The 247,535-nt window shown below is 30.1% G+C and overlaps 11 protein-coding genes and 1 long non-coding RNA gene across 21 annotated transcripts in view; 4 read left to right on the top strand and 8 right to left on the bottom strand.

The window, feature by feature from the left end:
• LOC148234301 (uncharacterized) overlaps positions 1 to 4,649 on the bottom strand; it is a 27,410-nt gene extending 22,761 nt beyond the window's left edge. Inside the window, exon 1 of the mRNA XM_088187631.1 lies at positions 4,491 to 4,649. Coding sequence (XP_088043757.1) covers positions 4,491 to 4,548 — 58 coding nt within the window. The 5' untranslated portion in view covers positions 4,549 to 4,649. The remainder of the gene's footprint in view (positions 1 to 4,490) is intronic.
• Positions 4,650 to 10,081: 5,432 nt separating this feature from the next.
• On the bottom strand, positions 10,082 to 18,147 carry LOC148234300 (uncharacterized). 6 transcript variants are annotated; one of them, XR_015810000.1, is made up of 6 exons: positions 17,896 to 18,139; positions 12,742 to 12,804; positions 11,607 to 11,852; positions 11,113 to 11,537; positions 10,408 to 10,458; positions 10,082 to 10,340 (listed from the first exon to the last, which is right to left on the bottom strand). XR_015810000.1 is itself a non-coding variant. In XM_088187829.1 (5 exons), exons 1-4 carry the CDS (start codon positions 17,901 to 17,903, stop codon positions 11,132 to 11,134), a joined length of 723 nt encoding a protein of 240 aa, XP_088043955.1. In that variant the 5' UTR covers positions 17,904 to 18,139; the 3' UTR covers positions 10,124 to 10,340; positions 11,113 to 11,131. The 6 variants fall into 6 exon arrangements, 3 of the variants coding, with proteins under 3 accessions (XP_088043957.1, XP_088043958.1, XP_088043955.1); XR_015810001.1 differs by lacking the exon at positions 12,742 to 12,804 and having other exon boundaries at positions 17,896 to 18,147; XM_088187829.1 differs by lacking the exon at positions 10,408 to 10,458 and having other exon boundaries at positions 10,124 to 10,340.
• An 8,511-nt stretch (positions 18,148 to 26,658) lies between these two features.
• On the bottom strand, positions 26,659 to 28,583 carry frc (UDP-sugar transporter UST74c fringe connection). The gene has a single exon (XM_088187966.1). It carries the CDS (start codon positions 28,529 to 28,531, stop codon positions 27,536 to 27,538), a length of 996 nt encoding a protein of 331 aa, XP_088044092.1. The 5' UTR covers positions 28,532 to 28,583; the 3' UTR covers positions 26,659 to 27,535.
• A 2,944-nt stretch (positions 28,584 to 31,527) lies between these two features.
• Positions 31,528 to 37,537, bottom strand: LOC148234297 (protein lin-37 homolog). Of its 2 annotated transcripts, none has more exons than XM_088187699.1 (6): positions 37,364 to 37,537; positions 37,180 to 37,288; positions 32,881 to 33,129; positions 32,022 to 32,163; positions 31,812 to 31,960; positions 31,528 to 31,737 (listed from the first exon to the last, which is right to left on the bottom strand). In XM_088187699.1, exons 1-6 carry the CDS (start codon positions 37,476 to 37,478, stop codon positions 31,731 to 31,733), a joined length of 771 nt encoding a protein of 256 aa, XP_088043825.1. In that variant the 5' UTR covers positions 37,479 to 37,537; the 3' UTR covers positions 31,528 to 31,730. The 2 variants fall into 2 exon arrangements, with proteins under 2 accessions (XP_088043825.1, XP_088043826.1); XM_088187700.1 differs by lacking the exon at positions 37,364 to 37,537 and adding an exon at positions 34,226 to 34,365.
• On the bottom strand, positions 33,341 to 34,219 carry LOC148234298 (uncharacterized). The gene is made up of 2 exons (XR_015809948.1): positions 33,875 to 34,219; positions 33,341 to 33,833 (listed from the first exon to the last, which is right to left on the bottom strand). It is a non-coding gene; the product is annotated as an uncharacterized LOC148234298 (long non-coding RNA).
• Positions 37,538 to 40,628: 3,091 nt separating the features above from the next.
• Positions 40,629 to 44,941, top strand: LOC148234296 (U6 snRNA-associated Sm-like protein LSm1). The gene is made up of 3 exons (XM_088187809.1): positions 40,629 to 40,824; positions 40,909 to 41,093; positions 43,808 to 44,941. The coding sequence occupies exons 1-3, from the start codon at positions 40,770 to 40,772 to the stop codon at positions 43,973 to 43,975; spliced, it is 408 nt and encodes a 135-aa protein (XP_088043935.1). The 5' UTR covers positions 40,629 to 40,769; the 3' UTR covers positions 43,976 to 44,941.
• Positions 44,942 to 58,150: 13,209 nt separating this feature from the next.
• LOC148234295 (mediator of RNA polymerase II transcription subunit 11-like) lies at positions 58,151 to 59,193 on the top strand. Its single transcript, XM_088187646.1, has 2 exons — positions 58,151 to 58,262; positions 58,331 to 59,193. Exons 1-2 carry the CDS (start codon positions 58,187 to 58,189, stop codon positions 58,507 to 58,509), a joined length of 255 nt encoding a protein of 84 aa, XP_088043772.1. The 5' UTR covers positions 58,151 to 58,186; the 3' UTR covers positions 58,510 to 59,193.
• Positions 59,194 to 60,648: 1,455 nt separating this feature from the next.
• Positions 60,649 to 62,004, top strand: LOC148234294 (mediator of RNA polymerase II transcription subunit 11-like). Its single transcript, XM_088187621.1, has 2 exons — positions 60,649 to 60,728; positions 60,797 to 62,004. Exons 1-2 carry the CDS (start codon positions 60,653 to 60,655, stop codon positions 61,129 to 61,131), a joined length of 411 nt encoding a protein of 136 aa, XP_088043747.1. The 5' UTR covers positions 60,649 to 60,652; the 3' UTR covers positions 61,132 to 62,004.
• Positions 62,005 to 63,385: 1,381 nt separating this feature from the next.
• On the bottom strand, positions 63,386 to 64,711 carry LOC148234293 (mediator of RNA polymerase II transcription subunit 11-like). The gene is made up of 2 exons (XM_088187572.1): positions 64,627 to 64,711; positions 63,386 to 64,558 (listed from the first exon to the last, which is right to left on the bottom strand). The coding sequence occupies exons 1-2, from the start codon at positions 64,700 to 64,702 to the stop codon at positions 64,224 to 64,226; spliced, it is 411 nt and encodes a 136-aa protein (XP_088043698.1). The 5' UTR covers positions 64,703 to 64,711; the 3' UTR covers positions 63,386 to 64,223.
• A 2,404-nt stretch (positions 64,712 to 67,115) lies between these two features.
• LOC148234292 (mediator of RNA polymerase II transcription subunit 11-like) lies at positions 67,116 to 68,218 on the bottom strand. Its single transcript, XM_088187600.1, has 2 exons — positions 68,123 to 68,218; positions 67,116 to 68,054 (listed from the first exon to the last, which is right to left on the bottom strand). The coding sequence occupies exons 1-2, from the start codon at positions 68,196 to 68,198 to the stop codon at positions 67,720 to 67,722; spliced, it is 411 nt and encodes a 136-aa protein (XP_088043726.1). The 5' UTR covers positions 68,199 to 68,218; the 3' UTR covers positions 67,116 to 67,719.
• A 9,141-nt stretch (positions 68,219 to 77,359) lies between these two features.
• On the top strand, positions 77,360 to 127,187 carry SCaMC (Short Calcium-binding Mitochondrial Carrier). 3 transcript variants are annotated; one of them, XM_088188014.1, is made up of 7 exons: positions 77,363 to 77,771; positions 87,217 to 87,343; positions 87,914 to 88,001; positions 89,368 to 89,479; positions 122,338 to 122,496; positions 123,604 to 124,177; positions 124,294 to 127,187. In XM_088188014.1, the coding sequence occupies exons 1-7, from the start codon at positions 77,598 to 77,600 to the stop codon at positions 124,470 to 124,472; spliced, it is 1,413 nt and encodes a 470-aa protein (XP_088044140.1). In that variant the 5' UTR covers positions 77,363 to 77,597; the 3' UTR covers positions 124,473 to 127,187. The 3 variants fall into 3 exon arrangements, with proteins under 3 accessions (XP_088044142.1, XP_088044140.1, XP_088044141.1); XM_088188016.1 differs by lacking the exon at positions 123,604 to 124,177 and having other exon boundaries at positions 77,360 to 77,771; positions 124,294 to 124,433; XM_088188015.1 differs by lacking the exons at positions 77,363 to 77,771; positions 87,217 to 87,343; positions 87,914 to 88,001; positions 89,368 to 89,479 and adding an exon at positions 119,125 to 119,352.
• Positions 127,188 to 131,967: 4,780 nt separating this feature from the next.
• LOC148234290 (uncharacterized) lies at positions 131,968 to 243,555 on the bottom strand. Of its 2 annotated transcripts, XM_088187765.1 has the most exons (8): positions 243,509 to 243,555; positions 242,831 to 243,212; positions 240,206 to 240,295; positions 165,938 to 166,024; positions 139,689 to 140,099; positions 137,194 to 137,392; positions 133,296 to 133,355; positions 131,968 to 133,113 (listed from the first exon to the last, which is right to left on the bottom strand). In XM_088187765.1, the coding sequence occupies exons 2-8, from the start codon at positions 242,882 to 242,884 to the stop codon at positions 132,926 to 132,928; spliced, it is 1,089 nt and encodes a 362-aa protein (XP_088043891.1). In that variant the 5' UTR covers positions 242,885 to 243,212; positions 243,509 to 243,555; the 3' UTR covers positions 131,968 to 132,925. The 2 variants fall into 2 exon arrangements, with proteins under 2 accessions (XP_088043891.1, XP_088043892.1); XM_088187766.1 differs by lacking the exon at positions 165,938 to 166,024.
• Positions 243,556 to 247,535: the final 3,980 nt, after the last annotated feature.

The raw sequence follows: 247,535 nt of genomic DNA, 5'->3' as shown, positions 1-247,535 counted from the left end.
ATACTACAATATTCACATACACTTATAGGTTTTTAAAAGCTTCAATTAATAAAATAGGTTCAAAACCAAGCACAAACAAACAACTTTATGTAATAATACTTCCTTTATATGTCGACTTGAAACTTTATTCGTAAATTTTCATCAGAAGTTATTATATTAAATTTATAATCAGGTTTAGGGATAAAAATAAAATCCCAGTGTGATAAATGCCCACGCAGAAAGAGACAGGCAAGCGCAAACGATAAAATAGCCACAATTTTTAACAATAATATTTAGCGATTATTTTTTACTTTTGAATTTGAAAGAACGCTGAATATTAATTATATATAAAAACTATATATTTTTTATTGATTTACTAGCCCCGATTTGAGAAACGTTGTCGTAGGGAATTCCATTATAAAATTAAGTTGAATTTTACTGTATTTTTAACATCATAAGCTATAATTATGAAAACTACTTTCTTTTATGTATGTATATACACTTGAGTGTGTATAATATTTAATTAAAGTTAAGTTGATTAACTTAGTTCAATTAGTTTTTTTATCAAATTGTATTGGTAGCGAAAAAGCCGTGGCCTGTGCAGTGTTATGAGAATTTGAACTGACTCATCTGAATTCGCACTGACACACTTGCACGGTCATGTTGTAAAACGTGCCGTGAATATATTTAGAGTCGAAACATATCCCTGATTAATCAAGGATGTGTTTCGAACACATCCCACACTAATACGTCCTACTGACGTTAGATAATCGATACATGAATTCAAAACTAAAAAAAATTACCGGGCTAGACTCAATTAAAAATAAAACACCTGTTCCAAAAGAAGCTTGTTTTTCTCATAAAAATATTCGATAGCTGTCTCTCAACTGGTTACTTCTCATATATATGTACCTATATAAAAAGCAGCCAAAAATTCCCAATACAGAAACCGTTAAGATAAACTATAGCTAAATACTTATTAGCTATCGTACAATAAGTTTTCTTTCTTGTCTTAGTATTTTTTTTAGAAGTCTTCGAACAATTGATTTTTAATAAAGCTGCAACCGCTTATAGGAAATATAATTCTAAAGTATAAATTTGATTTTTAAAAAGAGTTGTAGAAATTGTAATCAATTATAAAGATTTCCGGATTCTAACCCTGAGGGAGTGTGACTTGGTAGCCAGTAAGATGCAGGTGGAAACTAGTGAGAATATTATTGTATTATATCATTTAAGTGCTGACTTGATAAGTAATAAAAATACCAAACAACAATACAGCATATATAATGTAAATTAGAAGTAAAAACCAGTTTCATATTAGCAAATTAAATTGCAATTTATTCTAAGCCTATTACCGAATTGATATTTATACGGAAATATTTTATAAAAAGGATAAAAATATTCATGAGAAGTATAAGTTTTTTATAAATAGGTTAAAGATCATATCATTGACATAGAAAGTAATATCAGAGATCAGTTGACTAACTATAAAGATCAAAATAAAGCAATAAACAAACTGTTTTTGGTCACAGGAAGATTGCTCACCCAGATTATTGCTCATACGAATATTGGTCACAACGAAACTTGATCACAAATCGATCGCTCACAAGGCGATTGCTCATACGGAACATCACTCGCACTAACATCCTGTCAATATTTCAATTAAATTAAAGTCCTTTAATAGAAATATTAATAATAATAATTGAGACTGAGTGAAAAAAAAAACAATTGATTGAAATTAGATGAAAATAAATATTCATACACTATTTTTTAAATACTTTTATCAGGTTTTACAAGAAAAGTCTTAATGTATCAATTAGGTATTTTTGATTTAAAAATCGAAAGCTTAAGGATAATTCAATTATGAAAACGTTATGAAAGCTGCTGATTTATTAAACAAAATATATCAATGAACTATGAACGATATAAACATAATTATATAATAGCCGATCGTTTAAAAATAAATAAAAGCAATTTAATGCAACGTATTTAAATAATATATAGGAAATATGTTCTATAACTCTTTCTTACGCGTATATTGTTCTACTTGCAATGTTCAAATACTTTTCCCAAATTCATAAATAAATAAATAAACAACAGAGAAATTAAATCGTAAAGAAAAAAAATTGTGAACATACATATATTCAATTATTTTAAAATAAAATACATAATAAATTAATCTATAAAAATCATATCAATAGACATTTTAAATCCAAAATTTTCCAAATATATATTAAAAGAATACTATATAATTATAATTATTAATTAATTTAATCATTCCTATTGAGAATTAAGAATATATTCAATAGGAATGTATTAATAACTAAACTGTTATTAAAGTAAAATATATTGTTTTCCGAGTAATTTAATTTTAAAATTAACAATACACAAACTGGAAAAATATTGATTGAAATAATTAATTATTTTTTTAATTAATTTTATTATTTCCTCAATGATACACATATATTCTGAAAAATGTATATATGTATGTATATATATATATATATATATATATATATATATTAGGGGTACCGGAAAAGATTCCATTTTTTTTACATTCCTTGTTTGAGATCAGTTTGACCCTGGACACGATGGAGTGAGCATCTTTGTATGTTTTTTTTTCTATAGTATTGTTCCTCGGCTTTCTTTTGCGCCATAAATATTTTTTTAATCTTAAGGGTAAAATTAGCAAACCAGAAGCAATCGAACAATACATACGGCATTGCATGCTACTTTTTTTTCGATCAAGGCTGGAAAGCAACTAAGGCAGCTAAAACCATTATTGAAATTTATGGAGCAGTAATAACAGCAAACAGATGCCAGTTTTGGTTCCGGCGATTTAAATCTGGCGATAGGACCTTAACAGACGTTCCGAAATCAGGACGACTTTCGAAATTCGACGATGAACTGCTGAAGGTCATTTTGTAATCAAATCCTCGTCAAAGTATCGAGGATTTATCCCAAAAACTTGCTGCTCCGTGGTCTAGAGTGCAAGAACACAAAAAAATTCGGCAAAACTAATTGAATGGGTGTTTGGGTTCCCCGTGCGCTGTCCGTAGCGAACAAAGAGGAGCGAATGAACACGTGCGATTCACTGTTGTCAAGAAACAGAATTCACCCATATTTGGATCAAATTGTGACTAGTGACAAAAAGTGGATAGTATACGATAACGTGGTGCGAAAAAAACAATGGCTTTCAAAGAAGGAAGTACCTGTTCCGACCCCTAAGCCCGACCTCACCCTTCGCAAGTCCTATTGTGTGTATGGTGGGATATTCGTGGAATTATCCATTATGAACTGTTAAAACTAGGTGATACGATAACTGCAGAAGTTTATTGTCAACAACTCAAAAGATTGAATGAGAAATTAAAAGTGAATCGTCCGAATTTGATAAACCGAAAAGGAGTGATTCTGTTACACGACCACGCGCACCCTCTCAGTGCAAAGATGACTTGTGAAAAAATATGCAATTTAAATTTTGAAGTCTCGAAGCATCCTACATATTCGCCAGACCTCGCTCCTTCTGATTTTTATCTGTTTAGATTTATGGAACATTCATTTAGGGACAAAAAATTTGAAAATCTGAAGGAAGTCGAAAATCATTTAAATTCGTATTTTAATTCGAAACCACTAAATTGTTATGAAGCGGGAATCCAAAAATTGCCTAAAAGCTGGCAAACAGTTCTAGATAACTATGGGGATTATATTTTATAATATGTAAAATAATATGAAAATAAAATTTCAATAAGACCTATGATGTTTAAAATAATGGTTTTCTTTCCGGTACCCCTAATATAATATATATTCTAAAAAAAATGATATATATACGACAAAATGAAAGTTGAAGGCCAAAAATATTTGTAAACATGAACAAATTGATACAAAATATTTTCAACAACAAAATATTAAATACATATTTTTTTATGTATGCAAAATTTGTCAGTCCATCTCAATAATTTCTACGCAATGAATGCGGATAGAAATTAAATAATTTCTTTAAAAAACTTACCATTCCTTAAACCGTGTGAGTGTTATAAAATGTAAAATTCTATGTTTGTATATTTCTTATTGTAAAACGAAGTTTGAATTTCTCTTTTTAATAGGCGATTGATTCTGTACATGATTCAGGAAACTGATAAATATTCGTATTTATAGAGCATACTATCATTATATAATTTAATTACATTGATGTATAATTAATTATATTGGTGTAATTTATTCGAGGCCTTTGTCGCTATTATATAAATTGACTTCTTTTTGTTTACAATTTAAATCGGCAGGTTATTTACTACCATCACTAGAATATGTGCTGATGCGTCAAACTTGTATTACGAGTGCAAAAGGTTAAAAGTTTTTAACGTGACACACGCAGTCAACGCACAACTTACAACGACACGCGAAAGTCGACAAAAGTGAAACTACCAAACCGGGATGCGCCGTTCGACGAAGATTTAAGAGTATTCGAGAGCGAGAAACTTTGCTAAAGTAACGTTCAAGTGAATAATAAATACCTTCGCTGACCCTTCCCATCTCGGGATACGCCCCCGAGAACTCCCCGTTGGCTTCCATCAATGACTGGCTAACCAGAGACGCATGAATAAACAAACGGACACCGCGCGCGGACAATCAGACGCGGCGACGCCCAACACAAAACTAAAACATTCCGAGCCGATCATCGGTTCTCACGCGCCAGCGACCTTGACGCGCATGCGTCAGTGCGCAATTATCCGAACCGAGAGCGCAACGCCGTGCGCATGCGCTAACGCAACAAAAGCGTTAACAAACACAAAATTACGCCGAACCAACACTAATTTATTTAGTACGCCAGACGAAAAGCCTACGCCACCTAGATATTATCAAAAATCAAACCATTGCAAATGAAACAAAAATAAAAAAAACAAATGACAAAGAGATGAAAAAATATAATTAGCATATACTACTATGGGGGACGATTTAGATTTGTTATGGCCAAAGCTAGTCGGCACATGAGTAGCACTGGTATGACAATTATTCTCTCGACCGGTAATCTTCCACGCATTCAGACGCATCGTCTCGTGTCCACCTTGTAACAATGTAAACACCACAAATAATTAAAAAAAAACATTACTGCAGTGGCTCAATCTGTGTCTAATTGCCACCCGTAACACACCATAAGGGTATTTTGGTCGAATTATAATTATTCATTTAAAATCACAATATACAGTCACTATTTAGGGAACGTAGATTCCATTAAAAATTAAAGTCTTAGATAGAATATGGTATAAAAATGTCGAATAAATCAACCGAGCCTGATTTAATTCCATTAAAATCAATCAGCTGTAATAAGTGTTGAGGAAGAACAAACAAATATTCCAATAGAAAGAGGCATCAGACAAAGATTTGCTCTTTTTATCCTACTCTTTTCAATATATACTCCGAAACCATGTGTAAATGAAGCACTTCAAGAACAAAGATGGTGGGGAGACATTTAACTACATCCTTGAATAGTGTAAATAAATGAATTTTAATGTATTGTGAATTTACCTTAAGCTTACAACTCACTTGACCAGAAAAAATTATAGTAAGATATTTTTTATAAGCATTGCATTAAGGGTCGTCTTATTAAAAAATGTTACCGACTATTGATAATCGAGATTTTTTTTATCTTTGGCCGGCTAGCAGGGACGTCATTTTGGGAAGAGCATTTGCTGCCTCGATTTTTTTTGTGTATGAAAAATTTGTAATCAGTCTTTATGGGACATTAAACAATTTCTTTGTTCGTTTAGTGGCAGGTGGATGAGTCGCCTATCAGCGATTCACTTTGCAGCTGATGATATCATTTTAACCTTTGCTTTATACACCTAAGATTTCCTTCCTCTTCAGGCGTTTCCTGTATTAGACGTTTGTTAAATTCTTCGTAAGCTGATTAGGATAGTTCATCAGCTTTTTTAAATATTTTATGTTTGTCATGTAGATATTTTCTTTCACTTTTGCCATATTCGGGTCCCGGTGGATGAATGAATTTGGAATAAACCATGGGGCATCCAATATCATTCTTAGAATTTTATTTTGGTATATTTGGATTATATCTATATTAGAGCTGGTTGCTGAGCCCCATAATTGTATCCCGTACATTGATAACGGTGCTATGATGCTCTGTCGCTGGAGGCCCATAATAACCAGTGTGGGAGAGCACTGTGAACTCCTCTCGAAGAACGGGGACTTTTGGGGGTAGGCAGCACTGGTAGCATTTAAAATCCCTAACCATGTTGCCTAATTCCTTCGGGATGCCCGGGCGTTCCTGGGGGATGGACCTGTGGGGCGAATTTATATTTATATATAGATTTTTGTTATGACCAAAACTTGGCGGCACGTGCCCCATTCCATTGTATAAACATAATGTACAAACAACTTATCAATCGTCAATAAAACACTACTGCAGCTACTCAATCTGTATCTAATTGCCACCCGTAACCAACTCGTCGCCAAACTACCAACAACTAGCGAAACTTTTGTTGCTACCTTTGCAGATGATACGTTCGTTATGGCGTTACATGGAGTTCTAACAAAGGATCTAGGCTTATACATGAACTTCTGAATAAAATTAAAAAATGGCTACAATTTTGGAGAATCAAGGCAAAGCAAAAATCTGTCCATGCGACATTTACCATGAAAAAGGACACATGCTTACCAGTCCAGTTAAATAATATTATATAACCATAAGCAGATAGTGTCCACCAAAAGAAGTTGTCACGTCAGTGCTACCAGAGTGCCACCAAGTTTGGGCCCTAATGAATAAAAAAATAAATACATAAATAGGCTCCCACGAAATTATCTTTATATTTATGTAGACCTATTTATGTATTTATTTTATAATGGCCAAAAGTTTGTGGTACTCTAGTGACACTGACGTGACAGCGGCGGAGAGCAGTACATTCTTGGACAGAAGTTAACGGGAGCTTAAACGGCCGGCGATGCCCCGTCCGTCGTTTTACCATAATTTTAATATGTGCACTAAATATTAAAATAAATAAATAACACTGTAGCGGCCCAATATGTCTAACTGCCACCTTTCAACATTCAATCGCAAATATGTTTAAATAATACTACATTATACTTTTAGCAAAGTTCAAAAAAAGTATGCCATCATACTTTAGGGACGGTGATGGTGACGGGTGGCAATTAGACACAGATTGAGCCGCTGCAGTAGTATATTTATTGACGGTTACAGTTGTTTACATTGTAAAAAGGGCGGACGCGAGACGATGCGTCCGCACGCCGGGAAAGTTGCCAGTGGAGAGAGGGAGAAAACCGTCACGCCAATGCTAATCCAGCGCCGACCAGTTTTGGCCATAACAAATTATGGGAGCCGAATTTAGATTTGTTATGGCCAAAAATGGTCGGCGCTAAAGTAGCATTGGTGACGGCTTTCGCTCTCTCGACCGGCAAGCCCGCAAATGTTCGGACGCGTGCCGTCGCGCGCGCGCCCCTTGTAATGTAAACACTGTAACCGTCAATAAATATACTACTGCAGCGGCTCAATCTGTGTCTCATTGCCACCCGCCATCATAACCATCACCTAAAAAATCTATATTGGCCCCCATAATACTAATGTAAACAAACTTTATACTTCAGAAAGAACACATAGGAAATCCAAAAAATTGACACAAATCACCTCAACAGATGTGCATTGTCATATACAAACTGAACCGACTCTCCATATATTAAGGTGACCGGACATCCTCCTCAAAAATGTTGCCCTCTTCGATCAAAAACTTCCGAAATGAAATTTTTTTTAGTGTCCTTTGATATATTCAAAATCAGATCACCTTACGTATGTGCACGAAAAATAACAACATTTATTTGAACTGTATTGAGCAGTCGGACAGCTATTGCCAGAGAAGAGCTTGCGAGTGCCTTAGCCTTTATAATCAAGCACCTAGAACACGACCGAGAACTGTGAGCCCTCTGGGGCTCATATTTTAAGCTACTCGAGCACTGAACACTATATAACCTCTGAGCAATTTCCTTTCTAAAGAAGGGAAATTGCTAATTCGTTTATTGTAGGTACTTAAGTAATTAGTTCATTACTGTCACTATATTTTTGATATAATTAGATACAGACTAGTCGTGAATGGATAGTATGAGATCTTTATTTTCTAACTTCACAATTTAAAAAAGTTTAGATAGAATGAACATTGCGTTTCATTGGTACAAAATGATTAATATGTAAGTGTGATTCCCAGCTGTGAAGCTGATTTTATTTAATATTGCGTTTCAGTATGATGTACTTTAAATATTTGTGTTTTCTTATTTATGATTAGTGTATAATATGCTAAAATTGACATAATTATTGGATATACTCAATTTTAATCACTTAGTGTACATTGATTAGTTGCACTGCCTAATTTCTATGACAATCAAAGATATTAATGATTGTTGTAAATTTTTAATTATTTTCATTTACCTTGAGATGCTCGATTTTTGCTGTCGTAAAAGGACTTGAGAATGAATATTCCATAGACATCAAGCGAAAATAATATGGCTTATTAGGAAACGGTTTTGATGTGCAAGCAAAACCATATAATTTAATTTCAGTAGCAGTTTGTTTTCCTCTATATGGAAGACTGGCTAAATATTGCAAATTCAATTTCTTCTTATTATATCATCTTACTTATAAATCAGTTTAGAAAATAAGGTGTCAATTCGTAACAATAATGTAAAGAAAAAAATGTTAAAATTTCCAAAGTTTATTAGACATATAAAATTGAAAATACCATTATTCGACCGATATAAAAATAATCATCCCGGCAAAGGCCGTTAGAATCACAGATTTCTTTATCAAAAACGTGTAAAGGTATCTGAATTTTTAAATATTTTTTTTTGTTAATAAATGAGTAAACTAAGGCGGATATAGTCTATACAAATTGTAAATCCAAAGTGTCAAAGCAAATATTCTGTGAAAAAAGCTTTTTAATTGTAATCAGTCAAATAGTCTTATTGTAGTACCTAATTGATATATTAACAAAAATCTTAAAGTGATTTCACAAACGCAGTCGTCTGGGAATGATTACAATATATTATATTTCAATCAAAATTTGATTTTGATAAATTTAATCGTATTTTATACTTATTTTTATAAAGCGAAATAATTACTAGGATTTTAAGATTAATTATACATATTGAAAATATGTAAAAATATAATATTGTATTTATTATTGTAAGTTATATAATATTATATATTGTTGTAATATTGTAATTTATATAAGTATTTTAATATAAAAGAGTTATATGTAAAAACGATTTAAAAACATTATAATGGCTTAATGCCTGGTAAAAAAAAATGAGTCGAATCTAAAATATAAAAATATATTATAATCAGGGCTGTGGAGTCGGAGTCAGAGTTGGAGTCGTGGTGTTTTGGCCGGAGTTGGAGTCATGAAAAATGAGCGACTCCGAGCATTTTTTTAAATTATGAAATATATGAATTTTTAATTGCGTAATAATGAATGTGTATGAATATTAAACGTGTAGAAAAACACCAAAAATACCTGATAAAATGAAACTTTTTTGAGTCGGAGTGGAGTCGTGTTGTTGGTAAATATCGGAATCGGAGTCGTGTTTTTTTTAACGACTCCACAGCCCTGATTATAATAATGAAAGCAACATTTTATAACGTCCTACGTTGGCTTAGCCACACATTTTATATCTTACATTGACTTACATTTAAATATTAATACTAATGAATATGTAATAATGTAGAATGAATAGAAAAATGTAATGTAAACATAGTGTAAAAACAAATGCTAAAAGATATTCTTTTATTGGCATTTAATGCCTCAATATTATTTTTATGAATGTCTCAAATTGCAAAAAGTTAAATAAAACGAACTATCTTATAGATATTTGATTAAAAAAGCAAATGCAGTATAACTACTTATTATAAAAAATGACATAGTATAGTAATTCTAACAAGTTAACCTAAATAGTTGAATTAAACAAACTATCTTAAAGACAGTTAGTTTTAATAAGCAAATGCTTGGAATATTACTTACTTATTATGTTATAAAATATGGCATAGTTATTTGTTAATTGTAGGGCTTGGATGCGAAAACAATGTGTATATATTTTTGAGGATTTTACCAGTTTATTCAAATTCCATCAAAATTATTAATAGATTTTTTATTGTAATCTCTATTAGGGACTAACATTTTTATCATATAAAGGTTTTTTCCATCCCTAGTTTTTATTTTACACCTAAGCCCCTTAATTATGTTACACTAATTAGTTTTTATTCATATTCATAAAATAATTCTTCTTGAATATATCGGCATTTTTTAGTTTCCAGTGTAAAGCCGCAACTCGCAAAGTATCAGTGCACTCTGAAAATTTATTACAAATATACATTATTAATTTATTTATTTTATGCAATGATTGAAATTTTCTTACTATATCATTAGAGGAATTTAGAGATGTAGAATATTAGCTGCATCTTTAGGTCTTGAATTGATAATATTTAAACATGAAAAAAGATTAAAGGTTAAGATATGAATCAATGTTGTGTAGTCGAAGTCGCAGAGTCGTGCAATTATACCAAAACTGGGTCCTTTTTATTACTAAATAATTTCTTTATTATCAAAAATAAGTATAAATTTTGAAGATATGGCAATTTTTAATCTTTTTTAATAAGAAAATATATTAGCAAATCATTGTCATTAATTTTATTATTATCAATTTTATTCGCAGGCAAAAAATGTTTATTTTATTGAAATTAGTAGCTGGATTCAGTAAATTTTAAAACGACTCCACAGTCCTCATATGAACATAAATTTTTATAAAATAAATCGCTCCGCAAAGATAAAAGTACTTCCAATTATTTATAAAAAAAATGTCTCGCTGTGCAATCAAATACTCTTCAATTAAAAAGCATATCTAAGTTGATGAAAAATTAGAGCTAAGAATATATTTTTATAAATTAGTTAATTTTTTCCTTCTTTTATACGGCTTAGTATTATATGGCAATATAATATTTACTAACCCGAATAAAATAAAGTATATTTACTGAAGGTATAACTGTTTTGTTGACAATACATTATCTTAATATTAAAATATAAAAATGTACAATGTACTATAGATTAACTTCATATAACTTACGCCATTAACGCTTCCTTTCCTACTTCTTTATTGCTTTTTTTTCTTTGCCCTTGCACTTAATGTCATTTTTCGTCTTTGGCTTCTTGTCTTCAGCACCTTGTTCGAGTAAAACTTTTTTCGTGACTTTAGACAACACAAAATTCTCAAGATGTTTTGGCGCTTTTCTGATTCTTGAATTTTTAAAAGGTTTGCTTCGTTCTTCTGCAACATCCTTATGCTTGGATAACTTCTTTACATCCTTCTCTTCTGTGACACGCTTGTTTGACTTTTTGAACAGATGAAAATCTTCTAAATATTTAGGTGCACATTTCTTCCTTGTGCTGGCAGTCTTCTTTGGTATGGAGTTTGTCGAGTATTTTTGTTTTTGAAAACTATATTGTAAACATTGGATCAAAACTGTACCAAAACAGAAGTCTTGGTTTACACTGAAAATAAAAGAAAATATATGGAAATTAATGGTTCCCATCTGTGTTGTTGTTTTATTGTTAACACACCGAAATTGGTGACCACATTTTGATGTTTTGCAATCGTTACAGTGAAAGTGGTAACCAGAACATTTCACTGTTGGGTTTACACATAATTCGATGTTTCCCAAACCATCGATGGCCAAAATAGGCACTCCTTCAATGACAGGTCGCTCTTCTGAATTGAGAAGTTGCTCTACATTATTATGAGACTTCTCATCATTATTTGAAACCTCCCCTATGTTGCCGAGAAACTCGCCAATATCACAATACCGCCTACAAAAAAAAGAAGTCTGCATAATCATTTGCGAAAGAACATTTGACATTGATTGACATGTGCAAGTATAATTATATTTATATATGATTTTTTAACTAGCCAAGTATTATATATTATTGCAGTGCAAAAGATTTAATTATCGCTCATCTGAGATATGTGCCATTATAATTTATACAGAAATTCAACTATATATATATATATACATATATGGATGTGTATGTGTGTATATATATATATATATTATTTATTAAATTAACATTATAACGATATGGTGATTTACATATAAAAATTGATATGAAAATCACCATATGAATTTTGATACAACCAAAAATTTAAATCATCAGTCCCTATGCAACATGTATATATATTTCTTGAGAAAACTACCAATAAGTGACCACTTCAGGTGGCTTTTAAAGCAAAAAGGGACTGGTTCAAAGCATTTTTGTGATAAAAATGTGACATATTATAGACAAATATTCGTTCTTTTAACTAAAGCTAATGCTTTACTTTAAAAAAAACGGTCGGCTGTGTTAAGGTAGATAGCAAATATTTATAACAGCTAGGTGTAGATGTATGAAATCACAACATCACAGAACATAAGTTTTCGTTCTGGCATCCTGCTTTAAACAGAAACGTTGCGAAGTGAGTGAGGAAAAAAAACATAAGAGCTCTGTTATGAAAAATAATAGAGAAAAAAGTAGAAGGTTAAATGATTGATAATATAAAAATAAAAAAGATAAGAAGTGCTGGATAACAAAGCTCTACGGCAGCGAACGTTGCACTATCCAAATTTTACACACATACATTCGCGCGTGCTAGAGCCCAGTCACAAGAATAAAGTCGTATATGTCGCACGAAAATACAATTGTGTGTTGTTTTTGTTACTACCTGTTATTATCTGGAAACTGCCGCGTTTCAGCATAGTTTAGCGAGTTTAGCAGAGGTCGATAACTAAATTACACGTATGATTTATTATTTCAAAAATTATAAAATATTTTTGTTATATAGTGATACAAATTACATACACATAATAGATATAATTTTACATACATAGAAAATATATTTACAGAAAATATACATATTTTAAAATACAATTAATTACATTTAAAAATAAAATCACGGTTAAATCGGAAGTCAGTTTTCTTTGGTTTCGTTCCAACAATACTATGACTATCTAATGACGTAGAAGAAGATTGGTAGTTCAATTTTGATTTTTAGCCACTCTGAAAAATTGTGAGTACCGAATCCAAATACAGTTTGCTGTTATCTGATACGTCAAAAATTCGTACTGAAATAATTTTGTGAATGCATTGTCTACGTATACAGATGTATGTGAGAGAAGCGATACATGCGCGTAAGAATATTCGTTGTCTCGCTTGTTCTTGTTGTAGAGGCAATGTTCATTTCAAGGATTTTCGTTTGTGTCACATCCGGCTATAAAAATAAATATTTCGGTCTATTTCGCACAAAATAAAATATATGTAATATCACAGTAACTGGTTGTCAACTCCTAAAATACGATTGTGTGAATAAAGCGTACGTGTATTTTGGATAAAAAATGGATAGCCTGATTTTCACTGCTCTACGGGATTTTGAAAATATAAAAGAAGTATCGAATCTATCCCGAAAATATTTTTTATAATATGTCATTTCAGTAGTCATATCTGATATATTCGGCCTTAGTGAAATTATATGCTGCTCTAAAATGTCTATAAAACTAAATTTGACAGTTGCAAAACGTCTACTTGCTGTTCAAACCTAAAAACCTAACCTATACAAATTCACCAAACCCAAATTGACTTAATGAAAGTTCTTAAGCTAATTACAGTTTTGAAACTTTCATTAGGTCAAGTCTAAAATACAAACTAAACCAAATCATCTCTAAGGGGAAAATAAACCGAAAAAGAAGTACACAGACATAGCATTTCAAAAATATGATAGCTACCCTTACCGGACTTATTACTGACTTCTGATATGATTATTATTGATTATATTCAAACCGAATTTTGGTCAATAGGAGGGCGAAAAACAAGTATTATTACTAACAATACGTAGGCGACTTATTGCTTATACGATTTATTGCTTTTGACGTGGATTTTTGACTTCTGAGAATCTTGAGGTCAAAATTTGATTTAGATATGCTTTATTTGATTCTCACTTGTTGCAAGTCGTAATATTGCTAAAAAAAAGTCTTAATATAAACACTAGATAACTAAACGTTTCATGGCACGATGTTATAGTTTTTGACGTGGATTCTAAACAGGGATCCTCTAGAATCTAGGCAGAAAAATGCATGTCATATAATGAAATACTACGAATCTTAATGAAATGGAAATATTAAAAAAATACCACTGACTGGCTAACTTTTGCCCCCCCCCCCCGAAAAATCTGAAATGACGTCCCTGGAATTTTGAAGGGGTGAACCATGTTGAATAGCTACAAACTAACGAAACTGCCAGCAATTCGAGAGATTTAAAGGCGAAATTCATGCAATATCTGCCAGGGCTTATCAACAGAAGTGGTCATTTACAAAGATAACGTGCGAAACACTAAAAAAATTACCGATTTTAAATGGGAATTGTTGCTGAATCCACCATATTCTCAAAATCTCGTAATATCGGATTTTTCAAAAAATTAAAAGTAGAAGAAATAAAATGACGACTTTTGCCACTAAACCAAAATATATTTGTTAATAATGTAATTAAGATGTTGGTTATATGGGAAATAGTGATAGATTCAGATGGAAAATACATAATTAATTATAATTCTGCTGTTTTTAATTTAATTTTTTTTATTGCACAAATTAAAAAAGCACATATTTGTGGTTGTGGTACTATCGATTCATAAAGGTAAAAGTTGGTTGTATCACCGCTACCACCGTGCTTGCTCACTTACACAAATAATTAATTGGGCGCATGCGCAAAAGTCTTCTCAACATTCGACTGACGGGACGTTTAATTTCGTTAAAAGGAATTAAATAAAAAAAAATATTAAATATATTGACTTGATTGGTACATATACATATATTAAAATTATTTTATCAGTGATTTTCAATCATAAAATTTGTGTTATGATTTTATTTTTAATATTTAATATTTTGAAAACTATTAAAAAGGGCACAATTTAGTACGTACATCGAGGCTCTTTTACCGTTTTTTATTATTTAAAAAAATTAATAGTATGATAAATATTGGTGTTTATTCCCGGCAAAATTTTTCCGCACACTGATTATTTCGGACAAAAAATCTTTCAATAGTATATTTAATATTTTTTTTAAACTAGTAGTCTATACAAACGGATAATTTAATGTTAATTAGGACTTTTTGGCGGCGGCCTTTATGAAAAAGAATAGCAAATTTTGAATGTGTTCAACAAATAAAAATTGCTGTGTAATTTAAGTTATAGCCTACGTTAAACCTGTGTACAAATTTTTTTTGTACACGGGTGGGTTTAACGTGGGCTATTTGTATCATTATTTTAATTTTAATCTTATGCGACTCACAGATTGTATACCACTGACAAAATAATTATAACATATGTACTAATAAAAGTCAAAACTCTTAATTATTTTTTGTTTTTTAATTGCCGTTTAATGATAAAAAGTCTAGTGTAAGTAGACATTTGGCGCATGCGCCTAATCGTTTCATTGTCTGTGTACTCGTATACGTGTATAAGTTCGGCGGTCGCGGCGATAAATCCGGTTCGGTGATCATTGCTCACAGGGATATTACTAACGCACAGTGGCGTAGCTATGGTGGGGCGGAGTGCCCCGGGCGGCACTTTCTTGGGGGCGGCATATTCGCTATGGGATCGTCTAGTGTGGTTCTTAACCCTGAATGCACTAAAACATATATAAATCCACGAATAACAAGATCTTAATAATAATTAATTTATTATTTTAAGAAATGCTGATTTTATGACCCTGTAAAAAATGTATGGGGGGGGCAGCAATTTTAAGGATCGCCCTGGGCGTTACATACCCTAGCTACGCCACTGCTAACACAGATTATTGCTCACACAAATATTGATCACAAATTGATTGCTCACAAGGCGATTGCTCATACGAATATGCTCACATCATCAATCACGCGGTTTATGAAAATGTAAGTTTTTTAAAGAAATGTATTTAATTTCAATATTAACAGGACTATTAATAAATATTCATAAACTATTTTAAAATAATTTTAAAGGTTTTACAAGAGAATTCTCCAAGTTAAATATTAATGTGACAATTCGGAAATTTTGATTTAAGAATCGAAAACATATGAATAATATGTTTTCTCCCGCAATAATAAATAATTCACAACTAATCTGACAAGTTTTTCAGTGCAATCCCTAATTTCTTACGCGCCTATTGTCCTATTTGCAATACACAAATGCATAAGTAATTTTCCCAAATTTATAGATAAATAAATAAACAACAGCAAACGTTTCAAGATATCGCCAAAAAAAATGTGAAGATTATATTACATTAATTTAAAATAAAATACATATTAAATTAATCTATAAAAACATTTTAATATCTCAAATATATATTAAAATAATACTATATATACATCCTATTTATTGTTATTATAATTATTAATTAATGTATTCATACATATTGAGATTTAATTGATTCAATAATAATAACTAAATTGTCATTAAAGAACACAAAGTGAAACTATTTTTCTGAATTAAAAAAGAATTAAAAATTAACACTATATTTTAAAATAATTTTAATATTTCCTCAATAATACACATACATATATTCTAAAAATAGATATGTACGGGACAAAATGAAAATAATACACATTCAATTGAAGGCCAAAAGTATTTGTAAACATATTGATACAATATATTTTCAACAACAAAATACGAGATACATTTTTTTATGTATTTAAAATTTGCGAAATTCGTCATCCCGTCATGAATGTTTCAATAATTTGTGCGCAATGAACATGTATTAAAATTAAAAACTTAAATTTTTCTAAGCCATGTGAGTGATGTTGCGCTTGAGAAATATTCGTATAAGCAATCGCCTTGCGAGTACCTACAAAAATCCCAACATCGCAGTACAAAAACGTTGTCTAGCCTCCCGCTTTGAACCAAAAAATTTAAACAATTTAAAACAAAATAATAAGTAAAACATTTTATTGTATATGGGATAGAACTATTTTTGTTATCACATTTAAGTTTTCATCGGATTTATTTAAAAAAAATGACCTTATGAATATACATATATCACCATTGTTCTGCCATTTATTAGGGGAATTTGTTTAAACAGAGCGATTATTAAAAAAATATAAAACTGTTAACTACAGTCAAAAATGTTTTATTATATATTTATTAACTAAGAAAATATTTTATGTCGATTTCGATTTTTAGAAATTGAAATGTCATTTACATTTTCTATATAGAAACAGCATTTACTGGACGAATTTAGTTTTAATCACGGCAAGGCCAAGGAAGTTATCAATAATTTATAAATAACTAAAGGCGATATTGATAACCAATATAAAATATATGTTTCGAATTTATAAATAGCAATATTAAAAATAAACTTCCATTGCCTATTTTCAATAAAATTAAAACATTTACTAAGTATTCTTATACATACGAATATTATTAGTTTTGGAAACATTTAAATTTTGTATGCACGTACATACACATGAATATTTTTCATGGATTAGTTATATATATTTTGGCGTACTTGTTGAATTCTGACCCTGAAAATTGTGTCCGAGGACACGTGCGGTGTTGTAATATTGCGATCGATACGATTTGGCCCCGTCTATTAGGACTACCCTACTGTAATGCGTATTAGAGCAGTAGCGAAAAGAGTATGAAATGCATCTCAACAATTTTTTGATGGAAACTGTGCATCTCAAAAGCTTTTTGATGAAAACTGAAACTATCATATTTCCTAATAAATAAATAACACAGGCCGACAGAACGCGTGAAGGATACAAAGCATAAGAGCGCGGGAAGTATAACGCGAGTTATCGATAGTTTTAGTGATCGTAAGTTAACTTAAAGTACATATTAATTAAATTGACTTACTTTTTCATTGTTCTTTTATTTTGGTCGATTTTTGAGGTAAGGAAGAGTGACTAAAAGACAAAGCGTCGTTTGGTGACGAAGCGCATGCTATATATATATAACTTTAAAGTGGCGATTGATGAAATTCCGGACTTCGAATATCGTCAAGGTCTTCTATAACGCTGAAAAACCCGTCCCCGGTCTGGACACGCGACCTCTGCCGGGAACGCTCAACCGTCTGGATCGATTGCAAATCGACAGTGTTGCCACAGCGTAGAGATGCAAATAATTTGAATAATAGTAACATGGACTTTTTTTTCTCTAGCAAAGATTTTTAAACAAATTTCTGAAAGCCAGACTGCATATGAAACCTAAAAATGCCTGAGCTGCAAATAAATGCGTAATAATTATTTCAAAAGCAATTTACCCGTATAAAAAAATACACAGAGGTGAAAACCAGAAAATAAATTAGAGAAAAATAGAGAACATCGCTAAAATTAATATTTTTAAGCTTCTTAAATGAAAATATTGCTGCTAATAATACTAAAAATTTAGCAAATAATACTAATTTCAATATTATTTAATTTATTGTTAATGTTTGTTAAGTTTATTTTTAATATACAGGCTTGGCCATAATAATGGGGCACTCCAATAAATGTGTTATATCTTAAAAATCGTGTAAATATAAATAAAAACCGACTGTTCATTTTAAGTTTTTTCTTAACATTTAATAAGCCCACCTTTAGCTATAATTACAATTGTAATCCTTTTTGGCATACTGTCAACTAATGATTTGCGGGTGAAAGGAGAAAATTTTCTCCATTCCATCTGCAATTATTCTCGCAGCTTAATTTTGGACTTGCAATTGTGTTGGGTAATATTTTCTTTTAATTTTGCTCATAAATGCTTTGTAGGATTTAGGTCTGGTGACTGTGTAGACCATCCTAGAAACGTCAATCTCTTTGACGCAAACTAACCCCTGCATTTTAGGGGAAGTATGACATGGACCTTTTTCTTGCTGTAATCGGATGGTAGTGTGCCGGCGTTCTGACAGTTCCCAGTGCTGCCACACTACCGCTCAACTTGTGAAGCGGGTGATTTTTAACAACTGGCGATATATACATTCTTCCCCTTTCTCTCGCCTTGACTACGGTCTAACACCTCTCGTCCCCGCCACCTCTCCAAAAAGGTCGTTTAATTAAATAGCCCTCAAAAACCACATGCGCTACAGTAGTATATGGTGCCGTTTTATATTTATAAATATATATTTTTACTTAGATTTTGCTATGGCTAAAACTTAGAGGCAATCGGGTAACACTGGCGTAACGGACACACTCTTCTCGTGGCAACCCTGCCGTGCTCACACACCGTTACTTCACAATTCAATAAAAACACTACTGCAGCGGCTCAATCTGCACCTAATTGCTCGTCCTAACTGGACTCGAGCTGGCGGACCACCGTGACGATGGACCTGTGTCTCCCGACCAGATGCCTTTATCGACAGTCGCTACCGCTGACCACGTGATACAGGAGGTACCTGGTGGCACCATGCGCCTCCAGCAAGAAGCCACCGATGTGCCGCTGCAAACCAAATAATAATTTGTTACTTCGCAAAAGCTTGTTACTGCACAACCAGAAATAGATACCGGAACACTAATAATAATTTATTCAGTATTACATATTACACCGAAGTAAACTATAGAGTTGTATGTGGGCGGAGGAATAATGTCATTGAGATGGTCCTCTGAGGTCTCTTGTTGCTCGTCTTGACTCGCAGGAGTGTCTCTAGTCGCATAGCTGTCTCTGGAGCGTCTGGAGTGTCATCTTCCTAATTTGTCTCATCGCCGTTTGTCTCTGTCTGCGGTATTGTCTTCCTTCCGTCTGCCTCTCTTGGATTTCAGGCTTTTTTAACATTGGTTGGGAAGGTCTCCAGCGAATCGTAACGATGCAACAATTAGTCCACCTTATAGTATCTATTAATATTTAGCAGTTCCTAGACTTTTCTGTCTCTTGCCTGCTTAACATAGCATTGGTAGATACATGGTTGAATTTCATCCATGCATCACTTTTTTTTATTAGATTAGTCCACCAATTGTTGCGCTTGCATATCCGACTAACAAAATATGTCCATGCATTGAAAGAGTAAAAATTGCCAGATGAACACATTTCGAATGTCAAATAATGCAAGGGTTGAATCTCAATAGTCCTTTTCTGTCGCCCGATGGCGTATTTTTTGCATAAACCATTATTTTGCGTAATGCAAAAAAGGAGATAAATTCCGTGTATTTACGAGGGTAATAATGAAGTGCTTTGACACATTGTTTATGAGTTTCTTTATATCACAGCTTTTTTCTCTGGACATTATGATGGCTTACCGTGATGCTCCACCCAGTATTCAGTGTGTAATAAACTGGATATAGAGTCGGAGCATTTTAAACGGGGTCGGAGTCGTAAAAAATCGACCAACTCCGACTCATTTTTAACCCTTTCCACCCCGACCAATATATTTTTAATTGTTCGTCGTGCGCCATGCGTTTTAAGTCGGTAATATGAAGTAAACAAAAGTTAATTATGTATTTAATCAAATACCCATCAACAGCCGAGCTGCTACCGGCCGGCGTGGTCGCACGTAAACACATACAATGGCGCGGCACTAATCCTAAGAAATATTATTATAATTATTTTTTGTTCTTTCTTTTTTGTTGATATTTACATGAAAATAAATTTAATATTTTAAGATAATCTTATCGAAATTTTTAAATTCGGAGTCGGAGTCGGACCTTGCGAAAAAGTCGTAGTTGGAGCCAAGAAAAATTTCCAACGACTCTACAGCCCTGGTTTATTATATCTTTCTTGCGGGTTACCCATTGTTTAAATTACACAATTGTTAATTTTAATTCTTGTAATTATCGTTTGGTTAACATTGGCATTAACTGCACGTCATGAAGACCCCTCCATAATTGATATGTTTGTAAAATTATTTATATTAAATTTATAAATTATAATAAAAAAATATCATGTAACTTTTATTGCTTATATACATTTTACTACAATTAAAGTTAATATAGTTTATATACAATATAAATAACAATACTAAAACGAGTATAGAGCTTCCAACCGGTTGTTACAATGTAACTTTATTTTACATACATTTACTTTATTCTTACAACCCAACGCTGGTAGGATATTTCTTAAATAAAAGTTTATTTATGATACTGTTGTATATTTAAATTTCTGATTTTTCTTTTCTCATAAAATTTAGTAGCAGGTTCACGGTTTTAGGTGGCAAATGTCTGTGAAACAGGTTTTATAAATAGATCTTCTCTTTAATATTGCTCTCATGGACAAGTCATTTTCACCATGGCAATGATTCTAAAAAACCGTTCTGCTTTACATTTTTAATATGTACAACAATTTGGATATATTCGCTGTATAAAAATCTAGAAAAAAATATATAGTACATTTATTTATTCAACATTAAATCTGCATAGTCGAAAACAACTCATGTTCGGTTTGTATACAAGCAAATAGTTAAATGATTGTTCTTGTCACGTCGCGTCGACGGTGATAAAGAAAAAATCTTTCACATTTGTTATGTAACTAATAACTATACTCAATAAAAATTTCACACATGTAATTATTAACTATACTCAATAAAAAATACTACTGCAGCGGCTCAATCTGCGCATAAATGCCATATGTCGCCAAAGCTACCTATATTCAATTCATAATATACGCAAAGTATAGCACTACTCACGAACAAGCACTACTTACCGCATAAACTACCGGTGAACTCTACTCAGCTGACCATGGCTAGATCAGAGACTAGAGAAACTCTATTTGAATCTACCTCAGAGTTACTAGTCTGATACGATACGGATTACGCTATTACGTTCTTAACTATAAGACTCTACAACTCTTCATCATGACACCGTTCCTTTTTTATTGTACAAATGTATAATTGTGTATTTAACAGCCATATTTTTCAGCCATCCTGAAAACTTCATATTTGAAGGACGCAGTATCTTAGCAATGAATCATTAAAATATAGTACAAATCCTTTTTCAATTTGTCTTGATTTTAAGCTGTGTGAAAATCGAAAATTTCGTGTGTTACAGCCTAATAATTTATTGATTTGAATGGTTCTTTTTGTAGCCGTAGTTCGCTCGATTGGTATTAGAAAAGATTTATGTTGCGTATTTAATCCAGATAGTAGCTTTTAATTTCTTATGAATAGTATAAAATATCTCCCTTGTCACGCAGGAGTAAGAGCGTGTGGCAAATTATTTTGGCATATATATTTCAGTGTTATCAATGCTTTTAAAATCGAATTATTTACCAATAATAGTGCGTTCAGATAATTAATTTAAATTGGTAACGATTACTGACTGTGTATATTTAATGACCATTTTTTCATTTATTTATAGATTATCGTCTTGATAGTAGTTCGATGCCTTCTCCGGTCATTTGCACTTAATTTAGAAAAATCTAAGTGAAGGGTTAAATTAATAAATACAACTGTCTTTTTATGTATGCTCAGTTTTATTTATTCAAAAAGAAAGTAATTATAACGCTATCGCAAATAGTTAATGTGAAATTATACATTTACATACAACATTTGATGTGTGTATGCGTCAAATTAACACGCTATGCAAATCAACTGTTAAAATTTTTGAAAATTGTAGATATTCCGCTTCTGAGCTAGAATAGATAAAAATAGTATTTTTTTCATTTCTTTAAAATAACCATAATAATCAACTTATGTATTAACAAATTAAATGCAAGCATTGCAATTAAAGTAGGAGAGAAATATACATATTGTAGAATATTGAATAGAAAATTATTTATAAACATACAACAAAGCGTGTGTAAAAGCATAACTGAAAATAAGAGAATTTCAAGATTAGATTTGAAATATAAAAACATTTTATTTAAATTTTTAGCAGCTATTAAACAGAACTATCCTTGATTTTTTTTTAATTATTTGAATCAAATTGATCTTTGAAATTTGCTTTAAGTTAACTATTTTAAGTGATTAATATAGTTCATATCCAGTAATGTGTTGCTAAATTCAATAAGCCGTACAAAAAAAAAACAAGTTAGATAATCTTTTTTATTCAAAAATATAACAATTATAAACATGTCACTGATAATTATTTATATTTTTAATATTAAGAAACAACTTAATGAACTAACCGGCTTGAGAACATAGCAGCACATTACTGTTTTAACTGTTTAAGTTTAGAAACAAATTTAGGGTCCACAACCAAAATACATTTTTATGCATTGCTCATCAAAAAATGAATCTAGAGGAATAACAATCAATATCATTTATATTATATTTAAAAAAAAACTCTCGAATGGTATTATCAATCATATTAAATAGTAATTTTATTTAAACTTTTTTTAAATACTTAATAATAATAAAAATATTAAAATAAAATAAATGATATTAAATGCAATACAATAAAACCAAGAAATTGGCTTAGTCCAACCAAAGACAGTTTTTTGGTTTTCCATTGGTAATGTGTTAATAAATGTGACATGTGTCATTGATCATTCTTTCCCCGGACTTCAAATGTATCACTTAAAATAGTATATATACGCAGCGAACACAATAAATATAAAGCTGCTATATTCGTTATAACATATAGTATTGTACATACTTTAATTTATTAACTTAAATATATATTTTTTTTTATTTTCATTACATTTTAACATTGAATATAAAAACAAGGAACATTTATATCTCTATCATATATATGCATATAAATAAAATTTGTGTAAATTTTTATACAATATAGTAATACTTTTTCTTTTTAAATTAATACGAAATCAAAGCGATTGTGCAAATACTAAAACAGGAATTGAGTAACTAAAGTAGTCTTAAACTACAAATACTATATTTTTTTTCAAAATAACAACCCTGTTTGTTTTATAACATCTATTACCCAATTTATTCGTTTTCAATCAACGGTTGCATAATAATTCTAGAACAGACACAAGTCATGGTTTATAATTACGTTATATAAAGTATTTATACAATATCAAAAAATATTGCACATTTTTCTCACTTATGATAATATATTGTATTTTTCATGAATATCGAGAAGTCCTTATTATTAAACTTAAATACATTTTTTGACAAAATATTCACATACATATAAAAATAGTGAAAAATTAAATATTTCTATAATAGCAATGATAAAATATGGCATGACAATGCAATCGACATATGGCATGGAATGGACCTCATTTAAACACAATACGTGTTTATTTACATATATACACTAATTACATAGTGATAATTTATTAACTATTGCGCGTATGATTACACTGTTACATACATAGGTACACATACATTTGTCGTATGTGATATCTTTGGCGATTATAACATTTATGTACATTTATTTACAATGAAAACAATTGTATGCATTTTAATATTTATAAGCAATAAATAGAAATAAAATATTGAAACACTTAAAAATGGGAACGGCAATTACAGTTACACTCGGTAAATGACATCAAAGCCAGAACAAATTCTTTCGATATTAAAAAATAAATTGGACAAAATTTAACAGTAAAGGACCAATCCACAATTTTATAGGACTATATCAAACAGTGAGGCATAACCTCATTACCCACCACCACTTACATTTTTTTGAATACGGCCCACCACCACTTAATCATAATACTGAAAGATATCTTATATGACCCATTACAAATTTTTCAGATAATCTTTATCTCCTGATGCACTGAAAAACATGAAAATATGGTGTATCGGAATTCGTCGACATCAACATATTCATCACAGAAAATTTTATAATTTACTGTATGCCTGAAAATAATTCTACTTCGATGGATAACTTTTTTGGTCTTACATATTATACTAGGAGAAAATTTTCGGTAGTTTCAGAAATTCTGGCTTTTGGAAACTATCTGCTGAAGACATGCATCCATATATTCAAAAATTAACTGTGATTTTAAAATAATATTCTTGCGAATATGACAGATATATATTTCTTTACAATGTACGTTTAGTATCATTATTATTATATTATCTATGTTTCCATGTTATAAAAATATTAAACACAATAATAATAACCCATTGTTTCAATTTTTCACTCCAAAAAAAATGTCTAGTGTATCTAAATCTAATATGGGGATATATACTTTTATATGTGGCCTGCGGAGATATGATGCATTTCCAAAGTGGCCCGCAAGATCATTTGGGTTGGCCACCCCTGATTTAGAACATATTAAAAAGGATTTGTAGCTCATTCATCTGCATGAAACAAATTATATGTCAGAGACTTAATCGAACAGGAAGTTTTAAGAAAGAGAACACAAATTAGTGTAATTAGTATATTGAAAATTGCCAAGTAAAAAAAACACTTTTATAGAAAGACACATCAAACCATGTATAAGATGGTGAAATTAATTATTAGAGATTCCAGTGAAGTAAATTTGAATGATGTTTCACCATTGTTGAATCAACAAAAGTAAGTTTGTCTTCGTGAAATATAATACATTCATATCAAGAGTATCTATTTCGTAGTGTACTTGAAATGTGCTTCAGCTTTGCTAACAAGCTCCCAAAGCAAGGTAAATCCACAGAATGATTCACCGATGCTCTTGTCAGTTATACTCTTCCAGTTCCTCTGCAAGAGATACTTGATTCGCTGATAAAATTGTGAATAACATCAAATATAGAGCTCTTAACACCTGTATTCTTATTTTATACAATGTTATTCGCTGGTTGTCGATGAAATCAAATTGTTAAAAAACAAAAGAAAGAATTAAGACTAAATGTTTAGAATGACACAAGGTCGGCGTTATCAAAAAAAGGTTGTGAATCTGTGCACTATAATATATTTCAAATTAACACACACGCATTAGATAAAGAACCGTATGGGAGACGAGATTGCGTTACCTACATAGTTAGCATGTAATTGCTATTAATGTTTTTTATCATTTGGCTCTGTAGATATGTGTTAGTTATATAGAAAATTATTTGAGAAGGAAAAAAATATTGTTCCATTTCATGAATCTGTGTGGAAAAATTATGAATTAATTTACATTAATCCTTTGTTTGACGAGACTTGTGAGATTTTTTAGATCATACAAAACAAATGTTTATTCAAAAAAAATGTCATTTGCCGCTAAAGCAAATATCCAACAGTTCATTAGAAATGTATCTGATTCTTTATTAAGCGATGGCGGCAAATCCGGTGATTCTCGCCAAAGTAGCAAAAGCCTATACATCGGATTTAGGCAATTCAAGGGTTAAATATTATTTTAGGTTATGTGATAAATCAAATATAATGCATTTTTAAATAAATGTTGTTGAACCGCTTAATCCCCATGAACGAGAATACTCGACAAGAATATGTGATCCAATTTCCCCATGGACGAGTTAACTCGTACGTTTTCCTATTGATTGATTTACGATATGGACGAAACTTCCCATACCCGAATAAACTCCCTAACCGAAAATTGAAATGTATGATATACATTTTCCAGCGTGTTTTTTTTATTATGTTGAGTTTCTACCTAATTCAGCGGACCAGTTTATTCGAACACATGTGAGATATGGTGTTTAGACGTTACTTTGAGCTGAATCTTAAAAAAAAAAGTTTGACTTGACCTTTTTTTTATATATAAAAAAAGTCAGGTGAGTGTATATTTATACAAAATTCGGACATATGTATAAATACACATTGCATTTAAATTTCATTATTAATTTGATATGTTTAAATTGTATTTTGTATATTTTTTCATATATTTTGGTTTAATAATTAACCCTTTCACCGTGGATGGCTTCTATAGAGGTCATCAAGAAAATCGCCATTACTTATTGGGCACCTAAAAGTGCCATAAACCTTTGAGCCTAATAATATGGTAATTTGTATAATTTAAGGATGTAAATAACTTGAATTTTTAGAACCATATTATTTTTAAAAATATGACATGAATAGGTGCCCCCCACATATTAAAAAAAAATCGAAATGTCGCAGTGGAAGAGTTAATAAGTTACTTTTCACTTCCTATAACTATTATAATTCGGAAAAAGTCAGAGTTTTTGGAAAGTTGTTTGCGAAAAAAGACAATCATTAAGCTGTTAAAGAGTAAACAAACTAGTTTTCATTTTCTCCATTATTATACCTTGGTAATTATAATACATAGTATATGTAAAAATCAAGAAATAGATGGAAAAATGGAAAAAATGAAATGGGAGATTATTGTCTTCCACGCGATATTTCGTCTTAAAAGGGTGAACTCTTTGGAAACAGTTAAAATTTTTTTTATATCGTCGAAGACGAAGATTGTATAGAACAAATTACTAAATATTTTTTAGCAGATCAATTAAGCTTATCAATAACAGAAATCTTAAAAGATCACAAATTGGATGTGTTCTAATAATGTTTAATGTTAGCTAAAGTAAATAAATAGGAAATTTTAAGGTTAACGAAATATATGTACATTTTTTTTTATTACTAGTTTTCATTGTTTTAAGAAGATACAAGTTTAGCAAATACTCGATAATGATAAATGTAGATAAATTAATGCTTGTAGTTTCGATCGTTTTCAGTTAAATTGCGTCCAATTAAATTAGTTTAAGAGAAAAATATGGCACCGTATTTGAGAACCGGAAAGGCAGTTAGACAATGTCAATTTTGCTATCGTCGGTTTCTTTGAGCGGAACATACGTCGTTTGCTTCTTCCTAAACGTGACGTAAGTGTAAAATATACTTCCTAAAACACTAATATTGAGACCGACGAAGTTGATCCATGAGAAGACGTAATCACCACCGATCACCATCCCTAAATATGTCACGGAGATGTTCTTCAGACATCCGATTATGGTGGTGGTCAATGCCCCGTTGAACAGAGTGCATAAAGTCACGCAGTATGAAAGCACGAATCCCATTATGCACGACGTGACAAACTGCGCTACGAACAGAGTGTCGTCCCAATGTTCGTAGGCGAGCGCCCGGTCGATGTCGCCGGTCTTCCAGGCAAGCAGGGCGGCGGGGACGAACATAAATAGGCAGTTGTAATACATGAGGCCGTACTTGCCAAGGTCTTTGGAGTCGAGTTTCTTCTTAAGGAACACACCGTTCGAGGCGGTGAAGACGTCGTTCGTCAGAACTAGAACGTAGCCAGAGAGAGCGAACGCAACGTCGTCGCAAGCTGCAATCAGAGCGCCTCCGACCATCGCGAATACACTTATTTTTACGGAGAGGGCCGCACGCACACCCAAGACTAAGCGCTCGGCCAGCATCGTGAGCAAGATGCTGAAGCGCCTAAGAGCCGTGAACATGGGGAGGCTGAGCTCCTTCGTGCCGCCCAATCCGGTCACCATATTACCCAGATAGATAACGGGCAAGGGCCAGATGCGTTTGAAGGTGTCGCTCTGCAGAGGAGGGAAGTTTACGAGACCCATCTGGCGCGAGACGCCGAGGACGATGACGGTGGTCAGCATCTGGCCCAGCCCCAAAACTTGGTATGACGGGAAGCGGTTCGAGGTGAGCACTAGCTTGTTGATGAAGGTAATCGCCAAGGACGCGAAGCCGTACGACAGAGCGCTGACGACCTTCTTCGCGTAGAGGGAGTGATCCACCGAGCCGTCCTCCGGCTCCGCGGACGAAGCCATGATGAGCTGTCACTGAGGCCGGTCGCTCTCGAACGTCATCTCGACACTCGACGGCGGCCCCAACACCGACGAAAGCGGCCATTAAAATTATTTTTTAATACTTTATTCCAGTTACAGGAATTGTATTCGCTCTTTCACAAGACCATTTAGAAAAAAAGAGGCACAAAAAACTGACATATAACTTCAAATAGAATATTGTACTTTTTTGTTTTAATAATATCTGATTATTTTTCATTTATTTATCTATTTAATTAGGAAAGTTCAATTACATGTATTGTCCGGCATATATGTCAGTTCTTACAACAAAAACGCGTTTTACTTTAAGGTTTGGAAAGTATAGAAATATATTCTATGATTTCTTCAACGAACAGTATTTAATTCTCTCTGGTGCTTATTCAAAGTATAACACATCTTAAGTAGTTTATTAAAAGTAATTTATTTTACGTTCTTAGTTGCATTTAAAAACAACTGAATACGATAAACTAGAACAGTGTTTCAAGTAGCCCCCGTTTTGATGGAACCGCATGTCTTCCACATCAATATCTTCGATTTCGTGCTAAAAATAATCGGTCTGACCTTCATCGCTTACAAAAATGTAAGGCCCAATGACGATGCCTGACCACAATGCGCACCAAACAGTCAGTTAGAAAATAATTGTTTTTTTTTAAATCAGCATCAACTTCTTGCTGCTTTAATACCCAATATGCGTAAATTATTCGCTGTCTATACAGTTATAGGCGCAAATCTAAATGGAAAATGCGCCATAGGGATCCATAAAAAAAGCTCAAAAGTTGCGAACGCTGACGAATCGACAATTCCGTGTCTTTAGCTACAGTTCGCTTACAGCAGTAATACGGCAGTAACGGGCGTTCCAGTCTCTTTCATTTTTTCACTACGTTGCGAATTTTTCGCTCAGTATGACGATGAAATTTATCATAATCTTCCTGTAAATTTTGATACACAGTTCGTACAGAATTGTTATTTCTGTAGAACAATTAAACAATTTTAACACGTCGAGAAGTGGTTAAGTGATCCATTTCGTAAATGTATTGTTGAAAACTAACATTTGACACTTTAAACACATGTGATTATTGACAGCTGTCTGATTTACAGAAAACTAATTAGATCTACCTGCATATGTATAAAATAATGTTTATAAAACCAATAATATAACGTTTATAAATATATCACAAGTAGGTAATAAAATTTTATAATTTGTTACAATATCCAACAAAATTTTTCATTCCGCGTAATAGGAAAAGAGATCAATACTTATTATTATTAATATCTATAATAATAATTTATTCGTTGTTATGCGAATTTAATTTTAATAAAATCATATGTAGTTATTGAATCCAACCATTAGCGGTAGTTGTCCGTTATCATTATGAAAGGATAAAATAAATCTAATAATTTTATACAAATAATAGAAAAACGTTCTCCATCGAGATACGAGCCATCCGAGCGATAGAATGCAACTGAATTTAATAATAAATATGGCGCGGCGATACCAAATAAAGGCACAATATTCACTTAAAATTATCAAACAATATTGTTAAAGAATATAATCTTATAGTATTTGCCCTGCTGATCTAAGCGATTCACTGTAAAGTAATAAAAACATGCATATATTATTTATATTTAATGCGAATTCAAGAGGGTGGAAGCCGCAAAGTCGGGCTGTTGAAAGATTAGCAGTATGGAGAGAACACCGACGGCAATCCTACATAGATTAAGTTCGCTATTAAACAACTACACTTCATGTATACCGGTCATAGATTGGCTAGGTACAATGTTCCATATTTTATAACTTTATATAAATCGAGCATCATCAACCGTTCGCCGGTTAGGTTAGATTTGCCTCTTAGGTTCGCTATCCCATTTTAAAACTTCATATAAACTGAACATTCACCGGTTACAATCATATTTTTCTTCCAACTCTGATGAAGGTGGAGACAATTTATTCTTGGAAGAGGTTGTAGAGCTCCCGATTGTTTTGTATACGCCACTTGTTGCTCTCGTATAAAGCGCCATATATCCTGCGGAGCACTTTCCTTTCGAATATGTCAAGCAGCCTTTCGTCAGCTGTGGTAAGTGTCTAGCTCTCTGGACCGTATGTCAGAACTGGTCTGATCAGCGTTTTGTAGAGCAATATTTTTTTACGACGAGATAGTGTCTGCGATTTGATTTGTTTTATTAGGCTGAAATAACATTTATTTGCAGACACTACTCGTCTCTTGATCCCTTTGCTGACATCATTTGTAGCTGTTAACAGGGTTCCGAGGTATATGAAGTCACTGACACATTCAAAACTGTACTCCTTCATTTCGACATATTCAGGATACTGGCTCCTTATAACTGACATGTATTTTGTTTTAGTTTCATTGCTCTTCAATCCCTTTTTCCTGGCTTATGATTCAGTGGCGTTAAAGGCTTCTATTAGTGAATGTTTTGATCTCGCCACTATATCTGTCATCAGCGCAGGCGAAGATTTGTATCATAAAAAACACCATTAAGCCAGGTATTCCATATTTACCGTAGTGAAACATCATATTTATTTGTTTAAAGCTAGCACTACACTACTCGCGAAGTCACCAGAAGCAATGTTAGCTAAAGTTCGAGTAGCGTTACCACACTCGTGCGACTTCGCGACGATCTCATACACGCGCACGTGCTCTCAGACACGGATGATGTCCACTGCTTTGTGCGCTCCTGCGTATAAATAATAGTACAACAAATAATTTAAAATACTACAATATATGTGATAAGATGGATGTTGTTTAACAGGAATACGTCGATTGAACAAGTGTTGATAAATATTCTTTGCTCATCTTTACATGTAGTGTGATATTCTATTTAATCCCTATAACTCAAAAATCTAAAATTCAAGACATATGAATTTTAAATTTTTACGACTTTTTAGTATGGTTTTGGTTAAGCTTTTACGAAGGATGAGGACTGGCAAAAAAACATTAATTAAGAAATATAAAATACAATTACAATAATGATTTCTGTTGTGTATTCATGATTTGTAAAATAAATTACAATTAAAAAATGTAAAACATAATTGCATTAAAAATTATCGATTCATTCAAAAATCTACACATGTATACATCTAAAATAAAAAAGTAAGCATTTCTACGATATTGTGATTATTCATTATCAAACTATAACTCGTACTCTCGCAAACTCATTCCAATTAAGAACTGAAACGATATTTTTTTTATTAATAATAATACAATTAAATAAATTTATAAATGGTAAATAAAGCAATGCATACTTTGTATCCATCTCATTCAGCATATCTTGAGTAGCAGCGTATCTCGACTCATATATGATAGATTGCTGCAACCATTTCTTCCGAATGGCATGCCAACGAGAGAGATGCGACTTCAACAAGGTTTCCTTTGAAATTTCCGGTTCATCGTCCTTAAAATAAAAAAAAGATATAAAATATCCTTGTTTTGCATATTATTTATAAAATGCTTACATAGTTTAAATTTACGTTGAATTTGGAACGGACACACTGTTCTGGTAACAATGGTGGTACACGAGATACTGGATGACCTTCAGGCGGAGGTAATTTTATTCCTTCTTCGGTAACGGCATCATTTCTGTTTTCCGAATTAAGTCTGAAATGTGTTTCCAAAAATTTAATATAATAAAAGTAGTGAGTCTTGAATATTCTTCCAAAGATACTAAGGCTGGTTTCACATGTGCCGGATGGATTCACCGGGCAAATCCATCCGGCACATGTGAGACCAGCCTAAGAGAATTTTCTTTCATTATTTCGAATTTGATTTCACATAATTATTTAACACACTAGATTATTTACAGAAGCTTGTGAAACCTTTAATAATCTCTGACGGGGATTTAAATAAATGATCAGATTGTATGATTTAAGTCGGTCAATGAAAAGTCAAACTCATTAGGTAGATAGTAGAAGAAAAAAATTACATTTAGTCTAAAGTTTCCAGTTATATTAAATGGATACCAATACCGAAATCTGAGAATAATTCAAAGAGATAAATTAAAATTATGCAAAACAATAATTGTCCACTAATAATAATAAAAATCTTATCTAAGATATTGCTTTATGTGTTTTATAGCAAATCATATGTAATTAATTAGATATAATGACGTAATGGAAAAGTAGTGATTTGAACATTTAAACAAATACACCATTAACACCTCTGAAAGAAGTTGCAATATTATTTATTCAGCAAAAAGAACAAAAACTTTTCTCTAGGGAGAAGAGAAAAAAAATTAAGTTCGGAAAATATTCTTTTAAATTATATTATATTATTTTTGTGAATTTTACTATAATACTAAATAACATAAAGACATACCTGAAATTATCTCGTGGTTTATTAGCCATCCAAGCTCTGCATATCGTATACAGAGGGGTATCTTCTGTAAATTGAGCAAGATCGACGCTTCTATCAAACAGCTTCATTACGTACGAGTTATTTTTGTGCAACTTGGAAAAAATCTTTTTATTTCTCTTTCCTTTATCAGAAAATGAATCGTCATCGTCGCTCGTATTATCATTTATGTTTCTTTTGACTTGAGAAGATAGTTTATTATCATTCCAGTTTCTAAAAAATAAATATGATCTCAATATAAATTAGCCATTGTTTATATAGTTTAAGGCAAAGAACTTTTTAGTCATTACCTCAAAATATAATCATGTACAATTATATTGCATTAAAATAATTATTACACATAATATGAAACAGGTATTTAAATATCTTTTCAGACTCATTAACATTAACTCAGCGTACATAATCTTAATGGTTTTTATTGTAGACTTCTTGGATGCCTCTGCCGCCACGAGAGCAGGGGTGCTCCATGTTCGCCTTGTACCGAGCGATTCGAAAATTCACCATTGGTAATTATCAGAATTAAGAACAGATACAGGCATATTTTAACGAAAATTCATTTTGAAATGCATGCGGAATAGGGAGTTTTGTTTTTCGATTCTAGTGACATTAACACTATGCAGGCCGGATAAAATCGCTACAAACTTACGCTAATTGCCGGCGATTTTTACAATATCGTATTTATTTTATTTTTTTGAAAAATCGCTATTACTTTTGAAGCAATCGTTCTATAATAAAGATTTTGATGCATTGTGCGTAAAATGAACCAATAAACATGAATTATATATTGAACAGATGTTTTCAACCTTGAATGTTCAGAATTTTATTTTATGAAAAATGTCTTTTTAAAAATAAATTTTGAGATTTATGGAGTGCATCCGGTTGTAGTGCGAGAAGGTCTAGTTGGGGAATTTGAGACGCTTGATATTCACAGCAAATCCAAGATTTTGCAACATTTAACATTGATATTCACTGCAAATCCAAGATTTTGCAACATTTAACAAAAAACTTTTATATTTAATTTTTTTGTGGCATTTAATTCATTAACTTAACGAAAACATTATGTATATGCTGATCCCCGGCCAAGAACGGTCGGCGCAAACATGATGCATATTCGCATCATGCGGCCGCCAATGGTCCAACCCATGATGATGCCACATATGCATCACCGGCCACGAAAGTGTTAAAATGCACGTTATTGTTATTGGTCATACTTGGTTTTTTTATTTAGTGAGGTATATTATGCCATCCTATCATCGTTTTGAGACCACTCCTCGCACCTATATTTTATGAATATATTATAAGAACTTACGTATCTGTGTACATATTCTTCATTGTTTCTATTATATATTATTATTCTTGTTTAACCAGTTTATCGCCGTGCGCCAGTTGGGCTTGAGCTGGATGTTCGAAATCGCCGTGCACCCGCCTGTGGGCGCTTAGTTTCTACGGCTTAAATAAAGCGAAATTAATTTCGGTTTCTTTGATTATGTAAGTAAAAAATAGTTACATAATTGAATTATTATTAAAAAAAATACTTTTCTTTAATTGAAAATACGTGGTGTGTGGAAGCATGTGTCCATACAAATGTGCGGCGATTAAGTGGCTTATCGCAATAAAACAACAGCGCTGAGACATAGTTGATAGAATATTTGGTGCGACATGCTCAATATACCTTGCGCGTTCATAGAATATTTCATGGGACACGTATACCTCGCTGTGTGCGGTCGATTTACAAGTAACTTGTACAATCAGCGCAACTGGAAACTTTCATATATAATGTTGGCACAAGATTTCGATAAATATTGTTTTTGGTGACAATTGGAGCGTGCGTTTTTCTATAGTATCCGCCTTACAGAAACACTATTAGAAAAAAACACATGTTACTAGAAGACTAATAAAATATAGGATAGGAAACCCAAGTCATTAAAATAAAAATTGAAAACAGGAGAATCAATAAGTAGCCAATGACGGAGTGTGCGTAACGAAATGAAAAGATCGAATAAAGTTTTTGACTATTTCGTCAAAATTTGATAAGACAGTTGATCGAAACGCTGAAAGTCCAATAATGAAGCTGAAAATGGTGCTTGGATACAACAAATACAAGAGCGGAATCGATTATCATATCTATCAAAGTAAAACTCTTCGCTGGTACAAGAAATTGGGAATACACATATTTCAAATGATACTCATAAACATGTTTCAGTCACAAAGAAATAGACGCATATTATTTTACGATTTCAAACTAGCAACAATAGACCAATTACTTGGTTTTCCTCTGCCTGATTACTGTCTGTTCTTTTCCATCAAAGATACACGTGCCATTATTTTGTGAAAAAGAACAAGGAAGGACGAAAAGACTATTGCTACAATGATTTTCCAGGAAATCTGGGTTTTGCCTAGATTTTTAATTTTTCCCAAGCTGGTGACATACTTAGTACAAAAACGATTACGAGTACTAAGGGTTAATGAGGTCATTAATTGTTTCAGGGTGGCAGATTGTTAAGCCTCCTAATCCGCAATGCAGAGAGTGGCAACACTTGGCGGACGTGCATTGTGATCATGGGTTAGCGGGTGGAAGATCCAACGACGCCCGCCATTCCAGACGGACGTGTGACAGAGCCTAAGCAGTAGCCAGCCTGACGAACGACATGACGACTACTATAGAATTTAAATACCTTGTAACAATATAGTTAATTTGAATTTTAAAGAAATTCAGATCCCGGGACTGCAAACTTGTAATCCTGAAATCCCGATCCCGAAATTTATGTTCTTTATGTCTCCCGATACACTTTATATCAAATTATTATTGATTATAATTTTAAGTTTTCAAATTTTGTTTAAAAAAAAAGGTGAAAATATTCTTACAATAAATTCAAATAGTTTGTTTACCAAAATATCCTTAAATATTATTTTTTTATATTTTATATTTCAATTTGGGTTATTCATCTATTCAACTTCATATTACTCTTTTTGCATCTCTCGAGACTCACTTTTCGTTTTTTCATATCTTTAAAGTTACCCTTTATCACTGGCACCGTAATCAGCTTTTATAGTGGCTAGATGTCCCATTCTCTTCATATAGGCAATTCAAGTTTTGTATGCAGAAAGTGGGACATCTATCCGTAAAGGCTTTTTGGCAAGTTATAAAATGTATTGTTCCTACAATAAATAATTTGTGTACCTAGAAATATTTTTTTACATGAATACACATAAAAGGTATGTTTGTTTTTCATTTATAACAAAAAAAAAACAAAGTTAAAGAAACAAAGCCGAATTTAACCAACCACAGTTGTCTTTCGACAACCCAAATGGGAAGTAAAACAGGGCATTGATTCGCACACAATACTTTGATGTGAAATTTGGCCAGGCGCGGAAACTCCTGCGCTTTGTGCAACTACAGATGGAGGTTGAGTTACCCTAAGACCGACATTCTGTCCTGAAATTCAATGTGTTATGGCGATCCCGAAACGACCGTCTGGGACGCAGCATACGCGAAAGTGAAATCCCGCTGAGCCTTGCATGCAAACTAAGCGGCGTTGTACAATGACGCCGCATCCCCCACCGCAAGCAACGCGCGGAGTGGGGATACTTTGGCGCACCCGACCGGAAATATAAGGCGGTGCCAAAAGTTCATTTTAATCATTCGACTCTGGACATCCGACTCTACAACGCTCAACTGGACTACAACTCGCCGCTCGGATCACATTTTCGCTCGACTTGACTACTACTTTGAACTCGGATCTACACCTCGCCTCCTGTCTGAGCAACCATCTCCAGGACTCGCGCTTGAGGAATAATATTGACGACTGTCAAAGGATCCAAGTCAAAACGCGTCAAGAATCTAATGGAAGATTTCATAAGGGCCACTTTGTACAGTTTGCTGTACAAACGTCCTACCACAAATCGTCAACTGGCACTCCGAAAACTACGAATAGAAGCGTAAAACGACCGCTTCAGTGTTTTAAAGTCACATAAAGACGTTCAGAACATCATCCTTTCACTTATCACTACACCCGATCGACTGACGAGTAAATCATTACCTACCATCTGACCAAAAAGGACGCCTGATATTCAGCGTTTTACCTGCAATGACCAAGGACACCTGACCTACAACTGCACGCAGCAGCAACACCCCTATGGATCTCTTCAGTCATGATTATATGTCAAATTTATAAAATGTCTTAACACGCGGTCAATAAATATATGAAGTAGTACATTTTTATTATGCATTTTATATGCATTTAAATTAATAAATAAATTTACCTGGACTTTGAAGGCGAATGATCAAAAGAAGAATCGCTATCTTCAACATTATATTCAACCGCGTACTTAAGAGCGCCCTTAAAGCGTCCACGGGCTGCACTGAGATCATCTGAAAGTAATATACTGAGTTGTTGATAGCTACATACATGTTAATATTTAATGAATTATAAAACGAAAAGAAAACCATCTCGTTCTTTGCCTGTCGCCATCAGCTTCGCGGGTGGAGGAGAATCTACCGGTGACGTTACTGGTGATGAAGAACCGCTCACCGGACGCGTAATCTTTCTTCGACGCGGCATCGTAAATATGCGCTAAACGTCAACGGCCAAAATCGTCAATGCGCGAATAAAAAGTCCCCGTGGGGAAATTTAATTTCGTAGGGGAAAATGAAATTTACGTTTATGATGAAGTAATTATTTCAATAAACATTAAAATATTGCAACAAGTGCACATTATTTTTTTATATTCTTAGAAATTATCTTAAAGGGAACATTATGATTATTGTATAAATAAATTACTAGATTTTTTTCCGTCAGAACCAAAGCGTATGAAATGCTATAAAATATACTCTATTTGCGTTAACAGATTAAAATTGTTTTCACCCCTCCCCAATCTATCATTTATCAACAATACGGATTTAGAATTCAAATTAGAGACAACATTTCTCCTACTCAATACGCAAATACTTGTAATAATAACAAGTGTTTTTGACAAAGTGAATCAACAAATTTAACAATCTTGGGTTTTCTGATGACAAAATGAAAAAGATTCTTTCACAACTATTCAGAGTATAGTCGACCATTTATTGTTTACGATCCGCAATACTCAATAGAGCAATGTACGCCATAGCTTCTACTTTTTATTCAAAAAACACAGGCACTGAACTAATACATTCATATTGTAGAAGTTGACAACCAGTTACTGTAATATTATGTATTTTTTTTATTTTGTGCGAAATGGTTGCGAAATATTTATTTTTATAGCCGGATGTGGTCCAGACGAAAAATATTAAAATGAACATCGCCGCTTTAACAAGAACAAGCGAGACAACAAATACCCTTACGCGCTTTCTCTCTCGCATACATCGGTATACGTAAACAATGCATTCACAAAATGAATGACGATGCACCATTGGAGTTCGAATTTTTAATGTATCAGCTAACATCAAACTGTCTTTGGACTGGGTACTCTCACAATTTTTCATAGTAACTTTTTGAAAATTGCAAATGAGCTGTCAATCTTCAAATGTTAAATTATCAACTAACGCAACCGAAAACATCAAAGTTACTGCCCACGACCAAAACGCTCTAATTGTTTGTCTAATATTTTATTCTAAATTTTCATAAATATATGCTCTTAAAAATTTAATATTTTTCCTCCAACTTTAGCGTGATTTTATTTTAAAAAAATATTTTTAAAATATAATTAATTGTATTTTAAAATATTTTCTATGTAAATTTTCTGCAAATATATTTTCTATCTATGCAAATTTATATTTATTATATATATATATATAAAATATTTTGTAAATTTTTGAAATGTTTTTAATTACAATTCTTAAATAATATATCATACGTTTAACATAAATGCATAAATCGCCGATATGATGTAGTTTCCTGATAATAACCGTTATTGCAGTGCAAGTAAAAACAAAAACAATACACAATCGTATTTTCGTGCAATCTATACGACTTTCTTCTTGTGTCTCTAGCACGCGAAAATGTATGTGTGTTAAAATTGGAAGCCGTGACGTGCACTGTAATAGAGTACTTACCATGCCGCAAGAAGCAAATTTTAATCCACTGCTATTTTTTTTAATAAATTTAAAATAATATAATTTGTAGAATTTTAACAATATATTCACGCGTAACATTTTCAAAGCCTTTGTCATTTATAGAATTTAACAAATTAACGATGACTAAATAGTTAGTAGCATTATCTGTGTCAAATGTTTCACTTTTAGTTCATTTTTACTAGAGCGATTTCCAGCATGTGTTCAGCGTATATTGTTTTAATTCCAAAATTACTGAAGACGCATAAGTATGGCAATCCAGAAAAGAAAAATTTTCTGAACGTCGCCAAATTCTATTTTATTATTATTATCTAATATTAAAATGAATTTTTTTCTTGTGTATATTGGGGCCCATGTATGTATGTATTTATTTAGGTTTTATTATGGATAAAACTTGGCGGCACTTTGGTAACACTGACGTGACGTGACCTTCTCTAGGCGAATTTTGGCGGACTCGCAACGGTCAATGCTGTCCCGTACATATACATATATTGTAATAACTATGTAAACCATATACTTCTCAATAAAATACTCTTGCAACGGCTCAATCTGTGACTAATTGCCTCTTGTCACCAACCGTCGTCAAAGGTACTACAAAAAATATTGAAATAATCAATTGAACCAATGATTGTACGATTGATTTAGTATTTAATGAAATACCAACTAGTTTTACTTTTAAATTTTTGACGGATGACCAGGTACATAATCAGTAGTATTCTTACTCGAGATATAGATCTTAAAAACAAAATGCACAATGATGATTTCTCACTTCTCAAGAATCATCATAGTATGTTCTTAGGTTAAAATTTTATTTTTACGAATACTTATTTTTAAATGTTTTATTTAAATCCGCTTAATTCACAGCTGCATTCAGAGCAAGTAGTAATAATAGGGATAGAGGTTTCTGATAAACACTCATCGTTTGAAAGGAATTACGATTAGCAAACATTTCATTTTGACCTTCATGAACATTTGACGGATAAAAAAAATAAAAATGAAAGGATCAATTCGTTTGATGGCTAAATTATACAAAAGGCAGTCAAGTAAATTCTAAATAAATTATACAATATAATGTTGTCATTCCTTGAAAAGTTTTGAAAAATGGAAAACAGCAATGATTAGGTTGGCCTTATCTCTATAGCTTACTATTAAACCAATGTATGAATACAGGTTCAGTGACTCCTTTCATTTCATAGTAGTGGAGAAATATTACATTTTTTCGCAATTATTCAGGAGCTACATAATTTTTTTCTGCTTCGACATATTGATGAGATGTTTTAAAGAAACATATTTCAAATTTAATTCTCAAAAGTCTTAGAGATACAAGATGAGAAAATATAATTAAAGCTATAAGGCCATTAAGTCTTAATCTAAAAAACATAATTAACAGTTTAACATAATAAATTAACAATCCTACACGTGGTATTATTATTATTGATACAAGTTTTATCGTCTGTAATTATATTTGTATAATTAAACATAGGTTTACATATGACTACAGAAACACAAAATAAGATAGTAATATACCATAAATATTACCAAAATTACTAAAATCAGCATTATCACAATACATAAATTTACACACCAGATCTTTTGGTCGACGTTTAAAGAATATTTCTAAGCGGCTTGTATTTTAGCAAATGAAAAAAATAAAATCAATATATACATGATTTTATATATTCATGTGGCAACATTGTCGCGTATTGTGTTCGAAGGGTTGCGCGGTCGGCGAATAGTCTTGTGTTTTGTTTATACGTATCTTTGATCAAACACACTTTTTTAACAAGTCAATCTTAAAATGGCGTCGACGAATCCGTTACACGGAACGGCAGAGCTTCTGAGCGAGCTGGACAGTGAGCGTCTATTTTTTCACTGCTACGTAAATGACAGTTTCACGATCGTATCGATCGTATACTTAAAAACGATTATATTTTTAGAAAAATTGATGGTGTTACTACGAGATGGGCGGACCCTCATCGGTTATTTGCGTAGCGTGGACCAGTTCGCCAATTTAGTTTTGCATAAAACCATCGAAAGAATTCACGTGGGGGAAGAGTATGGAGATATACCTAGAGGCATTTTCATAATAAGAGGAGAAAACGTGGTGCTGCTTGGTGTAATTGTACGTTTATTATCAATAATATATATCAAATATGTCACTCGATAACGTAAGACTCGCTGACGTAATACAAATCAGTGGTCCATAACCTTTTCTCATTCACGTCACTCGAAAGTACTCATTTCCATTCCATTTTTTAAAGTAAATGCTTTATTTTTAGTTATTTGGAGGCATGTTGAAATCTAGTTGTTTTTTAAGTTTATTTGAAAAAATGTTCAACATGCCTCCAGATAACAAGAAAGCAACGGAAATGCCATGATCAAAATGTATCTTAAATTTTCTATATCATTTGATCTGATTTTGAATAACGCATATTTGCGTCAATGGCTCCTAACGAAAGTTTTACTTGTGTGGTGCTTATTTGAATAATAAATCTATAATAAAAAATCTTCTTAATAATACAATTATATCTTTGAGGTCCTATCGTTTCAACGTTCTTAAATGGAGCCGTTTGAGAATGTAGAAGCATAATCTGCTTAACCCTTTATTTATATTTCTAAATTTTGATTTATTGATAAAGTAAATTCGGTTGTTTTCAATATTTTATTGTAATTTTTTTATTTACGTATTACTTTTATCAACTTATGATTATTTTATTTATGTCTCACTTTTATCAACATGAATATTTTATTCACATGTATATAAGACTCAACATTTCATTTAAAGCTTTTTTATTTATATCTCACTTTTATCAACTTATGATTATATTATTTGCGTTTTAAATTTATCATTATTTTTATTTATTGTATTATAATATATTTATTGATGAAGCAAATTCAGTGGCTCTCAACATTTTATTATAAGCTTTATGTCTCGCTTTTACCAACTTATGATTATTAAATTTATGTCTCATATTTATCATTATATTTATTTATTGTTTTATGTGTATGTACTATATTATTAAGCAAATTCAGTGGTTCTCAACATTTTATTATAAGCTTTTATTATTTATGTCTCACTTTTATTGATTTATGATCATTTTATTTACATTAGAGTAAATTTTTATATTCGATTAATTTAAATTTATTGATTAAGTACATCTAATGGTTCTCAACATTTATTTATTTATATTTTTTATTTACGTCTGCTTTTATCAACTTATGATTATTTTATTGCAAGTTGTTTTATGTAGATTATGTACAGGAATATAAAAACAAGAAAATATAACATATAAATCAATAATAAAGAGTTTTGAAAACCAGTGCATCTAAAAAAGCAACTTGTCACACATGTAACATAAATTGAAATGTGAAACACATTTTTTGTTTTTGTGATGTGTTCGAGTCATCCCAATAATATAATAACAAATCGTCCGTATTGGAAACCTATTAAAATTAATATGTTTAATAATATTATGTAAAAATATTATTATTTCATAATAATATTTTTACATTTACAGTACTTTAACAGTGTTTTTTTTAAATTTATTTTCGTAATTATTTTCAAAATATTGAATACAACATTTACTACCAATTTACGTCTAGAACCTTCAAAGAACATCTGTGATTCTGATAGTATCATTCAGGTTTAGATTGTGTATTTTTTTCACCAAAAACAAATAGTATTAAAATATAAATAAATAATTGATCGAAACTACAAACATTTCCTAGAAAATATGAATAGAACTGTGTATATGTAATATTCGCAATATTACACTAAAATAAATAATATTTTTTTATGATAATTTCGAAATTGTATTACTAACAGTACCTACCGTCGAGTTAAGTAATGAATTAATTAAATTTGCAAACGTAAAATACAAAAATTCGAGTAAAATTGTTTGTGAACGAGTATGTACGGCAATACTCTCTGTATCCATTGAACGTTGCCTTATAAGTACGGCTATACTTCCCAAAAAGTTAATACATAGTGAGTCTTGCATGATAATTTAGTCCTAACTTTTTGAAAATACCTGAAAATGATTAGATTGTTTTATTAGAAATTGTAGGTTTTCTTTCAGAATCAAATCATCTTGTAAAGATGAATCAATAATTGCTGTGATGAATTTGTTTGAAACGTTGGTTCAAGGGTTAACTTTTTCGACTTTTAAATTGTACTCTCTTAGGAAGACTTTTCAGTGCATTTTTCAAAGGTTAATAATAATGAAATGGAATTCAGCAATTCTTAAAAATGTTTAGACCACACAAAAGTCTTAGTCATAATTTTATAAATACATATTTCATATCAGAGAACTCGAATTTTTTATTCAATGAAGTTGATAATAACGATAATTGCACAGCTTCACTTGGCAATATTGATATAAAGATCATAAAAATACCATCCCTATGCAACACTGTTCGTTTTTAATTAACACAACACCATAATGTTGGTAGTTCTGATTTTGTTGTACTGTTGGTAGTATTAACTAATTGCTGGTATTGATTTTGTTGTAGGTAATATAAATTCTGTTGTACAGTTGCTAGTATTGAGCAGTTCATAGTATTGATTTTGTTGTATACCAATGAATTAGCAGTATGCAACAAAATCAATACCATGAACTGATGCTATGATTATAGCATATTATTTACACTGATTTACTATTTATAATTCCTTATGTATTATTATGTTAAAGATAATTATTTTAAAAATAATCACTACCTATTTGCAGCCACTTAGTGATGTGATTCGATTTTGTTTTGGTAGTTTTAAAATTATAATACATATTAGATTTTCCGATGAAGAGAAAAATACACTTATGTAAATATGTAATGTTTCAGGATAAAGAGAGAGAAGAAAATTCGACTTTGCGAGAAGTGCCTGTGGCTGAAATCTTAGATGCTCAACGAAGAGAACAGCTGGCAAGGACCGAACTACAAAAATTGTCTACGAGGGCAGCGAAGCTGCGCGGCAACTTGCCAGAAGTGGGCTACGATGACATTTTCTGATATTACTAAAAACATTCCTTCAGTGGGTTTTAAAAATAAAAACATTTTTCTTAATCGTTACTTATGTATATACATTTAATTTACTAGTTGTTTTGTGATGAACAAATAAAACATTGAGCGGATTTAAAAGCCACTGCTTTTGAAACAAAGTTTCTAGCCATTTTACAGTTACATAAAACACTAATAATTAATTGTATTCAGATACATATATAAATTTACTGTAAAAATATTATTGATTTTGTGGCTTTTAAAATTAGCTTAAATATTCTGCTCAGTTTTATTTGTCCGACTAACGCTGCGTCCTCACTTTGTGCGTTGCGTGCTATTTGAGAGGAACGCGAAAAACACTGCATGTTTAGATGATCTCTTTGGCATTCGTTCATTGCTAATGCGTCAACGCCACCGACAACAACCGTTTAGATTTATTTTAACTATTTAATACGCAATACCATGTATCGCTAAATTTGCTCACTGCAAATTGCGTTGAAACACGCTTTCGCTCTGCACTCCATTTCGGGTAGAATCAAACAATTGTCGTTTATATGGTGCTACATCTTAAACAGAATTGCTGTTTAAATTTGGACATGTTCATTAGTTGCGATCATTTGATTTTCTACAGCCGTTGTATATGCAGAAAGTGAGGACATGACGTAACACTTGAATTTTATCTTAAACATACATTTACGTGTCTTTCACATTTATTATATGTATGTGTGTGTATCTGAAATTTTGTCTTAAGTCTGAATTTATCAATACATGTCCATGTTTCTTATTGAAAACTTTCAATATCTATTTAACATACTATTATATAACATGTTTATTCAATTGAATTACAATATATTTAGTATCAATATATAATTGTAGGAAATACAAGTAACGTAATTTCTGATTAAGCTCTGAAAAATGTGTGCTTAAAAGGAAAATTAAATTTATAAAATGTGATATTAATAAATGTGTAAAAATTAATATGATACATTTTTTATTTTTAACCTTGCTGCCAAATTAAAAATATAACAAATTATGATTATGCGGATTGTTATTTCTCACTGTCGCTCGCACTATATCTAGGCCTACTGGCGGCTATTTTGCGCTTTGTGATCATCACGTGCTTGCGCTCACATTTTATAATATTTATTAAAATAAATTAAACACTGTAAATAGACTTTAGATAAATAGTTTATCATATGCATTCCATTGATATAATTTTGTCAAAAAGGGAACACTAGTTCGAGAGAATACATCCGGAACATCACACTGGGGAGTTATCTGATATTTACGAGTAATGACATAGACATATTTTTCGTTATACACTTTTGCAGTATTATTTTTTGTATTATAATTTTGCGTATTAATGTAATGAATCCTAGCTTACATAATCTAATCTTTGTACCAAACAGATTCAAACTAGTATGTCGAATATTTTGTATTTGTATTATTAACACTTAACCAGTGTGTCATTTTTACACTGCCTGCAGCATGATAATGGTCAGTTTTGCGAGAATTTCAAATCAAATTTGTATACGGGTCGCTTAAAATCAAAATTGAAACATGCTTAATTTAAATCTAATATGAACAAACCTTAATCGACAGTAGGTTATAGCGGCTATTGTGGGTCAAATTTAATTTAACCAGCTTCCATAAATGATGTCACCGGGTTTTCGTGAGTTCCCCCCCCCTAGATGTCATATAACAACATGCATTTTTTTGGCCAATTTCAAAAAAGGGGGCAAATGTCCCCAACTACCCCCTCCCCCTCCAAATGACGTCCCTGTTTAGAATTCACGTCAAAAATAATAGTGGAAACACTCTTTTAATACTTTTTATAACGACTTACAAATAAGTGAGAATCAAGTAAAGGAAGCATATCTAAACCGAATTTTGACCAATAGGAGAGCTCAAAAAAGAATTATTCCTTCTTGATAGTCAAAAGCAATAAAATCGTGCTGTCGTGAATTGCTTTTGACGTGAATTTTTGTCTTCTGAGAAGTGATAATTGTTTTTGCGCCCTTCTATTGATCAAAATTTGGTTTGAATACACTTTGACCAATACTCTCATATCAGAAGTCCGTAGTAATATCATATTTTTAAAACCTAATTTTATTTAGTGTAAAATCGAATTGCAGACAAACTATAGAGCAAGATGCGACCTCTCTCTACACTTCCTCTTCTGCTTATTTTCTCCTGAGAGTTGAGTTGGCTTAGTTTGTATTTTAGACTTGACTTAATGAAAGTTCTAAAATTGTATTTAGTTTTAGAACTTTCATTAGGTCAAGTTAGGTTTGTTTTATCTTTGAACAGCAAATATACGTTTCGCAACTGTCAAATCGAGTTTCATACATTTTAGAGCAGCATATAATTTCACTAGCACCTATCAATTAAATTATATTTTCGCTACTGCTATTTTGTGAAAATGTATTTGGATTTCACAAGTGAAAATATAAATATTGATAAGTATGTAAATGTATATATTATTACGAATGGAAAAGTTGAAATCATATAATTTTATGAGCACCTGCCAGATAAATTATATTTTCACTGGTTAAAATATATATCTACTGATGAAAATGTATTCCGATATAATTTCACTGAAATGAAATTTTGTAATATTATTTTGCGATAGATTCGAGACTGTTCTTTTATATTATTTGAGAGATAACCTGAGAATTTTTGGTTTAGAATCAGAGACGTCATTTCGGATTTTTCCGGGCAGGAGGGGGGGGGGGGCGCAAATGTTGGACTGTCAGTGGTCGGTTTTTAATATTTTGATTTCATTAAAATTCATAGTATTTCATTACATGACATGTGTTTTTCTGGCCAAATTCAAGGGGGACAAATGCCTCCCTGCCCCCTCCACCAAATGACGTCCTTGGACTCCTGTTTGTTTTAAACTGTCACAATTCCATTGAAACTGTGACATAATTTATGGATGCCGCCCTATTACATAATTTATGGCCATATTACGCTGAAAAACAATTTCAGTATCATTTTATGATTTCCATGCTTTGATCTCTATCCAAACAAACAAACATTCTTTCCATAGATGGAAGCACAATAAGCTTTAATTTTGGCTGGTAGATACTATAGGACCCGGCAAACATCAGTGGCCAAAAAAGTTAGATTCTACGCGTCTCGTGGATTACTATCAAAGAACTTAACAATAGGAACTACCTACTAAGTGTTTTTACAATGTGTTATGTTTTCTATAATTTCGTTAATATTTTGCTTATTCATGAGATTTATTTCGATTAACATTTTTATTTATTTTTATGTGATTCATAAATTACATTATTAATTTAGTAATTACCGACTTATAAACATCATCTGGATCATGAAGATATTGCAAAACATCAGAATATATACTTCACGTTTCCTTTATGCATATGCTTTATTCTTTTTTAAAATATTTGTTTCGATAATTTATCTAACATAAATTTTAATGCAATATCTGCAGTAAATATATTTGCATCCTGCGAACATAGACTTTCTACAGTAATGGTTATATGTAGATTAGTTTATATTGTTTTATATTGATTTTGATATAAATATGAATCCAGAGCGAACGAGCGTCATGTTTATTACTATGTTTTTATGTTTTATATCAATTTAACTGAAGTAAATTCACGGCAGCCCAATAAAAATGTGATGTCGGATTTGGTAATTCTCGTCAAAGTAGCAAAAGTCGATATATCAGACTTCACAATTAAAAGGTCAAGATGAATGCTCTTTTATCTAATAATAGTAATACACGTTATTTTATAGAAAAAATCTCACAGTTGAAGTATTTTCTAATATATTCAATAAAAAACGGTTATTATAAAAAGGGTTATTTATTTTAATGTAACTTGTTCTTTTTTACATTTATTCGTGATTTATGAACATCGAGTATTTTTTTTTTTAATGTAACTTATGATTTTTTTAAGTTTACATATATGTGAATTACACTGAACATCAAGATTTTTATCTAAATGTAACTTATGATTTTTTAAGTTTTAGTGTATTACACTGAACATCAAGATTTTACATAATTTCACACTGAACATCAAGATTTTTTTACCACATAAAATAAGATACCGTGATACCGTGATATATATAAATATATATTAATATATATAAATATATATAAATATATATAAATATATATAAATATATATAAATATATATATATATATATATATATATATATATATATATATATATATATATATATATATATATATATATATATATATATATATTATATGTTAATTTATATATGTTAACTTACACGCTTTTTTCAGCTGTATTATTAGTTTTTTTTTGTCTTTTTTAAGAATTTTCATTATTTTTTTTCATTTTTTCAACAAAATACATCAATGATTATTTCTACTATTGTATTACTGCATGTTGTCTGCTGCTGTAGCTAGTTTTTTGCTGGCATATGTTAAATATGACACGTAGCTATAAGTATTGATTACAATTTTTTACCATATAGAATTATATGTGAAATTATGACCTAGTTTTAAAACTGTTTCCTATAATTATTTCTTAACATGTTATTTAATAGTTGTTTTTGCTATAGTCGATTCTAAAATGTTAACTATCGTTTGTCGTTTAATAAAATCATTATTAACAAAAAACTACACTTGTACTTTTAAGTCAAAAATTCATATAAAATAAATTGTAATTCCAAAAGTGTAATCCCAACGAATAATGCTCAATTAGTTACGTGTCATGACTAAAATCGACTAAAGCAAAAAAAATCATTATGTTTACCACAATCAGAACTATTTTTATAAAGATCTTAATTTCTATTTTAAAAATCTATTATCATAATCTAAAGAACAAAAGTCAAATTCCAATTAATTATAAACGCAAAAGGTAGTATTAAAAAATTGTAATCAAAGTTAATTATTGAATATATTGATAAAGCAATATTGTAGAACAATTATAATTTTTTTTGTACTTTTAAAGTAATGGTGAAAAACTAATGATGCAGCTGAAATCAGCATATAAATTTATCCTAGTTTAACTTATGCTAACAATTGATTATGGTTTATGGGGTAGGGAAAACTGTACTGTAACAGATTTACTGGATATTTATGTATTATTATTTTCACCAAAGTCTCAGATTATATTACGCGTCGAACAGGACACGATGTAAGAGCGGCATTTAGACTGGAACGGTGCGAGTCCACTGCAACAAAACCATCTCAACGAATTGCTGTGTGATATGATCCTCGGCTTATATCTTGAAAGAAGTTTACATCTTCTTGTGTACGGTACGTTTATGATATAACATATGATATTTCTTAATGTAACCTTTGCCACACTTTCCACAGAAGAACTTTTCTCCTTCGTGTTTAATTGTGTGAGTTTTCAGATTACCCTCTTGAGCAAATTGTTCCCCGCAGTACGAGCATATGAATGGCTTTTCTTTCGCGTGGACTCGAGAATGCTCAATCAGCTTAGCTTGACGATTATAGCGCATTCCGCATGTTCCGCACAGGAACGGCTTTTTTTCCTTATGCGACTTATTATGCTCCTTCAATTCGGAATTAGTTTTAAATGATTTGTAACAGATCTTACAAGACATTTCAACGACATTGTGCTTATGCATATGTATCTTCAAATACTTCTCCGTTGTAAATCCACTTTTGCATATGGAGCAAAAGGCTACTTTTGGATTTCTCGATTTGTAAGTTTTCGAGCCATTTTTGCGGCACATGCGTTGCTTAGTTCGGTTGCATTTACGTTTTGCTTTTCTTAAGCTTTCTTCGTAGTCTGACCCTTCGTCGTAGTAATAATCGTCATAATCACTTTGCTCAGGATCCTCCTCTGGATTGGACTCGTCGCTAAGATCGTACTCGTCGCTCATAACATTTTGCTGATCCACTTCTTCCGGCGATGTATCAGACGATTCTCCTCTATTTGGCATTTCCATACTCCAAAATACATTACGCTGATTACGGTACGTGGATGAATGGTATAGATTTTTATGGATATCAAAGTGTTCATATGTCTTAAAACTTAGGTTGCAATTTGTGCAGTGGTAAAACTTTCTCTTGAGATGTGACAACATGTTCAGTTTTTTTATGTTCCCGTGATGAAAAAATACTCCGCAGATTAGCCTCTAAAAGGTCGATCTGCGAATCGATGCTCGAAGCTTCACATACGCCGAAATGATCACTTCTTACTAGAACGCAAAAATTGATCTTCGCTGTCTAAGCAAATTTTAATCGGTGACTCATCTAATTTTGGTACAAATGGCGGTGAATTGGACACAAGCTGCTAGAAGGCAAACAGGGGCAGGAGCTCAAGCTGAACACCATCTCAATGTACGCCAGATGCCGCATACATATGGACGCCCTGATGAGAATTGCGCCTAGCCCAAGCGAATCACGAGCGCATAGCTGAAATTGACTATAAGAAAAATCTTGTTAGAAAATCGATTATTAATGTTGTTTTATCGTATTATTAAGATTACCTTCCCAATTAGAAGCCATCTCACTCGCCATTGTGCAGGTATTGACGTCTAGATGTCACCCCTATGGCCCCTGGTCTCGCACTGGGGTGTAAATAGGTCAGGAATTAATCTACCTTTAGTATTGATTTATGAGATGTGCAATAATTTCATTCTGGTAACAATTATGTACACAATTATTCGAGGTATATATTTATATATAATTTACAATTGTTAATTATGATTTAAAGCAGAATGTAATAATGACTAGCAATAATGTTATTTGTTAATTTAACAACTTTAAGGGTAGTTAAGGGGTAATATCGAACATTTATTTTTTATTATAAACTAATACATATTGCTGTATTAAAGCTTGTAAAAATAATCTACGTTCTTTATTAGCAGTATTTTTAAAGTGTTGTTTTGTGTATAATATATACAATATATGCTTTATTAATTTAACAGGATTCGTCAAAACAATCGTCTTTATTCAACTTAATTATCAAGGCGAAGTTGATTATTTTATGATTTTATATTAAATAATTGCTATAAACAATACTTAAAACTATTTGTGCTGATTTCAGTGTTAGTTTTTTTAATTAACATTACCTCATTACAAACTTTTTTTTAACAATTCCATACTTCAGCTACATGATCTATATGACTTCAGTCTTACCAATACGATACAGGGATTAGTCGTTCGGCAATAAATTTATTTATCGATTTGACTGAAAATATATTTGCACCTCTGCAAACCATCATTCAATACATCATCCGGAGACTACCACTTGTACAGATTGATCCAATTCGAGTTTATTATGTCGGCAGCTCTGTAAATCAGACAGCTGTCAATAATCACGCGTGTTCAAAGTGTCAAATGTTAGTTTGCAACAACCCATTTACGAAACGGATCGCTTAAGCACCGCTCAACGCGTTAAAATTGCTGAATTATATTACAGAAATAATTCCGTATGAACTGTGTATCGACATTTACGGGAAGATTATGGTCAATTTATTTGTTTCACTGAGCGAATAATTCGCAACGTAGTGAAAAAATTTGAAGAGACTGGAAGCGTTGCAGATAGGTAAGGCCTGTGCATCATCGTGGCGCCCGTTCAGACGAGAATATTCTCTGATGTGGCACATTTACACCTCTAGGTATATTAATAAACAAAATTGCCGCATATTCACGAAAGACCATTACATGCCAAAAAAGTGACTGGTGTGCGTTGTGGCCAGGCGGGCCTTGTTTTTTTGAATACGTTAAAGGTTTGACTGTAATAGTCAACGGTGAGCGCTATAGGCGCATGATGACCGATTATTTTTGACACGAAATTTAAGATATTGATGTGGGAGGAGTGATTCACATCGGATTCACCGTTGGATGTTTTGCGTGAAAATGTCACAGGTTGCATTATTTCACGTTTTGATGACGTCAACGCCGTTGATTTTTTTGTGGGGTTACGCTACTATGTCTACGCCGATATACCTGAAACGTTGGAGCACCTAAAAACCAACAACCACCAAGTTATAGCCGAGATACTACCCGAAGTGTACAAAAAATTAATCGAAATTATTTTTCATAATTAATGAAATAATGTTCGATTAATAAAAAAATATCCGAAGATATACTAAAATTTGTGTTTTTTTTAAAGTTATGAAATTGATGTTGAATCACCTTTATAACTATGTGATGAAAAGTCGTTGCACGATTTTCACGTAGACAGATAAATCAATAGTGCTTAAAAGCAAGATAAACCCCTAATGACATAAAAAACAACCAATTGGTCATTAATGTATTTTATCAATTGCGTTTTTTTATATAATAGTTTAAAATCAGGCCATGGAAAAATTTAGTCCAATTAAACCTGAAACTTGACTACATGTAATTTTTATAATGTTGCTTCTTATTTGGTCATGCTATTATTTTGCCTTACACATTCATATTTTATACACGGTCGATTTTATATTCAAAAAATCTATTACACTTTTGCTTTAAGAAAAATTATTTTGATACATATATCGAATTCATTATTTAAAATTAATTTTTACGTTTAGGTGATCGTTAGTTTTTTCTGGCATGAACAGTTTTTATTTTCTATTGGCAATTTTTAATAAAGATTTTTGTTACATAGATTGAATTATTGTTTTAAGTTATGCGCTGTTTTCGAATATGATATTATTTTTTTCTAGCATTCTGGGAACCATTAAAGCTATCGTTATCATAAGTGAACATACTATATAAGTCTGAAACCAACTTGTCTTCATATATGATATTATTAAAAGGTGTTTACAATATTATCAATTATATTTTTTGTTTCAGTTTTCATTAGGGTCCACGCTTCTTTCACGTCTGCAATAAAAGTTGTAATATGTGAAACACATTGGGCTATTGAATTTCTGCGTAGATAAAAGAAGGATGCTGCGAAAAAAAACACCTTGATTTAGCGTCTGAAGATGTTTACCTCATCGCAAATGAAAACTTATGCAAAAAAATACAACAGAAACATTGTTTTACGTACATAATTATTAATACTATATGTGGAATAATGATAATATCGGTAACGATTTAAAATGACGCTTGGCATGATATACGGCCAAACAATAGGGTGAGGGGAAAAGGTTCTGACGGTGACCTCGAACTTGACTTACAAACGCCGGAAGATAAGTAGCGAGGTTGAACGATTTCGCGTAGGGTAGGTTGGAGTTGCCGAAATAAGGGGGAAGCCTTCGCCAGCTGTTGCGTGACATTGGCTTACACATATAAAAATCGGGTTGATATCGACTTCGTTAGATTTCGAGACGATGTTTGATTGCGTTTTAATTTATATTGTTTCGAGAAATCCGTTTTGAAGAAAAGTTAGGCTATATGTTGTAGGTTGGAGTTGCCGAAATAAGGTGGAAGCCTTCGCCAGCTGTTGCGTGACATTGGCTTACACATATAAAAATCGGGTTGCTATCGACTTCGTTAGATTTCGAGACGATGTTTGATTGCGTTTTAATTTATATTGTTTCGAGAAATCCGTTTTGAAGAAAAGTTAGGCTATATGTTTAAATATTACTTTGTGATGTTAATTATTAATTCTTTAAATTATAATGTATAAAAACGTTATTTATATTATCATAATTTATCTGATGCATCTGAATATTTACTTTGTGTAATAAATCTGTTTTTTTTTAAATTTAACAAGGATGGTCAATATAAAATTTGTTATAGCCAAATGTCAAAGTACAAGGTTCACGAGTGCAACCGATCAATAACTTAGCTGACCATATTTCCATGTGACCATAACGGGACGGAATATTTGTGATTAAGTGATACACAACACGTAATTATTTTTAGGAAATTCGGTCTCAAGGGTAACCTTGCGTCCCGCCAATAATTTGAAATCAATTAATTTGCACTCCTGCTGAAAAAGTTTGTGCATCACTGTCTCACGTACGTTGTTCTACGTTGTTTAAAAATAATATTTAAAGAAAATCTTTAAACAGTTTCCTGAAAAAATGTAGATATAATTCACGCTACGTGAGCGTTTAAAAAAATCCCATTCACCAGAATTCCGTACATTTTTTATATCTCCAAGTTGTGCTATTATAATATCTATCAGCAAAAAATATCAAATGTTGTGATAATAAACTACTATTTCAATAAATAAACCTAAAAGTAGACATATTTTCTTTAAAGAAAATGTCAAGGGTTAATTGGAAAAACATACATTTTAGAGCCCTGACTCATTTTTATTATAGTATGATGTTATTCTAATCGTGGAGTAGCAGATATTTTAGATATTGCTATAATAAGCGATCTACCAAAAGCAATCTATAATGGAGTTCATAATTTTCTTTCTTCAGACATTATCCCAGTAATAATCTTGTTTACCTTTATCAGTCGAAGCAAAGTAAACAATGTAATTCTGTCGGACTATTTCCCCTTTATTATACATATATTGATTCTAACATCCTTAGACACCAACGACAAATATAGCTTATTTCTTAATACTAGCAATCAATCGAACGTTGTACAGTTAAAAAAGTAGACCCTTTACCAATTAAAATTGAAAATTTAATGAAAAATAAAATGGTGAACAAAAAGTCTGTTGCATAATATCGCGAAAATTGGTGGGAAAAGGTTTTTTATGAACATATTCCACATGTGTGTAATCATAATAATTAAATCCGTACCAAAAAAATATAATGTATATATGTAAATCATTTTTAACATTTTACGGTCAATATACGCGGTGATAGTCGCACGGCATCCAACCGTGCAACTTTGACATTTTGTTAGATATTTGCACAATGTAACAGACAAACAGAATTCTTTCAACTACTAACATTTACAATAAAAAACGTACACTCACCTCCAATAGAGATACACACGCGTAAAAACTTATTATATTATTATTTATACATATAGCTTACATTCTAGGATTGGTATTTTTTTATATTGGTATTTTTTTATTAAGTATTGCCATAATTAATAGTAAAGCAACCATTTTTTGAATTCCGGGACATATATAACATCTCTCCATTTTCACGAGTAACCGAAGTTACGTATTTAATGTAATTTTTCTCCCGATATCGGTTTGTCTCCTATAATATTGTCTGGAACGAATCATCACCAATGAACTGGCACACCTTTAAAATTGTTGACACTTCTGGGGGTCATATTCTGATCAATCCAATGTCGCATCGCGCATATTTTCTTCTGAAGAATCTTTGAAGACTGATAAACGCATGACACGTAGCCTTACACTTATGTGGGCTTCTGGCCTAAAAACTTTTTCAGAATCACTGTGATTATTAATACCTTACTCATATTCGCTAGAAAGTTAGGAAAGATGATCTTCAAAAGTTTCTTCTAACAATGTTTCTTCTCTTTATGATAATTTGAAAGTCGGTAAAAAATCTCTCAATACAGATTATGTATTTTCGCAAAATGCTTAAAAAAACAATAACATAATATCACGAAAAAGCGCGAAGTCTAAAAATGTTTTCTAGTAGCGGCTAAAAAATATGTGAGGCTTGCCTAAAACGGTACAGCGTTAAACCAAAAACCCCAACATTGGCTACACGCATGGCGTCTATTTAATTAGTTGTTTTAACCACCAAGTACATCGTCCTTATTGGTCAGTAATGGCATGTCGCCATTGTTTATAATTATAATAGTTCTTTTTTTACAGGGCTGTTACATCACGATTTTTCAAGAGAATGTAAAAGTTGGCCAGTCAGTGGTCGTTTTTGTAATATTTCCATTTCATTATGATTCATTGTATTTGATTAAATAACGTTTTTATGGCCAAATTCAAGGGGCCCATTTAGAATCCACGTCAAAAGCAATAAAATCATGCCGTGAAAACGCTTGGTTATCTAGCGTAGTATATATGTAATACTTTGACTAATACTCTCATATTAAAAGTCCGACAAATCTCTCTTGAATAATATCATTCCCTAATAATGAATTAATATCTAAAAATGGTTGATAGCTGTGCTTTACGACTGATATCTGTAGATTCATCTACAATTATAGAAATTAATGTCGATAAACGAATTTCAGTTTGTATCTCATGTATCAATATTTTTGAAATCAAAGATATTAAGTCATTTTGAATATAATTTGATACTCCTTTAAAAACATTAGTATTGTCTAAATGATTTTTTAATAATGTGTCTGATTCGCTTAGAAAATACAATAATTCAACATAGTTGGCTCTATTTATATCATTATTTTCAGAATGTCCTCAAAAAGAAAGTTCTTGTTTAAATAAATAAAAAAACACGTCAATTAAATTAGAAATAATACATATGTTCGCAGTAACTTCCTTATTATATAATTCAACATTTGCCATAAATTGAGCACTAAAAAATCTTCGATACGATTTTCTTTACCAAATCTTTTTAATTGTATAGTAGCGCATATGTGAGGTTGAGAGTATTCGTGCCTTTTACGAGCTTGACTTAAATTGTTTAAATCATTATATCCAAATTTATTCCCATCATTCAGCTCTTAAGAAAATAATAAACATGGCCAACAAAATAATTTTGCTAAGTGAGCAAATCCACTTAATTTTTTCATATACTTCACTATTGAATTGTCTCTTGAATGTTTTAGTTTTACATTTGATGTTTAAATGGGATGTGGGTTTTGGACTATTAATAATAATTTCCTTTTCATTAAACGGTAGACCACTAAAACTTCTTTTCAGTATAAATTCAATTAGGCAAATGCAATTATTTTCCAGATTAGCATCGCGGTTGTGAGCATATTCATTGCTTTGCTGTTTGCTGTTTGTCGATATTAAGGGTTATGACAAATAACTAATATTTTTATGTCGTAAATAATGAAACAAATCTTTCATTTGGGTACACTAAAAATTAATAAAAAATAATAATTCAGACAGTCAATATTTAATCAAAATATATTTTAAGAAACGCAAATTACCACGGAAATAGTTCTTATCCCAAAAAACGGAACATCTGTATGGCCTCTAGGTAAAATAAGGGCTGATTTTAAAGCTGCCAGTTGCTGGCATGCCAGCTGGAAGTTGACTGGCGGGTCACTGGCACGCGACGACTGGCATTCCAATCCACTGACGCCTTACCATTTACACAGTGCCAGCAACTGAAACAATTATTGCTGCGAAAAAACGCTACTCACCTTGCGCCAGTACAGTAGCGTGATGGAAGGGGGAGCTAGCGTGGCAGCAAAACAAATATATTCGTTCTGCTGGCGCTGCCAGCTGCTGGCATACCAGTGTTACACTGGCTTCTCCAGTGACTGGCGCTAAGCGCTTACACGGTGCTACTCCTAACGAAGCACGATAACCCTAATGAAGCACGATATCAGAAAAAATTTCCAATCCAAAAGTAAAATTGATTCAATGCTTCCAAATGGGAAAGGTTATTTAAAATATGATTTCCAAAGTGTGTATAAAATCTCGTGTGCAGGTTGTGAAAAAATTTACATTGGACAATCTAATAGACGCATCGCACACCGAGATAATGAGCATAAAAATGCTATAAAAAAATAGTAATTCTACTTTGGCCGACAACAGTTTCATAGAATACCATAAAATTGATTTTAGTATTAAAATCCTTAGCTAATATTAAAAACCCTATTTTTCGTACAAAACGAGAATCACTTGAAATAAAAATTTACAAAAATACCGCTATGAACAAAATAGATTATAGTATCATATTATCAAAATCTTGGCTTCCGGTTTTGTTGTCATTACGAAAAAAATCACATAAAAATGTCACCGACCTAATTGCCACACAATTAAACAAACACAATAGCACAGACACAAATGACTCATCCGGGGCAAATAAATAATTAATTAATATAATTAATAATTTCCCCACTGAAACGAGTATATATGGCAAGAGCAAGGACCAGAGTGGCAGTTACGGATAATTCTTGATCATGGCTGGAAAATCGCAGCCGAAATATAGAAAGAAAGTAAGTGAAAATCACGATCAATCCCGAGATTTCAAAAATAATTATACTCGCGAAACTCGCGAAACTCGCGAAAACTTTAAAAAAGATAATATATAACACAAACAATATTAGTTTATAATTTGATTCATATTTAAATAAATATCACTAAAATAATACAATCATAATGATTTTAATAATATAATTTTTTAAAACGATTTTAACCATCAATAAATGTTACTTTATACATATAATTATAGTTTTTCTATTAACTTCTAGGATTTATAAATTGTTTAGGTATGGTCGAATAATATCGTTCTTGTACCTCGCGTATGTAATGACAGTTCCGTTGGAGCGAATTCAAGTATTGGATTCCATCGAAAAAGACATCATAACATGTATCGAAAGCGCCCGTGAGTTGCTATTTATATGCTCAAATTAATTTCGGAATTATCCCGACTAAATCCGCTATCGCTTTCAGGCCAAGCGCTGCTCGAACTGAGCAAAGAGAAGTCCAGTCTGAAACAAGCTGAAAGCAACACCCATCAGTTCTTGAAAACGCTGAAAACGCTGACGTCACATTTGGCTGCCGCCAACGGATCCAACCCTAGCGACAGTCCCGATCCTGCGTCCCAGCACCTCCAAGCAGGAGACAGCTAAATGACTTCCTCGAATTCTATCCATACATTTATTTATTGATATATATATACCAATTATTACCACAAATTCGCACGAAATGTTTTGTAAAAAACTTAACCGATCTAGGTACATATATGGGTAATATAGGGATTTAGCGTCCTTTATTGGTTGCATCACTGCATTACTCGCATACATACTCATTCGTAGTTTGACGTTTAGCCCGCTTCGACCCAATTAAAAGTTAATTTTATTTTTAAAAGTGATTTAAATACGAAAGTGAACATAAACAACATCAGAAATATTCATTTGTATATGATTATACCGTAAAATAAACGGATTAAAAACTGAAATAAATACAATATCCTATAATAGTTTAATTTTTAAGAAGTATATTTTTATCGTCTACGTATTTCATGAACTTTATCAATTATTTTCGAATAACGAAATAATGTTATTTATATTTAGTTATGACTTTATTTGTTTTGAATTAAAATCTCTGATTCATATTTTCTCAATAGACCTCTGTGTAAAGCAACTATGTACATGCTTCACTCAAAAATAGATATTCATAACTCATGTCGTTTATCCATTTGCAAATAGATTTATATAACTACTCCAATTTATTTTATGTTTTTTGTAATAAACGTATTTTGGTGTACTTTTAAAATTGTAATATAATTTTATAATAAATGATTTACAACCATATATCCCCCTTTTTCTTGCACCGATTCGGTTGTACGTGTGCGAGCGAGATGCACAAGTGGGTGTGGCAAAGCGAGAAAGCAATGTGCCTCACGACCTGACGCTCTGACGCACGCATCGGGAGAGTTTCGTCGAAGAGTATATTATTCCAGCGCCTAACAAGTACATTTAATATTTTTACTTCGTTAAATAATTTTAATATAAACTAACTTTAGTTCAAATAATACTTATAGCGATGGCCGAAAGATATAATGATTCCGATGAATCAAATCTCGAATTTTAAGGTGTAGAATTTCTCTCGGATAACGAAGACATGACTGAAATGTTCTAATCGGAATCAGACGAGAATTTATGCAATTACGAAGTAAGTACTTTTCACATTTATATTTGAAATTATAATTTATTATAAAAGCAGTAATAACAAATTATCATTAATTATAGTGCATATCAAATATGTCACATTCATAGGAGTGTAATGAAAGCACGGAATATCCGTATAATGTAAGTATGATATCAACATTTTGTTTTGATAAAAGAATATGACAAATATATATTATTTTACAGGAAACTTTTTATATATCGAAATTGGAGCATGTTTGGAGCTCACGTCCTCTATCTTCACCTTCGGATGATTTTTGCTATGTGGATGAACCTATTTTTTTATTTTTTACACTTCTTTGATTAAAAAAAAATTTACATTTCTGTCGCTATGTACAACAGATTTGAACACAGATAGTTAAGGCAGCAAGAACAAACGATCACCGGTATTTATTTTTATAACAGAACAAAAGGCGAAAATGATCTACTACTAATTAATACAAAATGACTCATGAATATTCTGGCTTACAGGCGACAAAGCGGTGGTCATTCAGAATATTTATGGAGCTCATTAATATTATCGCTTTCAATGCCTATAATATATGTATCCATAAATATTCTTAGTAGTGAAACAACAATCAATGCCTTCGAAATTATTTTATAAGTCTCCTATCGGTAGATTTAGTAAAAAAAACTGTAATTGAACATGAAAACGTTTATTAGCATAACCGTAAAAGTCATCGATAGAATTATTCGTAAAGACCACTAAAGATCTTCCTACATCGTGTTAGCTCAGTTTTTTTAATATTATTATTTGTAAAAAAATAAATATATTGTGTTTTATTGCGAACGTTTGAGAAGCTGCGCATGCTTGCTGTCAAAAAGTAATGACAAAAAGGAATAACATAGTCTTGTTCTACGCTCGATTAAAAATATTTTGGTCTCTCGACAGTTAAATAAATAACACTAAAATATTTAAATTATACAATCATGATGATTAAAATAATATCAAAAAATTTAAACAATTTTATTCACCAATTAAAATTACTAAAAACATATAATTACAGTTTTTCTCTTTATTTCTAGAATTATAAATTATTTGGGGTATGGTCGAATAATATAGTTCTTGGACCTTGCGTATGTGATGACAGGCCCGATGGAGCGAATACAGGTACTGGATTCAATCGAAAAAGACATCATAACATGTCTCCAAAGCGCCGGTAAGTTGCTATTTATATGCTCAAATTATTTTCCAACGTATCCCGACTAAATCCGCTATTGTTTTCAGGCCAAGCGCTGCTCGAACTGAGCAAGGAGAAGTCTAGTCAAAAACAGGCCGAAGGCAACACTCATCAGTTCTTAAAAACGCTGAACCATGTCGAATCTAGACTCAACGAGCAAATAAACTATCTGACGCAAGTGTCTACCGGTCAGCCCCACGAGGGATCTGGGTACGCCAGTCAGAAGGTGCTGCAGATGGCGTGGCATCGGCTGGAGCACGTTAAGTCTTGGGTGAACGATCTCGAAAGGGTGAAGGCGTCGCATTTGGCCGCTGCCAACGGATCCAACCCTAGCAGCAGCGCCGGACCTTCGTCCCAGCCCCCCCAAACGGGAAACATCTAGATGTCTTTGGCGAATACCATCCATACATTTATTGCAAAAGTAAAAATGGCACGAGTTCAAAACGTCAATTTTACATTAGAGTAAAACAAAATAACGAGTTTAAGACTCTTATTAATGTAATATTTGTTTAGCTTTATAAAGCCAACATTAAAATCTCTATTTGATTTATATTTTCTCAATTAATCTCTGTTTTTTAGATGCATTTTTACGCACGTGTTTCATTAAAATGATATTTTTACTACTCTTGTCGTTTTTACATTTGCAAATAGATTTATACATCTATTCTAATTTATTTTATATTTAACACATCTCATGCGGGGCCGATCGAGCGTAAGTTACTGAGTGACGCGGGCGTATTCGGGTCGCGCGAGCAATTAGTCGCGACAGCATATAAATCATTAATAACATTTTAAATCTTTACGATAAAAAAAAGAAGAAATATAAACACTCACCAAAAAGAAAACTAATTTATTTGCATTAGGTAAACTGAAAACGTTCGAAGAATATGCATAAAAAATATAAACAAGATCGAAGAATATGCATAAAAAATATAAACAAGATCGGGATTTTTTTTTATCTTGGCCACATGTGGCAATTACGCATGTAGGATTGGGGACAGACCCGAATTATATTCGTATAATAAAGTTAACGAAAATTTAACAGATGTCACTGTAAATCATAAATATAATAATATAATTTTCGATCTCGACCTAAACACATGTAAGGGCAAGGACAGTCTCGAATTCTACTCGTAAAAAATTTTTTTTAACAAAAACTCACAGATGTCACTGTAAACCATAAATAAAAGAATATAATAAACAGAACTGTGATCACAGTCTCCCGCTACCGCGGTAAAGATTTTGGTAATTGTAATCACAGTCTCCCGCATACAACGATTGGCGGACTGAGGACTGTGATTCTCGTCTCCCGCATGAGATGTGTTAAAGTATTTTGGTGTACTTTTATAATTTTATAATAAATGACTTACAATCATATTTTAAGAATTATTTTATTTTGTCGTATCGTTTATTATTTGAAGAAACATAAAAGACGAGAAATTCAGGAAATAAATAATTTATTACTCTCCAATGTACATCTGGCTGAGCGAAATTTAACTGTTGCACATTGGATTAACACACTAGTACTAGCCGTAGCCATTGAAGTGCTCATATGTTCAGGGCTCGCTGAGGTAAATTTAACAAGATCATCCGCTAAACGACTCGTTTCCGTGTTCCAAAGTAATTCATGACTTTTCATATTCATCTTTCTGTATATTCTCGCACTAACTCCGCCGTAAATATGGTTTCGTCATGCAGCAGCGTCAACCAGCACTTTTTTCCGTCGTGTCCCCAAATCAGGTAGTTTCTTTCGTTGTTACTTCGGCTGTCTTTGGTTGTTGTAGTTTTGCCTGCGTCACATAATCGTTTCTGAAGATGCTGTGAAACAGTTGTATTTAGGATTTCTTAACTGCATTTTTCGTTAAGCCAGAGAAAATAACATTAAATCTCTAAAATTTATGAAAATATTGATCACACATATAATTGTAAATAAAACGCCAAAAATGTATAAAGAACCAAAAGAAAACTGAATTTCATTATTTGGAGAGCATACCTCCCTCTGAAAAAAAATTGCGACCAACAAGGGTCTGCCGTGTTTGCACCACCCAAATTAAACGTCGAGAAATAGTATATTTTTGCCCAGTATGTGAAGAGAAACCTCCATTATATATAGAAGTGTTTCAAAGCATATTGTAATGAAAATTTGCTCTTACTGTTATGTTTACTTTAATTTTTTTTGTTTTGCCAATCTTGAATAAATAATTAATAAATCTTTTTTATGTCGCCTTTTTGTTAGTAAGCGACTCTTAACAGATGCCCATTTCACGGAATTCCTATGCCTTGGTGGAGCTCTATCAGCAAAATGCCAATTATGAGTTATCTCATGGCTCAAGAAAATTTTCCAACTTAATTATATTTTAGTATTTGTCCAGTTACAGTCAGAAATACAAGAGTTCAACACGTTCTTCAGAGAAGACATGGAGACGATGCGATGCAGACAAACCTAAGAGTTAATTTTAGTTACTTACCCTTGAGTTATTCAAAAGATGGAGGAAGTGACGGTAAAAGAAATTACCTGGTTTAGCGACACAATGGAAAGAATGTGAAAAAAGGAAATGAATTGCTAGCGAAGGATCTTTAAATAATAAGCATTACGGTAATGAAATTTTTAGGTGTATGATCTAATAAAAAAATTATTTATAAAATAAGTCATTTATTATAAAATTATATTACAATTTTAAAAGTAAAAGGAAATCTTTTCAATACAAAACATAAAATAAATTGGAATAGATGTATGTATTTGTTTACAAATGGAAAAATGGCATGGGTAGTGAAAATCTATTTTTGAGTGAAACATGTGCTTAGAGTTACTTATAAGACACAGAGGTCTATTAAGAAAATATGAATCAATCGGAGATTTTAATTGACGTACTGAACTCATGCCATTTTTACTTTTGTCATTATAAATTTTTCTCTATTTTGCCATTAAAGTTTAAAAATGTCCAGCTATAGCAGATGCAATTGAAGTTTTAACACGTTGACTGCCGATAGGATTTTCGTAAAATGTCCAATTAATAGTTTATTGTTTTTAGGTTTAATTTAATATAATTGTTCGGAATACAATTATTTTATTTGTTTTGAGATATTATTGGGGTAAATTACAGTGTTTTTTCATGTGTCGGTAAAATATGATATATCGGCCAAGTTTAATAGTAGTTTATATATAATGTGTTGCTGACAGCGCAAAATGACAATCTAAAGTTAGGTATGTTGTGTTGGCCACTGGTGGTCGACATGGCCTGATTGGAATATCTTGGTGTCGGCCAACGGTGGCTGACACGGCAGTCAACGTGTTAAATACTCATTCCTTTCAAACAACAATTACGCAAGATATTTCCAGACCTAAGACAAATTAGGCATATATGTATGTACATACATCGGTTAAGTTTTTTACTAAACATTCGTGTGAAGTTGTAGTAATAATGGGTGCAAATATAATTGAATAAATGTAAGGATGGTATTCGTCGAAGTTATCTAGATGTTTCCCGTTTGGGGGGGCTGGGACGAAGGTCCGGCGCTGCTGCTAGGGTTGGATCCGTTGGCAGCGGCCAAATGCGACGCCTTCACCCTTTCGAGATCGTTCACCCAAGACTTAACGTGCTCCAGCCGATGCCACGCCATCTGCAGCACTTTCTGACTGGCGTACCCAGACCCCTCGTGGGGCTGACCGGTAGACACTTGCGTCAGATAGTTTATTTGCTCGTTGAGTCTAGATTCGACATGGTTCAGCGTTTTTAAGAACTGATGAGTGTTGCCTTCGGCCTGTTTTTGACTAGACTTCTCCTTGCTCAGTTCGAGCAGCGCTTGGCCTGAAAACAATAGCGGATTTAGTCGGGATACGTTGGAAAATAATTTGAGCATATAAATAGCAACTCACCGGCGCTTTGGAGACATGTTATGATGTCTTTTTCAATTGAATCCAATACCTGTATTCGCTCCATTGGGCCTGTCATCACATACGCGAGGTCCAAGAATTATATTATTCGACCATACCCCAAATAATTTATAATTCACGAAGTAAAGAAAAAACTGTAATTATATGTATAAAGTAACATTTATTGATCGTTAAAATTGTTGGTATATATAAATATTTCAATGATATTTATTTTAATATGAATAAAATCATAAATTAATTTTGTTTATATAATTTATTACTTTAACACCTCATTAGCCGCAAACCTACATGATCAAATTTCACGTAAAGCCGGCACATTTTCGTGTGACCACAAAAAATAGGTAAAATATGGCAATTTTCAAACTCTTATATTTCTAAAATTATTTTAGGGACGGTGATGGTGGCGGGTGGCAATTATACACAGATTGAGCCGCTGCAGTAGTATTTTTATTGAAGATATGAGCTGTTTACATTGTAAAAGGGCGGACGCGAGACGATGCGTCCGAACGCCCGGAAGATTGGCCGTGTAGAGAGAAATTTGTCACGCCGGTGCTACTCAAGTGCCGACCAGTTTTGGCCATAACAAATTTATATTGGTCCCCATACTACGCTATCAATAATTATAATATATAATCCGGATACTCAGCAAATCATATTGTTCATTTTCCTTGTATTCAGAGGTTATCAACTTTTTGAGTTTGGCACAGAAAAAAATCGAAACCCAGACGCACAAAACAAATAAAATTAGTTGTTTATTATGAGTTATATTTTTATTATTATTTATCAACTATTTCTAGCGATTATAATTCGCTATTTACAAAACAAAAATTTCAGCGTATGATAATTAGCAAAACCCTCCCCTAAATTAAGCGGCATGTTACAAGTTTTACACATAAATCCGGCAATTCCGTTGAACCACTTTATGTTTTATGACTCCACACTCCTTGTAGTCTTATGCTGTGTGATGTTGAGCGACAAACGACACAAGGGATCATCTTTCGGCACATGTGTAAAAGGGATTGGTGCAACACCGAAAGGGCCATGTTGCGATATACTTTGTTCTTCTTTAAAATTTATTTCCGAGTTTATCCACATGACCGCCACTCAACAATTTTTTTATTACTAATTATTTTACCTTTTAATAAGTAGACAAACACTGTATATCTGTTAAATATGGCACAATTAATTGAATACATAGCTACACGTTAATTTAAAAAAAAATGTAATAGTAAGATAAATATTGGTACGCACTATCGACTCTATGCATATATTTATTATAATTAATTACACTAATAAGTTTCAAGTAATTTTACCCCCGTTTACTATTAATTTGAAATATTTCAGTCATTATTACCATATCTAGTGTAGATAATTTTAGGTTTTCATCCATGAATTTTTCGTCTATATATATTTTCACCTTTTTTCAAGCTAATGTTTCTTAAATCGAAAGGCAATCTATATTTCCTAATTGTCCCACACACACACACATGTATTATTATTTAATACAATTTGTGCTGTTTTTACACTATTACAATAATTGTCCATATACAGGGCCGGCAGTTCTATTGCTTCGCTTGGTGTAGCTTAGTTTGCCAAACAAACAGAGTCAGGAAGACTGCTTATTACTTCACATCAGGCCTGGTCCAGCTACAAAGATCGAATTACAAGAATTCAGCCACGAGACAGACTGATTTTAGTCGGCTACCCCAGGGTTATTGACAAGTTGGAGTAAGTGACTATAAAAAAGTACCTGGTTTAGCGACACGGCAGAAAGGAATAATTGTAAAAGGAGATGAGTCGCTAGCGGAGAATGACTGGATGAACGATTTTTGTATAATGAATAATATGGCAATATGAAATCAAGGTGTATGATCTGATCAAAAAGTAATTCTTAAAATATGATTTTAAGTCATTTTTAATAAAATTATATTACAATTTTAAAAGTAACCGAAAATACTTTTAATACAAAACATAAAATAAATTGGAATAGATGTATGTATCTGTCTGCAAATGGAAAAAAAGACATGAGTTTTGAAAATCTATATTTTAATGAAATATTGGCATAAAGATGCTTCTAAGACATGGAAGTCTAATGAGAAAATATGAATCAATTAAAGATTTCAATTCCGACTTTATAAAGCTAAACAAATATGACATTAATAAGAGTATTTAAATCATTATTTTGTTTTCACTCTCCTGTACAATTGACGTTTTGAACTTGTGCCATTTTTATTTTATCGTCATATTTAAAATTTTTCTCTATTTTACCATTAACCCTTCATGTGCGGAATTAAGTTTCATAAAAAGTCAGGAAATAAGTCAATTATCAACTAAAAAAAAAGTTAAAGATATAATTGTGATTTTTTTATGTTTATAGTCATTTTCTGCTGCATCTTTATTCACCTTCAGAATTGAATTTAAAAAAGTAAAAAGTGATAAAATGAGGGGAAAAGGAAAAAAATATATAAATGTTTTTGCCAATCATTTAATAAAAATTAATTAATAAAGAATATAGAAATTATAATATTTATTCCAGATAAAACCAGGAAAATAATGCAACAATTTTCCTGGTTTTATCTGGAAAAATAGAAATGAAAAAATAAAAATATATTATTAGAAATATTTTTTTTTGTATGTACATGTATTATGATTTTTATAGTGTGGGATAAATCCCCATCCCTAAAAGGTTAAAGTCCAAAAAAGGCCAGCTGTAGCAGATGCAATTGAAGTTTTAAATACTCATTACATTCTAACAACAATTACGCAAGATACTTCCAGACCAGTGCTGGTCGGTGAAATATTTTCCCTCTCGATCGCTCGCGTGTTAAGTAACTAGAGTGAGAGATAGAGGCATGCAGTGGATGCCTCTACATCTCTTTCCCTCTAGTTACTAACATGTGAGCGATCAAGAAGGAAAGTATTTCACCGACCGGCACTGTTCCAGACCTATGACAAATTAGGCATGTATGTACATACATTGGTTAAGTTTTTTACTAAGCATTTCGTGGTAAGTTGTAGTAAGAATGGGTGCAAATATCATTAAATAGATGTATAGATGGTATTCGCCGAAGTCATCTAGATGTTTCCCGTTTGGGGGGGCTGGGACGAAGGTCCCGCGCTGCCGCTAGGGTTGGAACCATTGGCAGCGGCCAAATGCGACGCCTTTACCCTTTCGAGATCGTTCACCCAAGACTTAACGTGTTCCAGCCGATGCCACGCCATCTGCAGTACTTTCTGACTGGCGTACCCAGACCCCTCGTGGGGCTGACCGGTAGACACTTGCGTCAGATAGTTTATTTGCTCGTTGAGTCTAGATTCGACTTGGTGCAGCGTTTTCAAAAACTGATGAGTGTTGCCTTCGGCTTGTTTTTGACTAGACTTCTCCTTGCTGAGTTCGAGCAGCGCTTGGCCTGAAATCGATAGCGATTTTAGTCGGGATACGTTGGAAAAGAATTAGAGCATATAAATAGCAACTCACCGGCGCTTTGGAGACATGTTATAATGTCTTTTTCAATGGAATCCAATACCTGTATTCTCTCCATCGGGGCTGTCATCACATACACAAGACCCAAGAACGATATTATTCGACCATATCCAATTCATTTATAATTTTAGAAGTTAGGAGAAAAACTGTAATTACAAATATCTCTAAAGTAATTTATATAATTTAAATGTCTTAATTATTTAAAGTATTTTGGTTTTATTATTTAAGTTTTTTGTGATTTTTTATTTTATATTAATAAAATTGTAAATTGTGTTTATATAATTTATTTACTCAAATTATGCCATAAATACAAATTATTTCTTCATGATATCAATAAATGCTTTTACAACTTTAATTTTATGTAATCCCCGAACTTTTATTTTTAAAAATAATTTTCAATCTAATTTATAAAGAGCAGTTTTTATTTTTACAAAAATAATATAATATGTATTCGAGTGCGTAGTATTCTTTTTCAGATAAGTTATAAATAGTAACACATCATCGTTGGTAAATGAGAAGCCATATGAATATACTCAATAATCCCGAGATTCACGTCGGAGATCACGTGATCAATTTATTTGTATTTTAAATAACGTGTTGATCTGCAGGATGCGGTGACCAGATTATTGCTCAAACGAAAATTGCGAACTGCATAAGCGAACGCCTGACATTTTATTAAGAAAATACATATCTTTAAGTGTCATCCATATAGTACGTCACACGATTTTTGTTTTTTTTCATTCCCGCTCTTCAATTTATAAAATTTTATCGCAAAATCTTCAAGCCATTTTTCTTTCTTAATTTCTGGTATTTAACTCTCGGATTTAAATAAAACGTATTTATATTTAGTTTACTAATAGTTTTTTGTGATTTTTATATACTATTTTCTTAAACGTTTTATAAAATTGTGTATCGTAAAACAAATGCATACAGAAAGGAAATATTAGAGATTTTAGTAATAAAGGTGACATTGTTTTTGTGTGATTAAACGGGAAATATTCATATTGCTTAGTAAATATTATATTTATAGGTATTACCAGCACAATAGACCGGTGGTATGAACCGGCACATGAAAAACCAACATGAACGATATGGACCCTATAGGGCCGGCCCGAGATCTGAGTCATTTTTGCTCGGTTATGGATTTCTGAGGTGATATTTTATAATTCTCGCAGCATCCCTAAATGAACAAAAATTTATAGATGTCTTTTTTTGCCTGCTTGTGCTTATACAAACTTCCGACACCGTGTTAAATAGAGTCAAATGGTGCCTCCAATCGGAGTAAATGGCGTCCCCCTTTTGAGTAATTGGCGCCCTGGGCGACCGCCTGTACAGCCCGCCCATTGGGCTGGCTGTACAGGCGTCAAATAAAATAATATCAAACTGGGTCATGCATATTGCCATATATTGTATAATTAGATCTTGGTATTTTCATTAAATAAAATGATAGTTTATTAGCAGAGCATTAAATTAAATCTTGATATTTGCTTTTAGAAAAATAGCAGCTGGTTGGCAATAAATTCCAAATTTTGTCTATGTATGTACTTTAATTTTTCTTATGTATGCACCCTAATTTACTCATTGAAAGAAAATCAAAATTGAAGTTGATAATTTTCCTTGAATTTTTTTGCACTATAGCAGTCACCTTACTCAATCGATAAAACACGCTCACAACATAAACAAAGATAAAATTACTGCCACAGCGCACACCTGATTGCCATCATCATGTATGGCAATAAAATACAATTTTATTGCATGCGAGCGGCAATGAAAATGCACTGCCGCGAACCTTTGGTTGAGAGCAACTGAAGCCGGCGCTTCGTTCGCTTATAGTCTGGTTATCGATCGTTGCACGAGTGTTGTACAATACGCTTTGTCGTAATGCGGATGATGTAGTACATGAAAGAGACGTTGAGGCGAGGAGGGAGGATCAAAAGTGATCTATAGATCGACTGATCGCCTCTAGGCTAGACAAACTGCAAAAATATCCGGTAGTTTTAGCACAGGGACCATTTATTTTCACGCGTTTTAAGCTTGGGCACTTGGATGGGAATTTAGGGCAGATTAAAAAGAGACTATAGACCTAGCAATTTATTTATTTAACATATGTTTTCTTTACATACGAATTGATAAAAATAAAAAAGCTACTTCTCAAATCATTGTATAATTAGTTATTTATATGTTAGTTGTGTATAATATTAATATTTAGGTGTAGGAAAAGTTGGTAAAAACCTACTATTGGCGATATTTTGATAATTTGCAAACTTGGTAAATATTCAACGTGGACAGAAACCACTCATTCATTCGAACCATCATTAGAGAGGTGCAAAAGTAATTTTTATACATAAAAAAACAATGCAACTGCTTTAACTTTCCAGTGATTGTTTACAGGCTATTTATAAAGCTTTGTCGATCGTGCCTGTGTTGTACATGCTATGCCTCGACTATGCGAAAGCAAAACACAGTGCACTCTCGAGAACTTGCTAGATTTATATGTATCGCTCGGATCATGAAAAACTTATGCATATATTCGTATGGTAAGCATTTGATATTATAAGTAATTACCTAGCTTCCCCAGGAGAAAGATTTTTAATCTTTTGTACATAAAGTTATGTTATGCTCCGCCGATGGTGTCAAATAATATTTACTTTTGCATTTCTAAAACACTTTAATTGAGAGTCTGATATACAGGCTGATCCAATTGGAGTTTCTTATGTTGGTGGTACTGTAAATCAGACAGCTGTCAATAATCACACGTGTTGAATCTGAATATATCTTAAGATTTGCGTTTTTTAAAAATAGTTCGGAAACTGAAGTTGGATCTAACTAGATTTAAACAAATTAGTGGTTACTATAACATTTACTTCTTGCCGGTAAATTGGAGCTAATATTGATCTAGTCATTAAAATTTAAAGTTTATTCTACGGAATAAATTAATCATTTCACAAGTTAATCATTTAAACAGAATTGTTGGAAAGATTGGATCTGGTTTCTTTTTGTTATGATTGTCTCAGTTTTGCCCTCGTTTATGTTTATCTTCGATCGGCGGAAGTATGTCGTTATTTGAGTAGTACCTCCCGAAGTCGATTTATAACGAGTTACGACTTAAATATGACACGTAGCAAGATGTGTCATCAGCATACCGAGAGAGAAAGAGACAGCCGATAATATCGGTAATGTGGAATTTTTTAATGTTAAATTTTTGTGAGACATGCGCTACAACTCTTGTCAATTTATGATTTATAGAATGTCTGCTTAAAACCGAAATAAAATTTCATTATTTTGTTTATCTACATAAGTAATGCGGCTGCAGATATTTTGGAATTATTCGCAGTCATTATAGTCAACACTAAGGCAATAATATTTCTGAATATAGATACAGGCTCAGGATTAGGAAAATTAGAATAAAACAGAATTTTGGCAAATTTAACAAGGCGAAAGCAATAATATCATGCCGTCGCTGTCGTCGTTGACAAATACAAGGATTAGCTGCTGCATAAGGTTTAATATACGGTTTTATGGTATAAAAATTATATCACAGGACTGGTCGAGAAAGTCTTAGCGTTGCGAAGTTTGTCAGAGTAGAGAATTGCCTTCAGGGTAGCCAACTTAAATCAATCCCCACATGATTGTTAGAATACAGGTGAATCTAAAATATGTTCTAGAGGCAATTCCTGTTCACTGTTGTATGTGTTGGCTTTTGTCTGATTATTTTATGAAGATATATCGATAGTTTGTGTGATATTAGATAACTAATTGCTCATATGTAGAATGCGTAAACTATAAAGTAAGTTTCGTTGATTGAAAAGTTTAGAGATTATGATGATTATATTTTATAAAGAACTTCTAAACATATGGATTACCACATTACCAGTATTCATGTAATGTTAGATATATACACTTGACATGGAACAAGGCGACAAAATCGACTTTGTTCAACGAATAATTTATGCTTATATAATATTAAATTAAAGGTACTAAATTAATTGAAGCCATTTTTAAAAACAATGTATTGTAAGTGCCAGACTTCTATATTTGCTTGGTATATTTATGAAAATCCAAACTGATTATCAAAGCCGCCCACAAATGTTCATGGCTCAAGTTAAACGATATTGTATGTCGAGAGACTAAAAACAACCTATTATTATTTTTAAATAAAAAAAGTTTTTATGATACAATTGTTGTACCAAATAAAAACGATTGTACTAGGTGAAAATAAATAACGGTTATTTAAGTAGGTAGCCGAAAGATATTTCTAAAGCGATAAGATAACATACAAAGTTTAAGCTTTAATACGAATTTTTGAGTCTGATAATATCTGTTTTTATCAATATGTCGTAGTTCAATGGCCTATTTATACTTAAAAAAATATATAAAAATAAAATTTATATTGGCAAAAATGCAATTCTATCGTTGTGCTTCAGATTCGATCTACAAAAAATATTTAATACTGAATACTCTGTAACATAAACCACAAAATGTCTATAACTTTTACTTGTTTTTTGGGATTATCAGTGCATATAGAAAACATTAATTTACTTTTATTATATGCGAGTATATTCATCAATTTAAAGTGACATAAAAATTTTATTACTTGTATCTAAAAAACCTTTTTTTAGACCTGTTATATTAAAAGAGAAGCGTGGTTGAGGGTACTGCACACTAAGTGTTTTACTAAGGACACTTGCCTTTGAACATAATTGAGACTTTTTTGCATGTTTTATATATGCTGATGGGACCTGCAGAAGTTCTCCTATAATATGACACCCAAATCGGCTATTACTTCTGTGCGATGAAGCGGCGTTATATATTTTATAATCAAATTTAAGTAGTGTTTTTTCTCTGGAACAGTGGTCTCCTAAGATTTGTTTTAGTGCGTACCCCTGAATATATGTATATATATATATTGTTAAAAAATATATTGGTAAAAAAATAAAATTATTGAAAAGATTTGTTGTCGATTCTCTACGAGTATTCGAATGCATCGCAACTGGCAATTTATCGTTTATTTGATGTTTTCAATCGTGTTATTAATACCTAACTTTCGGGAGTTGACTTGCGTACCCAACATTGGAGACCACTGTTCTAGAATATTTCATGAAATGACACTTTTGATGCTAAATCTATTACCGGATGACCGCGCACATAGATGTTCTACCTTTTTACAATCTACTTAAGTTTTTTACAATCCGTAACGAAATCTATTTTAGGGAATAGGTCATAGGTCATAGGGGGAAAGTAGGAATATGGAATTACGAATAACTGAAGAAAAATGTCTGAGGTGATCTTTATTAGCTCATTTTTTAATCAATTTATTTTTCGCGGACCACAAAAATAAGTTCGCGGGCCGCCAGTTGGACAGTGCTGACATAAAATATTGATTTTGAGGGTTCGCCAATTGACCTGGAAAAAGATTAAATCGAACGTCTAGCCAATTTTTTCCTGTATCTTTTACCTCTTAAATTTACTTCAATTTTCATACATCATTATGAAGTATAAACATTATTGAAAGATTTAATTTATTGCGATCATATTTGCTCCGAATCTAAAACACTAAAACAAAGAATTCCCAATAATAGTTTATCGTTACAACACACAGAAGCATTATATTGTATAAACAATGGAGGTGTAAATACTATTAAGGGCTACCCAATATTAAGGTTCATAAGCTTATCGAAACACTAGTATGTTAAATTAACGAACCTACCTTAGTTTTTTATTCTACTGTTTACTTTCTTTTTCCTTGTTAGTCTATTACTTTGAAGAATATTGTTATAAAATTAAATACAGTTTTAATTCTACAAAAAAAAAAATAATATTAAATATTTCTTAGTATTGCATAAAATAATAAAATTACTTGTATACTTTCATCAGATTCTCTCCTGGGGAATTGGCCGTTAGCGTGCAAACATAGATTAAACTTTCCGCACCTGTTATATAATACTTACAATACTATATACTATCTACATATAAAAAATGAAGAAAAATGTTTAATAAAATTTGTTTCTTGTTTCAACACATAACGCGCGCAGAATTTTTTTTTTTAAAACACAGAGTCGTTAAAAAACAGTTAAAACGATGCACGAATCTCACTGCGTTAAATTATATCATATCATCAATATTTCACTATACTAGTAAAAGTTAGTTTAGCGATTGTAACTATCTGCTAATATAGAGTAACGAGCATTGTGGATATCATTGTGTAAGCAGGTGTAAAAATGGCACGGAACCACAGAACAGATTATATATTAATTATTCTCTGCTCGAGACCCAGCGACAAATGCGGAAAGTCACATTTTTCAACTGATTTTTACGGAAATTATACGGTAATTTTATCTTCCGCTAACGCGCCGTCTTATTTTTGTTTCGAATATATTGTATAGGTATATAGCGTTCATCCCAACGGCTAAATTGTCACTTCCGACTTTGTATCCTTATTTTATGAATATACAAAATATAAATGTATTGAGGAAATTATTATGTAAATGTTTTTTTAATTTAAATAATGTAGGCCTGCAATTTAAAATATAGACAATTTTTATTAGTAATATCCGTTAACGTTTATCGAAAATTATTTTAATGGTTCATTTGTTTATTTAATACACAGTTACGAACAAATAACCTATACTGATATAAGTATAATAGAATTTGTGGTATCTTTTATTAGAACCTTGTAATTGTGAAAACTGAGAGTCTCTCTGATCTCTGGCGCTCAGTGGTCAGCTCAGTCAAGTTTGTGAGTCTACGTCCGAGAGAAAAGTTCGTGTCGTAAGTGATGCCCTTTTATGAGCGTTTAGGGGAGGGGGGGAGGTGAAGGCATTTGCCTCCTCTTGAATTTGCCCAGAAAAATGCATGTCATTTAATGAAATGCACCGACTGGCAAACTTTTGCCCCTCTCCTTGGATAAAGCTGAAATGACGTCCCTGATTCTAAGTCAGAAGTTATCGGGTTATCCCTCATAGAAAATCAATCCCAAAGATATTTTTAAAAAGAGCTATTATTGTAACCTTTACGGTTTTATATAAAGTAATAAAGTCATCTATGTTTGCACTATTTTTTGTGGGCTACTTTATTTTCTGAACAATTGGCTTCGTTTGTAACAAAAACAACTAAAGGGGGTGTTATAAATACTTATATGCTATTTACGCCCTTCTAAATCCATTCCTTTTTTATTTTTGAAACGGGTTTTAAATTTCTGGATTTTCAACAAAAACACAAGCCGCTGATGGTTTAATCAATTAAATCACAACATTTATGAACCGATATATTCAGCGCCCATAGTTTATCGAGTTGATATACATATACATACATATGTATGTATGTATTATGTATTATACATACATTCAAGTACATGTATTGAGGGCAATCCTTACACTCGCTATAATGGTTACAATTTATATTTTCTTTAAAACATTTAACATTTCCCATTTGTCCGATGTTCATTCAATATACATTATTGATTACTATACGTTTATTATTTGAGAGTTACTGTGAAGTATTTATGGGGATATTAACCAATTATTGCCCTTGTGTAATGACTGAAAGACCAGTTTTTGTCGTTAATTAAATTAATTTTTTAATAAGAGTCGGTGAACGATTATACATTTTATTATTAATGCATTAAGGTATCTTAAAGCATTCACACACATCTAGGCAGGCGAAACTTTCGACATACCAAAAGATATGTCCAAGGTCAATATAATTTTACGCAACTTCACTCGTGAGTTACTCGACGCATATCATGCACTTTATAAAGATTTGATGTATGGTAACTGATGTTGAAGGCCTGTCACCATGGGGTCATCTTCAATGGATGTTCCGCCTCTTATAAATTCAGCAATACATTTTGCCTTTGTGACGACTAAAAATCATTTGCCCCTCTGGTGATTCCGAAGAACAAGGGCATTCAAAGTTAAGAATAAAAATTATTCGAGTTCTGATACGTACTTTGACTCTTTGTTGAAGCTTGATATGTAGTCTCTCGGTGCAGCTACAGTTCAGTGATCATTACTTACATGGTAAATAGTCACAGGAAGATTGCTCACTCGGATTATTGGTCACAAAGCAGCATGCTCACACGAAAATTGCTTACACAGAACATCACCCAGAAGGTTATCATTATTCATAAATGAAAAAGAGAGCCTCGCCAATTTGCTCTTAAAGTACAAGATAAAAATATACGTTCGATATACTTATCGTTACTCCTTTCTATATTTTAAACAAATTTTAAGAAATTATAAATGATACTTTATTTTTTATGTTGAAATAGTGAAAGTAGTAAGCTGTCAAAATCAATAATTTATCAGTCATTATCATTTACGTATGTATAGAAATATCAAATTGCAGACGTCCGTGCGCTGCGAGTGTCGGAATAACAACGAAGTAGTTGGAACGCATGTGACAACTTGAAATACCGTTGAAATACTATGAAATACGAGATAAGCCTCAAAGTGACTCTGTTAAACGAAACGAAGTGTATGTATATATGCCGTTAAGACGCAATAAGGTGCCCTGTTTAAACATGGCTGCTTTAACTTTTCCGTGATAGTTTTTAGGTTATGTATAAAGCTTTGTTGTGCATGCTTTACCTCGACTATGCGAAAGCGAATACATGGCTCACCCAGGAACATGCAAGCTTTATATTTATAGCTTATCGCTATCCCAAGAAAGGCTTTCTCTCTTTGCAATATTTTGTACATGATGTTGGTTTGCCTATAACATATTTTTTTGTGGTGGTTATATTACCGATCCGCTCGGCTGATGAAGTAAAATAATATTTACTTAGTGCAATCCAAAGACACTTTTGCGTTATTTGTTTTCTCTTATATTTGCTTTCAGATTTTATATTATGCTAAAAGTAATTTCGTTTTTTTTTTGCATTTTGTCATCTCTTAAATTTCGTAAAACTGGAACAGTCCCGGTCAAACCTGGACATATAGTAAGGCTAGTGTGAGCAATAGTCCATGTGAGCGATGTTTGTGTGAGCAGTTGCATTGTTAGCAATGATCACTGAATACACAAAATAGGTGAGGCACAAGAATGTTCCCTTGAGGTACAACTTTCGGAATATTTCTGATTAACGTTAAATTTCCTGTTTCTTAGAAATTTGCAATTTTGAAGCTAGTTTTTCAGAAATTGTTTCCGTTGCGCTTCTGAGAACGGTCTAAACAGCTGTCCGCGTCGCGCATGTGGCGCTTCCACGTGCGTGGTCCGCGAACCAACGTTCGATGATCGCTGGCGCTAGACACCGACTCGGTTGGTCGTCTAGCGTGCGCTGCGTTCCGTTCGCGCAGTTGTCAACGGGTGTTCGACGGTCGCTCGTCTCCCACTTTTTTGCTCGAGGTCCCGTTATACGGACACAATTCTTTGATAAATCAGATCATAAAATGTCTCTCGGATCTTTCGCAATCACACTTGCGTGAAGATCTGGTTCACCGCCGCGCCCCTTTGTCATAAAACCCGATACGAGATGGTCCTGAGTGGGGTGCATCCGCCCCTGCGGATCCAGGCGCTCCCGGAGGAGGACGAAGAGCGTCTAGAGAAGCTGTTCAAGAAGCTCGACTCGGACGGCAATGGCAAGATCGACATACAAGACTTAAGCATGTGGCTGAAGGAGTTTGGCCTTCACCAGAAGTACGCTGAGGTTCGAAATCTGACTCATTTTTCGTAACATAACCTAAAGACGTCTGTGCGCGTATAAGTGAGCGCGGGACGCTTTTTTAATTTTAGAAATTCATAGGCGTGTCTTGCGGTTGGTGTAAATTCGTATCTGGCATCCGCTGATAGACACGGTGATAAGACGACGAACGACGGCCATGATCGCTATGCGATAATTCAAATTTAGTTTTATTTATTGCTATAACATGCTGAAAAGCGTCCATGTCCACCGCCTGAAAATCGATCAGCGTTTAAACGCAGCCGATATTTGGTCCTAAGACAGCGCATAACAAAGAAAAACTTCTATATTACTAGACGGCATTAGTTTATTTTAAAAGGGGAACATTTTACAATTTTTTAATCATAAATCAAAGATAAAATGGCTAGTATACTTATTTCCTATATAAAATTATTTATATTTTACAAAAGTAATACATTTCATCAGTAGACCAATGTTTATACATTAACCGGTTCGTTGATCATTGGTCACAAGAAGATTGCTCACGTGGATTATAGGTCACACAAAAATTGGTCACAAAACAACCGCACACAAGACGATTGCTCTTACGAATATTGCTCACACAGTTTAAGGAAGTTATTCAATTTAATATTAACAGGACACAAAGATACGATTGGTTGAAATCAGATATTAATAAATATTCATACAATTTCGAAGAATCTCCAGGTTAAATAATTGTGTGGTAATTAGGTATTTTTGATTTAAAAATCTAAAGCATATGGATAATTTTAATTATGAAAACGTTATGAAAGCTGCTGATTTGTTAAACTAAATTAATGAACGGTATAATAGCTGATTGCTTAAAAAATAAATAAAAGCAAATTAATTCAATGTATTTAAATAATATATAGTAAATATAATTTTTTAACTCCCGCTATAATTCACAATTACTCTTAAAAGCTTTTCAACGAAATCCCTATTCTATTTCTTACGTGAATGTTGAAATACGTTGAAGTACATAAATAATTTTCCCAAATTTGTAAATAAACATCAGAGCAAATGTTTCAAAATATTGCAAAGATATATTAAATTAATCTATAAAAAACATATCCATAGACATATAAAATCAAAAATATCTCAAATAGATATTAAAATAAACTATGTAACCTTCCTATTTATCGTTATTATAATTATTAATTAATTAAATTACATACATATATTGAGATTTAGAAAGATATTCCAAAATCATGTTTTCCAAATAATTTAATTTTATAATTAACAGGACACAAAGTGAAAAAAATTAATTTATTTAAATATGAAATAATAAATATTTATACACTATATATTAAATAATTTTAGTATTTCCTCAATAATACATATAGGTACCTATATACACGGCCTCAATAAATGGTATGAACACGGCCAAAATTATTTATAAACATGAACAAATTGATATAAAATATTTTCAACAACAAAATATTTATTACATCTTTTTTTACGTGTTTAAAATTTGCAGAATACGTCAGCCAATCACGAGACTCAATAATTTGTACGCAATAAACGTGTATTGAAATTAAATAACTCCTTTAATAGCTTACCTTTCCTTAAACCGCGTGAGTGATGTTCCGTGCGAGCAATATTCGTATGAGCCATCGCCTTAAGTGGGATTGATTTGTGACCAATTTTCGTGTGAGCAAGTTGCCTTGTGACCGATGTTCGTGTGAGCCATAGTCCACGTGAGCAATCTTTCAGTGACCATTTGCCATGTGAGCAATAGTCGTTTACCATATTATCCCATTTAGACCAAAAACTATTTTTATGGAATTTATTGAATTAATAAGTCCGAATGTCATCTAAAAAATAGGGAAAATTTTTTTTTATGTAAGGGTTGCTGGGAATCAGCCGTACCATATACGGCTCATGCACACTCACTGAAAAAGCAAAGTATGGCGGTTAATTTATATTTTATTTTTAATTATTACAATACAATAAAATTACATTCTAAACTTACAGTTTTGCATACATCTTCCACGATTCATTATTTAATGTTAGTTTTTAGTATGATAATCCAAGAAACACTTATCGTGTAGTCTAACATTACATTTTATGCATCTGGCAGGGCACTGTTGCACATCTTATTCGGTTACTTTGTTCTATAACCAAATTATCTTTCCATCATATCTTGATCCAATCGTCAGTGAAGATGGTCTGCTTGTCCTGGCTTACCACGAAGCTTATTTGTTTCTATAATAGCTAATACAATACGTCTTCTGAAAGTCAACAGACCGTCGTCCCATCATTATATTCGGAAAGCAATCAAGCATTTTGAACTGTCACATCAATGCAGTATAAAATGAGAGGCATATACCACTGCTTCTCACGGATACTAATTCTATACGAAGATATGTTTTGGTCTGATCGATCTACTCCTCCCATATTTTGATTGTATTGATGGATCAGTGATTTTTTCAGTTGTTGCGAATACCGTTGTGTTTTATGGACCGGGTTTACTCAAATGGCATTCGATAAAACTGAAACCATACTATTATCATGGCTGGCCCGAGAATATTCAGCGCCCTGGTATCTAAAAAAAAGTCATTTGGGACATTTTTGTTCGAGAAGGACAAATTCATGAGAGCTTAAAAAATATCATCACGGAAATTTTCATTCAAAAACCATCTCGGAAATTTTTGTTAATTCTAAAATCTAATAGATAATTATGAAACAAATATTTTTTACTTTCTGATGACATCATTGAAAAATAACAATGAACCACTGTTTTAATCATGGTTGTATTCACTCTTTGCCAAATTTCAGAGTACGACTTTTTTAGTTTTGTTTATTCCTTCTATTTGAAGCAAAGCTATAGCATTGGCATAAAACTTGAGTAGATAAATACATCAGAAAAAAAGTCAACGTACTGTACCGTATATGGTACTGTAGGTCTAAATGGGTTAAGATTTTTATGCCCTGCATATGTATGTAAATAAATAAAGGTGATTCAACTACAGGTTCCGAACCTTATTTCGTCCGCCACTGGCTGCTCACAACAAGAAATCAACAGAGACGGCGCATAGAAATGTATTAAGCTGCCTGGATAGACTGCGCACTAGGCAGCCAATCAGCAGTCTCCGTGCATTTGTAACCAATAATTATCGACGCATTTTGACAAGCTCGGCTATTTATTTATTTATTTAGTAAGGCCTAATGACGCCGCCTGACTACAATGCGCACCAGACAGTTGCTTTTTGTGAATGTAATGGTTTTTCGTGAATCACATGAGGGTTTTCCTCGTCCCTTATGTGGCAATTTTGCTTATTAATATACACAGAGAAGTAGAAATGTGCATCATCAAAGAAGATTTTCTTTTGAAAATCAGCATCAATTTCCTGCGTGCGTAAATTCTTCGCTGTCCACAGTCTCTGGACTTCTGAATTTAATATGGATGTAGGTGTAAGTCCATACGAAAGAGCCATAAGAATAACCCAAAAGCTGCGAACGCCGACGAATCTATAATTCCGGGTCTTCGGCCACGCGTTCACTTACAACAGCTATATTCTCCGCTGAACGGGCGCCACGATAATGCACAGGCATAATTTTTCCGTTAATTTTGATTCACAGTTCGTACAGAATTATTATTTCTATAGAACGATTGAACAATTTTAACCCGTTGAGCGGTGGTTAAGCGATCCATTTCGTAAATGTGTTGTTGCAAACTAACATTTGACACTTTGAACACGCGTGATTATTGACAGCTGTCTGTTTTACAGTGCTGCCAACATAAGAAACTCGAATTAGATCATTCTGTATAATTCGTCGGTATTGATAATCTATTTTCTCTGTGTACATGCATTTGTGGATCTTCCAGTAATGTAGCAATATTGACAATTCGTCTCAGCAACGATTAATGAAATGATTCATTGTCTATGTATATTAATTATAAGTTGTCCGAAACAGGTTTGAACGAAAATTCACATTCTTTCCAATTTATATACATTTCGAGTCGGTGTAATAGTCACATGACTGATAGAAAGTCTGTCAAAAGCCGGAGGATTATCGAGTTCGTGATCATAACTTTCGTTACTGCTATAACCAGGAAATACAACTAACACATCTGAATCAGCCATCAATAATAAAATATTTTAATCCTTTCTTTAATCAGTATCAAACGGAAGTCTTATATCTTAAGAGTTTTATCAAGTTGTTGGTTAATATTCAGTGGCTGCGTTATTGCCAATACACAAATATAGTAGGATGACAATATTTTTTCCATTACAATATTATTCAGGGTCAGGGCTTATTATACAATCCTCGTGTTTTTAAAAACATTTAAATTAATAGCTTTTTCGTCTTAAGGATTTATTTTCTTTTAGGTAATTAATAAGTGAAACAATTTTTTTTCATTTGCTCATTATGTATTCTTTGTATAATGTATACATGTTAACCGAATTGTCTTCTAACCCCTCAAACAATATTTTTCTCAGTCATTTTACCGTTTTACTATTTTAATTAGTAGGTTATTGACAGGTTTACTAAACATTTTCCAGACTTCGACTCCGAATTTAAAAATTTAGACAAGATTATCTCAAAATATTAAATTTATATTTATTTATTTTCATGTAAATAACAACAAAGAAGAAAGAACAAAAATAATTATAATAATATTTCTTCTGTATAAGACCACTTACATGCTTAATTTAATCAATAATATATTCGAAAATCCGTGATTCAAACTGAATTAGACCTTAAAAAAGAATTGCTTCTAATACTTTCGTTTACTTCATATTACCGACTTAAAACGCATGGCGCACGACGAACAATTAAAAAGTTATTGGTCGGGGTGGAATGGGTTAAAAAGGATTTATTACGACTCTGACTCCGCTTAAAATGCTCAGACTCCTTCGACTCCACAGCCCTGGTAATTAGCCTACTCGAATTATTCGAAACGTGTCTTGCGTTACATTTGTGTAAAAAAATTTATAACATAATTTTATATAAGTTTTCGTTTCCTATTAGGCGATTGCCTCTATAATTGATTCTGACCCAATTTTTGAATATTATTTGTTATAAAGTGGTGCGATTGCTTTGAGTTATTATTTCATAATCACTTATATAAATCGTCTGCTTTTATGTTTTCGACAGTTCCATGGCCTAATATAATAATTTCTGTATAGTGAAGAAAGTGATATTGAAATTATAGTTTTTTTTATATATGTATATATATATATTTTGTGTATTGTAATAATACAACGTATTTATTATTTTTGTGACCATCGTGACACATTGAGGTCACGATGGTCTTAATTTAATTTAATTAAAATATATATGTTACACATAATTATATTATAATATAAGAATACTATATTAATAAACAATATTTTTGATTCGATAAATTCCGATTCGGATGAGTTCCACATCTATGCTAATTTGCCCACACACGAAAATATTATGTATAAATAAATAAATATTGTGCAAACCAACAAGTAAGCAATCTTTTGAACGGGATGTTTGACTTCTGATTATTTGACTTATGATTCTCCTCGTGTATAAAAGAGCACATTATTACGTTCCCTTTCAACTCCTACATATATGCCGAGATTTCTAAAACGTATTTGTTTGACGTGTCAATATATATCGTATAGTTGTAAATACTTTTTCAACACCGTCTAGAATTATTATTATGATTATTATTATTTCACTACTGTGCCAATTACTAAGTATTGTGTTTTTATCCTCCAAGGCTAGACCATTACTGATTTATTTCTGTAAGCAAAAGCTTCTCGAATGATATTTAAGAACTTTCAATACGCTCTCCAGTTTCGCATATAAACAATCAGTAAATAATTATACAAAGTTAATTCATTATTAGTCGTAATAATATATCTTGACTTTTTGAAAAATTGTTAGGAAAGAATTACATATATTTATAACCTTATTCTTTATTGTATTAACTACTTTACAATTTTCTGTTTAATTAATTCCAACGTAGTTTAGCTGGTGGCTCGGTATAGACACAGATCACGATTATTTTATGTAGTCATCAATTGTCAAAAAAATATTAGAAAAACAATAAATATTTTATTGTATATTGAGACGCAGATAATTTGCATGGCGATTGGATTTGTTTTAAAACGTGCCTATAGTGTGAACCAAGGGAGACATACATTGCGGTTTTTTCCAGTTCACACACGAAAAAGTCTTATTAAATATCGTCGAAAAGTTTTTTTTAGTATGGCTTAGATTTGCCCACAATGGTATATATTTTTCATTGATCGAAGTAGGGTTCATTTTGGTGTTCCTCATCCGCGAGACGAATCAATAAAATCGACCCGTAATCTGATAGTATGTACGCTTGGTAAGAGTAGCTTAGAAATAACATTCTCCTAAGATAGCCGTACGATAATGTCAAGCTAATTTTATTTTTTGCTATTTTATTGCATGAAATAATAAGCGTTTGATAGCAGTAAGAAAAGCGTCGAAAACCCCAGTCGTCATTTATTGTATAATAATATATTAATAACTTATTTTTTACTTTGTCCTGAACACCAGTCAGTTTTATTTTTTTATTCAGGAAAAATCAAATGATTTTTACTGTTTCTGCCGATTTCGCTTCGTCATTGAAAATCGTTCGTAATGTATTAACACAATACATTGAATACCGTGTGCATATTTTAACATACGCTAAACTGCGTATTTATTGTAACGTATTTATTTAACCGTTTAGTTAAGTATATAATTAATATCATATTTACTAAAATAGTTTAAAAATATCGATATCCTCCTCCATCTTATTTGTGTCTCTAGCTAATGAACACATTTCGACTTATATCCCGTCACCATATGTCGACCTTCCTACGCACATTCATCAATCCCTTACTTATTTTAACCTTTACCGGATAATTTTTTTTATTGAATCCACTGCAATTAAATTTATTTAATCACAAAAATAAAGCTTCTTACATATCATTTATATATATGTAATGTAATGACTGGAATGGTAAAACAATTTTAGACATGACATACATATGTACATGTCCAAAGGCATGACAAACATGCCTTTGGACTGAAGGTTAAAGTTATTGTATTGCAACTGATATTTGGCTCTGAGATGGTCTCCACCTGTTTCAAGTGGCATTTTTAAACACAAATTTATTTTTAAATTTATTGTTACGCGATCCACAGTTTGACGTTTACTGATATTTCCAATTCGAATACCAATAATAATCACACAATAAAAGCATTCCAAATTTGACTTTAGAACGTTGACTAAAATAAATGATTATAAATATTTTTTATCCCAAGTGTATCGCATTTACATAGTCGCGATATTCAATGTGAGTGGCGCGTTTAAAATTAGCCTCATGACATCATTCTGTTTCCGATTAATCGTATTTTGTAGAATTATGCATGTAGTTTTTGCCATGACATACTGAAAAGTGTCAATGATCAAACCAATTGTATGTACAACATTTTCCCACATATTTTTAAACTTAATGTGTTTACTAAAATTCGGAAGATTACGATCTCAAAATATGATACATTCGTAATTGTCGTAATCATGCTGCAAAAATAACGTTTAAAATTCGTAAGGGCAGGCTTTATCTTCTAATTTCTTCCTTCAAGCGGTCCAGCTGCTCGCAATAAAACTGGTTTGTTAATACTTTCCAAATTTGAGTGGTTTAAAATTATTTATTATAAGACAATGAGAAATTTGTTATGTAAGGACTGATCTCGGTGGTTCTTTCGAGAACCATTGTATTTTGCCTCCCTAGTTCGAATACAATACAGACTTTTTGTCTCCAGTGAATAAATTGTTATAGATAGCGTTTTCGATTATTTCATTTTAAAACGTCTAAAACATCATTGCAAATGTTTTTAGCTGGGGTCATTTTCTTGAGAAAATGAGTTTTGCAAATGAGTGTCGAAACTTACCTTGAAGAATGTTCATTGTAATGGTATCGATTATAAATGATTGATAGTGGCGCTTTTTTAATAGGTTCAGTTTCGAGTAACAGCTAACATATGTATGTTCAAAGCTAAAAATATGGAAATGTTTTCTAGAACTGCTCGCTACAAGTGCCAATTTCATATGATGTTTGCTATATGGTCATTATTCTTTGGACCCACATAACGTATTGGTAGTAAAGTGAATATGCCTTTATAAGTAGAAAAACGTATCAAATATTGATCTCATTAATAGTAATAACAATGTTGTATTTTTTATAATTTAGGTTAATTATTAAAATGTTTATTAGTCATTTAAACTGATTAGATGGCATAGTTGCATATAGTCACATAAATATCGTTTCGCTGAAAAGAACACCAATGACCCAATTTTATGAAGAATAAATATCGTTTCGCTGAAAAGAACACCAATGACCCAATTTTATGAAGAATAAAAATAAGTTTCAGTTATTAGTAAACTAACTCACTGGCCAGGGCTGCCAAAGTATACGTAATGACAACATTTTGACATCAGACAGACGAGTCTTCAACAACATTTTATATGCAATGTTGATTATTTAATGGAACTGTGGTATAGTTTTAAATAAATAATTTATAATTACTTTCTAAATGCACCATCCCCATATTTATATTTTTAATGTAAAATATACCTCATTTATTGGCTACAAAAATGTATGAGTTTTTTTATTGAAAGAGAAATCAGCCATTTGATCAACACGATCATGTTGGATTTTTTCACAGTAGAGAAATTACTGTTTTGTCGAGTATGTGTTCTTAAAAAGTAGTGGGAATCGAGTGTGTATTGATTTTGGTCAGCATCCAACTTTATATTTGCATATATTGTTTTGTTATCGTAACTCTTTTGTACAGTTGATGTTGATATGTTAATATATTGGAATATGTATATATAAGTAACAATATATCATATATAATAAGTAACAATGCGTTACGTTTAATATTTATCGTATTTGTTACATTCACGACATTGTTAAGCTTCCTTTTGGTTAAACTCTTCCGCAGATCATTGATAAACTATAGTGTATTTTAAAATTAAAAAACCGACAACGTCTCAGTTCATTAGCATGCTGACAAAAGAAACGGTTGTGTAATAAACTTGCTGACGACAGAATGGGAGCCAAAAATGCATAACATATTTTAAACTAAGTAGAAAATAAATGGATAAGTATTTATATTTTTACTTCTTTTGTGCCATCCATTCCTATCTTCTACTAAGCTTCATCATTCATTTTGACAGCAGATTGCAATCTGCATTTTTGGGAAGTAATTAAGAACATATATCATTTTGTATGTGTGTATCTATATATAGGACATATATAGAAAGTTCACCTTTTAGCTTGTATTTTGCAATATAACGTTACTCATTAGTGCGCAGTAAGTTCATGCGCATGTAACAATTTGCATAAATATATTGTATATATAGCGTTTTCTTTTATAATAATACGCATATATTTTACAATTTTATTCATTTTTATTTATTATTTTTCAGAAATTCCTGGCTCAGTCTGACATGAACAACAGCGGAGATGTGTCACTTTCAGAATTTATTCATTACGTACGGGAGCACGAAAAGAACCTTCAGCTTCAATTCACTCATCTAGACAAGAATCAAGACGGTACATATGTTGTCCTTACTGTGCATTTAGACATTAAGAATTTTAATATAAAATAAAATATTTTATTTTATATATTGATCGTCTTAATTAATAATTTCGGCTGTTTAAACATTCACAATTCACATAGTAATCTTTCTATTCATGTAGTTAATTGGTTTTATGAAACTATACAGAACAGAAATAGGGTAAGGTAAGCTCATATGAAAATTTATTTTTTACACTATGAATTTATATACTATTCAATAAATTTAAAGTTATATTTTAAGAAAGAGCTTTTATAAAATCACTTCACCGATTGGTGGATTCACAAAAGACATCTCTTGATCATTAAATGCTATTTTCGTTTCTTTTCTTTGGTTAAGAATGTGTGACTATTCAAATTAGCATGTTTAATTTATCGTCTGCCATATAATCACACTGCTTGTTTTAGCATAGACAGTTTTATTCACTCCCATATGGTGATCACAAAAAGTAAAAAAATAGTTAAAAAAATTATGTATATATGTATGTATATGTATAATACAGTTAGCTAGATATAGTATTTTATATATCTGATTTTTTTTATTTCAGGTAAAGTTGATCTAGAAGAGCTTATAACTGCATTTGCCGAGTTGGGAATAGCCATGGATCGAGGGGAAGCTACCAACTTGTTGAAGAGGTAATATGTTACATATTTATAACGAAGTGTAAAAAGCTTTCATTTATTAGTTACTCAAAATAAATCGAATCAATCATGACAACAGTAGCAAGTAGTTTTTGAGGACCATAGGGGTCAATATATTGTTATATATTATATTCTTGCTTTGCGAGATCATCGCCTTTCGTATGAGTTTTGCTCAGCATACTTATTTTAGACTGTAACTACTAATTAGCATAATTATATAAATAGGGGAATATCCTTTGTTCTGGAGCATTCCATCGAGTAGCCACAAATCTATAACAATATGTTGGTATGTTACGTCAGTAGTTTGACTAAAGAATTGCATAAGTTTCGTTATCTATAGCTTTATAAAACAAGATGTGTCTTGGTTTGACTTGATCATGCAGAGCTTTATTCGGTATCGGTAACATAGAATACATTTAATTTTTTTATGGTTTTGGGCTTTAGATTATTATTATAGATTTTAGAAGAAAAAGAGGTGAAGTTTTCCATACAAGTTTTTTTTCTTTTCCATATAAATAGACAATTTGTGATGAATAGTCTTTGTACGCATTACTTCACTGTGACTACACTTTTTGCCATAAAGATTTAATAAACTGATTTATATCTAAAATTTAGGTGCTAATTTCGAATTTATTATTACTGATTATTTTTTGTTAATAATGATTTTATTAAATGGCGTTGGACTGACAAAAAACTAATGTTTTAAAATCAACATATAATTTTACATAAAAGTTTCCGATTTTTCACGCATATAAAGTTGTTAATAGTGCTTAGTTCAAATATTTCAAGCGCTTTCAATTTACATTGTAATAATATTTTAATTTTGTCGCAGAGAAAATTATGAAACCTTTCTGGTCAAAGATTTTAATAAAGTCTAATCCCACACACGCATTATAAAAACGAAGAGAAAAGAACAAAAAATTGATTATGCTAGTAATGCCATTAAATTATAATTTTGTAAAAAAATACTGAACAACGTTTGTAGCTAAGTTCATAAAAAAAAAAAACATTTTTTAACTGGCATACTCATATGCCACATACCGGTGGTGGTAACATGTGTTGAGAACTGATGCAGCAATATGAAAATATTTTGTTGTTATTTTTTAATAATATAAATATGATTATTATATCCTCATAGGTGAAATTCAGAATCAATGTCAGACTGTATTTGTTGAAAAATTGGGTTGGTAATGCAGATAGATCGTATATATACATTTCTTGTGTTGTATAAACTTATAGGTGTCGCTAGTTGATAGAATTATATTACTAATATACAATATTATTTTAGCTAATAAATATTGTAAATTCTACTAATATATAAATGTGCTTTACTAATAATTAATAATTTATTATAAAACAGGATGGATCAGGACGGCAGTTTAAACATCAGCTATGATGAGTGGCGCGATTACTTACTACTTGCACCTAGTACTGATATACATGGACTGATTAACTTCTGGCGGCATTCTACTGTAAGTTTATTTTTTTAATTACTGATTTTAATTGTATTTTGACTGCATAAACGTGATTTAAATCATCTTATCAGTTTACTTGGTTTTGCTATAAATTTTTAAAGGTCAAGACCTGTCATTAATTATATGATATCAATAATGAAATGCAATAAACATACAATTATATATTGACATGATACGCTAATTGTAGGATTTGTTTTTATACATAAAATTGTTGTATGGAATAAAATGACATCATATTGTCAACTATATGTGGATTGAGTGGTTGCAAAGACAGGATATTTAACCCTTTGGCTGCTGTCGAAATTTTTGGGATTACTATCTAAATATCGATGTACCTATTACATAATAAATAAAATATGTTTTCATAAAAAAATTTAATTGCCCTTGAAACTCATTAAAAATGTATCCAATTTTCTTTAATGATAACATCAGTTCCGGTAATTCTTGCCAAAGTAGCAAAATACAATGTATCGAATTTTGGCAACAAATGGTTAACCATAAAAATGTTTTACATTTCTTATAGTCAATGATTAGAAGACATTTAGTTGATGGGATAAATTTAATATCAAATATAATGTTTGTTTTGAAATCACATACAATTTGTGTCGTGTTGAAATCTTGGATTTCGGACTTCGTAGCTGGACCAAGTTTGCCGTGAAGTGGAAAGCGGCTGCTTACCCAATATTCATTTTAGCTTTGCATAGTGCGTATAATTTGAAAAGAACTGTCGAGAGGTGCTTCGCTCATTTCCACTCGGCATGTTGGCCAACGTGATGCTTCGAGATGGATACAGACTGCTGCTGTCTGTTACTTATTTAATAAAAATGCTTGTTTTACGACTATTTTGTGTTTGTATTGAATCCCACTGTCATTTGTCTAGGTGCATTTGCAAATAGCCCTATTACGTCCTAATAGGAGATTGGCATGCGCGCTTGTATAACTAAAATATTCGCAACAAGTTTAGTTTCACTCTCAAAGCGGTATAGGTTTAAAAAAAATCGTAAAACAAGTACATATTCGTATATAAAATGTGTTTAAAACATATAATTTTACATTAATGTTATGGCTATGAATTAAATTTATGATTTTCACCCCGTCATTCATCGCTGCGTTTAGTTTAGTAGAAAGCTTCTTTGCAGTTGAGTGCTCTTAGTGGACAACATTTCTAGAAGAGCAACATCATTTATTTTTGCTTCTAGGGATATCTAGTTATCTTTGCAGCACTGTCTATACACACCCTGATGCATTTGTCCAAGCCCTGTGCTTAAATTTACTCATCAAACTCGCTAAATATATATGAACTAGTGGCTTCAGTTTCACTATACCTCACGATTTTTTTAAGTGGTGAATTGATTTTCATAAAAAAGTCACCTAATTAGTAAATTAAAACATAAAATTAAAGATTTAATCCTGAAGTTGATTAGATGCAGTATAGAATGAATATAAACATAAAAAAATCATAATTAAAGGGGCATGAAAAATATTTATTATTTTTTTTGCATAGAATTTTTTATTTATTTAGAAGAATATTTTATATCGGCGTGAATATATTTTTTTGTTTTTTTAAAATATTATGTTGTATTTTTAAATAATAAGGTGTACATCGTGATATATAAAAAGTCCCGGTGAAAATAGATTGCAATGTGCGCTAGGTCTGAAAAAAAATTTACCAGATGGATTTTAAACTAATATTTCCGTGATGACTTTTTCTTAGCACTTTAAGGAATTTTTCCACCCCATTAAAAAAATTCGAGATAGTTTTTGGACAAATATTTCCTGACAACCTTTTTTTAGCTCGCTCAAGAATAATTTCTCAAATGCCCGCCCTGGTCCTTAATTGTCATCTTCATCATTCGACTTCTCTGAATTTTAAATTGGTCGTGTAATCTTTCAAAAAAATCCGATGATTATATCCGCGCGATTGCTTGGAAGGTTCATCATTTGATAGAATTCCGTAGTATACACAAATAATTTTATTAATTAAATTTAACTTTGTATAACTGTAATAAAACAAGCAATACAATTTATGTAACACATGAGTATGAGTTCGAAATAATTTTTAAGCATATATAAATAGCTTGGATTTAAAAAAATGTATTCGTTAAATACACAAATGTTTTTAATACATATCCTGAATTTATCTATATTACAAAAAAATATGTATTATATTTGTAAATAACTAGACGCACGTAGTGGTTTATCGCACAAAACTTATCTTTATGTAAGTTAAATATAAAATGATTATGCATACTGTATTGTGTATTACATCAGTTAAATTATACTGATAATTTACAAACCATTAAATAAATGTAAATAAAAGTTATAATACGTAATAAAGTGAAAATGCTTATTACTCACAAGTTAACTAATTGTTATTTTTTTATATTAAAACTGATATTTTACAAAATATTGGAAAATAATCATTCAAATAGCTTTTTAAAAGTCTACTGATTTTTATTTTACTCACAACAAATTATTATCCATTAGGTCACATCACGGTTTAAAAATAACTCTGAAAACTTGGACACTATTTATTGATATGGCATACAGATTGTTGTTCAATTACAGCTGCAATGCTTATTTAGTCCAACAGTATTTTCTAATGTTTCTATGATCATTCAACGCCAATTTGCGGTGGAGGGAGATATTGCTAGGAACTAAACCGTTTAAATTATTTTGCACTCTATGGATGCAGTCGTCCGTTCAAAACTTCAATGTCTGCTATGATGACACCTATTGATTGATAAGGGGCTTAGAGATGTTGTTTAGTTGTGATACGGTGCACATACGCTCATCATCTGTTAACACTCGGTGAGTTTAGATTCAGATTATTAAAAAATATGTATTGTTGCCATAGTGTTTTTTTGGACCCTACTTAGAGATATTTCTCTAGATCTCTTTGATCATGTCTGTACATCTTTTAAGAAACCATAGCTTCTATGTATATTGCTGCTATTTAGTCCTGAATGTTTAAAAACTTTGCTTGCTAAGATATGTAAACTGAAAAAAGTATGTAATAAATTTGCCGTATCAGTAACCATACGAAATGTATTGATAATTTTTGACCCCTGCAGTGTTCGCTTATCAACCTTGGTAACGAAAAATGTCGGTCGTTATATTCCAAATATTAGCAAACAAAGGATATACAATTTGTTTTGTTGAGAGTCGAGCTGTCGCCTTCTGGATAGGCACTGACATGGTCTGGGATACAATTACTGAATTGTATTTATGGGATCACGCGGCTAATGCAAGTGAGGCGCGACTCCCAATCATTTTTTCCAGATGATGCAATAACACTCGCTTGTGCATTATCGGCGGTGAACAAATTGTTCATGAGCGAATCGCATTATTTATCTCTCGCTTACTTGTTTTACTGTAAACGAGCTAACCGTCCGTATACCCTTCTTGAGTAAGTTCGACTCGACGGAATATAATTATCTCTTCCGCATCTTCGTTGTTTTCCTCATCGCTTTGATTTATTCTACCCCTATGCGCCCCACAATGGCCCTTATGAGATTTATCTGATTACTTCACTGCTCTTCCTCGTCTCAATCACATTAGCCGCTTCAAATAATATATATTCCCCTCTCCCGGCAATTACTTAAAGAATCATTTACATTACAATACCTATTATAGCATGTTATAATTGACCGTTTATAATTAACGAATTACAAAAGAAATCCATTAAAGTTATTTGGGTTGCGGCGTAAAATAGGGTAACAATAACTATTCACAAAGTTGAATGAATTATTTACCATTGAAAATTAAACCAATTACTTAAGTTGTACTGAGTAATTCTATTTTTTACATTTTTTTATGATTAAACTCTTTTCAGTCCTTTGTGTCAGGGGTGCTTATTTTGATATACTATGAAGTTATATTTGTTAATAAATAATATTGTGTAATAATTTGAATCACATTTACGTACAATTTGTATATTTATGTTATCTTCCTCTTTTCGCGTCTGCGTTCGCATGATCCGGTCGTATCCGAAGCGTGTTGAACTCTAGATCAGTGAACACCACGCCTTCCACTTTTCATTCAAAATACACAGACGCTTTACTCACACAATCGTATTGTAGAACTTGACAACCAGTTACTGTGATTTTACATATATTTTATTTTGTGTGAAATAGACCAAAATATTTATTTTTATAGCCGGATGTGACACAGACGAAAATCCTTGAAATGAGCATCGCCGCTGCAACCAACATGCGAGACAATGAACATTCTTACGCGCATACATCTGTATACGTAGACAATGCATTTACAAAATTATTGCAGTACGAATTTTTGACGTATCAGTTAACAGCAAATTGTCTTTGGATTCGGTACTCTCACAATTTTTCATAGTGACTTTTTGAAAATTGAAAATGAAATGCCAATCTTCTTCTTCTACATCATAAGAAAGTCTTGTTGCAATAAAACAAAAAAAAACTCCCTAAAGTTTTTAATTACATTTTTTAAGTAATATATCATACGTGTAAAATTGTTATCGTCTTCTGCATACACTCGTCGAAGTATGCCGATACGCGGCAGTTTACCGATAATAATCGTTATTGTTGCGCAGGTAGAAACAAAAACAACACACAATCGTAGACTCATCTCTAGTACGCGCGAATTTATGTGTAAAAATTGAAAGGCATGGCGTTTACTGCTCTAGATTATAAACGTCAAGCTAGGCTATGTAAGTTTGTACAAACTTAGTGAGTCACGCTCTGGTTGAAGTTCTTGATAATGTTGTCGGGCTTGTGTCTTCAGTGGAAGTTATCATTTGAGCCCTGTGTATCCGCATTTATGCAAATAGTCAAAGTAGAGCTTTGATTTCTAATAATAAGTTTAGTATTGGGTTTGACGTTTGACACTTTTAGGGAACGCTGGTCTTACTTTTGCTTATATTATTATTATTATGGGGGTTTCAACCACCTACACAACTTGTTACAATTTAGAAGATATTTAATTTGTTAATATATTGCACGAACCACTTAAAAGCACATTGGTTACCTATATATAGACGTTTTATTTTGAGCCGTGAGCATATTTCTGGGGGTGTGTTCAAGAAGCGATGCAATTGGCTCACAAACATTCTCATCTGGCATTTGCCATAGTTGTCTTGAACGAGAATTATAAAATATGTGATATTTGTTCACATCGGGAGAGACGCCACGGAGTCACAGCAGCAGAGACTGCATCAACATGTCCATACACATGACAATCCAAAATCACAGCCATGAATAATAAAACTCGACACGCCAGCGAAGACTCTGACTTCTAAAAACCGCATTCGTGATTCAACACCACTTTTAGTAATGTAATAAATTATATAAAAAATGAGCGGTAATCATTTTTTCCGGCGTCTATACTGCATCTCTGGAAGAGCGAAAATAAATTTTATTTTATTCAAATAAATCCAAGTTTACAACGTTTTATTAATTTTTTTTTAAAAGCATCACTCGTGCTGGCTGTACTTTTAGCACGAAATATTAATATTTAGTAAACAACTTAAGCTTGACATAATAATTAATTAGCACTTCCAATAGCGTTGTGCTGATTTTTCAACGGATGTGATATTACTTGAAACAACTATGATATCCTTCCTCATATCACTGTGCATTTATTTATCATTTCAAAACACTTGTTGTTTGCATAATTTCTGCATTGGATTACTAAAGACTAAATCTTATGTGAATGTTGTTGAAATATGATCACATATTATTTAAGTATAGAGTTGAGTTATAATAAAGTTAGTAATGAAGGTCGCAACGACGAATTTAATCTTCGTCTCGTTTCTTATGTAAGTCTGTATAGAAATACCAGAACGAAATATAATATTTGCGTTAAGAAACTAGAGTTTCCGAGACCTTGACAGTTGATTGATATTTTCGTCCGACTCCCTCGACTATTTTATATATATTTGTTCTGTGTGAATATTATAACACTTAACGTTTCGCATATCGTTATTGTAATTCCCAGATGAACGTCTGCCTCTAAAACAGGGGTCGGCAACTCACACCAGTCATGGGCCATATTCAGTTTTTAGTTTTATTTACCGGGCCGCAATAGTTAAGAGGATACTGGGTTCCAGTGGCGTAGCTAGGGTATGTGCCGCCCAGGGCGATCCTTAAAATTGCTGCCCTACCCCCCATATCATTTTTGCAGGGTCATAAAATCAGCATTTCTTAAAATAATAAATTGGTTATTGTTAATCTTTTGTTATTCGTGGATTTATATATGTTTTAGTGCATTCAGGGTTAAAAACCACACTAGACGATCCCATCGCGAATATGCCGCCCCCAAGCAAGTACCACCCGGGGCGGCCCGCCCCCTCCGCATCAGCATAGCTACGCCACTGCTGGGTTCTTAACCAGTCGATCGCAATCGACTTATAAATTACAAGATAAAATCTGATCAATTCCATTGAATGATTTTTACCATATAAAGTTTGTACTTTTAACCCTGAAAATAGCCGCGCAGCGAAATTTTTTATTATTTTCCCAATAAAAGCCAATAAAGCGAAAAAGCGATTTTTTTTAGGATTTGCTTAATGAAATTAACCGCAAAGTAAAGTTTTTCCACCATTAATCTTGCACAAAAAAATAAATCATCAATATTAAATGGTTTAAAAACATTTTTATTTTTTATGAAAATGCTCAAACCTACTCGAAAATTCACATTGTAAATCTTTAATAATTTCACTGAAGGTTTTCTTTTGTGTTTGCCACCTAATTGCAGATACAGATTTGCAATACGTAATATGATATACTAAATTTTCTTCATTATATGCTTGTTCAACAAACGTAGTTTGGATTCAACAGCTTTAATTTCATACTACATATCAACCGGTAATTTATCTTTACGAGAGGCGGTAGATTCACTACAGTCGGCCTATTCAAGAAAACACTTTTTTTTTCGTTAAAATTTGTTTTAATTCTAAGCATAATCTCTTTTTAGCTCTATATATTTTTTTCAACAATTCTTCAATTTGTCGATGCCCTCCAAATAATACCACTTCTGGAAGCCTTTAAAATAGGTCTCTGTTTCAGCAACGACCCCCTCATTTGACCCAAATCTCTTACCACCGAGCCATTTCTTCAAGTTTGGGAATAAATAATAGTAGTGTGGGGTTAAATCAAAAGCATATGGTGGATGAAGAATCAATTAATAGCTCAATTTGTGAAATTTTGCCATAGCAACTTTCGATTTGAGCGCCGCGCCGGTGCGTTGTCGTGGTAAAAGAGCACTTTTATACGACAAATGCAGTCGTTTTCGCTTCAAATCTGCGTAAAATTGGTCCAACAGTTCTGCATAATATACTCCCGTGATTGTTTTTCCCTTTTCAAGGTAATCAATGTGAATTATACCGAATTACAAGTATGGCTAATCGCTTGTTGGTCGCAGGTTGCCGACCCCTGCTCTAGGACGTCGATGATCAGTAACAGAAATTGCATCTTTTCTGTTGCACTATTTCTGGACCCTTCTTGCCATTATTAATCGATAGTTTAACACACATCTAATGCATATTTTTAATAAGTTTAAGTTACTTCTTCCTGTTTTAAATTAACGACACCACTTTGCCTGTCGTTAAATTTATGTATCCTTCTTATACGAAACAATTTGTATTATACTTCCCTTCATTCTCTTTGTTAGTGTATAGTTGTTTAAACATAAGCGTTACATATATATCTGGTTCTATTTCCATTCACTGAGTATTAGGTATATCAATTATGAACCTAATGTTGTATATTATCCGAATCTTAATTACACCTATTTAAATATATGTACGTACGCAAAAGGCAAACACGTCTCAGTTCATTCATTATCTATGACAGGTGTTCTTTTTAGTTTAATACATACATTTATTTAGTTCAAGTATCAGCATCGTCACTGGTGTGACGTAATACGCGTCGTCATAATTGTTATCACTCGTGATGCGTCATCGGTCAGAGCAACGTCATCGATATTTTTCAAAATAATCTAATTATTGATTTTTGGCAATTGTGTTCATATAATTAAGTTATTTACTTGTCTTAAAATAAACATTAATCCATAAATTTAATAAAATAAAATATTGCCTGATATGCCTGTCAAATGCAGAGGGGTTATACTATACAATAAAAGTTGAATAACTTTTTTTTTATATTAATGAAATGGAAATGTGCTGTACTATATACGCAAATAAGCTCGATTTGACGATTCAGAAGCAGGGGCTCTTTTACATCATTTTCCATAACAGCTTTTGACGTGTTTGGCTTCAACGCCTGAATTTGTCGTCGATTGGTTTTATCGTTATGCGTCCAGTCTTTCAGGTGACTCCAAAGAAAAACGTCGAGTGCTGTGTGTGACGCGTATATTCAATTTCCCAAGATGATTCGTGGTGCTTCACTACAGGATGTATGAAAAAAGTTGTAGTTCCATACTCATAAGAACGAGTACCAATGTTTTATACACCTTCTATAAACATTGATATGTACTGAAATTAGTCTATACAGAATCAATGCAAATAAAATATTTTTTAATGCTTAATTTTTTTAATGTTACTCAATAGAACGTACTGTGAAACTTTTTCTCTTTATATTTCTCAACATCCACGTTTCAATTGGCACGATTCTATTTTCCAGATGTTCAAAAAATTATGGAAGTTGACTCATGCTTGCTGATTAGGAAGTAACAGTATGATTTCATATATATACGCTAATTTTCATAATCGCTAATTGCGTGAAACATGGAAAATGATTTTATGCTTACTTCCTTATCTAGTATATGCAATCTTCAACTGAAAACTGGTTTAGATATATTTACGTAAGAAAAAAATTATTACACCGGTTCAACTAAAAAACACAAATTATAAAAACTATGAACGAATGATTTCGGAAAAAATGTAACTAATAACTGATTTTGATTCGTCCGCGAATCTTGTAAATAGCTTCATAAAATATCGTGACAGATATTAAATTATCATTAATCTATTTACGTGCGTTTCATGTGATACGTGTGTTCAATAAAACATTCTTTTAATCTAAGAGAGAGCATATGAATGTACGATTGATGGGCGATGCTGTTCTGTTCTAATTGTTTTCATGAATTGCATTACAGCCACTGCATGAATTGCATCACAGCCACTGCATGAATTGCATCGATACAACTTTCGACGTTATTTGTGTTTGTTTAACCATGAAAGAACGCCAAATATAATTCGGTTTAACTTAAACGTCCTTTCATTTAAACGCCTACTGAAAATAGTCTTCCTGATTGGCAAACATCGCCGGCGCTTGAAACAACATTGACATGTGTAAATAAACTTTAACTCAAAATTTTACAAAAATGCTTTTTAGTTGAGTGTACAAAATATATACGTATATTAAATGAGAATGTATGCAACATTGATGAAATAATATTTCTCTGAATACGTTTTTGTTTCAGACAGTGTTGTGTAACATTTACGTAATTTTGTATTTCGTTTGTGATAGCAAAGTTGTTCTCTCAACTACATTAAAAATAGTTTTGCAACATTTATTATTACTAATAATTGAATTGATTCAATTTAAATAAACTTAGTAATTTCTATAAACTTTTGTTATTAGAGACGACTAGATAAATGCGTTTTTAATTGATGTTTTCCTCAAATGTGTATTATATAACTAGGTGTAATTATGCATGTTTTGAAAAAATCTCTATTCGACTTCTGGGAAAATTGATTTTTTTGTATAATGTTGCGTATTACATTTGTTGCGTATTACATAATAATTTAAAATAAAACGTTGGTGGCTATACTTTAAGGAAATAAAACTAAAAGTACATTTAGCTGATGATTTGTAAGCTTTTAAATAATATGTGAAATATTTTTATTGTATTTTCTGGTATGAAAATGACGGTGTTATTTAATTGTGTATAAAAAGGTGTATTGCATATTATTTTTATAGCTTTATTTAGGGTGACTTGCAATTTCGTAAAATTATACTCCACATAAGACAGATTCTGATTAATTGTTTGTATATTACGATTTTTTGTGTTGAGCGTGTTCTTTCTATTTCGTGCCGCAATGGCGGGAAGCCCTGAAATGGCGGAATGCAGATGTGAATATTTCCCTAAATAAGTAAAATAGTTTCACACATTCCTTATGAATAATATCATCTTTGGCTATTGCATATACAGTTGTTATAGAATAGTAGGGGGGGAGGGGACAACTTCCCGGAGCCTGTTCTTTTTGAGGGGCCCGACTTTGGCAAGAATATATTTATAAAAAAAGTGAAAATCGACCTCAAATAATGCATCTGAACAGCTGTTTGAGATGCATGTACTGATATATTTCAGGTATATGTATGTTCTTTTAGCCCTTTTTATATTGCCTTCAAAAGCACTCACTTTCTATGTAATAAACATTATTATTCAAAGGGACAGAATGTAGTTTTTTGACGCGGCTCCGTTTGCGTTTACATCTATTTGCAAATTATTGTTGACTTTATTGCTTTTTGAATGCTTAAAAAATATTAGACATGAGAGGAAATATTCAACGAATGTAAATTAGTAGCAGTAAATTTAGGTATTCAATCTGAAAATTCAGATCGAATACCTAAGGAAGAAGCAAATTAATAGCGAAAAATCAACAACAGCACCAGCTGAATTATAGTAATTTAATGTTTTTGTAGGTTGTATTATCGGTAATTTGACAGCAGCAAAATAAATAAATCATACATTCAGTTTCATCTGATTATTCCAGTCTCGAATCTATCCCGAAAACATTTTTTTTAAATATGTCATTTCAGTAAAATCATAAATTTTCACCAGTAGATATATATTTCTACTAGCGAAAATATAATTTAACTGATAGACGCAATTATGCTGCTCTAAATATTTATGAAACTCAGTTTGACAGTTGCGAAACGTCCATTTTTTGTACAAACCCAAACTTAACCTAATGACAGTTTTAAAACTAATTATAGTTTTAGAACTTTTATCAGGCCAAGTCCAGATCGCATCTCACATATTGCTCCATTTCGATATTACACTATGTTTTAACAATGTGATAGCTATCCTTACTGATGTTACTATGAACTTCTAAATAAGGGGACTGATTAAAGTATATTCAAAACGAATTTTGGTCAATAGGAGAGCGCAAAAACAATTATTCTTTCTCAGAAGGCAAAAATCCACGTGAAAAGCAATAAAATCGTGCCGTCGCAATGGGAACGCTCGTTACCGAGCGTTCCCACTGCGACGGCGCCGACGCGAAGAATTGTTTTTTGCGCTCTCCGATTGCGCAAAATTCTGTTTAGATGTGCGATTGATTCGATTCTCACTTATGTTGTTATAAAACGTCTTAATATCAACGCTTGATAATCGACCTTTTTCACCGCCACTATATGGCAGCACTGGAAATTCACTATATGGCAACACTGAGCAGCAAAAAACACGACTTATTATCAAGTAAATATTACGAGTAGATCTTTTTAATGCCTAATTAAAATATTTCGCATAAAATATGATTTCAGAAAATTTCTCTCAACGGTGACTGATTTTTATATTTATTTGTAGCATATACAGGGTTAACTCGTACCTATTATTATTTATTCAAAAAAATATATAAAATGCCATTATTTTAATGAGTCTCGAAATCATTATTTTCCCAGGGCCAGGCTTTGCTCTTGGCGGCCCTGGTCGTGATATATGTATTCTTTTTTTTATTACTTAAGTTATTTGCAAATTTATAAATCATTACTAGTAGTTAGGTTTCCTTATATTTTCATCGCCTGCAGCATGATATATATATCAAGTATATATGTACTATTGTACATAGTATATTAAAAAGAATAATAAAAAAAATGTTTAAAAGTTTTTTCTCTTCTTAAAATTATTCTATAAATTGTTTTCAACAAAATTAATTGATACATAATTAATTTACATCTAACATTTAAAAGCATCTCAAAATTCAGTCGTCAGTGGTTTATAACAGCTATTTGTCACGCCGAAAAAAAATGGTGTCATTTTTCGACCTGTGTGTTTACAAAAAGTTGCTTTGCATTCAGGAGAAAAAATAAAATCGCCATTATTTTCATTATTGTATAAACATTTATCCACAAAATCAGAAGTAGTGTTCAAAAAGGTAGATACTACCCGTTCCGTGGGACTAGCTACTTAGTAACTACCCGTACCCGTCGGTTAAATGCTAACCGACAATATTATAATATTAATACATTCGTTTGAGACACACCAGCGAATGCGCTGGCTCTATGACGTAATCTGTGTTTTTGTGCAGGTTCCGGCTCAAAATGCAACGCCTATGTGCAAATAATATTTACAAACGTTATTTGTTTTAAAATTTAGTATATTCTATATTTACAACCTCTTTCACAACCCTTTTATTATTGTGGTTGTCCGTTTAAGAAACAACCGCAACTTTTATAAAATGTTAAAAATGGCGTTCTACATAAACTGTCTTAGTCGCTAATACCACTTATTCACTCGGCGAAGATATTTCGCCAAAAAGATTATCATTTCAACGACCTCGGAACCAGGAAACTAGTCCATCCGAGGTCCTATTGGGCATTTTTGTCGGTCTACTTTTGCGCACTTTAAACTGTCGCCGATCGTTGGAACGATGCCATTTTCGACTGAATACTTTGAACGTCATAGTAGTACGACCGCCTGAAGTACAATAGCGTGGTCTTTCGTATCTCTGGTGGCAGAATGGAGAATCCCGTGGAAATCACTTATGTAACAAATCACTCAAATATATCCATATACCTTCATCGTAGTGCAGTAGTTAATATAATATTATATATTTTGCGCAAATGCATACTGCGCGCATTCATATTAGAAGTAGCAGCATGTTTAGGTTGATATATCGCAATATTATAATCTCTAATGTCAAGCATTGACTCACATACCGGATGTTGTCGTCGCGTCTAATCAAATAGCCATTTACATTTGTCTCGTTCTAGACGTCTGCTTTATTAGATAAACACATTCTACGCATTTCTACGTGTAAATGTAGTTTAGATAAATGATTCACGTGCTTTGCGAAAAAAGCTTAATAAGCACTTTTTTGTAGTTTAATTATTTTTTAATTATTATTACGCGTAGTTTAATTATTGTGACATACATTGTAGCGTATCAAGGCGTTAAAGAAAAAATATTTGGAATTCACTGCATTATATTTATACTATTCGACTCGTGAATCTGATCTGGGGCGTGAATCCATAAATCCCGTAAATCAATAAATACCATTATCGAATATCGTCCGCACACTTGTAATTGTATTGTACAAAAAATATTGTTTTGAATTTCGACTTTTTTTAGTAGTTCTACTGCGAGCGTTTCTTTTTTAGATCTGGAGACATTTCATATTGAAGCATTCGTTATCCATTTGTATTTGTCCGCTGTTCGAAGATAAAATCTCTTGATGAAAGTTTAAATCATTATTACATTCACACGATGTTTTAACAGGCTTTACATTTAGAATTCCAAAGGCATGTATGTCATGCCTAAAATGTTTAAAATTTTTAATAAAGAGTAGTCCTTCAGTTGTATATATATTGTATATACGATAGATTTTTGCGATCCATTGTTCATGTATAGTAGAACTGTGATGTCGGACTTTTATTGATGGCTTCAATTCTAGAAGTCGCTATTTTCTGAGATAAGCTTACAGTCTCAAAACTCTTTTTCTTATCTGGACATAATACATCATAAACTTTAAGCATGCATTGTTTAACGAACTCTCCATCACTGAGAGCTTTATTACTTTTAGCAGTATTGTGTACTACAATGTAATTGCATGTGTAACTGCTTCCTGGATACATTTTTGCGGCGGGCCGGAGTTGGCCCGCGGGCCGTAGTTTGCCCATCACTGATATATAAAAGATGATTCAACTTCAGATTTCGAACTTTTTTAAAAAAAAAAACACAAATTTAAAGATGTTTTAGGATTTCGTTTTATTATTCGAACATGTGGTGTATTTCATTAATTATGAAAAATAATATCAATCAAATGGCTGCCGATGGACCTTTTGCAGTAGCCAATTCTTTCGATGAATTTTTCGTACATTTTGGGCAGTATCTCGGCCATAACGTGATGGATGTTTTATGTGCTCCAACGGCGTTAAATCGCATGACATTGGCGGTTCCTTCAATTCGGCCATAAAAATGCATGTCATCTAATGAAATACTATGAATAATAATGAAATCGTAATATTAAAAAAAATTATATCGGAATACATATTCACCGGTAGATATATATTTTCACCAGTGAAAATCTGGCAGGCGCTAGTAAAATTATAAGATTTCAACTTTCCCAAATACGTTAGTGAAGTTCAAATACATTTTCACCAGTAGATAAATATTTCTATTAGCAAAAATATAATTTAACTGAAAGGGGCTAGTGAAATTATATGCTGCACTAAAATGTCTATAAAACTCTATTTGACAGTTGCGAAACGTCCATTTTCTGTTCAACCCCAAACCTAACTTAATAAAAGTTCTAAAACTAGTTATAGATTTAGAACTTTATGTCAAGGTCATTAGGCTAAGTCCAAAATATTTTCCTCAGGAGAAAATAAGCGAAAGAAGAAGTACATCTCGCATACTGCACTTCAATATTACACTATGTTTTAAAAATATGAAAGCTATCCTTACCGATATTACTACGGATTTCTGATATATGAGTACTGGTCAAAGTATATTCAAACCGAATTATCACTTCTCTGACGTAAAAAAATTCCATGTCAAAAGCAATAAAATCGCGTCAAATATAACGTAACGTAACGTAAATGCAACGATATGATTTGCAGTGATTCCTAAACTAATTATTATCAAACCAGAAGTATCTTACGACCCACACCTTCCACGGTTCCTGTTTAAATATTAGGGTAGGTTTTGGAACAAAAAATGACAATAAATAGGTCTTATGTACTTTTTAATATACAGTAACATTTATATTTGAATCCATATTTGACGAGAGAACACGTTAACACGAATTTAAAATAATCTATACATATCGATGTACCAATTTATAATTGAGATTGATATTAATAATTAACATGATAAATAAAGGGTTATTCTAAAAAACAGATTTAGAGATTCGCCTTAATGTAGAACTAGGTCACAGAAACGCAGTGGACGTTATGCTGCAATATCACATTAACGATCCGTGCATTTGACCCTTTTTCAAAATATGTAGTTCGGCTAATGTACATATTTTTGTTGATGCATTATTGAATGTTTGTTAAAAACATATTTTTCGACGTATGACATTAACGGTATAATAAACAAATAATAAACTTTTCATTAGTTATCAATTTTATTAATGGAAAAAATATTTGTTAACGTCACGTGAAACTAACGCACAACAGTCCGAATTAAATAATGATGTTTCCATTAATTTATTTTTTATTATGAAAGTTTGTATTGAGAGTATTTTATTAACGCATAATTGTTTGATAAAATACTCTCAATGTGAGTTTCTTAGTGTAATTAAGGATTATTTTAATTGTACAGGTTTTTCTTTTATTTGTGGACATTATATATTGTATTGTAATTTATATGAACGTCGTCTAGATAAATGTATATATAATATATAATCAATTGGTTCGGTTCGGTTGTATCTGGTTGTAATCGCATTATTTGATACAAATTTAGAGTTTATAAATTGAATAATACACTCTTATACAGTATCCTATTTATTGAATTACTGGCACTTCACACTATTCTTGATTCAATTTATGTAAATCCATATGACGCAAAACATTTTGTTTTTTTAATATATTTGATTTGGCTGTGATTTATGTTTGCATTTTTTTTATCCCTTCATTCAGTGATAAATTTTTGATAAAATAAAAGGCTACTTTTAAATATTCCATCTGATTTCATCAATACAGTGTGTGTTCGAATTCTGTATTTTTAATGGCTGAACTTTTTTCAGTGTGTTGACAGTTTCATGTAAAAGGAACGTGTATCTTCGTTCAATCAGTATAGCCGTGGTTATCGCTCGTTAGAATCAAACTAAGGTATTTTCACAAACATTTCGCTCCGAGCAAATCATCACAATTCTGTCGTTTGCTTTTGTGTTTAACGTCGTCGGTCGTTATTACACACTGGAAACTCGTGATTTTGTGACGTATTTACGAAAAATGAATGTGCAAATATTTTAGTTCAAAGCGGTGAATTATGAAAAACTTTCTGAAAACATTAGTGTGTAATAATAATACTTAGTAAAATGAGAACAGTGACGTTTAATAATTGTGAATATATGTGCTACATATATAAATTCGAGAGAAAAATACGCGTTCGTCATCATAGACTATTGACTCATCGACAAAGACTTTGCGTGCTATGAGAGTGATATAGATAACTAGGTATTAGATTTAAACTAAAGATGTGTTTGGACAGGTGCAACGGAATTCCGAAGCGAATGCTCGAATGATTTTAATAAAAGTTTTCGGGATTAGCGGCCGATTGCTGTGACTTGCAGCCGGAAGAGCTGCTTGATATTGTTTATTTATTGCACACAACTATATAATTTATACCGATATTTGTACAATAACCCGCCGTTGGTCGCGCGAGTATTGCATACGCCGTTGGTCGCGCCTGAGCGAATAGCCGCCTCTCAGTTCTTTACGTTTTTAAGATTAAATATCGAATATTTAATATTTTTTTTATTTTTGCTTTATTTGAGTGTTGTATATATAAAATAAATAAATTCTTTAAAACTTTTATTTACATAACGAAAGAAGAAAAATAAAATAATAAATATTTTAAAAGTAAAATTTAATTTTTTTAGATATATGTTTAAAACTTTAAAAATAATTAATTAATTATTTTTAATCTTAATTACTTGAATACTTAGTTATGCAATCTGGACATAATGCCGATGAATGTTCTTTGCATATTGGGTTATAGCACATGTGGCATTTGATGGTGATTTTGCGATTTTTTTCCTAGGGCAAAAATTACATTTTAGACGATTCTATTCACTTGGTTCTGTGTGATAAATTATCGCAGTGTCTGGTTTCTCTCCTAAATACTCCTATATTTTTATGTGCAAACTTTGCGATAAATTTGTTTAATTTCTTTAAATTATCTAAGGGATCGAAAAAAAAAATTCAAAATAGTTTATTTATACCATGTATCAAAAGAGGTAAATAAAATATACTTATAAAATAAATTAAAAACATAATAATTACAACAAAAAAGTAAATAATAATAAAAAGAAACTACCAAAAAATAAAATTTCCAGCACGAATCTAACCCGCGTAAATAACGTTCTCTCTCGATCCTTGATATAACACAACTAATACGCAAAACCAAATGTATATCGAATTAGTAAACACGTGTTTGAGCCTGCAATATTGAAGAAAACATAATTCTTGAAAAGTAGAGGGACCCGCAAGTTGATATGTTTCATACAAAAAAAACGGCATCAAAAAAACCGATAGGGTGAGCGCTGCGCCGCCGTGCGACCAACGGCGGGTTAATAATGCAGGTGTCGAGCAGAGGTGTTGAATGAGAAAGAGTCACAGTCTCATAATTGTAAAAATCGAATCGACTGTCAGCTTAATCGAGTTGATGAGTTGAGTGTCATATCATTGATATTGATCAGTGTGTCTTAGTGTGAGCCTAACTTTTAATGTGGCCATTTTTGGGCGATTACAATCAAGTATGTATACGTAAAACAATGCTTGTTCGATGCAAGTCCATGAGTATTTTTTCTAGACGCGTGTCGAATCTTATTAAAAAGGGTTTAAAGCAGTGGTTCTTAACCTTTTCAAAGGCACGGTGCACTTTTGATCAAGGGAAAAAGTGGCGGTGCACCAGAATTAAGAGGTCGAAAAAAATATGTGGACATAATTTTTATTACATATTTAAAAAAAATAATAGTTACCTACAAAATTACATACAAATTTTTTACATATTTTTTAAAATTAAATTATATAAAAAAGTTTAGTATTGAAAATAAATTTAGGTATGTAATTTTGCCCTAGAACCAATTTTTAATTACGTGTTTTATTAAAAATATTTGTATTAATATTTAAAGGTGCTCTTTGGATGGCAAATCTAAGTGGTGCAGTTTCCCCCCTTTGTTTACCCAAAATGACGTTCCTGCTTAACATAATGGAATTTATATGATCGATCAAAAATTAATTAATATGATACCTGAGCTTGTTGGCTTTTGCAGATATCAGAAATATTAGGTCGAATATTTTATGTAGTTACCCTAGTTCTTCGTTTAAATTTTTTTCTGTCTTTCTCGTTTTTTAGTTTTCATATTAGTTGTTGTTGAGAAACCAAGCTCACACAAATATGATGTCGAAAACTGTAACAAAATTTTTAGTGCCTTCATGTAAAGAACTGAATATTCCTCTTGGACAGTAATCCAAAAATTCTTCATAGTTATTTCGGAAAATTTAATTTTTAGAGTACGATCAGTCGACAATTGGACTAATTTGATGATTTCGTATCTGGTCATACTTTTTATATTTAAGAATGGAAAATAATGTGCAATTTTTTCTTCCAATAAAGTTAAATGGTCTATTATTGCGGAAATTACTCCCTTGGGAATGTTTTCGTTAAGTGAAGGAAACATATTTTTTCTATTATTCGATTTTTCGAAAGAGTTATTTTTTTCCGAAATCATGTCAATTTGTCAATGGATGTTATGAATTTTTCGTTTTTTCCTTGAATGCTTGTGTTAACGTTATTTAAGTAATTAAAAATATCAGCTAAATATGCCACTTTAGCATACCAATCATTATTCTGAAGACATTTTACAAAATCATCCATACCTTCATTTCGAAAAAAGATTAACAATTTATTCTTAAGTTCTATGAATCGGCATAAAACTTTACCCTTAGATAACCACCTGACTTCAGTGTGAAAAAGCAAACACTCGTACATAGCTTCCATAGAAATGCAAAGTTTTTTAAACATGCGTGTTTTTAAAGGTCTTGATTTTATGAAATTCAATTGCTGGTAATGTTTTCGAAACTAAAGATTCTCTATGTAAAAAACAGTGCGTAGATATAATATTAGGTTTTCTTGTGCCTACCATTGAAGGAGCACCATCCATACAAATTCCTACACATAACTCCCATGATATTTTAAATTGTTCTAAATATGAATAAATAAGATCAAAAACATATTGTCCTGTCGTATGCTCGGTAAGTTCTTTGCAGCATAGATATTGATTCACTATTTTGTTTTCATTTATGAAACGAACGAATCCTAGTATTTGTGCCTTACCGCTAATGTCAGTAGATTCGTCGACTTGTAAAACAAAATATCGCTTGGAAAGTTTATCGTTAACCGTTTTCTCAGTATCATCCGACATATTTAATTATTTTGTTTATTGTATCGTTTGACAGAGGAATTTTCATAATTTCCTTTTTGCTTCATCGCCAAATATAATTTTTCCTATTTCACAATATGCAGGTAAAATTAGAGACTCTGCTATAGTATGTGGTTTTAATTGTACAGCAATCAATTCAGCAATCTTGTATGACGCCAGTTGTGCCTTATCGGAAATTTTAACAGTTTTTTCAAAATATTTTGCATGCTTAACAATCTTTTGAAGTAATCTTTACTTTTTGATGCAAGATCGGCGTGCTTCGTAGTGAAGTGGCGATTTAACTTGTCAGTATACATCGCGCTATTGGACAGTTTTTCTCCACATACAACACATAGTGGAATGTGATATCCTTCCTCATTGATGCTAGTAAAACTGAAACGTAAATATTCTTCAGAATACTGTCCATTCATTTTTTTGATTTTACTGGATATATTTTCTTTTGTATGAGACGTATGATGTCTAGTAACATCGTCACTACTTCTTCCACTTGTACTCCCAGTGTCATTAATATTTTGGTCTGATTCACAATTTCGTTTGGTAATAAATTTATCCATTGTGGGGTATCACGACTATAATAAAATATAAATTGATTGAAACATTAAGATTTCACCATTTTGCGTATTTTTTTGTTTTTACCAATTTTCTCGCGGTTCACTTGCAATAAGTTCGCGGTGCACTGGTGCACCGCGGTGCACCGGTTAAGAACCACTGGTTTAAAGACTTGATGTAGTGGTAATTGATGGCTCCGAAAGTCTGCTGCGAGACTATCGTGTTTCTTTGGTGTTCCGAAATGTTGATTTCATTAATGTTTTGTTTAGCCAAACATTTGTTTTTGTCAGTAAAATTAAATTTTAATTATATTTTTAAAATCAGTTTTTGAATTTTATGAATTTATCCGTTTTAAAGCATTTATAAAATCTGTTGCGGTATCAGGAAATATATTATTAAATATGTATAATATTTTAAATTTATTTAATTAAAAAAACACCTCTGATATATATGTATATAAACAGTTTTTATTATTATTTACGAATAATGCACGTTTCTGATAACAAAAAAACGACGTTCAAGAACAATATATTTACCACTCAAGTGCAAAAATCATATCTGCTGTATCACGAGCGGTACGGTAAATTTTCGGATTGTACTGGATTTTTCATAATAATTCTTTTAACAACCTTCACGAACGATAATTTATCAAACATTTTTTTTGACAAAACAAAAAATGGCATTGCGATAGATCATCAAAGTGGATGTTTGAAAACCCTTCAATGTCACAATATACTCAAAGAAATAAAACTCATAGTCATCATTTGGTTCAAGGGTAGCATAATATTGTGTATGTATTATATTTTTATTAGCGTTATTCGAATAATTGTACATTAATTTTTCTATACATTGTCGTTTTTGACAAATGTGAAATTATATTGAGATAAGGCTTTTGTGTGATCCCATTTTTTATTTTTTTTTCTGTATGTTTAGTATTGTTATCTTGTTGAAAAAAATGGGTCAAACAAATTAAATCATGATGATCTTGAATATTTTCCTGTACTTATTTTATTGTAAAAAAATAATTTATAATTCTTTAACAGTTTAATGAGTGACACTCGTGTCCATTTCCAATATATTGATACTGGCAAGTGTTACTGCGTAGTGGGCAATGTGTTTGTCCACGTGATGAATGTTTGTTTTTGTCTGCTTTTAAAATCCGTCCAGACTGTTTATATAACGTGACTTAATACATATTATAGTCGTTATCGCCACGCAATCTACTCGTGAAGTTGCGGAAAAATTGCCGTTTGGATGACGATTCATGGAATATATAATGCTCATCTATCGTGTGCATGTAGTACGCGCGTGGATAAGATAAGCAGAATTAGGGATTGTTGTCAATCAGATATGATAAAAAACTCAGCATATAATTATGTTTCAGTAACAGGATAGGAACATATGCACTCATAGTAAAAATCACAATATAAGAAAGTGTACTTTCGTGGATTAGTCTCCTCATTACTAAAAATCTAATGATATTTATGTATCGCCCTGAAGTTATTTTCATATTTTGGTAAGACTTTATTGCTATTTAATTGACATATTAACTAGAAATCAGGTTTTTCTCATCGCACTTATAGTTTATTCCTCAATTAAATGTCTTGAAATATCGTTTCACTTATGGTGATGCTTTCAAATGGAAAAAACACCTGAATTTCGTTTATAATATATTAACATAACTAGCATACCATAACTAGATAACTAGAATATTCATTTCTGGATAAATTTGCTGATTTCTCGAGAATTTTCATAGATCCGTTTTTTGTTAAAAAGTAAATTTGTACGAATATTTTTAAATGTTTTACAAATGCTATTTTTGTACCGCTGCATAAAAAACGGCGGGTCAGTGCAGATGTTTGAGATGTTTAAAAATATGCATGCTTTCTTGAAATCTTTTAATATTTTAATAATACTCTAATCGTCCTTATCTTTGCTTTGTTAATCAAAAAACTATATCAATAATCAAATAAGATGAAAATACTCCGCGTGGGAATCGGCAGATTGCAAAAATGTGTGGCGGGGCTTTTCACAAAATTTGCCTGTCGGTGAACTTAAATCTCGTTTTTTCAATAACTCAAAAAGGATAAAAATGTATAAATGCAACAGCTGTTATCGTCAGGGTCATTCGGGTATAAATACAGGAGCCCAAAATTCCTTTGTAACTCGAAGTTCTGTAATCAATCGAAGTAGTTCGATCCTTTCTGGTCTATCGATTATTTGCGTCCGTTATAACAATTCATCATCCTATTGAAGTTTGTTCTCTTAAACGATTATCTTGTTATCGGTTAATCAATAATATATAGATATCAAAAATAGCATATTGTATTATTATAATCACATGATCTTATACATATGTATATGTAGATTACATAACATTTTTTGAGAAAATCGAGAAGTGAATATGAGAATTACCATTTCTCGAGAAATAAAAACATCGAGAAATCAGAATGCCTAGTCACACACATGCATATGTAGTTTCAACTTCCGCTTAGAACATGGAGATTAAAATGATATATACTTTATTCCGAGAATTTTTCACATCTTATCTCATTTGCTATCATGAATTGTGGGTGTTGTAAAAAACCAATCATCATTTGTATCAAAAATTATCTGCGTTTAGTTGGAAAATTTGTTAAGTCATGATTATTACCGCGGGGATTTGAATTTGCATATTTTTTAGTACTGGGTCGTTTAAAGATGCCGGAACTAACATGCAATTTGAAGGCGAAACGAAATACATATCTAGTGCATTCTATAAATAATATTTTTTACATGATAGATCAATTTCTTAGCGCAGTTAATATTTGATATTTAAGATTGTCTCTTATTATTATAAAAAAATAAATAAATATAATATTTTTACTTATTTTTTTATACATATTAAATGCACACAAATAAAGTTTTTCAGTTACAGTGTAACGAAAGATTTTCTTAGGAGGTTAACGAATCTCGCAAGACTTGTGCCTTTTATTTGAAATGATTGACAAGGTTATACATTATGATGCGATTTATAAACTCCATAGATTTGATCAACAGATAAACGAATCACTCGACATCTGAATCCTCATTACTTCAGATTGTTCAAGTTGTTATTTATTACTTTCATGTTTTATAAAAAAACATTTTTAGAAGTTTCATATATATAACCATTATACATTTTCTAAATCTTAATAAAAGTGTATATATTTTCATTAAATTTACAGAGATTGTAATACATGTATCTCTGTAAATTTCATGAAAACATATGCACTTTTCAATTTAAAAAAACGTTGTAACCTTATTTTATCGACGACCCTCGTATATGTTGTATTTCTTGAGCAAATTTTTCTCGTTAATCGTCCTTGTCATTTGATTGCAATATTTCGTTCGTTGGTCTCTCGACGAGGTCGTCGCGTTTTTTTAGAGGTCTTTTGTCTATCTAACCTAATTCATTGTCAAATTTTTGCATTTCGCAATATCCGTAATATCGATATCGATTGTAAAGAGGAGTGTTTTTGCGATTGTGACATGAAGCGATAAGATATTATTTTGTAAAAAAAATCGAAACGCGTCGTTAGCAACGTACTATCATAAAATGTTGCTTAATCCTGATTGATAGCTTTAAAGTGCACTTCAATAATAGATAACAAATTGGAACTAATTTTTCTACAAATATTACATTTAGACTCTTTGTATAGATTTGCAGTCATCCAATTTTTCGTAATTATAATTGGATCCAAAGTTCCACGACTTTATTATTTAAATTTAATATAAACTAATAAAATTTAATCGTGGCTCATGTTAGAGATGATAATCACTGTTGGCTCACTAGAATCTTATATTTTTTTTTGCATTGGAACTTATCCAACGACGAACATGTGACACTGCATTGTCGTTAACAGATTCATCGCTCGCACTGCTACAGCCTCATTTTGCAATATTTATAATATTTGAAGTGAGGGATTTCTTCACATTTTTCTCCTTTTCAGACGAAATCTCTTCCAAAACTTGATTAGGTCCTGATCATTAGTCATATTCCTCCACCAGCTCTTAAATGTAGTCCATGTTCACCCCCCGTTCCATGGCTTATTCAAGTTCATCGACAACTGGCGGTTCCTGTCAACGAATAAATCTTTTTCTCCAATTAGAATTGAAAGTTCTTTTTGTGATCCCATCCCAGGATTGATCGGTGATCTTGAGGCAGTTTGCAATATGTAACTTTCAGAGGGTAAGGTTTGTTCTACCGGTCACCTCGAAGAATCGCTGAAATGTTTTTGGTGTAAAGCTATTTAAAGCTTAAAATTACATGTTGTTGGGAGGAAGAAACTTGACCTTAATCTCTAGTAAGTCGTCTTCAAGACTTGAAGGATACTTTTGTAAAATATATTTCTTCTCGTTAAACCTCGTTGATCCATTCAACGAACAAGATACGGGTGGCTTCATAAGATTCTCATGTCGTCTGGACGAAGTACCGTTACAAGAAATAGCATGCTTTATCTCTTTCTTCGTTGCGTGCGACACCCCTCCTACTTTTATTTCTAGGGGATTGACGTCAGTTCTGGATTGTTAAATAAATAAATTTGATTAACCTACAATACCACTAACTTCATTCTATAATTTTGCTACTTATGTATCTGATTTTTTTAATTTTGCACAGAATTTCATAGTTTTTTTAAATAAATTTAATTATTATATTCATTATTAAATGTGTTTCTACTATTGTTGTTTCCAAAAGCAACAAAATATTTGTATTTAATATAAGAAAAGAGCATTATTATATAATAAAAATAAAATGGTGAATATTTCTTTAGAAGCGCAGGGTAACACCCCCTTGGTGTATGGCTGAGAGGCAAATAATAGTGGATTCTAATTAGAATGTAACGGTAAACCGTCGAGCTCGATAGGGAATCTTATGATGCATACGGGTGACCCAAGCTTTGCTGTTGAACCTCTACATAACGTTTATCTGGCTCTTCTGCACCTTGCATTTATTTTAGGCTCGTGGATTTTCGGAATGATACGCGAGCAGAAGCTTAGTTTTGAAATCACCGCTTGCATTAACACACAAGATGGTGAAACGATCTTTCATGGCTTTCTACCCGGGCAATATGGTCCATTTTTGTACTAATGTTTCATATAAGTTTTGCAGGTGAAATTTTAATACCGCTGTAATATATAATAGATAATATTATGCATAATAAAAAAACTGTCTTATTTGTTGCTGCAATAGAGAATCGATCGATAATGCTTATCTATCATACATAAATATTCTGGTCTCAACATATATAATACATACAATACAATACCCTTTCACGTACTGTGGGCGAAAAGAGAAAAACCGAGTTCTAATCAGATTTATCCTCAAACTGTTACAAGTATTTTATATAAAGCTTGTCGTATGGCGTGCTGAATAAATGTCATCACACGACACGCTCGTGTCTGCTTATAGCCGTTCTTCTCGATTTATGATTCGATCACGTGTACCTATATTTCCAGAGGCAACCTTGCACTTGGTCGGTTTCGAAGGTTTTTCTTTTTCATGTGCGTCGAGTAAAACAAATCCAATAATGAAAATTGTTGCGCTAAACTACTCGGCTACTTATTAGAAACGACCTTTGGCAATATTTATCAAACGTATTGTATAGAAATAGCCTGACAATTATAAGTTATAAGCATATTTATTTCCATAAAAAATATCAACGCACGACTCAGTGGTTTCAGGAGATTAATTATTTTATGTGCGCGTTTACATCTCCCTGTATTTGCGTTTTCTATCTTGTTGGATGGAGAGTGCTTTGCATAATATTCAGCGTTTTAATTATAGACCGATTCCAGACAGTCCTCTGTCGGACAGAACTGAAGTCTATTCGCGTGTCGATGAGGTTTTGTTATATATATATATATATATATTTAAAATATTACCTTAATCATTTCAATAATAAATTAGGAATACATCATTTTCCTTATTTGATGCAAGCTTATATTCTTGGAATTATTGAAGACAAGTGATTACAATATATAATTGTAAATGTATGTCTTTCGAGACTGTCACTTTACTGGGTAAGTTTCAAATACAAAATGATTGAATACGGATAGTGATTTATATTTTATATTTTGAAATTGCTTTCTAACAAAATACGAATAATTTAAAATTGTCATTTTTTCTGATAAAAAATAATCGTCAAGTAGTACAACGAAAAAACGTGTGGATATTCAGCAATAAATAAGACTATGTAGTATCAAAGAAAGTATGTAGCATGACGCTAGGAGGAATTATATAAAATGCAATGGAACTTCGGATTGCATGTTAATTGGTTTAAGAGTGTTTCACAATAGAGCAAAATTTTTAATAAATTCTGACTTGATGAACGAGCGATGCCTTTCTCCTCAGATTAGCCGATGATTATTTTCAACCGTTGATTAGTCTATAATTTGCTATTGATGATTTTTTCAAAAACTACATTAGACTACTATATCGTGTAAATGTCGACTATTAGCTAAAAAGTGATGGAAAACTATTTTCAATATTTCCGCGGGCGAATTTAATATAATTGCTGCAATCCATCGGTGACGTTTATCAATTATATCAATTTAAAGTTGTATTTAAATATAAAATGACTAATAATTTTAATAAAATACCAAACAATTGCTTTGTATGCGATCAATTAAAACTATGTACTTTATTAAAATATAACGATTATTAAAGATTTTATTATTAAAATGAAATATAAGCATTTTCTTTCAAGGAAGATTTTTTGAAATTATACTTTGCATAGTAAAATCCCAAAACTCTAGTTTGTTTCCGAACTTTTTTTTTAAATAAAACAAATTTAAGGATATCTTTTTTTATTAATCGAAAATTTTATATATTTCATTAATTATGAAAAATAATATCAATTTATTGGCCAGCTGATCCTTTCAATGTCATTTTTGATGACTTGCGTACATTTCAGGCGATATCTCGGCCATAACATTAGTTTTTAGGTGTTCAAAATTTGAGGTTTGTCGACTTAGATACGACTCTTAGCGTAACCCCATAAACAAAATTGTCAACAAAACGTGAAATATTGCGACCTAGGAACTTTTTACACAACATCGTGGCGTGGAAAGTTCTTTATACCACATGTCTTCCACAAAAAATAATCGGTTATTTTGCGCCTATAGCGCTCACCATTGACTGTTACATTTCGACCTGTTATCGTTTTCAAAATAGTAATACATATATAGAAAAATAATAAGGTATCTGGGAGCGCACACCCTCGGCAACGTGGCATCTAGCGCGTCCTGACGTCATAGTGGCGCTGATTCTTGGCCGGATATCAAACTTCTTAGATGACTCACCGAAATTTCCATCAACAAGTCACCCTTTCTCTCTTTCTTAGAAAACATTTCTTATCTGGTTCCGTAAAGCGGTGTTTATCTCTCTTGTCGTGGTAAACCGACGCCAAACATGTACTTGTTTGGTTTAACACTCCATTAGTGGCGCCTCTGTGAGATCCGCGACCGAAATCGCAAAAAATATTTCATAAATCTTGAAAAATGACTTTAAAAACGAAATAATTATATCACCAATTTCCTTATGACTATTTCTGACTATCAGTCAGTGTTCCTCCTGGTTTTATTTAACTCTCAAATCAGCCATTAGAGTAAACAAAGGAACAATGCTGCAAGCACAAATTTACAATTATGTCAGTCTTCTCGTGTTCAATTCTAAACAAGGGCACCACCACTTTCCTATGTTAATGATGCTGCATGAGGTTTCGACGTTACTACCAATCTCGGATTCATCTTCATTTTTACAGCATCTGTGAGATCCAGTCCAACTTACGGTACCAAAATGATGTACAACATTCAAAATGGCTTTACTAAATGAATGCACATACGTAATACAAAATATATGTCAAAATTTGAAAAATCTAAATAATTGAAACAATTTACTTATTTGGTCTTAAACGAACGTAGCATGCACCACGCAGAGGTAACTAATGCAGTGGCATGTAGCGCTCTTCTAAGTAGGAAGATAGAGGAGGAGAGGACTCCACCAAACATATACTCGTGGATTGATCATAACGAAACGGGAGCGTGGATCTCTCAGATGATAAAAAATTATCCTGCTTTAAAAGTATATTTTAAAAATTCAACATAATATTTTTTGTAAAGCCTATTTAGAAAATTCTGTGATGAGTGTCGTCGTTGTTAGTAAAGCAAGATTTTTTGAGGAATTTTATAATTTTTAATGTACAGTCAGTTCTCGAGTTACGACGGGGTTCCGTTCCACCACCTTGGTCGTAACTCGAAAAAGTCGTAAGGCGAAAATCATACAAAAAATAATTCAAAACAATGCATACATGCGAAATACAAAAACCACTTTTATTGCTGACTTCAAGTTGTTAACTAAATACTTTTTAGCAAATATCTACATAAATAATTTATTTATAAGAATTGATCTAGAGTATTTTTATCATCTGTGCTACTGATATCCATTGTTAATTCTTGAGATTTTTCAGCGAGTGCAGTGATAGTGCTTGTTTTTCTTAAAAAAACGTCCAGGTTTGTTTGTACAGTTTGTTGTTTCTTTTCTCTATAAATTTCATAATAACAAGCAAGTGCTTGCTGAATAAGGCCGTGTACCCTCGAAGATCTATCGATGTCTTTGTCCATATCTTCAAATTTTTTAATAGCATCATTGATTTGGCTAAAAGCTGCAGCCATGTATTTTAACACAAATTTTTTTGGTGGTTCTTCGAGTTCATCTAATTCTTTTAGCTCCATTACATTTTTTTTCTGCAACTAGTTGTTCCTCAATCTCAATCAAATCTTGGTTTGTGAGTTCCTCAACATCATTTTCCAAAAGAAGAATTACATCTTCATTATCAACTTCCAGATTAAGTTGCTGAGCACATTTTACAATAATATGTGCTATCTCATCTATTTCCCCTTCTTTATTAAAATACATATTGTGATTATATATTTTTAAGAGTTTGTTCCATATGCCGTTCATACAATTCGTCGTTACTTTGGACTATCCTTTTGACATATTGTTTATTGCATGAAAGATATTGTAATTTTTCCAAAATTCTCTCAATGTCTGATGTTTGTCTGTTCCTGCAATTGCTTGGGCAAAAGTGATTCTTAAATAATGGGCTTTGAAGTTAGCAATACCCCCTTGATCCATCGGCTGTAGAATGCTGGTGGTGTTTGGAGGTAAATAAACCACTTTTATATTTGGATGTGATTCCCCTAAGTGTGGAGGATGGATCATTGTCAAAAATCAATACAATTTTAAAGGCTATGTCGTTTTTATCACAGTTGTTCTTTACTTCTGGAATGAAACAGTTATCAAACCAGTCTTGAAATTATGTATATGACATAAAAAAAACTTTTTTTTGTCTGTATTTGTAAAAAATTATCTCTGTATATTTTTTTTTAAATTTGGCTTCAGCATGAATAAAATATTTTTATTGATCAGTGGACCAAAGAAAAAAATCCACTTTCGAAGATATTTTGAGTTTATTTGTATGCTTAGGGTTTTATAAAGAAATTAAAAATGATAATTAATTATTTTTAAGCCAAATTTGTATGTACCTATCTGTAAGAGTATTTTTTATTAGTCCGTAACTCTGAATTGATAACTTTGATTTTATTATATCACGGAAAAAAGTTCTTGCTTGCTCAGAGTATTTCGACTTTGGTAAATCCACCACCACCACCGCTTCTGTCCGCTTGGCGTCGATTATACCGGTGTATATCATAATCAGTACGATACGGACCGTCGTCGTGCCAACGCGGTTCGTCAGTGCGTTCGTCGCTAAATGCACGTGTCAGTCGTGCTAGTAAATGATCGGCAACCAGTGACTTTGGTGCCGGCGGGTGTAGTGATTGTGTGATCGTGCCCATTGTGAAAACGGAAAAACCAAACATGTCGTTCGAACTGGAGGACCTGTCCCATGGGGACGTCCTCGCGGAGGACTTTCTGCTCGTCTTTCGCCAGCTGATCAAGGTATTATGCAAGGCTGCGAGAAAAAGGTTGGCAGCCGCTGTCAGCATGGCAACAGTCAGACTTTCGAGCGCGCCAATCTGTCAGCGGTAGCTTGCGTAGGCAATGAACCCACTCTGGGGGCTTGGTTCGCAGCTATTGGTCCGTTTCGCATAACGTTCCGAACACGTGCCTGGATTGGAATTTGATGCAAAACTGGGAAAACATATGATGATTTTTATACTCTTGTTACTGTTTTTTTTATTGTTTACGTTTAAACATCAGTGCTAGAATTTTCCGTATTACTATAATATAATACATATATTTCGTAATATCTGGGCTACAATTACAACTCGCAAGTCAAGACACGTGTATACAATCGACATGCTAGTTATTATTTTCAATTTATATGCCAATGTGGTGAAAGTTATCAGTTTATTATTATTATTTATTTATGAAAAAGCTTTTAAGATACAATTATGGATAAAGTAAAAATACTTTCTAAGAAAACCTTTTATCCTTATCATTGTGAAAGTGCACAGACGAATAAAATATGTTCATCAACAGCCATACATTAAAGCAGAAGAAATAGCTATATTATTCCAACCAATCATCTGAAGAACTACTACAAATATGTATGCATTTTTACAACCCAATCCTGTTTGAAAAATAAATATTGCATTCCAATTTATTTCATTAATACTTAACCCTATGGTTGCCGAGCCTTTTGTGATTCAAATATCGAAAAAATATTGTTTGACCTTGTAGTCAATACACTACAGCCCATTCAAAATGTATTCGCTTCTTTCTTTAATGATGACGTCAGATACGCAATTTTCGCCCTAACTACAAAAGCAAAAGCCGATTTATCGAATCTTGGAAAACATGGACTATATTTTTTGAATGAACAGTATTCTTTAATTCCATATTCATTTATATTTTTTATTATTAAATATTAATATTAAAACAGTTAACATTGTCTTGAATTCTAAATGCATCTTCGTGCACTTATTAGTATGTATGATTAAACTGTTTTAATTGATGTATGTAGATGTTCAATATATATTTCGACAATCTGTACGTAGAATTTGCTACGCAATCACTTGTCGCCTTTCACATGCGGAGCTATTTATTTTTATGTTTTTTTTTTTCTAAAAACCGTTCTACGATTGCGTTTGTAATTACGTAGAAGGGTTTCAAAATACCCATTTTTTTAATGAAGAATCTTATCAAATTGTTTCGCTTGGATCGTTCACTTCGTCCATAACGATTGGATTTTACGTAATTTATGTTGTTCAAAATATATAATTTTAATAGATCGAATTCATTTTTGATATCATATTTCACCAAATACCATTAGTATTTATTGCCATGATGTATACGCGTGTGTTTTAATTGTTGCCATCCGCTGAACGACGAGTAGTTCTTAAACATACATAATTTTAATATTGCTTACGTATGAATTACGAAATTAACACGTGAGTGTAAAGGGTTCAATCGCTATTGACCGCTTTGGGGACCGCAGTTAATTTACATCAGTCTTCCAATTTTTACACATATACATTCGCGCGTGTTAAAGCCGAGTCACAAGAATATAGTCGTAATTGTGTTGTTTTTGTTTCTACCTGCGCTGCAATAACGGTTATTATCGGGAAACTGCAGCGTATCGGCATACTTTGGAGAGTTTATCAGAGATCGATAACAATTTTACACGTATGATATATTATTTAAAAAAAAAATTAAAATATTTTTGTTATATAGTGATACAAATTACATATAATATATATATACATTTACATACATAGAAAATATATTTACAGAAAATGTACATATTTTGAAATATAAAAATTCAAAATAAAATCACTGTTAAATTAGAAGTCAGAAGCGATACACGCGCGTAAGAATATTCATTGTCATTTAAGGCTATAAAAATAAATATTTCGGCCCATTTTGTACAAAATAAATAAAAAATAATATATATGTAATATCACAGTAACAGGTTGTAAACTCCTACAGTATCGTTGTGTTAGTTCCAGCGTCTGTATGTTTTGGATATAAAGTATAAGATGTGACGCTCACTGATTTACAATAAATAATAAACAGGAACGACAACTTATATAAATTACTATGTCCGGTTGCACCTTAATGAATAGTAATTACCAATTACTATTCAAAGATTGACAATTAGTAATAGTCGTCGCGAACTTATTCATAGTCTTCTCATTGCGAAAAGACGAATTAATTAAAGACGTTCGTGTGTGATATAGTAATTGTTATAAAATCAAGGCTACAATTTTGTGATAGAAATTGTTCCCTTTCACTTTTTTTCACTTACTTACGTGAGTGTGTGCGTGTTTGCAGTTCGCGAATGCGTGCGGTATGTCAATGTCTTGAACGAGCGTACCTTTGACACTGACGTCACTTACATAGAAGTGCACACCCACTTGTTGACGTCATCTTTGCTGGTTTTTTACCGCGGCTACTATCAGCATGTGTTTTTTTTAGCGAATACTCGTTGGAACATGTTATGTATATTATTTCGTGATTATCTTTATAAGTCAAATTTGAGATTCAGATGACTAACATTTATATACATAGATATAGCATATACCTTCTTGGAGTGTACTCAAAATAAATTATCATTTCTTCTTGTATTTATTAATATGGTAATGGTAATGGTAATAGTGAGGCAGAAGAATAGACTTTTTAAATAAATAAATAAATAAAACAAAGTAATAATAGATAACACAGTTTTATAAAAAAATATTAACGATCTTTGAGTTTTATTTTAATTCAATGATGAAATTTTATAAACTTAATACTCATATAGTACATAAATATTTATAGTTAAGCAATAAAAACAATATCAGTATTTTACTTGGAATAAAATAGGTTTGTTATTATTAAAAGACTTGCATCACTGTAGGTTTAAAAATGTTGCATTATATGTGTTATTTTATAAATATTTTTATTTAATCAAATGTTATAACCGTGACTTAAATTTTTCAGTATTTGGACATTGGTGAAGATATGAACGTTCCCGACGACTTCACGCCGAGTGAAATGCAATCCGGAATGTGGTGGAGACATCTCCTCGCTGGTGGTGTAGCCGGAGCCGTTTCCAGAACCTGCACGGCTCCTTTAGACAGAACCAAAGTTTTCTTACAGGTAAATATATATTACAATCACTTGGAACAAACCATCTTTCGTGTTATTGCATTGCGAATTTTATATTTATGTTTTACGAAATGTGGCAATTTAATTTCCTGTTTGGCTTAGTGAAAGAAAAACAATTTTAGTAACACGAAAAATGTTTGATACACATCAGCAAATGCGTCTAGAGCAACTGCTTTTAATGTGGCAGTTTCATTTTAATGATATTTGTCGCATAAGAAAAAGTTTGTTGGTATCAAGTCTTTGCAACTTCTGCTCCCAATCGATGGACTCTTGATATTAAAAAATTATCTAGAACATCCTCACTTCCATCCTATAACATACTAACATAAGTTAGAGCTATTGATATCAGTGTTTATGTTGCAGTTTACAATTAATGAGAATTTTAATATTTATTGTGCAGAAACAGATCTTTGATCGATTGCCCACTATTGATAAATCTGCGCTATACTACAGCTTTTCTTTTAATCTAATCTCAATTCAGAAATTAAATTGCTACACTGTATATATGATAATATTTTACTGATTTAAAAAAATAATTTTGTTGTAATCATAATCATTTTTGCCTAATCAAATTTGCTTGTTGCTTACTGCCAAATGTTAGAAAATACAGATTATGATAATTAAATAATAAAAAAAATATATGTATATACATATATATATGAAACATAAAAACAAAGTTGTAAATATTATCATAATATTTAAATGTTTTATGTGTTTGTTAGTTTGAAATGTGAAATTATAAAGTAGACGTCATAATGATATTTGTGTCACTACTTACAATTAAAGATAAGTAGATGTCATCAAAATTAAACGAGGGGTAAATAAAGTAAAGACATCATTTTCTGTTATTAAAGTCCAAAATACGTATTATATAATCAAATCTCAGAGAATTAATAAATATTTACTGAAGTATTTTAACTATGAAGATATTAAAATAATGTAATTAACTTTTACTTTATTGCAACTTTAACTAATATGTTTTTTTAATAATGGTTTTGACGAAAAATTAGGATAGGATTTGAATCTTCTCGTTCAAATATGCATAACTTTTAATATGAATATTTTTAACACGGGTATTTTCCTTTTGTGCTCTTTTAGGTTAATCCTTCCAGAGAACGTATGTTAAGTTGCTTGAAGAACATGCTGAAAGAGGGCGGCGTATTAGGACTATGGCGAGGCAACGGCATAAACGTGATCAAAATAGCGCCGGAGTCAGCGATCAAGTTCGCCGCTTACGAACAATGCAAAAGAATCATACTCGGTGACAGGAAAGGAGCCACGTTAGAAATGTACGAGAGATTTATGGCCGGAGCGATGGCCGGTAGCATCAGTCAAACGGCCATATATCCGCTAGAAGTAATGAAGACTCGACTGGCACTGAGAAAGACGGGACAATATAAAGGTATCGCCGATGCTGCGCACAAGATTTACGCCCGAGAAGGACTCAGGAGCTTCTACAAAGGCTACATTCCAAATATACTAGGTATCATACCGTATGCGGGGATCGACTTGGCCGTCTACGAAACTCTCAAGAAGAAATATATCAAGAATCATCCAGGATACGAGCAACCGAGTATATTTTTGCTGTTGGCATGCGGAAGTGCTTCGTCGACTCTCGGACAAGTGTGTTCCTACCCTTTGGCGCTCATAAGAACTAGACTGCAAGCGCAAGGTGATTATATTCTCTATATATACATAATCTTAGATTGCGACCTGCGATTGCGAATAGCTTGCAATTCGATCTTAAATCTATTTAGTGTATTAAAACTCGATTTTATGTCTTTACAGAGGTGAAGAGCAGCGAAAACACGATGAGAGGCGTCTTGCGGAGTATAATCCAAAAGGAGGGACCTTTGGGGTTATATCAGGGGATCACTCCCAACTTCATCAAAGTGATACCGGCCGTATCGATCAGTTATGTTGTTTACGAGTACGCCAGCAAAAAATTGGGCGTTAGAATGACATGATGTCAATGCTCTCTAGGTAGAAATTTTTCAATATTTATACTAATAATAAGTAGGTTTTAAATTTGGAAGGAACGAATCAGATATTTATTGTAACAATATTCACACAATGTACGTATATTGTTATTCTGCTATTATATATGTGTATTCTTATGTATGTTGCCTTAATTTTATTGCGAGTGGGTAAATTATGAGCTGTCAATGATACATAATATACAGGCGGATCTATAATTTTTCGGATAATCCCTTTAGTATTTTTTATATTGATCTGGAATTATTGTATTGTATAACTTTTTCTATAAAGTAAATATACGAGGGGTGTTGAGTCTTCTCGCTTGTCTTGAATCGATGGACTAGCGAAATAAATAGATTTATTTATTGCTTACATGCGTTTGACCTCAGTGATTGAGCTAAGGCTGTACGCTATTTGCATTAATTATTATCCTAATGTGCATTAGCTCAGATTCTTTATTTTTAGGAATCTTACCATAAATTGTGATGCATCTTATTAGGATCTTAAATTTGTTTGAATTTCTAAGATCAAATATAAAAAACGATCATTGACTCATCCCGTTGAGATACATCCGTCTGTATAATTGCATCGATTTGTTAACGTAAATTTGAAAAGCAATATAATATTGAAACAATTAGACTACTGAAATTCTAAATTATTATTCTAAACGTCTATTCAATGTTGTTTTGCAGTTATGTGTATTTTGTCATCTCTTTGTCGATGTGTTAATTTGACATTTAAATGGTTTCGTGCGTATGGTTTATTTTTTGTGATATTGAAGTCAAAAGCGACTTTTTATATAATATAAATGTGAGTGTATGTAATACGAATAAGATAATAATATTTATATTAAATAATTGTTTGTTGTGAAATAGCTGTGATCTATTTCGTGAAAGAGGTTACTAGTCAAAATGGACATCCTTTTTATTTAATTTAAATTATTTACTCTTGTAAGCGTTGTATGCCTTAGTGTTGTCTGTTGTAATATAATATGTATATTTAACACCTAAAGCGCATTTTGACCCGTTACTTGTATAAGTTACGATATTAGTTTCTCGAGCGAGGCTTACTATGCTGATGATTCGTCTTTAGATAAGCAGAAAACTTTTCCTTATAAATAAGACTGTTATGAATTTATTAATTTAAGATTGTTTAAGTTCACGTCACATAAGATTTTTACCGGATAATTTTATTTTGGTGGTTTTCAATTTAAGTGCATTTTTTAATTTCTAAATTTTGATTTTATGATAATGTTGGGGTGTTTTGATCAAATAACTCCAAAATCTTTTTTTAAATCATAGTATTTTATTTTATTATTTATATTAAAATTCTTACCATTATTTTAGTATGTTATATAAATAAGAATATGTTATTTTTTTAAGGTATTTATTATAGTTTTATGTTTATTATGTATTTTTTTACGTATAATAATTTATAGTAATTCAACTAATACTCAGAGTTGCCTTGTTAGGAATCTCATATAGTTAGTTTATTAAAATATATGAAAATAATAGTATAGATTAATGTATTCCAAAATTATTTTTTAAGGTTACAATTCAAAATATTTTTGTGCCTTTTTGATAAGTAGTTTTTATTCCAAATTAACAAAATTTGCCAAAAATATGAGTATTGAAAAGTTTATCTATGAATATATGTATGGTTGATAAACAAAAACTTAAAGTTATTATTTGTGATTCAATATATAATTTGATGTCTATAAAGAATCTTTTCGAAAATGAGAAATCAAAATTTGATGGTCAGTCGGCTTGTATTTGCTCGCTCGCAATACTTTGTACTTACTCTAAATACATACATATATACACATAATGTGTATTATATTATATTGAAAAAATAATTATAAAAAATGAGCACAACTTCATTGTACGTACGGTTTATAATGCTTATTCAAATTAATTTTATAAATTAATTTGACATTCGGAGAGTTCTGGAGGATGATACCTCACGATTAATTGTTATGTTTTATCATATGTGTGTATATTGATTTGAAGCAAAGCTTCTCAAACATAATTTTATTATGTTTGTAGAAATTTGGGAAGCCATAGAACGTAAATACCATATCGCAAAAAATCTGCCTTAGAGTTTTCGTGATATAATTTTCAGAATATTGTATGTTTTTATTCTGTTACACGTCCTATGAATCATGTCTATATATTTTGCATTGTTGTATGTCTTTTGAAATTCAATTATTAATAACTCTAAGCTTACAGTATCACAGTTGAGCTATAAACTTTAATCTATAGTAAATGTGAATCTTTTAACTTGAATAATTTGCAATTTTTGAGTAAATTTACGTGTTTCTCTATACATAATTTTTTAACATTATTAAAAATTAAAATTAGTTAAGGATTTTATGAATTTTATTTATTGTGACTTACATAATAATTAATAAAAAAAATCGTGTTTCGGTGAAGTTTACTCTCTAAAGATAATGTTTAATGGATTGTTAAAATTAATTATTATATCTCGTTTAAGAAACTCTTCGCTTTCTCCTGTACTACATATGTATACTGTTATTTTTGTGTGCGTCGCATATATTAAGTATGATCGCGCAACGCATACATTCAACTTTTTTGATATTAACTTTATAGTGTAAAACAAAGATTATTGTTAATGAATTTCTTTGAATCAAATTAAAATAATTCTTCTTGTAAGTGTTAAACACAATAAAGTAAACATTCAAAATATATTTCGTTTAATTTACAATTATAATATACCTTTGCTGGGAGTGAATCATCATGATGCAGATCACAATTACGTGAAATTGTAAGTATGAACCTAAAAGTGACAAATAATATCAAATTTGGTTTAAAATTCAACACTGGAAATCTGCCCAACGTTACCGTTTTTTAAATGAAATCATTCAACTTTTGTGTAAGTATTGAATCGAAAGTACCGTTAGATTGACTGATTTAAAAACGGTATAACAATGCCGTGGAAAAAATAGTGACGTATAATAGATATTTGACCATTCAGGAGTTTCTAATGAGGTAGGAATTAGTTCCAGAAAAGTTAACTAGCTATGTAAACTACTAACATTTCCATCTATTCCATATCAAATAATTTTTATGCTGATGGTCGTAGTGTTGGAGAAAACTGTCTGTAGTGTTCCTGTGGAATCTGTTTGGAGTTGCTGTACCCGGTATCGATCGCAATGGCAGCAAGACTACTACCAACTTCTTTTTAAAACACCAAAGCGTCATGATGAGCATAATGACGTGAAGAGGAAAGCGACTGATTCTTCGATATTCTCCATCTGTCGTAGTTCGGCGGTGTCTCTTAGTTTCGAGTTATAATTCGAGTTTGTGTGCGAGAGTAATTTCACATATATATATTATATTATAGTTATCAAATATCATATTCTTTATACCGGTCCTTCAATGACGCTTAGATGAATGGGAGAAAGACTAATTTATAACCAGTCGTGTTATTGTTTAGCCACGTCTTTGATCCATCCCTTTAGTGGTAGCAAGATAATAACTTATGTGTGACCGTCGACACTTGTACTATCTCGACAGAAAATAACTTTTATATTAAAAGCGTCGAATCTAAAAGTGTGACGTTATGAGTGGACTCTCCTACTTCTTCATAGTTACGCTACTAATCCCAAAAATTTAGCTTCGGAACTATGCAATTTTGACTCGTGGCACCAATTTCGTAGGCCACAGCAATATATTAAAATTATTTCGTATATATTGTATTGTTGCGACATGCTTAAAGGTCGGTTTAATTTAGATTTCGGGCAATATCGGTTGGATTCATAAAAAGCTTGTAAATTACCACATTTATTATGTATGTATATATATTTAATAAATGTTAGAATTTAAGAAACATCATAGTTACCTTTTATATTATATTTTGTTGCGAACCTAAATTTTATGCAAATGGTTCAAGACTTGACTAAGCTATAATATATAATAAATATAAATTCCATATAGTGTAAATAAACCTATTTAATTTGTTATTTATATTTTCATGGAAATTTAAAAAAAAATGCTATTTAGGTGTACATATTTAATTTATTAAGTGACTGCATGTTGTATACATAGTATTTTTCTTGTAAATACATATAAATTAATTGGTTATAAATGCATTGAAATTAAAAAAAGACATTTTGCACGTGCATTGACAATATTTTTTTTCTAAAAAAATATTATAAAAAACTTTAAATTTAAAACATAATCATAGTAATAATAATATTTGAACAAAACGTAAATAAATGACAAAGAATGATTTAATTTCACCTTTTAATATAACTATAATTTAACCTAAACTATGTACAAGTAAAGAGAGCACAGAATCATGTATTTAACGGTGCATTAAAAATTAACCGAGGTTACTTTTTAACGCCCCACAATTATAATATAATATAATATGATCGAATATATATATCTTTTTTTTTTGAAATCTCGGAATTCATCGCGATTTTCACTTACTTGAATTTTATATTTCGGCCGTGATTATCCGGCCATGATCACGAATTATTCGTAACTGTTGGGAATAATTCGTGATCATGGCCGGAATATCACGGTCGAAATATAGAATACAAGTAAGTGAAAATCGCGATGAATTCCGAGATTTCAAAAATAATTATATTCGCGAAAATCTAAAAATCCATATATGTATATTTTACATTTAAAACAATATAATATCTATGACTGATTAATATATGGCAGAAATCAATAACTTTTATGACTCAATAGATGTGGCATTATATATTATTAAATTAAATTTATTCCTCAAGTGAACGTTTGCATAACTTATATTATAAATAACAATAATACATATAATTATAATAGATATTGGTACGAGAAATTTTAGGTTTTTGGTTTTTTATTTAATAAAAAAATGTATAACATAGATATTAATTAAATCACAATACTTACGCTTCCACAAATCTATATATTTATTAAAGATATTATTAAAAGTGTGTATATCGTCGCCTTACTGCGTATTTGTTCTATATTTTAATAAATTGAAATTATAATTTATAGCATAAGATTCGATAGAATAAGACTCACAGTTAGGCGATGATGTGTATTGTATTATATTAATACACATCGTTGTAGATATATACTTACATAATTAAAACTAACAACGCTTCTTAAAGAATCGAAATTATAATAATAATACAATTTTCTTTACAGCAGTTATAATATATACAAAAAAAATGTTTTCTAAATTTCGCAAAACGATTTATTTTACTATATATATACTATTTATGAAAAGTTTTCTTTATGATATAAATATTACGCTGAAAGGGACATATAATCATAACATTAACAATTAAATAAAGATATTTTTGCAATTATGTATATATATATATTTTTTAATAAATCAATCACAGTGAAAACGTACAATACTAAATACAAAGACTTAACTAAAAATCTTTTGTGATACATATATTTTTGAGATTAATTCGAAAAATACATTTTTTTGTGATATTTGTGTTATACTTTTAGACGTAAAGAGTAATAATTGCGTTTGAAATAATACTTATTTTTAATATAAACAATAACTATACCAAAACATACATATATATAACTGAAAAATAAAACTGTCTTTGGTGAATATTTAATTTTATTTGTTATAATTTAATATTGAAATATATTTCTAAAATTTTTGTTATTGAAAAATATGAAAAAAACTTTATATAATTGAAAGCAAAGTGCAAATAAAAAATATATTTCATGTAAAAATAATAATATGAAATATTATATATTTTTATCAATAATTAAATTTTGTACTTAATTTGATATGTATTGACATAAACTAGATTTATTTTATAATGGCAATAATTACTAGTTAGTAAAACTAAAAAATAATAACTCAAAGTTCAGATTTCGTGCAAAATTGAATTATTGAATGGTGTTTCGTGCAAAATTGAAATATATAAAATATAAAATTCATATTTTGTAATTTTAATAAATGAATGGCAAAACTTACAAGATATTAAGCAGTTTTCAAGATATTATGCAAAAGATATGGCTATTTTGACTATCATTTTTCCGAATAAAAAAAATAATACTACAAATATCTTACATTAAATACGTTTACAGCTAGTATACGATTCGATAAGAGTAAATATGAAGCACGGAATATATATTTTTTAAATATTACATACATTTACTTGAATATGTCGGATGGCACGTATTGATTTGATTATTTTCTTTATAATGGCAGATATGGCTTTTGAATGTTTAAAATATACTTTTGACTTTGATGTAATATTATCATGCTTTAAAAATGATCGATATACTAACACTATACAATGGTTGAAAATAAGTAGAACCACAAAAGGTATTTGAATGAGCAATATTTTTATTATAATTGGAGGGTTAATAAAATCGCATCGGCCCACCAAAAGCTAAGGAAAATATTGCTCATCAAATATTTCTCTTCCAGCAATGAGCAATCGGGTTCTAAAATACAATACATTTCAGCTCAAACTAGATATATCACCGTGTCTCGCGCTGATGCGAGTGTAATATAGGGTTTGACTACACTAGCGCTTTGCTTACGTTTTTACCGAGGTTTTTTTAACTGATGTTTTAGTTTGATAACATTGTAGATAAAAAGGCATTGTGAAAAAAACGACAAATAATAGAAGGAGACAATGTTAAAAATACGTCGTATGTTCAAAATACACCTCGCTAAATATTATTTAGAGCAATGTTTCACAACTATTAATTTTAGCGACAAACTGATATTTACGTTGCTACTGTACCGATTTTAAGCAGTATAGACATCCTAAATTACTTTTAATAATAATCACTGACTCTTAAATTTTTTTAATAATAATTTAAAGATTACTTATAATAAACTATTATAGATACATACACATAGTACACATTTAAAGCAGATAAAGGTTATAGTTTATTTAATATTATGGCTTTTTAAGTTAGAATTATGATACCGCTTATGATAGTGTTACTCGTGATACTAGAAACAGATTTTTGTCACAAAGATTGTGTTGATATCTAATTTGATATACATTTCATCATCATTTTTTCATATTTTCATATTTCATTAAATGAGATAATCGACTATAACAAAATTACTTCTGAGCTTAAAGCATTTTTTTTAATAAATGATCAATTTTGCGTATTTAAAAAAAATTTAATCCAATTAAAGATTTTAGATATAGTGATTTGTGATTATACAGAAAATTATTATTTTTGTGACAAAAATCTGAAATAGTACATAGGTCGGCAACGTCTAAAACAGTTTTTTTTTTATGATTTTTAATGCAAATATATACAGTAGAGACTTGGATTGCGAGCAAAATCGTTCCGGAAATGTTTGTTATCCAAAGCACTCGTATATTAAAGCGGATCCCATTTATATATATATTGGAAACTCGAACGATTCGATCCATATATAAAAAAATATAAATACTTGATATTTTTATTATTATTTTAATTTAATATAATAAAAATCATCGGTATCTGTTGGCTCACTGGAATCTTTTTCTTTTTGCGATTTGAACCGCTTGCACTGGAACCTATCCATTGACGGAAATATAAAATATACTGCATTGTCGTTCGCACAGCCTTATTTTGCACTGTTTCCCATATTTAACACAGCTTTCCAATATCATTTGAAATCCTGCTGATGATCTCGATGCGGCTCTTGAATGCAGTCCTCGTTCCAAGGACACAATTTCATCAGCAATTGTATCTTCCGTTCATGAGCAAATCCCTCAATGCAATCAAACTACAGTTTTTTCCATAGCAGTATATAAAGTTAAAAATTGTTAAAAAAATGCCCGTCTTACAAAACACTCTTCGCAATCCAACATTCTACTGTATTAGTAAAATCTGGTTCAACTTGCCATACATAAGCTGGGAGGATTTTATTATTTAAGAAATTTAAGAATCAAAAAATATTTGCGACATTTTAAAAATAATCAGTTAACTAGCAAAACATCTAAATTGAACATTGACATTCTTATTATTAAAATGTTAATTAATTTTGCTTACGGAAAATGGAAATTCGGATTTCGTGATTTTTTCCACAGTTGAAAAAGATGTCGAGTTTTAATTGGGTACGCAATGTTCATTTCCCCACAATATCTTACGGCACACTTTCCAATCGTTCGCGCATACTGGTTAGGAAACATTGCTCTAAAATACAATATGATATATATCAATTACCAAAAACGTTCTGATTGTGTCGGATATTGCTTTCGCACATTAATTAAACTGCGCCCCGTCATAAGCGCTTGTGTATTCAAGCCCATAAACAATAAAAATTCACAAAAATCATTGCTTATCAATAAAGCGATAAAAAAATTCATTCGTCCGCTTCTTAGTCTCTCTTCTAGTCCTTGATCACTAAAAAAAACTTAACGCGTGCTCGTTTTTTTAAAACAAATTTTAACTAATTTCCGGATCTCTTCTGGCTCGTTTTCTTCTACTGCCCATTACCGCGATCTGGGCACGTGACGTTTCATGTGTAACGCCAGATGGTCGCTCCTGGCGAAGCATCGTTCGCAGACGTAACACTTGAATGGCTTAGCTCCCGTGTGCTTGCGAAAATGGCGTGTCAGTTCGTCGGATCTTGCGAATTTCCATTCGCACTCTGGCCACTGGCAAGTGTAGGGCTTTTCTCCTAAAAATCACATAGCTATACCATTATGTTGCGTTTAAAAGCCGCTACGGGCAATTATGTACATACAAAATCGCTAGCAATCACATATACTACATAAAAAACTCGCTGCTTGGCATTATCAAAACGCACCATTTTCGCAACGCATTTTTTTCTTTTAAAAACATGCTTTAAATGCTTATTACCTGTGTGTATACGCTGGTGAGCTTTCAAGTGTGAGCTTTTTGTGTATATCTTGTTGCAACCTGAAAGTATTAATTAAAATTAAATTCATAATTTATTTTGATTATTAAACACATTTATCCATATATAATAAAATGCATTTAATAAAAAAAAAACATGGTATAATAATATCAAATTTTGATTTCGGTTTAATTTGATGTCAATCCATTTTAAACATCCATTTGTTATTTAGGACTTAATGTAATCATTTGTATAAATAATAATACAAATGTGATTGAATCATAAACTATTTTAACTGTATTACAAAATAATTTTGTCCCTTTACTACAAACAAATTACTACGATTTATTTATGGGTCTGACGTGGGATCTTCCACTTTTGAAAGTAAATGTATAAAATAATATTATAGACAAGTTTGGCAAAAACTAGTCTATAATATGGTGATGCAACCATATAGTATATTCTTTATTATCTAAGCTAATGCTGAGAAAGAAAGGCACAGAAAATTAAAAAATACGGATAATCCGAACCATCAATTTTTATTTCGTTTTAAAATATGTATAATATATTTACAATACAGATTATTGTTTTTTTATTCATTAAATAAATAGATGATTCTCGTTTGCAATTGAGAATCTCTCAATACTTTTAGAAAATCTATTATATCGTTATATTTGATACCCCTTTAGTCGTGTAGAGTAAGTCAGTGCCATCTTGTGACTAGCGTAGTTCTCATTATCACTCTTTCTCTTCCTTTTAAGTGACAATAAAAACAACATCCGCATTATTCAAGCATTGAAAATCTGGCTCCTCAATATTTTCCTGATCGACATTTCCAAAGCTTTTTAAATTTTGCATTAATCTGCATTTTTAGATACATATATCACAGAACCTTTAAATAATCTAAGTATTTTGCTTTTCTAATCTCCAAAAGTTTTATTTTATGAGTTCCAGCTGTATTTCCGCAACACATTACTGAATTATTATTAAAAAAACATATTTATGCATGGTTAATCCGCACTCGGATAGCTTCATAAGATTCCCATGTCATCTGGACGAAGTACCGTTACACGAAAGAGCATGCTTTATCTCTTTCTTCGATGCATGTGACACCACTCCCACTTTTATTTCTAGGGAATCGGCGTCAGTTCTGGATTGTTAAATGAATAAATTTGATTAACCTACAATACCACTAACTTCATTCCATAATTTTACTACTTATGTGTCTGATTTTTTTAAATTTTGTGCGGAATTTTACCGATATTTTAAATAAATATAATTATTATAGTCATTATTAAATGTATTCCTACTCTTTTTGTTTCCAAAAGCAATAAAATATTTATATTTATTATAAGAAAAGAGTATTATAATATAATAAAAATAAAATGATAAATATTTCTTTAGAAGCGCAAGGTAACACCCCCACGGTGTATGGCTGAGAGGCAAATAGAAGTGGATTCTAATTAGAATGTAACGGTAAACCGTCGAGCTCGATAGGGATGCACCCGGATAATCGGGAGCACACTATGATATTTAGTATATTTTTTATTTCATACCTTGATGATTTTTCATATACATACATATACTACAGAACAATAAGCCGCTTTGATCTAAATAATAATGTATCGCTGTGTATTAATTTAATGTAGTTTAGTTATCCTGTCTATGTACTTTATTGTAATACGCCAAACACTAAATTTCTTTTATTACTTTCGCCGTAGATTTAAAACATTATACGCTAACTTTAATCGATATTAGTCATGCAACCCAACACATATATACTTATGTGTTCCATATGAATACGGAGAATCTTTGTGTAAAATTATCCATGAACGTACAAATTGTATAATGTGAATAATTCTTAATAAATTTAATATTATGATTGCAAATCGAATTAATTTAAAGCTGCTTTGGTCAATAATACTAACAAATTAGTATTAACATAAAAAAATGCCAAAGGTATTTGTATATATGGTATATTTTAGCTGACCCTGTAATTGAATTTTTACTTCCATTTTCATTTAGGTGCAACAAATAAGTTTTTTTTCAATATAAACATTCACCAAAAATAACTAAGCAGGTAAGAGAGTATGGTCTAGGTACTGATACTATGATGAAGTGCAATAAATATTATACTTTTTTTAGTCATTGAATGAATCTGGTATAGAAATGTTTTGTGTCATAACATTTTGATTATAGCTATAAGTGTTAGTGATTACATTAATTTTAAATTGTTGTGTACGTATTATAAACAAAACATAACCATTTTTATCCTAAAATAACATTAGAAATAATAAAGCAAATTTAAAAAATGATTTAATGAGACATTCTGGTAACTGATAATTTTATTATACTAATATATAAATAATAGCAATAATTGATAATAGTATGTTTACATTAAAATCTCTGGTTGAAACAGAACTTCAGCTAACCAATGAAGAATTGTTGTAAAAACGTTGTTGCATTCTGGTTACTGGATGTTTTTTATTTCTCGAGAAATGAAAATTCTCATTTTCATAATAATACAGTACTATAATATTGATGATCGTAGAAGAGAACAAAATTCAATAAAATGATGATTTGTTATAAATGATGCAAATAATATAAGGACCAGATGGATCGATCTACTTTGATTAATTGCAGAGCTACGAAAAAAATTTAGGCTCTTAAATTGTAAGAAAAATTGGCAATAACAGCTGTTGCTACTTTACATTTTTCATATTTCGAACAATATAAAGATAAAAACCAATTTGGATTATTGAAAAAAATTAAATTCGCCGACGGGCAAATTTTTTTTTGCGATTTGCCGATTCCTACACTAAGTGTTTTTACTTATGTAATAATTAATGTAATTCTTAGATTACTAATGGAAAGATAAGGCCGACTAGAGTGGTTGAGAACTAAACATTTTTGCCATTAAAATACATCCGAATTCAATTAAAAGCTTCTAAGAAAGCACGAGACTCACCCTTTCTTATGCAGCGGTATAAATTAAATACAGCGATTGTAAAACACTGTATTTAAATTAACTTTTAACAAAAAAAATCTCTCGAGAGATGAGAATTCTTGATTTGGCATTTTTTTCGAGAAATTCTCGAGATGAAACATTAATATTAACGTTATGTTCAAATGACATCGGAAAATTAAATAAAATAACCACCCAAGAAGCTAACAAGGACAAGTGGAAAAACACGCTTAATTCATTGTTATAAAAATTTTCTTTTTAAGACAATGTAAGCAGGAAAAAACAATGCCTTTCCTTGAATTTAACGCTAATTCCAATCATAAGCCCGGGTTAACACTTTAAAACGTTATGTTATTCGTTTCATGAAATGTACACGTAATCATTCATTATGAAGTATTAAAACTTTTCGTGAAATGGTTACTGTAGATGCTTATTGTCGACAATTACAAAGAATAAACCAGAAACTTAAGGATAAACGTCCATATTTATTTAAGAAAGGAGATAATTTTTCATCACGACAATGCATACCTCACAAAGCAAAACTGCCACGTAAAAAATTCAGTGTTTAAACTATATTTTATACTTTTGTGTAAACAAATAATAAGTAAATCATCAGCGATTTATTTTTGCTACATTTATACGTGTCTTAACTTTTAAGATTAACTATTGGGATAAACCTTAATACCATCATCTCTTTCTGACTTATGGATATTAAAAAAATAAATATATTGTTATGAGCGAATATTTGATTGTTAGTATTTGTTGTGTCAGACTACGAATTCTTATTATTATTTGTCAATATACTATGGTCGTTTTGTAAATGTATCACAGCTTCAATATAATGATTCTTGTATGCGGAACGTGATATGTTCGACCCAAACGATACATTCTGTTATAACTTGATGCTAATATTAGAAAAATATGTTGTAGGTTACCCATGAATTCGCAGTGGTGTACTCGTCGCCTCTCCAATTCTGGATTGTTTCTTCTGTTGCATCTGGTGGGATGTGGAGCCGTCGGCTGCGGTGGTGCTTGAGGGTTTTGGGGCACCATATTAGGAGGCAGCGGCGGCGGCACCTGTAAGGGCGGCCTCGGAGCCGGATAGGGCGGGGGCGGCGTTCTCCTTGGAACACCCTGTAGAGCAAAACAACGCATGGCATATAGCATGAGTAAATCTTAGTAAACATATGACAGTTTTTACGCAGTCTTGGACATGCAAATATATAGACATATATCATTTTAAAAAATCTTTCGAATCAAGAAATGATACTTGTAAATGATATGAATGGTGAATCATTTTCGATTAATCTAATACATCTCAAAGGCAGGCAAATCATTTCAATGTGTGACTTGAAGACAATAGACTACATTAAAAAAAATATATGTATGCTTCGAGTAAGTTTTGTAGAACACTATTTTTTTAAATTTAATGGTCAACGTTGGTATACTTACTATGATAATTCCAAAGTATTATTGTTACTCTTTATTTTCGAAACTTAATATTATTCACAAAAAACGCGTAAGTTTTGCAATAAACAATGCAACAAACAATTTATCGATTTAAGAGTGCATTTCTAGTGCACATAAAAGACGAAGATGAATATTTTAGTAGTCCAATTAATTTCTTAAATTTTTTGAATTACCGCAGCATAAAATAGTTTGAAGAATTTAGATTCGCTTAACATATGTTGTGAAGTGGATTCAATTCCAATTAGCATAGCCTCATAAATAATTTACTTTGTGCCAGAAATTGACCTAAGAGGTGTATTCTTCTGACTTGGGCAAAACACTTCTGCTGAGTGTATCTAGGAAAATAATATTGAGATTAAACTATTAATATAATATTACAACCCATTAAATAATTAACAACCTTTAAGGTGATATTGGCATAGTAAAAACTATTTGAATATATAATACATACACTAAAGATGTAATAATATAATGTATCGAGTTGGCAATAAAATATGTGGGAAACGAACTTAGCAAAGAAGGTAAAAATTTAGATATTAAACTGGCATAAATGCGAAACGAAATTATTTATAGTTTATTCTAACGGCGCACACTATAAAATCTCACGAGCTTCACAACCAGCGAGACATTTATGCCTTAAATGCTGTTAAATATTGTCAATTTTGCACGCTAGTGTGTTGAATGTAGTATTTTACATACGATATGGCTGTTTGCTGGAAACGAAAATACCATGTAGATAATAATAAAAACGAGTTTTCACTGCACACACCAGCGTGTCCTTAATAATTCGATTTTGCGCTATATCGATACCAGTGATAGAGGTACAACTCTGAAAGCAAACACTCAGTTGTCGTAAAAATCAATTAATTAAATAAAGCGATAAATATATTGTACAACTCATATGTAATACTGCCATATCAAATTAGTAAGTTACCGTAAAGAAGCAGCACAGAAAATAAGTTCGAATCGGTGAATTAAAATAACATGTTAAAAGAAAGGAACTAGTAAATAGTATAAATAATTTTAATAAAACTTCCTGCTCCTTGTGATTAGAATTACTAAATTATGTACCAAATTAAATTTATTATTTAAAATAAATCTCCACAAATCAGGAAACGATAAAGTTTTAAGCAACCAGCTAATTTTATTGAACAGGATTAGGATTATAAGGAATTTATGAAACACAGAAAATATTTATAAGAAGATTTTATTTAAAAGTTTAATGTTTGGACTAAGTTTTTGATTATGATTTACTAATTTACTAAGCTATGTATTGGTCTGAGAGTAACAAATATGATGATGCAGAATAGTCAGAGATTACATCACAATTGTTAAAAGCTCGGTAAATATGAAATGGAAAATTTAATGTTGTCGTCGTAGGGGAAAAATATTAAGGAATAAAAATAAAGAGGCGCAAGATTAAAAATTAAATTATTGTTGATATGTTATGATGACCCTTATGAAGTTTTAAATAACTTATAAAAACAATTTTTTAATCAAGTACAGAAGAGTTTGAGATAAAGTATTTTTAAATCAAGAGTAATTATCATATTTAAAAAAAAAAAAATCCCAACAAATAAAAAATAAATATCAAATTCGATTTGTGTTGAATTGTGTCAATGTTTTTTAGATTTAGGATTTATATAAATTGTGATTCACAAGCCGAAAATCAATATGCTCAATGAAAATATAGAGGAGCTAAGTTTTACTATTTTAAAATGTGACTGACGGAGATAATATTCCAAAAATGCTATATTAATTTCAGTAAAGTATATAATTTTAGGTTGTATTTATTAATATTTATATACTAATATTTAGTTGTATGCAATATAGATATCTTTAATCTGGAGAAGCTGGGCAATGATGGATTTTGATTACAATATTTTATATACTTCGCAAATTTGTAATGAAATAATACAAATATATTACGCACTATATTATTGGAGTGAAGGTTATTTACCTGTAATGAGTTTCCAGGAGAACCGGGATCTGACGATGGAGGAGTTAAAGGTCCCATGTATAGGCGCGGTGGGGGCGCCGGGGGCGCAGGTGGCGCTGGAGGGTAGGGCAGCTGCACTGGATATGTAGGGGCTCTGGTGCTCAGCCTCTCCTGCTTTACGTCCAGAGGCGCCAACAGGGGCGAAGGTGACATTCCATCTTCGTTCTCCAACTTGACAAATGGACCCAAAGGCGCCAGCATAGAGGCATTCTCGGGGTCTATGTTTCTTATGGAGGAAGCAATGTCCTCCCAAAGGGCGGGCCTCAAGAAAGGGTCGTCGCATCTTCCGGTTCCGTTCTCAAAGATGTCCAAGCCCATGGAGGGGGAATTCTCCCCCTCCTCTTTGCCTAGAAGACTGTCCAGATCGCTTGTCTGAAAACAATAAAAATCTCAGATATAATAAATGAAACACAAGCGTTTTTATAGTACTTAAGTTAAAGGTTTTACATTGGACTAATATATATTTCAAAGCCAATGCATTTTGCCACACCAATAAAATATATTTATTACGTTTATAATATATATTTATTAGTAAATATGTACAACATGTATCATAAATAATTTTAAAAGCCATAAAATGGCATCGGTAAACGAAAATGACACTACAACTGGCTTGTTGATTTACAATTTAATGGCGCACTTTTACTTTTGCAATTTATTCAGGAACATGAAATTGTAAAACATGTTTTATAATTAACAGTTATTTTTACAGACAATTTAAATTTTAAATATATTATTTTTACATGCATTATATTATTAAACTTATCATATATTATAATTCTTTTTAAGTAAGCTTTATATACCTGAAAAAATTGCGTATTTTTAAACTATTATTAAATTTTTTTGTTGAATCAGATCTTTGGCTTACCATTAAGAAATTATCGCAAACACTTTAATTTCTATGTTTTACAATACAGTTAAATTTAAAGCGCATCGGCAAGTCGAATAGAAGAGGTTTTTGAACCCGGACTGAACTATCTGAAAATATAACAAAAGCGAGCAGAGTAACAAATGCAATTCATTGTTGCCAAGACAAACAATATGTCTCTTTTTATATAAAATTTTATCATGGGTTTTTCGCGATAATATAAGTCGTAAAAATAGTGACTTCTCCAAATTAAATAAGTCCAGGTTAACACGCCGAAAAGATTTTCTCTGCATTTGGTGGTATGTACGCTGAATAATTCGTTGTAAATTATTATAAGTTTATTTAATAGAAAGGATGTAATTATTACGGGTATAAAGACATTAAACTGGGAGATTCTACCACACCCTCCATATTCACGCTTCATCCGATTATTTCCTTTTCCAGTACTTTAACTATTTATTTCTAGATTAGAGATCTGCAAGAGAGATATGAAGTAGTTGTAAATAACGACAGAAATTATTTTTAATACTTTTGTTTTAACAATTTAAAAAAAAGAATATATTTTTTATATTGATTATAAAATCCACATGTTTTTGTTACCCATAATATATACATATACTTGAATATCATAGCTAAGGACATTTTAGGCTCATTGAAGTTAACCATAGTTTTTTACCCATGTAAAATATCGTTTATTAGATAGCAAAAAGAGTCTTATTGATAATCATACAGGCTTGTCCATAATAATGGGGCACGCCAGTAAATGTGTTATATCTTGAAAAATCGTGAAAATATAAATAAAAAACCGAAGTGCTTATTTTTAATATTTAGTAGGCCCATCTTTAGCTATTTTTACCGTTGCAACCCTTTTTGGCATACTGGCAACTAATGCTTGCGGGTAGATGGAGACAATTTTCTCCATTCCATCTGCAATTTTACTCACAGTGCAATTTTGGGTTTGTCATTGTGTTGGGCAACCGTTTCTTTTAATTTTGCCCATAAATGCTCTATATAAATAATAAAATTTAGATCTGGTGACTGTGTAGGCCATCCTGAAAGCGTTAAACCCTTTGACGCAAACTAACCCCTGCTTTTTAGCAAAGTATGGCATGAAGCGTTTTCTTGCTGAAATCAGATGATAGCGTGGTCTGTGTTTGAAGTATTTTCCAGTAGGAATCCATTAGAGTGGATTCCAACAACTACTCTCGCAAATGTTCAGGTTTACTACCCCTAATACTGCCATGCAACCCCAGAACAACGCTTCCGCCACATTATTTGACTTTGTATAGTGTATATTGTACATATTATAGAACAATAATTATAAATGATTGAACTTTGATTTATATCTAAAATATAAGTCTGGTTTTCAATAATCGTATAAAATAATATAATGAATTTTAATCAAGAGAAAATATACGATACAATAAAAAGTTTTTTTATTTAAGCTAAAAACATTTTATAGCGATTTTACTATTATAATAAATAAAAAAATATATTATATACTTATGTACAACAATATTTTTTATTGATTTTGTATAAAAATAAAGTCGACGCTATCTAAAAAATATAAGAAAATAAATACAATGGTACATTGCATGATATTTTTATCGAAAAAAAAAATTAGAATTCTCATGAAATGTTCTTTTGTTAAAACATTAATTTATACGAATATTTCTAAATAGTTTACAACTGCTATTTTAAAAACAAATAATAGTTGCAAATCTGAAAAATTCGCAGCTTCATTCAGAGCAGGTAGTTATAAAAGAGACAAAGTAATAACTATTATATAATTTACACGCATAAACATTGAGCCAAATTCTTGTGAATAAAATCACAGAAAAGATTTTCTACATATAATGATGTTTTATATGTAGAAAACACTAAATTAATAAATATGAAATCATCATATAAGTTTTCACCTGAAACGAGTTTATTTAGTTTTAGTATTTTTTTTGTAATCTGACTTTTTATCCTGACATTAAGTAAAACTTGTATTATTAAATCTCAATTGTGATGAATCGCTGGTGGGCGTTTCATCATAACTATTAATCAATAATTTTTCTCATTAATTTTCCAATCGATCAATATATTAGCCAATTTCTAAAGATGTGTCTCTATTCTTTTCTTATATTTCCGTTTTGCGATTTCCACTTTTTCCACACCAAGTCTTGGAAATAACACGGAACATCCAATACTACCCTTAAATTTCTATTTTACAACCATTCAATTATTTCTATGTTGAAGTTGCATGCTGATCCCCAGAGTTAAATAACGTACATCCAAATTGGCTTAAGGTTAGATTTGTAAATAAGCAGCTTATTCCTTACTGTCAGTAATGAGGTTTTGATCATTAGCGAGAGTCCTAGATGCTATATTTTACTCCAAATATGGGTAAACGAAACATTGACAGACTTTATACTAAAAATACGCAGCCATTCTTGTATTTTTTTAGGTTTTATTGGAGATAAGTAGACGCTATAATATAATAACTGTGTCGTCAGCAAAGGTTCTGCAGGTAGTTGGAAAGTCTGCTGTATATAATAACTACAATACTGGCCCTGATACACTGTCCTGACGTACTCCTTATTTTATTGGACAGTCGAAAGATTTTTCGTCTTAATATTTTACTATGAAATATCAACCTTTTAGATATGACTTATAATTTCATATTCATTTGCCAAACGTATATCGAGGAAAGCAGCTGTTTAATAAAATATGAGAGTACCTATTTTATCTATATGAAATTTTTATCTTTATATCACTTGTTTACCTGTTATCGAACTTAGGAACTTATAAAATAAAAATACAATATCAAACACGTTTAAGAAATTTGCCTCGAGACTACATTAACTGTATCTGTACTACACAATCTCCGCGTCGATTTATGTGTTGCATTTTGGTTCGAGGAACATCATTGAAGCGTCGCTTATGAGAGGCGAAAGCCGAAAAGAAGAACACCAAACGAATATATAATAAAAAAATAAAACACCAACCGAATAAATGGTTCATTATTGTTTGGAAATGTTGAAGAGTGCGTGTAATTTGGTACTGGAACATGCTCCGGAGAGGAAATTAGCATACAATGAGAAGAGTTGGTGCGTGGGCACGACACGGTCGTTGTCATTTTGTCGGTCGCATGTGATTGTGTTCACCTGGGTGTATGTATGTGTGTATTCAACACAACATCGATAAGTTTTCAATCGGGACAAAATGAAATCTGAGGTCCCGCGAAGGGACCCACATTCGGATTATCACGCGCATATATTAAAAGTGACCGTTTTATGAATGAATTTTTGGATGACATATTTTTGTATGTGTAACGGAATATTGTTATGTAAATCTATATCGATCAAATTAACTTTTACTATTAATATTTTATATTAATAATAAATTGATTTCCATAATAAGCTTTTGTACAAATGATTCTTGAATATAATATATATAATTATATTCAAGAATCATTTGTACAAAATTGAATATAATTAGGACATATTTTTTATAATATTAATATTTTAAATTGTTTCATGTCCTTTCTCTCATTAACTATTTATGGTAAAATAATGTCTAATAAATTTATTCAAACGTTGTACAGAAGCTATAAAATATAATATATATATATATACTTTTGAAATAAACTACTTTATTGTAAATAGAGAAAAAAATATGTATTAATTAGAAATATAAATAAATTTTAAATAATAGTTTCAATATTTTACATATAAACATTTGTTAAAAATTAGATAATTTTCTAGGCGAACTATAAAGTGGATTGTTTTATATTTCTCCTACAGATTTTCCAGCATTTATATTTTATTTTAAATAAGCTATAAATGTTTTTTTAGTCGTTATTTAATGGAAATTTTATGCAATATTTAAATATGCTCTTGGAAATTTGTAAAACTCTTTCAAACTTTTTACAAGTTGTTTCAGTTTATCATTTGACACGTTCTACAGATTTTATTATAAGTTTTCTTTTCAGTAATAATTTTATTTTTTGGCTAATTGTAAAATTAACTTAAAGCCTTCAATTTTTATTTTATTATTTCTTTTACCATAATAGTCGATACAAAAAACAGTTTTATTTAAACGGTTTGTCTTAATATTTTTCTGTAGCACTTTTTTCAGATAAACCTATCATAATATTATTTTAAAACATTTTTCAGTGCCATTTTTTTTTAAATCATATAATATTGTTAGTAATTAACAAAGTTCTTAACTGTTTGTTTTGGATTTTCATTTCGACACTTTTTACAGATTTTATGTTTGGTATAAAAGAGGCAAAATCATACAAAATCATAAAAAATCAAAACAACGACTATACTTATTTAATTAAAAAGTTTTCCAAAATCTGTTTGTCTTACAATTATCCTACGGCACTTTTTCCAATTTTTATGTTTGATACAAAATAATACATAAAAGTATTATTTTTAACAATTTTGTAAAGAATGCCAAAATATATTCCCAAATTTTCCCCAAATCTGTTTAACTTAATTTTTACCAGCTTGTATATTTTATCTTATACATTTTAAAGTCGTTTTTTATTATTTATTTTGTGCAACGTTTAAGAATGCTCTTGTAAATTAAGTTTTTGCAAAAATTTTTAATTTAATATTTTCCTTCCACACTTTTTACAGATTTAATAATCGATAAAAAAAGCAATATCCGTTTTTATTTAGATCGAGTTTTAGTGTTTGTACAAAACTAAATATTTTTCTTAGCAATCTGTAAAATTTTTTGAAAGCTTTTACCGATTCATTTTATACTTTTGTGTAAGAAAATATTGCGACTCGTAAGCATGTCTCAACATTCAAGAATATATCACAGTATAAACTTAGCAATAAAACATTCGGTTTGACTTTAAATAAATGAACATCTTTATAACAAAAATTAGTATCGGTAATACCGGTATTAAGTATTTTGTCTCTCGATAATACCGGTATTTAAAATTACAGTATTAATGCAAACCATTTTATAAAGTCTCTTTTGTTTTAAAATTGTTTTTCAGCGTTTGCTATGATATCTCATATTTCAACGTGCACAAATGAAGCGCGCCACACTTTGAGAACGGCAGCAATTTTCCGAAGGGCTTTCTCGGATGAGTTGTGCGCATGCGCTAATTTCAACGACCAATCAATGGCGTCGTTACGCAAGCGTCGCTTTGCAGAGGCGTCTCCTGGCGGCCATTTTATCATTTTCATTCACTACGCTCGACAAAACGATTATTATCCCCTCATTATTAATGCACGAATGCATCATTCATGTATTTTACGATAGATAACTTATTGTTTTAATTATATTAATAATAAAAATAAGCATATAAGGTGATTGAACTCAACTCTGATTCTTATACCTAATAATTAAATGTTCATTAAATATTTATTTTACATAATGAATGGCAAATGAAACATGTTATTTAATTTAATATATTAGCACAATCAGTAGAACTATAATTAATGATTAATTGATTCTCTAAAACATTAAATGGTACAGCAGATATAGTAACAATAAAAAAATTTAGTTGAAGGACATGGACAAAAGTTGGTAAAAACGTAGCAAAGAGGTAAGAAAAGTGTTTTAGTATTTAAGCGAAGTCTATTTTGTATAGGTAGAAGAGTGATTATTCTTATATACATTAATCACTTTTCACACAACTAGATCAGTGATATAAATAATTTACAAGTCAAGGATTCAAATGCTACACGAACCTCGTCAGTATTTGAATATTTGTTTTTATAGATTTTATTTTTTTAATAACACAGATTCAAATGTAATAAGAGTTCTTTTATTTATTACTTGAGCACATATTTGGGGCTTAAAAAAATAGTAAGAATTTCTTATATTTTTGTTCAATTGTTTCAATTTTATATATTTTATATATCGTCATTAAAACAAATTTATTGATTAGTTTTTCAATCGGGTGTCCGAATAGAGTTGCTATATTAAAACTATTTTTGTAAGTACATATTATTATAAAACATTATAAATTTCAACTCATTGCAAAGTGAATCGTGTAAACGCCAGTTGCCCTAGAACGACTGGAAGAGTCCATTGTTTCAGTTTAACCGAGTGTAACCGAGCATGCGTTCAAATAACGATTTGTTAAAACCGGATATTGCCTCAACGAGGAAGACTCCCCAGGGATCCTGTCTTGTCGGCCAATCGGGGACAACAGTGACGATCACTTTTTTCATATACATAAAAAATATATATGGTGCATATAGTACTAACACACAATCAACGAATAAGATCTGTGAGTTTACATTATTACACTAAGCCGATTATATGAACACGTAGATTCTCATCTACAATATATATTTTTATAGCGTTAGTCGGATTTATTGAATTGTTTTATTTACAGAAGCTGGTTGACTAAAAGGCGAATCGATTTTATGCTTTTTAATGAAAGTAATAGGAATAGTATATGCACTGAGAAATATATGACCAATTCAAAGGGCACATTCTTGGCTTTTAATACCGAAGTAAGTATTTTTATATAAAAAATAAATTACAGTAGTATGTCGGAATTAAAGTTCAATTTTTAAAGTATAATAAAACTTCCTTATTTTATTATTTTAGTAGAATTAGAACCACGGGTTTTAAAAATCATCTAGAATAATATGTTATTTTTTGCTGTTTGCCATCAAAATATTTCAACGATCTCGATGGGAGCATTTTGGCTATAAAAGCTTCCACAAAAGATCTCAGAATCACGTTTGAGAATAAGTTGAGATTCTCTTTTTACATAAACGATCTTCCAAAATGCTCGGCTTATGGGAAACGCATTTCACTTTAACAATTCGTTATTTATTCGTACCCTCAATGGCAGGCTAGTTCGCAATATTCTTGAATTAGGATTTATAATTTGGAATTACTGAATAACTCAATATTTCCTCTTAATCGAAAAAGTTTTTGAGATGCTTTTGTAAAATAATATTTGTTTGTTATCCGTTCTTGTATCCAAACACCTTTCTTTTGGGATCTTTGGGATACTATTCATTACTAGGGACTCATAAATATTTATTCATACATAGTTTACATTGCAATACCATGAATTTTAAAAGAAACTATTTATTTTATTAAAAAGGTAGTCGTACCCATGCAGTTTCGTTATCATCATTTTTTGATAATAATTTTACAAACCGTTTTAAATACGTATCTATCTTTATACTTATTTCTTTTATTTTTTTATGATCATTTTTCTATATTTGTATGTTTATAAAATCATTGATATAAACATAAATATTAGCGATTAATTTGAGCAGCGATTTCTTCTTTCACACAAATTAAAATTTGCACTTAGTAGGATTAGAAATTGTTCTGGCTAATTAATTTGTTTTCCATCTCCCTAAATTGATCAGTGATACTGGAGATAGATTTTGTAGCTGATTATTTTAAAAATATATACAACAACATATATTTTTACTGTAGTTTTAAAATATGTTTCATTTACAGAAATATGTGTTTTCCTACAATTTAATATCATTGTTTTTAGAAGTTGTTTCAAAGACTTTTCGAATAATTCAAATAAAAATATGGTAATTTATAAAAAGAAGATTAGGGAAATATGGAGGATGAGGCAAAAATTCTAATCCTGATTTGTTTCAGTTTGCATCAGTGTGAGATCTTACATTATCATGAGGAAATATCGCTTCAAGTCTGTTTCTTAACATCGAATGTTTTATGGTTAATTATCTATACATGGTTTCAATTCCTATACAATATGATTATGTTGAAATAGTTTCGTCTGATTCAAAAAACAATCGATTAATAGTTTTCCCAAAAGACCACCATAGCAAACTTGGCTACGGTACATGTTCTGCAGCATGTCTAACAATTACTCTGATCTGTTTTGGCTATCAACAAAATTAAAAGAAAAATAATAAAAAAACATTCTTTTCCCTTTTTATCAGTTCGTGCGGTACCTATTTGACATTTTTCACATTTTTTGTGGCTTCAGGAAGCTTCTAAGTCTGTTGTGAATATCCAAATTTATGGATTGTATTTAACAGTGTTTCTTAATTTTATTGAGGTCTTTTACTAAGCTCATTTTCAAGGTTAATATCACCAGTAAAAATATGTTACAGTTTTCTGACTAACAGCACCCACGTCAAATATCGAATTGTCTGTGTTGCTTTGTATTTAATATTCAATTTGTACAAATAAAAGGATATGTTAATCTTTTGTCAACCTCATAATTTTATTTATTTCACGAAGTGAAATAAATAAAAAATAAAGTTATTTAATACGAAAATATTGTCTTAATAACAGTTCGCTTCCGACTGATTTAAAACATATAATGCTTTCGCGACGGTTTCGGACACGCGACAGCTCAGGTAGGAGGTTAGGCATAGCCACTGTTTGAACATTGTATTAAAGTGAAAGCCTGGATAAATGTAGTTACTAATGGGAAGAACACTGTCTGAGTATAAATACTTTAGAATCCGTTGCGTACACCACTGTCGTTACCAGTACTTGCACCCTACGAGTCCAACCCTATGGGCGGGCACCCAGATTTTGACGGCCGGGTGAGCGGGACCCACATTATGGAGTTTCATTAGTATTTCTCCCGAGCGTCAATGGCTAGCCTGCACTGCTTTTCAATTGCGTGCATTTGCGGATCATCTTTGTAATAGCACCACCCCCCTTTTATAGAGGGGTGTATATGCTCACTCAGTCGCAGCCTAGGTCCTCGGTCATCTCTAAGGGGTCGAGCACTTTGACCCTGCTTGCGTTACTCTGCTATGTTTTGTTCGTCATGGATAGTGCCTCGCGCTTCTATCTCGGACGGTCACCCGGGAGATCACTCCCTCAAGGGTTTGCGTTTTAACCTCATAACCGCAAAGAAGCACTGTCTGTCGACAATCAAAATATTTTTGAGGAATTTCAGTTTTGGGTTCCGGAACGTCTTTAAGAATCTCGATCGCGTCCTCTTTTGCTTCCCATTATAGCTAAGACATCCGCACTGGACGACTTGCCTATGACTGTTGCCATCCGGATTTTTCATAAGCTGACATTGCACATTGATTTTTTAAATGTCAGATACCAGGAGCTGTTCCAGTTGGTATCATTTAATTTTATGATTTTTTCTATTTCTTACTATGTATTGCTTTTATATATTTATTTTTTAACAATGGCGACGCATTGAGGTAATCTGATAAATCACGATGGTCTTAATTTCATTTGAATAAATAAATAAATAAATAGTCAAAACTCACACATTGTCATATCAGGTTATATGTAGATATAGCATTCACAAAAACACCATATTTATAGAAAAAATGTTTTTGAATTATTTGATAAAAAATATAAATCATTTAAATACCATAACATTCCATAAATATATATGGATAGGAGTCATAAAATTATTAAAATAATTGATAATTAAGTAAAGCAATTATTTGTTTGTAGTTTTATTTTCTCAAAACTCGATTTTTGTATATTGTGAGTATTGATGCCATATGCTATTTAACTATAAATAAATACTTGGAAAATCAAAATTTAATATATTGTAATTATACTAAAAATCAATTTTTGATACCTCAGTTTTGAAATAAAGAAATTATTATACTAATAAACTGTAAGATGGCTTACTGACAATTTTATAAATTGGTGCTATAGCTATTTATTTATTTATTATACGAAATTGAAACATATTATTATTAAAAATAAAACTGAATTATTTATAGATTTTATATCAAATAAAACTTGCTTTAGTTTGAGTATCAAGTTATTAAGTTTTGCGAAGGATTTACGATATATAATAATATAGTAAAGGATGATATTTGCAATTTAACAACTACTATACTGTTTCTGCATCTTTATAAAATTATGCACACATAAAATTGTGTAATTCAAGAATGTATACAATATAATAATTTTTCATTAGGGCGTAAACTAATTAGATCTCAAGGCTCAGTTTCAACTGGTTTCAATATGTATTCTTATTATTATATTATATTATGACTGTAAAAATATTCTTCTCTATTCTCAAGTTTATAAATTTATAACTGCGGTGATTGTATCTGTAATTTCACATGTGGATTTACTATATTTTATTGAGATGTTTTTTGAATAACGTATCATTTCATATATTTTAAAGCTAGTGGTAAATTTGATTATATGCTTCGTTAAGTTTTTAAAGTTATTTAAGACAAAAAAATAACGTTTTGTTATTATACCACACCATAAAAATGCGCAGTTCACACATACACAGTTTTCACCCATGAGCTAAAGTTATAAATATGAGTCTGTTTTGTTAAACAATTTTATTAGAAAGTATTCTTAACCATATTGAAATATTAATTATTTTATGCCGTGTCTAGAATTTATCAATACACCAAGGAGCTAAGAAGTGTGACCGAGAGTTTTAATTATATACAGGACTAATTGATGACATACGTCAAGTTAATTTTAGTCAATGTCAAAATCTTATGTATGTATGAAGTGCACAAAATAATATTAATGATTAAATTATATGTCGAAATTAAAACTCATAAAATTTATTAACTTTATTAGTGATGTAAAATGAATTACGAGCAGAATAGTGTATCCATTGCGTCACCGTTAGAATATTCAGCCGCCATTTTGGCCATATATACCTCATTGTATCGATTTATCGGATGGATTGTGTATACACTAGCTCAGATAATAGATATTTTAATAAAATGATAAAAGACGAATAAAAAATACGTCGTTTTAATGCACGCTAATCCGTTTTCGAGATGACTTCAGACCGGTCACAGTGGACGAATGAGTCACTGGAATAAATTAAATGTAATTTTAATATAGCGTGGAAAAATGACGTGATGATACGGCTAGATGTGCGACATACTATATCAGGGTTGTCAAAATGATTTTGGTAGCAATGATGATTAAATGAATTTTTTTAATTTTATATTATTTTTACATATTATCCATATGGTCCATCACAACCGTTTATGAATATGAAATAAAAGCTCTATTTTATAAAATAAAAAACGATCGTTGCTATTTCGCTTATTATATATACTTATACAAATAGAAACAGTTAAATTTTAAAACAGCACAGAAATGTTAAAATATAGTTGAAACAATTATATATATTGTAGTAAGACCCAGAGTATAGTTGAAACAAAATGGAAAACAAATTAGATATATTCTATGGAAAGATTTATGTATCCAAATTGGGACAATTATTATTTATAACATATATTATAAATTGCATAATATAGAATGTAGAGAAATATAATTAGCATTCGCTCGCAAATTATATTTTGATTTATTTTATCGATGAAAGTGCCAGGAAGTAATAAATTAAGATAATTTAAAATTATAATTAAAATAAATTTCTGTTTGCTAATATAAAAGTAATTGTAGATTAACAATTCAATTTTCAGGTCACTGTTTTCGATAATTATAATATGTAAAACAGTTAATTGTATAGGATCAGATATTTTAAGTAATCCTGAAATGAATGTAGTATTTTTAATAAAGCAAAAAAATCATTTTTAATGTTTATTTTAATAATTTAAAATAATAATTAATTATAAAGGTATAATCTTTTCATACCTCCCAGTTAATTTTTAATTCCAATAGCATAAAATTTTAGAGGCTTTGATGCAAAATATTCCAATAGCCTACTTTTAACATTGTTTGTATTTTCATTTTTTCTATCAATATGCATCAATCGAAATAAATAGTACTCTCAATTCGTGTGGTATTAATACACATTATCGCCAAGCCTTCCCAATTTTCTTTATGTATATATGCATGTTGAATCGTTCTGATTTAGCTACTATTGAGTAGATTTGCTTCAATTTCTGCAGACAGGACACCATCGTCTATCTTTGCTGGTCTCACACATCCAAGACTATATCATAATTTCCCGTTCGGAATTTTTTAAACCATCTTTGATATTTGAGGATAGCTATTTAATCACTTACCACTTCACAAATGTTTTTAGTCGTTGTAGATACCAATTTCTTTAAAGAAATTTATATAACATGTAATTATGTATAAATTGTTCACTTGGTAAAAAAATCTGCTATCGTAAATTTTTTTTTAATTTAGGAATTTAGAGTATATGTGAACCAGCACATAAGATGTACTTTGGTTAAGTTGGCCGACTAAACTGTACATTTTTGAAAACTGCCGATTATTCGTATCTGATGATTGAAATCTTATCTGATGTTTTAAAACATGCATGTTTTCTAACATTTCTTATGCAACAGTATAAAAAGCAGCAATTATGAAACAGTAAAAAATATTCATAGAAATTCATTTTTTAATAATAAAGGGCTCAATAAAAATTCTTGATTTGCTAAGCTTTTCGAAAAATTCTCGAAAAGAAATACTTTTTTAAATTATGAGCATTTGTTAGAATTTTTATATATATGTGAATATACTCTTACGACCCTAGAAGTTTATAAATTTGAGCTATATTGCTTTCAAAGCCTTTCCAAGTCTACCAGAATTAGCTGATAGCCTAGAAATGACAATTAATAATTGAATTAAAAATAAAAAAATAATGTATAGATAAAGTATAAAAACTGATATTATTCATAATTATTTACATCAAAGATCGTAGATTTGTTATGGGTATTTTAAACATATTTGCAAAATCTATTAGATGGTTAAAGAAGAGTATCAAGATATATTTTTAACTCATTATAAAATATGACCAGATTGTGTATAAACATATAATTATAGTTATACTTTTTAGGGTAATTATAACTCTCAACTTTTTGTGCTAATCAAAATAGTAAATCGTTGATAAAAAAGTATAAATCATTTCATATTTTTATTTTTTCTATAATATACATATATTTTTAATTTTTGTTATTGCTTATTGTTGTGGCACGTAACAAAATTTATGCGATTAACTTAAGTAAAAATGTAGTTTTAATGTATTTTTATTATTTTTTATTATAGTCTCTGATCATCGACGAGTTTTATATAAAAATAATTTACGAATAAATCTGTGATTATTAGTCGTTTATGTTGATTTACATATTTTTGAAGCGTTCTTGGCTAGAAAACTTATTACACTATTTTCTCGAATTACACAGTAAAAAAGTATCTTATATATATTTTGTATTATTATTTTACTAAATAATTAACCGCATAACGTATTTAAAGGTACATTTTATAATAATAAAAACGTAAAATGTTGACATTATTGTGCTTATTTTTTATATTTCTAATAACAAATTAGGAGTACATTTTTGATATGCTCTCTTTTCTTATTGATAATTATACTACTGTATGACGTGTTGTTTAAAATATGTAGACGCTAAAGTTGATTCAATTTTAGTTGATCGCTTAACCAAAACATCAAGGTTTTATATGTATCTTCGGTTATTTCGATAAACGGACTTTTACTTGTTGTTGCAATGTTAAAGCAAGTTTGTTTCTTTTGAACTATTTAAAGATAAATATGTAAAAAAATATTATTGGTGGCTTTTCTATATTAATTATTTATTATCATATTTTATTATTTTTGTAGTAATTTGTAAAGCATTAAGATATTCAATACAATGAAAGTAGTGAAAAGTTTAAGAGAAAGTATCATAAAGTAGCTGATAAATTTATTTATGGCCGTGTGTTTCGCGAAACAGTTAATAGCTTTAAGCTCTGTAATACTAATCCCTTGATTAGCCCAATATATTATGCACGTATTCAAATATACACATTTTTTATATAAGATATGTGGATTTTTACATATAAAAGTTAAAATTTGTCTCTTTTGTCTTAAGACTTTTTATAACCATTTAATTTATTGAGGATCTAGAGCTATTAAAAATTAATTTATTATTTTAAAGAAAGATGTGATTATAATACACAGAAAAAATATAAAAACAATACATTGGTACACCCCACGAATAACTCTAAATGAATCTGTAACGAATATTTTTAATTGTATATAGGTCGCAAAGGTATACGGAGCGACGAACGAAGAAGGAATAACGACAGAGCGGCGGCAGAGAGCACGTTTGGCTTGTTGTGTTGACATCTGACAATGTTCGCAATCATGTAAGTTGGTGCTAAAACACCTTGATAATAACTATGTATTATATGGCTGACCATCTGTCAACATAAAACTGACCTTGAGGTTAAAATACAGATCATGTAATATCAATACTGGCTATTCCTTATAAAAAAATATTGTGTTAAAATCTGTTGAAATAATTCTTAGCATTTAATATAAATTCTGAGCAATCCAATTTAAATTCTAATCATTTAATATAAATTCTGGCCCATGCAATATAAATTCTCACCACAATCGTATTAAAAGTGAAAAATAATCTTTTTTATTTAAAAAAGTAAAATTTATGAACTTCTTATTTTATTGTGATATTTTAATAAAATATTCTATATTTGCTTTTTCGAAAAACTTTGCTTCGTACAGGTACAATGTGTTGCTCTTTTATTTTTTTAATAGCAATGCCTCATTATTCATTTTTATTATTATTAAATATATAGATAGAACCTTATTGCTTTTACATAGTGATATTATAACCGTGTACTTTACTCGTACAATATTTCTTTGACTTTCATTTTGAAAATAGAAAGCAGCCACGTGCGTCACACAATTTCGTTATAAATTTACGATAATTGAAAATTGTGAACAAAATTGGAAAATGGTGTTTGCATAGCATCAGTTTGTTTGATGCAGAATAACCGCGCGTTTTAACCTTCTCGCACATGCCACTCACGTTTGCACACATTGTGCATGTAATTATATGCGTATACATGTGTATATATACACATATACAATTTATGTGCGTGTTTGTGTGTTTTTTTGGAGTCAACGAACTGTGTGTATGTGCAACTTAACATCTTATTCCGATCGCCCCTTTTTATGGACCGTTTTCTCAAGAGTTGGCAATAAAGAACTTTAAGGCTCTATGAACTGTTATGGAGATGACTGGAAAAAATAGGGGTGTTTGACGCAAATGCAGAACATTGATTCGATTTTTAATTTAGTACAGTTCACGATACCTGATAATAGTATGTGCCAAAATGATATTTTGATACGTCGCATCCAAAAAATAATTCGCCAATTTTCTTAAAATCAACCCTTACATTATTTTATCGATTAACAGTTTTTTTTATTTAGTAAATTTCATTAGTATATTTGACAGTTTTTTGTTTACACATAATTCTTACTTGATTTTGTCGCTCTTATCCATTCCAAGACCGGATGCCAGGGCTTTGAGATTCGCATCCAAAAAATAATTCGCCAATTTTCTTAAAATCAACCCTTACATTATTTTATCGATTAACAGTTTTTTTTATTTAGTAAATTTCATTAGTATATTTGACAGTTTTTTGTTTACACATAATTCTTACTTGATTTTGTCGCTCTTATCCATTCCAAGACCGGATGCCAGGGCTTTGAGATTATTATGCTATCATCTAATTGTTCAATGCAATATTTTTGTGAATTTCAATTTCCAGTGCTTCACGTTTTGTGCCAATAAATGGATTTTTTATATTAGCAACAATCCTTGTGCTATTAAAGTCGATCTTGTTGTCTATTTTATAACTATGGTTGGCCTGAGCAGAATTTTGTGTTATTTTTATCGGTGTGCGATTCATCTATATTATTGTCCTATATTATAGACTTTATCGAAATCTGCACACGAGATCTGATACATTCCCTGCTACTCATTTTTTAGTAGATTTTTTCCATTGGGAAGCATCGAACCAATTTTGTTTTTAGATTTTAAAATAGGTGCTTCAACAAGACTCTCTTCTGTCACACCTCGGATGTATGGCAGAAGTGCGTGTCATATGTATAGTTTTTAGAATTTTTTATTTTATTTTCTGTTATTCTGAAGCAATTCCATGATTTTCACGGTATGGAGTTCAGCGTTTTCAGCTCTATTGAATAAAAAGTGCCGCATTGTGGTGGAAATTCGAAGGTAAATATATGTTAGTGTGTGTATTTTTTCGGAATACTGCCCTAGAGAACCGTATTTTTTTAATAATTAGTGTGTCCAGGAAAGGCAGTTGACAATTTACTTCGAGTTCTATAATAACTTTTATTACTTGTATGTTGTATATCTTAGCCATACCTTAGTTTTTTTATACGTTTCTTTAAAACTTCTGTTTCAAAGTATAGAATTTGCCGTTTGATATTTCGGCAGTGGTACTCCTGCCATGGTCACGAAACTTTAGCAACTGCCGCTATCGTCCTTGAGCAAGCCATATACTAATACGCTTGCGGTGGGTCAGGATTAACGACATTCATTAATTCTCCATTTACATGAGCCGCGGCATTTTAATGATTTAATTTTGCGAATGTAAGCAATTTTACAATTTATCAAATTGGAGTGTCTTAAATAAGTTTAAAGTGGATCTGGATTATACATTTTCAATCTGACAATAAAATTTGACAACAATTTGAAATTAAAAAATGACAAACTTTTGCTTTCATATGTGAATTATATTCTAATTGACTTTTTACTAATTAGATGGATTTTTCTAATACTATTTACTAATTTGACGTATTTTTTTAATATTGTATTTTTATATATAATATAATATATAAAAAAACTAGGTAATAACTTTTAATTTGTTACATAAACACAAATTTTAATTAGATTTCGCAGTTGAGTGAAAATGCAATGTATATTTTGTCGATTTGTTTAATCTATATGAAGCAATTCAGTACAATATACGATTTTATTTCATAAATCTCCAGTTTGACTTTTGGTTGTTGTAACGTTACAAAAACTTCGGTAATGGCCTAGGGTTAAATAGGAGTGTGAAGGGTCGCGACGTTTGACCCGACGCACCAAACGTCAAGAAGTTGACCACGTGTGCTCTACGATGGCTGCGGTTTGACACTATTTTGGTCAAGAATGTGCCGGAAGGTCTAGGCCGGGCAACGGTGTTACTGCGAGCGTCGAACCTGCTGCTACCTTCTTGATGTATATCTAGACATACGCGCCTTTATTGCTATGCATGGCCGTGCGTTTGTTTGGTGTGTGATAAGAATTTTATTATGCCCGTGTGTGAAATATAGCATTTACCAAAATACAATTAGGTAAGCTCTATATAGTATCGTAACCATAGAAAGTTTAATTGGCGTTTTTGTGTTTTGGTAAACTATCGTCGACTGAAAGTAAGTGTGAATGTATTTTTGAGAAAATGGCTCATTGTGAATGGTTTAAGATTCATATTAACATTGTGACGGCACGATTTTATTGGTTTTGACGTGAATTTTTGAATTCTGGAAATAATTGTTTTTTGCGTTTTCTAATTGGTCAACATTCGGTTTAGATGCGCTTTATTCGATTCTCACTTGTAAAATTGTTATAAAAGTCTTAATATAAACGCTTGATAAACGAGTGTTTTTTGTCATGAGGCCCGGAATCATTGTTTTTCCAGGGCCTGTATGTAACATTTTTACAGAATATAAATCATCATAGATGATCTTGAAAAGTTTTAATGTATATACATATATAATAATGTCCCATTCTTTGAGATATGATATAAGAAAATTATGCAATAAACACAATCATAAATGTTCAAGCCGTTTGTGTAAAATATGTATATATTATATACTCCATTTCTTAGAACATATTACCAAAAAATATTAAAGCATTTCGAAAGTCATTTGCTTAGTTATTTTAACTACATATATACTGCTATTCATACGTTTATATTTCCCATAAAAGCCGAGGTTTAATTTGTGTGCAGCAAAAGTTCACCGATGCTTGTAGAGTTAATGGTATTTTATGCAGCGAAAAGAGTCTTCTTTGGTAATTTTTTTGCAAATCAATTCACGTTCCATCACGCCGTACAACTCATATGCACACCGTCATTGTTGGGCACGGTCACTATTGTTGTGGTCAAAAAATTACATATTTTCTTTCGATTTAAAATGAAGAACTTTAGATCGTTCTGATTATTTGGCTTTAGTAATCCAATTGAAATATTTTTTAATTTATTTATTGTACTGTTTTCATCTATACAAGCATGTTTTTGAAACACCAGACAAATTTAGTTTTTTATACTTTTGTATAGTGTCATATTTATACTAAACATTTTGCCTTTGATCAGTTAACTAAAAGTTGCTTTACAAAACAATTTTATTACAATAGCTCATTTATTTATACACCCTGTACAATTATGTGTGTATCACACGTTAAATCATCGGTTATTACGAACGACCTCGGTAGAAGCACAACGAATCATTTATAATGACATGTTACGGATAATGGGTTTATTTTCAATAATTTAGTTGACATGGCCGCGTGTCAATGATTAACAATGGTTTAATATCTCTAATGCGAAGTAAGATATGTTTGATTTAAAGCTTAAATGTTAAATTACATACTACATATAATATAGTTATATATAAAAAATTATAGAAATGCTATTTTTTCAATATTTTATTATACATTAAATATTAAAACATGAGTTTTTTTAAACATAAGGATAAGATTAATATTCAAAATTATATGATTAGCAGTTTTATTTTGAAAAAAAAACTGATTTTTAACTAAATAAGTACAGTGCAATTAATTTATATTGCATATTCAATAAATTTAAAATAGTGATTTTTGCAGCTTAAAAATATTTTTTTGTTTTAAAAATTGATTTTTGTATTTAAGATATGAAGGTTTCTTAATATAGATGATCTGTAGTTAAAGTTTTAGTTATATGTATGGTTGATTATATGAAGTAATTAATTTATAAATATTATTAGCTTTTTGATAATATGACATTTTCATTTTTTAAATTACTGATTTTATTAAATAACAAAATTTATATAATTCATGAACAAATACGACTTTAACGCATACATTTTACTTTATCTAAGTATAAGTATAATTTTCTTAGATATTAATAATCATATAAGACATGAATGGTGTATTTAATAGTAGCCCGTCGAATTGTACCTAAGATTAGTATAATCAAAATGCAAACGTATGTATGTATATATTAAATCTAAACAGCAAAGCTCTATCTTATTTTAAATTTTTTAGCTTTTCATTGAGAATATTTTGAGAAAATATGCAAAACGAAAATTATATATTTACGAATATTTTAAAATTGTTTACAACCGCTGCAATTTTAAAATCTGGTAAATTCATACAAATTTCTCAAAAATTTGCATTATATGTGTTTTTTTTTTGTTAAAAAATACATTTATATAAATAAATTTAAATGTTTTTTTTTGTTTAAGTTCGCTAAATTCATAGCTGTTTTTAGAGTAGGTAGTTAAAAAAGAGACAGGGATTACCGATTAACACTCCGAAAATATTGTTTGACAATATAAGTTTTATGACCAATCTAAGAATTACGTATTTTGACTTTCTTGAACATTTCGCAGTAAAGCGGTGGAGTCAAAATATCTGGTTTTAAAATTCGGAAGGTTTTCACTGGAGTGTCGGGTTGAATTTTTGTCTGTTCTGTCGTGCTGTGATCTTGTGATAATGCTGGACTGTCCGCTGATGTGTTTCATTGGGTCTTAGGAGCGTCTTCCTCCGTCTGTCCCTCTCTGATCACGTACCACATCTTTTATATTGCTGATTTGATACAGCTTTAGCGAATCGCAGATGCGGATTTTGATGAATCAATCGCATCACTTTTTAGACACAGGAACAAAATATATTACTTTAAACTTATTATATATACATATATATAGTAGTTTTTTTAGTATTTATTGTCGTATTTTATAATAAACCTTTGATTAAATTAAATAAATTATATAAAAATCATTTTTTTTAAATATTTTTTCTGGAATGAATTATGCTTGTAGACCAAAGTATCACTGTATTTAAAAAAAATCAGTAGTAAAATGTATGTATTACTGCAATTAAAAAATTATCTTTGGATATTATAGCAAATTAAAACTGTTGAAAAACGGTGGATTTTTTCGAATATTTTCAAAAACAAATTGGAATACATCTAAATTGAAATTGTCTTTATATTGAAGCATTTAAAATGTGGCATTAGAGGGGAATATTAATACATTTATATTGAATTAAATAATTATGTCAATCATAGACTGTTATTGTTGAAAGGTTGAGGGATACTGTGAAAGTCATTTGGAACTGCATGTCGCGAGACGCAGTGAAAGAGATATATTTACATAAACGTATAATATAATATATGTTCAAATAAATTATGGGTTAACCATAGTATTATAAAGGGTTTGGCTATAGTATATTCTTCACAACCATCAATGAAAAGGATAACAACTAAATCATTCCGAAATCATTCAAATAATTTCATACGAAATATCGAGTAGAGTTGTGAAGTTTGTAATTGGAAAACGTCTTTTATGACCCATCCGCATAATTTATCCAACACATGCAAAAATGTTTCGCTTCATTGTGAAAATGACGTATTCACTAAAGGGGGTGTTACTGGCTTTGATTTATTTATTAATCTCTCGCAGACAAAATGTAGTCACGTGATAATTACAGTGTTGTCATGCGGCCCGCAGGCCAACGTGGAAGTGAGCTAACACATGTTTCCGTGTGTCGCAACATGACTAACACGATTCGATCATCGTCGATCAGATTGAACTTAAAAAATCGGTCATATATTAAATCGAACATATATTGAATCGGGCATATATTAAATCGAACATGTCAAATTAACTTACTTTTGTTATTGTTCATCGGACATTAATATTTTTTTTATATATTTTGTCATTTATATGATACCTTATTTTTAAGTTGAAAATATTTTTTTATTTGTTTCGTAATTTTTTAACGCTTCAAGGGGTTTCATTAATAAATTATATTGTAACTACAGTTATTATTGGGTACGGTTTATACTTCTATTCATTGTATAATGTTGTGATTTATAGCAAAGCTTTAAAAATATTTGTTAAAAAAAATGTAAAATTATTAAATTTTTTTGCACTTGCACGACTTGACTTACGATACTCGTCCGTGAGATAAGAAAAATCTTAAAAAGTCTCACTTGTAATGATTTATTAGAATTATAAATATATAATAATAACTGATTTTGATCTTATATAAACGATATTAATTTAACTATGGTATACATAGGAATTCGACCCAGACCTTTTTGGTATTAGTCATTGAATGGTTAATACATTTTATTAAACTTTTACTATAATAAGCGTAGCATCGTTTTATTTAACCCTTAGCGGACGGAAGCTAGAAAATTCGCACGTTGTCCTAACAGGGGTACAGATAGGACCCCAATATCTTATGCAAAATTAACATCTATTTCGACATAAAAAACTATGATGAAACATTATATATGCATTTTAATAATTATAATACACCTAAATATATTTTTTTTGCTATTTTATTGCATTTTTTGTTTTTTAAGTAATATAAATTTATGACAGACAGACATCATCATTAGAGCATTTCTGTCTTTTTATACCATATGTGCGAACGGACTGAAATGTTTTGTTCTATAACTGTATTATATTTGTATTCCAAAATACACACAAAAATATCTAAAGATTTGTGGAAAAAATCAAAACAACAAAATATTAATTTAATATTATTATTAACTCTAAATATATGTCATACCTTATATCCCCATTTCACCTTCACCCAGGCTGGGTTAAAGCAGTAGAGTAGAGTAGAGTCAGACATCGAAAAAACTATCCAAACGTGATCATATGATACTTGATAGGTTATGCCGAAATTTGATAGTGCATCTTTTTAGATGAATGCGTGATTTAAAAAACATTGAATGATTCTTTTTTCTTCGCTCTACTTGGCGACAAAGTTGTTTAAGCTGTCTGTGTTTGATATGATTTGTAGAATTACGTCACAGTTTTTCAACCTGGGTTTATGGGACAAACTACTGAGGTGTAATTAAACAATTTTAATAATTAAACAAATCCATAACTGCCGATAACAAAAAGCTGTTCTTAACCTTATTGTGTTAAAATTTTAAATTACATCAAAACAAGTCCATTAAATGCAATAACTTTCACTTTATTATGTGAAAATATGGATAGTTTACGTAAGACAAATATTAAATTTAGGGTTCTTTGAAGAAAATCATATACTAGATGGGTTCCAAAAGCTGTAGAAGATCGTGATTTTGCTGATTTTATATAATCACCTATATTTTTATATATCTTATATTTACGAAGACTTTAATTATTGTTTGCGAATTAAAAAATGTGATTATTTTATTTCCTTGACACCTATTATTTTATTAAGAATTCAAGATTATTTCTATTAATTGAAAACTCAAATTTATTTAAAATCATTTACATTCAAATGTCTAGAAATAATAAAAAGAAACATAAAATACAATATATGTTTACCATAAATAATATTCACATATTCATACAAAGGCTGGGATTTTACTTTTAACTCCTATGTTATATTGCAATGTTTTACAACATACATTTTAAGTGTTGGTTGTAGTTTAGGGATCGGTCAATGTTAGGCTTAGTTAACTGAACAAATCTTTAGGTATACTAAAGCTAATTTATTTCAACTGATTGTTAAGGTTGTGAGATATCATGAGACTTATGAATTCTGAGGTATGTAAACTTATCAATTGAAGCATGCAGTCGAACTGTATATACATAAATTATCGTAAATTGCTCATTCAATTTTGCTTCAGCAATGACATGTTACGAGCATAAACGTCTACATGTTAAGAGCAATAAAATTCAAAGATTCTTCTTAATGCGAAAAGAGACTATATACATATTTATTCATCCATATATATATATATATATATATATATATATATATATATATATATATATATATATATATATATATATATATATATATATATATATATATATATATATATATATATATATATATATATATATGGTTAAAATTTCTAGGAGTCGGATTACTCCGCGTACTTTTTTGATTCCGTGTGGAATCATGGTCCCTACGTTTCGGCCAGATTCGCCCAGCCATCCTCAGGGGAAAATTGAGAATATGAACATCCGGTGTGGGCAACCCAGCATGTGGTTGTTCAGATCTGCTGCTACCACATGCTGGGCTTTGCCCACACCGGATGTTCATATTCTCAATTTTCCCCTGAGGATGGCTGGGCGAATCTGGCCGAAACGTAGGGACCATGATTCCACACGGAATCAAAAAAGTACGCGGAGTAATCCGACTCCTAGAAATATTAACCAAATATTTCTCCGCGAAAACGCAGTCAACCACATATATATATATATATATATATATATATATATATATATATATATATATATATATATATATATATATATATATATATATATATATATATATATATATATAGCGACCATTCTATACTTCTATACTTTTGTTGTTGAAATAAGAACTCACTGGTTATAAAGAAAATTTTAGCTTTCCAATATAGAGTATTTATCTTTCGTTGTTGATAGTAATTAACATGTTTTTTTAGTACATATTAGGTTTTGCCGTTTTCTTAACTCACTTTAGGCATATGCATATATTAGGTAATCTCAAAATGAAACTACTTATAAATATTTATTATTATTTTAATGGTTCAAAATATATTTTTTCTCCAACTTTTATTTCACTTTCATAGCCTCATTTTCACATCGTCTGCATTTTGATTTATTTTTCATCTAGGAATTTTGTATCGATTAAAATTAATATAAGTCGAAAGGTGCAAGGTCTGGAGAATAAAATGGATTTTACGACAATTTTTTTTGCACGATGAAGTGAAAAAAGCTTTCATTTGCCAACAGAATTTGAATATATATAGAATTCGACAATGCACGTAATTGTCTCTATATAAAATCAAGGAATTTAGTTGGAAAGTCTAATTCACATTATTCTGCAGACTTTGTTCCGTTAAAATACTATTTGTGTCAATCGATGCACTACTTAGATGAAAAAAAATCAAAAAGCAGACGACGTGAAAAAAGGGCCATCAGATTATTTTGCATCAGAGCCTCCAATATATTATGGTAATGGAAATAAAAAAATGACCGAGAGGTGGAAGAAGAAATATAATTAGAAACATATATTATAATAAAAATAAGTGTTCAAAGTTGTTTTTCTTGCTTTATTAAAAATTACATTTATTTCCGGATTGATCAATTAAAATTAAAAACTAACGAATTAAGATTGAAACTACTGTTTTAATGACGTATTCATTGTAGAAATCTATTGCAAAATTTAAATTATATTTTGATCTTACAATAAAAATAATCTTCATATATCAAATTAATATGTCAATTATACCTTTATTGCACTATTTAAAATCATATTGTTTTAAAGAGTTTAAAGCTGAACTTTTTGGTGAAATAGATAAATTTATAATTTAACTACTTTTATAATTTCTTGCATGACACATATGCCAGCTGTATGAATAAACTTTGTTAATAACAGCGATCATTAAACCACAAATTTAACGTGGTAATTTACATGAGCATAAAATAAATCAGCAATAAACACAGATTGGATATTAAAATTGCTCACAACAATAATTGCTTTGTCGAATTGCGCGAATATTATTTATATATTTATATACGTGTACATAGTATGATTGTGGAACGTGCAATTAATGCTTTAATGTTTAATTAACGTTCATCCGCGAAACCGATAATTAGATGTTTTGCGAAACGTAAAGAGATGGCGTCCTGCGGTTAATTTATCGGTTAAATTAAATCACGGTTAATTGATACCGCGACTGTGGCGAATGCTAAAAGTGCGTTTAGCGTGGGCGAACGTCATCGTGCATTACTCAATTTGTCAAAGTGCATACGTGAATATATTATTACATCAAATGTCCAGAGAACGCTGCTAGCATATACAATAGATTGATTAAGAAGTTGCTTCATACTAGTTAATTTTAAGCAGTGCTTAGACCGTTATTAAATTATTTCAGAAACACTGGTTTGAATATGTAAATATAATTTTTACGCAAACTTTTCAAATGTTTCAAATTCAACCTTTCTATTAAATAGTAGTTATTAAGCAGACGTTAATTTTATCTTCAGAGAAAAACTTCTACCGTCATAAAATGTTTAAAAGCCTATTATTTATAAAAGATTTACTGCTTTCCAGAGAATAATAAAAGTCAACTTCAGCGTATGAAAGAGTTTTCGAAAAAAGCTTCGGCGAATTTGCTATTAATAATACATTGTAACGTCCGTGCTTAAAGCGAAATGAATATAGCAATATATAAGCGGTGTTTCTTAAATGTCATGAGTTTTGACATGTAGCTTAAAATTTAATACGTATATTTTTATGGTATAGTTTGTCAAACTTTAAGAAAGGTACACGTTTGTTTTGCATGTTTTTGAAGCACCATATATACAGCGTTTAATTATGTGTGGTAGGCATACTCAAGTCAGTGCTATACAGTACTTTCAAATGCTAACTTAGGTGTTATTGGGTATTACCTGGTGCTGGTACGAAGGCGAGAGGAGACCCTGGAGAGTTTCGAACGGAGCCGTTCTGTTATCTCCTCGTTCCTGCAGCATCCAGTTCTATACGACAAATAAACCATCTTTTACACACATTCATGTCTAAATACATCTGGTATTTTATGCACACATGCATATACATATGTAATAAAATAAAAATAAAACAAACGCAGTGTATATGAATGAATTTTACAATATAGTATAAAGTAACATGACAGGAGTATCACTACCGAAATTAGGAACAGTAAGTTCTCATCACGTATGCATAGTATTTTACATTTTCAAAGATAATTAAGTTACTATTCTTATTATCAGGTTTAATTTTAAACCTTGGCGCTGTTTGAAACTTTCGATTCATTAATTGATTATCATCTGGGATATGTATATTCGGTTCTTTAAAATGAGTTGTGATGTTCAATAGAAAAGTGAATCAGCCATTATTAAATTCAAGTGCAGGTTTTTCTTAAGAGCTCATTTTTTAATAATTTCATATAAATAATTTTACAAACATACATGTGACTGGTTTAAAACCATCATCATGTAAACAATTTGTTATCACATATAAATTGATAAAAAATCAGAATATAAAATCAAACATTTATGGTTATTTTCAAGAAAAAAACTAAAAAAAATTTACAAGCGAAAGAAAAATGAAAAATATAGAAAAAAAACAATCAATTAAATCACAATTTTTTGTACATTTCAATAAAAATCTGGAACCATTGATTTGTTGTATTTAGCTTTTAAAGCAATATGTGCTTTGGTATTTTGTGCTTGTATTAAATTTAAGGTTGTTTTTATCGTAGTCACAGGTTAGTTTGGTTTCGCGAAATATTTTTATAATGTTTTTTGGTATGAAAATGACAGTGTTCTTTAATTGTTTTTTGCATTTTTTAAAGATTATTATAAAATATATTATTTTTATTAAATTATTTATTTAGGTAATTTCGTGTACTTATTATAAAATATATAATAAGTACTCAATATTTAGCAAAAATAACAATAGTAAAATAGACCTCCCAATAGCACCCAAATAGCACATCCCCAATTTATCTTGTTATTGGGAGAGGGGCTACTGAATATAATATGATATATGTATTATTTATTAATTTGATTTAATTTGTATAAATTCTTTGTTGATTTTAGTAAATTATTAAACGTTTTAAATGCAGTATATGTTAAAGGATTTGCACCATACTTTTTAGATAATGTTTTAGGGATGTGTAAATTTAGGGATAGTTCCATAATTATGTAGTTATTTTCTGATATTATAATCGTTTTTCTCTCTAGATTTTTTTTAGTTACTATTATTAGTTCATATTTTGCTACAATAGTTACATTTAGAATTATTATCTGTTTATTTTAAAGCGATTTAGTTACTATTCCTAATTAATTATTTGCTGTATCTGGTTTTTTATCTTTCATTTTTATCACTCTAAATTATAGTTTGTTAATTGCGGAGATTTAAAATTTTATGTCACTGCTATCTCATTTTGATATTGATAATATTTTAGTTTGTTCGATTAAGGTTGTTGAATAATGAATATCAACATGGGACTCGACAAAATTCTTATAATCATAATTTTTATAGTCAATGGAAATTTTATGGATAATCTTAACATCTAGTGTAAAAAATACAAGAAGGTGACTCGAGGATAAGCCTGGATGCATTGCATATATAACAGTTTTTAGAGTTCATGACTTGATCACCTTACTGCAGTAAAAAACAGTGTATCTGCGGCTAGGGATTGCAATATTGGTAATACCAGTATTGGAGCAAAAATCTACTAGTATTACAATATGAAATACTGTATTACTGAAAAAAAAAGCTTTGGAGTCAAAGAAAGCAAGACAGTCTTTAATTCATTTATCTCCAGTAAACGGATTTGATTTGTTTAGAAATTTAATATGCTATCACATAACTAACATTGGTTAATGAATGAGAAGTGATTTTTCGAAATAACTGTAGTTGATTTTAATTTTTATAATACAGAATATTTTAAGGTAATTAGCCATTTCAATGCTAGGGTGTTTTTGAAAATTCTTCTATTTCTTACTATACATTATTAGAATTAAATTTATTAAAAACTGTTTCATGCCATTGTCATATTAACGGAATAACAAGTTCACATATTAATTTACTTTTTTCGACCATCATGACGTCAACAGTGATCTTTGTTTGCATTTATTGTAAATAATGCTGAACAGCAATATATCGTTGTTTAGTATCTAAAGGGTTGAACATAATGTATTTAGAATTTTTTTGCATAGAAAACATTATGCTTAATTTTTTTCAATAAAAAATATATGTCGCGGACTTAAAATAATACCAAAACAAAGTTTGTCAATAATATGTTTCAATATATCAGTTGCGTATTAAATTCTTCCGAATCAATTCATTATATTCAGATTTAATATTAAGATTTATTGTTTGTACTGATGATATTTCTTTCGAAAGATAATAATCGTTAATAAATTGTATATAAAAATATAAAACTATTTTTTTAATGGCATTGTTCATAATATTGAACCAAAAAGATTCCAATCCAGGTGGCGAGTCGAACTCCTATAAAGTATGAATAAGTGAGAGATGAGTCGGCTAAGCCAGGTGGATGACCGTTTCACCCCCTTCTTATCCAAATGGCATGACACCCCAACCACCCATCCACTAATCAGCTAATGGACGCTGGCGTCACGCCATCAAACGCACGCTCTTTCCACATACATATCAGACGTCAAAAAAATCAATATCACCGAAAATTCCCATTCAAAGATTTACAAAATAGCTTCTCAACTCAATTATATTTTAATAATATATGAAAAGTTTAAAAAATATGTATGCCATAAAAAGAAATGCGATTATATGATCATATTTTGCCATAAGGAATATACATAAGTTACCAGATTCAATTTTAAAATATAGTATTTGAACTACTAGATATTACACAACTACAAAAAACTGTATCTTGCAAAAAACACATACAATACTATAATATTGTATTTTGTAAATATTAATTTAAAAATTAAACATTTTTTACTTATTAGATATCTAGAGCTGTTAGTCAAAATCAGTATATTTTTAATATTTTTTTTTAATACCGAAGCAAATTTTATAGGGAAAAATCTGCGTGTATTTTCGTATTAATCTAATTTTAAACTCAAATAATTTTACTAAGATACGATTCGAGATTGATAATAATAATTCGAGATTAATTAAAACAGATAGAGCAACGTATTATTGTATTGGATTTAGGTTAGCTTTTATGTTACAATATTTTAATATACAAACATGTATTATTTTCTGTAGACTCGTAAAGGAATATGATGTTACTCTTATGAGTATTGGACATAATTTAACAGCACGCGAATAATATAAACAATAATATAGTGTACGTTATGTTTGTGCAAATTTTAATAAAATTAATGCTCTATTCGCATGATACTCGTCATAATAATAATAATTAATATTACCTAATAAGAATAGGGAAAAGTAAAATATAGCGTAAAATATTAAATACATACATGTCTGAATTTTAATTATATTCAAGATATTCATAATATTTTATCATATATGATATATAATCAGTTTATTGCAAACCTTTTGTATGGAGATTTATCTAACAATATATTTCATGTAATGGTATTGGCACATACATAGTAAGTATGTGTAATTTGATTTTGTATTATATTGTCCAGTTTGATGCTTGGCTCACTCGTAAAGTTAATGTATCTGGAATTGCATTTAAATGAAAAGTTGTTTTTACAATCGCGAAACATATTATTTTATTATTGAAAGCTATAAGGAAATATATATACTCGTAAACATACTGCTTTCTTACAATACTCTTTCAAGTAAAAATAATTGATTGTTTAATAGTATATTTATATTTTTGTTAGTATAAGTTTGAATCAAAGATAAAGATCGTGACTTGGCTGTATTTATTTATATTATTAATATTTTAGTACCATACACCCTAGGATTTTTATTTTTATCACAGTTTTGTTATTTGTATCCTTTGTCACAATAATGTGTTATTATTAAGCTTTGTAATAAAACTTAATAAACAATTTATGATCTTTCATTTTAATATATAATACATATACTCATATACAATTCAATTCAGTATATTTTTCTGTTTTTTAAAAATTTAATATGCATTATCATTAATAACCATTAATTTGGAAAATTATGGTAAACTTATTTTTTTTATTAATAAGTTTTACTTATTGTCTGGCGTATTAGAGTAAATAAAGTTTTATTCGATCATCCAATATTAGTTTTTCCTAATTTTTTCCTAATCTCATAGATTAAATCAAATCGTGTAATGTAGTATCATAATATGATATAAAATTCTCTATAAAGTTAAACCTAATTATCTCTATTTAAAATACAGAATATTTCTTATTATATTATCAGATAGAAGTTCAGGCGTTGAAAATGGAAAATATTTTTTTCTTGATTATAAAGCTAAAAAAATATTTTTTTGTTAATTTAATGGTTACCTCAAATATTAAAAATTTATTGTTGATATTATTGTTTCTCAAATTATTTTTTAAGGCCTATATTATTAAATTTTAATTTTACAAATATATTAATGTATATAATATTTACATGTTACTGGCTTACAACCATTTTATTGTTTACATTTTTGTAATTTGCTACAATATAAAAGAAAGAAAATTGAAATTTAAAATAAAAGCCGTGTATTAAGTACCAATTTATAAAGATATCGCTAAAGATATGGAACTATTAAAATGTGTTTTTCAGCCTCTAGTGTGCTTATATTTAAATTTAAGGTTGTTCCTATCGTAGTATATGCATGAGATTAGTGAGCTAGTGAGGTTACGTAAAAAAACATGACAATTATCTTCAATTATTAGTATTTTTAGGCTATTACAAAGTTTTAAAGATTAGTATAAGAATCTCTATTTTATCTTATCTCACTTAAAAGTGCACTAGTGTCACTCCACACCGAGCAAGCATGTGTTAAAAATGAATTTGAATACATTTAAAGCATTAGTTTTAGTATGAATACATTAGATTACTTTGCTGAAATATTTTGTGTTAATATTATAACAATTAAAGTAGCGCATCTATCATAACAATATTAAAAAATTATGAATTTTGGATGTTAACTTTATTTATTTATGTTACCGTATTCATTTTATTGCGTAAAAATTTATTCCAAAATACTCCAACAAACCCTAAGCATAACACATGCAGTTCAGGTATTTTTTTATTTCTTTCCTTCTAAAACTCAATAATGTAATTATGAATGCGACAACTCTTACCGCTTTTTATGATGAAATTTACAGTGTGTTCGGAAAAGTTTATCCTAAAAATATTTGTTTGTACTTTTGGAATGTTTGACGTGTGGGCAACGATATTTTTAGATTGGTAAAAAAGTCAAATATAACTGAGCTGTAAGTACATTTTATTTGTAACAAAAAATATTTCCGCACTATGTAAAAAGTAGGTTTAATTATTTATACCCAAATAATAGTATTAATGTGAATATCGACATTTAATTATTAAAAAATCATACCAAATACCGAGATACAAAAATATGGATGTCAGTTCTATTTTATTTATTTTTGTTTCTATGAATTTTAAATACATATCACAAAAATTTGCGATTTATGGTGTAATATGGCCCTATAGATTCGCTATCGCGTCCCCATTCTTGCCCGTTGAGATCAGGACGTCAGTGCTTGAGAACGCTTCTAGCTTCTCAACAAGCTTGTCAAACACAATGATGTTTTCGGCGATAGCTATGAGGAGCTGGAAACAGAATGTGGGATACTGCTCAGCTATTTTTTGTGTTATTTACTATTTTTACATAGTAATTCTACCGCCTGAAGTTGGTCAAACCCAGTTTTTAAAAATCGGTAAACCATTCCAAGCTTAACAACAATAATGTTTTATTATTATGAATCTCGCACATGTTTGAGAAACATATTTTAAAACTTTATAAACACGTTTCGCATGTGTCGACCGCAAGCGATAACGATGATTAGCGAATAAACATAAATTGTTGCAAATTTGGGTTAGCGCTAGAGTTTAATTAGAATTAATTAGCGCTTTTAAAAACGCGCTCGGTAATTGATTGTCAAAAGGTGTATGTAACACAACGCACACATATGTACATACATGCGTTAATAATAATATGGAAAAAATACGATGTGGCGTAGGCATTTCGTGTTTCATTGCTTTTAGTGTAAATTGATGTTGGCCGGGGGACGGAAGAGCTAACAACCGCCGCGTGCCGACCCCCGGGAATGTCAAAAGGTGGGTCGCGGCCTCTTTGCGGGGGTGAAAAGTCAACCAGCTGCCCGCTTTTGAATACGAGAACGGGTGGTTGTAGCCCTATCGCCCTCGATTCATTAACTTTGCGTTAGCGCCTCGGGTTAAACAACAGGGGAAATAAGTACTGAACATATCGTACTTTAAAACAAATTTGCTACTAATTAACAATAGTAGAGGAGAAATAAAATTATTGTTTGTTTTAATATCACTTTTATAATTAATATTAAAAGTTTTCCATGTAACTGTATAAATAAAAAAAATCTTATCTTTATGTGATTTATAACAGCTAAAAGCGAACAAAAAAAAGAGTCGCATAAAAAATCTGCTTAATTACCGAAATTACTTATATATCCAAATTAATTTTAGCAGTGATATTGTTTTTTATATTTCTTTTAAATCAACATTAATAATATTTATTTTAAGTATTTTTGAGCAAATCAAATTGTATTTTCTGCAACACATTATTAAAGCACACATTAATAACAATTAAATGTACTTTTTTTAAGGCTTAAAACATTTTTCTCTCTCTTTTATTTCACGATCTGTCTTTTGAAAGTGAGTGATTTTTATAAATATTTTTTCTCTTTCCCCTGGTTATTAGGAACAATGAAAAGAGTTGGAAACACGTTAGAAAATACCCAGTAGAATCATATTTTACTTGTTCTACTTATTTTTAATGTATTTATGGTTGAGTTTTGTTGGTAGTGTTAGCTTGCATGATAAGTATATCTTAAATATGTGTTATTTTGATAATTAATTAGTAGAGTTTGTTAAAAAATATTTGTGTTATTGATGCTAGTAGATTTTTTATCATAGTTTGAATACTTTCATACATGTTTTCGTCTGGAATATACCAAGGAGCGTTAACTAGTATACACTGTACTTTGTTTTGGTACCTTTGTATAATATTTATATTTAACCCAGAGAGAGCACTATAGACCTTAGCTCTGTAGGTCAATACTGGCATTATTATTGTTTTGTATATCAGTATTTTATTTTCTAATGATATTTTTTAAATACCATTTTTAAATAATATAAATAATTTTACAGACATACTAATTGTATATTATATACCTACATGTTACTGGTTTATAATCATTTTCATGTTTAAAATTAGTAATTAGAAAAAAATAGAATATAAGAGAAAACGTTTGGGTTATAATTTAAGAAAAAAAATTAAAAATACTCTTACAATTCAAGCGAAAAAAAAGTAATAAATTTAGTGATAGTTTTAGTACATTTAATTAAAAAACTGAAATTATTGAAATGTTATCTTAAGCCTCTAAAGCAATTTGTGCTTGTACTGTTGTTTTTATCGGAGTCACCGATACACGATATTTTGGGTTAGTTTGGTTTCACGAAATATTTTCATAATATTTTCTGGTATGAAAATGACAGTGCTCCTTAATTGTTGGTATTTTAAGGCTTAAATGCACTTTGATAAGATTAGTATGAAAATGTGTATTATATTGTATATTCTTTTTATAGCTTTGTTTTGAATGACTTGTAACATAGAAAAAATAGTATTACTCCATATGTTAAAAAGGGTCTAATTAATTGTTTATAGATTAAAATTTTATTTTTTATAGTAAAGCGCTCTTTCTAATAAGTATCGGTCTAAGGGCCGCAAAAGCGGCAAGCATTTTAGAGTAAGTTCCTAAATATGTTTATTAAATTTAAGCTTAGAGTCCGAGTGTAAGTCTAAGTGGTTCATTTACAGCATGTTGATAACCAATACAGCTTATGAAGCTGGATTCCCAGTTGATTCCTCTTGTTCCAAATATGAGCTTTCTGTGTAAAACCTCAGTCAAGACGAATCCCTATATATTTTGCACTCGTAGATGTTGGGATCACTTTTATATTAAAGAAGAAGACCTTGCTTAGCGTGAATGTAACAGAAAAATATGTTTTCATTGGTTTTGATCCTTCATTTCCAGAGCCATGCTTGTATATTGATTAAATAGTCTTGTATACTCTTTACTGCTACTTTTGGCTCCCCGTCTGATACCATCATAGTTGTCTGCTTTGAATAACAGATACTGGTCCCAGAACCCTGTAGCATATTAAAAAAATTTGGGTATAAGTCTGTGGTGGCGATCGCTCAGATATGATTTAAGTATTAAAAACAAAAACCACTTCTTTTCTCCTCCATGTCCGTGTTGATGGTTTTCAATGATGGTCTATAAACTAGTTCCACTGTGGAGTGTTGATTCCTAAACGTGAATTGGTGATTAGGATTGCTTTTTATATTTAAAAGTGTAGGTTGCATTATTTTTAATATGTTTGACATTATCGGTAGCAAGATTATTAGTCTGTATGATGTGACATCTTCTGGTTCTTTTCCAGATTATACTAGTAGAAGGGGTTGGGATGTAGTTAAGCGTAATTGTTGCATTGTATAAATGGTCATAAATCTTAAGGTCTTTATTGGTAGCTCCTTCATATTTCTTCCATTTATCAAGTCATATCACAGTGTATTTTTAGTGCTTAGTTTATTAGTAATAATGTATTGAATCTCTCCAAGATTAAACTTCCTAATTGGCAAGTAAAGTTGAAGAAGTGAGTTAAAGTAGTCCTCTATTTATTATAAAGATTTGAAGGTTTGTTCTAGATGTTCAGCGAATGTCTCTAGTTAATTTTCCATTAAAGAACCTGATCGGTGATATGAAATATTGAGACTTTTTATCCAATTTGTAAATTTCCATAAAGAGTAGTGACACATTTAATGATAAATTATCAGTCTTAATACTTTTTGTTTTAAATAAAAAATATATATGTGTAAAATTACGAATATTTTATCATTTTCTATTCCATATTTAATTAATACAAAGTGGTATTTGTATTTTTCTTATAGAATTGTTTGAGAGAACTTCTTAATAAGAATATATTTTTCATTGTTAAGATTCTACTTTTGTGTTCCTCGAAATTAAATAATTCTTATAAACATGGCAGGCATGTGAGCGTAATAGGACCGATACTTTTTAGATAGGAGAATCATATAAAGCTTACTGAATAAATACTTCTATATTATCCAATCTGAATATTTAAATATTTACACACAATGTTGTGAGGAAATTTTTTTACGAGAAGTTATATAAATTACTTTAATATATACAAATTTATCTCACTCACTGCCATCGGATAGAATTGATGAAAACAGACGAACTCGTGTGCATGTAACGAGACATAATAATAACAATGATATTGTTGACTTGTCGTATTAAACATCGTATTAGTGCCGGTAATAAAATGTATAATCATTACGATCAGAAATAGTGTATGGGGTAAAGAAGGGAGACAGGAAACACACGTTTTGTCAGTAACGCGCACGGAGGAAATAAGTATAATGGGAAATAAATGGGGAAGTGTGGTGTAAAAATTACACCACCGCAAGGGGTGAACTTTTGGGGACGCTTAGGGGTAAAGAGTACATATTATATATACATACATATATACCACGACAGGCGATTATAATTGAACCAAATTGATTATTCTCTTCTTGTTTTATTCAGGGTAGTTTAATCTGTTGATTTTAAACGCGTGCCATCATAATGTGAAATAAAAATAACACTTTTAATTTTCAATGAATTGTATAGTTATATTTTTATCTCATAATAAATAAGTTGAGTTGTTCCAAAACCCAAAAATATTTATGGAAAATATATGTATATTTTTTATTATTTAAATTTATCATAAAATAATTTAATTAATTAATTTTTCATATCCTAAAAACTATAACTATAAATTATCCAATGACATTTGTTTCTGGCTCCTTTTAAGATTTGGCAAAAATGTGACAATAAATATTATTATTTAAAAGATTTATATCTCGCACTGCTTCCTACATTTTACGGATGTCCCTAATCTCATTTGGAGTGAGAAGTTTTTATGTCTCTTTCTCTTCCTCTGTAGTCTCGTGCTGTTGCTCACGATGCAGATATATTATTTCTTCGGTAGGGCTTAAAAGCAGTTAAAACCAAAACCGATTAACTGGGTTTTCAGTCATTTAAAAAAACGAAAAACGGCTTTTAAAAATATTATTTTTTCTCAAAAATGATAAATAGCGCACAAAATAAAAAAAGAAAGTCTTTGTCTCATTGCTTCAACTCAATCCATAATGATGCAAATACTTAAAAGAACTACAAAAAGATTTAAGCTTATTTGAATATATAATATATATACTGTAAAAATTGAAAAATTATATATTAATTCTTATTAGCATTGCAAATATTTTTTGTACAAAAATATGCATTAGTCTTTCTAAAATATTATTTAAAAAAAATAATAAACTGAAATATATATCTTTATAATGATTTTTTTGATATATTTTTATTATAATTTTTAAATAAATTTTCTCTAAATTTTGGCTAATTATAAAATTATCTATTTGTAATGTTCTTGGCAGTAAATTTGTTTTTGTCCATTATAATGTATACTATTTCAAATTGTTTACAATTTATTTATTTAGTTAATATAGCTAATTTTTTATATATTTATTTATTTAGTTAATATAACAAATTTTAACTAAACATACATATAATACAGAATATAAACATAAACATAAAATAAAAAATACTTAATATTATACTTTATTTTTTAATGCACGAAGGTGTTACTTTATTTCATTTGGGAAACCTGCTATAGTTTTATTTTTGCGGATTGTCCTAGAAATATTATTATACAAATTTACACCTCCGTACATAATTCCCCTGGCCGTACTCGTTTTATTATAGCTTATCCCTTAATTGTCTTTAATTTTAATACTCTGGTAACATATTAGTTTCTAACTTATATATAAACACTAAAATACAATTCATAATTAATTTTGTACATCTGCTATGCAAACAAAAAATAATCTATGAATATTTTCAAATACATCTAAAACATTTTTTTTGAGTTTTATTATTATTTTTTGGTTATTTTACTATAAATATATGTTTATAAGTAAAGAATTTTTTTAAATATTTTAAACAAATATTTACATATTTTTTTTTTCTAAATTTTTAAAACATATGAGTAGTGAGTTAACTTTGAGTAGTGAGTTAATTTATTTTTCCATAATTATTTATGTCGTAATTTAATTATTAATATTTTATATTGCATTTGTAGAAAATTATTAAAAAAATCAGTGATTCTCAACGTTTTATTGCTTTAACTTATTTTATTACTTTTTTGTATTAGCATGTTTTAATAATATATTTTAATACTTTTCTAATGATATATTTCGCTTATTTATTTAACATATTTTACTTTTGTGGATTTTTTATATCAATTCTGAGGTTTTTAATATTTTTTATAAAATTAATATAAAATATTTTTTGTGTTTATGTTTTTTCAATAAAAAACCGTTAGTATTATTTTCTATAAAAATTTAAATTAAATCAAATTGAAAAAAATATTATATTGATATAATGTATAATATTTATTATTTCTTCAGTTGTTTATGTTAATATATGACTGTTTGGAGTACTTTAAAATATAAATACTGACCGCCGTACAGGTACGGCGATACCGCTCAAATGGTTAAATATCTTAATTTTTCGAAAACGTTAAAATTAGTTAACAGAATACCCGATTCTTAGCTCTTAGCCATGGTCCTCCATCAACTATTGAATATCGTTCTCATTCACTTCCAGTTTCATATTCATCGACAATTAGCGTCTTCCGTTCATGCAACTAGAATTGAGGGTTCTATTGCTAGGTAATCCCACTCCATTCTTTATTAATGAGGCTGCCCCGATGTGAAAGTGATTTTTCCAAAATATATTTGTTCCTTCTGTCACTTTGATGTGTCGCTGAAATAGTGATTGATGTCCTGCTGATCCATTAGTTAGACTAGTAGATTGGTGTTGGAAAGATGAAACTTGATAATAATGCTCGGATTCCTCCAGTAAATCATACTCAAGGTCCGGAGGATGAGAAGGAGCAATATCCATAACAAACGAGACTGAGTGAAAAATTATTTTTTAAAAAGTATGTCTTATTTGCAAGAAGAATCATCACCTCAGATGGGTGAAAGTGACGCAATACGTACTGCTCATGTTGCAAAACATCGCTTGTTTATCAAGTCATTTAAAAATGCTCGTATTACGAAGCACTCGCTAGCATATTTTCAATCCGAGGTTAGACTTATACTATACAGCAGAAGTATGTTTTTTACATTCAAAAAAATATATTTGATAATTATTGTATTATATTTTCTTGCTAATAAAATAAAGTATTTTGGTTTACATATTTTTATAGTAAAATCTCGCCTTAATACAAAATAAGTAAAAAATACGAATTATGATATATTAAAAACGTAGAGGCAAATTTTAATACAAATTAACTAAATTAAGTAATTTTTTTTTGAATACAATATTATTAATAAAAGCTTACTACAAAAATATTACATTAACTTATAAATTATAAATAATAATGGTATCTTTACCATAAATATTTGTCAGTTATGTGCAACATATATTTATATTCTGTGAAATAGGCAAAAAAGTTTGAGAACCCCTGGTCTATTATATTTTAATAGCTTAATTTAAAATCTAAATGACGCTATCATGAATTTGATGACTAATGCGAACGGTGAATATTTTTAGATTTTTTTTATTGAACCATTAATATTAATAACATCGAAATAATACAATTCAAAGATTGTCGAAATGCAATAATGTGTAATTTTAAAATAAAATTTATACAAAAATAAGTATTCGTGAGTCATCGATTCGAAGCTCTATCTAGCCGCGGGCTCTTTCGTTCGCCAACCTTGGTATTTAGACAAAATTTATTTTAGAAAATAAATCATCATATTATGCTAATTCAGTAAAAAAAATATGTTTCCATAAATACTACATACAGACGCTCAACGCAGTAAAAGTAAATGATATTAATTTTTAACCGAGCGAAATTTTAGCGTATAACGAAAACGGTTTTGAACATATAATAACAAAAGTTTCGATCTTCCCACGTATTATTCATTGGCTCGAGTCGTAAATCTTCGATATTGTGACAACTTCGACCTGATTCTTTAGGATGGATGAAGTTTTATCAATGGTGCATGAATAACTAATATATTACGAAATTATACTTTCAAGTAATTATTACTATATTTATTTGACACTCGTGAGAATTTGTGTTATGAAATACGAGTGAATGTTTCAGACTTCTGTCTTTACTGCTTTGACTTTGAACGTTGTAGTGTTTTATATAATAAATAAAATAAAATACTGAAGTGAGTAGTATCACTTTAACTTAACTCAAATGTTATGCAGAATAAAGATTAGCACGGAAAAAATATTTTACGTCCATAAAATCCAGGCGTCTCCAAAACGGATACAATTCTGAATTCCGGACGTCGAGCTGGATAAGGGGATGCGAAACAAGACGTGGCGGCTTCTCCGATCTTTGATGGTCGAAGTTTTTATGAAGTTAATAAATCCGAAATGGAAAGCTCTTGAAGTTCCGATGCATTGAACTCCGAAGTGGATGTTCAAGTGTGAATGTCAGTAGTAGTGTCAGAGAAAGTATTTGAGAGAGTATTTTTTGCTAGTCCGCATTCCAGTATTTTTACCTATCTTTACAAAATATGTTTTTCACCCCTTTCAGTGGAACGACCATTTACAAGTCAGTACTTAAACTTAATCTGAAAAAACGGTGGTGTCTCATTATAACAAAGAATACCCTTTTTGGTTAAATTTGTATATCAAATGGCAAAACAGGCTTTGATTGGTGTTTGTGATTTAATAGCAAAATTTATATTTTTACAGCTGTAAACATTGCTAAAAGTTTTTGACTATTTTAAAAATATAATGAGTTGATCTCTCTATTGGGTGGTCCAATTGTTCAATGAAAGAATGGTTTAATTAATGAGCCCAACAAATTATTCTATATAAATTCCTCTTATTTTATTGGCTAATGAAGATAGCGTGATTTTCATGGAGCACTTCTTTATTATTAGTTACATAGCTATATTTGGTAAGCTTAGATCGATCGATTATTAAAATCAATTTAAGGGTGAAAAATAGTTGTGAAAAAATATTTTAATTAAATCATGTCGTGACAAAAAAATATGTGAACTCTTGAAGGGTAGGGACTACAATCTCGTTCTGTATTTGGGAAGTTGGATTAATATCTATTACAGACAATTTAAGTGGTTACAGATTTAGCAGAGAAATACAGTCTATCTATTATATTATTATATTCATCAGTATTTAAAGCAGCGATTTTCAAACTATATATTTAAAAAAGCATGGCGCTTCTCTGTGTGCATAAAATAATTCAGAAACTTTTTTAAATAATAAAAATATATTTTTTCCCAATTTTTATCGATGATATCGGGGTTATTTTTTTACCACAATAGCAGCTAATGTAGAAAATTTTGTTTCGCATAAATAATCTGATAGAAATGCCAACATTTCTTTCTTATAACTTTGGATGACAGTCTTTCAAACACTATTTACTTTGATTAAACAAAAGTTGAGCTAGAGTTTCTGTTTCAATTTTCTTAATGGGGTATCGTATGTTCGTTCATATTTATTCATAGCAATTGTTAGTTCTCGAAACTTGTCAATTCAGATGCATCATGCCTTTGAATTGACATATTTATCATATATATTACGTCAATTTAAATGCATCAAGTTGCTATGCATTTGAACTGACGTAATATGAAATTCCTATTTAAACCTTGTAAATGTTCAGTTGAAATATTTTTGTTCATTTTAATATAATTTCTGGTGCTGAAGTCATCTTAAAGAGGAAACTTGTCAAACATTTTTTTGTAATTTGAGTATCCCTTAGCTCTAATTATTTAATGAATGCTTTCAATTTGTCTTTTTTTAAACAATTTAAATCACTTCATTTTAATAAATTTATCGTTACTAAATAAATTTGTCAAATTCTAGTGTTTTCTTAAATCGTTCGAAAGTCCTTTGAATAAGAGATCACAATATTATATAACTAGGTTATTACTGATTCCAAAATTTTTTACATATATTTCCAAATTACTATTTTTTATATAATTTATAACTTTTGTAAAAACGTTTTTTACTTCCTCACTCACATTTTTTGACATTAGAGCTATTCAGTGCATTCAAATGACTTCGACTGCTTTATTTTAAATTAATTATTTTAATAAGTTTTTTCACTTTTAGTCATTCTCATAAGAAATGTGAATAATAAAAAATGGTTCATTGAACATAACTTTTACAGAAATTGAGTTGCAAAATGATATACAGGCTTGGCTATAATAATTGGGCAACTCCAGTAATGTGTTATATTTAAAAAGAAATTAAAATATAAATAAAAAACTGATCAAGGTGGGTAAATGTGTTTATTTAAAAATTATTTTAAATATTTAGTAGTTCCATCTTTAGCTTTAATTACAGCTGCAAACCTTTTTGGCATACTATCAACTAATGACTTGCAGGTAGACGAAGAACTTTCTCCATTCTATCAGTAATTTTAGATTTTCAATTGTGTTTTTTTTTAATTTGCCTCATAAATGCTCTATAGGATTTAGGCCTAGTGACTGTAGGTCATTCTAAATGCATTAAGCCCTTTGATGCAAGGTAACCCCTTATTTTTAGCAAAGTATGGAAAGCAGCGTTTTCTTGCTGAAATGGTAGTCAAGTCTGTGTTTGAAAATATTTTTTAGTAGGAATCCATTAAAGTGGATTCTAACATTGAAATATAAATACTACCCTCGCAAGTATACAGTTTTCCTACCACTGCTGCTGCCATGCAACCCCAAACCATAACGCTTCCGCCATTATATTTGACTTTGGGTACTACGCAATCAACTAGATATTCTTTTCCGACTGTGTACTACACAAGGAGTCCCAAAAACTTTAAAAAAATGTAAAATAGTATGATTATTTAAAAAAATTATTGCTTGAGAACTTTTTGAATAAATTAAGTTTTTATTACAATTTTAGTTTTAAGTTAGATTTATTAGATCAATAATCTTGGTGTTTTCGGGTCTATTCTAATCTTGGAGTTTTATTTATTTCTGAAAGCCATGGTTTGTGTTGGTGGAGTCATCTCACCGTTTGCAAAAAAATAATGGCCTTTCGCATGCAAAAGCATCAGCAGCCAGCTCTGATGACATATTTCGACAATTTTTGAAGGGACTCGTGAACTAACATCGTGTCTTTCATTTTCTTCCAGTTCTTAGCTTTAATTTGTAAGAATCACATTTGTTTAACCGTTTTAAAGAATTTTAGATGGCGTGTCGTGAACATGTGTTTATTAATTTTTGATGTATTCAGTAAATAATATGCTATATGCAAATATAATAAACTTATATTCGCTCTTTTAGCTTTACTTAATTCACATTTTCTTGGAATTTTTTAAATGTTTATATAATATTAAAAAAAATTACGCAATTTAATATAAGGGTCATTAAAGCGAAACTGAGCAGATTAGACCTGCAATCCTTTCTTAAAACTCAAATGAGCAATTAAAAACGACAAGTTTCTTTGTATAGTTCTCAAAATTACGGTTAAAACTATGCACTAAAATATTTCGGTCATACTATGCACTTGTAAAGAGCTACACGCCATTTTGAGGGGTGCCCCATTATTATGGCCAAGGCTGTACATTCTCTATCTTCTTGTATATTCTTTTTTGTGACATATGAAAAATATGCAATTAAATAAGCATCTTTAAGTAAATTTGTTGCCTCCTCTACTTGTATTAGCGAACTAAAATTTTCAGGTATATCATCAAGCGGTATATGTTGCATGATTTTAAGATTTTAAAAACATTATTTTAAACAAATCAACTGCTGCTGGCAAAACAAGTTTTTCTTTTTGTAAACGTGTTTCTTACATTCTGAATTGAAATGGTTTAGAGTTTTCATTTTTTTGTATCAACATAAGTATATTTATTATAGGTGGCTTTTCTCTTGTAATCAGTCAAAAATAATCTATTCCTATGAAAAATTTAGGAAAATAAATTATAATAGAGGATTAAAGCTTAAACATTTTGACCCTCAATTCAATGTAGCTCTCGCTACATTAATTAACAGAAAGAGTGCATATTGTTTTGCAATTAAATAGTAAATATTTTTATGATTAAATGAGAACTTGATTAGTTCAAAAAAGCATGTTTTTACTATGTTCAAAAAAATAAAATTTATCTGATTTCACACATAGAATTCTATTTGATTCTTATACCAGTTTATGTAAAATTAGTTTATGTCTTTATACAATATCGTTTATATTTTATTCAATTTTAATAACAATTTTTTTTTGATGAACGAATGAATAGGATCATTTGCGAGTACCGGAAGAGTATTTGCACGATCTTAAAACAATATCGTGTTTGTTCGTCTTCGATCGCATATTTCACTTTCACAAGTTCGCACGTTCTTTCTCGCTGTCATCGCAAAAGCGGACCAAACCACCTACTCGATCCATTGTGTCATACGACAGTAAAAAGAAGGAAGTGGCTATAAATAAAGAAAGGAAGCAGAGGCTGGAGCGAAAAAGTCGAAGAAAAAAATAAGCTAAGAAGTAAAGCTCTACCTGTGTGGTGCATTGTAATAAAGCACTCTTCATTCAAACTTAAGTATAGATAAGAGACGCAAACAAACGGCGCGCGTGGGCGATCGACCCAGCGAGGTATTATATAAAACAGCCTTTACCAAACGGGAATTTATAGTTAGTCGTCGGCTGGTAATAACAGAGTTGACCCTATGTGTGTGAGCGTGTATGATTGTGCTTTCGGTCTTGGACAGGTTCGACACTTTATGAAAATCGAGGCACAGGATCCGATGGGATATTGGACATATTTCCTTCATCTATTGATTTCGAAAAGCTATATATAAAAATAGTATATTTTGATTACAAAAATAGGTAGCAATGACTTTTTAAATCAAATGTGATCGATATTTCTGTCACGCAATCTGGTCTTTGTTTTGCTAGCAATAGTCATGTTGCAAAAAATCTGTTTCAGATTTTATATACGTATGTGGAATCATGTTGAGTGGATCTAACAGTGCTAAAGTTACCTGCTTTGTGTATTTTTTATTACTATTAGAAAATCAAGTAGCATGCTTACACGTAACGTGTGACTATTTTTCTTTTATATATAAAATAAATTCCTCTTTAAAGTTTATTAAAAAAGTGTGTTTTTTATAAATGAAATACAGACTTAAAACCCTAATATTTATGATCTAAAACTAATCGATTAATATAAAAAAAAGTCTTCGAAACATTGTAGACAATTATTTTTATTGGTTAAAATATGTATTATAGCAACAACCATAGAACAAGAATGAAAAACATTTTGAATTTCTAGGCGAAGTAAATTCTTATTTGATTATCAAATACTTCTGGCCGCTATTAAAAGCTAGTAAAAAGCATGCATATGTTAAAACATCTAGTACGGACCTATTTTAATGCAATGAAAATATTCATAAACCTTAATTTTAAACAAATAAAGCTCTATGAAAATTCTCGAGAAATATTAAAGTTCTCGATTTGCCATTTTTTCTTGAAAAATTCTCAAAAAAAAAACACTAATAAAACATTGCAAATCTAGCTGTAATATTTACTTGTAATTAGGGAACACATTTTTTTAATACAAAATAATACTGAAATTCTTACCAGACGTAAAGCCATAGAAAAGTTTATTTACCTGTAACAAAATAAGAAAATAATTAGTTGTATATCATCAATAAGTAGTATTATATAAAATTTCTTATTTAATACATTTATTTTAGCAATTTGTTTGTATAATATATATTTAAAAGCTAGACTGATAAAAATGCCATTCTAAGTGAAATTTTAATTTTAAAACTATTTCTTTTTGGAAATACTCTTACAAAGTTTTAAATTAATCAGTCAACAAGAAGTTTGCCTAAATTCATTTATAATATTAAACGCAAATTTTTGTTTTATCTTATATTAATAATTTTTATGGCATGTTAGATCTTGATTTAAGCTCTGTTTTTGGCTTAAGATAGATTCAGTGGCGTAGCTTCGGGGGGGACGGAGGGGGCGGGCCGCACCGGGCGGCATTTGCTTGGGGGCGGCATATTCGCGATGGGATATCTATTATGATTCTTAATCCTGAATGCACTAAAACATTTATAAATCACGAATAACAATAGCTTAATAATAACCAATTTATTATTTTAAGAAATGCTGATTTTATGACCCCGCAAAAAATGTATGGTGGGGGGCGGCAATTTTAAGGATCGCCCTGGGTGGCACATACCCTAGCTACGCCAGTGGATAGATCATATATTTATCAATATATATATTAACGACTTTTCTGGCGCTTCTGTTATGGGTAGGTCTGTAGCATTTAGTAAATACCTTAAATTATTCATAAATCATTTTTGTGTTATCGTTTTTTTTTGTAAATATAAAAAAAACTGTAAAATTCTCTGTTATATTTGTCGTAAAAGGCTGTGATTATGTTATAGAGTTAATTAGTACATTTTTTTCTCTATATTTCTTAGTCCATTAATCAGAAGCATTACAATTAAGTTTCATGTTAATATGTTTCCATTTTTTATTTTTTTATTTTTTTTTAAAAGAAATCTGATCGCCCTGACATGATTTGCGTCATGCCATTATGCGAACTATAATTATAAAAAAATATTTATTCACTTTTATAGTTAATAAAAACTAGACTTTTAATTTTTTTCAATATTTATTTGTCATGTTTCATAAAAAATTGAATATATTGTTCTATTCTGAAGTATCTGGGTTTTTAATTGCACTGTGTAATATAATATGTTTATTTTATCTTGAGATAAATTCAAAATTAAAAAATAAAATGCACATTGAAATACATAGGTATGCCTAATATCCAGATGCTGTAGATTATTTATTTCTATTAACTTTTCTTTTCATGAAACATGTTGATTAGAGAAAATGATGTATTGTAAAAGGCCAAGAGTCACAGCAGGTTGAATTGCCGATACGAAACCTTCATATACTGTCAAAAATGGCTAAGCATTGTATACGATGGCGAGATATTGCCGGCAACATTGCATAAATTGTATAGCGAGAGCGGTGGATGCTCATGTGATTCCAAGTCGATTGCACAATGGCGATTGCGTTCGATCCCCTTGACAACCGCTGTTGATTGAGGAAATCAATTTCCGCTCAACGAAATTTTATGCTCACAACACAAAGGACCCGTGTAATTTTTCAACGTGGATTTATTTAAGCGGACCCTATTTATGAAGTGCGCTCATTTTCCGTTTCAACGAGCACGAGCGGCTCAAGCTATACCCACTATGTTAATGTAGTAGGTATGCTACGATCGCCGGACCTTGAATATAGCGCCCCGTGGTCACACATGAAGAGGTATCGGCGTTAATTGTAACGAAGAAGACATCGGAGTGACATTTCTGATTGACTGCGATTGATTGAATCGAGGTGCTTCATTGACGATCTTCAGTCTAAGAAAGAAATGTAGGGTTTTTCATTTAAAGGCTTTCGAGTGTTAATCATTTAACCGACTGTTTATTTATTTATATATTTAACGTGCTTAAGAATTTTTCAGCTTAAACATATTTAACTTAATAATTGCGAGTAATTTGATTAACGAGTATTTTGAAGCGATAAACGAGCGATGTCTTGCAATATGTCACATTCTTCTCAAATGAGTCGATGATTCTCCTCGACAGTCAATTATTCTTTTTGCAGTCAAAACATACATTTTGGAAAATAATTCGCCACTCAGAGTCTTGTTATTTTGTTTTGAATGCACTGCTTCTTCTCAAAAACAATTCTTTTAAATGCTATCGAAAAATGTTTGTGAACAGAATGTTTTTGGCTGTATTTATTATGACCGAATTCGCAGAATTTATTCGTTACAAGCCAACCCTTTACATAAACAAAAACGGGTGTTCGTCGCAAATTTTTGTGAAGTTATGTTATTTCTATTTGTTGTTTCAAGACGCAAATATTTTATTAATTCAATACTTCAATCGCGGTTAATTTATTTTTAGTTATTTATTTATATCGTGGATAATTTATTACTGGTTATTTAATTTAAATTCGGTAAAACCTATTATTTGAATGGTTTATTCTTTTTTATTATGGATCTTGAAAAACGTGCATCAATTTTTCTCAAATTTTTTTACTGTGTAAAGAATTTTCGTATTGATCCATTTTGTGCGTACATTTGCTTACTCTAAATTTTGCCATAAACATTTGTACCATTTGATAAAATATTGTGACAATTCCTAAAAAATTTTTGAATTATTTACAGAATACGGTGCTTAACTTAATTAGGAATATCTTACTTAATTGGGAAATACTGGGGAATGGTAAAAAATTGACAATTTAAAATAAAGTTTCTAAATCGAAATTCTCGGGAATCTTAAAACATCAGTCTTAAAAAGATTTAATGATGATAAAAATAAGCTTAAGTTTAAACAATGTTTTTTTTTTTTTTATTTATTTATTTATTAACGTAATTCCGCATGAGTATAAAATTACTCATTCTACGGTTACATTTTATTACAGTTTTATGTTAAATATGAAAAATAAAAACTTATATATTAGAATGTATTTAAACTCTTATCAAAATAATAAGTATAACAAATTATAAGAATGTACATACACATATACATATATCCATACATATGCATATATACATATAAATATACAAACATAAACATATGCACACATTTTTTTTTTTTATTTTTTTTTTTTTTTTTTTTAAAGTTCGATGAATTTTTTTAAAAAATATTTTCTTATTTCTTTAAAGTTATTTCTGGTTGATATTGGTAAATCATTATATGTTTTAAAAGCTATATATTTTAAAGAATTTGTTCCAAACTTTACTGAAAATGGTTGAGGGATGTGTAGATCATATGCAGATCTAATTTCATATTTGTGTTGTTCTTTTCTAATTTTAAATTTAGTATTTATAGTTGATTTTCCCTCTAACATTTTTTTGTTATCATTATTAATTCATATTTTGGAAGGATAGTTATAGGTAAAATTTTTGTTTTTATATATATGTCTTTTGTGTGAGTATCAAACGGTAAATTCAATAAATTTTTTATGGCACTATTTTGAATCACCTGAAGTGATTTTATTTTAAATTTACTTGTAAACCCCCAGACGCAAGACATATATGTTAGATGACTATGAATGTGTGAAAAATAAATGCTTAATCTAGTTTTATATGATAAAATATTTTGAAACCTGTATAAAATTTTTGACATTGGTTAAATTTTTTTTTTATTATATAATCAATATGATTATAAAAATTTTAAGTTTTATCTAACAGCAGACCTAAGAATCTTATATTATCACTTTTTGTAATTAGAGAGTTATTTACATTAAGAGAAATATTAAAATCATCATTAAATATCATATAATTTGTTTTTTTTTTCATTAATTGTTAATTTGTTTAGTCTCATCCATTCATTAATATGGATCAAATCATTCTGCATGTTGTTTTGCATGTCTTTATATGTTTTAGAGTTATATATTAACACTGTATCATCAGCATACAGTTGAAAACTTCCTGTGAGTTTACATAGAGTTAAATCATTTATGTACAAATTAAACAGTAATGGACCTAAAATAGAACCCTGTGGAATTCCACACTTGACCACCTCATATTCACTTTGTATACCATTTATTACTACTACTTGTTGTCTATTATTTAAATAGCTTCTTAATAAATTTAGTGTTGGTCCAACTATTCCAATATGGTTTAATTTCTTTAATAATATGTTATGATCTACTGTATCAAAAGCTTTTTTTAAATCTATAAATATTGCTGAAGTTTTATTTTTATCATTAAGGTGTTGTTGTATTTCATTAATTAAATCAAAAGCAGCGTATTTTGTATTGGATTTGCTTCTAAATCCATATTGTAAATGAGATAAAAAATGTATACTTTTTAAAAATTCATTAATTCTATTAGCTATAATTGATTCAAATATTTTTGATATGATTGGTAGAATAGATATAGGGCGATAATTATTAGTGTTATTTTTATCATCATCTTTATATATTGGAATTATTTTTGCAATTTTTAGGGACTCAGGGAATCTTTCCTCTTTTAAACATTTATTGAATAATTTTGTTAATATCGGAGCAATAAGACTGTTAATTGATTTAATTGTTTTGACTGTAATACCCTCAATACCAGGTGCTGAGTTATTTTTTAATTTGTTTGTATACATTATGACTTCTTCTAATTTAATTTTGTGAAAATAAATAGATCTGTCAACTTGAGCCATACTTGTGATAGTGTTTATGTCATCAATGTTAATTTTAATTAGATCTGATAAAAATGTTCCAATTAAGATGAAATTTTTATTAAATTCATTGTCTATTCTTTTTTTATCTATAGTTAATTCTCCATCAATTTTTAAGATAACATTTTTTTCATTCTTTGTTTCTGAAGTATTTTTTATAATTGTTTTAATATTTTTCCATATTTTAAATTGATTATTATTATCATTACTAAATATTTTATTATAATATTCTACTTTTAATTTTCTTCTATAAGCAGTTACAGCATTTCTAGCTGGATTTTTTTTTGGGCTAAGATAATACTTGGTTGTAACTTTCATTTGTGATGACAAATATTTATATTTTTAATTAAGTTATTTAAATGTTCATTAAACCATGGAACGTTAGCTAATTTTTTGTTATCTGAACTTTTGTTAACGATTTTGTATTTACTTTTGTTTGTTGCAATTTTAATTTTATCTATAAAATTATTGAAATCTTCATTTACGTTTTCTAATAATTTAAATTTAGAAGATTTTATTATGTTATAAAGTTGTCTATATTTAATTATATAATTTTCTTTGATTGGTACTCTATTATTTGTAATAATAATATATAATATATTATATAATATATATATAATAATTAAATACAATTTAAGTGAAGAATTCTAAAAAAATGCAAGTATATCATTTAGACAGTGATTAATTAATTATCAATTAAAAACATAATGAGAAAGAATACATTTTCACGTGTTCTATAGATTATTATCTGATGTTGTAAATTGAGTAAAATAAAAATGAAACGTATTTATACTCTCTTTTGTATTTTCTCTATCATTTATATTATTTGACTAACATACAATATATTGCGTTCATTGAAAGATTAAATAAAAACATTTTTTATTAAGAGCAGAATCTGAAAATATTATAGATTGATGCTAATATTCTGATGCTTAAGTCTGTATAATATAGTAACTTTATTTTATATGGGTTATATTTTAACTGATACTAATTTGAGAAAATAAGTCCGTAATCGTTTAATGCATGGGTAGATCTTTAGAGACTATTAAAGGCACATCATCATTAGTAAAGTTGTAATAATTTATCTTGCAATTTAGTGGGTAACAGATACGAATAAAGCGTTTATTTTAGAGAAGGCAACTGCATACTCGTATCCAATGTCCAAAGATTATTTTGGTTAGCGTCCAGCCGAGCTTAGCTGGTAACAAATCACGTGCAGTTAATTACCATAAATCAAAGAACCGTTCGTCGTTTCTTAGTTGATTTTTCTGGTGGAAATACTAAGTCAAGATATCTATGGCTAAAGCGCATAGTTTGACCTCTTAAAAATAGTTAGGCATTTGCAAATGCTTATATAAAATATATTTGCACAGCCCCCGCTGGGATGGAACTCGTTTTTAGACGAGAACTTGAGGCCCTTTAGAGAATGTGGCTCACTGTTCGGTGTCGATGTTTATTATGGATCAGAAAATTATGAATCCTAGCACTAAGAGTTGAAAAATAAAATTTATCAATGCAATGATCAGTGTGTGCTAAAATAATTATTTTTGACATGATTATGTTTACCATAAATTATACTTTCGTGATCTTAATTCTTTATTAAATTTATTTAAATTGACTTTCGTGTTGCCCATTTCTTGCCCAAATCTGCTTGTTTTATCTTAAGCGAAGTCTTCAATTAAAGTAATGTAATGCAATGTAAAATTATTTTTACCAACAAGACTCAGACACAATTAAATTAATTTTCTTTTAATAAAATAAATATTTTTCAAGAAATAAGGATTTTTTCTTTCCTCTCCAAAATACTTAAAATTATGAAAAGTCTTTAAAATTTTCGTTTCGTTCTCATTATATTCATAAATAAATATTATTGTGAGAGAAATACAATATATGGGCTAAGAAACTAATGTCCCTAAACAATTTTGTTATTAGCTACAGTATAATAAAAACACGATTACGAAATAAAATGGTTGAAATTTAATAAGAAAAATTCCAAAAACTTGTACAAAAACAATGAATTATATTCTAAATAAATTTAGCTAAAGATATGAAACCATTGTGTGTGTTTTTCAGCCTCTAAAGCAGGGGAGCTTAAACTTGTATATATTTAAATTTAGCAATAAATCAAGTACATGTTATTAAAAATATAATATATGCAGTGAATAAAAATCAGAATTATGCAAACAATGTGCTTGATTTTTGATGCAACCATAAATAGTCGATGTTAGATACGGAATTATTAAAATTAATTTTTAAGAAAGTCTGTAATTCTAACACATCTCTTTGATTTTATGTGTTTATTACACTTGTATTTATAATATATTTTATAACTAGTTTCCTGTAAGAGCAAATTTAAGTTTATTAGGTTCAATGATTAATTCAATGTATCATTTGCTTGTTAATTTAGTAATTCTAATTGCGTATTAACATCAACATTTTCAACAAATATGGCAAATCAATTGTGAAAAATATTGCATTTTTATTTAGGTTTTATAAACCGTTTTTCAAAACTTTTTATAAAATAACAATTTTACCAAAAAACGCTTAGCAGACTTTTTTTTTAAAAAAAACACTTTTTTTTTACATAAGCTCTACAATATTTTCATTTCATTAATTTTTGAAAAAATCTAATTTGAATTGAAATGACATTATGTCAAAATAAAGTTTATAGGAAAGTTTTTCTTTTTCTTGTTATTTTAAATTAAGGAAATTTAAATGTTCAGTTATATCAACTAAAAATGCAAAATCCAAAAGTTTTGGTACAGGTTTATTTTTTTCGATCATAAATATTTCAATTTCATCTCGAAACTGATAAAAAGTTTCTACATTACAGAATTTTTAAAACAACAATTTATTTATTTTTAAGCAACATTTGATTGGTCAGAATATGACGCTTCAGGAAGTTTAAAAAAATTTTAAGGTATCTCAGTTCATTGCTGATGATTCGTACATCAGAGGAAAAAGGCCGATATCGGGAAAAAAATCCGTTTTCTTGCATCGGAAATTCTAGGAATTTACTAGTGTTTATCGCTTATAAACATTTTGTAAAGATCTATTTCTTAATTTTGTTGATAGCTGGACAGCTTTTTCTCGGGTCAGATAAAATGCGGTCACGGGCTACATTGTAGCCCGTGGGCCGAAATTTGAGAATCCCTGTGTTAAAACATTTAAAGGCCTGTACTGTTTTAATTTTAAAAAGATCGCCCATATGCTCAAACTCTTTTGTTGTTCAGTGATTTTCGCGTGTTTTATTACATCCTCAACATTTTGATTTGATTATGTACGTGAATATATGTAATAGCCAAACTGTAAACGACCCAAACATGGCAGTTGAAGATTGTTTAAAATTCTAAACAATTAATACAAAACAGGTTTAAAAGTTTAGAAATGAACTCGTCTAAAACGCGTTTCTATTATTTTTAATTTCAATTCAGGATCTATCCATGAGTCACTGGCGTTAAGTGACATTAAATCTTTGTCATTATATTTTATTACATTACACAGCCTTAAGGCTGTGTGGCAGTGTTAAAATTTAACATTTAAATGGTATGCGAAGCGACGATATATTAATCATATTTTTTGCCGCGTACCGTGGATTGGGTGTATATTTTTTCTTATACCTCTTGCAGCTAATAGATTAATTGAATATTATCACGAATATGCAAAGCTATACGTCATTGTTGCTGCCAAGCATTTTGAGAATATTTTATGAATGAAATCAATGTAACAGTTATATAATTTTGTTTAAAATTAAAGTGCCATCTCAATTCCGTAGCATGGTTCATCAATGAAACGATATCGCAGCTGCCACAATGGAACAAAACAATGGATCGAATCGCCTCGTGGATAATTGATGATTTTTTTCTCGAGCAAGGCAGGCAATTACGCATTGTTGTCGAATTGTTTGGGATTGAGCTTTGAGTAGCGTTTATAGCGTGTCTCCCTGTGCTGTCGACCCGTCCGCCCACTCGTACGGGTTTTGCTCGATCCGCTCCTCCCTCTCGCACTATAAACTTGGACGACAATGTTTTTCAAAATCTTTGCTGCTCTGCCTTTTGTTTCGTAGAGGACAAGGATGAGAATGCAAGGATCTATTCACATTCCAAAAAAATAAATATGTTATTTTTACCTATACATCTCTACAAAAAAAAATATTTCCGAGTCGATCAACTGCTTTTTTTTTAATCTTCATTTTATAATATAAGACCCACGTATCAAATCGTTGGAAGAGGTACATACATTCAATGAAAGTAATTGGATCTTATCATACATAGAAAATAATCTAAAACCTGCCGATTGCATCGTTATCTATAATATATTCGATTCCAAGTACTCTTCGAACAACTAGTAGCGATACAATATATATATAAATATATATTTTTATACCTCTAGATACCTAACAGTGAGTATACACGTGGGGAAAAATATCAATTTGAACCTAATTACGTAAAAACATCGGACGGAACTGAGAAGGGTCGAAATTATTACTTCATAATATTTACCCTAGTGCATGCTTTATAAACGAGGGTGGCCTACCGTAAAATGAGCCATTTACCACCTACAAATTCATCGGGGACTAGTGTGGTGACTTTGGGGTCACGATTCGGATTATGAACTTTAGGTTGTGGGCTCAAATTAAGATTTTTTCATGTAAGACTTTCGCTTATTGTTATTCTTTTACATATTCCTAGAAATAAATTATAATATTATGCAGTTATTTATTTTCTGCTTATATTTATTTTATGTATTATATGCATATGTAAAAATTAGAAAAATTAAATACAAAAATAAGTAAAAATTTATTTTTATTTTATGAGGTAGTATTCACAGATTTTGAGAAGGTCTATGTCATGGGTTATTAGTAAAAAAGTTGTCGGACCTCGTTATTCTCAAAATATGTTAGTAATTTTCAAAATAATATTTCACCCATTTAGGGTTTCTTAAGGATCTAACCTGCGCTCTCTACTGATATAAATACGAGTTTTCTTCTGTATGCAGAATATTTACTACGCAGATAAGCTTCTGGCAACCATCTGCCATTTAGTGTCGGAAACTTTCTTACTGTATCATTTTCTTGATCTCGTTCGTCATCTGAATCACTTTTGAGAGCAAGTGGAGATTATCTCTACATGTAAACGACGTCTGCAATAAATCTTTCATGATGCTCGGCTTTGTTATGAGGAACGCTTTTCTCTTTGACAATTCGCCAGCTATTTGCGTCCTCTATTATTTAGTTTAGTTCGCGGCATTCTTGAATCAAAATCTATAATATAGAATACCCGAATAACCATCTTAATCGAAAAAGTTCAGTAAAGGTTCTTGAGATACATTTATAAAAAAATATTTGCTTATTATCTGTTCTTGTATCCCAGCGCCTTTCTTTTACTAATAGTATCGTTGGGATACTTGCAGAAAGTTGTACGTTGTTAAACATTTCATTGAAGGGTTATGTCGACATTAAAACAATTCTCGAGTGATTCAAGTTTTGCGTGTCGGATCGTCTTCGAGAATCATGTTAATATCAGGACTTCCATTTATCTATTTAATGTCAGTTACGAGGCGCTGGCTAATTTGTTATAATTTATTAAATTTTAAATTTTATAGTTATTAAATGAGAGGATTAATATAGTTTGTTTTAATATGTAGGATACATAATAATGGAAAATTAATCAAATGTGTATATAATATACTTACAAAAGATTTTACATGAACAATAAAAATTTGTCAATACAGTTTTGCGAATAGCTTCGTCAATAGGACTTTTTTATAGTAATTTTATCGCTATTGACTTACAAATTTAATTATTCTTTATTGTTTCAACCTATTATATAAAATTCGTACCTGCACATTTGTCTGCACATATGCGTTTAAATAATTTAAAAATAAGGTAAGTGCTTAGAAAATATATTAATTCGTATAATATAATATTTATGCCAGAATATTTTTATAAATTTGTTTATTTTTAATATAAATAAAAATAAAAATCTTTAAACTGTTTTTTTTTATTAAGTAAATTTAGGCATAAAATATATAATATTACGATATATATTAAATATTCGAGTCGCTTTTTATAATTTCAGTTTTTAAAAACAGTTGCTCACATAAATCCGTTATTTAAAATCAACTTAGTATTTTTAGCGCAATTGTTAAAATAAAGATCAACCCTTTATAGATTAAACATGAATATTTAAAATTAGACTTTTGCTGGCAAGACTTCTATTCTATAAAATTTAATTAATAATTCTATAATGGGATATAAGAAGAGTTGAATCTAGTAAAATATTTAGTATTGATTTTATAACTTAAGCGTCGGTGGAACAAAGTGTGCACAAAATTTTATGCATTATTTATTTTCGTATAGTCTAGCTTCATTTTTTAACTAGTACTAAATAGTAGTTATGTGATACTAGATGATCTTTATTATATAGTAAGAATATTATTTTTACGTATTTTTAATTACAATTATAACTAAAAATATTACAGTTATAAGGAAGAAACCCTTATGTCCGGTGTCAAAGAGAGTGATGATACTTTGTACATTTTTCGTCATTAAACGTATCCTGTTTGTTGTGTTTGCGCAAAGCCTAAGCGGCTTATATCAAAGAGTCAACGTTTATGACGAATACCAAACATTGAACTAATACTATATAAACAAGGCAAATGTGCTCTTATTGAGTCAGCGATAAGACACATTTTATGGATACTTTGTCCTTCGAAGTGGTTTGAAATCGACCTGACAGTAAGGCACTGACTTGAAAACATATTTCGTCTTGATGGTGGAGTCTATAAAGCTCTCGGAAGTAACTAGTATAAAACACAAATTTAATATTGATTGAATGATACAAGAGCCAGAGGAATCTTAAACTGTTTTGAGCAGGAGATACTTGTTTATTTCTATTGTTTGAAATGCTTAAAAAAAAACACTTGTACAAAAACAGCTCTGAATCATATTAATTGAATATATTGATGACCTTGGATACTACACTTGAAAGATAATTTAAGACAAGGGAGAATAAATTACTGGAAAAACTTATAATAACCAAAACTTAATTTGATTACAATATTTTTTTGAAGCTTAACCAAATATTATGTTTTAGTCAAAAAAAGCACAAGAACATTTGTTTTTTTTTAAATTATTTTACTAAATCTAGTTCTAGATAGTTTTGATTTATATACGATACTTTAAAAACCATGAACATATTAAACGTTTGCTACTTCACACAGAAGTAAGATCGATTTTCTACGAGTCAGTTCTAGTTTTTTGACTACGAAGACTATTAATTATTTGACAGATTTTCATGTTTTTTTTAAAACCCGGAATTGCACATTAATCAATTTAATGTCATTTGAGGAGCTGGTTTAAGTCGTATAATTAAATTTGAATTATTTTTTATCTTACTCTTACTTTGTAATGTATTTTTTTCCATCGTGCCGCATTGGGATAACCTATTAGATCATATATATTGTAAATATATATAATATAACATATACAATTTATTTTCCGCATCGAAACCGAAACCGATCTAATGATTATTTAATGATATTTTTTAATGGCAATGCGTTTTAGTGTCTATACCTAGATAACTTTTAGTTTTAAGGTTGCCAAGGTGGACCAACTCGCGCAATGTATTGTACAGTTAACAATCAGTATATTCGTAGACATAGTATGTATATGCAACTAACTTGTTTATGTATTCTTCCCGTGAAGTATCATAACAAAATGTATAGTCGTGTCTAATTTAGAACCCGATCTAAACGTTGAAAGCCGTCGTTTTATATAATACCTAATGTAGTGGATATATTAATTCCGTGGTCATCTTATGCAACGCCCAATCGTTTCGTTCAAAGCGTAAAAAGTGAAATTGCAAACTTAAGCTGTGCGCGATTGCATTTTGTTGCACGTAATCAGCGCCCCGGGACATATTTCACCTTATCAGTATCGGAAAGTGCATCGATTCGCAGTTGCACACTGCCCTATTAACTATTTGACCTTCTCCATGACAAGTACATAAGCAACTAGTAGACTTACCTGGCGTTGTCTGGATCAAATAGAATTCCGATCTTAAACATACACCAAATGATGGATTTGGAACCACAAAGAATTTTATGGTTTGTCTGACCAGTGTCAATTTTTCCGGTATTGTCACAGGAAAATTAAGCAACTCCTTTGGATTTATTAGAGATTTTGTCCTTTCTATTTATTGAATATGTTCCTATTTGAATTAAGTATTTAAAAATAGTTCGGACACCGTCTTTGGAAAGGACCTATTTTTTTTTTAGATCTCTCGAATGGCAAAAAATAAAGTTTTCATTATTCTCTGATTTTTAAAATATCTATTTTTTTTAATAAATATTCGTGCTATTTATATTGAATGCTGATTCAATATTTTTAAGTTCCTTAAATTTATGATCATTATTTTCTTAATGGTATAGGAAGTCTGCTCCTAAATTTAATTTAAAAAATGTTTTTATACCTAAAATAATGTGTTCGAAAGTTCAATTATTTTTTTAAGAGAAAATTAAAATTTTTATAGTGAATTTAATTTGTTCGTGCTGATTATTTAAAAGATCTAGTCCATATTAGTAAAATACATTAAAAAAATGTGGTTCACATATTATGAAATTCACAATGATTTAATACTCTATTTTCTAAATCTTTCATTAGAAGGTTTGCAATTTTTGGCACGATTTTATTGCTTTTGACGTGGATTTTTGACTTCTGAGAAGTGTTTTTTGCGCTCTCTTATTGGGAAAAATTTGGTTTAAAAATGCTTTATTCGATTCTCATTTATTTTAAACCGTTACATTACTAAAAAGTATTTAATAAAAATGGCTCAATTTTGTTGCTTTTAACGTGGATTTAAAACAGGGATTCTAAATCTCGATTTAGGTCTGAAAAATGCATATCATTTAATACATGCTACGAATTTTAATGGAATCGCAATATTAAAAAAAAACGACAACTGACTGGCCAGCTTTTGTCCCCTTCTGAAAAAAGCTGAAATGACACCTCTGTTGAACTTCAATTCTAAATTTCCAATTTGTATATACAGGCGGCCCTCGACTTTCGCACATAATTGGTTCCTGAAAATGTGTGCGAATGTTGAATGTACGAATGTCGAGGGAAGTAAAAAAATTAAAATTGTGTGTATTTTAAAATATTTATTAATCAAGTAAATATAAGATGTTTAAGAGACACGTTTAAGTAGGGTTTGCGGGTGTTTCCTTTGAAAGGTTATCAAGAGTTAACTGTTTCCATTATTCTTTTTTTTTTCTTCATATAGTATTTTATAACATGCTATGTTTTTATTGATCGCCCCACGCACTTGAGATATGCGTTCTCCATTGGGATCACAATCTTCCATAATATTTAAAAATTTGTCAAATTGCGTGAAGGCTTCATTAATATTTTTCATTGTTAAAGAGTTTTCCTAAATAAACCTGTCTCATCTACATTAAATATTTGGCTAGAGGAATATTCTACATCTTCAATAATTTTGGATAATTAGGAAATAAATTCTCTTGCAGCATCTTTATCCGCATCAGCCGATTCTCCAGTAAATTTGATATTATGAAAAGAATACCTCATTTTAAAATTCTAAAACCAACCGTTACTTGCTTGAAAAACCGTGTTAAAATATTTTTTCAATCTATCCTTCCAATCTTTGTGCAAACTAAGAGCTTTTGCTTGAATAATTGAAATACTCAGAGGGACATCTTTTTGATGTTGGTCATCGATCTACGATGACAAAGATTTTCCATTTCATCCATGTTTTTTTTTTGCTGTGTTTTTTTTTGGAAACATATCATTAAAGATTGTGGAAATATATCTTTATTTTCCACAATTCTGAACGTATTCTTTAATTATATTTTTATTTTGCAAAATTGAACATATCGTAGACCTGTTGGTATCATACGAACGTCCGATTGAAGCAAAAGATTCACCGCTATCAGAACGTTTTTTTTTTTAAAAAAATGTTTTTTTCTTAAATGTGCGAAATAGCGAATTGTGCGAAAGTCGAGGGCCGCCTGTAAAAGATTAATACAGTACAGAATAATTCTGAGTAGGCTTACTATTCTTAATAACATCTTGTTCGTCTTCAAAACTTATACTTTTGAATGAATTGTCGAACAAACGATTGAGAATGCTACAATTCGTTGCTATCTTTATTCATTGATAAACATTAGAAATAGTAATGGGCGCAAATTGAATCTTTGCGGTACTTCATTAGAGTATTATAATGTTCTGAAATGGGTTTTAATAGTCGATAAAGATAATAATAGATTATCACTGATTTTATCAAAAGCCTTTTCAAAATATATAATACGAGAGAGTGTAATAATTTCAAAACAAATATTTTTGTAGTGTGTGAAGTTGTTAAGACTAATTTTAATTGTCACACGCTAATAAAATAAGTAATTAATTAGTTTAACGTTGTATTTGTTCATTGAATACATTGCTGTTGAACAACATATTATAGATCATGCTTTCTTTTGTTTTCATTTTGCTTTAACGGAAATGGATGATTATATTCGTTTTTTTACCAAATCGCACAGCGCAGGGAAATGTTGAGCATCTTTTGTTTGTGCGACGAAACTGTAACGAGGACACCAGGGTTAGGGGGGCGGGGCACCAGTGCCGTCAACGAATAGCGACGCGGCGTCACGCGCATGCGCAACCGCAGCATTATGCAGATCAATAGACGCGACGAGCACCGGCGAAACAATTTCGTGACACGGAAAACTTGAATGCTTTTCAGCAGCGCCATTTTGTCTGGAAAGCTCTATTGATTTTTTTACACGTAAAAAACACACTCGCATTATTTGTAGTGTCACATTCAACTAATATACATACATACATATATATACTGAATGGGTTAAATATGAATAATTGTGTAGTAATAATTCTATCACGCCTTCATGTTTATTTATCAAATGTGACGCTATTTATTTTATATAAGGCAGTTATTTACCTAGATGAGTTTTTTAATAACTATTGATCAAAGTTTTATATTTTTTTCTGGTTCAAGCTTTTCAATATTTTTAAATATCAAAGCAAAGCAATAATATTTGTTGGTTCATTAGGGATAAGTTATTGAAATAGGTGAAATCAATTTTATAAACTTTTATTTTGGGAAGTGAGTGAAAATATTTTTTTTATAATTATTTTACAGCATTAGCACACGTGAACGGTTCTTCTTAATCCATATCTTTATTTGTATATTAACGTTCGCTTGACTATATTACTTGGAATCTCACTATTGATGACTCAACGTTGCTAGTGTTTAGAGCAGTATCTTTCAAGGCCTCCGAGCTTCATGGAAACCGTTCCTATACACCCAGCTGTAACTGGCAGATTATCTTTATGAAAATTATTAAAACCATTTCTACGCAACAAACTTTTTTTAAACTATATTTTATAATTTCTCAAAACTTATAATAATTATGTATTTTTTATATTTTTCTTCCTACACTTAAATACATATATCAAGTACAATGGAAAACATAACTATAATTAATTGTAAAGCAACGCGATTAAGGATATAGTTTATACTAGACATGTTCATATTAACACGATAAGTTGTTTTTATTGTAGGTACATCGTCATTATTATTTCATGAAATTTTTGGCATTGATATATTCTGTATTGAAACGGTGTATGATCGATTTTTTCATCAAAGCTGATGTTATACTCGATAAATTAAAAAATAAGCAATATACTAATATATTTAGTAAAATACGCAGTGATGAAATTCTGTATTTTTAATTTCCCCTCCTGGTGCAATTGGGTTCAAATCAGGCGAATTTTTACCAGGTTTCCAACTCCTGCTATTGAGAAACAACCCCACACCATGAATGAATTATCGCTTTACCATATAGTTGGCACAATACAGCTAGTACTCATTTCTTCGCTGACTGCGTCCAACAAATGTTCTACGTTTTGATCAAAGCAATTCGAATTTTGATTTATCAGACCATAGCACTTTATCAATCTTCAGTTGTCCAATTTTCATGCTTAATGGTCTAGCCATGCATTTTATTTTTATTTTTTAGGCATAGCTAAGATTTTTGGCAGCAGTGCGTCCTTTAATATTTTCTTCCCAAAATTGACTTTTCACGGTTGACAACGAAATATTTCCAATTCCACTATTTTTTACTAAAAAGCAAATTTCTGGTGCTGTAAATTTTCTATTTCTTTTACTAGATATTATTATAGACTGATCTTGTTGTTTTGGCGTTATCCTAGGTCCTCGTGTTCAATATATATCCCGATACTTTGAAATCTTATAATCGCTTCATGCACTGCCGTCTTAGAAATATTTAATTTTTGCGTAATTTAACGTTTAGTTTTGCTTTACTTATAAAGCTCTTTTTTCAAGTGAAAGTTTTTTTGCCGTTTTTTTTAACTTGAATGTCAACAAAAGCAACGCGTGTAAAAGGTGCCAAAACTAAATTAAAACCAAAACACTCTATATTATAGCTTTTAGTAGTTTCGAACGCATGTCAATAAATGTGCAGGGAAAAAAAATTCAACGAGTCGTTAAACCTTCTCTGACGCATAATTAAAATCTGAATCGCTTTAGTCACGCTTATCCGCATTTATGACTGCGTAAAATAATAAATAGCTATTAAAAAAATATATTATTATTATGGTAAATATAAATAATAGTTTATTCTCTAATTTGGTTTATATATTTTTTTATATTTTTTTTAAAGAAAAAAGGGCAAATTCGTGACATGAACGTCTTAAGCTTTTGACTGGCAGTGTATATCTAAATTAGGATCAATGCTGTTTATATTATTTATTAATGATATAATTATTAATATAAAAAATGCAGAACATCTGTTTAAGGACGAACCAACATATTGCATAAGTGAATGTTAAAGAAGTTGTGGATAAATTAAGTAATAAATATAGTTAAAAAATAATGTATGTTTATTAATTATAAAAATTTGTTAGATAATAATAGTTATATATAACTCTATTATTTATATAGTTAATAATATAAAATTATTAGAAGTAATTGTAGATAAAAATTATAAAAAGTATAAACACAAAAAACTACAATAGTATTATATTGTCTAGTTTAATTATTGTAGAACAATATTAGATATGTTTATTAAATTGGATAAAATGATGTTGCAAAAAATACAAAATAGGGCAATGAGAGTACTTTTAAATAAAAATAAAATTACTAGTTATAGAAGTATGATTGATATGTGAAAATGAAGGTTTAAATATTTATATATATATAAGTTAGAGAATAAAATGTTATTAGAGTATAATAATTAATTAATGCATAAAGATGTACATAGATTTATTCCTAGGACAATCCGCAAAAATAAAAATATAGCTGGTAAAGAAACACCTTCATAAACTATTTGTACTATTTAATTTACAACATTTCTAATTTAAAACTTTTTTGATATTTTTGAACATCTTAAACATTACCTGGAATGATGCAAACGTTTTAATCGCAGTATATTTAAAGTTGATTTTTTAATTAATAAAACAATATAACATTAAATACAGCAATATAGCCCAACTGATTATTGAAAATATTTATCATAAAAACGATATTATTTTCCGGTATTTTTTAATTTTAACTTATACTATATTCGGTATGATATTAAATGAAACCTATAACAATATTCTATATTATAATAGAATAGTATTATTTTAATCTTATCATTCTGATACATATGCTATGAAATACTTACAGTGGTCATTTATGTAACAAACGATTGTCTATTGTACATCGCCGGAGCAATTGCAATGAAAATAATCGTAGGTTTATTAATACAAAATGATCCGATGATAGTAAATATTTACTAGATAAATGTACTGTATATAAAGGTTACTATTGTATTAGTCATTATATTTAATTGAATTGATGGCTTTAAATATAACTTGCTCATCTCCACTTTAGCGTGTAAATTATTTATTAATGACAGTTGTCCATCAGTTTTGATACATACGTTATGAAAATCTCGTATCTCTATAATTTCAAGCAACACTAAAAGAGTAAAGAAAATTATGATTAGGCGTTCTGGTTTTCCGATGTTTCATTTTTCATATTTCAAACTGGGTAAAAGAAAACACCAAGTCCATTTAAAGCAGATAGGAAAATTGTAAACAATTTTTTGCAATTAAAATTATTCCGAACCCTATTAAAAACATTTCAAAGAAAGCGCGCATTTTTTCAAACAACTAGTACCGAACCACCCCTTTCTATGGCGTTTTATAAAAAATGCAGCGGTTGTTAAACATTTAAAAATAATATACCAATTCATTTTTAGCAATAAAAATGCTCTATTAATATAATAATCAATTTAATGAACTTGTTTAAAACATATTCTCATTATTGAATATAATTTACAATTGTTTTAAAATAAAAAAAATACATTGCACATTTTATATTGCATTAACTAGAATTATCAAAATATATGCGAGTATACATATATTATACTAATTTGTAAAAATAAAAAGAATATATCTTAGTCTGGAATTTAACTTATTTAATTAGAATCAGATTTGTGTAGAATAGCGAGTTCGGAAGAGGCGAGTCTTAAAATTCGAACCGTTCGTAATGCAATGTGTCACATCACATAACTTAGTGCTGGTATGCTCATGTATCCCTTTCTCTTATAGTAAAACTGGTTTTTGCTCGACCAATCGAGGCAGGGGTCGACAACGTTCGATTGTTACAAAGCGGGCTATTTATACCGTCGATCAGGTTCATTACCGTTTCTAATGAAGCATGTTTCCTTACTTTAAGCATACATTTCATAATTAGTAATTTGATACGTATTTTTATCAATTTTAACCATATATATAAAATATACATAGTTAATTAACAATATAGTTTATTATATAATATATATATATATATATATATATATATATATATATATATATATATATATATATATATATATATATATATATATATATATATATATATATATATATATTAATTTTGATTTGAAATTAAAGTAATGTAAAATATTCTGAATGACATTTCAGTTTAAAAATATAATGTTTTATAATTTAAGGGGCTACGTTATCATTAGCTTATATAAAACTATTTTATTATCATTAATGAAAAGCTGCGAATGCTCATAACGAAATGGACAATTGCTGCCTGAAAAAAAAGGTAAGCGTAGTATGTCAAAAACAATCTGAATTTTTTTTATCTTGTATTAATTTTACCATATATTTGACATATTTCGCCTTTTATAATTAAAAAAAATACGCAATTGTTATTTTTGGTTATATTTTTTCTATAAATTATCATAAATAATTTATTCAAAAAAGAATATAAACAGGTTATATGAGCTTATATACAGATACGATCATTTACCGTGGTAATAATATATTGTGAATCAATTTAAAGCTGCGATTTATAATAATTTATAATAAAAATATAACAAAAAATAACTATTGCGTATTTTTTTTTAAATAAAAACAAATACAAATGACCGTTAAAATTCCATAACTTGACTACTTGCTTTTGTTTAAGGCACTAAATAAGCGACGTTTACAAGGAAGAAATGTAAATATCCGTTGTCACTGATGAGCTTATTGAAATGATTGACGTTTAACTATATTGATCTAACTTTTAGTTTGTTCATGTTTATATAAGAATATTATTATTATTGTGCAACAATTTTTGAATCACGTTTAGTTTGTGTAAATATTATAAATATTTATTGTCTTAGCTGGAGCAGGATTGACATGAAGAGGGAAGCGGCTGCTTTCTACTTTCGAACTGGTAGATGTTCTTGACGAAATGTATTTGAGATTTATTTGCTCTGGCTAAGCTAAACGGATGGAATTAAATTTGTTAATAACCGTAGTCATTCTTATTAGAATCGTTGCGCGACCATTGCGGTTTGAACATGTGAAAATTTGGCAATACTATAATGATACGAATTCCACAGCCGGCTGTTGGCACCTGTCATCCTGGTTTTAAAGGTACAAACGGCTCTTTCTGATGGATTAGGGGTTGCTAATTTCTCAAAATCTCTGATCGTTACATAAATATGCACTTGTCAGCTACGAAGAACATTTTTGTTTATGGCGCTTTTAACGCGTGTATATGATAAGTGCTTTCTTGCCATCCATACGTATTTGTAGTTAGTGTTTTATTCCACAAATTTAATGGCAATAGCTATTCAGATATGTTCTTAATAAAACATTTAGTGTAAGTTTACGGTCTTTAAAATATCTAAAATATATATCGAATAGGGGTCATTATTGTGATATAACGAATTCGCGCGGTATCTAATAATTAGCTCTTCAGCCGTCAATTGAACACACCTGGATTTTTGCGCGAGCGAGACAGCATTAGAGCGAGCGGTCCATGAATGAATGAAGCTGCGCGTACGCTCCCAGAGCATCTTATAAATCAATGGAGTACAGTTAGGAAATGCCGTTCCGACCAGGGGATTGCAACATACGGATATATAATCGGTCATGAGATCGCGGTACCTTTTAACAGACCTCTAGCTGACCAACCTAGACCTAGCCGACCTATTTTCACTGGGCATCGCTAGACAAACCGACTTGCAAGTACCTAGATAGAGACGATGAACCATTTGAAGGTTCCGGTCGATGCGTGTGTATGTGGGTAGGTCTATAAGCAAATGACGTAGCAGTGAAAGTAATATTGTAGCAAAATAGTTCTTCTGTAGACGAGCTCGTCGAATTAAGTATTTATAAGGCAATTTATCTATTGAAGAATTAATAATTTCTCCGTTAACATCAACAATAAAAGGCCTAAATAAAAACAACCAATCAGAGACCAGCACTTGATTACATTATTAGTTAGTTTTTATTACGCTAATAGTTACTATCCTTAATTTAGTACGGTTAAGTTTATTTTTAGATATATTTATAAAAATAGATATGTCAAAACTGGTTTTTCAATCAATTAAATAGATACCTATAGCGTGCATTTGCATTTTACTCAAACCATGTATCTTTACATTCAATAATTAACAAACATCTTTAACGCCCTCTTATCTTTTGAATATTTCCCAACCATTTGGAAAACAGCTTAAATTCATACAATAAAAATCCTACAATTTAGATTAGTTATCGCCCCATTAGTGTATTACCGTTATTTTGTATTTAAAAAAATAATCATTACTTAAAATTAATATAGTTTGGCTTCCATGAGAATCACTCGCATCATATAAAATTATATAGTTGGATAGATCATATATGCGATAATTATATATGTAAAAGTCTACGGTCCTTTTAATGCCAGATATATGAGATATAGAAAATGCTTTTAGCACGGTATAGCATGACAGTTTAATTCACAAACATTACAAATATAAAACACCCGACTATCTCATTGAAAATCTGAGAAAAAGAAGGTATGTTGTTTCACTAAATAATGAAAACTCGATACCGTGTAAAATTCTAAATGGACTAGCTCAGAGAAGTTTTCTCGGACCCTTTCTATACAATCGTAAAATTAAAAATAAACGCATACAACTATTTTAATTATACTAATCGCAAAAACTTGAAAAAATATTTTGAGAAGTGTAAAATTTTAATCAACCGGAATGAAACAGATTCAATGATAGATAATTTTTGCCACCGCCTCTCCAAAGTAAGCAGGGTAGTTATGAAGAATAGAAATGTTTCTTAAAAATCTAGTTATATCTCAATAATATTTTAAAGATTTAAAGATGTGTGAAAGTGCGTATACTATTTTTTATAATTAAGAATCATAAATCTGTCATAGATTATAGTTTTTAAACGGGATTATTTTAAAGTATATCTATTCCCTTTTTCTTCATGAATAATTTTATGTAATGGTGAAGGTCAATATATAGAATAAAACCCCACTTTAACCCTATTATATTCAATTATTTAATTTAAAGAAGTACCTGAGATATAATATAGTTATTCGTTGATAACACAAAATCAGATAAATTTTTCATATCAATTTGTTTTGCGCATCAATTTTAAATGATCACACAGTAACATGTTTATGTTTATTTTAAAGCTCTTGAGAGCAGTAAAATTTGCTAGTTTATAAAAATTATCAATTTATTTGTATTTTTATTCCTTTTTAGAATTGCTTGTAAATAAAGATGAAAAGAAAAAATATTAATAAAAATAGCGTTTCATGGAAAAAAAACTACTAAAAAATGTTGTTTTTGTAAGTAAGAAAATTTACTTTATAAGGGCATTACGTTTAATTAAATAAATTGAAAAATCTTACATATGAAAAATGACTTTTCATATATTAGTCTTGGCAAGTGGTAGCAAATATAATTTCTGAACAAAGCATATTTGGGTAGCGTAGCAAAAAAAATATTTCATAGCACTGGTGTTACAAATACGGCTTATTTTTTTCAAGAAATTTATAAGGAATTTAATATTACCAAAGAACTGACTTTTCTAGTTTCACTAAAAGGCACGTTTTTCACAGATTTGTATTAATGAGTAATATCAACATTAGCAACATTTCATTTAACGATCACTGATAGTTTGGACAGGGGTAAGACTATGAAACTAATTGATGACGATTCGTAAAAGATCGTTAATTTTATTTATTAATTGACAATATTATAAACTTTGTCATTAACAAAATAAATTTAATAAATACAAAATGAATAAATCGCCGTTAATTTCAAGTATCTGAATATCCTGGAAACTAGATACGGAAACAATATGTTCTTTATTGCAGTCATCAACTTAAAAGCTGCACTTGAATTTGAATATTGTTGATTTAACATTTCTAGTGGATATCACTGCTCATTTAATTGAACTGAACAAACTTCTCCAAGAGTAAAATCAATTAATGAATTAAATGTTACAAACAGCGTCAGCATTTATAATTAAACCGAAATCGTGACTACCTGAGTATAAAAACAGTGACTTAATTCCATTTGAAGCACATTCTGAACAAAGCCACTTAAACAACATTAAAATTGTTATGTCATCACATGATTGTGAGAGTAAATTTTTAAATTTCTTGACTAACTTTTATCGGACTAGAAGATCTAAAAAGGTTAAATACCCTTGTTTTAGTGACGTAGTGACATGGAAACACTCATATTAAAAAATAGTGTTTTAATCAACCCATTGAAATTTGAAACTTTTCAGACTACCCTCACAAGGATTGCTAAAAAATATAATATTTTTACCATGAGTTATATAATTTTTATATCAAATTGTTCTACTGTGTGACATTTAATAAATTTTAAAATTACTATAATAATACATAATTTTCACTTCAATATTAACTTCAAGAAAGTAAAATGTTATTTAAATTGTATATAAATTCAAGAATATATTTTTTTAAGTCGGTTTGATTTCTAAATATAATAAATTATTAGTTTACTTATAATTTCCATAAATCAGTTATGTAGCTGAACTTAAACACAGGTTATTCACTCATAGAATCTATAAAAATAAATATCATAATAAAATATGTTGTACTTGTTCATTGTGCTAATTTGTATTTCGTTTTATGTAGTATAATACAATTTTAACACGACGTACACTATACACTTACATATGTATATATTTATATATACATAAACATTTTCGTACAATTAACAATTTGGCATTGTGGCGTTTCTCTTCATCTCTACAAAAAATTGAGTGTATTTCCGCGAATGGAGTCATTTTACACATTTCTATTTACACCGAGTCCATATAGAATTTTCTACCACGTACTCGAGCTGCGGTAACGAGTTAATCAAATACAAATATTTGAGAATCATTTCATAATTGGCATTTTTGTTAACGGCGTTGTAATTTTTCTTGCTGCGAAATATCCATTACCACTACTGGTTTGCCATCCCACAGTGCAATTCTTTTTTTAAAGAAACATTTTAAGCATTTAAGTATATTATTATGTATATATGCTAAAAATAACCCGATATTTTATTTTAAATAAAGGACTTCATATCATATAAATTACGACTTATATTGTTTAAAATCTCTACTTTGATTCACCCACGGTATTAGTAAAATATACACACATCATATTCTCCTAAACGTATTTGTGTAAAAAAAAACTCTCAAAAACATGGCTTTATTTAGTTTTTTAATCAAAGCTTATATTTTAAAATAAAAAGATGAGTAATGTATAAATGATAATTTATCTATTTAGTACAAAGTGAAGCAAAATCTATATTGTATATCGTTATCAGCTATCACAGTAACAGTTACTCGCCCATTGCGTAAATGACTTCAAAGAGCTTACATGCCGTTACATAAGGAAAGACATTGTAACAGATTGTTCCAAATATGGAAAAATTCCCGACACTCGGGACCGTAATAAGAAAAACCGGTAAAACAGCAGTAGTATTATATGTCCAATACAATACATGAAACGGTACTGTTCGTTCCAATTGAAACGGCCACCGAGTGAAAAATCAATGCTCATCGAAGTTATCTATTAAATCTCGCAATAAAATTTTCATTAAAAACAATATACATAGCTTTCGCTCTACTGCTGTTCTTATTATATATTAAAATATCATTATCTCTTATTCGTAATTATATGCTTTCAACCTTATAGATAGACAGTATATCTGGTTATTTAAAACTATTATTTTAAACATAATAAGCAATAAAGCTCGGATCGGAATACTGATCTGATCAAGGACAATAGATAAGTGTGCATATGTCAAGGTTCAAATTCCTGTACGTCTATTTAATTCCCACCGTAAGATAACTCTCACTTGTTATATATTTTGCTATCAATTTATGGTAAACAGAAAATGCATTACTTAAAAATAAAATTTAAAACATTTTTACACTTTAAAGTGATATACTATAAAAATATATTATTGGATTAATAAGTCAAAGTATAAGCTTATATTAGCAGAACTATTTAAAAATTATTTATTATCAAATCAAAATATGAAGAATTAAAAAAACAGTTTTATTAATTAATACAGGCTTTTACAGACATAATTATTTAATTAAAAAATAAACAATCATAACATATATAATTAAATAATAATAACTGGACCAGCTCTTAATTGCTAGTGGATACTTGAATTATCAATTGATTATTCGAATATATGATTATTCGCATTATTCGTCAAATTGCATATTCGAATAATTGATAGAATATTGAAAAAATTAAGCAATTTGTATACCTAGAGCAACACATGTAGTCGTTTTATCTATCAACATGGTTCTTTATGAGCCTTTATTTTGTTTCGAAATGCGAGACAATGAGACGCTTCTACTTTTACTTTTGTGTATTTGAAAAAGATTTACGAATATTATGTTTATTGGCCGTATCTACTATGGCAGAAGTTCGCAGAATTCGTTCGTTAAACGATGTTGGAAAAGCCCACTGTTTATTATCGTTTAATGGTACTTCACTGTCGTGAGGTACCGAAGTTAGCGAGTGTGCGGATACCGGACCCTCAACTTTTTGGATTTAAAACAGGGTCGTTGGAAATTTTCCCGACCCGAAATTTCGGTAAGGTAATCTTAAAATATTAAATTTATTTTTAATTATTTTGATGTAAATAACAACAAGGAAGAAAGAACAAAAATAACTATAATTATTTTTTAACTACTCACATACTAAATTTAAGCAATAATATATTCGAAAATCCGTGATTCAAAAGGAATTGGATCTTTAAATAAGTATTGATTCTTATTCATTTGTTTCTTCATATTATAGATTTTAAATGCATGGCGCACGATGAACAATTAAAAAATTATTGATCGAGGTAGAAAGGATTAAAAAGGAATCGGAGTCGGTCGATTTTTTACGATTCCGACTCTGCTTACAATGCTCCGTCTTCGACTCCATAGCCCTGGTTTTAAATATTATTTTTGCTTCGTTCTGATTTTTAAAATTAATTTTAAAATTTAATGGTTGAAATTAGACAGTAAAACTATTGTATAGCTGTGAGATTTACAATATAAATGGGAAGAAATATTTATTTAAATTAAAATTTATATGAATTAAAATAAAAAAATGTACATAAACTGAAAGAAATTTAATCAAAAATATAATATTATTGTTATAGTCGGGAAAAATAAATAATAAATAAAATTAAAAAATATGGGTTTTGTGGTATAGTTTAATATATATCTAAGAAGTGATTTTTATATTTTTCATTCGAAAGCTTTATCACAATAGCTTGAAAGTTGAATTTTGTTACTGTTTATATGGGATATAAATTTGTTTGGTGTTTATAAATATTTGCAAATCTCAATTAAGTTCATGAATAGTTTTATAAGACGCTTGTTTTTTTTATTAATTGGTCTTTTATTGTTCTGTGTCTTTTATTTTACTTAATTCAAAGAATAATTTCAATAACAATGTTTTAAATTGTATAATTGAGTTGTCATGCGTTTATTTTCTTAGAACATATGTATATTTGACGTGTTAATTCGTATAAATTAAACTATTACTTGATGTTTTTATTAAAATATTCAATTTAATGTTGATTTATTAATATTAAACTATAGTGTACTCTCGACTATCTAGGTGCGGATAATTTGTGCTTAAAATAAATTAAATGAGAATGCGCGTCTATTGTGTTATATGAAACAAACGGTCTAATATGTCATGCTAGGAAAAGCAAAAAAACTTGAATTATTTAATATGGAGTTGGATGGATAAAAATATCTTCAAAGATTCGATAAAAACCAAATAGGTTCTTGCAGTGAGAGATTTAAAAAAAAGTAAAAGGTAGCAACAGAAAGGAGTATTATTAATTTATATTGCTCCTATACATTAAAATAAAAGCCAATTAAAAAAGAGCGACAATCATATGGTTGCAAAATTTTCAATTCAACACATATACTAAGGTGTTATATTATCAACGAAACGGCTTTTCCATGCTGGTTTTGTCAAAAGTCCTGCCGAGGAAAATTATGGCGTGATCAATTTCTGGAAAAAAATTATGCCATTCAAAACATAAAATAGGACAATCTTGGTTAAAACCAGTAGCACTTATTCGATCGTGAAGAAAGATTCTACCTAACCTGAAAATATATATATTAGATTTTGAAGAGACTGAAGCAAGTGATATATCAGAAATATTTAGATTAAAAAAATCTGAAAATTTTTAAATGCTTTGAATTGATCGTTATTTGATATCGATTCAAATGATCTGGATTTTCAATAGTTGATGGTTTATATTGTCACTTAAACAAAATAAGAATGGAGTGCTAGTGAAAATACAAGTGAAGAAGATACTAAAAAGTACATTAGTCATAAGATGGCACTGATTTCTGATCAAACGGCATTCAAATTTAACGATATAATAGCTCTTAGAAAAAATAAAAAAAATATTGGGAGATTCTCAAAGCAAACGAGAATCGTAAATATTCGTAATAAATATAAAAAAAATATAAGTAAATATATTAAACATATTTTAAAAGCAAATAAAAATTTATGGTTTGGATAATCCATGTTTTTCAATTCCTCCCAATAATCAAAATTGTTTAGCGCATAATTTAAATATTTTTTTGGAAATAACCATGGTTTTAATTTAGCTACTATATTACAAATAATCTTTCTTGATATTCCAATGAATATATAATAACAAATTATTTATTTATTTGGAGGTGTTTCAGATGATATGTGACTTGTGACTAAATAAAATATAATTTAATATACAAAAACATATGTATATAAAAAACATGAGTTGGTATCCATAATACGCTGACAATTGAAATTCTTATTGTTATAATCATTCAAGATTACACAAAGGCCTGTCAAACTTTACTGCTACCGTGCTGTGGTTCCAATCATACAGAGATGTCTATCAATCGAGGTGACCATAATTTCGGTGTGGATGATAAGCTCATTTTACACTTGAATTGACATTATCAAAGTTAAAGTAATTTATTAAAAATTTATAAGTGCCAAGACAAATAATTATTATTTATTTGCAGCCGAAAATTCAAACTCACCCGCGCAGGTATATTCACATTTAAATAATACAAATATGGTCACCCTTGAAGCGTATAATTTTTACATTAAAGGTACATAATAAGCGGACCGCAGGTGGTAAATGGGCATCTTTATCTGGCAGTCTTCTAAAATGACAGTGATTCTGAGTTTTGTTTGTTATACAAAGTCATCTAGAGCTTCCTCTCCACCGTGGGTCAATTTTGTCATTCAAAAATATGTCACGCAGAGTGGGTCTTGTTGTTATCCCATCGGTAGTAGTGTTAATATTTATTATTAATAAAAAACTTAATAACATAAATTGGTGATGAAATTGTTGATTTTGATATTTTATTTACATTAAGTTTAATTATAAATGGGATCAGATTTTTTTATCGAACAGATAACTTAAGATTAAATAATTTATATTTTTAATTTCATATACAAAATTAATGACGTAGAAATTAAAATATTGATTTTATTTACATTTAGTTGTTCAAGCGTTAGCGTTTCTATAATATTTAAAAATATACTGGAACTTTGGTTTACGAGCGTAATTTATTCTGGAAGCGTACTTATATTTTAAAATACTCTTAAATCAAAGCAATTTTTTCAGTAAGTCGTCTTTAAGGTCTGGAAGATGAGCGGTAGCAGTATCTATAACCAATAAGAGTGGCAAATTTTTTTTTTCTCGTATTGAAAAAACACTTGTAAACCAAGTTACTATTAATCCAAGGTTCAATTGCATTTATGTAATTGATTGTGATTTTTAGATATACTCTTAAGTACAACAAAACCAGCGTAATTTTTTTTACTAAAATATTCTAACGTGCATTAAAAGCTTTAAATGTAATTAAAACAATATGTGCTTAAGCAATGAAGATAGCGCTTAAGATTAATATCAGAAGTGAATTATTTTTTTAAATGACGTTGCGCGAATTTATTTTTACTTAAGAGCCTCATAAGTTACACTTATATATGTATGTATGTGTATAATAAATAACTACATTTATATATTAACGGCTTAGAAAAGTTTGTGTATAAATCTCAAAACCTAGAGTTTTGAGTGACGGAAAGATGAAAGTTTCATTTAAAGGAGCTCACTTAAACGATAAATTATATTAATGGTAAAAATGTACATTGTTATTAAATATTAAAAACTAAATATAAATAACGGAACTGTGTGTGTATGTGTAAATATTACATGTTGTATTATGTGTGTATTTATATAAGCGTAAAAATAGAATATGCTAATTCCAGATAAAAAAATCACAGTCTATAGTGAACGATTCGTATGTAAGCTTTAGCTTATAAATCCGACGGTCGTAACGACCTTTCACATGGAGCAACAATAAAAAAATAGATGAACCGACCAAAAACCTGTTCCTCGAATTGGTGTATATAGAATCAACGTGATGGTTGTGGTTGTTGAATGAATTCGTAAAGCAGATGTTCAACGTCCGATATTCATTCATATAATTTTTATATGTATGCAAAAGGTAGGTTAATATTTAAAACGAGCAAACTATTAATTAACTAATTTGTGAAGTATATTTAGAGCTAGTGTGTTTTAAGGATAGAGTTTAATTTAGATTTAAGACTGCTTAAAAAATATGCAAATATACACTAATACAACTAGAACAAAAAAATCGTATGTACTCTTTATGATTATTTTATGTATATTTATAGTCTCTCAAGTCGGTTAAAGGCGACTATCATATTTCTAAAAAAATACATATGTGTTCAGCTAAGGAATTAAATAATATATTTTCCATTTATGTACTACTTTATAGTTTTATTTTTTAGTAATATATTTTTATACAAATGTTTTCGTTAGATAGTATCTATTTAAATATGGAAACTAGGAGAGTTTTCTTCTCAGAAGAGATAAAATTATCTCTCAGATTTATCGATTTTTATTTTCAAATTCTTTATCTGAGATTAATGGCTTGTTTTTTTGCCTATTTAGAATTTTATCATTATTTAAATTACAGTTTAAGCAAAAAAACCTCTCAAACAATCAACGTATAGGCGCATTTCACAACGAGTCCTTCTAAAGCTGTATTATGCGCAACCGGTTGCTAAATGCGGAACAGTGGAGGACGAAAAAACAAATCTTAGGTTAGAGGTCACTGCAAGTGGTTGAAGCCTTCGCTAAAATAAGGTCACCCTACACAGTGGTCACGACTTTGATATTTCTATAATCAATCCACAGATGCACTCGCGTTCGAAATTACATTACACGGTGAGTTTAATTATTTCAACCGATGTTGATTTTTTTATTATAGTTTTGCAACACAGCCGCACGTTTATATTAAGATAAACCTGTATGTAATGGACACTAAATAATATTAAATTGTTTAGTGAATTTTTTACTTAAAATATATGTCATAATTATAATTATAATTAGGAATAAAAACCTATGCTAATGAAGCTCTACACTTGGGTAACAGTAATGGATTTAACAATAACAGCCTGCATTAGAAATTGTTAGTGGATATTAAGTGAAGATCGATATTATCAGTGTCCTGACGGACCGTATGGTACGAAATACTAAACAGCTATGCTCTATGTAAAAAATACGTTGTATTAATAAATATAAATAAATTAAAAATACGTCATTCTTTCTTTACCTGCTAAAAATAACTATTAAAGAACCCATACACATAAACAATATAAAGTTGGTTCAAATATGTATATAGAAAAATACTAACATATGAACATCTTGAAAAATTTATTCGAAAGTTTGGGATAAAATGCTAAAGAAAAGTTTTCTTACTATATATTATTTATGAAAGTGCTTTTTTAATAATTTAATTATTTAACTAGAGAAACGTTCTTATTTATTTTCTGTAAAGTAAAGAGGCAAATATTTATTTATCATTTTCATTAAAGATGTCATTAGAATTATAGTAACTAATAAATGACATTTATTTCGGAATTATATAATATAATATTTTAATAAAAACATTTAGAATTTATTAAACAACTATTTTTACAAAACTGTGTTGTTAAAAATATATTATCACGGATTATTTAGTTGAAAATAATAAAATTATTTCGGTAGATGGATAAGGATTTTAAATTTAAATAAATGGAATCATTAAAAAATAAAACTATCAATTTAAATAAACGGTTTGATGATCACTGATTAAAATTAATATACCATACATATTTTTAAAACAATGACAGTTTAATATAATTTGCATATTTAAATTAAAAAGAAATTGCGTTCTAGATTGAACTTTTTTAAGTCTAGTCGCGACATTCGAATGTTATTATTTTTTAGCTATTAGAGTAAATAAATATTAATTATGTTAAATCGGTTATTAAGAAAAGAAAGGTAGAGTTAGATAATGAAATAATAAAAGTTTTCGCGGGATTTAACGAGATCGATGCGGGCGATGTTTCGTAACAAAACTGGAATATTGACCCAGTTCTTCACGTTGTGGAATGTTGGTGTAAGTTTTCAAGTCAGATTTTCATTTGTTTACAATTACCATATCTGCTCGTTTGCTATCTAGGCACACAAATCTCGTCTCAAAATATGCGAGAGGAATGAGTCAGTTCAGAGACGATTAAAAAAACCAGCCTCTTAGCAAAAGTAGTACGCGTGGGTTGTCCTTTTTGGTTGAATAAAAAATGCTTGTATAATAGAATTTTTCTGTCTATTAATAACATTATTTATTATTAATTACTATTCGTTATGATGTTTGGAATGTTTAAGTGAAGAAAATCGGTAATAATTTACTTTCTTAATTTTTATGTAACTTGGTTTAAAATATTTTGTTACAATTCTATAAATACATATATACTTAATAAAAAGAATAAAAATATAATTAAAAATAAACGATATATTAGAGTAATAATATATTAAATCTGTATTATTGTACTGAAGACCTTGAGCGATTAAAATTGCCATTTACGCGTCTACTATTATTTTTTTGCATTTTATCTTTATATTTTTTTAGCTTCTATATTCTTGCAATTAATGGGTTAAAAATACGTTTTTTCAAAAATATTATTTTCGTACCTAATTTATGTTATGAATTTTAATTTTAATATAAATAATATATAAAACCATGTATCACTAGTGCTATTTCACACTAGGTAAAATAATTTTAGGAACCAATTTATTCTGTTAAAATATACGTTTAGTAGATTTAACTTTTAAGTCTAGTTGTAATTACTACTTGCGCTTCATTCCATGAATTTTAATAATTTAACGAGTTATAAATATAATTTATTCTGATTTAATAATATGCAGTTTTATGGCTAAAAATGTGTTTCGTCGGTATATAATGTTTTATTTTTTAATACTTTCATATAAATGTAAGTAAACGAAGTTATTTTTCGAAATATTTTCTGTTGAGACGTAAGACTTTTCCTACATATATATTTTTTTGTATACGATAGGTACATTTTTTGATATATAATAACTAAAAGCATATAAACCTAATGTCTGTTTATTAAGAGATATTGTCAAAGCTATGTTAAAAAAATCAAAACTTCTATTATTTTTACTGTAATAAGCTAATTATACTTTTTATTGTAAAAAACTTATGTAATTTGTTTACTTATATGAACTGAATAAAAAAAATGTATAAACATATATGTTTGTTTATATGTATGTACGTATACGCGAATTGGCTCACGTATCATTAACAATACGTGTACCGCACATACAACAAGCAGCGTAAATTTCTGTGACACAACACGTACCACTTCTGCGATTTTATGAGGTCTCTAATGGCAGTTTTAGACGATCCTGGCAAAATTCCCATAAAAAACATAAACCGTTATATATACAGTGACCTTCGAATATTATAGCAACTAGTTTATGTCGAGTACTTAAAGTATTATAGTATACATTAACCAAAAGCTATCAATTTGTATTGCAATGCAACTAAAGATTTATTCATAGCACATACTGTTTTTATGAATAAAATATATTATCCCCAATTAAATCAATATACTACTCTAGTTTTAAAAAAGTGCTTAGCATATATTTTACAAAAAAAAAATATTATTATAAAATAATTGCAATTGTGTACACAAGATGTCTCTAAATTAAAAACACAATTTTTTCTATATGATTTAATCATAAGAATGTTGAAAAAAGCAACGGGAAATCACAACACATATTTGCCACCTGTGTCTAGTAAATGAATTGTGTAATGTACAGATTTATTTTAATTTTGGATTAGACGAAAATTAAAGAATATTAAGCTATCAAAATTAATGCTAATAAAAATACAATAAATGGCTTATTGTATTTTTAATTACAGCGTCACTTTTGTTCTGATTTCTTTGCTAACTATTACACATACATATACCTATACATATATTTTGTGTAGTTACACAATAGATATAGTACATAAATATTATCAACACTCTTCTTTAAAACGATACCTGTTATCAACAGATATAAATAACTTGAAAAAATAACCATAAGATAGTAGTTTTAATGTAAATATACATAATATTCACACGGCTAAAAATATGCTATTTTTAATAGATTTTATTAAAATATATATATATATATATATATTCACACACACACACACTCACACACACACAAACACATACATATAATAATGGGACACCTCTTAAAATGGTGTGTAACTCTTTACAAGTGCATAATCTGACCGAAATATTTTAGTAAGTAGTTTTAACCGTAATTCTGAGAACTATATGAAGGAATATGTTGTTTTTAGTTGCTCACTTGAGTTTTAAAAAAGGATTGCAGGTCGCTTGAGTGATCGTTATGTTCAATTGCGTGATTACGGTCTTTATTTGTCGTTACAATTTTTTATTTAATAATTTATTTTTAATATTATATAAGCATTTAAAAAATGCCAAATAAAACCAAATACTGTGAAGCTAAAAGGGCGATTATAATTTTATTGAATTCGCATATTGAAAATTTTTGTTGAAATATATTGGAAATTAATAAATACATTAATTGTTCACTCGACAAGAAGTCGAAAATTGTCTTTAAAGTCATAGAGGGCCATAGATTGAAATGTGGGACTCAGAGGTTGCTCGACATACACTATGGCTTTCAGAAATAAATAAAATTGAAAGGTTAGAGTGAGCTTGAAAATACCGAGATTGGACAAAAGTCATTAGGTCCGATACATCTAACTTAAATTGGTTAATATAAAAATAATAAATTAAAAATTTTCTAAAGCAATAATTTAAAAAAAATAATTATACTTTACTCCATTTTTTAAAATGTTTTGCGACTCCTGGTGTAGTACGCGTGCGTCAAAAAGTCAAAGAAGAATATCTATCTGAATGAGTAGTACCTAAATTAAAATATAGTGGCGGAAGTGTTGCATGGCAGCAGCAGGGATTGGAAATCTGTACACTTGGGAGGGTAAATTAAATAGTGAAATTTATATTTTAATGTTGGAATCCACTTTAATGGATTCCTACTGAATATTTCCAATCACAGACCGCTACCATCCGATTCCAGCAAGAAAACACTCCGTGCCACACTTCGATAAAAATCAGGGATTGATTTGCGTCAAAGGGTATGCTTTTAGAATGGCCTACACAAGAACCGGACCTAAATACTATAGAGCAAATCCAAAAGTGCAGGTGGAATTGTTAAAATGAAATGAATTGATAAAGCAAAAGGTGGGCCTACTGATTATTAAAAATCTAACCATTATTAAAGAGCTTAAAACAGACTCAAAAATATATATGCAGAGTATACTCTTAGGTTTTTTTTGTGGATATATTGTCTGTAGAGAAGTGAAATTTTAAAGATGCAGAAAAAGAGAATATTCGAATATATATCTGATCTGTTTAAAGGACAAATGAGGTGGAAGGATATTTTCAGACGCACAGGAGATGGATGCGACCTTCAGTGACGAGGAAAACGATAAAGAAGTAGAATTCGCGATGGAATTCGCGATGTATAAGAACAATGTCTCGATTTAACTACATCTTTGATGTTGACGAGCGCATACCATTATCAGTGAATCGTAAATGCCGGGTACGTATGTCACCGAGCGCGAAATTTTTGTTATGCACGACGGTACGAAACCGCAGGTCATACCTGTCGCTAATTGAATACAAATCGACCCTTTGCCATTGTATTTACGAATCGTAAACACGCAATACGGTATATTTTGTAGACGCGATGTAAACGAATGTGCATGTTTATCCCACAAAATTTGATAGCAAAGTAGAGACTTTCTCGATTCTCGATCATCAATGCTTAAAACGAATTAATGTATAAATTATAATTTTGGCTTAAAAATACATACATCCAAAAGTTGCTATTTTTTGCGATTTATATAATTAAATGCATTTCATTTTTTTTAAGCCTTATATTTTAATAGATTTAAATTTAATTTAATAACAACTATTTAAATATACAGTGAAATCTCGGATTGCGAGTTTTTGATTTACGAGTGTTTCGAAATACAAGCATTTTTTAATTAATTTAAACTTGATAAGCGAGCGATGTGGATGATTAATCTCGACATTTGACGATTTTTCTTGCAGTGAAAACATAAATTTTGGAAAATAATTTGGCACTCTTATTATGAATAATGCTTTTGCTTAAAGGCGGCTTATTGAAAGAATTCGAGTGATTAGTAATCAAATTTCTTCATCATCTAATCACTCCATTATTTCAGCCAATGAATCAGCAGATCATTTCGAATTTTTATAAGCCTTAAAACAAATCACTATTTTGGTGATACTTGAAGTGGCCGAAAAAACAAATCTTACCCTCAGAAACTTTTGGAAAAAGCATTTTCACACTGTGAGCAGCCTCACTGATCATTGATAAACATGTATCTTTAATTTAATTGCGTTGGCGGGTTTGTTTATATACGAGAGACGGCAAATATCGATCAAATTGTGTCCTAAGGGAAGAATGTGGGAAGGGGGGTAAGTAAGAACAATATTTAGGAGAAACATGGCCAGGTGCTGACCACTGAAGAACTAATAGACCAGCATCGCGAGCAACAGCAAGAGACTACCAATAAGATCTCGTCTGAGAGAGGATGAGAAACTTGATTGGGGATATCCGTCAAATGTGAGAAACAGTGCAAAATTTCATCAAGCAGCACCATCACGAATCTATTAAATGACGATGCAATATCACATTTTTATCAAATTTCATTGAATTGTCATTGGATATGTTCCTAGGTAAAGTTTGGCAAAATTAAGTGATAAACAGTAGTAATTCTAATATGAATAAATAATAAATTGAAGTATTTTATAATTAATTTAAATAATAAAAATATACGTTTGTTTTGTACTCATCATGTTTTTTTAATTGAAAAAAGTTTATTTTAATAAAATTGCTTTGATATACGAGCACGTTCCACTGTATGCCAAAACAGTTTTAAAAGCATACATTTCTAGCTACTGTTTCTAAAGCTTATAATGTAGAATTATGCCACTGTTTTCTGAATAATTGCTTATTAAAATAATTTAAAATATTTATCTTTAGTAACCTTTTTAATATGATAATTTGTGATAAAACTTCTACTCAACGTTATATATTTCTCTAGAAATTTATCGTAAATTACTAAAAATTTTGGTAGTTTTTCTAGGAATTAAATACAAAATCGATTAGATTTTAAACGATAATTAATATTTATTTTTTCCTTTAATTTCTTTAAGATAATTATTATATGTTTTAAATAATTTAAGGTAAATTTTACGTTTTATCCTCTCGCAACTTGTCATAACATGCATTGAAGGTTATGCAAATGCATCTACGATCAAAGTTTATCAGCGAATCAAATGTTAAATTTAACACTACGGACTTGTTTTGTATAAAACGTTTTTTTCAATACGATAATTTTTGTACAAACATACTACTGTATACCATACATATTACTAATTTATAACCATTTTTAACTACAATACATATCACAAATAAGACTGCAATTTTAAGAAAAAAAAGTAATTCTAGTATTTATTCTGGTTCATTTCTATTTTCCACCTCTCAAAATTATTCATCAAGCTTTCAATTTTTTTTTGCGATTGGTATAAGACCATAAGCATCAGTGTAAATAAATAAAAGCGTATTTTTAAGTTTGGGATATCGTTCGTATACAAGATAAAAAGGGGTACGAGCACCTTTCCCGAAGAACTCCAGATGTAATTTAGACATAGCTTCTCTAATAATTACAAAGTTTGTAAATTAAACCGTCATGCCATACCGTGTCGTATGCTTTTTCAATATCAAATATTAAATTGTGCTGTGGAGCGATTTTTGCGAAAGCTGAACATCAATAATTTTATTTCCCGATGATTATTTTAAGCGCATAAAAAATATTTTTTGATTAATAGCTATTAAATAATAATTAAAATATAAATTAATTTTTAAAGTACTATTTAACATATATAAACTATGTATGTACTGTAAAAAGCTTAAGCATTTAGTATTACGTTTATATAAGCGAATATAAATAATTCTAAAACGTAATTTTGATGAGCAAAGATAACTATTTAAAAATCGTCGTATAAGCGATGTTTCAAACATTTTCTTTAAAGTAGCTTTAAAACGATGATATTATATAGTTCTTTAGTTACATTACCAAAAGAGAACTTATGGTGCGAAAATAATACGATCAAATAGAAACTGGCTGAAAGTCGAGCCATAAAGAAAATGGATTACGGCTCTGAGTGAAGAAGATGTAAAATATTTATTTTTGTTGCGCCATTGTTTTCTGACGGACAGTCTATGCATTCTTGTGAATGAAATACTATCATAAAAAAATACGATCGAATAGCTGGATGATCATTAACTTAATGGGCAATTTTATCACAGGCCTCGGTAGTTGGTCGCACAGTGCCCGCCGGCCACATGCGTCTAACTGTACACGGGCAGTTTGTCAGCGGAATCAATGAGAATTATTTAAAATTTTATAGATATCGGCATGTATACATATATGTGTGTGTGATGATTTTGTCCGAGTCGCGAGATGGCTATCTGTACTCAACCGACACGACGTTCTACGTGACGCGACGCAAGCTGTCGAAAATTCTTAACTACTCTCCCACGATCGAGTTCAGAATTGAACAGTTTGCGATAATCTTTGAGAATTCAGTACATCTTAGAAGTTGAACAAGTAACACATACCGTAAAAAGTGCAGAATTTACTGTCTGAAACATTGTAGCTTTCGATAAAATACTAATATTTCATACAAAAGATTTATTCTTAAAAACCATTAAAAAAATCTGATTCAGAGTCAATCCAATTTGGCATGAGAATTTAGTGTCTTAGAAGACAAACATTTTGTTTTTTATATGCTAATATGATATCATTAAATAAATTGTCTTTTTTTTAACTTAAATTAAAATACAATATGTATGATTTATTTTAATTGATTGAAATGAATGAAAGTAAATAAAAATATTTCAGTTAATGTTGTCATTTTTTTGCGATTATTAGTTACTATAGAAAATCTATCGTATCTGGGAAATCTGAATTAGTGTTTATTATAAAAATATACGAATTGATAATTATAGATAATGTTTTCTTTGATTTTCCTAATCTCACGGATGAATATCGTGATGAATAATTAAAATAACTATTGATTGTATTTTTTGATTTAAATATTGTAAGTTGTTATAATAGTTTATAAGTAATTGTAGACTGTGCTCACCTCATTGTAACTAGTGTTTAAGTATTCTGATGATTTTCATTGTTTAAAATTATATTTGGTAAATATTTTTTGAATATTTAACAACTGAGTTGCAGCAGTATAATAAAATATTATTATACTGCTGCATAAGAAAGGAAAGGTCTGTGCCAGATGCTTAAAAATAAATATGCTTTTTAGAGCTTTTAATAGAGAACGGAAGTATTTGAGTGGAAGTATTTTCTTTGCTAAAATAATCTAATAATTAGATGAGAAAAAACCGCCTTGCGTGGGAATCAGCAGTTTTCAAAAATGTTTGGAGGTTTCCCACAAAGTTATGCTTTAAAATTTGCCTATAGGCAAACTTAAACTACGTTATTTCAATAATCTAAAAACATTTTTTCAATAATCACTGTTTATTCATAATAAAAATATATCTACAATAATATACATACTGTATTATTTTAATTGCATATTTTTTTAAATGAAAAACATAAAGAAACCAGAATGCTAATGCGTAACTTATACTTAAAATATGTACATCAGTGAGCGTCACAGCTTCCTCTTTTTATCCAAAACACACGGACGCTGGAACACAAATCATTGACCAATGCAATTGAAAACATCAAAGCTACTACCCATGAACAGAACGCTTAAATGGTTGTTTAATATTTTTATGTAGATTTTCATATGACTTAAAAAAATTAATATTTAACTGTGATTTTATTTTGAGTTTTTTTAAATGTAATTTTTCTGTAAATATATTTTCTATTTATTTAAATTTATATATATTATATGTATGTAATTTGTAACACTATATATCAAAAATGTTTTTAATTGCATTTTTTAAATAATATATCATACGTGTAAAAATGTTTTTGATTTCTGCTAAGCTCTCCAAAGTATGCCAATACGCTGCAGTTTCCCAATAATAACCGTTATTGCAGCGCAGGTAGTATTAAAAAGAACACACAATCATATTTTCGTGCGACGTTACACGATTTTATTTTTGTGACTCGGCTTTGGCACGCGCACAAATTGGAAGGTGTGACGTTCACTGCTGTATGGCAAAGATTATGGTCAAAGCTTGGAATTCTCATGCTATAGAGTAATTTAATTATGATTTTTTTCAAAAATAAGATGTATCTATATGATCTACATAAAAAATATGTATTTAAATTCATCTTATATTATATATAATAAATTCAGATTATTTTTAATAAGCTTCAGTAGAACCATATTATAATATAAATACAAAAAATAAGTTTTTCTTCATGAGAATTTCTCAATGAAAATGCAAATTTATGATTTCCTATTTCCATGAAAATTAAAAGCTTAGTCAAGAAAAAACATATGATTTACTACCGCTGCAATTTTAAAGACAATAAGTGATTTTAATTTATTAAATTCAGATTGACCGTTTCTAAAAATTATGATTAGCAAACATTTTGTTTTGACTTCCTTGAACATTTTCCGGTCAAAAAAAATATAAGAATACTAGGATTAATGGCTTAAAAATGTATATTATTAAGTCTTCAGCAAGGATTTGTTCGTTTGCTAAATTAAACAAGAGTCAATGTTTTTATGTAAATGCTATAAAACATAAAATACTATTTTTTTTGCAAAATAGAAGGGAATATATAATGTGAAAGAAAGTGACCATTCATTAAACGTGCATTAAATATATTAGTCAGAGCTATAATATCTATTTTAATAATTGTAAACATGTATGTTTTACCAATCTGTAATTTAATATAATTTATAGGCATACATATTGACCCAAATCTTTATAAATAAAATTAGTACTAAGATTTTTCAATAGTTATATATTACGTAATATTTTATATATTGAAATTTCTTAAAATTTTAAAATATTTTTTTGAGATGCGTTCCTCTAAAATTTCCAGAAAACTTTACAACATTAGATTTAATAACGATAAATCAAAAACACTGTGGAGGAGCTGTAAGTTCAATCATTATGGCACAACAAACATACTACGAAACCAACATTTATAAATTCCTGATTAATTCATTATATAGTGTGCGATTAGTGCACAGATTTTGGGAACCGTTGCGAATATTAGCGTCGCTCAAACGTAATTAGTTTTGAGAGTGAGACGGAGACGCTGGCTGGCCCACCAGAAGATGGAAACTTTCTCTCGCTCGGTTATCCACCTGTGAACGATAGCAGACGACGCACCTGGCAAGAGTCATACTTCTCCTACATTTCTACAACGCGAGAGGAGCACCCAAATTTCACTCTCCGGCACACAATCGCATTCCATTCTTCTTCGCTAACTTTGCTCTCGAATGCCGCTCATTCGTTTATTGGCACGGAAATGTAATGCGAAAACTGGGTTATTTGCATAAACAGGTATTCTTTTGTAATAGCTCATTTGTAGCCCCCCCCCTAATTTTATAAAATAATTCAGGAACATTTATAAATAATAAAAATATATATGAATAAAAAAAGAAAAAAATATATTATACAGAATAATAGCAATAGGATGAGCTGCCTATAAACATTAAGCTTATCAAATTGTGGTGTTATCGATGAAAGTACTACTTAGTGCTATTTTTTATGTTTGATTTTAATCAATGATTTTCAACCGTCGTTTTGCGGACTAAAAATATTTCGTCACCGAATAAAGATAAGAGCGGTGCATTCGCATACATTATCAGAAATATGTATGCACTTTTATTATCTTCTGCGATATTTACGGAGGAAACAATAAATCAAACCAAGCTACAAAAAAGTGCAAATATTGAACAAGTAAAATAACGAACGCTTTTGTGCAAATGAACGCGTCTTTTCCATGGAAATTGATTCAACTTTTACGGCATCGTATTAGATTGCTATAGAAAAACTATAATAAACATACTTTAAAAAAATGCTAGGGTCCTTTCGGGTGCCCTTTAAAACAACTTTTTATGCAACTAAATATTATAAGTGTACGTCTGTGTGCTAACGACATTTAAATAAGATTTTCTGTAAGACTTTCATTATATCTGATCTATCTTTTGGTGTTATAATAAATTAGCTGCTAAGCTTTGACAGTGAGCATCGAAATTCATTTCAGCATTACTGCAATCGAATAAAATGGTATATAGAATTATTTACGTGCTAAAACAATAACGTATCTAATCGGCTGTATACAACAGTAGTTTATGAGACCTCCATATTAATATTAAAAAAAATCATAATTTATCAGCATGGTTTATATTGTATATTATCTTATATTAAATCTAAAGAAAACATAATATATAAAGCAGCGTTTTATAAAAATGATTTTTGATACAAAAAAGACTGACGCCTTTTTTAAACAAATCAAATCTATTTATTGACCATGAACTTAAAAAAATAGAGATACTTCTAAGCCTTTTTCCTTAGCATTGGAGATACCGCCCTACTTCTTTCGAGATACTGACAACGAATTTAAAATTACTGAAAAACTGACTTCCCTAGTTTCATTAAAGGGCTCATTATTTTCACATACACATAAAAATAATCATCACATGTTTGATATAGTTACTAAAGGTTGGATAGAAGAAAGACTGTCGAAATTAGTTAATTTCATAAAGTATCACTGTATTCTACAGCAAAAAAGCGACGTTTATAATAGACAATATTAATAAAATAAATTTAGTAAAAATCAAAATAGTTTCAAGTTAATGAATGCTCTGGAAACTATCTATGGAGATAATAAAATTCAGTAACTTAATTTACTTGGTAACACTGAATAAATAAAGCCATGTAAACACCAAAAAATATGCAGCTTTAATTGTTATTTAAGCACATGTCTTTAAAAGTAGATTGAAATTTACTCTATTCTCAGATGACATCTGAACGTTGCCTGCGAGCTTGCAGATATAACTTATAGATTTGTAATCAGATATGCAATTTAAAGTATTATTTATGCAAGTGTCTTATTTGACTTCCATTTATACCTGGTAAATGAAAAATACCATGCCCTCTAAAAATTTTATAAATTTCCAAATGAAGCATACAAAAAGTGAAATATAAAAATCAAACATTTTAATCTATAAAATATTATTTTCATTGCTACTTGCTTTATAAAACTAGATATTGCACATTAAGAATACTATGTTATTGTTTTTTGTATAGATCGATTAATATCGTATAATCGATTCTTTGGTAATATGGGTTACACTGCAAAACAAACATCTTAGACTATAAAATACTAGTTTTATTGCTACTTGTTTTATACAACTAGAAAAATATGTATTTATATCGAAAAAACAAACTCAGTGTTCACATTAAGAATACTATATTATTGCTTTTCGTGTAATATGGGTTACACCATAGCATTAAATACATATTAAATTCAATAATGTATATGCAGGGCCTCCGAGAGCGAACCCGAGCCCTGAGAAAACAATGATTCCGGGCCTCATAAACAAAAATGGAATTTTATACATTTTTAACAACCCTTTCTATGCTACAAGTAAATATAAAAATTAGCCTATATATATAACATATTTTTTGAAATCATATTTTATGCAAAATATTTAAATAAGGCATTAATAAATATCTGATAATTATTCGCGTTTACTTTACTGCACGGTGTTGCCATATCGTGAGCTTCCAATTTAGGTCAAAAGCAATAAAATCGTGTCACCGCGGTGAAATCACTCGATTATCTAGACTCGAGAATCGAATAAAGCACATCTAAACCGAATTTTGACCAATAGCAGGGCGTAAAAAACAATTATCACTTCTCAGAAGGCAAAAATTCACGTCAAAAGCAATAAAATCATGTCGGTTCATGACCAAAATTTGGTTTGAATATACTTTGATCAGCCATGCTATATTATAAGTGCATAGTAATAACGTTAAAGATAGCTATTATAATAAAAAAATAGTATATATGGAGAAAAATGTGAGATGCAATATCTATACTTATACTTTCGCTTATTTTCCCCTTAGAGATGAGTGATGTTGTTTGAATGATATAAATAAAGTATATATACACTATAAATTACACATTAAAAGAACGCTGTGATTCCCAAAGTGGTCTATATCGACCCCCAAGGGTCGACGACGTTCTGCAAGGGGTCCATGTCAGCGAAAAAAAATTGGAGGTCCATGAGATGTAAATCTTAGGTTGAAAATTTATTATTAAAGCATCAGGTTCATCCCTCCCACTAAAAGCGTTTATTTTCTACTTAGTTATTTTAAGTAACAGATATTAAATTTTAATTTGGTTCGTTTTAATTTAAATTTAATTAATAAATGAATAAAACTTTTTTTAAGTTAAAATCTTTCAAAGTGAGTAACACTATACCAGCTGTCAAAAATACATTTAAAGTTGATGGATTTGTAAAAATTTTGGGGTCTACCCAAAACCGAAAAACATGAGACAAAAAAGTTTGGGGCGCTCTTATATTTAAAATTGTTTTTGTTGATAATCATATATTCTTTAACTGAGTTTTTTTAATATTATTATCGGCGTTTAACTAACTTTTGAAATAATATAAGCTTAGAATAAATATACATCTGTCAACACTTAATAAACGTATATTATTACCGGTCTAAATAAAGACCGAAATATGGGCGATGTGTTTATTAAAGCTGTGAGTGCCAAATTTAACGATCGCAAAATCTTGTTCACTTTTATGAGGTTGTCAACAAGTTAGTAATATGTCTGTTTTATGATTCATTTCATAGTTTGTTTTTAAATAATTAGAGACTGCAATAATTATATTTAAATTAAATAATTATTATATTTTTACAAAGTGTGTAGGTGTAAGACATTGCTTATCAATCTCAGACTGATTTTAATAGAATATTTCACGCATCAATGAATTTCAATCGTCTGGTGGCATTTACACGAGGAGATAGCGTATAACTGATACATTTGATTTATATTGTAAATACAGGCAATCTTATATATGTATTTATCGATAATCGTTCGTTGCAATAATGCGTTACAACGATATTAGCACAATCAATGAATACTAAGTAAATATTGGGATTAAACAGTTAAATCAATAGATGCTATGCACGAACGTAGTGAAATGTTATTTTTATTATTCATCACGATATTCATACGCGAGATTCAGAAAATTTAAGAAAACCAGATCTTTATGATCGATTGAAATTATAATTATACAAAAAGAACTAGTGTAAATCTTCCAGTCATGATAGAAAATAAAAAAAACACTAGGGTTCATATACGATTCATCCAGATTTTCAGGTATTAGTCGCTGAATATTATGCTGGGTTATTTACCTGACGCTTATCAAGCTAGAGTCTCCAATTATTCGAACCATCAACTACTCGAGTATCGAATATTAAAATTTTAAAATACTCGAGTACTCGAGTACTTTCGAGTATTTACCAAATGTACCAAAATAGCTATTATTCAAATTTGTGTACATATAAATAAATAAATAAAATACTTAGTATGTTAATTTTTACAATTATTTTAACTTCACGAACATACTTTTTAAAAACAATAATGCAAAAAGTGTCTCGAATTTAATATTACTGCTAACCTTTGGTTTTATTATTCCCGTTATTGTGAAAAACCCTTTCCGTTGCTGTTTATGTTGGTCTTGTTGTCATTTACGCGTTGGATAAGGCTTCTAATTTATATCTGTTCGCTTTTTATAGATATAAAATTTTTTGAACTTTCTTTTTATGTTCTCTTCTTTCATTCCCTTCTCTGCTTTTCTCTTATTTGCTTCGACTATTGACAAAATAGCATTTTGTAATTCTTCTTGAATAGATTTTTTTTTCTTAACAATATACAATACTCTACTCCTTCTGATTAATGCGAAGAATTTAAAGCTATATCCTTCGAAGATGTATTTGGGTGAATCCCTTTCACTCTAGAGCTAAACGGTTCGCAAAGAACTGACTTTACTTTAAATGCCTTTAAAACACACAATTGTTTTGATTTATATTTTAAGTTGAGGGATCAGTATAAACAATTTACAACACTTTACGCTACAACTGCATAGTCATAAAACCTAAAAAAATTTTTTGTTGATATTTCATATTGTTCATTGCCATAAATTAGATAAGTCGGGACTGTCGAACAGAAAACACAAAAGAAATTTCTCCGTCGTACCCACTAACATAGCCGATGACCGGAACTGTGCAACTATGGAACTATGAAAAAATTATACCTGATAGTAACCGCTCTAACTCGGGACTTCGGGCATAAACGCCAAATAAAAGCAAGACGTTAACCTTTACCGGACCGAGTTAAAGTTATTTTTGTTTCTGAAATATTTAAAATTTTTTTAATTTCGAGTATTAATCGAGTAATTTTCAAAATACTCGATTATCAAGTACTTGAAAAATAGACAAAAATACTCGAGTATCGAGTACTCGAAAACTCGAATTGGAGACTCTATTATCAACGTCCGATACAAGATAGTATTAACCTGTTTCTATCACCATGTATGTTTGTTTACTTAAAATTATATGAAACATTAAAAAATATATTTTTTTAAAGTAAAAAATTAATTTGCGCCCAATGACTCGTTTAAATACTTTATATAAAAAATATACACGGTGTGGCATTTTCTTTGAAATAATAATTTTTTTATAGGGTATATAAAAAATATTGTATCAAATCATTCTGAAAAAGAAATGTCCCAATTTCTGAAAATAATAAAATTCGGAAACTAGTGTCTTCAATCGAGCTTTTTAAAACCATACAAACTGCGGCGAAATAACTGTTGAGTGGCCAAAATGCAATATTATGTTTTTTAAAACACATTAACAACGAACGCAGCGGTCTACGATTTATCCTGTATGTGCTCTATCGATCCATATCAGCGTCTATTTTAGGCTTTCTCGATCGCTCAATTGCTTACAATCCAAATCGCCTGCGGTTCTAAAATAAAATTATTTGAAATCAACATATGAATCAGGCATCGGTTTTGTTGTATTAGCAGTTAACCCTATTGATAACTATAAACAAAATTATTTTTTTAAAATCTTAATCTGTAGCCGCACTTATCTCCATTACTGTGCGAAGCCGCGTTAAGTAGCCACGGCGAGTTTATTACCGAGTGCCTAATACGACCATGTCGCTAGCGGCGTGAACAAAGACAAAAGAAACGAACAATGACAGAAGCGGTTTGCGCTAAGGCTAGAATCACCGATTTTACGGACGTTGCCTAGGAATTTACGCGCGTCGTGTCTGTACGTGCCCATTGTAAATGGCCTCTCGTGCGCATATGCTATCGTGCGCGATCACCAACAAATGACAGATAAGAAAAGACTGTTATTGTTTTAGAGCTTTTATTGCTTGCGTGTGCTGATATTAGATACCTAAAAAGGCCCATAAAAGCGAATATAAGTATAACGTATCCAGATTTGTCAAAAGTTGAACTTAGCAATCCAATTTGCTAGTTAAATAATTTTATATTTTTGAGTATGTATTTCAGGTATAAATTCCTTCAGATCTTTTTATACATATAATAAATAAAAGGAGCGGAACTTTCCCTTCAGAAGCACTGACTTTCACAATAAACATTATTATTCATAAGAACAGATTGTAGTTTTTTGAGGCAGCTCCGTTTATGCTAAAATTTATTTGTAAATAATTGTTACCTTTATTGCTTTTTGAACGTTTAAAAAACATAAGCTATAGTCCAGCCAAATAAGGGTTTAACCTCGGAATGAAAGATAACAAGCTGAAATTTTGCATAGACCTTTGTTTTGGCGTTCTAAAGATAGGGTGAAAAGTCTCATAAGATATCGTGTCTGCTAATCAAGATATTAAAGGTTAAAGGTCATAAAAATTGTTTTTTTTTCTTCAAATATCTCGCCTCCTTTGCGTCTCGCGTCATTAGATGTTTTACAAAACTTATGGAACATAAAATTTTCTACAAGTTTGTAATAATTTATTTCTTTTTATAGTTAATGATTTTCGAGATATAGCGCGGGGAGTGGGAAGCGCGCATCCGTTTATAGCAGTGATTCCCAAACTATGTGCCTATGTAACTATGTAACTATGTAAAGTGTGTCGCGAGATTTTCAAAAAATATTTAAATTTAAAAAAAGTATCAGGAAAATTGCATTGAATTCGGTTTTATAAGACAAGTCTGAAGTTGGTGACATTACGTTTTGTTTGATTTGCAACGCAAAGTTATCTAATGAGTCTCTTGTCCCAAGCAAATTTAAGAGATATTTAGAATTGAATCATCACTCGTTCAAGCATAAACCGTGAAGTTACTTTGAAAATCTAGAGGCTCCAAAAACCAGGCAATCAAAAAAGTTGACATCGTTCATCAAGCTTCCGGAAAAAGGAATCATTGCCAGTTACAAAGTTGCACATTTGTTCGCACAACATAAAAAAGCTCACACAACAGCCGAAAAAGTCATCGCCCCAGCACTGGCAATAGTTGTAGAAACCATGCTTGGAGCTGAAGCTGCCGCTAAAGTCAAATCTGTTCCATTTTCTAATAACACAATATCGCGGAGAATCGAAGACTTGTCAGCAGACTTGCAAAACCAAATTCGAGAGGATTTCGAAATATCTGACAAACTTTGGTCTCTTCAAGTGGATGAATCAACTGACGGATCAGTGGAAAAGCTCAAGTCCTCGCCTTTATTCGGTACAACAGAGAGAATAGATTTGTCAACGAATTTCTATTTTGCAAAGATTTGAAAGGTACGACGAGAGGACAAGATATGTTTGAGTTAGTGGATGAAAACGTAGAGCCGTTCAAATTAAATTGGAATAACTGCGTGAGTATCTGCACCGATGGATGCCCATCAATCTTGGGAAAAAGAAGAGGATTTGTAACTCTGGCACGTCAAAAAAATTCGAATATAATTGGTGTTCACTGTATGATTCATAGAGAAGCGCTCGTATCAAAGTCCTTGCCTCAAGATCTCAAATTGTTTTGAATCAAGTCGTCCAGGTTGTTAATTATATCAAGTCTCGACCACTTCAGTCCCGAATTTTCAGTCAACTATGCGATGCGATGGATTCCGAATACAAATGTCTGCTCTTCCATACGGAAGTTCGATGGCTGTCGAAAGGAAAAGTTTTGAAACTGCTTGTGTATTTAAGAGTTGAAGTTATTTCGTTTCTTGAGGTTGCAGAACACGGATTTGAATTTGATATCCATGACGTGATTTGGTGGTTGAAAGTTCAATTTATTTCGAATTTGTCTGCAAGGACCAGTCGAGAATATCATCACAACAACATCAAAATTGAAATCCTTTGATGGAAAGCTAGCAATGTGGAAGACCAAGATCTTGAAACGGGATTTCGATTGCTTTCCAAGCGGCAACGAATCCCAATCAAACTTAAAATTGTCCCACAAATTCTCGCTTCTCTCACTGAACTGCAAAAAGCTCTCCAGCATTACTTTCCATCACTCTTTCTCGACGAATATGAGTGGATAATAAATCCATTCGCAAACAATAAAGCAACCAATTTAGCAAACGGTGAGGAGGAGCAGCTGATTAATTTGCGCAACGATATTTTTTTGAAATCGAAATTTAACGAACTGAAGTTAGATGAATTTTGGCTTTCCTCACAGAAATCACATCCTTTGATAAGCTTAAGAGCAGTTAAAATCCTTTCACCATTTTCTTCGTCTTGGCTATGCGAGTTCGGATTTTCAGCATTGACTGAAATTCTGTCAAAAAAAAGAGAAAGGCTACTGAGAATCGATGATGAAATGCGTACATGCTTTTGAACCACGATTCGAATTGATTTGCTCACGAAAGCAAGTACATCCAACTCATTGATAAAGAATATCTTTCTGTGTTCTAAAAATTAATTTATATTGACAATAAGAGTTTTTGAAAAATAAATTTGATTTCTGATTTAATTTTTTCGTCATTTCTTAGAAATTCATACATTGGTGTAAACAGGTGTGTCGCCAAAATTCTTGATTTCTTTTACTGTGTCGTGGGCCAAAAAAGTTTATGAATCACTGCTCTAAGATCTCTATGATCACATGACCAAACCATTGCGTTAATAAATAATTGGAATAATGCACGGACCACTTAAAAGCACATTCGTCACAAGACGTTAATCACCCATTAATACTGCGGAAAACTACTCTTTGTTTGGAAAGGATGTACGTAACATCATTGTTTTTTTCTACCTTTTGTTTACCGATCGCTGTCTGTCTCCAATGACCAAATTCCTTTGACCATAGAGCAATATTTCACCCTTAATTCCTAATAATACAATGAAGAAAGTAATAAAATTACGGTTCAAACGACTTGCCGAGATCACTTTTTTCACGATTGTTTACTTTTTCAAAGCTCATACCAAGTTAAGCAGGTAGAAATACTCGCCTAATTCTATAAACGGATGTACACTTCCCACTCTTCGCGCTATATCTCAAAAACGGTTAATTATACAAAACAAATATTTTAACCAAACTTGTAGAAAATTTTTATGTTTTACAAGTTTTGTAAAGCATCTAATGACGTGCGACGCATAAAAAACGAGATATTTGAAAAAAAAACAAATTTTGTGACCTTTGACCTTTGATATTTTATGAGACTTTTCCCCCTGTCATTATAACATCAAAACGAAGGTCTGTGCAAAATTTCAGCTTTTTATTTTTCATTCCGAGATTTCGCCTACTAGCTATTTTGTTTAAAAGCGACTCAGACCGCAAAAAGGACCTTCATTTATAAACTATAAAAGTTAGACATTTAAGAAAAACCTCTCCCTCATGAATCTAAAAAGATATTTTTTCAAGTATAAAAAAATATTCTACAAAAACAGATATAAAAAACGACAGTAAGGAATTTATCGTTTAAAAAATACATTCTTTTCGAATCAGATATAAAAAATTGAGTAACATGTGCAAAATAATTGTAAAAACGATGGAGAATATATATTTTAGTAAGAGTAATAAACTTTTTTATTTTTAACTTATTTAACCCCAACTTTAAAAAAAAAGACTAGAACAACCTGATGAGCTGAATCTTTTGGGAAAATTAAACATAAATAAAATGTGTATTACCAAATATCATTGAAATATATTATATAAAAGTTATAATTTATATTTAGATCACTTTTTCTACGCTTATGAGTCAAAGTTACAATAGTTACTTGTCTATTTATAAAAGATAATTTATGAATAGACAAGTAACTAATTTAAATGGTAATCAGTTGCTAAAAATATCGTATTATGTAATGCCTCATCTACATTTGTTTCGTTTCAATGTTTCAACGACTAACTGCTGCATGCTCAATCGAAAGCGTTGTTTTATAATTTAAGAAATTATTACAAACTACATAAAAAGTAATTACATGATTTAAGAGCACAATGTTTAATGGTTCGTATCGAATAAAAATATTCTGTTGGCATAAGAGTCTCAATTGTTTGTCAATAAATCACGACAGCTTAAGCTAAATATATACATACATATAAGATTATGATTAATCAGCAGAACTACTAATACTTGTACATATATGAGTTTAAAGACGTCTGTCATCAAGATTGCGTTCAAAAATTGCCAAATATTAAAACTCGTGTTATAAATCAAATTATTATATACGACGCCTTCGTATATTTTACTTGGCAGAAATGCCTATCGCGAGAGGAGTATACCTGGTAAGTATAAATTTAAAAAACTGGTTCGTTTTCGAGAAATATATTGCCGACAACATATCTGACATCTCGGAACTAACTATTTAGGAAATTTAAACACAGATAAATATTTGTAGTTTATATATATACATTCAGTTTCACTCTTAAGATGTATGCGAGTATAATATTGATTATACTGATATAGTGCATAAAACAGTAAGTTACAATGAGCACATAATTTTATTTTAATTATGACAATAAATAATTTATATACACAATTTGGAAATATACATTTAATTTATAATAATTAGTTGTAAACATAATTTTCTTGTTATTGAGTTGTTTAGTGTCTATTCAATCCTTCTGTATTTATATGATTTATGATATTTTTGACCTGTTTCTACTAGTAATATCTTATACATATAATATGCAGAGAACGGAGGATGCAAAATACATTTGCAAATTCGACTGCAATTACTGGATTAATAAATTGCAAACGATCATAAAAAAAAGTATTACCGATCTTTTAAAAAATTATGAAGCTTGAGTAAATATGTTGTTTTTGAGAAAATCTAGATATTTAATAAAATTTACATCTACATAAATTTGTAATTTATACAATGGGATAATTGGTAATATTTTTTACATTTTGGATATATTTGTTTTGTTAAAATAATATCAGGTCATAGATACGATTATTTATGTATGTATGTAGCAATTGCATGTATCGAATCAAAAGATTATACTCAAACTATAGTGTTCGGGTTTTGAGGCATTATTATTTTCTTGTCTTCCCCTCTGTGACAAAGTGTCAAATTTTTTATAATTCTGGTTAAAGACAGCTATGGAAAATCGCAGATGTTAGCGAGCCAATTGCATATTTTTTGGGCACGCACATAATGTGTTTACGTCTTAAAAGAGAAAAGGTAAATGGCCACTCTGGCGATTGGTATCTGAGGGTAGAATAACAATAGTATAATGCGCAGGGTTGTGCGTATTGTTTTTCGCGCATTTTTTATAGACAAATAGTAGTTTTTAGCGGTACATATGAGTGATTAATGTCTCGTGACGGATGTGCTATTAAGTGGTCCGTGAAATAGTGTTGTTTGATCACGAGATTTATTTTCCATTGTTGTAAAAATACTATCGTGTGTTTAAACTAAATTATAAAAAAATGTGCAAGTGGTCGAAACACCCCACAAAGACATTATTTTTCAACGTATAAATATATTATCATTTAGGTTAGCTATCGTTATTTTTTCAATGGACACGAGACTTGTACTTCTATCAATACCGATAATTTTGCATCACCCTATATATTTATGTTGTATTAGATTCATTTTAGACATTAATAATTGAACTTTCCCATATAGAGGCGTAGGATTTCACGAGAGCACTGTATTAATTTCGCAAACTGGACTAGCAAACCGAACGAAAGATTATTGTTTTGCAATAGCAACTTACGTTATGCAACTTTTTATCCGACTATAACTACGATACTTCTCTCGCTTTAGTGAAACAAAAAGGTAAACATTCGAAAAGATTTATATAAAATTTATAGCTAAATATATTAAAATAGTTTTTTAAATAGGTATAATCAAAACTTAATTCTTTCTTATAATTAAAATCATAAATCATTAAATGTATTTAATTGAACACATGCTAATATATATAATTTATTTATTAAGAACTGATTTTTTGTTGTTGCAAATATAAACATTATTTAAATCTAATGAAAGACAATTTAGCTAATTAATCTTTTCTAATTTAAAATCAGATAATATTTACTGAGTTGTAGGACAATCACAGATATAGCATGATAAAATATATGTATCTAATCATCAAGCATAACTATACTATGTATTTAAAATTATCGTTTTAACGGGTTTAAAGAGTAAGCAAATCGTGAAGGGTCATTCAAAAAAAAAATCACATCACGCTTCATTAAATTGACCCCATGGCATTAAGTGGACCGGAATTACGCTTCGAACGTAAATAACAATAAGCAATAAACGTTATATGGAAGAGTCTATCAATTTTTCTATGGTTTTATGCAAGATTATAAAATAAATTATAACACGCATTTAGTTGTAGTCATATTAATATTACGAGTATTAAAATAAATAAGAGGTCTAATTTTGAGCCCTAACACTAAAATTTTGTGTCACGTATGTAAATTATTTATAATATAAAATCTCAGTGTTTCAATTAAAATTAGTGTACTTGACTGCAATGATATGCAATGCTTTTCTAATTTTTATTACAATTTTAACTTTAAACTACGCGAAATCATGAAAAGTTATAATAATATATGAGTATTATATAATGTATGTAAAGAATATACGTTTTTTTTACTAGGAATATGCTAATTAATGTCACATTTATTTTTAAATGTTTGTTAATTTTATTTTGTTAAACATAAATTTTTTTTTTATAATAAACGATTATTTTCATTATAACTGCTATGACCATGACCTTTATTATCTGTCAAATTAAAATAGAATTGTATAATTATGAGAGTTAATTGTTGTATTGTGTGTAATATATAAATAAATATATATATTTTTTAATCGCGGGCTATATATTTTTTACTAATATCGGACATTGCAATCTGATAATAATATAATAAGTATTTCATTTCCACTCAAATTAAATAAATATTTATTATAAACCTATTTCACGGATACTTATGTATTTTTTAATACAAATATGACCACCATAGAGGCTTTATATGTTTTATATATCATATCATATTCATAATAAAGTGATCTTGTTCCACAATAAAATAGATCATGAGATGTATTTATTTTATGCAGAGTGGCAATTTATTAACGGATAATTATGCACATAGATTTTTAATTAGATCTATTTAAAGGAATAAGATAAAGTAAAACGTTATTTATATCATTAATATACAAAAAATATTAATGAGCCGAGATAAAAATTGTGAGGAATTCTTTATGTATAATAGAAATATATTAGTGCATATAAACATAAAAATTACTCCCTCTGTCTCATAATAATAGTCAATATTTATTAGCGAATGCAGCTGTAAGTTACGTTGCCTTCAATAAAAAGCAATGTTTCATGACATCTGTCATTTGTTTTGACACATTTTTTTTATGTTAACCTAATTATTACGAATTATAACTTTTTTTCTAATTTCATCAGCTGATTGAAATCAATTATTTTTTATCAGTGTTTATGATTTTTATTGTTATCGCCGCATTGTAAAAGTAAGACGAAAAAAAGAGAGTAATTTTAATCTCACGCATATAGATAAAGCAAAGTTTAAAAAACCTACAAGTGTAAAATGCAGTAAAGAAATTATTTAAAAATCTAGAAACTATTCGAACAATCAAAATAAAAATTAGGAGTAATATTTTAAATTTATTGTTTAATTTAATCTAGTTTTTTGATAATAAAGGCTGCGTTCTATATTTTTTTTGCTACTATTATTATGAGACAGAGGGAGCAATAATTATTTTATTTGAAACAAAAGCCTAAATATTATCAATAGCTTTTTTTATTATTATTTTTTATGACGCTTGTATTGAAAACAGAGCAGACACTTACATATTACACTAATGATACATTTATACACTAGCACATACCTGCATTTGTATCCAGGCGTCAGCAAAAGGACTACTGCTTTGGTATGGTGGAGGAGGAGATGCCCAGCAATCCGATGCTCCTGGTACGATCTGATAATAAATTAAAAATTATGGATGACACAATTTAAAAAAATAAAGATATGTTATGCAACGAAAATTAATTTAAATGTTAAAAAATACAACCAAAATTATAAAATATTTGAGAGTGCTTTACCGAAATTGAGAAGATGAAAGTTAAGCATCCTTCGTTGATTATACGTCTAATATTATATTGCTAACAAATGAAGAAAATTATCTTTCGTAGATTAAACGTAAACTATTATTATGTAGCTAACAAATGAAGAAAATTATCAAATATTATTATAAATATATATAATTATAGTCCTGCCAATATACTATAAAAATATTGGCAGAACAATAAGTTCAGACAGCTGTCAATAATCACGCGTGCTCAACGTGTAAAATGAAACAATAGATCATTTAACCAGTTTTCAACGCGTTTGTTCGTACAGAAATAACACTTCTGTACGAGCTCTGTATCAACATTTACTGGAAGAATATAGTAAATTTCAATGTATTATTCAGTAACGCAGTGAACGAAATTAAAAAGAGCAATAAAACCTGTGCATCATCATGGCGTTCGTTCAATCAAGAATATTGCTGTTCGTTCAATCAAGAATATATTGGTTTTTGCTCAGAAACGATGGTCTTATTTTAATTTAAATAAATAAAAAATATGCATCTAAATGTATCCACTTTACCAAAAATTTCTAGATATATTGCTTACACAGGATGTTTGAATTTATTTTGAACTATTCGTGTAAACATAGCCAAGTACTCGCACCAAGATGACTGGTAATAAAAAAATAAAAAAAGATAGCAGCTTTATCAGACTGACTGTCGCCGAAAGAAGATAAGGGGGTTTTGGGAAATAAAGAGTCAAACAGTCGGTAGGTGATTCACATTTGACGTAATTACGAAAGGAAGTAATAAAGCTTTTATGGAGCCATTCGCGATTGAACAACTAACCATTGTGAAAGGAAGACATATTTATTTTTAGCAAAATATAATATCTTCAGATATTAAAATTAAGTACTGTTGATATTAATATATTGATATTTCAGATATTAAAATTAAAACATATAAAATTATTTATAATTGTGCAAAACATGTATGTGAATAATAATTTAATTCATATATTAACAAACTTTTTTGTAACTAGTTTATGAGTGGAAAATAAAAATATGAAACGTAATAGTAATAATAGAAGAATAGAAAAAACGCAAAAAAATCATACAAATTACACGAAGAAAGGGTTGAATGCAATTGTATTGTATACTGTTATTCATTTGCTAATAAAAAATAAATTTAGTAAAAGTTAAATCAATAGTATCCGGTATAATGATTCTAAAAATGCAAATCATAACTTTACATATTACATACATATATATGTATAAATATATTATTATTATTATAACTTATTACCTATAGCAAATAAAATAAACTATACTTTATATTTTCGTCTGTTTTGTCTGAATATAAATCATTAAAAATAACTATTATTACTATATAACTGCAATTAATTCCAAAAATAACATTTATTGCTAATAAAATTTCTTCATAAAAATATTTAAATAAACATAAAAATAGTTCATTAATTGTAGAGATAAAGACATCTTTAGTTTACTTATTGATAATTATTAAAATACATAAGCATTTAATAGGTATATATTACGTTCTTAGTATTTTCTTTCATTAAATTTTTTAATTATTATAGTAATTGTTTATATTCGCTTTCCAAAAAAATATAATTTGCTGTTCTTTATTTTGGTAATTTAGCACAATTATTAGATAAATTATCCTATTATGTATAAATATTATAATACTTATATTTTGTAATATAAAATAAAAGTATAATTATTTTATTAATTACAATTATTCTATAACTTATATTATATATGAGAAGAATAGTTTAAAATGAAATTATGTGTACTTATGATTTATACTTTAAAATATATTATTTATATATACTATATATATATCAACGAAAAAAAATCGTTTTAAATTAATATAATATCAGAATAGATGCTGCAATAATCTCTGGTTCACTATGTATACGGCATTTGGCTTTACGGTCAACTTTACAGAACATAAAGATAGTGTTAATATAAAGGTACGAGTATATTCGTATTATAATATATGGTTGCTTAAAAATCCGTTGCAACTTGCCAGGCATTAGTGCAAACAACAACTATTATGTATTCATCCGTGAGATTAGGAAAATAAAGGAAAATTTAGCATGCGTTGATTAATTATATAACAATCATTAATTCTAATACCCTAAACACGATAGAAATAAAAAAACACTAGACCCATATAATATTCGAACCAGATGTTTAATGTACCCTTCTTGTAAATGTATGTAATAAAATATTAGTAATGTGTAATATCAGATTTTAAATTATAATTACGATTGATTTCCTAATTTTTTTAATACATTTTTTATGCAAAAATATTATTTTAAGTGCTAAATGTAGCACTATGTTTAAAAAGCAGTATTATATTATTTTTTTTATATTTAATCCTATATTTATTTAATTTAAATAAAATTATTTCAAGACTTGCCTGATCCCCCAGTGGATCCCCGGAGGCTCTAAGAACGCAACAGGCAGCCTCCATGCCCCTCCGACGTCACCACTTCCTAGGAATACCTAGGAACTAGACTCTTAACAGGATTCAGCGACTCAGCAGCGATTTTCTTTTGCTCCTTGCTTTTCTCAACGAATCTCACTCAAATTTTAGTCAGAATTATCCTCATATATCACGAAGCACCGCCAGTTTCTACATTACAACTATAAACAATGAGAATGTTTTCGGACGCGTCAATACGTGTAGTTTCAAAACAGTTTACCACTTGACAGTCTCACGAGAATTTCTATATGCATTTTAAAGCGAACGTCTAAAAAATGTCATGTTTAATAATCGATATCGTATCTGCAATATATCACTATTCAAACATATGTGTAATACTGAGAATGTGTTGATAAATTAAATATGTTTAAATTAGGTTACTTGACATGTAAAGGAGTCGTGAACCTATAGTAATAAATACAATAAAAATCTAGATAAAGTATTTTTTCATTAAAAATGATGTAACAATATTAAATTCCAAATATTAAATATTTTTTATATTTATAATGTATATTGCGTGTGCGCATGCGCGCGTGTGTGTGTGTATTTTTCGGTACTATATAATAATTAATAATGTAAACTTTGTAAAAGTGATAGTAAAATAAGTGGTACAGTGTGTTCAAGAAAACCGGTCGCACACGACGAGCTAACCGCGTGGCTGTTGCCACTCGACTGACCAACTCTTGAATCGACAGCTTTTACGTTACAAACTCGTTATACGCAGTCTCGACTTACGCGAAACGTTATCACCGCACATGTGAGTAGAGGAGACATCGACGCGCGCTCTCTTCAAAAATCGCAACTTTCAGCTCATACGATGTTGTTTTGAATTTCATACATGTATGAGTTATATTTTCTTAAGTACTTGCTGAATTTTAAGTTCAAGTTAAAAATATAGCTACGTATACAAAATACCTATCAATTAGTAAAGAATGATAATTGTGCTGTATAGTAAGATGATTAAAAATTGGAGCGAATAATAAATACAGTCTCTTGTGATACATGATATTAAACGGAAGGTTAAAATGAAATGGAATGTTGAGGTCATGCATTTCTATTGTTTGTGATTGATTGTTGTTGATCTCTTTTTTCAATATAAGAAAATACGTGAAAATTTATTGCAAACATATATACGAATCTATATTTTTTTTATCAATAACTTAAAAATATATATTTGATATGTATAATAATTTGCTCAATTTTGTTATAGAGACATCTATGGCTATTAACCAAAAATAATATATCCATTTATTTTTAAATTAAAAATGGTTTGCTACTTTGCTAAAATATTTTTATTTTACCTTTTTAAATAAAAAATGTACATACATTGACATTAGAGACAAAATTATTAGAAAAATATTTAATTTATATTAATATTCAAATTTGCAGAAAACATAAATAAAATAATAAAATAGCCATGTTACAAACCGTATTTGGTAAAAAATATTTTGGTTTGGATCATAATAAAATAAAGCTTGTAGAGTGAAATAATAATTAATTATTTTATATAGCTTACTCTTCAAAGCTTATTTATTATCATAAAATTGAAGTAATCCTAGTATGAAATTCTTAAACACGAGTATTCAATTTATTTATTATAATGGATTTTTTATTAAGTAACGTTGCATTGAGGGTATTTTAAAGACAATTTATATTGTTGTAATAATTAAATTCAAAAGTTGCATTGCAAATATCTATTTAATCGATTTTTTAAAATTAATATAAATCAGCAACCCTTAATTGAATTTACATAGTACAGAATATTTTATATTTGTATCAATATCTAGTGCTGCCAGTCCATTTATAAATATTTAAATATTTTTAGAACACTAAATGATCTTTCAGTTTGTGCTACACTACGAAAGTTAAAAAATCGAGTAATAGTTAGTTTAGAATTGGATTTATAAATATGTTTCAGCAGCATTGTTCTACTACAATTTCGTTTCCTATTTCATTTTCATATTTCTTTAGAAATAATTTTGCTTCAGATAATTACTTTGGTAATTATCTGAAGCAAAATTTTGGTAATTTTTTACACTTATTAAAAACTGTCTTCCATGTTTCTTAACGTTGTTCTAAATCATTAATTATGTTTAGCTTATTATGTATGTATACATTCATTTTGTTTTAAGGGATGCAATAATAAGATTTGTTTGATGTTATAAAATTAGTATTTACATCCAAACTATAGACATAATAACATATATAAATACTTTTCAAAAGCAGGAAACTGTGTTTGTGCATCAACGATAAGGCTTCAAGATTTTATATCGATTTCATTCAAGACGATCGCAAAGACTGCTTTTACTGCTTCTAGTCTTGCCGACTATCTTATTTTTCAGATCAGAAAATTTATCAAAATATATATAACTTTCTTCAATTGAAAATTCCAATTAGATTAACTTGACGTAATGAATAATGAATGTCGCTTGTTTCTTATAAGATAAATCTGGAGTCACAAAAGCAAAAACTTTTTTACCTTCCGCGTTTTGAACAAATAAACTTGTTTTGTATTCTCATTGAAAGATAATGAACCTGCACTCTCTTGTATCTTCTTATGCAGCTCAAATTTTTGGTACATGCTCCACTAATATTGGTTCATATTTACTTAACAGTTCAATTAATCCAGGAAAATTACGGTTATGTGGTAATCTTATGAGTGCTTTAGATCCAAAATACGCTAGCCCTCTTTCATAGAAAAAAAACATTTGTTTTGTTTGATCATTAATTTTATTTAGAAACCAATGTTATGTTCTTCTATCAGCTATAGCTCTTTTATTTGTATTTTTTCATAAAAACGTATTATCTTTACGTATAAGAGTATTTTCGTGAGATGATATACCTACATAATTTTGATCGGATATCTATTTTTTCAACATATTGAATTACCAAGATGAGGCCCCTAATATTCTGAGGGTCGGGGTAGCTGCCCCTTTTGCCTGCCCTTCCCTTCTGAAAACCCTGCTACCAAATTTATATTAGATTAAACGATGCATTTTTTTAGTTGTTTCTACAAATTTTATAATTTTGTTGCGTTTTAATATTATTTTTATTAAAACTATTAATAAAACACACAAGAAAAAACTATACATATTTTTGATGAAATTCACTAAGCAAAGTACTTTTCTATTTATCTATAGTACTCAGTGCGAAAATGACTCATATGATAACATCATAAAAGAAAGGTTCATACATCCAATCATACAGTAAACTGAAAAGAGACTGAAAAATTGCATAGTTGGCAACTTTGATATTGGATATTTCAGACTTCAGTGGAATGGTAATGGCGAAAATATGGCTGAAAAATATAAAGGAGTGTATTATCGAATTACTAAAAATTGTGACACTTTTTGTTACAGTCACAAATTTATTTGTTTTGTCTTCTCTTCGTCAGATGAAAAATACTTACCTGTTTGCAGTACTCAGTGGTCGTCCAAAAATCTGTATCTACAGTGTTTATCTTCACATTATCTTTATATACTTTATCTTCAGCTTCATAATGTGGAACATCTTGGTGAAAATAGATAGGGTCAATATTTTACTACAGAAAAAACCATAACTCTTTTTATTGTCGTTGGATGTATACCTTATATTTAGGGAAAATAGGAAATGAAAATTTCCGAAACAATGTGAGTATAAAGCTTTTACTAAATATGGTAATTTAAATGAAGCTTAAAATTTTACAATGCATACACAGACGCCGTTGACACATAATTGAGCAACTAAGGAGGAGATTCGGATAACTTAAGTAGGTTTTGGTACTTTTATTTCAAATGAGTAGAGTAGATATTGGAGTATGGAGCATACGATCAAATATACGAGAGACTTGAGCTGAATCAGAATTTTTTGGTGAGACAATTAGAAAAATTGGTGAGCCCTTTGACGAGAATTTTAAAAATGAAACATTAAGAAATTTAAGATCTTCAATACTTCCTATTAAAAATAAAATAACACAATTATTAGATTTAAACAAATATATGTCTGAATGTGAGAAGAAAATTATAAATCAGTTAATACTAGTACTAGGGTAATATAAAATAAGATTTATCAGTAGTATTATTTTCGAGGAAAGGCGTCAAATTCAAGCTCTGAATTTACAGCAGTAAAAATTCATGCAATAAAGTATTTAAGTGTTTAAAAATAAGAAATATCTAATTATTAATTTACAATATTTTACAATGATTTATGTAGTTGCTTAAATATAAAAAATATTATGATACTATCAATAATTGTATCGGGTTTTAATCGGATTTATCATGGAATTTAACTCTTGTTGAGACGCACTAATATTAATATTATTTTTATTATAAATTATATATTTTTTTATTTTAATGTTAATTTCATCTTTTTCTTTAAGATTTTAAGTTTAGTGTAACTTATATTTCATCTTTTTTTTATTATTACTTATATATTTTTTTCTTCTTTAGGATATTAAATTATGTTTAGATTGTTGTTCAAAAGAACATATTATTTTTGATTAAGAAATAATAAATTTTAAAATATAAAATTTTGATATTTTTAGAAAAATGTTGTTATTTTAAATATATATTAATTTTATATGCAATAATACACGGTTTAATGGGGAAGGTAAAAATAATATGAAAAGCAAATAATTACAAATATTTGTATCTTTAATTGT

This window comes from Plectrocnemia conspersa, unplaced genomic scaffold, assembly GCF_051122295.1.
Source record: "Plectrocnemia conspersa isolate PC_06_02 unplaced genomic scaffold, ASM5112229v1 ptg000006l, whole genome shotgun sequence".
Classification (NCBI taxonomy): domain Eukaryota; kingdom Metazoa; phylum Arthropoda; class Insecta; order Trichoptera; family Polycentropodidae; genus Plectrocnemia; species Plectrocnemia conspersa.
The sequence above is the reverse complement of the archived record's forward strand: the minus strand, read 5'-3'. Positions and strand labels throughout refer to the sequence as shown.

What these genes read in the sequence shown, in the direction of transcription:
- LOC148234300 (XM_088187829.1), bottom strand. An exon ending in CAGTTTCCAGATAATAACAG is followed by an intron (nt 11,853 to 12,741) that starts GTAGTAACAAAA and finishes TTTTTTTTGTAG; the next exon opens with GCGGTATTGTGATATTGGCG. An exon ending in AAATGTGGTCACCAATTTCG is followed by an intron (nt 11,538 to 11,606) that starts GTGTGTTAACAA and finishes TTTTATTTTCAG; the next exon opens with TGTAAACCAAGACTTCTGTT.
- frc (XM_088187966.1), bottom strand. Translation starts at nt 28,531, where the DNA reads ATGGCTTCGTCCGCGGAGCCGGAGGACGGCTCGGTGGATCACTCCCTC.
- LOC148234297 (XM_088187699.1), bottom strand. Translation starts at nt 37,478, where the DNA reads ATGCCGCGTCGAAGAAAGATTACGCGTCCGGTGAGCGGTTCTTCATCA. An exon ending in CATTCGCCTTCAAAGTCCAG is followed by an intron (nt 33,130 to 37,179) that starts GTAAATTTATTT and finishes TTTATTTTTTAG; the next exon opens with AAACTGGAATGATAATAAAC. An exon ending in TCAACGTAAATTTAAACTAT is followed by an intron (nt 31,961 to 32,021) that starts GTAAGCATTTTA and finishes TTTTATTTTAAG; the next exon opens with GACGATGAACCGGAAATTTC.
- LOC148234296 (XM_088187809.1), top strand. Translation starts at nt 40,770, where the DNA reads ATGGCGTCGACGAATCCGTTACACGGAACGGCAGAGCTTCTGAGCGAG. An exon ending in GCTTCTGAGCGAGCTGGACA is followed by an intron (nt 40,825 to 40,908) that starts GTGAGCGTCTAT and finishes TTATATTTTTAG; the next exon opens with AAAAATTGATGGTGTTACTA. An exon ending in TGGTGCTGCTTGGTGTAATT is followed by an intron (nt 41,094 to 43,807) that starts GTACGTTTATTA and finishes GTAATGTTTCAG; the next exon opens with GATAAAGAGAGAGAAGAAAA.
- LOC148234295 (XM_088187646.1), top strand. Translation starts at nt 58,187, where the DNA reads ATGACAGTTCCGTTGGAGCGAATTCAAGTATTGGATTCCATCGAAAAA. An exon ending in AACATGTATCGAAAGCGCCC is followed by an intron (nt 58,263 to 58,330) that starts GTGAGTTGCTAT and finishes TATCGCTTTCAG; the next exon opens with GCCAAGCGCTGCTCGAACTG.
- LOC148234294 (XM_088187621.1), top strand. Translation starts at nt 60,653, where the DNA reads ATGACAGGCCCGATGGAGCGAATACAGGTACTGGATTCAATCGAAAAA. An exon ending in AACATGTCTCCAAAGCGCCG is followed by an intron (nt 60,729 to 60,796) that starts GTAAGTTGCTAT and finishes TATTGTTTTCAG; the next exon opens with GCCAAGCGCTGCTCGAACTG.
- LOC148234293 (XM_088187572.1), bottom strand. Translation starts at nt 64,702, where the DNA reads ATGACAGGCCCAATGGAGCGAATACAGGTATTGGATTCAATTGAAAAA. An exon ending in AACATGTCTCCAAAGCGCCG is followed by an intron (nt 64,559 to 64,626) that starts GTGAGTTGCTAT and finishes TATTGTTTTCAG; the next exon opens with GCCAAGCGCTGCTCGAACTG.
- LOC148234292 (XM_088187600.1), bottom strand. Translation starts at nt 68,198, where the DNA reads ATGACAGCCCCGATGGAGAGAATACAGGTATTGGATTCCATTGAAAAA. An exon ending in AACATGTCTCCAAAGCGCCG is followed by an intron (nt 68,055 to 68,122) that starts GTGAGTTGCTAT and finishes TATCGATTTCAG; the next exon opens with GCCAAGCGCTGCTCGAACTC.
- SCaMC (XM_088188014.1), top strand. Translation starts at nt 77,598, where the DNA reads ATGGTCCTGAGTGGGGTGCATCCGCCCCTGCGGATCCAGGCGCTCCCG. An exon ending in TTCACCAGAAGTACGCTGAG is followed by an intron (nt 77,772 to 87,216) that starts GTTCGAAATCTG and finishes ATTATTTTTCAG; the next exon opens with AAATTCCTGGCTCAGTCTGA. An exon ending in AACTAGACTGCAAGCGCAAG is followed by an intron (nt 124,178 to 124,293) that starts GTGATTATATTC and finishes ATGTCTTTACAG; the next exon opens with AGGTGAAGAGCAGCGAAAAC.
- LOC148234290 (XM_088187765.1), bottom strand. Translation starts at nt 242,884, where the DNA reads ATGGAGGCTGCCTGTTGCGTTCTTAGAGCCTCCGGGGATCCACTGGGG. An exon ending in ACGCCTGGATACAAATGCAG is followed by an intron (nt 166,025 to 240,205) that starts GTATGTGCTAGT and finishes TTTGTCGTATAG; the next exon opens with AACTGGATGCTGCAGGAACG. An exon ending in TCACCAGCGTATACACACAG is followed by an intron (nt 133,114 to 133,295) that starts GTAATAAGCATT and finishes TGTGATTTTTAG; the next exon opens with GAGAAAAGCCCTACACTTGC.